The sequence below is a fragment of the Brachycentrus maculatus genome, unplaced genomic scaffold (genome assembly GCF_059751285.1).
Source record: "Brachycentrus maculatus isolate JH-2025_06_01 unplaced genomic scaffold, ASM5975128v1 h1tg000118l, whole genome shotgun sequence".
Taxonomy (NCBI): domain Eukaryota; kingdom Metazoa; phylum Arthropoda; class Insecta; order Trichoptera; family Brachycentridae; genus Brachycentrus; species Brachycentrus maculatus.
The window spans coordinates 1-288358 of NW_028280871.1; the positions used below are offsets into that span (position 1 = coordinate 1).

General features: G+C 34.0%; 12 protein-coding genes and 1 long non-coding RNA gene across 22 annotated transcripts in view; 7 read left to right on the top strand and 6 right to left on the bottom strand.

Moving 5' to 3' along the window:
- Positions 1-6: 6 nt before the first annotated feature.
- LOC148309717 (solute carrier family 2, facilitated glucose transporter member 3-like) lies at positions 7-14163 on the bottom strand (the record flags this gene model as incomplete). Its single annotated transcript, XM_088259547.1, has 11 exons — positions 13963-14163; positions 13703-13858; positions 5850-5990; positions 5037-5197; positions 3617-3741; positions 3397-3537; positions 3181-3318; positions 1776-1972; positions 985-1197; positions 675-780; positions 7-74 (listed from the first exon to the last, which is right to left on the bottom strand). Coding segments are annotated over exons 2-11 (1368 nt in total), but the record flags the coding sequence as incomplete, so codon positions are not given.
- Positions 14164-15797: 1634 nt separating this feature from the next.
- Hira (histone cell cycle regulator-like protein) lies at positions 15798-31729 on the bottom strand. The gene is made up of 19 exons (XM_088259533.1): positions 31564-31729; positions 31231-31404; positions 30249-30425; positions 28730-28887; positions 28469-28577; positions 27606-27766; positions 26717-26906; positions 26483-26577; positions 26238-26404; positions 25318-25512; positions 24407-24598; positions 23580-23793; positions 22975-23077; positions 21794-22072; positions 20244-20340; positions 19239-19415; positions 17934-18058; positions 16959-17050; positions 15798-16088 (listed from the first exon to the last, which is right to left on the bottom strand). The coding sequence occupies exons 1-19, from the start codon at positions 31598-31600 to the stop codon at positions 15954-15956; spliced, it is 2877 nt and encodes a 958-aa protein (XP_088115659.1). The 5' UTR covers positions 31601-31729; the 3' UTR covers positions 15798-15953.
- A 132-nt stretch (positions 31730-31861) lies between these two features.
- Positions 31862-36190, top strand: slv (sugar transporter SWEET1). Its single transcript, XM_088259534.1, has 5 exons — positions 31862-32070; positions 32149-32226; positions 32707-32933; positions 33836-34011; positions 34571-36190. The coding sequence occupies exons 1-5, from the start codon at positions 31988-31990 to the stop codon at positions 34685-34687; spliced, it is 681 nt and encodes a 226-aa protein (XP_088115660.1). The 5' UTR covers positions 31862-31987; the 3' UTR covers positions 34688-36190.
- Positions 36191-38820: 2630 nt separating this feature from the next.
- On the bottom strand, positions 38821-50794 carry LOC148309720 (sugar transporter SWEET1). Its single transcript, XM_088259535.1, has 5 exons — positions 50602-50794; positions 46989-47159; positions 43863-44142; positions 41109-41228; positions 38821-40893 (listed from the first exon to the last, which is right to left on the bottom strand). Exons 2-5 carry the CDS (start codon positions 47156-47158, stop codon positions 40786-40788), a joined length of 678 nt encoding a protein of 225 aa, XP_088115661.1. The 5' UTR covers position 47159; positions 50602-50794; the 3' UTR covers positions 38821-40785.
- Positions 50795-51899: 1105 nt separating this feature from the next.
- Positions 51900-69189, top strand: l(3)80Fg (dnaJ homolog subfamily C member 16 l(3)80Fg). Of its 4 annotated transcripts, XM_088259538.1 has the most exons (13): positions 51900-52262; positions 54965-55141; positions 57277-57366; positions 58357-58637; positions 59190-59370; positions 59969-60170; positions 61319-61532; positions 62888-63144; positions 63646-63818; positions 65435-65614; positions 66147-66248; positions 66910-67114; positions 67855-69189. In XM_088259538.1, exons 1-13 carry the CDS (start codon positions 52081-52083, stop codon positions 68083-68085), a joined length of 2475 nt encoding a protein of 824 aa, XP_088115664.1. In that variant the 5' UTR covers positions 51900-52080; the 3' UTR covers positions 68086-69189. The 4 variants fall into 4 exon arrangements, with proteins under 4 accessions (XP_088115664.1, XP_088115665.1, XP_088115666.1 ...); XM_088259539.1 differs by lacking the exons at positions 51900-52262; positions 54965-55141 and adding an exon at positions 55925-56142; XM_088259540.1 differs by lacking the exons at positions 51900-52262; positions 54965-55141 and adding an exon at positions 56183-56285.
- A 4744-nt stretch (positions 69190-73933) lies between these two features.
- Positions 73934-78396, bottom strand: LOC148309722 (MICOS complex subunit Mic10-like). Of its 5 annotated transcripts, none has more exons than XM_088259555.1 (4): positions 76715-77003; positions 75601-75772; positions 74364-74447; positions 73934-74285 (listed from the first exon to the last, which is right to left on the bottom strand). In XM_088259555.1, exons 3-4 carry the CDS (start codon positions 74434-74436, stop codon positions 74074-74076), a joined length of 285 nt encoding a protein of 94 aa, XP_088115681.1. In that variant the 5' UTR covers positions 74437-74447; positions 75601-75772; positions 76715-77003; the 3' UTR covers positions 73934-74073. The 5 variants fall into 5 exon arrangements, with proteins under 5 accessions (XP_088115681.1, XP_088115680.1, XP_088115682.1 ...); XM_088259554.1 differs by having other exon boundaries at positions 75601-75783; XM_088259556.1 differs by lacking the exons at positions 75601-75772; positions 76715-77003 and adding an exon at positions 78255-78396.
- Positions 74712-76594, top strand: Pop5 (POP5 ribonuclease P/MRP subunit). The gene is made up of 2 exons (XM_088259550.1): positions 74712-74847; positions 75937-76594. Exons 1-2 carry the CDS (start codon positions 74828-74830, stop codon positions 76370-76372), a joined length of 456 nt encoding a protein of 151 aa, XP_088115676.1. The 5' UTR covers positions 74712-74827; the 3' UTR covers positions 76373-76594.
- Positions 78397-78566: 170 nt separating the features above from the next.
- corn (microtubule-binding protein cornetto) lies at positions 78567-163141 on the top strand. Its single transcript, XM_088259564.1, has 8 exons — positions 78567-78950; positions 123532-123597; positions 152199-153831; positions 154235-154591; positions 155197-155323; positions 155770-156364; positions 156980-157073; positions 157661-163141. Exons 3-8 carry the CDS (start codon positions 152221-152223, stop codon positions 157868-157870), a joined length of 2994 nt encoding a protein of 997 aa, XP_088115690.1. The 5' UTR covers positions 78567-78950; positions 123532-123597; positions 152199-152220; the 3' UTR covers positions 157871-163141.
- A 3972-nt stretch (positions 163142-167113) lies between these two features.
- LOC148309725 (uncharacterized) lies at positions 167114-171850 on the top strand. The gene is made up of 4 exons (XR_015837493.1): positions 167114-168432; positions 171063-171270; positions 171480-171560; positions 171714-171850. It is a non-coding gene; the product is annotated as an uncharacterized LOC148309725 (long non-coding RNA).
- Positions 171851-175990: 4140 nt separating this feature from the next.
- On the bottom strand, positions 175991-197225 carry Bre1 (E3 ubiquitin-protein ligase Bre1). 2 transcript variants are annotated; one of them, XM_088259566.1, is made up of 15 exons: positions 197074-197218; positions 196844-196998; positions 195391-195577; positions 194156-194544; positions 191118-191399; positions 189105-189278; positions 187765-188022; positions 185070-185273; positions 183911-184098; positions 182660-182813; positions 181592-181759; positions 180634-180825; positions 179472-179664; positions 178897-178991; positions 175991-178806 (listed from the first exon to the last, which is right to left on the bottom strand). In XM_088259566.1, the coding sequence occupies exons 2-15, from the start codon at positions 196994-196996 to the stop codon at positions 178522-178524; spliced, it is 2922 nt and encodes a 973-aa protein (XP_088115692.1). In that variant the 5' UTR covers positions 196997-196998; positions 197074-197218; the 3' UTR covers positions 175991-178521. The 2 variants fall into 2 exon arrangements, with proteins under 2 accessions (XP_088115692.1, XP_088115691.1); XM_088259565.1 differs by having other exon boundaries at positions 196844-197225.
- Positions 197226-198733: 1508 nt separating this feature from the next.
- LOC148309727 (mitochondrial ribosome and complex I assembly factor AltMIEF1) lies at positions 198734-202084 on the top strand. 2 transcript variants are annotated; one of them, XM_088259571.1, is made up of 3 exons: positions 198734-198930; positions 200570-200736; positions 201949-202084. In XM_088259571.1, the coding sequence occupies exons 2-3, from the start codon at positions 200575-200577 to the stop codon at positions 201985-201987; spliced, it is 201 nt and encodes a 66-aa protein (XP_088115697.1). In that variant the 5' UTR covers positions 198734-198930; positions 200570-200574; the 3' UTR covers positions 201988-202084. The 2 variants fall into 2 exon arrangements, with proteins under 2 accessions (XP_088115697.1, XP_088115698.1); XM_088259572.1 differs by lacking the exon at positions 198734-198930 and adding an exon at positions 198937-199000.
- On the top strand, positions 201995-204619 carry LOC148309728 (mitochondrial translation release factor in rescue). The gene is made up of 2 exons (XM_088259570.1): positions 201995-202202; positions 204194-204619. The coding sequence occupies exons 1-2, from the start codon at positions 201995-201997 to the stop codon at positions 204412-204414; spliced, it is 429 nt and encodes a 142-aa protein (XP_088115696.1). The 3' UTR covers positions 204415-204619.
- Positions 204620-205629: 1010 nt separating this feature from the next.
- rl (Mitogen-activated protein kinase rl) overlaps positions 205630-288358 on the bottom strand; it is a 173535-nt gene continuing 90806 nt past the window's right edge. The window contains exons 2-8 of the mRNA XM_088259569.1: positions 213916-214042; positions 212008-212118; positions 211313-211447; positions 210413-210529; positions 209823-209990; positions 208835-209023; positions 205630-208445 (exon numbers count right to left, since the gene is read on the bottom strand). Coding sequence (XP_088115695.1) covers positions 208338-208445; positions 208835-209023; positions 209823-209990; positions 210413-210529; positions 211313-211447; positions 212008-212118; positions 213916-214042 — 955 coding nt within the window. The 3' untranslated portion in view covers positions 205630-208337. The remainder of the gene's footprint in view (positions 208446-208834; positions 209024-209822; positions 209991-210412; positions 210530-211312; positions 211448-212007; positions 212119-213915; positions 214043-288358) is intronic.

The following is a 288358-nucleotide window of genomic DNA, read 5'->3' on the forward strand; positions in this document are numbered from 1 at the left end:
TATGAAGTTTCCTCCCCAGTTACACAATGACCCGAGGGCCATGGCTGCTGGTCTAGGACCTACTTCAAACAGTTCTGCGAAATATAGGAAAACTTCGATTAATTCGGTTTTAATTGTCTGGTTAGTCAAATCAACAGGATAAATCGCCTTAAAACAGATTATTAAAACATATACATACATATTTGCCAGCTTAAGCGAGTGTTTTTGTCTAGAATTTTCACTCATGAATTACATGAAATTATAGTAACTTTAAACATAAAGAGTAAATCCACTCACAAGTAGGCATAGGCTATGAAACTTATAAAGTTGAAGCCTGAGGAGGGACATGATAAACGGTGTTGCATAAGCCGTAGCTAGATTTCAGAGTCACTTGGACGTTAGGTAATTCAAAAAAAAAAAATGACAGCTTATTCGACTCTACTAAGATAAGTAATCAATCAAGATGTTCCACTAAGCCGAACCAATAATGGAATTGTATAAATATGCATTCCAAGATGATGAAATTTCCTTGAGACAAATTTTCAAGCCAATCTTACGCTTTTACTTTCGGTGGCAATAGCTTCCCTTAACACTAGTGTACTAGATCAGCTTATTTATTGGCTTATTCCTAGTCAGTTAGTAGAACAATCAAATAAGAAAGGGATAAGAAATATTGTTGAAAATAATTAACTTACCAGATGCAACAAAATATGGAATAGGGCCCATTCCTAGGCCATAGAACATGACATACAGCAGTACAGCTGCAATACAAAGCTTCGGCATCCAATCTTCAAATGTATCCTGAAACATTGAATAATAAAAATAATTGTTGATGATTTAAATGGCATAAATTTTGCAGCCGAGTTACAAAACCGGCTTATCACTTTATAAAATTAAAACATTTCCCCACTCATATTTTTGTTTATGCTTCTTTGTAAACTTTTCCCAATACTTTAATTCCTGAAAAATGTTTTTTTTTTAAACAATTGTAAGAGTTACACTTACAATGAGATTGATCGTGATGCATAGGGCCAGAAGGCAGAGCGTGGAGGTGAGGGCGGAGAGAAGAGCGAGGGGGCGGCGGCCGCAGCGAGACATGAGCGGTATGGCGAGGATAGCCATCGTCATGTTCACGACCCCGGCACCGATAGTGGCCAGCTGAGCTTCCCAGGGGTTCAGCTTTGCCTTCTTGAAGATAGAAGCCGAGTAGTAGAATACCTACAGGACAGAAAACCATAAGAAACACCACAAAATAAAAAAATTATATTATATTTGGGCTGATATTTTTTTTTTTAGTAACCAGCCACATTTTTTTAATGTACCTTTATTACATTACGTGGATATGGGCTGTTCAACATATGAGGAACTGAAGAGGGTAGCGCATAATAGACCAGAATGGAGAAGGAGGTGTCATTTGTTGCTGCAAACCAATCCACAAGATTGAGACCACAGAAAAGACCTTTATTATCACATTTCATGGGTCCAAATTTTTGTTTGCAAATACTGTATTTGCTTCACTAAGGAGTTATTTATATCAAGATTTTTATTGATATCTCAGCATACATAAAACACACTGTTTGTTGATCTTCAGTTTAAATAATAATACATGTAATGAATATCTCGTTCAGGTGTAGGTAGGTATGTGAATAATGCTATGGTAGTGGTTTATAAAGCTTCTTGCACTTTGGTGTAGTAATTGTCCTGACAAGAGTCTAAAATCGCAGTTATATAAGTTAAATTACTAGTAAACTGAAAAGAATAATAAAAAATTAAAAGATAACAAAAATAAAACTAACTGCATTAATTCCAGATGTTTGCTGTCCGGCTTGCATAAAGCAGACTAGAAGAAGTGGCAGACGAAGTTCTTTAGACTTTAGGACCTGAAGTATCCCCCAGCTCTGGGAGCCTTCATCAGATTCGTTGGCCTCAGTTTCCAAGTCTAATATTTCATCCTCTAACTGCTCAGGTTTCTTTTTTGTGATCCGTGAAAGAGCTAAACACAATACAAACTAAGAAATATGTATATATGTATCTTCCCCGTGACCATCTTGTTATACGAGAATGACTAAATCTCTGTACCTTACATATTTCCTACGGAGGACATCTCCCATGTCCCATACTATGTACATTAGTTTTCGAGGAAAATATCAGATCAGATCATTTTTAACCCTTTCGTGGGCGGTGGGAATATGTATTCCCACCTAAGGAAATGGCACAAAAAAGTCATTGGGAAGCGGTGTTTTCACTTGAATTATAATAATGTCAACTGCTGACATATTCTGGAATCTTTTCCAATCAAATATTTTACAGCTAACGGTCAGTTTTCGACAGTACATCGTTCGGAGTGGACATAGTCGAGATTTTTTGTGTCAGAATTCGGAGTTTTTTTCCCAAAAAATCGTTTTATTCAGTGTTAAGTGCTTTCTAAGCTATAAACTGTTATATTTTTATCAAGGTATGTATTCATGTTTACATTGATTAATAAATATGTGAAAACACGCACTTCGTTCATTTATAATCAAGTGTCAAAGTGATGGGAAATTTATATCCCACGGAACTAAATGTGATCAAAATTATTAGTGTATATTTTTTTGAAATTATGTTTTTTTTTAGTTATGTTACTGTTTACTTTCATTATTATATTTAGATGGCTAAAAATGGAATGCGCTCGAAGATATGGAAGAAATATTGGAATATTTCCATTTTTTGCCTTCCGACGAAGAATATTCAGATTATAAGAAATAAAATTTACCCACCAAAGGGTTAAATAGACAGTTTATACTGTCGTTTATTGAGGAATAAAAATTTGTTACAATTTATTTTATTTTTTAAAACATTATGCATAAAACTTGTGGTATGATAAAACTATCATTTTCATCAAGTGTGGTTGAAGTATTAATTTTTTTAAATGGCACTATATTAATTATCCAAAATAATTATTATATTTATTACCTAGTCACTATTTAAGTAAAATGCGTCAGTCATGGGTCAAAGTTACATAGTGTGTAAAGTGATTACTTCAACCTGCCAAAGTCAGACCAAAAGCACTATAAGTAATTATTGAAATGAATTTTAAGTTTAATTTCTATTCACTCTTGTCTATAGTTGACCAGACGAGGAAATAGTAATTTGTTTGAGTCGTATAACACAATGTAAGCAGTGAATAATAAGACATTTTTAATAAATATTTAATAAAATTACCTAGGATCGCCATTTCGGGGTTTGATTTCACAACAAATAAATATTTAGGGCTCTCTGGCAAAAACAGGAGTAGCGGAGTAAATATTATCACAAGTATTCCGTAGAAAGCGAGCAGATAATGCCAGTTGTCCGGTGAACCTATAAAAATGACACATTAAGAAAATACGCATAAAAGTGTTATAATCTATATATCTCAAGGTTGGAGAAGTCCCGTACCCAGAAGGGCATCAAGCCCCATGACTTGTCCGAAAAGGACACCACAAGTCACTCCCAGAGGACACAGGACACCCATGGCACCGCGTAGCTGTAATGGTGATATCTCGGTCAAGTACATTGGCACGATGCTTGTAGCGAGGCCTAAAACAAATAATTATCCTTACAACCTGAGCATACTTTCAAAGTGTTATAATTGATTGCTGAAATGAATGAACCTTACCTCCAGATAATCCAATTAATAATCTTCCAAGAAACAACATTTCAATAGAATTAGCTGCTAAGCTCGACACAAACAGTATTGAGGCTATAAACGCAAAGCCATTGACTAATATTATTCCACCTTTCCTGTGTGATAAAAAAATTATTTATATAAGCAAAAATTAATTTATATAGAAAAAAAATATTCAGTAGTCACGAAGACTCTGTTTAATTTGGACTGAAGAATGGCCGAATATCGGGAATGTAGTTAAAAAAGAATAAAAGGAGTTTCCTATGCACCCCAATGGTGCATAGGGCACTGCGTCATATAAACGCAGTGTTATCTTGATCGTTTACACATGAAGGAAAGGTGATCAGCCCTCCGCTTCAGGTACCAGTCCAGGGTAATATTGAATAAATGACAGTGAAAAAATCACTTATATTTATTTTACCCCCCTTGGGAATCGAACCCGGGACCTCCAGAACGGTAGCTAAGCGTGCTGACCATTACACTACGAAGGCGGACTATACTTGTATGTATTGTTTGCTTGTGAATTCAACAGATAATAAATTGCCCAAATACCCTTAAACAAAGGTAAAAGTACGTACTTCATTTTCCTTATTAGCCTTTACTACAAAGTGTATAGTAATTTATCTGATAAGACAGAAAAATACTTTATGAACGCATAAATGCAGTGGCAGGGTTATTGAGTGCTGAGGATTCGGGACTCTACTGTATTAGCTTTTAGATTTTGAGGAGCGTGATTGCCAATTACATATTTTAATAATTTCTGGTAAAATTTTCACAAAATATACGAAAAGTAATAATTTAGTATAATGGAAGACCTATCACTTGAAAAATTATCACTAAGAGATTGTCATGGTTGTTTTCATTTGCCGACCAATATGGGGTTAAATATATAGCCATTGACATATTTCAGCTTTATCTTCGTTGTAATTTGTATACATTTCACCTGTTGCGGTAAGAAAGAATTAAAATCATTATTATAACTTTTAATAATGCATTTAGTGACATTTTTGTGAAATACTACCTTCAGGGCGTTTCATGTTGCTAGATGGATGTAAAATAAAATGTCAAAAGTTATGTTCAAACGGCAGAATGGTGAATCACACAAGTGATTACTTAAGCCAGTCAATGACAGGTTATAAGCCCTGGAAATAGACGAAGGCTTACGTATTTCTTTCCTATAAAATTGGTCCATGGTACTTCTTTTACAATAAAAGTGTTCAATCATAATATTACAAATATTTCAGTAAAATTATTTTTGGTTTTATTATAATCCATAGCAACAAAACACCCGAAAAGCACATTTGTGTCTTTAGAGTGATGAGGAAGAATCATAGCCATGTTTGAAATAAGGATTGGCATTTTTAAACTTGTTAATTTTTTGATATGTTAGTTGAATGTAATCAAATCTTACCTTCCGATATTATCCGCTACCGTAGCGCCGAGACATGACCCTGTCACTCCACCAATGATGAATATAGAGACAATGGAAGACCATAAAATATCCAGAGATGCCTTACTGAGATGGCTATCAAATCTACTTATTATACTTTCATTGCAAAATTGCTTAATTATCTGGAAAATATGTTCATTTTTTAATGTATTTTATTTTATTTTATATATTTTTGTGATTAATCATGTCTTTTAACTGCCTGTAAGTATTTAGTGCTTTTAACGCAACAATTTTTATACTGTATGCCACAGTTATGTGAAAAAATGTGTCATTATATGTATACTTGATTCATTTCTATAGCCCTAATTTTTCTCATTTCATAATAAAATCCTATTTACTATATTTTATCCTATATACTATAATAACACTTAAAACGCATATACACTTGCAGATTTACGTAAAACATTTATTCCGATCCACCGAAAAAAAGAACCACTAGAACGAAATCATGGGGTTCAATATTTATGATTTAGTTTTGGCATTTTATTTGTAACATTTTTGCACGTCACAATTATCCCAAAAGATGTCTCTGGATGTTTCAATTCTGACATTGTCAAAAATGCTCGACCCTGACTGGTAAAATAAGTATGAAAAGCATTCGCTTTGTAACACTAACATACTTACTTTTGAATTCAATAATCAATTATTTATTACTATTTTTTCCACAAATATTTCTGAATACTGGAAATAATGAATATAACAAATCTTTATCTTTTGCTACATACTGGTATTTGTGTTTTTGCTATCAGAAAAAAAAGTGAATGGTGAACTTACATCTTGAGGTGTGTTTATAACTCCAATATTGTAACCTATGGATAGTGAAGATCCCAGTGTGGTGACCACCCCTGCCAACACCAGCGTAGATGTCCATTCCGACCAGGAACTTTTCTTATTTCTTATCACATTACCATTGCTCTAAAAGTTGATAATGGCACTGAATGTATAAGTTGTTTTTTGCCGATACTGTGGCACATTTTATAAACATTATAAAAATATATTTAAAAAAACCTTTATGTTTTTACTATTCTTCAAATCAGTGGGAAACAAAATTTAAATATTATTAATAATAAAAATAAGTAACAACACTAATTGAAACATTTTCTCCTTTTCCATAAATAATAATTCCACGCCTCCCACTTCCCTCTCTTCACATCTTACCCAATTAATCACTTTGTCCTACCAACTCACCTTACTACATATATTTTTCTGCTTTGTAGTAACTAGTAACTTTCCAACCCTGAAGACAAGGTTTTTGTCAAAAACGGTTGGAAAAATAGTACCAGAACAAGAGTGTAAAAAAAATAAAGATTTTGTTGATTATTAGGAAATGTACAAACTGTATTTGAAAATAAAAATTTAAATGATAAATTTAATTATGTTTACGATGAATAAGAATAATACCTTTTTTGCGTAAACAATTCAAAACATATTACTATATTCTTCGGTTATGTTTTTTAAAACAATGACAAAATTATAGAAAATCTTTAGAACTGCTTATATTGTAAACATAAGCTTGTTAAAAATGGTCAATCTTATGGTCATAAAAATTAAGACTAATGAATAACCCGGAGTTAATTCGGTACCGGGTTACCTAGATGTACAAATTTAATTCGTTCCCGACTGATTCACTGTATTTCTAAAACCAACTCTGCTGCCCAAACTCAAAACACAGTAAGGGACATTTTTAAAAAAAAATTTGCACTAAGTAGATTCTACTCAGTCCAAAAATGCAAAAAAAACCTACTACAAAAAAATGTCCCTTACTGTGTTTTAAGTTTGCCGAACTACTGTAAGGTAATTAAAATTTGTATTTTCAAAGTAAATGTTTTAAAAGTTTTTAAAAGTATTCTAGAGAAAAGCAGAGCTTTGCATAAAGCTATAACATAACTGTATTATAATACTTCATTCCATCTATTTTTTCTAAAATAATATAGCAACATGATGACCTAACAAAGTTAAGCGCTTTAAATGCGTCTCCTGAATAATAATATTTTGAGCTGTCAGTTGTTCTCACAATCCATTTTTATGAAAATTAAACTTATCTTTGAACTGTAAAATAAAGATTGCAGGTATATTCAGATTCATTGGTGTCATTAGTTGACATATTATAGACATTAATTGCGCTAATTAATGTGATTTATCATCTCTATCAGCATGCTTCAGCAAACCAGAATCTAATCGATTGGATATAAAAATCAATCAATTCTTTTCAAGATATGAGAAATTTTAATTATGAAAACAAATATTTACATTTTTTTTTTTGCTTTTTTAAATAATAAATTGTAAATAAATCGATCAAAAGAGGCGTCGGAAGACCCCAAAAGAGATGGTCCGACGGCATAGTCGCTGTGGGGGGTAGGACTAGCAGCAAGCAGCAACCGACCAAAGGAAATGGAAGGATACGGAAGAGGCCTATATCCAGCAGTGGAGGTCAGAGGGCTCATGAAGAAGAAAGAGGAAGGATAAATAAATTGGTATTATTTCTTTACAAAATATCTCCATCCCCAATGCACAAATGTTTAATGCAGCATATCAAGATTTTTACTGATATCTCAAAGGTATGAAGAAGTGACCAAGATGAGAATATGGAAGCCTGGGTATTTACAGGCCTTACAACCTGTCATAAGTGACATGTGATTACTCTGCAGTGTGTAACATACATCTTTTTTTAAGGAATAAGCTTTCCTGCAAGTAAGGACAAGGCAAGTAAGGACAAGTTATATATGAAAAATAGATCACAATTGCCCAGAAAAAAAAATATATATATTACTTGAATCCATTTTGCAATTGGTGGAAATCGAACTGGCTACGTCAGTTTCACATTCGAGCGCTTACCCAACTATTCTATGGCGCCCGTCAAGATTACTAATCTGTACATGGATGAACAATAATATTGCTGAAATCCTTATTTACACCTGGTTTTTATTTTTAAATATCCAGTACTGATTACTGAATCTTTAGCTTATTATTTTTCCATTGGGAAGTTTAAACAGCAACTTATGCTAATACAAATCTACCACGAACACATTTAAAAACAACATCGGTTAGTAAAAAGCTGTTTTGTCGACTAATTTGATAGTTGACTATAAAGGTGGAGACTGACCAGAGCATTTCGTCGTAACGTAACATGTTAAGATGCGAGCATTCAGTCAGTCAGTACACCGAGCCGAGCGCTCCAACCATAGATTCGGATGCTCGCTGATGCTCGCCGCGAGCGATGTTATGACGTTATTCCGTTCCGTGAAGCGCCCTTGAGCTATTTTTTTACGAAAATGGCGCTATATAAGTTATCCAATTTTATTATTATTATTATTATTATTATGTTACGACGAAATTCTCCGGTCAGTTTCCACCTTAAAATTGTTGCATGCTGTCATACTTTGTTTTTTTTTTCACTTTCCAAATTAGAACCAAAATAATTAGTGATCGGTCATCAATAAAGTAAATTAATAAATCATCCTTTAGTGTATACACACATATACAATAAGTAAAAAAAAATAACTAAAAAAATGAGCATATATGTACTTGTAATATTCATAGGACCAAAATAGTTTAAAAAAAAGATATCCTTTTTTTCCTATTAAACGTTGGATTTCCACCCTGAGGATATATCAAGATATTATAGGTGTCTCAAAAGAGATGAAACACCTATTTTTTAAACGAAAGCAATATGGAAGTCTGATCATCCCAGGTATAAAGCCGACCGGTGCCACATTCCACATTCCTTTCTTATAAAAAATTATGTTTTATTATATTTGTCTCTGTTGAAAATTTGTTTTATATCTCGAAAAAATATTGTTTTATTTTTCATTTTAAATTTATTTTATTCCAGTACATGTTTGATGTATATTTTGGAGTAAAATAAATGCGCATTAAAGAATAAAGAATATTAAGGTTATTGAAAAATATAAACAATTATAAATATTAACAATATTTATTACTTTTTATAATACATTTTGTACAATAATAAAAAATTTATTGCTCTTGCGGAATCATATTTCATGAAAGATTTGCATCAGAGGTGTTAGTTAATAAATCAAGTAGTGGTGGTTCTCATAATAAAAAAAAACAGAATATTAAAATAATGATTAATTGACCTTTAGCAACTACAAATGTCATGAACTTTAAAAAATGAAACAACTTTGTTTTTAACCACATTTTTATTGGTACACTTTTTCTCCAACCGGTTTCGACAAGAACCTTGTCATCATCAGGGTTTAACATGTACTAATTCTAAAACATTGAAATACTCATAGTTAGGTGCGTGGGCTGGTTTAACCTTTCCCTTGCAATGCCAAAAACTTCCGCGCGCTCCGTACACCGTATAAAAATGTGATTTAAAAACGGGAAAAATGTAAATACTCCTAAATGTTGCTTTTATTGAGCAATGTTGAAATTGAAATGCACCAATTTTGTAATGTTAGCTCTGGTAAATATCTAAAAAAGAGAAGAAAAAATACATCGCAATTGCCGCCGAAGCTAGCCCACGAGTCGTTGTCCAGGGTGGACGCATCGCTGCGCATGTTTTTGGCATCGTAAGGGAAGGGTTAAACCCGCCCACGCACCTTAATATGAGTATTTTGATGTTTTAGAATTAGTACATATTAAACCCTGATGATGACAAGGTTCTAGTCGAAACCGGTTGGAGAAAAAGTGTACTAATAAAAAAGTAGTCAAAAACAAAGTTGTTTTATTTTATGAAGTTTATAAAATGTGTCACAAAGTATCTGCAAAAAACATTCAGGAAAAAGCAAATGTCATGATTTATTGGCCTTTTATGACTAGATATCTTGATTTGTTGGCCTTCTGACGCCATCTACAACTCTGTTACCATAATTAATTAGTCTTTAATTAGAAGAGATAGCCTGATGTCTATCTTTGACAAGCACAGCGGTTGCATTTATCATGTCGCATAGGAACGGAAGCAGAGAGCAGAGCGCAAAAACAATCCAATACCATCCGCAATGGCAGGAGTCGTATAGGATGTAAGCGAGGAGTATGGAACCCATTCCATGGCATCCGGTAGCTGAAGACTGGTGTTAAGAAACATACTACAATACCTTTGGTAATTTATTTAGGCGTGGATACAGCTGTCTCTCAATATGTACCCTCACCACAGGAAAACCCAGTGAGGGCACGTTATTGTAAATTGCAATTATGTATATCATAGTCGTATAGGAGAAAGTGACCAACTAACAAAACATAAAACGTTCAGGAAAGCCATGTAAGCCACTTTTGCTTGGCAAGAAAATAAATATCAATGTAGTTAGTCATTTTTAACAAGTCAATATTATTATACCTCCAAGTTTAAAATCCTGTGGGATTTTTTCAGGGCAAAATTAAGCTAGTAAGATATCAAATAGTCAATGATCACGTTTTTGTAAAAAATGCACTTGGTCACTTTCTCCTCTATGACTACGAAATGTATGATAAAAAATAAATAAATTTGCACAGTCTAACTTTGTATAAACATTGCAAATTTAAATATTACTCGTAGTCAATGAGTCATCCTTCTGTAAACATGAAATGTGTAGATTTTGAAAATGTGTGAATTAAAAATCTTCTTCTTCTAACCCTTATCCGCATCTAATGGTGCATAGGGCACCTCACCATATAAATACAGTGTTATGTTGATCGTTATCAGTCCTCCGGTTCAAGTACGAGTCTAGGGTAATATTGAATAAATATTATAGTGAAAAAAATCACTTATATTCATTTGACCGCCCCCTCCCCTGGGAATCAAACCCGGGGCCTCCAGTATAATCGAGCGTGCTGACCATTACACTACGGAGGCGGACTAAAAATAGCATTATTGAAAGATAATCATCTGCCAAATACTGATGAACTATTGAATACTCATAAATCAGGCCTAGACCTACATTTTACCACGAAGGACACACACATATTAGTTTACAATACGAGCAAAGGCATGCAACCCCGAGAACCCCAGCAATTACGATTTGCTCCATTTTATACCTGCTATTCCTTCATCATTTCCGTTTCCATCTAGTAGTAATGTCCTAAGCCATGAGCAACTTCGCTTACGACACCCTTAAAATAAGGCTATTGCGCTTCGTAACCACGAATTGCAATAGCATCAAAGTTTTACTTTTATTTTGAAGTAAAATGTTACAGTTTAAAATTATTAATAAAACTTAATTGAACTTAAAATCTAAATAAATACGTGGAACACATTTTAAATTTAAAAATTGAAGCAAAACATTTGTTTGGATATTATGACTCCCAAGGAATAGAATCCGGGACTTCCAGCACGGTAACCACTACACTATAGAGATTGACAAAGATTTTCATCTCATGCTAATCTCATCTAATTCTGTACAGGAAAACAATTCAATTTAAAATTCTCCAGCTAGCTGTAATTCGGAAAAACTTTATGCAAATAAACAAACCCTATATCCAGATAGTAACTGTGCAAAACTCACAGATAAGAACTTCCATATTATGTGTTTGTTACAGTCTGGTGATAAAATGTGCTATCACTTTATATATACACAGATCAGTTTACAAAAACTACAAACTTTTTCTGTAATAAGTGAGTCATTTTAAATACAGATAAATGTGTTATTAATTTTTTTTTGATCTTTCGATTACATCAAATCTCATTGCATAATTATTATAGCAAAGTGCCTCAATGATATTCAAGATTTCTATTTTATTTTATAAAAAGATAAATTTACAACAGCGATATTGAGAACCTGATAATGATTAAACAATATTTGTCATAGGTTATAATTTTATGTAATACAAATATTTTCTTTTGACTCCTATATGCACTCAATGATAAATATCATCAAATTAGCATCAAATTGATGCAAAGTCAAATTGATTGTTCGTTACATAGTAAATACTATTTAAAAACTATTACTCAAAATCTATTGTGATACATGTTTCGATGCGTTCCGCATCATTTTTTGTGTTTGAAAATAAAAATAAATGCAACGAAACATGTGTCACAATAGATTCTATTAGTGGTATTTACCAAGTAAAAGTACAATAAAAAAGACAATACTAATTTGTAAATATATAAGTATAATTTAGAAGTTTTATTTTTCATAAATGTCTTACAAATAGTCCAAAACCAATATTATACAAACCAGCAGAAACCAGAAAAAAGGCAGAATATTAGTTTGTAATTTGCAAGCATAATTGAGTATTGGACAGGCCGTGATGTTTGGTTAGCGAGAATGTTAGTGAAAAGGATACAGATGAAGTTTGTGGTGGGTGAGAACATGGATAAGCCGGACATGAAGCTGGTTATTTCAATGGCCAAAATAACAATGGAAAAATAAAATATCCCTTGCAACCTGCAATAAACACTGGCCATTAATATGTCGCCTGATATTCCAGTTGTAACTAATTTTGTAGATAAAAATGCATACTGCAGTGCAAAAATTGTTAAAGTTCTGTGATTTCATAAACTCATTTTATTTAAATGTGAAAAAAATTGTAAGGACTAAATTTTGAAATTCAACATAACGCATTAAATACATAGTGTAGATCAGTGTTTTGCAAACTTTTCCTATTCAAATAGTAATAATTTAGGATAAATTTTAAAGCAACATTTTTATAAAATACTACCTTAAGGGCACTCGTATATTATATTAAACTATTTCTGCTGCATCTATCTTGATATTTTTTCTTTATTAATTTTCAATATGATAAAAAAAAGTATATCTAAGCTACAATCCAAAATTTCCCATGCAAACAAATTTATAACTAGCAGGTGTACTCAGCCACTGATAAAATTTTCAAATCCTTATCTTCCCTTTTCCTAGATATTTGGATGATAACACATACTGAAAGTTGAAAGCGAAAAGGACTTAAGTGGAATGTTGATTTATAATGAGAATAGTAAAAGATAATCGTGCACACTAAAACATGTACATATACATATGTTCAATAATTTATGGCTTTTCTCTTTTACTGTCAATATTACGGGTGAATTTCTTTTAAAATTGTTAATGTAACTAATCCAATCCAGTCCTATAGGACGAGCTTACGAAAAAAGGCACTATGCGACATCATGCATATTGGAATAAGCATCACTCGCAAAAAAATCTCAATGTATGGAACAAATATCACTTGCGAGAAATTTTCACTGAGGTGTATTAGAGGTATATTCATAAAAAGCTTTTCTCAAGTAGAGTCAGTTTGAAAAAACACTAACATAAAGTTTTGTTTACCAAACCGACCCATATAGTTTTTTTGTTTGTAAGCTAATCCTTTACTTGAATTGCAGTATTTTTAAACTTAATAGCAAGAAATATTCAAAAACAAGATTGCCATCTCCTGACGTGAATTTGTCAACAATGATTTTTTCAAATTGACATTTATTTTCATATTTTAGTTTTTTTAAATTTCATTTACATAAAGCAAATAAAAACCAAGTTAATATGTTTCATGTTAAGATAAGTGATAAATCTTATTGATATTATAGAAAACTCATGTGAAATTGTCCAAATAACACATTTTTTCAAAGGATGCAAAATCCGACGCAGACTGGTACCATTTTGCTTTTGGGTTGACATCAAAGACAAACTAATTTGTAAACATGACATTTGACATTTTTTTCGGCCAAACAAAGCATAATAATAATCCATACTTACTGCGCCTCGTGCGATTTCAGGTGGGTCTCGTGGAACTCCATCGGTAAACAAAGTTTCACGCTCTCGCAATTCTCCCATAGCAATGATATGAGGACGCACAGGTGACCAACCAATGAAAGGAATCGGGCAGGAATTAAAGTTCCCTTCATACCAAATCTATAATATATAAAGTATCAGTTAATTTGATACGTCGCGTGCCAGTCATTCATAAAATAAAAATACATTTATTTAAATATCCTAAAGGATATTTTAAAATTTACCTGACTGATTATTAAAGAGTCGAAAGCAGATCAAATATTTGAAAATAGGCGCAAATATATGAAGATTATATAAGTAATATTATTATTAGCGAATAAAACTCGAGATTTATGCAAATTCGCGTCACGTACAAAAATGCAAAACTTCAAATCATTCAAAGACTAACTAATGTTGTATGCGGTTGTATGTCATATCAATTCAACCATAGACAATTGACAAAAGTACTACTAGTGATATTCCACACCTTAAGGTACATATACATATGCTACTAATGAGAGGCATGCTCAAAATGAGCATACTCTCTAGCCTGTATGCATACGCTCGAAATAAGCATACTAGTTTTAAGCATGCTCAAAAATAAGCATGATCAAATCAAATACTCCGACATATATGACATCTACTAGCGTGCTATTCGTCGGCTCAGTTTTGTGAAAATGAAAAACAAAGCGGTCCCTAGCACAGAATTGAATAAAATCATTATTGTGTTTGCAATGCGTCTAAAAACATGAAAATAAGAAAAAATTGAAAAGAGGAATAGGGCGATTTGGGTTATAAACTAAAAAATAAATTCAGTTTTTTCATTTTATAATTTTTGTTTTTATAATTTTCTGTCATAGTTAGATCGTTCATGTTGGTTATCAAATCTTGATATTCATTGTTTCTTGTAATATTGTTTTTATATAGGAGGATCGCGTATTCCATAGGCATTCATTGTTCCAATATAAACTTACAAATTTAATGTTTTCTCATCTCCCCAGCCAGACATTTTGGAGCGAAGTCGTGCACGAAACCCTATTACGAACATGTTTGAAACTATGTAGTATGCTCATAATAAGCAAACCTATTTACACATGCTCAAAACACCCCCACTTCCATCCACCCGTACTGTAAGTAGCACGCCTGAAAATCGAATGGCTGTGGATTTTAGAGCATTCTCATTAGAGCAAGGTACGTGCACACAGTTATTAAGTACCACTTACTCAAATATGGCATGTGTATCTAGACTACACTGCAACATACTTCAAAAGTTCTACAATGTAGTGCTGTCACAAAAAAATATATTAAAGTCGATCCAATGGCAAAATATGAAATACGATGTTCATCAAACTATGTATGTGTGGTAAAAACATCATTTGGCACCTTTTCCTTTTAGTGCGAGATAGAAATCGGACAATTTTTTCTCTCCATACAACCTAGTACCTCACGTCTAAGTGACTAATTTCTAGATACGGGTTATGCAACATTGCTTCTCATGTTCTTACTTAAGCTTCAACATAAGCTTTTAAGACTATTCCCAAATTGAGTGAGTTTACTCTTTATGTTCAAAGCTACTATAATTTCAATTGTAATTCTTGAGTGAAATATTGTAGGCAAAAAAACCAGGTATCTTATTACCGGCATGACTTTATACAATGGATCATTGTCAGACGGGAGCAATATCTAATTTAACATACTCAACCTTTAAGGGATTGTTTTAGACTCGTTTTGTGTTTATAACAGCCGGTTGTTTTCGTAAGTTGGTAATGAGTGACGTCACAGAAACGATGGACTTATTTAATATTGGTAACATTGCTAAATTATTAGCGGCTCTATTTGTTAATGTATGTGGTTAATTTGTAGGTACATAATATTCAATGTTTCTATTAGAACTGCACCGTCCGCATATTCTAAATCACATAATTTCTGAGCAGGACTCACTGCAATTCCTCGATCCGGTGGGATTGACATTCCTAGGATGAGTCTTAATTTTTGGATCCAATCAAGTATAATATTATATCTCCGATCAACGTCTTGATTTTTAGATTGGTGTGTATTTGAAGGCTTTTTAAACACAAAATAATTGTAAACATATGGGGAAATTACATTTTATTGCTCATGTTCTGCATTTCATTAATTATAAATAATTATTCCATGCGTATATAGAAAGGTTATAAAAATTGGCACAGAATCACAGTAACCAGCTAAATTTATTACAGCATTTTAATTATCATAATCATTTATTTGCAGTTGCCAATTTTTCTTTGATAAGTGCTGCTTGTTCCGAGTATTCAATGAAGAGCCTCTGCCACCGCAAGTGCTTACTGACTATTGCTAATGCGTCATCCAATAAGGTGTGTTTATCAAATCCCTGTAAGAAAGAAACATATTATTTTGCATCTAATATTGTAAACAACAAGTGTGAAAGCATCACCTGGGATCGTCAGAATGCTATACCAATTATGGACTGTCAGTATGCTCTACAATCCAAAACATTCGTAAGATGCGTTAACGAGATACAACATAAATTTTAAAGGTTGTTTTTTCCACTTTTGCGTAGTGGCAGCAGCGATCGCATAGTATCAAACCAAAGTTTTTACAGTCAAAATGTTTATAAACATAGCCTTAGAAGTTTTCTGTGAAAATACATTTCTCTAGGTAATTTTTTCTGGTGAAAGATGTTCATGATAATTGAAACATTTTCATCTCACAGATAATATATTTATTTTATTTATCTGAATGGATTTTTTTATCTTTGTAAACAGTAATTAATTACGAGTGATGGTTTAAATATACATAACAACTTTAATTTACTCAAAACTACAAAAGAGATCAGATTACTTTACCGACACTTCTTTGGCTTAAAGGCACTGCACTTATACTGGTAAAAATATCTTCAACCATGCGTCTGAATCATGATAAGCTAAAGAGTTTCGACCTTGTTTCTTTGTGTGTCATTGGTCGCAAGAACTCTAAGGAATCGATGGCTCTAAATGGTCATATGAATGTATTTTCTGGTGTCAGTAATAGACTTTTGGTATGATTTTCATCGTAATGTTTTCCTTATTAGATCTTTGAGCTTGGTACAAATAAATTATTTATTTTATTGTATTTAAGCATTGTTTATAATTTTTTTGTTTAATTTTGTATAGGGAAACCCTAGTAAAAAAAATCTTTGTTGATACGTGTCATATTTCATATTATTAATTATTTCGGCTTGACTTATCGGTATACAACTTACCATTAATGTGGATTCCCATGATTTAGATATTGACGTACAATGACTAGGTCCCATGAGATCATCTAAAATATTCCTTAACCGAGATTCAGGACCTGAAAAATGAAAAATTTTACTATTTTTGCCAACAACAAAATAAAGAATGAACTATATTGAAATTTTCTTGATACAGTGCTATGTTTATTGTAAATCTGACTGGCGTCCAAAATAATCCGCACAGGATATACATTAAATTTAGGTACAACATTTTGAGTGTGTCCAAATATTTGGACACACTCAAAATGTTGTAAATAAATTAACTGGTCAAATTATAAGCTAAAATAATAAAAATGAAAATGATATTCTCTTGCGTTTCTCATGTATGTAATTATAATCCAGAATTCGGACCTCACATACTAATAAAAGAGTTTCTGCTCAATAAAAAAGCTTCTTTTCATCTCACCAATAGATGTCTCTAGTGAAGTCCTAGTGATTCAAGAACAATGTTTCGAAATTGGATCATATATATATATATATATATATATATATATATATATATATATATATATATATATATATATATATATATATATATATATATAATTTCCAAGAATTTGAGTAATGTAATTTAGTTGTCAATAATGGGTAGAATTGGTGAATGTTACACATGTGTAATGTGATCACTTAAACCAGCCTATGACGGTCGTCAGCCCTGTAAATGCCCAGACTTCCATATTCTTCTTCATCTTTGATGAGATGTCAAAAAATAATATTAAATTTAGGTAGTGAAAACAAGGAAGGCTGATCACCTTTTCTTCGTGTGTTCGAGCGAGATAACACTGCGTTTATATGATGCAGTGTCCTATGCACCATTGGGGTGCAGATAAGGGTTTGAAGAAGAAGAAGAAGTGAAAACAAAATATTTAGTTCCTAATAAGAAGCGGACATGCAATTTCCAAAAAATAATGGTATGTGTATATGTGAAAAAATGTATGATACCTTGTTGCATTAAATGTGAAGTCAGCGCCATTAGCCAATGTTTATACTCTGAGGGGGAATTGATGAGTTTACTATTTGCCAGTTGTCCTTCTAAATAACTCTGAATAGCTCCTGCGTGAAAATTTCTGAAAAAAAAACCCCTAATTAAACACTCATTTCATTTTATTTTGTATGACCAATCATCATATCCGTGGCACAATGATTGGTTAATATCTATTTATAATATTTTTTAGATTACGTTTTATCTATTATTCAATCTGTCTACCTTATTATTTGTAATGTAAAACCTTAATTTTGCCATTATTTTTACTTCTTTAATTAACTTTGATTAACCTTTTAAACGCGTTAACTTTGTTCCTAAGAGACGCTCGTGCGCGGCTGTATTTTGCCGTTTTTTAAATTATTACTTTTATCATGTATTTAGTTATGAAACAATTTATTTTCCTAAACAAAAACATTCAATGGGATTCATTGTGCCTTTTTGGTACTCTATAATACACGTGTGTCACATTATTCTTGAAATATTTCGTAATATAAACAAATTAGATCGTAACATAAATAAATCAAAGCACGCATCGTGTGTCACTCTTACCCACTGGCGATGCGTAGCGTCGAGAGTGAGACAGATATAGGGCATGATTATGGCGCGGACTAATTACCGACCGCAAGAAAAATCAGGGATCTGTTGTTTTATTTATCCTTGTGATGTTACAAATTATTAGTCAGATATTTCAACAGATGTCATAAGGCCGAGGATTGACGTATTATTTTATCCAAAGTTCCACACCATGAAAAAATCCCTCCAAGTTGAATTGAGGTTCGAAACTTGGAGCAAAGTGAAAACACAAACGCTTATGTCAGCCGCGTATGGGGCATGTCTTGTAAAAACACATACGGTTATGCGAGCCGCGTGGATCCGGTTAATGTACTTTAAGCCTACTATTATTTATTTAAATTTCATGTATAGAAAAGAATCAAGTACATTGGCGGGCTTATTGATAAAAATCAATATCTTCCAACCAACCAAAAACAGGCTAGTGATATTGATCAAAACGTTTGATGCCATATATAGAGCTGTTATAGCATATATAATCAGAGGGTAGATATTATATTGTACATTGAACTAAATTATTGTTATTATTTAATATAATGTCTTTATTTATTTTTTAAATCCTTGTTGGCTACAATATTTTTAATGATTATTATCTCTTGGTTAGTGTCATCAGTTGTTAACACAAATAATCGTCAATAATAATAATTTTGCATATGGAGATTAAGTATAGTCAAAGCTGGTTTAACACCTACCCCTGTTGGAAGTGAGAGTGGGGGGGCCTGCCCCTGAAGGTAGCCTGCTGGAGCGCGGCCAGGGGGCCCGCGGGGGTGGTCGCTGCGCCCGACAGCGGCATGGACCCCCCGCTGCCCCTCCCCAACCCGCCGCGAGCGCATCGCCAGAGCGGATCTGTTCCATCGCAAGCCAGCACCCTAGAAAACAAAACAATAGTAAAAACTTTATTTTTTAGCCTTATTTTACAGCATGGATATGCATAAATAAAATTGAGTGATATGTAAACAGTCTATGGTAGAACTGATAGAAATGTTCACAACATAGAAGTATTTCATCCATGGACTAGTCTTTATATTGATGAAAATTAGGTGTTAATAATGACCTAGAGAAATAACTGGAGCACTGATGTAGGAACACTGGAAATTAATTTGAGGCAAAAAAATCTATGTGATATTTATTTTTTTTTTATTTATTTAATATAGTTACATTTTTAAGTACAACATAATACAATTTGTAAACATTTATACATTTGGCAAACTTATGGTTATAGATTCGCTGTGCCTCTCCAAAAAAGAGACTGAGCTCTTGTGCTTGGAGAGGGACTGACACTCAAGGCTTAATGTTTTATATAATTAATGGTACCTATAGTAGTCTTTTTTTATATTTTTTTTCAAGATTTATATGTAATGAGCATTGATTAATTTTAATCTTCTATTTTTTTAATTTCTTTGGGGAGTTTATTGAAATGTCCCAAATATTTGAAGATTTGTTGAAATTGTTTAGTATGTATTACATTTTGGTATTATTACAATTATATCCCAAACTCGCACTATCCGCAATAATGCACTAGAAAGAGACATAGATGCCTTCCATACATAAAACATATATCATATGTTATACAAACAAATGATAATATTGTATATGTCATGAAAATTTAATATTTGGACATTGTTGTATTTGTTATTTAAGTCGGACGAAATTTCAAACTTAATATTTAAGAGAGAATAATAAAAATATTTGTATACCATGTGCACATCTTTCTGCAGTAAATGTAACCTTTTCCATTGGTTAGTGAGATCATTGGACTGCCGTCATCTGCCAAATTGCAACTTGAAACTGTCACTGAAATAAAAACAGATTTTGTGGTGCTAAAAAATGACATTGAAGATTTTAGAGATTTCAGTCACAGTTTTCCAATTAAAGTTTGACAATGCTGCCGGCTTATGGCGGCTAAAATTATCAATACATGTGCACGGTATTGCTACATAAAATAATGGCACATTTTTTTGTTATGGCAGTCTTGACGAATTATAAAAGAGTATTAATAAACATCATGTCAGAAAGCCATATTGAAGAAGAAAAAAATCTGTGTGATAAATGAACTTGTCACATTATATGAAAAAAATACTGCTCACTCCAGAATTCGAATCTAGGTTTTCTGGTTAGACAGTTAAGCAGTCAGATACCTCTACTATAAAATTACTAACACACGACTGCTGACACCATCTGACATAGACTGTATGAAGCCAACATTATTTATAGGGCAATATTTCTGTGATGTGAGTCGTGGCACCTCACCAAAGCTCAAAGCAAAAAATTAGCAAGTTTTGAAAATAGGTGCCTGAGGCGAATACTGGGTATAAAGTGGTATGACTTCGTCAGAAATGACGATGTGAGGAGAAGAACTCAACAGCCCATCATACTGGAATTTATGAAGAGGAGTAGGTGGACATGGTTGGGACATGTCCATAGAATGCCACCTGAGAGCATCAACCCCTCATGTCTCTTCTTCCAACCCCGAGGATTCCGGCGCCCCGGAAGGCCGCTGACGACCATTCACCGACTTTATTCAGCGGAACTTCGAGACGCCGGACTGACCTGGGAGGAAGCCAAGGAGATGGCGCGTAACAGAGTGACTTGGAGACGTCTCGTGTTGGCCATATGCTCCACCTAGGGAGCGAACATGGAACGAAGAAGGATATTTCTGTTAGGTACTTCTGGATATAGAATGAAAAACCAGGTTTCTTAGTTGCATATTTTTTTCATTTTGGGCCCATTTCGCTTTTGTAATAGATTAATAACTTTCTTGTACAAAGTGTGTTTACATACTGTTACTTTTTAGAAAAATCTAGTTTGGTAAACCTGTGGTCTGTCCTACTACATCGCCGTCTCTCTTCACACATTGTTGTCGGGCGGTTTTTCATCAACCCCCACCGTAATTATAAGTGTCACAAGCTCTCAACCAGCAGAATGTAAAATACACTTTTAAGTGTCAGTTTTACATACTAATACTTCTCCAACCCTTATCCGCACCCGATGGTGCATAGGGCACTGCATCATATAAACGCAGTATTATCTTGATTGTGGAACACATGAAGCGAGGGTGATCAGCCCTCCACTTCAGGGTAATATTGAATAAATATGAGTGTGAAAAAATCACTTATATTTATTTGACCCCCCTCTGGGAATCGAACCCGGGACCCGGATGGTAGCCGAGCGTGCTGAGCATTACATTACGGAGATGGATACTAAAGCAATATTAGTGTAAATAAATACAATATACTATTAGGCTTACCCCCATTCTGCATAAGGTATCGGAGGGACACGGGCGGCAAGACGCAGCGCCGCTCGGCCATGTTCCAGACGGTGAGCGCGGCCGCGGTGGTGATGGCGCACAGGTGCGTGGCCTGGCCGCGCGGGCACGCCACGAGCGCCAGGCGCGCCGCCGGGGCGCCCAGCGCCAGCGCGCCCACCTCGCGCCGCCCGCTCGCCGTGTCCAGCGTGTGCAGTGTGGCGTCCTCGCACCCCACGCAGATCCACGTCGCGTCGCACGCTATGCTGTTGCACGGGGAACCTGAACGGATACATCATTTTGATTTATTGTATTTTATTTTAAAACGGCTAATGCCTTTATCCTTTCCCTTACGGTGCTTTTATTTATGTGCATGTATTTTGTTCACCATATGAAAATGTGATTTAAAAATGGGAAAAATGTGAATATTCTAAATGTTGTTTTTATTGACTATAGTTGAAGTTAAATGTATCAATTTTGTAATGTTAGTTCTGGTAAGTACACTAAGACCTCACTTTGCGCCGTAGATACGTTCACAAAGATTCACCAAATTTTAAATTTACAAAACGGGAAATAACCCTTTGGAAAATTTAAAAATGATTCTCTGAATAATAATTAAAAAAAACAACGCAATTCAAAAAAAAAACGACGCACAGCGAAAATGAGTCTTAATTCAGTAATGACGCAAAGCAGGGTCTGAGAAAAAAAATACATCGCAAGTAGTCGCCATAGCTCGGCTGTCCAAACTTAAAACACAGTAAGGGACATTTTTTTTGTAGTATGTTTTTTTTGCATTTTTGGACTAAGTAGGATCTACTTAGTCCAAAAATGCAAATAAAACCTACTACAAAAAAATGTCCCTTACTGTGTTTTGAGTTTGGACAGCCGAGCTGGCGTTGCGACATGACCAAAGGAAGGAAGAATGAAATCTTCTAATGGTGTCTGCATTAACATTGTTACACTTCATAATTACTTATGAATTAATAAACATTAAAATTATTACTTTTAGCTAGTACTTTTAACTTATATTAAATCAAATCATATATGTATGCATAAATTTTACGCAGTTTTTCTCTGAAATTTCAAGAACCAATCACAGAAAATTGAGTCATAATACAAGTTTATTAGTTTAAACTCACTAAGGGACTGGTTGATCAAATTAAGTACATTTTTATTTACATTACCTAGGAAGGTTTCCCATATTGGATCGTTGGAGGCAGAATTTCCTGGTAACAGTTGTATTCTAGATAGTTTTCCGTGCGGAGTGTTACATGCATTATTTAAAACCTGCAAAAAGGGAGAAAATCACTTAATGTTTAGTACAGAAACATGAATTATGTGAGATGAAACGGATAAGTGATTTGGCTAGATATCGGGAACCAGATATTCAGCGCAAGATGTGTGCATTCATCAAAAGTATTATATTTTTAATGCATGTTTATAAGAAATAAATATATTTGTGATGACATTCCATTTCCACAAAGCCTCTACTTTTGGAGGCTTGTCTGCAGGTAGGATAGTAAGAATAGGGAAGGTAAATGTGAAAAATACATCGCAAACACCCAGACCAATTGAAAATAAATCTTTCTTGCATTAAATTTGCAATCGGTGGGAATTAAAACCCGGGACGTTAGTAACCCAGTCGAGCTTCTCTACCCAACTATGCCAAGGTGCCTGTCAGTTTGTTAAGTGTACTATAAAATACCAAATACCAGATAGTAACCGGATATCCATTTCATCTCTTTATACATTTGTTTTTTTGTTTTTTTTTTTTTTTAGGTTTGCTTACCTGAACTCTGTATTTCCCGGCATGCCTGACAATGGGCCCCGCAGTCCCCAGAGTTGGTTTGGCTAATCTCTCCCCATCGTGGTGCAAGGGAAGGGCCTTTACAGACGTGTTCTCTATCGGTTTAATTGTATTAAGTTTGTGTTTCTTAGTTACTTCGTCTACTTTCGGCCCAGGGAGTACATCGCCTCTTCGCTTTAACCGGCTATCGAGTTGACTGAAAAATGAAAGAGAAAAATAAATATGAGAGATTAGTGCACCTAAGAAATGTCTAAAGTATCTTTCTTTTTGGCCTTTAATGTCCATTAGCCATCAGGACTTCTATATTTATTTATTGATTTTTCAATCATCATATACATAATTTGTAATTATGTATATGATGATTTCATCATACACAAAATTACAAATTCTTGGTAATAATAATATTTAAATAATAATATTTAATATTTATATAACCATTTTCAGAAAATTTTGTCTCAAGTGCGGTTAATATTTTCCATACTACTATATATTATCCTATGAACTATAATACAAAATTTAATTATAATATATACACCCAGAGATCTGTCATACATAAATTGCACTCAACAGAAAAATAATATTATTTGAAGGAATAAGGCATTAAAGAGCTAAATATTGTTTTGATTTAAATTTATAATTCAATTATTAATGTAATTGAAAGGATACAGATAACTCACATTTGTACATTAAATTCAAGTACACTTGTATTATAAGTTCTATACATATCGGTATTCGGTCACTGTGATTGCATTACATTAAAACACTTGGCAAAAAATGTGTTTAATAAATAAATAAAATATGTAACTTGCTTATCTGCGGGAGGATTGGTAACGCCTATGAACGAGCTCGGTCCCTGGGTGGCGGGAGTGAGCACGCTGGCGTGATTACTGACATTTGGTGCAGTTATAATATCATCTCGCTTCTCTACTATTATCTTACTCTTGGCTTGAGACGAGCTGCTGAAGCAACCCTCGGTATTCGTGGCATTTGTGAAACTTTCGCTGAAAAATAAGAAAATCAAAAAACATTAGCAAATGATACTCTCGGAGACGCCGCAAATACATTATTCATATTGACAGGGTCATTGCTGTTTTTAATGGTTGTGGTTTGAGTTGTATTTGGGCATTTATACTGTGGATCAATTGAATCACAAATCGTTTGGTTGAAATTATTTGGGTACATTTTGACTCAATATCTATTCAGTTCTTTAAATACATTATTTATTTTGTCTTAATTTCTTGCTTTTATTTTATCTTGCCTCCAGATAAAATAAAGAGGTTTATATTGAACAATTCCATTTTGAATTTTTAACACATTGTTGTAGGGTGGTTTTTTCATCAATTCCGACCCTAATTAGTATACTAATCATAAGTAACCTAATCACAAGTAACTGCAAACCCAATTCTGACCTGTACAAGGTTTTTTGGGGTCCCTCGCACTGCCAAAAGTAAGCAAATAGAATGCTTATAAGCGACTCCCGCTCTCTACAAACAGTATGTAAGCTTTTAAGCTTTAAATACGCTTTAAGCGTTTCCCGCAAACAACGTTTTAATACAAATAGCCATTAATAGATTTGATATTATGGCGTCAGTGAACAGTTTCTGATAGAAAGATGAGTATGTTATGTGACCGGGAGATTTAAAAGAGTCGGTAAATGGTCATACACTAATATTAAAGTTATTTTAAGGTTTTGAATGCGAGTGATACACTGCAAACTTACTGGTGATCAGTAGGATGGTTGAGCGGAATAAACATGGGCGTGATTCTCCTCTTGCCATCCGAGGTTCTGGTCTCTATTTGCCTGTTGATCGGTCGGACGGGAGAAATCATCGATGAAGAATTTGTAGATGTATTGAGAGTCGTGTTAACAACTATGGCGGACTTCTCGTCCACAGTGCCATTACTAGACACGGATCTAAAAAATATCAATCAAACACATATAAATTTTAATTACATAATTTATTCAAACCACCTAACTAACCATCATGGTGCTTCCTGAAAGGGTAGGCAAAGATAATAGAATAACACACCACCATCTTTGCAAACATTTTTCGCCTCTTCCACATGCATGCATCTCTTCATATATTGCCGCCAATTATTCTGACTCCTGACCAAACCGCTTTCAAGTATTTGATATACTTGATCTTGCCAAGTTTTCTTCAGTCTTCCTCTGCTCCTATTTCCAACTACATTAATCTCATAAACTTATTTCAGTTCTTTCCTCATTTATTTCGGTTGTTTCACATGTCCAATCCATCTAAACATGTGTTTCTTAATTTTATCGATAATGCTTATCTCAGCCTTGCATTCTTTCCTTATTTTTCACCATTCAAATATCTATCATACATTGTTGTGCCATACATTTACCTGGGAGATCGCATTTTGACTGCATTCTTATGCTTTTGCATACTTTCATCCTTCTCTTGCCGACTCCATGCTTCACTTCCATACATTAGGGTTGGTAACACTCTTATGCAAGTGTTTTTTTTAAATATTGAAATCATCATGTTATTTCACAAAGTTAATGCTAAATCAATAATAATGTTCATCTTTGCAAGTTACAAGATGGTATAATAACAATTAAAGAAACTAATGAAAGATTAAATTAATGTACAATATGTATAACATTAGGACACTAACTTGGGTTTACTTTCAGTCAAAATGGTTGCTTTTGATATTTCCTTCTTTTCCAATTCCTCTCTTACTTTGAGTATTTCCGGACTCTCCACTAATAAATTGGCAGAAGACAAATCAGGATCTGATACGGACGCTAATGACTTGCCATATCTTCTTTCATATAGAACATTCTGTAAAATGAAGGTTACAATCAATCAATTCAATTAATATTTTAAGAATGTCACAAAATATTTTGCAAAAATAAAAACCTTTTCTTGTGTAGATAGAGGAAGGCCGATTTCTTTTTTGGAAAACTGGATACAAGCTACTGATCCGTCCCAACTGCAGGCCAGAAGATTTAAACCTGAAAAAAGGATATTGATAAAAAAAAGTGAAAACTAGATGATTTTGCAGGTATATACACCAAACATACTTTTTGAATTCACTATTTTATTTGGACTAGTTTTCGGGAGTTGGAATTGAAAATCATGTCAGAAAATTACCATCTTTGCTCCAGGAGAGGTCCAGTACGCTGTCGGTGAACAGTTCGTGGATGACAACCAGGGGTCGCTTGAGCGCCGTGCACCAGACGCTGAGCGAGCGGTCTCGGGAGCCGATGGCCGCGCAGCAGTAGTACTGTGCCCCGCGCCCTCCGCCCTCCAGACATCGCGCCAGGATGTTGGAGTTGAAGCGCTGGAATTTAAAAACAAACACACTCTAACATAAAACCATTTTAAAGTCATTTATAGATTTGGCGTTTAATATTTAGAACTCCACTTTAATTTATGTAATAAATATTAAAATCAAACACTGATTTTTAGAATCTACTAAATTGTATTTTATTGTAAATTTGTGACATTGATTTCGCCTTGTTATAGCATTTTCAAACTAATGTGAAGATTACATTTTAATGTTGCTCAGTTGTAAAACTATATATTTTAGTAATTTTGGAATGTAAATTAATTAAAAATATTTAAACGTTTTTATTGATGTTTCAAGATAGACTAAAAAGTCATTAAAATGGAAATATCAAAGTCTGCATATTTACAGAATGGCCTATTATTACCTTTTAGGTAAGTAATTTAGGGAATGATAATATTTTGGAAAAAACCCGCTCACTAGTATTAGTTTGTTAACAGGTAAGGTAAGATAATTATAAAAATAAAATAATAGGCGCAGTGGCATAGTTGGGTAGATGCTCGACTATAAACCTGGCATTGCGGTATCGATTCTCGCCAATTGCAAAATAAATTCAAGAAAAATTTATCTTAAATTGGTCTGGGTGTTTGTGATGTATTTTTCACATTTATCTTCCCTATCCTTACTGTCCTACCTGCAGACAATCCTCTAAAGTAAAGGGTTTGCGGGTTATTCCTTTTTTTTAAAACTTACAACACATGTCACGGCTTTGCGATGGCCCACGAAGTCCTTGTCACACCTCCAGCCGTCTCTCTCCACGATCTGCGCGGTCGGGCCGCCGCCATTCATGGCGTGGGCGCTCACCACATACTGGCCGTCGGGCGACCAAGATAGTCTCAGAACGTGGGTAGTACCTGCAACACCAATCATCATTTACCAAATGGCCTAATCTATTTGAGATAATACTGAAATGAATTATGAATCACATTAATTAAATGTATGTAAAGGAAAAGCTCGTTAATTCGAAATTTCAGGAAGTAAAATACAAAAAATACTTTTATTATTTGGTTCGGTTAATTTCACATTAAAAAATTCATACACTACAGGTTTATGCGAATGCGGCACTGTTTTGAAAGAAGTTCGTACATACATACAAAATAATAATAGCAGAAATTGAAAACAATTTTTTTAATGAATATTATTGAATATGTATTTAAAAAGAAAAGTGCTTGTTTTTTTTTTAATTTTAGGCTTTTATGATTTTGTTATGTTATGTTATGATATTTTTCTTGGATTTTGATCAATCTAATTTTTCACCGTACAAAATATTTTTCGTGTCTCCTTTCTAGGTCAGTATGTTGTCGATTGTTGAAAATTTTTATTTGCGGACTATCATTAAAGCGATGCATTAAATAAAATTAAGATTAAAAAAACAAACGGATATAAAAATGAGGGAAGTCCTACATCAAAAATTGCTGGAGGAACTAGAACTTTTTAAATAGTTTTAAAATTTTTGTTAATTTTTTTTAAATCTTAAACATTTTTGTTTGAGTCAATGAGATTTTACTGAATTACTTAAATCTTACTTTAATAGTTTAAGATTCAAACCGCATTACCTCCACACTCCTCAAATGGTTCTGTGACAACAGCTTCTTGCGTCCAATCCGCAGTTTTCCAAATTCTTAAAGACTTATCATCTGATTGTGATGCTAAATATTTTCCAACCTAACAAAAAAAAAATACAAAATTACCACATTTCATCGATTACATTTTTGTAGTATTTGTAATACTTCACTGTATTTATTTCACTCTACTTAACAAGGTGGAGTAGGCTAAAGGAACAGAGAGACGGGTTGAAGTTTTATACTAGTACTTACAGGGTCCCAAGCGACTCCCTTCACGAGCCCTGAGTGGCCGTTGAGTACGCACACCATTTCCGGAAACTTTTCCGCATTCCATACAATCACAGAGTTGTCTACGCTGCAGCTGGCTAGCCATTTATCCAATGGAGACCACGCCAGGTCTAGCACATCTCCTGAAATATCAAAAATAACACACTGCCAATTTTCATATTTTATTTTGCCTGTACGCTCTCGATCATCCCCGAGTAAATGATACCAAACACATGCTTTTTAACCACTAACTTTAAAGTACTCAAAGAATATTCTTCACACAATACTATCCACATAATTTTTTTTTTGGTAACTGTAAATCAAAGTGGATTTCGATGGGAAAATCAACAGATTTAATTATCGTTTTTCTTCAGGGGAAAAATTTCCAATATACAAATTTTTACATTAACAGTACAAATGTGTACACAAGTACAAAACCAATAAATAAATTGTACTACTCCTTCTTTTTCTACTTTTTTGTACTAGCAAATCTAAAGTTTTTTTTTTCTCTTAAACTGAAGTTATTCATAAAAATATTTTTGGTATTTTTATTTTATAAAATGGAGTCTCGTTTAGAACAGTACCAGCCTAATTATTAAGAGATTTTGTTGTTATTGGATCGAATTCTATTTTTATTTACATATATGATATGTGACGCGTTTCGTCTTATTAAGACATTATCAAGCACTCACACATATATGTAAATAAAAGAAGAATTCAATCCAATAACCGTGTTTAATTTTGGATATATTACCCAATTATTCAATATGGAATTCTACTAACTGTCTGCAGTTACAATAAATAAAATAAAGTTTTTTTTTATTGTATTACATAGTTAGCAAACATTTATTCAGAAAAACAGTATAATACTTCTTCTTCTTCTTCTTTATGAGTCCTCTGACCTCCACTGGTGGATATAGGTCTCTTCCCCTTCTTTCCATTTCCTCCGGTTGGTTGCTGCTTGCAGCCAGTTTTTACCTCCCACCGTGACAATGTCGTCAGACCATCTTATTCAGTATCATACTAACCGATGTCAAATGTACATATTTAAGTTTAAAAACTAACTAACTAACTAACCATCACGCCACAGGGGTAGGCAGAGAGAATAGAACGCCACACCACTCTGTCTTTGCACACATTATTCGCCTCTTCCACGTTCATGCATCTCCTCATACATACCCGCCGATTATTACGACTCCTAACCTGACCACTTTCAAGTATTTGGCATACCTGATCGTGCCATGTTTTTCTCGGTCTTCCTCTGCTCCTTTTTCCAATTAAATTCGCCTCATAAATTTGTTTTACCGTTCTTTCCTCACTCATTCGTTCTACATGTCCAAACTTTTCTTAATTTTATCGATAATGCTTATCTCAGCTTTGCATTCCTTCCTTATTTCACTATTCGAAGATCTATCATACATCGTTTTGTCGCACATTCTTCTGAGAGATGGCATTTCGACTGCATTCAGTCTAATATTTAAGTTGAATCATTAAGGAAACTCACCGGCATGTCCTCTGAGGGTGGCAACACACCTCCAGGTCTCCGCATTGAGTTTCCCATTCCCCCCGAACACGGCGGAACCACCAGAGCCCGACATCTTCCATATCATCACCAACTTGTCGTCTCCGCCTGACGCAAGGTACTGCCCGCCAGGACTCCAGCGAACACAGTTAACGCAAGCTACAAATAGTAAACTAAATATATTAACACTTTAACACGTTTTACGTGTTGATGTCTTATTTTAGCCATGCGTTATCAACCGCATACGCCACATTGGCGTCCTCGGATAAATATCAATAAATAAAATAAAAACCATTCCCAAAAAAAAAAACTAGTGATGTTTAAAATTTGCCCATGCATGGTGACTGATGTATTACTTTTCTTTTGTTATGGTGTTCTTCGCAATGACACAAATACAATATAATACAACACCAAAAATGTTGAGATTTCCATTAATCCCATCCAACATCTAGGTATGTGGTTTATATCTTCTTCGTCTAACCCTGATCTGCATCCGATGGTGCATAGGGCACTGCATTATATAGAAGCAGTGTTATCTTGATCATTAAATACACAAACGAAAGGTGATCAGCCTTCCGCTTCAGGAACCAGTCCAGGGTCATATTAAATCCAGGCTCCGCCTTTACAGTGTAGTGGTTAGCGAGCTAGGTTACCGTGCTGGAGGTCCCGGGTTCGATTCCCAAGAGGATCAAAATAAATATTAGTGATTTTTCAGTCTAATATTTATTTAATATGACAATAGACTGTTACTTGAAGCGGTATATATAGATTACATTATCTTTATCTGAATTTTAAAAACTGTTGTATAATTACAAATAATAATTGAAGAAACATTTTTCAATTATAATCTAGTATAGAAATACCCTCGGAAGATTAAAGAACTGTGACAACAATAAATAAATTACTTAGATTCATAAATCTTTCTGATTTTAACACATCAAATATTTAATGTTATATTATTTACCTAAATGATTATCCATTTGACAAAGCATCTTAGGTACTGATGGGTCCAGTTCGGAAGATTCCTGTAGCACGGCATTCAGGTTCCATACCACCACCCTCCCGGAGTCACCTCCCTGACCACCGGTGGCAAACCTACCCCCTGATGGGTGGATGTCCACGGAGAATATCGGTTTTTCTGAGAAAAAACAAAGTTTAAGATCTATAAATAGTAATCAAATCAATAATTTATATTAAAATATGCGAAAAAATCTGTATGAAAAATAAAATAGGATTGAATACGTATTCCGAAAAAGGTAAAGTAAACTTAAATAAAACAAATCATAGAACCACTTACCATCGTGAGAGACCCAAGCCGGTTTTAACAATTTCATTTTTAATAAACTGTTTGCTATTTAACTGTATCATTTATTCACTTTAATCATGAAATTGAGAAAATATATTTGCAGAATTATCTTCGATTGCCGCAAAATAAAATGTCAAGCGTCAAATCTCGCGTCAATAGAGCATTATTTTTATATTTTGACGTTTTCTGTGGTAAACATTTTTGACGCATTTGAAATAGGTAAGTACTATAAATGGGAATTGGCTATATAATATAATATTATATACATTGCACAAAAAAATTCTGTCAGTGTCCATCGTCACAAAACAACTGTCAAAATATGAAAATATAACACGTATCTAGAATCGTCCGGAAAGGAACACCGGCTTTTGATAAATATTTATAGTAAACATTCGTAAACAAAGTTTATACCAAAATGTTTACTTATTTACAATATTGGAAAAATGAAATTGCCAATGTCGCAATAATAGTTACAGTTTTGCAGTTTTTATCCGGATCGTAAATATGACTTATTTTGTGTCCTCGAAAACATATATTCACATTATAACGCCTTTGACTACTATGTTCTTATTTCAGGATAATCTGTTTGAGATATATTAAAGCCCGATCAACTGGCGATACGTCTGGGTTTTCTTTCGTTTGCGGTTTTTTTTCGTAAGTTCTTTATTATTTATGATCATGCATTCTTTCCTACCAGAGTAAAATAATTAAAAACAGGCAGTGTTATTTATTTCGTAGTATGAAATACAATAGAACTTCACTATCTGTGCATAATTCGTTATACGACTGAAGTTAGTTTTGAGTTTTATCGTCAAACAAATAATTTGTATTGAATATTACGAAACTTTGTGCTTTATTTTCTTTGACTCGTATTCACATGAGTGGTGGGACACTGCACCAGATCGATGCAACAACTTTTCTAGTCTATTTCTACTTGTGAGTGAGTTTACTCTTTGTGTTTAAAGTTTCTATAGTTAAATGTAATTCCTGAATTTTAATTCTAGGCAAAAATACTGGTAAAATTAGGGTCCAGTCAGTACATCAGTTCGTATAAACGGATCGTTAAGATCCAATCGTGTAAGAACGACCCACGTCTAGTTGTTATCCTTTTAAGTGGTTTTTGTCTTCTTACAGGTGCAATCTCTGGCTGAAGTACGGGTTGTTAAAATTTGACAATAATGTGTCCCTGACTAATACACTCGGTGCAATCCTCTTCTTTATATATTGCTGTATTTATTTCTACTACGTTTCAAACAAATCACCTGTTCTGTTACAATTTGTGGGAATTTGTACGCTGCTTTTTTTGTTTCTTGTTTACATAGAAACAGAAAACAATCCTGTCTCCGCACTTCATTTAACAGGTGAGAGGATGCAGATATATAAAGTGAAATAAGTTAATACTTATTTATATTCAAAGCATTTACTTTGTGGTCAAACATTTTAATTGATATTAGTAATGTTAGTAAATAACCACTCACCGACTACTTCTGTCTACCGGTTTCGAGACGTACCCGTCTCTTCGTCAGGACATACACTACAATTTAACAATCATGCGAACAACACTACACCACACCCACTTAGTACTATTCACATACACTATCACTACACATGCAGAGCGAGTTGTTAGTCCCACCATGCTTTTGGGAAAAGTTTCCCAAAAGCATGGTGGGACTAACAACTCGCTCTGCATGTTTTGCATGTGTAGTGATAGTGTATGTGAATAGTACTAAGTGGGTGTGGTGTAGTGTTGTTCGCATGATTGTTAAATTGTAGTGTATGTCCTGACGAAGAGACGGGTACGTCTCGAAACCGGTAGACAGAAGTAGTCGGTGAGTGGTTATTTACTAACATTACTAATATCAATTTAAGTTAATACTGTTTTTTCATGTGTAAAATGTCTCTTGCACAGTGTGGTGGTTAGGTGGAGTCTCCAATTTGAACCCTGCTTGGTTCAAAATGAATATGGCTGATTTCTTAAACTAGTTATAATAAAAACATTTCATAATGGTCATTGCTAATTAAAAAAAAAGTTACTTAACTCAACTAAAGATGGTGCTGAGAAGTAGCGTGTGAATGATTGTGCCGATTGAAGGATAAACAGTTCTGAAATATCAGTAGTGTGGTTGTCTATCAAGGTAGAATTGGTGAATGTAACACATGGATAAATTGATCGCTTAAACTAGCCTGTGACAGGTCAAAAGCCCTGTCAATACCTAGACTTACATATTCTTCTTCATTTATTGAATTATTTTGTGTTTTGCAGGTTTTGTAAGCTGCATAGTCACCTTGATATTCATCGCATCACCTTTGACGATGCTATTCCATGTAATCAGAGTTCGTAGTACGGAAACTTTACCGTTCCCCATCATTGTCACCTCCTTCTTTGTATCGTCGCTGTGGTTCCTCTACGGATTGATTATAGAAGACGCATTCATGCAGGTAAATTATTTATAACATTCGGATAAGAACCCCATGAAAAACTGCTTAAAAAGCAGTTTATCGGGGCTTAAAGGTATTACCACCCAAATAGGTGGAAATACTGAGTGACCAAATGGTCAATTGATGCTTGAGTACAGGTAGCGTGTTTTTACCTTCTGCGCTGGCCTAATTTCAAAGTCAGAAAAGAAAGAATTATTAAATGTTTTTATATGAATATTATGTACCAAGCTCTTTGTTAAGGTCAAAACTATACGTAAACAATTATCAAATCCCGTCGCCAGCGGTCCGCAGGGGTAAAAAAACACCCGTCCGAAATGTGTTATTAATAAAATTAAAAAACACAAATATACATTTTTACATAAGAAGTAAGAAATAGAGGCTTTGTGAATTTTTCCTTTAAAAAAAATGTTTTCACAATGCAGTTTTTCAAATTTTTCTTTGTAAGTGTGGGTCTTACAAGAAGCCTAGAGCTTCTATATCAGATCCGGAATGTATCAGAAAACCTTTAGTGTATAATCAACATATTAAACTGATTTTTTAATCTCTTATTTTATTTCAGGTTCCTAATGCCATAGGCGCAATCCTGGCCGCATTTCAACTTTCATTATTCCTATTATTTCCCAGTGGGAACTCATCTACTCTTCCTCAATACAATAAACTAAGACAAGTTATTTAAATGCAAATAAATATATTTTAATAAATAAACCAATACTTGTTAAAATAATAAGGATAATAATAATCTACTAGCAAATGCGAAAAGTTTAAATTTCCATATTTGGAAACAATAGAAATTTATACAAATATAAATAATAATAAACCCATTATTAACAAGACGAAAATGACTAAAGCCTACCCCCTATTCATCCTTCATCATCCCAAGGGCATAACTCTAAATTTTAGACTAAGCTTCACATATTGTATTTAAAAATGATGTGGAATTCATTGAAACACGTGTCACAATAAATTTTTAGAAATTGTGGTATTTACCAAGTAAAGCTAAATTTGAAAATGAAAAGATATTACCACACAGTGACTGCCGAATCAATTAATGATTTTTTTAATGCTTGCTAGTAGATTATTATTATTCTTATTATTTAAACAAAAAAGATATATCGCACTTTGAATTTCACAACAAAATAACTTCGAAGCAAATGCATTCCAATTTTCATAAAATTAATAAAAGGTCATTTGCATTTTTGACCCGTGCTAACCTTTATGTAATAATTTTAAATCGTGATTTTTTGCAATAATAGAACTATAAAAGGTTGTTTGTCTTTTAAATTAGGTATGTATATAGAATTAAAAAGCTGTGTTTTTGAAGTACCTACTAATAAAAGTGGTAAAATTGTGGCCAGTCGTACTTTTTGCCAGTGACTTAAAGGAATTTAATAATTTTATTAGTCATTATTTGTATGTAAATATTTTAATAATTGTTGCTTATTTGAATTTTTCAAATCGGTTGTTTAGAAGTTTGCGCACAATCTTGTTAATGTCGTTATGCAGATAATAAATATTTTGTTCCTAGAATTCCAGACAACTTTGTTTTTAGTCATTCTAAATTTTGTTAAAAAATAGCAACAGAATCTCATATAAACAACCTATTTAACTCGATATTATGAATACATAAGAAAATTATTAATTTCTTTAATTATTTTACATTTCGACCTGTACCCATATTAATACCAATGTAAAGTCTTAGAGAGGATATATAAGACTCTGGTGTTCTGTTGAGTACGGAAAGCATTAATGGGTTAATATTTGTGCCAAATTAAGCCCAAATAAGAATGACTCGTTATAGACAAGTAAAAGTCACAATATTGCTTATTTGATAGTATCTTTGCCTAAATTATTATTTCAAGTACATTCCTACAAATGTATTGTGTTTGTATTTATTATGCTATTTGCTTTATTTAAATGTAATTATTATTTAATATAATATATGTACTAATCAAGAATTTTACGATACAATATTGTGCCACTTAGTTATACTGATTTAACGAATATCATGATATAATTTTAATATACTTAGAAGAGAGCTTTAAAAAGTATTATGAAAGATTTCCAATAATTTTTTTAAAGATCTGCAAAACCATGGTAGTATGTATTTTTCTAGATTATTTTGTTATGTGTCGTACCATTTCTTGCCGGAACAGTTAAATAACCTATAAAACATCATCAAGAACTGAATTAGAAAGAAAAACAGAATTATGCTCTTAGTCAATGATAAATTATCATGCTAATACCAAAGTTTGTAATCTGCATATACCACTTTTGAACAACAATGTGATAAATATAGCTATGTTGTTCTTCTTGTTATTGTGCCACTTCACGTTGGGTCCACTGTGAGGGTTGGCTATCATCATGTCAATTTTTACTTTGTCTGCTGTTGCTCTAAACAACGACTAGGTAGTATAGTGGAACCACTCTGTCAAGTTTTTAACCAAGTATATACCATAGGTCTTCTCCCTATGCTGCACTTACATTTCGCTTTGTCTTGCCATATAATACGTATTACTCTCCTCATAAAATGACCAAAGTAAAGTTTTCTTTTTCATTATATGTACTGTCTATAACTTAAAATGTTGTATATCTTCATTCAACTAAACATTTTTATAGATACAATATTTAAGTACAATATGAAGCTGTTTCAGTAAAAATGTAAATAGGTTTAGATACATTTTTAAACTTCAAACCTCAACATCTAAAAGCAATATTTTTTCACCTTCACGACTTTGGCATAGAGCTGATATATATGTTTTAAATATCTTTATAATGGAAAAATTAATTGTAACAAAATAATTTATATCTATTTATATTTAAAATGTTATTTTCAGGCATTTCCTAGTATGTAAAATAGATTGGAAAAAATCTCACATTCAGTAATGAAGGTTTCTGCTAACTTACTAATTTTTGTAAATGTTGCCTATGAAGTTTCTTCTGGAAAACATTGTGTGTTGTCACAAAATATACAAAACTTTTCAAAATTTTTATAATGTGCTTTTCAATCATGGGTATAACGGCGAATGTGATCTCATAAACCAGCCAATTATAGGTTATAAGTCCTGTTAAGACATCCAGATTCCCATCTCAACATTTTTTTTATATATAAATATAAATATTGAGATATTAATAAAATCTTGAAATAAATAGTTTGTAAATGTAGCAAAATTTGTGAAGAAATATTTGGATGCACTCAAAACTTACATTAAATTATTGTAAAAAAAAAAGTATGTAGTTTTGCTGATTTAATTAATTTAGCCTTTGGATTTGGTGTATATTTGTTAAATATTCCAAAACTGAAAGCAATATTGTGATATAATTTGAAATCTCTTTACATTTTTTCACCCCATTAGTGCCAGAAAATATTGTTTAAACACCGTATATATTCACAAAAATATACACTCTTTATCATGTATTTATTTCGATTTTAGCTTGACTGCAAAAAAGGGTAATTTCAGTAGTGAAATTATTTATTTAAATTTAAATTTTTGCTGAATTTTTTTATTAAAAATAGCAACTTATGTGAAATAATGTTTTCCTCTTTTATTTATTTTTTATTTTTTGGATTTGACATTAATTATTATACATGATAATAAATACAGTATTTTCACTTGGGTATTGGGAAGACCAAGTTATGAAATGTAAATTATTGTTAAATAATAAAGAATTTCAATATTATTAATTGGACATTTTTTTACTATTATCGCATTTGCAAAAGGTGTCATGATTACATAGTTATTACTCAACTTAAAAAAAAATATAAATTAGCATTAATTTCGTACAATTCCATAACTCCTAATATTATACATACTCAATTGTTTTTACGAACTATTTTTAGAATAAAATGGAGTCAATTATTATTAATTTAGGTCGAAATGAAATTTTTTAATCAACTTTTTTTTATTTATTTGTGACAGTTGTTTCGCCTTGTGATGGCAACTTCAAACTTTGACAATGCCCTCATCTTTGTTTTGTTTGCATAATAACGGAAAATTGTAACAAAATATTTTTTTTTTTCCAAGAAAACTTTTTATATACATATTTGAGTATTTGAAAGAAAGAAAAACAGGACTATAGTGGAGCCAGACTATATGGGGTATATTGTAAAATTAAATAAAACATATAAAAACAGAAGCATAATTTTTTATTAGTTTCGATGAAGAAATTTCAGTTGATTTTTTTCATATAAAATACATAACATCTATGTAAAACTAATGTAGTAATATATTTTACATATATGTATTTGTTTTGTGGCCATACAAAATTACAATTGATATTAATATTCATTAGTTTAGTATCACAATAAGTGTACATTTGTGTATAGCAATCCTTGTATGGCTGTCCAAATTTAAAACACAGTAAGGGATTTTTTTTGTAGTAGGTTTTTTTGCATTTTTGGACTAAGTAGAGTCTACTTAGTTCATAAATACAAAAAAAACCTACTACAAAAAAATGTCCCTTACTGTGTTTTAAATTTGGACAGCCGTGTATACTAGTAAATAACATTAACGGGGCATTCTCCTATCACATCCATTCATATTAAAAATATATATGCATAAAACGGAATTCTAGCGGACTTTTCTCGCATCTGATTTCTCACCAGTATTGGTGTGATAATTTATTTATTTTATTATACACAAAATTATATTTTACAATTATTGCTGACCGGATATTTGTTAATTATTAGCTAGAATATGCTTTCTTGTGATTTGTGGGAGAAGTAAACAAAGTACTTCATAAATAAATACTATGGAGATACCTTATTGGCTGGATGGATCAATCCTTGTGAGTGCTAAGTATATCTTTATCTTTTTTTTATGTTAACTCTTTGCCCGTACCACATGAAGGCAAAGAAATGGGCAAAACTGCAGATTTGTTTGTTCCTGTTACAGGCACCCCGGCAAAAAATAGCTCAAACTGATTTTACCATATCATTTTATGAGGAAGCTGAATGCATTCTCGCAGGGTGGCCTTATGTGTCGCACTGTAATGGACTCCAATGTCAGTATTATTTTGTATATTTTAAACGCATCTTAATATAATTTATTTGCAATACAAAATCTGCTATTTTTCCAAATAAAATCTTTAATAAAACATATCAGTCAAAGGGTTAACCCTATCACCGCTCTTCAAATTACTTGTGACATTTATTTTCTTAAATCATTAATCATTTATAACAGATATGTAAGTATGTTACAAACCGTCTATTGTAGATAATAAATAATACATTTAAGCTTTGAAGGAAATGATATATTTTTTTAAATACATAATTAAATTGAAATTTTTACTTTGTGTCTTTCTCATTCTTGAAAACAAGCACTCATGTTACCAACACAATACACAGCGCGGGTGAGATGCAGATTTGTTGTCGAATTACAGCGACCGACCACCAAGAGCAGCAATTATATTTTAATATTATTTTCACAGATGTCAGTAGTATGAAGAATTAACACAAAAATTATTATCATGTCAACACTGGGTCTGCAGAAATTTTAATTTCGAATACCGTGCTGTCACGAACTCTGTGCCAAACGCTTATTGGGCATTATCAAAGATGACACAGACTCTGTGCCAATCACGGGTAAAGTGTTAAAAAAAATATGATAGGAGAATTACCATATAAGTTTGCCTTTCTACATATTAAGGCACTTCTAACTAAAACCTAGAGTATTCAATTCACATTAATTTTCTTATTGGCAATTTACCCTAAATGTTTTATATCTATGGAATTTTAACAAGGAATAAATTGTCTATGATATTTATTTACAGTATCTGTCCTAATTATTAGCCAACACTAAATTTTATTCATATTTTTTTTATTATTTTTATAAATGAATAAAAATATGGGTGTCAACAATATAATGTGCACGAATATTTTAATTCAATACTATTTTCGGGTAATCAAAAAGTAAATCTTTGATTTAACCAAAGATAAAATGCATACTTTTTTTTTCAATATAAAACATTGTTTAATAGTCATGTAGTAGAAGTTGTAAAGTAAACTAAAAGGGGTATTACTATTTTTATTTTAAATGAAATATAATTTTAAGATCAGACAAAAAGTAGGTAAAAATTGTTTTAAATTGATGTAAGCATTTTCCATAAAGAAAAAATTATCATAGTTTATTTCAAAGGTTGGGGTAGGTTAACAATAGGTTTTTTTTTTAAATATATATATATTTTTTAAATCACAAGACAATCGGTTCTATTCTTATTGAAATCTGTAAAAAAGGTGATATAAAGGATTACACTTTCTACATTTCAAAATGCTAGATGTAAACACTGGAATGTAGTGATGTCATTGCGAATTACAAAAAAAACAGATTATTCTTAGATTATTTTAACCTGATATTTCACTTCAAATGGAATGAACCTTGAACCTTATTAGGACAACCACTGTATGTAAATTTAATTACTTTTAAACATATTTTTGAAAAACTACAAAACAACATATATTTATACATATCAATCCAATCTTTTTTTCTTTTTAACTAATTAGACAAATTTTGCATTAAATTTTCAGAAATTTAAAATCACAAATATATGTAGTAAATATGTATCACTCACAGCCATAACCTTTTGCTGCACAGTAAACTGTAATTGAATTCGAATTATTTAAGTTAATTTACAATATTATAATAATCACACTTAGGTATAAAAATAGTTGAATGGCAAAACTAATCCACATAGTAATTTGCCTTTTGTTTAGATGGCTCTTAGTACAGAAAATATAATACAATTTTTTTCTAAAGTATTAACAAAACCACTTATGACTTAGTTGGTTTTTTTAGCTGGTTTTTTCTTGGGTTCAGGTTTAGCAGGATAAATGGCCATCAGTGCCAGCTGGACAACGCTTAATCCGAGACCAACCACATTTTGGAACTAAAAAAATAAAAACAATGTTATATTTCTGTAATTAAAAATGGATAACATGTTCCATCTGGAATATAGCATTAATAACTGTCTTTTTGAAACAACATTTGGGCAGACTGATAAGCCTGTCATTATATGATTGAACATGTATGGAGATATATAAAACAAACATAGGTTCAATCAATAATTGCTTGTGTTAAAATTATGTTCAGTATTTAACTTACCACTATGAAGTCATTCCTTAAAATAATTCCATAAAGCAGCCAGAGGAATGTGACAATTGTTCCAGAGAAAATAATGGGGAACGGCATACCGGCAGTACTCTTTGTTTTGATAATGGTTCGCTGGAAATAAAAGGAATGCTAAATTAAAGCTTTCTCAAAGCGACCATAGATGGTTCTAGTGAACCCACAGATAAAGTGTCATGAAAGCGATATATGTAGGAGATCCTAAAATTTGAGTGGTGTGTATACATGTCGCTCACTCCTTTCAAGAACGTCATAAATCAAAAAACTCGATTTTTCAGGAGAACGTTTTTAAAGTTTAAAAATATAATACAATGTATTAAAAATAAATATCAAGCCACTTACTGAACTTTATACTGTGCAACAGATCTTTTTAAGTAAAACCTGAAGGGTTTTTCTCCATTTGAAAAATATTTAGTTTATTTTAAAAAATAATTAAACAATACCTTTTCTTTAAAATGCAAAAACAACACTTTCTGCCCTGTGGCGGGTAAATATTAAGTTAAAAATATGCCGCTTCTGCTGGGATATAGTAAATTTTCTGGGCATTCCGAAAACATGCCCAACTGAAAATTGACGAATTTTGATTTATGACGTTCTTGAAAGGAGTGAGCGATGTGTGTAATGTGGTCACTTAACCAGTCTATGACAGGTCATAAGCCCTGTAAATACTCAGAATTCCATATTCTTCTTCATCTATATTGAGATGTCAAAATGTTAATTGTTATTAAATTAATATTTTAAAAATGCATTGTATTGTTAGAATAGATTTTAATAAATACAGTATCTACTCAATGAATTAGGGCCACCCATTATTTTTTTGAATACTCTGAAATCTTTTGGATTATTATATTTATTTTACATAAATACTTTAAGTTTTCTATTGACATCTAATATCATGTATATTACCTTCTATAATATGTAATATAAACCTGGATTATTTAAGCCTTTACAAAATTTCAAACCCTTTTTCTGAGAAAGGTCCCTAATTAGCACAGGTAGACAGATAGTTGAAAGTTCAAAAAATAGTCCTATCTCATTTATTAGTGAAGTTTCTTGAGTTCTGGTTGTTGTTTTGTTCAGAAAGGTTATATAGTTATCGTGTCTTGTGAAAAAAACTTAATTTTTAATTTTAGTTCATAAAGTATAAAATTGTTGTGTAAACACAAGTGTTTTTTTTGGAAAGGACAAAATGGGAAAAAGTAAAGACATTTCTGAGGAAAATAAGTCTAGTGTTATAGTGCTACTGAAATCAGGAATACTATCGAATAGAGAAATTTCAAAAAAAGAAAACGTTTCTCGTCAAACAGTGGACAGAATTTCAAAATCAATAAAAAATCAGTCACCCGCCACCAGCAATCGGCGAAAGAACTGTCGTAGGATTAGAAAAACAACACCGAGGACTGATCGAAAAATCGTTCAAAGTGCCTTAGAAAACCGTAGTGCATCAGCAAAAACATTAAAAATGAAATTGGAAGAAGAGGGTATAAATATATCGGTATCAACACTGAGGCGACGTCTTTACGAAGTAAATCTGAAATGCAGGCGCCCTGTAAAAGTACCAAAATTGACACCACGAATGAAAGCGGATCGATTAAAATGGGCCAGGCTACATCGAAATTACTCGGTAGATGATTGGAAAAATGTATTTATTTAAATTGAATTTTCAACATATCATTTTAGTAAATAAACTTATATTTGAATTAAACTTAAATTTTCATTATTTTTCAGGTCATCTTTAGTGATGAGTGCCGGTTAGAAGCCGTGACAGAGAGCCGTCGATTCGTCAGGAGAACACCAATGGAACGTTACATTGAGGCCTGTGTGGTAAAAGTTATCAAACACCCCCCTGCAACAATGATATGGTCATGTATTATTAACAATTTACCTGGGCCGTTGTTTTTCGTGGAAGGAACAATGAACCAAAATTCCTATAAGCAGGTCCTCGAATGAATTTTATTGCCCTTCTACCATACACTCGACCCAACAGAAGGTCCATACACCTTCATGCAGGATGGGGCACCTTGCCACCGGGCTAAATCAATAATAAAATTTTTGTCTAACAAAAATCTGCCTTTGCTCCCCTGGCCTGTAAATTCTCCGGACCTTAATCCTATAGAAAACGTATGGAGCATGTTAAAAAATAAGGTATACTCATTTCCAAATCCAACAGTAGACTGTCTAAAAAAAAATATTCAAAAAATTTGGTCAGAAGACGAAGAAATAAAAAACATGATAAAACAGTGCATTTTAAGTATGCCAAAAAGAATTGAGGCAGTTATTTCTGCCAAAGGTGGAAATACTAAATACTAACTATATTAATATGAAAATATATGCATAATTTAAGCGTAATAAGGTGTTCATGTGTAAATAAAATTCAATGTTGTTTTATTCAAGGTTTTCTCTGAGTTATTCCTGTTTGAATTGAGAAATTGCGCGAAATTCTGTGTGGCCCTAATTCATTGAGTAGATACTGTAGTGATATTGACTGGTTGTGATCGGTAGCCTGGAGGGGAAGAGAGGGAGAGGAAGATCCCCACACGATGGACCGATCAAGTTAAGGGCAGCAGCAGGCACCTCGGTGGTTGAAGCGCTGGAAGAGAAAACTGGAGACGAGTCATCGCTTCCACAAGGGTTACAACCCTCAGTAATGAGGAATAAGACAGAGAAGATGAGAGATATTTACCATTCACTATTGAATGCAAGGATGAAGGAAAAATTTAATTAGCTTACCAGGTTGAACAGCGGCGATGCAATGAGAAGCATCATGAAGGCTGTCACAATGAAGCCGAGTCGGTCTTCGGCGACGGCAGGATCTCCTCCGAGGACGATGCCGAACACGCCCGCGCAGATGGCTCCCGCCAACCCGGTGGACAGCCATGCCTGGGTCTTCTCCTCCGTGTACACGTAGTAGAACATGTAGTAAAGGACGTTGAGGAACACTCCGGCAAAACTCACCCGGATCATTGTGTCGTCCCTTAACATTAACCCATACTGGAGGTTAAGAACACCACTGGAAAAAAAAACATCACATGAGTCAATGGAAATCGAAATTCCAATTCTTGGGGAAAATAGTGTTTTGTTTTTAATAGCTTATTTTAGGTATTATGTAAAATTGTAATTAATATTACAAACTGCTGTTTTCAGTTTTTTGTTTTTGAACAGGCGATGTTATAATTCAGTTATAATAAGATATATTACTTTATAACGAAAGTTATAAAATGGAAAATTGGGTATGTATGGAAGTGCCCTAGCCATTGGTGCTATTCCCAGGAAGTTAAAGATACAATTTTTTTAATACAGATTTTTATTACCGAATACAGGTAAACTTTAGTGAAAATATTAACTTGCCACTAAAATTAAAGCCTAGAGAATGAGGCTCAAAATATAAATAAGCTAAAATGTACATCAAATAAGAATATGACAATAAAAAAGACTACAAGCGCAACTTGTGTGTTGAGCCTTCACAAGCAATAAAATAATTTTATTATCATTATATAATTACGTGTATTCCTGCATGTTATACATTGTACGTGTACATATTTGCATATTTATGTTTATTTATAAACATATTTATGTATACAAAAGTGTCTGAAGTAAACTCACTACAGATATTGCATATACATATCTCATTTTTTCTTCTTTGACTTCTATTCACACCCAAACGGTGCATAGAGCACATAATCAGTTCGATACGGTTCTAACACGATTGTCAATTACATGAAGGCAAGGTGATCAGTCCTGAGCTTCAGATTTTTGGGCGAAGGAGTGGAATTTATTTGATAGGATAGTGAAAGAACTCAGGATGAAAGACATTACAGCTATATAATTAAATAAATGAAGGAGGAAAAGTAACAAAATTTAAATAAATACATTTTAATATTAAATATTTTATGTTAAAAGACAAATGTTAATAAAAGCTATTTTGAAATTAAACATTGTAAATTGTTCAAAATAAATATTATTATTAAATGTATTATTAACTTTTGTTATTTAGATAAAAAATCGATTGATGCATCCAAATATCTAAAATATAGTAAATAAATAAATTGAAAATAACAATATAATATAACTTTAGTTTTTCCACTTTAATAAAATTTAAAAAATTTATATAGCTGTTTTTTTATTATATTAAATGCAGTACAATAAGAAATGTCAGTACATAACTTAAATCTAATACAAATAAAAAAATATTATTAAGTAATATTACTATTCTTGAGGATCTAAACTCAACCATTCTGTCATAAAGTAAAAGATAAAACGAAAATACGCTGTAATAGTAATAGATACCATGATATACTGTAGAGATAAGAAAAACATTTACAGTACAATCTGGTTGAACTAGGTCATTATCGTTACATGTTTTCAGACTGTTGTGATTTCACATTTAATGCTTTAACTTACACTATTTACAATTACAAAATAATATTTTTTCAAACTAGGATTTTATCAAAATACTTAAAATAATTTCATCAAAATATTTTTAACTAAGTAAAATATTATTTGAAAATGTTTTAAAAAAACTAACTAACTAACTAACTAACCATCACGCCGCTTCCCCGCAGGGGTAGGCAGAAAGAATAGAGCGCCACACCACTCTGTCCTTGCAAACATTCTTCGCATCTTCCACGTTCATGCATCTCCTCATACATACCCGCCGATTGTTACGACTCCTAACCTGACCACTTTCAAGTATTTGGCATACCTGATCGTGCCATGTTTTTCTCGGTCTTCCTCTGCTTCTTTTCCCGCTAACATTCGCCTCATAAATTTGTTTTACCGTTCTTTCCTCACTCATTCGTTCTACATGTCCAAACCATCTCAACACACCTTTCTTAATTTTATCGATAATGCTTATCTCAGCTTTGCATTCCTTCCTTATTTCACTATTCGCACATCTATCATACATCGTTTTGTCACACATTCTTCTGAGAGATCGCATTTCGACTGCATTCAGTCTACTTTCATCCTTCTTTTGCCAACTCCATGTTTCATTTCCATACATTAGAGTTGTAACCAGGACTCCGTTGTGCACTGCCAGTTTAGCTTCCGCTGATAGGTTTTTATTTGCTATAACTGATTTCAGTGCACCATTCACTTTGTTCCCAGCACCATTTACGTTGTTGCAGATAAAATTATATTTTTGCTAAAATATGTAATAGTTAGTGCATTACACAACTCTCAGGATCAAAATTGAAATAAATGGAGATTTTCAATGTTGGAATCATTTGTAAACAAACTACAAAGCATTGGACTTTTTAAAAACTTACGGTCCAAATAAGAGAAGAAAAAATAAACAAGTCAATTCTTTACCCAGAAATAAAAAAAATAGTGAAGAATGGAATCTTATAAATATATTTTTAGTGCAATAGTGAAATTAAATGGATATTTCCAACAATATTTTTTTAAAATCAACTCAAATACTGGATGGATTAGGGCCATATGAGATGTGTCAATAAGATGTAACATATTTTTACGTGAAGATAATATGGAAGTATATTTATTGGGAAACATTCTTTTCAAAACCTTGTAACTCAAAACAGTAAGGATTTAAATTGAAAAATTAATATCAAATCCCTCATTGCCATATTCATTGGTGAGTAAGATTTTGATGCATAGTGTTACTTTTAATTAAATAATATTTACATATGAATATTAAGTCACGTTTTAAGAAAAAATATCACAGTGCGAGTACCTCGTTCAAAGAAATGAATTTTTAAATCCAGGGTACTGCCAAATCTGTGATAGTTACATAACACGTATTTATATAGTGTTATAGACCTTTGTCAGATGCGGTCTAGTGGTTAGTTATGAAATAGGTAAATGGTTATTAAATATTGCTATTAAATTGATACTTACATAACAATTCCACCAAGGAAGGGCATGATGGAGATATCTTTGGTGTTGCCCTGTTTTCTTATATCATTGCACAAAAATGCCGGAGAAAAGAATTGTGCAACGGTACAGATCGCAGCGGTGTTTCCCACCAGATCCTTGTATCCCTCCAGAGATTGGGCAATGGCTTCCATTCTGAAAATACATATTTCAATCAATTACTTATAGTAAAATTGTTCTGGTTACTACATTGGAAAAAATTTAACGCATTTGTCTGCTAACATGGGATTGTGTCTTAGAAACCCGACTGTCTCTATATAAAGCTTTACCTCTCATATTGGAATGCTTCTACTAGTAAGATAATCAACTGATACTGTCGTAGGTATCAGGAACATATAAATCTATGGACCACATAGTTTCAGGATACCACAATAATCCCAATAACAAAATATGTAATTATGTTAAGACAGGCAAGAAATACAAATTTGCTGCGCTTAAAAAAATATATACAGCACCCGGATTATCTATGCCCAACGAACCTGTAAATACTAATATTAGTTGTAATTAGTTATCTCAACAGAGACAAAGCATCTTTTTATACGATACTTTTTATATATTTATAGGAATATAGAAGTCTAGGCATTCAGGCTTATGACCTGGCATTGGCTCACTCAAGTGATCACTTGTTTCGCCCATTATTGAACATCTATATAGCCTCAATTTAGTTTTTTAATATTCACTTTCGTATCTCAGTTGAAACTGCCAACTATAGAGAGTTTTGTGGAGTAAATAGACCTATAGCTGCCTTCTGAGCATTTATGAGAATTTTTACTATTAGGGGAAGCATAAATTAATATTTTAATTTATATATTTCTTTTCTTATTCAGCGAGTTGTTTTTTTAAAGTTTATTCTTTTTATTTAAAATTATTTTATTGCGCTTGAACACCGGATTTAACAGAAAAAGTAATAAATCAGAATCGTAATTGCATTTTGATTTATACAAATAATGATGCAAGATCTTCTTTTCTCTTATTGGAGCTGTAGCTTGACTGGAACATAAGCAAGGGGACTAAAACAAACATACATTACGTAACAACCCATTTGAATTGCAAATATCAATTGAGAAGATGTAGGGGACAAATGGTTAAGTCCTTGCAGCCATACACACCAACGCACAATCACTTACATTAATTTGACAGGTTTATCTAATAAAAATTTATCATTTCATACAGTGTGGGAAATGCAAAGTATATCTGTAGTAAATATTGTTGATTTCCTGGGTCACCGTTTGAGATTTATGATTCCTTTAAAACAGTTGAGTATTTACTCGCCGCAAAAATATGACACCTTTTATTTTTTAATTAAAATGTAACTTTGTTTTAAAATCACTATAAATATTTTATTATAACTTAATTATAATGTCTACCAGTTTCAAAGCTAACCGCTTCTTTATCAAGACTGATTAATATTCAGTCTTGATAAAGAAGCTGTTGGCTTCGAAACCAGCAGATATTATAATTAACTTATAATAAAATATTTTTAGTGATTTTAAAACAAAGTACATTTTAATTATAAAATGGAAATCACAAAGTTAGTGCTTCAAATATAAATTATACCTTTTATTTATTATTTTTAACAATTATTTTCATAAGAATTAATGTATTTTTATTATAATAACAGATATTCCAATGTGGAAAAAACTATAAGGTTATTTTATTTTATAAAATGCAGTTCCACCAAGAAATGTCAGTACAAAGCTTAAATCTAATAAATAATAGATATGTAAGTTACTAACCGTTTAGACAATAAATTATCATTTATAATATCTTTATAAAAATATAAAAAAAAGAAAATATCATTTATAGCGTTGAACGAGATGTCATATTTAATATAATACATACATAATTACCACAAATTAAATATTTTTACTGTGTCTCTCTCTTACTCTCAAAAACAAGCTCTTAATTTACTATTGCAAGACGCGACATGAGCAAGATGGAGATATATTTTGTTGAATTGCAGCCGCCAAGATCAACATTCTATCATATAATTATACAAAAGGACATTCTGTTCAGGATTATTTGCATAGATGTCAGTAGAATGAAGAATTAACTACTTCTGGGCCAAAAATCATAATGATTTTAACTTGGGTCTGTAAAAAAATATTTTTGATTTTTGGATACCGAATGTGCAGTGGGCATTTTTTTCAAAGGTTTACAGACTGTGTCAGCTACAGATAAAGGGTTAATTTTTTTTTTTTTAAATAATAACTATATTATAATATGGTAAATATCAAAGTTTATATTATTGGCCCATGTCCTAGGTGTGCTGGGATGTTCTACGGGAACTTTGGTGACCCGAGGATTAAGGTAGTTCTAAGGAAAAAACAGGCATAGAACACAGGGATCTTCTATACCCTGGCTGAAGAATCAGAGATAAATATGCTACAATGTAGGTAGACAACTTCTCGCCCATCACAAAAGAAACCAAGGAGATGCTGATAAATCCATTACAAGCCAAGGTCAAGTCATTATCAATAGCCCCAAGGAGGTGCAAAAGTAGTGAAACACTATTGTAATAGTAGGAAGCTATTATTATGAAGGATTTATTTTATTTTAATTAATTTAATTACTTTTATTATCGAATAAAGAAATACTCATACCTAACTTTTTTTTATTTCTTGCATACCTTACTAATAATTACTTTGTGAGTTTCAAGGTTATCACTGGGTATTGTTAGATCATATACAATACAATATTGTACAAACCATTCATGTTTTTTTACCATCATCTTTAGAATAAATTAAGTGTGTAAATGCAACAAATACTGCGAATTGATTTTAAAATAAATGAAATCTAGAGATTTTTTAACATTGTAAACATAGAATTTTATTTTAGAAGTACGTAATATTAATACAACTATTTTCATATATTTTTGAAAAAATATTTAATTTAAATAAAATTGTTCAACTTTAAGGTTTTTTATGACATGATGTTGGTTGGCATAACTTTGTGACACTTCATAATTACTAATGATTTAATTAACTTCGTTCAAAGTATTACTATATTTGTTTTAAATTACGACTACTAGTTTCGGGAGATATTTCATCCCATCGACAAGTGATTAAAACCTTAAAAAGCTTTAAATCACCATTACCGAAGGCGGCCAGCTTTGTCTCATTCAATGATAGGCTAGTAGTACTGAAAACTGTAAGTAATGTCGCGTAAATGATGAAACTGGTAATTGGTCTAAATTGATACCGGTAAGCGGTCTAAAAAATTTAACTGTTTTTATTTATTTTTTAATTAAATCATTTGTTTTATAAATTAATACGTATTTTTTTATTGAACTTTTAACGATAATTATATTTAAATACGTACGTAAATGAGTTGGGAGAGTTAAGTCAAAATTTTAAATAAAATTAGAATATAAAAATGTTTATTTAACTTGGCATTGGCAAATTTCACAAAGATTACAGAGTAAACGCTTTTTTCGCCGAATCAGTTATTTATTAATTGTGGAGGTCAAACATTCACCGACACTTTCAAGAATCCTCAGCGTAAATAGTATATGAATTAAAAAATCAACGAAAAATACTTTGAACCGTGTATTAAATGTAAATAAAAAACGCCTTACTTGTGTGTTATAATTTGATCCGTTCACGGCTACTTATTTACAAAAAGTCGCAATATAATATATCTTCCGAACTGCACGTTACTCCACGATTTCAATACCACAGACTGTTCAATACTTCGATACAAATTCCAAATGACGAAATACGAATGAATGAATAAACGAGTGGTGGCCAAGTGACAGGCTGACAGATAATAAATAGCCTTATCAAACACGAATGTTTTCCGAATTCGGAATTTATCAACAACGCATTCGGGACATACGTACAATTTTTTTTTTGTATTTACAAAAAATATCTCAATTATCATTTACATTTAATTTCACATGTCGAAAAACAGAGTTTTAGTATGCCTTAGTAACTACTTTTTGTCCATGGTATAATAGTTAGCGTGTTTATCTCCGTATTGGTAGTCCCGGGTTCGATTCCCAGGAGGTGGTGAAAATAAATATTCGTGATTTTACACTCTAATATTTATGTAATATAACTCTGGACTGGTCCCTGAAGCGCAGGAGTGATCACCTGGCCTTTATATAAGTAACGATCAAGATAACACTGTGTCAATATGATGCAGTGCCCTATGCACCATTGTATGTGGATAAGGGTTAAAGAGAGAGAATAACTACTTTTATTGTTTTGATTAATTTATTTGGAATATTTTCGATTTAAGATTGTATTGTTGTAAAAATTTTATAATTAAAATGATTTGGCAAACAAATTCGTTTTTAGTTTTTCTTTTCTTATAAAGGTCATCTCATTCTTACCGTTCCTTCTGGTGGAAGAGCTAAGATGCCATTAGGCCCTCAACAACAAAAACGCGCTCTCCAAAAGAAATAATTAAAATATAAAAATTGGCGCAAATGAAATTGATTAATTAAAAATGATTTTACAAAATAAACTTTTAAAAGGATAATTCAAAAACGTATTTCATAATCAATAGGTATGTTCCAAAATTTCTTTGGAGTGAAAATACCCTATTTTAGAATTTCGAATTCGTCAAACTCTCGTGTGCGGTGAGGTTTAAATAAAACATGTGACGATAGATTGCTGCACATGGGCGTTTTCTGCTTTCGGAATTCTGAATGTACAGAACTCATACAAAACTCTGTACTCGTATACATTTATTTTATTCGATTGAAAAATATTCTAAAAATTTTATTTGTGTAGGAAATTTTATCAACATCAATCTAAATTATGCATTCAGAAATCTGAAAGCGGAAAACCCCAGAGGAAAACTCCCGTGTGCTGACTACCCTACTGTATTGTGAAGTTTGTGAGGGTGTTTATCTGCGTCTATTTTCGGATCAGTGACTGATGGTGGCTAATCAAAATCTGCTTCTTCTATTTCTCTGATCTGTGAACAATTTCATAGCGATGATCAATATGTTGGAAATTTAATATATACTTAATATTTTCCCAGTTTAAAGCAAGTTCTCAGTTTTATCTCGTTTTTATATGAATCCTTTCGACGAACTTATTTAAAAATGAGATGGATATGGGGTGGTTTCAGCGCACAGCGACTAGCAGTGTATTTTATTTTTATATTATGGTTAAGCTCTTTGGGGGCTTTGCAAAATATAGATGACCCTTATAAGATTTTAGGCATAAATCGCCGAGCTAGTTTACAAGATATCAGAAGGGCTTATAAGCAACTAGCGAAAGAATGGTGAGTAAACAGACATTCTATTCATAAAAAAATATTGGCGTACTCAAATGTCAATTCACCCATTCTGGATCGCGTTCCTGGTTATTGTAGTTATTTTAATTCTCAAAATCAAAGGATGAATGAAACATAAAATCAAATATTCTTTTAATAACAAATATGCTAAAATAATAACATCTTTAGTACAGGCTATTGTTTGATCCCTTTATTTGCTCTCTTTAAGTGCCAAATATATCTATAAATCAAAAAAATAAATATAACCATTTATTACAATTTGTATCCCCATTACGCCGCTTAACTGCACGGGTAGACAATGAAGATGGACCACCACACTCATCTATTCTGACGTTCTCTACATCCATACAACCTATGGTTATGTAGACTTTTGATGCAACCTGATTTTAAGTTTGAATTGGTTGTTTCAAGTGTTTCTTGGCCATCCCAGTTCAGTTATCCCATTCACATTTCTCTTAAATACTGTAGTCATATCTCGCCATCCATTCACTCCACATATCTAAACCACTTTAACCTTTCCCTTCCGGTGCTAAAATAAAAACGCGCGTCTCGGTGTTGGGTAGTCACTACACAATAAAAAATTAGCGATTTTAAATAGGAAAAATACGGACATCAATAGCTAATCCCTTTAATTAATTATGAATGAAGTAAAAAATTATAATAATTTAGATTTATTTGCTGAAAACATTAAAAAACCATCTGGTAACGCTCACAGAACAAGAGGTCCACTCTTGTCGGGAGCCCAAGAGCTACTGCCGCCCGCTAGGCGCTAGCCAGAGAATATTGAGTGCACAGTGCAAGTATGCAAGAGTGAGATGCGAATATAGTGTCACGGTTCCCGCATACTCTTCACACGCTGTTTATACGCAAATTTGTTTCCAATATTCACAAAATACCTCCGATATACCCGATAAATTCTGATTATTATTAATATTATTTTTTAAATCAATGCGTAAATATGTTATGGAGGAATACCTAAAATTGATTATTTATTATACTTACTTGAGGAATACCTAAAATTTATTTAGTATTTATTACACTTATAGAGATATTGTTGGTTAAGAGAAGCAATGTGTACAAGGTACGCAACACCAGGAAGGGAGGGTTAAAGACTCTCTCTTAGTCTTTTCAACATTCCCTATCATTGCCTTTCATTATTTTTCGTCTTCGTTTTTAAGTATGTCATGAATGAAGAATGTGAAACACATCGCTCACTCCTTTCAAGAACGTCATAAATCAAAAATCGTCAATTTTCAGTTGTGCATGTTTTCGGCATGCCCAAAAAATGCACTATATCCCAGCAAAAAAGGCATATTTTTAACTTAATATTTACCCGCTACAGGGCAGAAAGTTTAATTATTTTTTAAAATATACTAAATATTTTTCAAATGGAGAAAAAACCTTTAGGCTTTACCTAAAAATATCTGTTGCACAGTAAAAAGTTCAGTAAGTGGCTTGATATTTATTTTTAATACTATTTTACTATTTTAATATATATTTTTTAACTTTAAAAATGTTCTCCTGAAAATCAAGTTTTTTAATTTATGACGTTCTTGAAAGGAGTGAGCGACATGTCACAATAGATTTTAAGAAATAGTGGTATTTACTAAGCAAAACTCAAATTAAACAATTCTACTTTACTTTATAATATTCTTTACAACCCCAATGCGCCAATTATATTTTGGAAAACTTACGTACCTTTCTGATCGTGATCTATCCACTCTTCAGGAGAGAAAACTTTCCATTTTTCAACGCATTATTATTCAGTAATTCCTTCATTGTCCAATGGCCTAATTATGGAAGCATTACAAACACACTAAAACCTGGACCAACATCACTAATTGGTTTTTGGTCGGTTGAAAGATATTGTTTTAAAGCAGTGAGCTCGCCAATGTATTGTACTTTTATTTTATGCAAGATATCTTACAAGCTAAATAAAAAATTTAAAATTATGTTTTCAGGTGATTTCCAATATGTAAAAATAATCCAGGGTTATACAAATAAAAAAAGGGTCTCTGCTAAATAAAAAAATTCTCAAACCAACAAAGAAGGCTGTTGTGAACTATAACAGCCTATGACAGGTCATAAGCCCTGTAAATACACAGACTTACATATTCTTCTTCGTCTATGTTGAGATATCAAAATCTATACAAAAAGTTCAAATAGATAAATGATTTCTTGAATGATTTTCGCAGATACTTTGTGGCACATTTTATAAACTTTATAAAATGAAACTACTTTGTTTTTAACCACTTTTTATTGGTACTTTTCTCCGACCGGTTTCGACAAGAACCTTGTCATCGTCAGGGTTAAACATGTAGTCCTAGTACATGTTTCACCCTAATGATGACAAGGCTCTTGTCGAAACCAGTTGGAGAAAAATACCAATAAAAAGTGGTTAAAAACAAAGTACTTTTATTTTATAAAGATAAATGATTACTTTAACATTTTTTTTTACAAAATGTTAGTAATATTAGTGTATAACGACTCACCAAGATTTTTTTGTCTACCGGTTTCGTGAAGACCCGTCTCTTTGTCAGGACAATCACAACAACAGCATGCAAACAATACTACACGTCACCACCATAGCACTATTCACACACTTACAACTACGCAAAATGTTGATCACATACGATTTTGGTTGACCCGAGGGCCAACATGCACTATAAATGATTACTTTATGATTCCAGGCATCCTGACAAAAATGAGGATCCCAATGCAGAGACTAAGTTTGTCGAGATCAAACAAGCTTACGAACTTTTGTCAGACTCTGAGAGAAGAAAAGCATATGACTTGCACGGTATTACTTCAGAGGACAGCACCATGTACAAGGAGAGGCATGACTACAGTCAGTATGGCCGCTTCAGGTATGTATTCTGTATTGTATACATATATTCTGTATTATATTGTACTCTGAGAGAAGAAAAGCATATGACTTGCACGGTATTACTTCAGAGGACAGCACCATGTACAAGGAGAGGCATGACTACAGTCAGTATGGCCGCTTCAGGTATGTATTCTGTATTGTATACATATATTCTGTATTATATTGTACTCTGAGAGAAGAAAAGCATATGACTTGCACGGTATTACTTCAGAGGACAGCACCATGTACAAGGAGAGGCATGACTACAGTCAGTATGGCCGCTTCAGGTGTGTATTCTGTATTGTATACATATATTCTGTATTATATTGTACTCTGAGAGAAGAAAAGCATATGACTTGCACGGTATTACTTCAGAGGACAGCACCATGTACAAGGAGAGGCATGACTACAGTCAGTATGGCCGCTTCAGGTATGTATTCTGTATTGTATACATATATTCTGTATTATATTGTACTCTGAGAGAAGAAAAGCATATGACTTGCACGGTATTACTTCAGAGGACAGCACCATGTACAAGGAGAGGCATGACTACAGTCAGTATGGCCGCTTCAGGTATGTATTCTGTATTGTATACATATATTCTGTATTATATTGTACTCTGAGAGAAGAAAAGCATATGACTTGCACGGTATTACTTCAGAGGACAGCACCATGTACAAGGAGAGGCATGACTACAGTCAGTATGGCCGCTTCAGGTGTGTATTCTGTATTGTATACATATATTCTGTATTATATTGTACTCTGAGAGAAGAAAAGCATATGACTTGCACGGTATTACTTCAGAGGACAGCACCATGTACAAGGAGAGGCATGACTACAGTCAGTATGGCCGCTTCAGGTATGTATTCTGTATTGTATACATATATTCTGTATTATATTGTACTCTGAGAGAAGAAAAGCATATGACTTGCACGGTATTACTTCAGAGGACAGCACCATGTACAAGGAGAGGCATGACTACAGTCAGTATGGCCGCTTCAGGTATGTATTCTGTATTGTATACATATATTCTGTATTATATTGTACTCTGAGAGAAGAAAAGCATATGACTTGCACGGTATTACTTCAGAGGACAGCACCATGTACAAGGAGAGGCATGACTACAGTCAGTATGGCCGCTTTAGGTATGTATTGTATTATATTCTGTATTGTGTTTATTTATTTTTTTATTTATTTATTTAATATAGTTACATTTTTAAGTACAGCATAATACAATATCTAAACATTTATACATATGGCAAACTTATAGTTTTAGATTCGCTGTGCCTCTCCAAAAAGAGACTGAGCTCTTGTGCTTGGAGAGGGACTTACACTTAAGGTTTAATGTTTTATATAATTAATGGTATAATAGTCTTTTTTGTATATTTTTTTAAAGATTTATATGTAATGGGCATTATTTTTTTTTCTTAAGAATTTTTATATCCTCTATTTTTTAAATTTCTTTAGGGAGTTTATTGAAATATTTAGTTCTCAAATATTGTCAATGTAAAACCCAAAGTTTTAGCAACATAGCTTGAAAACTAAGGTCTGTCATTGGTTGATAATGTAACTCCCCCAATCAGTTGGGCCTAAATATTATACAGATAGATTTTACACTCCATATAAAATAATTGTACATTATTTTATTCACAATTTTTTCATGTACTAATTAGTATTGCCATTGTTATTATGTATAACTAACCAAAGTACTTCAGTATTATGGAGTAAATTTACACAAGTGCCTACTCATGAAAATTTAAAAAAAAATTCACCTTAACAGCCATAAATGCAATATTCAATCAACTAGCAACATTTGCAACTGCCAAAATGTTCATATGATCTCTTTTGTTCTCATTCCATTTTCATACATATTTTCCACTCTTTTGTATGGCGTTTCATAGCACTTGTATACGAGCGACGCATTTTACCTCGTTCACTGTTATCATTAGTTTATATTGGACTAACAAGACTAACTTTCATCTTCTAGTCCTTATCCGCACTCAACGGTGCATAGGGCATTTTATCATATGGATACAGGTGTTATCTAAGATTATTAATAACACGACTGCAAGGTGTTTTTTTAAAACAGATAATTTGTTTTATAAATATGCACTCATAATGTATTTTATTTTGCAGAACTGACCCCTTTGAAGACATGTTTGGTGGAAGATTCCATTTCCAGGATCAAGACATCACAATATTTCATAAACTTTCAGTTACTACTAAGTAAGAATTTATTTTATTGGTGTTTTATTTATTTTATTTTTTTTTTTACTTAGATAACTACGAGATAACTCGTAGATTGCGTTCTTTGCTAGGACGCCGACTATGAGTTATCTTGTACTGTGTATTATTTGCCATATTCGTGCAGCTACAATAAAATTCCTAGTATATCAGTGCTAATATGGATAAATAGATAGATGGTATGGATAGGCTTCTGGAAAAAAAAAACAAAATATAATGCTGGGTTACATGAACAGAAAATTTATTAATAAATAAACAAAAAATATAACTATAAAAAAATTCTTCAAAATCAAGAAGTAAAAGTATATTTTTATTGTAAATGAAATTGTCTTTTTAGACTGGAATTCTGAAAAATTCCGTGGCAGTCAACGTGTTAAGGTGGTGACTGACCGGAGCATTTCGTCGTAACGTAACATGTTACGATGCGAGCATTCGTATAGTCGGTACAGCGAGCCGAGCGCTCCATCCATAGTTTTGGATGCTCACTGATGCTCGCCGCGAGTGATGTTACGATGTTACGTTATGACGAAATGCTCCGGTCTGTCACCACCCTTAAATAAAAATACAGTAAATATTGTTAGATGATTAAGGGATGTGGCAACGTAGTATTCTCATACTTATATATTTTACCATAAACTCTTTATTTACAAAGTATTCAAATGCACTCCACCGACAAGACTCATTACGTGGCTTGGTGGGTAATATGTTGAAAGATATTTACAGTATGAAATACTTTGAAATTAAAAATGATGGCTTTTTAATCATTTGAATTCTATTGAAATCTGAAAAATGGAAAATTGAAATCGGCATTTTTGGGGATATATTGTGAATGATACAGTGACTTAGAGACGCCTTGTGTAGGCCATATTCTCCACCTGGGGAGCGAACATGCAAAAAAAAAGATGAAGAATTGTATCTAGAACAAGAGCTTTTTATCCTGATCCGTTTCCAAGGTGTGTTCCTCCCCCGCAGGCACTTTGAGCACAAGCTGGTGGAGAAGAGCAGCCGCTCGGTGGTGCTGGTGCTGTTCTACTCGGACTGGTGCATGGAATGCGTGCGCGCGGCGCCCGCGTGGCGGCGCCTGCTAGAGGCACTGCGGCCGCGCGGCGTGGTGCTGGCCACGGTGCACGCGGGCCACGAGCCGCTGCTGGCGCGCCAGCTCGGCCTCTCTGGCCTGCCCGGCCTCGTGGCGCTCGTCAACCGGAGGGCCTACCTCTACAGGGAGAACACACTCTCCGTGCAGAAGGTTGTCGGTGAGAACATTTTTTTATTATTTAACCCATTTCACCACTAATAAAGATGACATATAATTAAAATATAACTTTGTTTTGAAATCGCTATAAATATTTTATTATAACTTAATTATAATGTCTACCGGATTACAAACATGCAACAGAGGACTTAAATTACATTACTTAGACAGAATTCATTATAGAAATTGAAAAAGCAATTAATAATATTTAAGTTTTGTACTGACATTTCTTGGTGGAACACCTTTGTAATTTTTCCCACATAAATTTTATTTGACCAGCAACTGGGTTTTGTCGTAACGTCTGATGATGTCGAACCAGTCTGATGATGTTAGTTACGACTAAACCCGGTTACTGGTCAAATAAAATTAATGTAGGAAAAATTACATAGTTGTTATTTTATTCTATGTCAATATAAACGACTTCTATGTGGAGAAGCCTAGATTTGTGAACAAGGATTTGAACGCATCGAAAATGTTGTAAATAATTGATAGATTACGATTCTGGCAACATTATATATCTACATGTAAATTATATCCTTGTTTAATTTTACAGAATTTATCAAATCCAAGATGCCTTATAAATTGGTGAAACCAATAACGGACGAAAACGTAGACAGTTTCCTTGCCGGATGGGAGGACAACAAGGTCAGAGGGCTGATCCTGGAAGACAAACCATCCGTGAGGTTACGCTACCTGCTCGCCGCGTACCACTTCCGGGACCGAGTTTCTTTTGGGTGAGTCAACACGCAACTGACATATTCTAAAGTGTACCGATGTTCTGCATTAGGGGATATTTTGGCAGTGCCCACAAACATGCTCTTAACAAATGTGAAAAGCGGGTATCATGCGACAGTGCAAGTCAATTTGGTGTTAGAATTTCATGAAAATACAATATATCCACAAATAATACTGATATCACTCTTGCCCCAGTGAGATATTGGACCTTTCAACATGTTAATAATAATTCTGTTCTGGGTTGCCAGGTGTTTGGCCTTTTTTTATGGAGGTACGTAAATCAATACAGAATTTCATTTATCTGTCTACACCAATGGTGCACAGAATTTGCCTTCTTTCAATTAACTCCTATTGTTTAATTACATGAAGGAATTTTGTAATGCGGCAGGTGATTTTTTGATATGAAGTCTTTTAAGCACAGAAATTAATACATATATAATGTCAAGAGAACTCAGATGGAAGAAGACCACCTGGAAGATCTCCAAAGCGATGGCGTAACAGCTGGCATTCCATGTCAGAATAGATGGATAATGGAACAGACAGATCTGAGGATCTATAGGAAGAAGAAGTGTAATCTAAGGTGACACCATTTTGCAGGTTTGTGGACCTCAGTGCCCCCAACACGGAGAAGCTGCGAACACGTTACTCAGTGCAGTCGGGACTGGACACAGTGATGTTGTTCCGGGAAGAGTGGAGTCGCCCCGCGGCCTCTGTGAGCATGGCCGACATACCCACCACCACCCTACACCAGGTCATATCTGACAACCAGCTGCTCACTCTGCCCAGGCTTTCGTCCCAGGTAAACACAAACGTTTTTTACTTAATTTTTAATATAATTATTTATCATATTTAATATGTAGTACTAAGATTTGACTAGCATATTTAAAGAATACTTATATTTACTTACTACGTTTAAAGAAGACTTATATTTCATTATATTCAAACAGCATTGAGATTTGAAAACCTGTAAACACCGCCAGCGACAATTCAAATTATTTGAACCAGTCCTACCGGCGCTTAACAAAAGAATCCCCATTATGCGTGTGGACGGCAGTGTTAGTACTAACAATATTTTGAATACAGTGCCAGCTTGCTAATCCGAACACTCTGTAATCCAAATGATTCTCTGTTCTGTTCATAGTGAGCAATTCATGCCAGTTAAGAAAAATTCCACCTTCTAAACCCTTGAAAGCTTTCAACATAGCCATCAACTAGGCTAAAGAAGGTATCCAGAACACTGAGGAATTTATGGTTTTGAGGCAAATGTATGATTTAGCCCTCTAACACCGGTTAGGTTTGTCGGTTCAAAAGAAAATATCTGATTCTGCGGAGATCTGCCATTAATTTTTGGTTGTGTCAACACAGTTTGATAATGTCGTCGTAAAGCAAAACAGCTGTCGCAACAATAATTGAATTTAGCAGAATCATAAATAGTGCTGTGATTTATGTGTTAATAATAATAATGGAATGCAGGGTATACTATTGAAAGCTGTCCCACCGCATGCCCAGATCTAAAACAGAAGCATCTAGGCTTCCTGACACTATGCTCTTGCTAAGCAATTTTTTATTTTTTTTAAACTAAGTTCCGAAATTTATTGAAAATGTGAAACAATATAAAATTGTATCCCGATTGTACTGTGAATTTACATTTAAAAGCTTTCAATATACCTGTCACTGCTAATCTAAATAAATACAAGATTGTAAGTCCATTCCCAAATTTTCTAGAAGTACCCCAGTGTGGGCAGTGAAAAGGATTAGTGTTTAGTTCAATTAGTCAGCTAGATCCGATTCCGACTCGACGATGGCCGGTACACAGACACCCACAACCCCGACCAGCACAGTAGACAGACACGGAACAGTGCCAAGACGTTTACAGAGAATGGTCAGTCATCGCGTTTCCACTCAACCATTCAACCATTATTCATCGACACTATTTCTGATTTGCAGGGTATACTGGAGACGGTGTGCCCGGCGGAGTGGCAGGGCGGCCGGCGCCGGCTGTGCGCCGTGCTGCTGTCCCGCGAGGGCGGCGAGCACGAGGCCGCGCGCTCGCGCCTGCGCCGCTACGCCGCCGCCACTGCGCTGCCGCCCGATCGCGTCCGCTTCGCGCATCTCTACCTGGACGCGCAGCCCCAGTTCGTGGAGGCGCTCTCCTCCTCGGGTAACTGACTCATGACTTACAAATACAATCAAACTCGTTCATCAAAAACATAAAAAACCAGAATTAATAAAATATATTTCAATATTTAAAAAGAAAAATTAATAAGAGAAATATTTGTGTTTTTATTATTTACAAATATACTTCAATTTCATACTATTTCTGTGAGCCTAAGCGGATCATTATAAGAAATAGGTATCAAATTGTGGTAGAGGGGTTCGATTCGACTTCGAGTCCGCGACACTAACCACGGGACCACAACCCGACACAGGTAATGCGAAGATTTTTTTTATACGTAAACGGAAGTTTAGTAAAAAAAAAGAAAGAACAGTAAAAAAAAATTATGAGCCAAACATAGTTGTAAAAAAGAGCAGAGGAAGACTGAGGAAATCTTGAGCATCATCAGGTATATCAAAAATTTAAAGCCGTTTCTGTCAGGAGTCGAAATAATCGGCGGATATGCACGAGGAGATGCATGAATCTGGAAGAGGCGAAGAATGTTTGCAAAGGCAGAGTAGTGTGGCGTTCTATTCTCTCTGCCTACCCCTACTGCGAAGCAGCGTGATCGTTAGTTATTATAATATAATTTTACAGGAATTATATTTCACAGAACAAGGTTTACAGGAAATATTTTTTTTAAAACAATTATGATAAAAACTACAACATGAAGACAGGGTCTAACCTAATCATTCAGTGATTGATTAAACCTTGCCAGATCTTAACACATTTCAGATGGAAAGGGTATTTCTACCAGTTCGGTTGATCGATGCTTAAAGACGGCAAAGGTATTTTTACCTTCCGCGCTGGCCTTATTTCAAAGGCAGTAAAGAAGGAATTATCCAATATTTTTATATGAATATTATGTACCGATCTCTGCATTAAGGTCTTAACTATATGTACATAATTATCAAATCCCTTTACCAGCGGTTCGCAGACGTAAAAATACCCAAAATGTGTTAACAGATAGAGTATGGGGTTCTATTCTCTTTTCTTCTTCCAGGCTACATCCCAACTTATCGTCTTTGTAGACTCTCCTCGTTCTCAGGTTGTAGGTCCCTCTGTCATGGACAACATCACCTAGACCATGTCTTCGAACCATGTTTTCTCTTTACAGCACTCATGAATTTATTGGTCTTTTGAGGAAGATCTGTTTCTATTGCCTGGTTTACGACATGCTCGGGTTCTCTGCGTCCTATAACCCATACCATCTCAAATGTCTTTCCTCTACGCCCAGGCTTCCACGAATGCGTGAACTCTTTATTTTGTCTCTAATATCTTTTCTTTTCTATTAACGTTTTATTCTCTTTGCATTCATAAAAAAATATTTGTCATAAATTAGAATATGACTTCCTCGACAGCCGGCGACGTCGCCAAGGAGCCCTCGTGGGCGGAACTGCGCATCGTGATCATCTGGCGGCGCGACGAGTCCCGCGTGCGGCACGAGTGGCTGCCGGAGCGCTGGGAGGGCGAGGAGGCCGCGGGGGGTGGGGGCGCCGAGGGCCGCGCGCTGGGCGGGGAGGGGGCGCGCGCCAACCGGACAATGAAGCAGCTGGCCGACACGCTGCGCCGCCTGCTGCGCCCCACCGAGGTCATGTCCTACGAGGCTGTCGTCAAGGTGACGAAAATATTCAAATTTTCGTTAAAAACAAATTTCCTTTTGTTATATGGATGAAAGGTCAATTGGTTCGGTGCCACAAGCGCGTTAACTCATTCTCCAATTCCGTGCTCGCCAGGCCGGCCACACAAAATAAGTTTGAGCTTGTTGCAAGCCAATATCAAATACAATAGCAGTATTTTTAAATTAGAATATGTATAAAGAAACATTTACTTTTTTAATTAATGTTTTACTTAGTAAATACCACTATTTCTTAAAATCTACTGTGATGCATGTTGCGATACAGTCCGCATCATTTTCAAACACCACGAATCAATAAATGAAAACATTTACTTATTAGGAAGATCAGGAAATACCGATATTATCAAGCTACAGTCAGCTTTCTAAAAGCTTTCACATTTTTGTTGAAAAAATTCACGCCCTGCTTGGTACGGCTGTATTAATACCTTCCGGCATTGAAAGGGTTAAACGATGTATAAAGGCATTCGTCTAACTGTTCAGGAGCTGGTGGACGAGCACACGGCGGGCACGTGGGGCCGCATGCTGGAAGCCGTCAGCATGATGCTGGAGTACGCGGCCGACTCGATGCGCAAGGACACGCTACTGCCCGTGCTCTCCGTGCTGGCCACTATCCTGCTCATCTTGGCTGCAGGCTACCTCATGGCGCACCTCGTGTAAGGACACACTCATATCTGTAACACATCATCCCCCGCCATCTGCAGTTGGCCACACACAATGACGAGAAGCTCCACATGCTGCTATCCAGCATGACCATCGCTTAGAGCGGCACACTGGTGTACCGTGATGATTAACTGGTGTGCCCCGGAAAAAGGTCTAGTTTTGTGAAAATAACACAATTGCTCCAAATTTTGATTGCCTGTGCTCAGTTAAGTAGGCTCACATTCCACATTAAACATAATATCATAGTCGTACAGGAGAAAGTGACCAACTAACTCAACGTAAAATGTTCAGGAGGGCCATTAAAGTCATTTTTGCTTGACAAGAAAATAAAAATCAATGCTGTTAGTCATTTTTAACAAGTCTATATATTATACTTCCAAGTTTAAATCCTTGGGGATTTTTTTCAGGGCAATATTAAGCTAGTAAGATATCAAATAGTCAATGATCACGTTTTTGTAAACAATGCACTTGGTCACTTTCTCCTGTATGACTACGATATGTTAAATATGTTCCCATAATATGGTAAATATGCACCTCTGAAATTTCTTCATTTGATAGGTGTACCTTGAATAGAAAAAGTTTGCGGAACACTGGCTTAGAGAGGTATCCTGCCCAATGCGGCCATGCTCCAACTCACGAAGACCAAGCAGAAGGTGCAATAATATGGCTGCTTCACTTTCCCCTTCCCCAGACTCTTTTTAAAAAAAAATTTTTATCTATTATATTCATATCATAATTCACATCTGTGTAAGCGCCCTTGAAGTAGTATTTTACGAAAATGGTGCTATATAAATTATCCAAAATTATTATTATCAGTATACATGAACAAGAATATGGAAGTCTATTTACAGGGCTTGCGATGGCACTCTATCCATGATTGACAAATACACTACTCAAATTCAAGTCATATTTATGCATCAATTGACTTTTTTTACATATTCCTCGGCACCATCTATGGTTGTGTTTTAGGGTTTTTTTTAATTATCAGAAACATTTGTGAAATGTCTGCAAGATAAAGAGACGCTTGAAAACATCAAGGGATCTTGGGCCATTTGTAAATTTTACGGCGGACAATATTCTTGTATATTTTTCATTAATTTCCGGCTGAGGCTGAGGCTGAGGCCTTCAGTACCCTCCTATTTAAAACTATACTAGATAGCGGTCAGTATGAGACATCGTGTCTTTGTCAACATGCAGTTATTTTGCATCGTTGTTGTAAATTTTACAATAATCCCGTATTAGCGTGAGTTGGTTTTCGAGCAAGTTTACTGTTGTTTTCTTTTGTACGAAGTGGTTTAGCCGATTTTTCCCGAATGCGTGAGGGTGTTGAAACTGTAGAAGAAATAGGCAAACCACCAATTTTTCAAAACTATAATTAAACTAAAGTTGGCTTAGTTTAATTGTCCGTTCTATGGTATGGTGAATATGGCCCGCACGAACTCCTTTGTGATGTATTGTACAAATATATATAGATAGATAGATTAAGTCGCCATCTTCAAACATTTGTGAGGATCTTACCCTTATTCTCAATATACCAAAAGATGTTGCAAAAAAATGCTATAAGAGAAAAAGTGAAAAACTATTAATAAATTATTGTTTTCTGTGACAGTCGCTTGGAAGAGGAGTCCATTCAGCGCCGCAAGATGGAGAAGCCGTCCAACGGGAGTGCGGACAAGGCGTCACAAAACAACAATAATGGATCTCCCACCGTTCCCCGGAGCACTCTCTCCACCCAGTCCGAGCTCAAACTACACGAGCTCCGAGCCGAGAAATACAACGGACTCGTCAGGTCAGTCATGACTCTATTAATAATAACTGAGCACTTTATAGGCGTCACAAAACAACAATAATGGATCTCACCGTTCCCCGGAGCACTCTCTCCACCCAGTCCTAGCTCAAACTACACGAGCTCCGAGCCGAGAAATACAATGGACTCGTCAGGTCAGTCGTGACTCTAATAATTTTAACTGAGCACTCTATAATTCTATACATTCAATTGATTAGTCATAATTAGTCATGTACATATTAAATATGATATGACTATACTCAGCGGAACTGCGGGATGCCGGACTGACCTGGTAGGAAGCCAAGGAGATGTCGGCCATATGCTCCACCTAGGGAGCGAACAAGGAAAGAGAAGAAGAAATATGATATATCTAGGAATGTCATGACTAAAATGTGGGTAGTCATCTAGCCATTCAATTATATTAAATATATTGTTTTTTTTTTAACTTTCAGAATTATCCCTCGCAAGTTTCATTTGTCTCATGTTTTTAACGTCAGTAAATCAATTAATGGATGTATTTGTTTTTGTTATTCAGATTACTGAAACCCGGTTGCCGTACGATAGTCCTACTGGTAGATCAACAGTCCCGAACTCAGTTACTCACCATGTTCCACAAGACCGTCTGGCCTTATAGAAAGTAAGCCAACTGATTCTAATAAAAAAGGAGCATAATAAAACCTTGATATAATGACTCATTAGGGGGAGAGAATGTCCGTTAAAGCCAAAAGTCCATTGTATAAAAATAGGTTTAAAATAAATCGAAAAACTTGTTTTTGAAAATGTGATAACTTTATTTAGATATAAATAAACAATACAAAACATAAACAAAATCGTGAATGGGGATATTGGCCAGCATGGCAGACACCAGTGTGTTGCGTCGAAACCTATGCATTATTATAATTTTTCACAAAAATAGCACTTTAAAATTATAAATTATCTAAGATTATTATTAAGTAGTATTGTCCGCCTCCGTAGGTCAGCACGCTCGACTACCGTACTGGAGGTCCCGGATTCAATTCCCAGGTCAAATAAATATAAGTGATTTTTCACTCTAATATTTATTCAATATTACCCTGGACTAGTACCTGAAGCAAAGGGCTGATCACCTTTCCTTCGTGTATTAGTGATCAAGTTAACATTGCGTTTATATGAGTTATGTACCATCAGGTGCGGATAAGGGTTTGAAGATGAAGAGCATGTTTATTTTTGTGTACAACATTTTTAATGCTATCAATTTTCATATAAGTTTGGCCCGTATAATTGGATGATTCAGTTCTGATATACGTAATCTTGGTTAGAAACAAGACGCTGCAGTTTGCTCACCTGGACGTGGACCGGCACGTGAGCTGGTACCGCCACCTGCTGCAGCTGTCCCTGCCCGAGCCGCGGGAGCTGCGGATCAACCCGCGCAACTGTGTGGGCACCGTGGTGGCCCTCAACGGCCACCGCAAGTACTTCTGCATGTTCCACGCCAAGCACCCGGAGACCACCAAGGGTTCCAAGGTTCGTCAAAAACCCATTTCCCTAATTTTCCTCACCAGCATAATTAGAGTATCTTGTCAAATTTGCCGCATATGTATATGCCGTGCATATGTAATGCCATCAGCAGTGCGATTAGAGGTTAGCAGTGCAATTAGTATTCACATTATTAAGTTGAAAAATATGTATGTTTTCTTAACCTGTTAACTGGGTGGGACATATAAATACGTCAAACGTAAACAATATGGCAACGGGTAGGACATATGAATACGTCCTGTAAGTATATGTTGCGTCCTGGAACGGGAGGGACCTATATTTTCAAACAACAAAGGAAATCAGTCATCCATACATGTATTGACATGAATTCTTTTCTATTTGTTTGCAATTTTGTATTTCCCTTTGTGATTTATATATAAATAAATGAAAAATATATATTTCACAGTCTTTTCATATATTTTAAGTATAAATAAAATATATGAACTTACGTCCACCGGGCGTGACATACTGACACGTCCTTGTGAAAGAGTTTGCAACAGCTTAGTTAAAAAGTGAACTCCCTGGTTAACTTTGTTTTCAGGTCAAAAGGAGGTGGCTTCAATGCTATACAAACGATACATTAATAAATCGCTCACCAATTTCACCTTCTTTGTGAACAATAAATTTCTACAAATCTTTTAATCTATCTCAAAATGCAAGTCAACAGGTGTCTTCTTTTTATATATTTATTCTTTATTCAAATCAAAATTCATTATTTTTGCTTGCAGAGGATGGCCCGCATGACTCGTCGGCTGGGCGGCGGGGGCACCGCTGACCCCGAGGCTGGCGCGTTCATGGGCTTCCACAGCTCCTCCTCCTCGGACAGCGACAGCGCGGCCGGCCTGCCCATCCTGCAGGGCTCCCTGCTGGTCGGCCTCGACAACTGGCTGGACCGCCTCTTCGAGGGCACCACGCACCGCTACTACGTCAACTACTGGCCCGACTTCACCACCAAGTAGGGCCCTCCTGGCAGCCATACCCCCCTGGCACTTTGCGTCACCTTTCTCAACAAGTTAAATAAAGAGAAAAGCAGTTTATAAATCTAAGATCTTTAAACTTTTAATGGAGAGACCCTTGTACCTCCTTGGCATTTTGTGTCACCATTCTCAAATAAGAGAAACTCAATTTTTTAACGTAGTATTCTGGGAACCCGCTGGAAATCGTCATATCTTCCTGGCATTCTGTACCTTAACAGTTTGATTACAAAAGTTCAATCCATTATAATAATTTAGGATTTTCAAAGTACAGTACTAGAAATACAGTAATCCCTCATTATCCATGCTTCGTTTTACCATAACACTGCAAATCATGAGAATAAAACCTTCTATCTGTATCAATACGCTGTTTGGTTACGGTCTTTAGCCTTTCTTTGTAAATGAGAATAAAAGACAATATAGAATTGTGTTCTGTGCAATTTCAATTTCTAATATAAAAAAAATATATTTTTTGATCAATATAACTGGTCAATATAAATATGGTCTTTGATCAATATAACAAATTATTGTATTACAAAAGGTAAGCCAAAAAAACTTGTCGATTCAATTCAAGAAAGTGGATGGTACTGTGAGGAGATAAGCTTATTTACTAAGATAAAAATATTTTAATATTTAAACAAATTCATGTCTCTTTTTTTCAAGTTCACACTTCATCATAGGGCTTCCATAAACTTTGAATCCCTCTCTTACATCATTATATTTGCCTTCCCTAGTTTATTTATTACAAAGCATAAGCGTGACTCGTGAGATAAGCGCTTCAAAAATCACAAAAAATATTTGCACTCGTAAGATTTTTTGCCATGGATAAAAAGGAATTACTGTATATGAACTTACCTTTCAGTATCAAGTTGAGTCTAAAGTTATGATTTAGATTCTAAGTACATTAACATGTATGTAAGCTATATCCGAACAAAGTGGTATTCTCATCATGGACATATTGTTGACCATTTAAAAAGATGACACAACATAAAATTTTGTAAAATTGGTAATTTTTGTTACACACCCTGGTACGATGGTCAGAGATATCAATATAAATTTGTTAAAAAAGGTATGTGTAAATGGAGAAAAGTAAATAGAAATGAATTTTCTTATTTGGATAAATAAATAAAATACATATTGTCACTGTATCTGTATATCTGTTGGTTGAAATCAATTTTATCTATATGTTTACGTGCAATTTTAATATCTTAATTAAAGATAATTTTTCTTTTGATTGATTAATTTTCGTAAGATAGACATACTCTACTTTTTTTTAATGCACTTTATTTCATTATTATTACCATTATCAAATTAAAAATCTAACTAAAAATATTGATTTGAAGTCACTATACATGATGGTATGTATTTTATTGTTACGTATTACATTTCCCATCAGGAATGATAGAACTTTAAAATAAAATAAAACAACTGCATAATACTTTATTACGTTGACTGATAAAATACCCTAATAAAAATAATCCAGAGGTGTTTATAACTCTTCCTTCAAATGTCAATCATATCTTGATATGGTGATACGTGTCATCCAAATCCACGTCTTCACTTCTTCTTTCAGTAATAAAAAATCAGTTAACATAAACCAATAATTTTTACCTTTCACGGTAACGCTTATTCCTTTGTCATTTAAAAAAAGTTTCAGACTGAAATGCACCTCATTAGAAAAGGTGATTTTTTCATAACATCAGTTTGAATCACCTTCCATTTGCCTATTCAACGGAACTCTCAAAACAACTTTGGACAATTTCCAAAAACACAAATGAAAGCAGATGTGAAACATAAGATGTCAAAGGTCTTTCATTCCTGTTGGGAAGATTTTTAAGAGTTGACTTATTCAATACTCTAGTTATTGTTTCTCAAAAACTCTTATTTTGTTTCTCAATTAATTCAAACAATCATTTGAATTCTAAAGTTCCGGTTTCTACATGTAAGGGATTAGTAAAAAAAATGAGTACTCTGCATGTTTAAGTTAAGCTTCAGTGAAACTTTCTAGGTGGATTAGTTCAAATTGCAATACGTAATGTTTAAATACTAGAAATGTATACTTGACAGCGATACCAAATACCTTTTTATACTGTTTTCCGGTCACTGTATGAATAGTAGTAATACATATAAACTGGAAATTGTCAAGATCAAATTAGGGACCAAGAAAGACGGTAATTACCTTAAAAAGTTTCACTGGATTTATAATGACACTATTCTTAACATACCTTAAATTAGAATAATTATAGTAAATTGAGTTAACTCTAAAACCTTGTACACAGTATGCTATAATATTACGTAATAAATTTCTATGTTAACTTTCCCCTATCGAAGACTCGCTTAGCGGCTCAAATTTTAAAATACAAAGCATTTTTCCTTTATAAATTCTTTTATTAGCTGACTTTATAAACATGGCAGATCATAGCATTTCCCATTTCGGATAATTCTCACTTAACCACCTCTCTCACTTAGACAGACTAAGTTATCAACCGGGAAAAGGCACTCAGTTCAAGGTGTCTGAGGGAATAAAAGCGGGTCGGTTAAGTGAGGACTTCCTGTATTTTTTTTATTCTTGTTATGTTAATCGGATGACAAATAATTATACAGAGAGATATAGTCTCTCTCGCGTGTGCGTTTATTATATTTGCATACTAGCATTTACAGTGTCATAACTGCAAATATGCATGTATTCTCATTTAGATAAAATATCTGTAGTTGTGACCCTATAACTGCCAGTTCGAGTTATGTTATACTTTAAAATGTTGCATTATTATTAGAAAGAAGAAAAAAAAAATATGTGTATTGAATTTTGTAAATGTTGTATATGTTGAGAATTGTACCTTGAAATGTTTTTAATTCATGTGAATTTGTGATCAGTTGATGTTGTTTAATATTTATTAGTAAAAATATGTTATTTGAATGAGCGATTAGATGTTTGATTCTGTTGATTTATGTCTGAACTGGAAAGTATTTGATTCTTGTATATTGAATATAAATAAATTATTACTATCTTATTAACCATATGTATGTTAGTATGTATGTCTCTCAGATTCACCCTTGTGTCTTCAATTTGTTACATCATTTACTTGGTATTTTTATGTTATTTATTTTATATGTAGATGTCACCTAGATAAAACCAAAATATTATACAAAAATAATCACATTAAATTCATTATCATTTTGATTGAATGATATGAGGTTTCGTCAGTGATTATGTTAATGTATAATGTAATGATGATAATGTTAAATGTAGAGAAATTTTAGCTGCACTTTATACAAAATATTTACATTTTTCCAAATTTATAACTAAATTTAGTTTTAACGACATAATCAAAAGTAGCGCTTATAAAACTTGCCGTAATTAAGCATTAGAGCCATACTTCCGAGAGATATTCAAATATAACCTAAATTAAGAAGAATATAGCTTTAAAATAAATACTTCCTTCTTTATTACTAAGGCACTCGCTGCTACCTTTTATTTACTTAATTTGTAAATCACAGAGTTTATCGGACATCACTAAATACCAAATATTAGAACTAATCATTTTATACATCGCCCTCCTAATACATATTTCACATATACTATAACATACCAGCTTTCAATTTGATAGTCTTTTTTAGTAAATGTATATACTACGGCAGATATCTAATGATGAAGATATTGATTGCCAATTTCAAGTAGTATTCATAAATGAAAAATTTTAATTACCGATTACAAATTGTAACTAAAGAATGTACATGGTTATGGATCTCCGACCTGAAGTCTGTAGTTAGGAGGGCGGGATGTGAGGAATACTGGAGCTGAATATTCTAGTCTAAATATGTTACAGTGTTTGTATTTCTAGTCAGAAGGGATTTGTGATAAGATCGTGAATATTTAATATTATCCTTTAATCTATCTACATTCAAATGTTTCTACACTCTTATGATTGTATTCTATTCTTACTTCTTCTCGCAAATGATGTAAGGATCTTGAACAAATAAAGATAATAAATAAATATGTAAATGAATAAATAATTAATTGAATAAATAAATAAACACTTTAAACCAAGATGCATTTTATTTCAATCACTGAATATTCTTACCTCAACTGAATTTGATACAAAATAAGAAAACTATGTAATCAATGGAATTTATGTAATTACGGTCATACGAATAGTTATGCAAAACATAGAATAGCTAATATATTATATGTATGTGTTTATTGTAACAAAATATGACTAAGCATTCTTTCTTTCTTCTTCTTTGAACCCTTATTAGCACCCAACGGTGCATAGACCACAGCATCATAGCGAAGCAGTGTTATCTTGATTGTTAATTACATGAAGGCAAGGTGATCAGCCCAGCGCTTCTTGTGCCAGTCCAGGGTGATATTATATAAATATGAGAGTGAAAATCACCCATATTTGTTTTGACCCCCCTGGGAATCGAACCTGGGACCTCCAGCCCGGTAGCTAAACGCGCTGACCGCTACACTACGGAGGTAGACTAGGTATTACAAGCCAGAATAAAATAATTATTGTATTAACTAATCCTCTACTATTGTTTTTTAATTAGAATTTTAATAAATATTGTTTTCATAAATAAGTTCTTTTGACCACCGCAACAAATCAACGGGGTTTTAACTCAAATATGACCTTATGAAGGTAAGTCAGGTGATCATTCCTATTTTTTTTTTTTTAAACGTAAATATGACGCTTCTATAGAATGACTGCAAAGACAATGCTGATTTTAAAAAGACAGCAGAGATATTCTCGCCTTTTTATGAAATGACTGGAGCTACATTGGAAAACTGTGAAACCTAATTTACTTAGAAGTTCCTTCGAACAGAAATATATTTGAGAAAATAATTTAAAAACATCAACTTCAAAACAAACGTCACTTCATAAATAAAATGCCACACAATATACTGAAGGAAATATAGTTGTCGCATAGGTAATATACCAATCTATTTTGGTTTTATAGAAAAATATTTCTATAAAACCAAAATAGAAAATGAATTGATTTAACATAATAACTTTATATGTTTCATCTTAATTCAAATTAAATTTTACAATAAGTAAAAATGATTAGCATGATTTCAAATATCAGTGTTGTCATTGAAGTGAATCTGTCCAGAGAGTGTAAATGTTATTTAGAAATAGCTTTCAAGGTTACCACTCACATTTACAAATGGATTCGAGTCACACTTGAAAAAAATAAATATGTATTTTAGACACAGTTACCAAACTACACTCATATTGATTTATCGTATTAGCGAAGTACGATGCTATTCAATATTTTACAGAGAAAATGTGTAACTAAAGGCTATGTGATATAATGGTAGGGACCGACTGGAGCCATTTTTGGCGTAACGTAACACGTTACAATGCGAGCATTCGTATAGTCAGTACAGCGAGCCGAGCGCTCCATCCATAGTTTTGGATGTTCGCCGCGAGCGATGTTACGACGTTACGTTACGACGAAATGCTCCGGTCAGTCCCTAACTTAAGAAATATCTTCTTATTTGTTCAAAGTATATACATATGAAATTAACAAATCATAAATTAATACTTGTCCGCCTCCATATAAGTGGTTGGCACGATTATCCTGAGTTCAATTCTCAGGAAGGTAAAAATGAATATAGATTTATTACTTTGATATTTATTTAACATTACCTGAAGCGCAAGACTTACCTTCATGTAATTAACGATTTCCATACCATATGCACCATTGGGTGCGCATTAGAATAAGATGGAAGGAATTTGTTATTACGACTACAACATAAATAAACTCACTTCAGATTCACTGATAATAAAAATAAAACAAATAATATACATCTTGCACAGATTTGGCCTTGAAATCAAAAGATCACATTTTTTTCACAGAACAATATATTTCATTTTATATTAATAAATCGTTTAACAAAAAGAGGTAAAGTACACTTGATTCTACAATAATAATCCCGAAAAAGCTTAAAACATAAAAGCAGTCGTTCTACTTTTGTTTTTTACCTGAAGGTATTTCAGCGGAGTCTGGATCATTTATTTTGCCTTCCTTTAAAGTGGAGGATTTAAACATTTCATTAACACTAACTTCGCAGCTCGAATATGCCATTCCGATCCCGATACCAGCACCCATCAACAGGGGCCATCTTCGTCTCCCGAAGAACAGCAGGGAAAATACAGCACCGAGAGCGGTTCCACCACCTTAAATTAATATCAAAATTAGCGCTTTTATACATTCTGAAACCATACTAAAAATTTATCTGTAAAGTTTAATTTTACCTAATTTAATGACTCCGTCCGTAAGACATTTGTCGAATTTTCTACCGAGGATATCTTCGGAATTGACAGCCATCGTGGCTGAAACTGAATACACAAAGGTTAATTCTAAATACTTTATTGATATTTATCACAATATATCACAAATAATTGCATAAAATACATTATCGAACGAAAAATAACCTTCAATTTTTCATAAATATGGCCCCGGTTATGTCACAGTCTGACAACTAGGATGCTTCTATTGGTAAGTCCGTAAACATGGGTTATCAAAGGAAATAATTGTCTATGAGTAAATACATCAGTATCCCATTTTTTTTTAATTATTGGAAAAATAAAACATTGCAACATTGAATATTAAATGTCATAAAAAAAAGATACTTCTTTTTCTATGCACCAAAAACAAATTGATAAAGCAAAACATAACCTACAATTACCACCAATATTTTATTTAAAAAATATTTATTATGGTTCGGTTTAAAAACAGGTATTATGTTTTGATAAATAATTAGTATTCTTATCTCCATCGAGATGGTCTCGAAAAGTAGATTATTAATTCATGTTTTTATATAGTAAAGTTTATATTCATTTAAATATATGTGATACAATTGTGGAAATTAAAGTGTGATAATTTAATAATTTTTTTTTTGAAAAGGAGCGATAAAATGGCGCCAGATAGCGATGAGACACTATCCTTATACCATATGTCTCGTAGGGGTAGATATATGAAATATTGTAGGAGGAATGGATAAGATATATGAATTGATCAAAAGTTTAAAAAGCAATACTTTAGATACTGTAGAACGGGGCTACTTGAACATTGATGTGTTACTTGAGCCCAGTACAAAAAAATATTTAGATCGTGGAAGTATCATGACAATAAGTGTCACCTGTCAGGGAAACAATGAATCTTGTCGATACGTTCATTATTGTAGACCAAATACAGATTTAATTTTTTTTTATTCTGGGCAGTAACACATCAAAGTTCTAGTAGCCCCGTTCTATGGTACTGCGGAGATCAACCGCAATAAGCTTGTATTGTATTCTGGATTATCAGATTCAGAACGGACAGGTCAGGAGGTCAGGATGGTGCTCTCACATAGAATGGTGGTGTTTGAAAGCTAATGCATTTATTAGTGAGATTCTTAAGATCTTGAAATCACAAGCGATTCCATTGAATAAGGAGTACCAATAATATCTTATTATTAATCATCGTACATAAAAGGCCAAAGTACTCAACCTTTCTTTTCCTTAAGTGTCTTTAACTTCTCTTACTTTTTCCAAGCGTCGTAAAACATCTTCATTTTGAAGTCTCTCAACACATGATGTTTCGATCATTGCTCTATAGCACCACATTTCGGGTGCTTAAATCTTCTTTGCGTAGCTTGGGTGAGTGTCCAGCTTTTCACGCCCTAGAGAAGCACTGAAAATATGTAGCATCGCAAAATTCTAATGTGTAGATTAAGCTCAAAGCTTCTATTACTAAGTAGGTTAAACAGTTTTCTTATAATAGATTATCATATATAATTTTATGCGTAAGATAAATACTTTATTGCAATACTTATTTAATTTTCAGGTACTTTGTAATTGAAATAAACGTCCCAGGAAAACCGGAAAATGCACCATTTCCATTGAAACCGTATTCATTCCATAATGCTATTACTAAAAAAGTACAACAGATGCATGGGGATTTCGGATCAGCAGCTATAAAATCTGGATTTACAACTAAATATTGCAATGAGAAAACCAAAATAGCTCTGGTGAAAGTTAGACATGGACCCCACAGGATATTAGCTAGCTCGTTGCCATTTGTAAATGCCATCGAAGGGAAGAATATATTTCTCAGAACTTTGTATATGGGAGCCACAATGAAACAGTGCTTTAAATTTATCCAAATTTATCAGCGGAAACGATTGATTGAGGTTTTTTCTACGCTCAAGTCAGATGCTGAAAAGGAATCTTATAAAGCAGCAATAACGGAATTAATTGTTACTGATGTAGAAATGACCTAACTCATGGTGCCTTCCTAGCATATTTAAAATAATTATCCAATGGTGGAGTGAAAAAAACATGCAAACTTTTTTTTAAATCATTAAATACCAGCTGCATTTTTTCAACAACAATAAAAAACTGTATAAGTGAGCTGTTTTTTATGGCCTTACAATTTTCGCTGGAAACCATTTTTTATTTTATTTATTAAACATTTTGTATTCTTAAATAAAATTATACTTAAATACATCTTTTTCAATTAATTTTCTATGCCTCAAGACTAACCAAATAATTCTTAAAATGTACATAGTTAGTATAGTGGTAATTTATAAGTACATGAAGGAAAATATGAGTCAGATGCATACCCTTTTCTCCAACTGCAGATTGTATATATCATCAAACCCATCTTTCTTTTCACCTTACTGGAAAACTTATTAGAGCCTTAATCGTCCCATGGGAGAATATTGTTCTTCAAGGCAGAGATGAATGGTTCAATTTCCACTCTTGTCACATTTGACTATTTTTAAACAGCCAATAAATTTAATATACCAGAAAATAGCCATACAAATTTAAATATTTGTGTATAAAAATGGTAAAGCTTCCTTTCATTATAACTATATGAAAACATTTAGCATATCAGCATGGTGCAGATATTACATTTATTAATATTTTATTTAAAACAAATTAATTTTTTAAATAAATTTTGGAATGGCTCTTCTTTTTTCTATTGAGCAGTAGGAACTTTGTCAAACTAGAGTAAGACCCTAAATATTGAAATATATTTTATTAATTCTGGTTTCTTATGTTTTCGATGAATGAGTTTGATTGTATTTGTAAGTCATGGAGTCATGGCGAGAGAATGATCCCTACACCTTTCGAAGTGGAGACATTGTATGGTATATGGATGGATCGAAAAAAGATGGTCGGGCAGGCTCTGGAATCTTTGGGGTCCACCCCAGACAGAACAAACTTGTCTGGGAGAATACGCCGCTGTTTTTCAGGCTAAAATGAGCGCAATCATGGCCGATCATACTATAGCAAAAAGATCTACATCCTCTCGGACAGCCAGGCGGCGCTTAAGGCTCTATGCTCCGTTGATATAAGATCTAAACTAATCTATGAATGCATAGAAGCTCTAAACCGCCTGGGCGAGGTAAACGCGGTAAGGCTGGTTTGGGTGCACGGGCATTGTGGTGTCATGGGCAACGAGGCTGCCGATAAACTTGCAAGAACTGGTGCTGAGAGGCCAGTACTGGCCAGGCCTCTACTGGACTCCGAGAAGGTGAAGCTCCTACCACCAAAACAGGTCGTGAGTTACATGACACACGTAGGTCTTGGCAGTGAGCTGTAATACAGAGGGAGGTCACAATAGACCTAATATGGTCGCTATGACATAAGGGATGCAAGATCCTTTGACCTCAAAAAAAAACCCTATTACCGCTATTTTATTATTATGTGGTAGTATTGGGAATCCACAAAGTCTCTGAAAATGTGCTGGATTTTTATATTTTCATAAGAATTATTTTACGATCGATATCATAACAGTATTAGTTCATATGTAAATATTTACATGACCCCGTTTAATGTTGTTATATGGTATTTAGCATTGTGACTTATTAGAACGTGTCCTTTGCCAACGCTAACTAATTTTCCTCTGCGTAAACCGAGGTCTTACTATTCAATAAACAAAAGTTTATTCTTGCGAATACCATTTCTTCAAGATAACTTCGCAATAACCCTATTCAGATAGCTAGAATAGAAATTTGTTTTTATTTTATATTATTCAGTTGGTTCCCTAATTTTCGTATTAGTCTATGTAAGAATAGGACTAATAGAAAAAGATGACGTATGTTAAACAACATAAAAAAAGTTTATCCACGCTCGTGTCATGGAAACACTGCTCACCCGCACTTCACTCTCAGTTTTCCGACTTCGACTGACGACTCAGCTGACTGAATACTTAGCCCCAAGCTCCGACTCCTCTCTGAGTCCTTCTGACTCCTTGCTTCCCACTGAATGAACTTTTTTTTTTACCAAAATACGTATTTTTCATAAATATTTTGGACACGTATTTATGAATTGTATAACGTAAGAAAATATTTTTTAAATTTAGGTAGGTATATTCAAAAGTTCTTATTTACTTTTTGAATATTTTTCAATTATTCTTTGGCAACACTGCAAATCCTCTTGTCAATAAATTTGTGTCGACTACGGAAACCCAATGAAGGCGGGACCATTTTATTATTTTATCTCACTCTCTCTAATGTAGTCTAGATAGAGCAAAAGGTGAAAAAAGCTTCTTAGGAACGCCTTTCCACAGAAGCGTAGTCGAAGCTAATACAGATCCAGATGTCATTTTAGTTTTGTATTCGACCGTTAATTGTTGTGGCGTTTTGTTGTGGGTCGGTCGCTATCCGCTGGTTCGTCCTTTTCGCGTGCTTGTGAATATTTAACTAATTTTATTGTTTTCAAACAAATATAAACTTTTCTGGTTTACATTTGGCTGTGGTGCTTCAGAAATTGTGTTTTTTAATAAATAATTATCGTAGTAATTTGAGTTCATAGTGATTAAAAAAATATACTATCTACTAACTGGTCATTGTAAGTATAATAAATACTAATTGTAAAATAATTATTTTAAAAACTGTAACCGCTGTATTTTTTATGTTATACATATAACTCCCAAGTTTATTTATCAATCTGTAATAGATTATATTCGCACGCAAGTATGGAAATTTGTAGAAAGTCATTTCACTTGCATCGTTCATAAACTCATGTTACGAGGATGATTGTTGTGCAATCAATAATAACTATTGTAAATGAGTAAATAACGTCTTCATGTTGTTTTATAATTTTGCTACACTTGTAAATGCACATGATAGAATTATGCCATTATTTTTATTTCATTCATTCATTCTTCCAGCGCGCTGTCGCTAAACAAAATGTTCGAAGTAAAAACGGCAGCGAACTTCCACATTGTTTTAACAGTTTATATTGTATTTTTAACATTCACAATAATAATAATTTAATTTTAATAATCTGAGTATAAAGAAAAACTCATGTCTTCTATATGAGAATAAGAATATTAAAGAGAAAACTTCGGTTATGTTTTTGTAAGAAATAAAAAACCAATCAAAGAAACATTAATGAAGCCATTTTTTTATTACTCATTTTTTATACCTTAAGGTTCGTGAGAATATGAAATATCATGTTTTGTTTTTTATTGAACCATTCTCATGACTTTTTCTTCAATATTACTTCTTACATCATTTAATTATATGCATGTAATAATACATCGCAAACTTCTCGAGTTATAGAGCCTTCTTTTAAATTACGAAAGTAAGAAAAATCATTGTTTTTGTTTTTTGATGTAGAAAATAAAACATGGTTCACGAATGAACAGCTCGGCTGTCCAAACTTAAAACACAGTAAGGGACATTTTTTTTGCAGTACGTTTTTTTTTGCATTTTTGGACTAAGTAGCATCTACTTAGTCCAAAAATGCAAAAAAAAAGTACTACAAAAAATGTCCCTTACTGTGTTTTGAGTTTGGACAGCCGAGCTGTCACCTGTATAAAATCAATTGAATCAAATGTATATAAAATCACACCCATTCATGATTTAAGGGTTTTTGACATGTAATACATATATCCTTCGTACAGATTAATCTCGAACGATTAGAGTACTGGTATGCAACCCTAGTGCCCTAGCTTCTACTGATATTCTCCTTTTCCTACCTATTACAGTATTCATATTATATTTCCTTTTCCACGTAGCTGTAATGACCTTCACCCTGAGCTCCTTCATTTACGTCACATGTATCCGTTCAAATAAACTCCACCTCTTTACCCAAAAGACTGCCTTCATGTAATCGACGGTCAAGTTAACGCCGCGTCGTTCCAATGCGGTGCCCTATGCACCACATAGCCGTAAAAAGTTTAATGAATAGAAATCGTAATATGAAAAGCAAATATGGTACTGCATTAATTGGAATAATCGGCGGGTGTGTATGACGAGATACATGAATGTGGAAGAGGGAATGTTTGCAAAGATAGATTGGTGTGGCGTTCTATTCTCTCTGCCTACCCCTGCAGAGAAGCGGCGTGATGGTTTGTTAGTTATATACTGCATTAATAATACAGTCGGGTTGTGGTCCCGCGGTTAGTGTCGCGGACTAGTTTCCACCCCCACTTTGCCACAACTTGAATCCTATTTTCAAACACAAGTCGCTTAGGCTTACCTTAAAATAGTATTGAATTGAAATATTTTTGGGAATGAATTTTTTTAAGAAAAAAATGAACTCCTATTTTTTTTAAATTTCCGTAAGTCTCGAACTTGAAATATTTTTGAGAGCGAAATGATATACGTATTCGAGAGAGTGAGAAATGTTATATTTTTGATTTGTATTAATTTTTCCCATATGTTTTTGTTTGAATATTTTTGTTTGTAATTATTTACAGGTATATGTTATGTACGCATTGAAATTAATAATTTTGTAATGCACAAAATTTAAAGGATTAATATAATTTATATTTGAAGCAATAACTTTATGATTTTCCAATTTATAATTATAATTTTTACGAGTTATTATAAAAAGTATTAATGTTGAATTATTGTCCGACCGCGTCGGAGCCATAAAAGGAACGCATCCGATTATTCGATACGATATATGTATGTATTTTAGGTACTATTCGATGTAATCAATTACGACCATATACTATGCTTCATACTCCACATGTATGGCAGGTTACAAGTTACGAGTACCTACTGAAAACTGCCAGCAGTTGTTGCCAGGTGTTGAAACATTTCGTGATTGCGTCGGCTGATATTCGCCATTTTCTTCCCGCTCCTGAACTTTACACGTTTCATCCGGAATATCGTCTCGTCCGTTAGGTTATTGAAATTAAAGAGGACTTCTCTCACATCTCATAGCCAGACTAAATATTTCGCTCACTCCTTTCAAGAACGTCATAAATCAAAAATCGTCAATTTTCAGTTGAGCATATTTTCGGAATGCCCAGAAAATGTGCTATATCCCAGAAAAAGAGGCATATTTTTAACTTAATATTTACCCGCTACATGGCAGAAAGTGTTGTTTTTGCATTTTGAAGAAAAGGTATTGTTTAATTATTTTTTGAAATAAACTAAATATTTTTCAAATGGAGAAAAAATCTTCAGGTTTTACCTAAAAAGATCTGTTACGTAGTAAAATGTTCAATAAGTGGCTAGATATTTATTTTTAAAACATTGTATTATACTTTTAAACTTTAAAAACGGTCTCCTGAAAAATCAAGTTTTTTTATTTATGACGTTCTTGAAAGGAGTAGGCGATTTGTGCTCATATCTGCGTAGGGTTGTGTGCTGCAATCCACGTTTGGGACACTGTCATTTGTGGATTATGAGTGTAATCTTGGAGATAAAGACTAAACTACATATTCTTCAGATTTCTCACAAATTCGAGTTTCCTAAACGATCTCTCCTGTATTGATATTCCATTATCTGCTATTGCAGTAGTCGGCAAACTTATTAGCCAAATAAGCAAAAACCATTACAACAATGAAAAAAATTATCGACAGCTAAATCTGTTTGCAATTCGAGTACACTTTAATGATAATTTTAAACCTTTATTAAAATTAATGAGTTTGTTTCGGCTTAATTATTTACAAATGATAGATTACTTTACAATTTACTATAAGAAAATCTAGAAAATTTTGTATGGCATTCCATAATAATAGTGAACCTTCGTACATTTCTCTTTATACGGCTTCTCGCTCTAGCAAAGCGTTTATGATTTTCATCAAACCTTGCTCAATATAAACAACAAAATTAAAATTATTAGTATACACCTACTTTTAACTTGCATTTTTTGCGTACAGTAAATGTATAACGCCAACACTTGTTTGTTCATAATATCTTCCAAAGAATGCAAAACACATACAAATTGCTATGAACAAATGTTTGGCTGAAAATTTTCAACAATCTATTGTTATCCATTTCTTGCAGCCTGAAGTATGTTGGTGTGGACTAAGCCTTTTCTGTCTGATCACCTGTATTTTGTAATTCTATATGTAGGTACATTTTCTTAGGATTAGGATACCGTTGTCTCCCCTCAGTGTTCACCCCTTTCCGTGGAATCAATACTGTAATTGGCCTATAATACGACGTGGAAATATATATTGTGAAAGAATCGAACACCTACAAAGTTCGCACATGACTAGATTTGTATCTCTAATATGGAAAATCTGTTTTTCCATCTTCTCTGCTTTACCAGTTGAGTTTTCAAGAAGACTGAAGAAGACACACATTTATTATTCGATAAAATTTAAAAGAAAACGCTTGTTTTTTTACTACTTGAGTTATATGTATTTATTTTATTTTAACGACTAGTTTCGGAAGCTACGCTTCCATCTTCAGGTCCTGAAGTGAATGCGGAAACATTAAATAAAATATTATTCGATAAGTAAAAAGCCGTATAAGCGCGTCTACAACTAGTAGGTATACATAAGAATAAAACAAAAGAAGGTAGCCAGTCAAGGGGGTCTTAATGATATCGTCCACTGGGTGCACATAGGGGACTATATCCACCCTGCTGTGGTTCTAAAATTTTAGTGTTACCATCACACATCGTAATGTAAATTTTAAAAACAAAATCAATATGGACATTCCTGCAAACCCCGTTTTTATTATAATTGAGTTTTTTAAGAGTTGGCGCAACTCAAACTTAATTGATATTTAATTTCATCGTTCTTTAATAGTAAACGTAATTCTCGAGTTCTGATGCACACATCAGACATAAAAAAATATATAATTGTGATCCAATTGCACACGATAGTGATGAAATCATTTTGTAATTCACGTTATCAACGCCGGCATTTTTAATGTTTATATGCGCACATACTTACATATGGTCGCTAATCGCGGTTTATGCTCAAAGATAGCGATTTGATCAAGATTTACGACAACAATAAGTACGTTTATAGTTTTATTGAATGATATATTGTGGCTTGTCGATTATATCGCTCACTCCTTTCAAGAACGTCATAAATCAAAAATCGTCAATTTTCAGTTGTGCATGTTTTTGGAATGCCCAGAAAATGTACTATATCCCAGCAAAAGAGGCATATTTTAAACTTAATATTTACCCGCTACAGAGCAGAAAGTGTTGTTTTTGCATTTTGAAGAAAAGGTATTGTTTAATTATTTTTTTTAAATATACTAAATATTTTTCAAACGGAGAAAAACCTTCAGGTTCTACCTAAACAGATCTGCTGCACAGTAAAAAGTTCTATAAGTGGCTTGATATTTATTTTTAATACATTGTATTATATTTTTAAACTTTAAAAACGTTCTGCTGAAAAATCAAATATTTTGATTTATGACGTTCTTGAAAGGAGTGAGCGATATGACAAAATCCGAATAGAATAATGGGAAATTCCGGTTATACTTATTTGTTTTATTTTTTGCATTGTAAGCTTTCGCTTTGACCTTTTTTATACTAATCATATTTATTTTCCTAATTAAAGCAGGCGCCGTGGCTTAGTTGGTTAGACGCTCGACTGCAAACGATTCGTTCGATTCTCGCCAAATGCAAAATAAATTCAATATGCATTTTTTTAAATCCGTCTAGGGTCCTACATTCAGCCAAGCCCCTAAAATAGAGGCTTTGCGGGTTATTCCCTTATTTAAAAAAATCATCGTTTCAATTTAAAATTTACAATAATATGACCCCAATGGATTTCTAGTGCCGAAGACACATTTTACAATTCCTTATTAAATAATACGATAAATTTTTGGCTGATTGCCTTACGTCGTGGCTATCGTGAGTGAGAAGGCCGAATGACACGATATATTTCGCATCTACCCATTTACATTACCCAATTATTAATTTATTTCATTTTAATTTAGGTTCTCGATAATTAAATAGGCTTCTTGTGTAATAGTTAGAGTAACAATTCTTTAGATTAATTTCCATTTTGGATAATTTATATAGTGCCATTTTCGTAAAATACTACCTCACTAAGGGCGCTTCACTGTGATTTTATTGGGGAAAAGGAGATTGTGGAAATTATTTAGCAAACAATTTTGTTTTTAGTTTTGCTTCAAGTTGTGGTGAAGAATCGCCCTAACTCACCCTTGATAGCTTGTGTAAATGCGAAGAAACATATAAGTAGAGCTTATGTAGTTTATCATTCGAGTATATTGGATTTTAGCAAATAATTGAAACGCGGTAAATTTCCTGTTGCTTTTTTTGTGCGTCGACAGCCGATACTGATAACATTGTATTTACGGAATTCATTTCCTTTTTGCTTCCAATTTACATAGTAACTTCTGTTTGCATAACGTTGTTAAACATCAGGCATATTGGCAAACATAAATTATAATACAATTGCTATAAAATACTAACCTGTTTTTGACTCTTTCTAGCGGACATGACGATCCGATATAATAATTATTATACCGTAGAAAATAAAGCTATTGTCACGTTCGAGACTCTTTTGTCAGTCTGCATAGTGTAGTGGTTAACGCATTTGCCTACCATGCTGGAGAACCCGGGTTCGATTTACAGAGGGATTTAAATACTTGTCAATTTCTCACTGTGCTAAACTCATATACGATTGAAAGAGTTTCTGCACAATAAAAGCTTCTTTCGTCTTACCAATAGATGTCTCTAGTGAAATTCTAGTAATTCAAGCACTTTGTTTCAAAATAGAACCATATATATAGAACTTCAAAGAATTTGAATAGTATGGTTGTCAATCATGGGAAGAATGTTACACGTGTATAGAGTGATCAAGTTAACCAACCCATGATGATCGTAAGCCCCGTATAAATGCCCAGACTTCCATATTCTTCTTCATTTGTAATTTCAATATAAAACTTATTTTTATAAAATGTCTCTTCGCGGATTCTGTCTAGTGAGGCGTTCATGAAGTAATAAAATATATATTGTAAAAACTAATAAATAAATTAATAATGTTTAACGAAAATGGCTTTGTAGAGTAATCAAAAATATTTTTATACTATATATTATCTTTACCGCGTAAAAAGAGACTCGCATTATGACCGGTGTAGGCAGTAAAAACATACTCGTATCACGATGTGTATGGAGTAATTGAGCGGTATATTAATCCTTTGAAGAAACGCCTAAACCCTAAACGGATATGATCACAGTAAAGTTAATGGATTCCTCGCATAATGTTGACCTGTGTCTGGAGTATTTTAGTGTCCATTATAATTCAGGAAGCACTTTACCGCGTACATGTCGCGGGGACTGCTAGCTGACGCTAATAGACTCGCACACTTTACTCATCTGCTGAATAAGATGAAGATTTTTTTAGATCTTTTAAAGGCTGTTGAAACTATTCCGATACATTGCCGGGTTTTACTTAAATCTTGTCTTAATATTTGTGAAGGTTATGTGGTTGGTAATAGAAGCAGAGGAAGACCGAGGAAAACTTGGCATGATCAAGTATTTCAAATACTTGAAAGTGGTTAAGTCAGAAGTCGGAATGATCAGAGGGTATGTATGAGGAGAAGCATGAATGTAGAAGAGGTGAAGATTGTTTGCAAAGACAGATTGGTGTGGCGTTCTATTCTCTGCCTACCCCTGCGGGGAAGCGTATAAAAGTAAATTTACCGAATGGAACCAAAAGACTCATTTAACTTAAATGGAATTTATTGATTGAGGTAGTGATTATTTTGTAGAAGTTCATATTATTACGCCTTGTTTGTCCTCGGGTCGACCAAAATTGCGTGTAATTAACATTTTGTGTAGTTGTAAGTGTGCAAATAGTGCTACGGTAGTGACGTGTAGCATTGTTTGCATGCTGTTGTAGTGATTGTCCTGACGAAGAGACGGGTACGTCTCGACACCGGTAGATGAAAATCTCGATGAGTGGTCATGTACTAACATGACTAACATTTTTGTAAGAAAATACAGAAGTATAAATGACTAACCGCAAAGTAAAAAGGCTTTAAATATTAAAAATAGGTATTATACTATTTTTGACATCTCATCGTAGATGGAAGACTGAACATTTGCAGGGCTTATGACCGTCATAGACTGGTTTAAGTGATCACTTTACACACGTGTAACATTCACCAAGTCTATCCATGATTGAAAACCATACTGTTCAAATTCTTGAAACTTCAAGATATATTGATCAAATTCGTAAATACGAAATATTAAAAATTAGTATTTTTTTAAAATTACTCATTTGCAATTTTATTTAATAAATAAAACTCATTAAGTGGTTTACCACTTAAGGAATTTTATTTCATTAAACACGACTAGTTTCGAAAACTAACAGATGTTATCATCTTTAGGTGAAAAGTAAAACTAGTCGTGTTTAATGAAATAAAACTCATTAAGTGGTTTATTACAATAGTTTAATTTTGATAAAAAATCAATATGTCATTCCAGAAAGTTAATGTCGAATTAATAAATAATATATTTGCATTTGGTTATGTTGTTTAAATTACTGTAAATTGTATAAACGCCCTTGGCGTAATTTCTCACGAAAACGGCGCTATATAAATTGTCCAATAAATAAATAAACACGCAACGCTTATTGCAAATAAGATATCAATAATGGACTGCCCGTTACTGCATTTATCGCAGAATCTCGATTTTCCCTTCTTCGAGTAATCGGGCACAAGGAAGTAGGATGCAAGTCTCCTTTTAGGGCCGAAGAAAGCTCTCCGACCAGTTGTCGCGCGCCGGCCGACTTGTCACCGCGGCGCGCGGCTCGGGCCTCGTGGGTGCCGGTCGGCCCTACAGCTGCAGTTCGTTTACCCTGCAGTGGAAGCGCATAATAACCTTCCTCACTCACACGGTATTACGCGTCGTGTGGCGTAATAACGCGTCATCCTGTGCGCTCTTCTCTCTCTTAACTATCATTCTATTTAAGTTTTACTTGATAAATATTGATGTTTCTTTAAAAAAAAAAAATTTACTAAGTTGCGAAATTTATTGAAAATGTGAAACAAAATAAAATTGTATCCCGATTTTACTGTGAATTTACATTTAAAAGCTTTCAATATCACTGTCACTGCCAATCAAAAAAAATTGCTTTGCATGAGTTAGTAGGTCTGTCAGGAAGCCTAGATGTTTCTATATCAGATCTGGGAATGCGGTGGGACAGCTTTCAATGTTTCTTTAAATCTATTGTGATACGTGTTTCCATGTATGCCACATCATTTTCAAACACCTTATTGTACGGTATTTACCAAGTAAAAATATTATAATCTATTAGAGGAGTTAGGAGGCCACAAAATTTAAAAGGAATTTCTTATAAAAACTAACTAATTTACCAACACGCCATTTAGGCACAGATAATAGAACGCCACACTAATCTGTCTTTGCACACAATCTTCACCTCTTCAACATTCATGCGTTTCCTATACATACACGCCAATTATTCCGACTCCCGACCTGACTGACCACTTTCGAGTATTTGAAATACTTAATCACGCCAAGTTTTCATCCGATTGATTGAAGAACGCCACATCAACCTACAGACTGGTGTGGCGTTCTTTTATCTCTGCCTACCCCTGCGGGGAAGCGGCATGATGGTAAGTTAGTTTTTTTTAAGGATTTTTTTTGTAAATTTTGTGATCTAACGCTAATACATTTAATTAAATTTTTACTTGGTCAATTCCGTTCAATACGGTGTTTGAAAATTATGCGCAATGCATCGAAATACCTTCCACGATAGATTTTAAGAAGTAGTGGTATTTACCTAGTAAAACTCAATTTAAAAATGTATAGATATTACCGCAAAGTGACTGCCGAATCAATTAATGAGATTGATATCTTGACGCAGTGTTCAGAAGCATGACGGCGCTTTTCGCATTTTTGGAGACGGCCTTCATTCCATAAATATGTCGACGTGAAGTGTCGTCTCCAGACGATGACTGTTGAATCGTTTATAGTATTTCAAACATTGAATTTCCTCTTCAAACTGGGTGGTAGCGATAAAACTCTTAATTATTATCTGTTGATAATAATTTTTAGAAACGTTTTAAATGTCACTATATAGATACGGCAAAACGATGTATAATAGTTGTTCGAACGGTGAACTAAGGAAAAATGCAAGGCTGAGAAAATTTAAAAAAGGTGTGTTGAGATGGTGGTTTGGACATGTGGAGCGAATGGGTGAGGAAAGAACGGCAAAACAAATTTATGAGGCGAATGTAGTTGGAATGAAGAGCAGAGGAAGACTGAGGAAAACTTCGCATGATCAGGTATGTCGTAAGCACCCGGGTCAGAAGTCAAAAATGATCGGCGGGTATTCACGAGAAGATACATGAATGAGGAATAGGCGAAGAAAGACAGAGGAATGTGGCGTTCTCTCTGCCTACCTCCGAAAGAAGCGGCGTGGTTAGTTAGTTAGTTAATACAAACAAATACACAGAGATTTTAGACTTTCATACAAAGATCTATTATCAGGTGAATTCGGTCAAAAATATATTTCGCTTTTTCAGTCACAATGAAATATGTACTTAAGGCGAGATAATCAATAGCCCGTAACTTAATTTTATGTTAACCCATATAACACTTAACGTAATTGCATTTTTTGCTTAAAACACCTTTTTTTAATTGAAAAAATAAGTTTTCCTTAGAAATAAATATATCGTTTTGAAAACAAAAGCGTTATTTAAAGAGCACTGTTCCTCTTGGGACATTTTGTAAACGTATCCGAGCCACGCTGAAATTCAATGTAAAATAAATGACTGTTTAATAACCCCGCTGTTTCTGCCAACGCAATGCTGAACCTTCTGCAGTGAGAATCCATCTATCTACTCCGAGCTGGTTCAGGTGTTACACCTCGGCTATATTGCAACGAGGTGCATTCAGCCGCTATCGAGCAACACTTCTCTCTCCATTAATCACGCCCCGAACATCGCCAGCACCATGTTGGCACTTTCGGCACTCTGGGTAGCTCTAGCGTGCGTGGGTCGCCCCGAACGGGGTTAAATCGAGTGTGCGCTTAGTATTTCGCGAGCGTGGGTAATCTTCACGGCTACTGGAGGCGGGGTTAGTGCGAGAGTTGGTTAATAGAGGTTATTGTGCAAAATGATATATGATTGTTGTAATTACTTTCATGCTGTTTGTCCTTGCTGATTGACTTGGGGCCCGAGGGTATTATGATTAGTCAAACTTTCTCTAGTCGGCGTCAGTTGCGTCGTCTCTACTAATAAAATCGCCGACAATGCTTTATATTATTACTACTACCATCATGCCGTTTCACTGCAGGGGGAGGCAGAGAGGATGGAACATCACACTCTTCTGTTCTGACTCCATTGCTTTGAAACTTTAACTCAACATTGTATTCAAATATACCTGTGACAGGTAAAACGGTTTTTCATGCAATGGCAGCGCCATCTGTTGAACGCAATAGCGACTCACCCAATACTATTGACAGCATTGCATTGTGAAATTGAACATATTAAAAACATGTGCTTTATATTTTATCTGTTTTCCATTTGAGCAAACTGAGCCACAGCAATGCGCGGCCGGTTACAGCTAGTATGAGTGTATAATTATCAAACATAGAATCCTTGTGACAAAGACAACTGTCGAATGCACTTAATAAATCACTTAAAGACGGCGACGTTTCTTCATCAGAAATCCCATTGGTTTTACTATGATGTGCATTATATTTGTACAGCTACAAGTCAAGTGAACTCGAATAGAAAATGATTGTCTAATGTTACAATTCATTTCCTTCCACGTCTCAGTCCATTGCAATTAGCGGTTTGAATTATATTATTATACCGATGTTTAGATTTAATCTACACGATTTCTCTTCAATGCCGGCTTTGGTCGCAACATGGGACATTTCCAGGTAAATGAGTGCGGCAAGTGAAGTATTAGCTCCGTTATTCAATCTGGCTCCTGCCACAAACGCCGATCCGCCTTCCGTTTCATGTTAAAGTCTTCTGATATGAGACATGCGGCTTGGTCGCTTGTGGCGTGTGGCTTGGCTTGTGGCGGTTGTCTTGTGAGTCCCACCTCCGCAGGTTGAGGTTAGATATTACAATCCCATTTTCAGTCCCGCGGGATCTGCCTGGGATTTCGTACATTTTTTGTATTCTTACATACATGCAAGTTTTTGAACTACCATATACACATACATTACATATTCGTAGTTCCAGACGAAAATACTTCATGTAATGGAATGGCACAAAAATAAAATTACACGTTCTTTTTTCAGAATTTCTTTGAAACTAGATTTTTTTGAAGGAATAACCCGCAAAACGTCTATTTTAGATGCTTGTCTGCAGGTAGGATAGTAAGGATGGGGATGTTAGATGTGAAAAATACCTCACAAACACCCAGACCAATTGAAAATAAATCTTTCTTGAATTTATTTTGCAATTGGCGGGAATCGAACCCGTGACGTCAGTTTCACAGTCAAGCGTCTACCCATCTAGGTGCCTGTCTACAAAACTGCTCTACAAAATATATTAATATCTTTATTCGTTGAAAATCGCAGCACTTGATTACTTTTTTTATTCTTGGAGGATTGATGTAGGTACTTAAAAGTATTTAAATACAAAAAAACTTTAGAAAAAATATTAGAAATCTATTTATGTTCATTTTCCGATATTTCGTTTTTCGTGATTTTGATTTTTTAAAAGAAAAAAGTAAGAGGTAGGGTTTTATTCAAAGCGGAGAAATATTTTATTGAAAAATATTTTTTTTAAAGCACTAATTTATATAAATACGAATGTACACATAATCACATACATATATGAGAGAAACTGATTTGCGTAAATTTATATTAAAACTATTTTGACCAATTTTTCCCCTTTTTCAAAACCCGCTACAGCCACTGAAAATCTCTTCTTGCGTGCGAATGTCGCGTGTACCCCGCACGCGCCGAAATAAAGCGGGATGCCGCTAGATTGGGTATCCCACTTTGCGGGATTGCAGTCCCCGGTTGAGGTATAGCAGGCACATGCACTTTGGGCAAGAGATGTTAAGGAATCAATAAATAGGGAAGTTTATAGACCAATTCGTCCCGGTAGCAGCAGCCCTTTGATGTATTCTATATCTGAATCACTCGAAATCAGTGGAGAATCTTAATGGCAACGCTTTCGTTCTGTCGTGTTACTGTTTGCTTCCATCCACACTAATTCATCAAATTGTCCGTTCGGAAAGTTTTATCGTAACAATGCTTTAGTTTTGTTTCTAGCACGTTTGGAGTCGTCTTTAATTAACTCTGTTCCAGTATTTTTTCAACGCGTCTACTAGTATTTGGTGCCAAAAAATAACGCTAGCTAATTATACGAGAGGCTATGTTAATACATTAGAAAAATGGCGCACATGTGTTATTGAGAATTACACTAAACAAGTCATGTGGTTATTATTTTTAACTATGCCGTAAGTCGTGAAGATCGAACCAGAAACCGTTTTAAATTGTGTTATTCAGATGTTTATCCTTCTAGTATGATGTGGTTTTCAGAGCTGGAATTGTAGAGAAAAGATAACGCGTGAACTATGCAGTGTACATAAAAATAATCATAGTTTTGGATGATTTATATTTTATGATTTACATTTTCGTAAAATTATCCGTAGGGCCCATCGATTTTTCAAGAAATAGAAATAGAAATTTTCTCAAGAAATAGAAATTTGTAATTAAATTATATATTTTTTTTACATATTTGGCAATCCAATGTGTTTTTTTTTTGTTTTTCAAAAAAGTTCATTATGACTTAAGGTTAATTTCTATTCGGTAAAAAAACTAATATTAATAACTTTTCTTTTCAGTACCACTAGCTTCATGCTAATGATACTGAAGAAAAAAAATAACGTGTCCCTTGGAGACAAAATAACAAGTTCACGCATTCTTGGAAGCCGAGTGTAACAGGCATCAATAGTAAGGTAGAGGAAAGGCAACTGAAATGGTATGAACACATAGGACGCGGAGAACCTGAAGACATTGTGAACCAGTCCATCTCCACAAATTTTCTTCGAAAGACATCTAGAGGAAAACCAAAAAACATGATTCGAAGGCATGGCCTCGGTGACGTAATCCATGATAAAAGGACCTACAACCTGAGGAGCAGGAGAGCCGAGTCCAACAGTCTACAAAGGCGATAAGTTTGGATGGAGCCAGGAAGAAGAAGAAGTATCATCGTCCAGATCGACGAACTGTTTCAAAATGCCAAAGTCTTTAGAAGTAAAGTTAAATTTATCGACAGTACGTAGTTAATGCGTTATCGTTTTGCTGCAACTGAAGCCCTGAAATTGACCACCGCACGTATCGCTTGTAACTTTCCAGTTTGGCGTTACTTTTACTTTCTGAAAACAATGGTATCTTGGACCGAGTCTAGTGCTATTGATCCGACGGGCGAGCTGTCGGTACGGTCCGTAGTAATGTAGTTGCGGTTGCGAGGTATGCCCCTCAATTACCTCTCTGTCATCATCCTCATTCTCTAACACGAGGGAGATATTTCTGTCTCGGCTATAGTTTAGTGCTTCACATGGCGTGTCAACACCTTGTCACATTTTCTATTGACGTTTCACACTCTGCCTCCTAAAACGATTACGCTTTCTGCGCTGGTCGTATCCATTTTGGTGTGAATTTTACGCTCGTGATTTGCTCCATCACTCACTAAGATATTATAATCTCAATAATTGATTCGGCAATCACTTTGTGGTAATATTTATATATTTTAAATTTAATTTTAACTTGGGAAACACCACTCTTAAAATATATTGTGACACGTGTTTCGAAGCATTCCGCATCATTTTCAAATACCGTAAAATACGGTGTACAATACACCGTAAAATTTACACAACAAGGCTGATGAACCGTGATTTTATATTGAAAAAAAAATACAAAATATTTAGTGAATTTAAGTAGTGTATTAAAATAATAATGACATACGCGTGTAAGTTATGGTTAGGGTTTTGAGTATGATTTAATTTAATTACAGAAATTTATTTTTATATAATAATATGATGGGGGAATCTGGTTACTTAAACTATATAGTTGCTATTTTATTACATAAAATGCAGTTCCACCAAGAAATCTCAGTACAAAACATAAATATTAGATTAAAAATATAGTTTTACTCTCTGTTAAAATGTCAATTACCTATGCGTTACCTGTGCTGAAAAATGTTTAAATTTATGATACACTGACAGATCTAAAACGATTGATATAACAGCGTTGTGTTTAAAAAAACATTAACCACTTATACAAGTATAATAGACCCGCATATACTTGCGGATAATCTGTTTGAGCTACATTTCACCGTCCCCGAAGGACTATGCTGACTGGAGGATGCGTGGGTCGGTGACTCAGTTTCCTAACTGTTTCTATAACAAACCTTGTATTTTCTGTGCCAATTTCATTAGTTTCAAACAACTATCTCCGACGTGGTCTGTAGGAGGGACTAGTTCTTCCTAAACTCTATCTGATAGGGTAACCGTTCATAATCCTGACAAATATAATTCCAAGAAAAATGTGAAGAAAATAAATGGTCAGGTTTTTTTAAAAAGGATTAAAACCTCTGCTTTAGAGGCCTGTCTGCTGGTAGGATAGTAAGGGTATGGTAGATAAATGTGGAAAATACACCACAAACACCCAGACCATTTTAAAATAAATCTTTCTTGAATTTATTTGTAATTTTTTTATTTATTTATTTAATATAGTTACATTTTTAAGTACAACTATACAATTTCTAAACATTTATACATATGGCAAACTTATAGTTTTAGATTCGCTGTGCCTCTCCAAAAAAGATATTTACTTTGCAATTGGCGGGAATCGAACCCGTGACTCCAGTTTGGCAGTCGAGCATTTACCCAACTACGCCACGGCGCCTGTCAAGTTAAGTTAGATTGTTTTTTTGCTTCCAAAAAACCTATTTTTTTGGATAAAGTATAGTTTTCATTATACTTCATTATAATAATTATAATCATTTCACTTAATTTTATAGATTTTACATCTCTCATTGTTGTGATTCTTCTATTTTATTAATTTCTGTTAAATAATACCTTCAAAAAATTCTTAGTCACGTACGGATTAACCAGTGTAGCTGCTTCTTAGTTACATACCATTTTACCAACCCCCTACGTTCGACATTTAGCACAGAAAAAATATAAATAAAACATCCAGAGATCTCGGTTGAAATAGAAGCATAAACGGGCATCATTGCTTGTCTCGTTTTTATCTGTACATCTATTACCTCCGCGGAGCCATTTGCTGAACTCGAAGTTGACAAATAAATGTCTTAACGTCGGAATGCCTCGCATTTAGTGTAAGCTGACTCCGGAACTAAACCCTCGCGTCACCGCCACCAGGGCTGGGATTACAGTCAAACTATAACGCGTCAACTACGTAGTGTAGTTGACTTTATTTCATGACTGACTCAAGAAAAAAAAAACTGACAAAAAAGATGGACCGATGATATTTCATGACTTTTATTTGTAAAGAAAATATGGGCCGATGACAGTGTCCTCGTCGCGGGTAGTAAGTGGATCGAAAAGGCCCAAACGAGAAAAGTCTGGAAAATATTACAAGAGGCCTACATCCAGCAGTGGAGAGACGACCGACAAAGAAGAAGAAGAAGAAGATTTGTAATGACTTTGGTATTTTGAAACCGGTTGACGATCCGTATTGTCAAGAGGTTAATGTGGCTGAAAACAAAATTAATGGGTACCTATTTGTTATTCACCGATAAAGAATAAAGTTAAATTTATCTACACTACGTTTGTAATGCCATCCCTAGACAACGATTACATACGTAAGTTAACGTATTCAACAACAAAGTGTAGAAATTTAACTCTACTTCTTTTACTTTTAATGAAAAACAAATATCCATTGATTTTCTTTTCGGTATTGTCTAACTTTCTGACAATATTGATCGTCAACCGGTTTCGAAATGGCAAAGCCGTTAGGAATAAACCTTCATAAGTAATATTTAAGTTATTTTTACTGCGGAATCTCGTTAACTTTTCGCTTTAAACAATAATAATAACTTTGGATAGTTTATATAGCGCCATTTTCGTAAAATACTACCTTAAGGGCGATATATACTTAACGTTCTAACTAGTTAAGGTAACATTAACAATACCTGCTTCTGGATTTTAATTGTCAGTGAGTTTTGGCATTTATAAACCAGTCTAGATTTTTTTTTATCTTCACTACGCAGTTAACTTCCCAGTGTGCGGTTCAAGATATCAATGAACCTTTATCCAAACGTCATAGAAAAAGACATGTAAAAAAGCAGTCGTGTAAACTTACCGATAACCTTTGGTTAACTTTTTTTATCCCATTTCCCGTTTCTTGGAAACATGCTCCGAGCTTTTTAATTTGATAAGAACTTCGTGTGTAAATATTGGTTCGTGAACCAGATGCAAACATTTATACAAAATTAACGGTACTTTTTTATCTTTATGAACCCGCGTTCCTTAACCGTATGTATCAGCTTACAAAATGTCATTCGTGGATAATTCTACGTATGCGAAATGACTTCGTTATTCATCATACGGTTTAAGATAAACTATACGAGTATATGTACACAGGTTCTTTGGTATAAAATTGTTTTTATTTTGGTAAAAATAACAGAAAGGGATAAAAAGTATTTATACCAAGAAGCATGTATGTCATAAATACAGTAGAAATAAAATGTAAACTTGGATCACAATAAAAATAACTAAAATAAAGTCAAAATAATAGCATAAAAAACAAGACAGCAGGATATTTAATTTGAACCCAAAAATATAGCTAAAACAAAACAATATGTTCAAAGAATGATAAATAGTAAGACATTTAGATATTTTTTTCATAAAATTAAACCGATTTATCATTTTGATTTCTCAGCGATTTATATTTCAAATATATTGTAGTACTGTAATAGCTATTTCTGTCGATTATCATCCACGCTTTGATCGGTGATCGATTTTTTTTCGATTGACGCAAAGTAAGCGTTTCGCCAGTGCGCCAATAAGAAATACGTGTATTGTTGTTATTCAAAATATATTATAGTTCATAACGAGTAATCCTCCTTCAATATTCTGAAGCATTTTGACAACTATTTCCGTCGATTATCATCCACAGTTTGGTCGGCGATCGATTCAAACTTTTCGACCGACGCAAAGTAAGCGTTTCCCTAGTAAAGCAGTAAGAAATAATAAACCGCATAGCTTGATGACTATAAATTTCTCAATCTACGTGTTTTTCTCTTATTTGAAAAGAACCATTATTGGCCGTGACCGCTTTTACCGCTTTGTATACTTGCATGTACGAATAGCGCCATTAGGTCTCCCTTCTTTCGAGTCAACTTAATTGTCTGATGAAGTTTTTTGATCAGAAACGTTATGATGTTTATTTATTACTAACCCACGGACGAAATACAGTCGAATGTGCGCCAAAACGAAGGATGATAAATGTTCGAATAAGGAAAGATGCATGCCTGAGATAAACTTTATCTACAAATACGGTGTTTGTGGTTGAGAGTTTGGACGTTGGAACGAATAACTGGGGCGAATGTAGTTGAAAATTTAAGCGGAGGAAGAACGACGAATACTCGGCGTAATCAAGTTCTTCAAATACTTGGGCGCGGACTAAAGTCGGAATAATCGGCGGGTAATGTATACGGTAATTCATGAATGTGAAAGTGGGAAGAATGTTTGCGAAAACAGAGTGGTGTGGTGTTTTATCCTCTCTGCCTACTCCTATAAGCGAGGCACCGTGATGGTTTGTTAGTTAGTTGCAATTAACCTATCTTAAATAGTTGAGGGTTATCAGCTACCCTGCCCAAGTCACTAGACCGTGAAAGGTTGTTAAGTAATTCCTACCTACCCACCCCATTGCTTTGCGCACTGAGTCCTGCCTCCCATTTGAAATCAGCAGACCGAAGATAATAATTAACTCGGATTGAAAATAGAGATAAAAAGAATGTATTTTTTACTTTTTCGTCTCAAAATTACTTAAGCAGTTATCTCTGAAAAAAATAAATAAAGCTCTTTCCGTTATCAATTCCTGTCGAGGTTTTTTCAAATAAATGACTGCTAACAATGAATGATTCTGTGCGCCGCATTAATTTACCATTTTCTTTTCAATTCGTAGGTTTGTATTATCTGGCAAGTATAATTATCGAGTATTAATATTTTTTCGTATCGTATTTAATTTGAGATGAAGTTTTTCTCACAGGTATATTATTTAACAGTTCGTAGATTAACCGTTTTTCGATTCTTTTGAAGGCAATCCGCCATTTGTTAGTTCGTCACATTCGGTCGTTAGTGTTTGTTCTTGATTTTCTTCTCACGACTGCTTTACATACAAAGCACGAATACCTTTATGGACGTCCGCTATTTCATACGCAATCGAATGTGGATTATTTTAATCGAAAGACTTAATTATTACGGTGCGAATGTTCGCATCGTTATATGCAACATTCCGAGAGCTCCAACTCTCCGGGAGATATTTCGAGCGCGGGAATCCGACGAATATTTGCGTGCGAAGAAGTCAGTCGTCTCTTTTCCCTTAATCGTTTTGTACCTTTTTGTTTATTACCCGGTCTCACAAATCCCGCATCTGTTTCTGTCCCCCTGGTACAAGTTCCAGCCTTGTCTCGCATTACCCCGTTACTGGAATAGTCCATCGCGTGTCAACATGCCTGCCATTCCATCAGATAATGTCGCGGTGCAAATTTATTTCGGCTCTCGCCCATTTTAATAATATTAATAACATGACATTTTCTGCTTCGTTTTCATAGATCACACGGAAGCCATTAAAATGCCATACAAAAATAGAACGCGAGATTTTTTTTGCTTCAACACAGACAAGATGCACTAAAGGTGTTTAGTATCTTGTTTATTAATCTATAGTAACTTAGTGCGATGATGTATGTTAGCCGTTAAAAGCACTAATTTACATTTGTACCCGTTATTATTGTTATTAGATTAGATTTAAACATTTCTTTTGTTATGAAGCCGAGAAGGGAAAATCGCCATTAGTCATTATTATTGAAATTTTTCTCCTGTTTTTATCAGTCATTATTATCCATTATTGAATAGGTATGTTTCTTTTATGTTCAGACACTAGTAGCACTTAGTGAATTTTCTAAACGTAGCTAATTTCTTACGAAGTTAATGCACGACTGTAGACATTAAAAAAGACCACACCGAGTTTGTGTGAAAGTCGGACGAAGTATTAGCATTTTTCTTTTTAACATCATTGTTTATATTTTAAATATATTGTACTCGGTTGTAAATCTTATCGGAGCCGAGTAAATGTTTTACAATTCAATTGCCCATTGTATCTGGATATTAGTTATTATATCAATTTCCATGCGAACGTTTATAATTGGACTGTTCTTATATAAAGCTAATAAGATCGGTAGTTATTTTTTCGTAAACGAGGATACAGTTTATGTCGTAATATTTCTTGTCAGGAATAAAGCTCGTCTGTAGTTGACGTTGCGTGTTGAGCGCTCGTTGCTTGTTTGTTTATATTGCCCGCATATCCTATACATAAGTGGCAGAAGAATGTTGGACCTGGATGTTTTGCCGTCTCGTTGTTTGGATGATTCATAATATCCTGTGTTGTGCACTCGACTCGTCGCATTTCTGGATCAACAAACGGTTTTCTTTGAAACATCCCAAGAACTTAAACATTCATTCATAAAATTTCCGATAATTGTGCAAAACGAAACAAGTTGAAATGCGTTCCCTTAGACAAATGTGTGGAAAAATAATTGTACGACAGAATTAAAAACGAAGATATTAGAAAGGAATGTGAGTCTGAACTAGGGATAATTGAAAAATTTAAGTAACGTTCTTTCAGGAGGTACGGACATGTGGCGCGAATGGGTAACGAGAGAATGACTAAGAAAGTATATGTGAACGGCAGAACAGAACGATGACGGCCGAAAAACACTTGGCACGACTAGATCAAATCAGTACCTAAAATCTGGTGGCGTCAAAAGTCTACGTAATCGGAGGGCATGTACGACTAGATGTATGGATGTGAAGGAAGCTAGGAGTGTATTTCAGGACAGAAGAATGTGGCGTTCCATTCTCTCTGAGTATTCTTCCAGGGAAACAACGTGATGATAGTAGTAGTAAGTAGTACGAAGCGAGTTTTTAGTTCTTGATCTGCTGTTTTCCAAATTCTATTATAATTTCTTTGTCTACTTCATTTTGTTAACTAATGAAAATGTTTGATTATTAATAAAATCCTTCTATTTTTGGTTTGTCTGTATGCTAGTTATCTTCTTATGTTATTACCTTAGAGCGTGTCGCAGTAACAAGGTTGAACTATCGGACCGTAAAGGGCATCTCGGGTGCGGTTGTTCAATACTTAGTCTGATAAAGTTAACAAAAAACTGATAAAATCGGAAAAATATGCTTAAAACACCTAAAATTTTCTCGAATCTAACCAAAAACTGTTATGAATATGGTTTCTCATAGAAAATATCTACGAATTCGATGTATTGATCATCGAAATTGCGAATATTTTTTATGCGTTTTTTGTTATCGGTAAAATAGTCTTTAGTAGTCAGATGGTCCAAAGAGCACCACACTGGATCGATGCAGTGACAACTCGATCTGGAATTAAATGCAAAGTGATCAGTCCCGCGCTCCAAATTCTTGGATGTTTGATAGGATAAATACGACGCAAAGAAAGCAACCCGGGGTGAAGGATATTACTGCTACATGCGAAATAAAATTGAAGAGGAATAGAAAGTAGGAATAGTTGTAATGGCTTGGCCACTTCATATTGCATACTAGTATTCGTAGTACGAGCTAGTGCTTGTGCTATTTAGTCACTGCTGATTTGAACAAGTTTCTTGGGGTAGAATAGTATAGTATTTATTTTTTGGCATTAACTTTGGAATGACATGTTGATTATTAAATGTATTATACCACTAATTGAGTTTTATTTCACGCGACTAGTTAAAAAAAACTACAGATCTTTTCAAAACTAGTCGTGTAAAATAAAACTCAATTAGTAGTCTAAGACAAGTGTTTAATTTTCGAATAGCATCTTGTTTATTTTAACCCTCATCTACATTCACACTGATATAATTCTAAGAAGGTGTAACTTCATTTTCTTATTCGTTCAGCGTTGCTACCATCTTCAGCCTTGTACTGGTCCCTGTCCCTAGCAGTACGAAAAAGCTCCTGATGTTATCCTTCTTCTTCCTACTTTTTGCCTACCTGCCCCCTGAGGGAAGGCAATACTTTGGACATAACGTTATGTGTCCTAAGTATTGAATTCTCCAGAATTGAGTTTTTATGAGCCACTAGCCTTTCGCGAACCGGTTGCAGAAGACTCGTTCGATCTCCGGCCTGTCCACAATATTCCGAGCCTCTGTGTGTAGGGGTTAGTCCGACGCCGTTATTCTGGCATTAAGTTTAGCAAATATTGGCCCTGTTTTCTCAGCTAAACCTCCATTAAACGAACCGGTCTCAGTGGCTAGAGATAGCCGTGGGAGATGCACTGGACCGAGACCACGGACTCGCAATAAACCACTCCGACTTCCATTCTGAATAGTTTCTATGGAACTAGTCGGGCTCGCGGATTTTTCGCTTCGCCACCTCTGCACCGCATATATTTTTGTCTCAATTAGCGGATAATTCTTCGTATTGAGAGGTTAAGTGTAGTTGGGGTTACCAGTTCAAGGTAATATCTCTTATTTATGACCTATTGTCTAACTGTCCGCCTACTTTGTTTTATTAATATTGCTGGACTGCAGAATTTTACAATCACATTTTTAATTTCATTAATCGATTCTGCAGTCGCTTTGTATATATATATATTCACTTTTAATTCATGTTGTACTCGGTAAAAAGCACTATTCCTTGAAATCTATTATGACACGTGTTTCGATGCATTCCACATCATTATCAAACACCGTATGTGAAGCTATGTCTAAATTTTAGAGCTGTATCTTGGACGTTGGAGGATGAAGAGGGGTGTCGAAGAACACGTGTCATAATAGATTGATGTGAAATTTAATTAAAAAACACATTTTTGACTTGAATTTTGAATGCCCTTTCTTATAGCTTATGTACCATTTTAAAATGTATCAAGCAACACAACCCGCTTTTTTCCAATTTTAATATATACAAAATTAATAACGAGTATAATATTGAAATTTGATCAGTTGTACTTGAGTGAATAGGAAGGGATAGATATGCAAAAAAACTCTTAATTAAACATTTAAAAAAAAATTGGTGTCACCAGTAAAATATTAAATAATTAAGAAACTTTTTTAAATTGATATTAGTAATGTTAGTAAATAACCACTCACCGACTACTTCTGTCTACCGGTTTCGAGACGTACCCGTCTCTTCGTCAGGACATACACTACAATCTAACAATCATGCGAACAACACTACACCACACCCACTTAGTACTATTCACATACACTATCACTACACATGCAAAACATATGTTTTGCATGTGTAGTGATAGTGTATGTGAATAGTACTAAGTGGGTGTGGTGTAGTGTTGTTCGCATGATTGTTAGATTGTAGTGTATGTCCTGACAAAGAGACGGGTACGTCTCGAAACCGGTAGACAGAAGTAGTCGGTGAGTGGTTATTTACTAACATTACTAATATCAATTAAAATGTTTGACCACAAAGTAAATGCTTTGAATATAAATAAAACTTTTTTTAGGTTGTCTGCTTCAACAGAGGCGAAGAGACATTTGTATACGTCAGGAATATATAAACAAGGGCATTTACAGGACTTACGACATGTCACTGTTTTTACGATATTTAAGACTGTAAAAGCAATATCTAATTAAAATTAGGTATAGAAGCGCTTCGTAAATAAACTCGGAAGTGTATTGGTAAATCGCGGAAATCCCACAAATTGATTATATTTTACTACAATTTCAGATGATGTTCATAATTGCTAATTTTTCGCCACCCACTACTCAGTATCGTTATATAACACAATAACAATAAATTTGATTATTTCGCAGATTTTGTGTTGTGTAACGATGGTCGCGCCATGAATTGTTATTCATAATCCCCTTCCCCCTCCAGCGAAATATAGAACTAAAAAAGAACTTTGTTGAAAACGGCAAAATAAACGACGAAAAACTTCGAATATTGAAGTCAACGGGGATAAGGTCTCTGCCGACATTTATCTTCAGCAAATACCAGATTCAATATTTCAATCGTGATTCTTCAATCTTCCTTTTTATTCATTTATCCAGAAGAGAGTTTACTCAAAGCATTTTCATAAGTTTGATTATTAAGCGTGTGTTCAAATTTATATCACAAATGCAGGATTTTCATTTATATATATTTTTTTTGCGTTAAATATTTTTTTGTTTTACATACTCTATCATTTTATTTCAAATATCTCAAAGTAGATGACAAGGCAGATATTGAGATAATTCATTTTGAAGTCTAGTACTTACAGGTCTTACGATCTATTATTGGCTGGTTTAAGTGACCACAGTTGGGAACATCCCAATGACTTCGTCATCTTCGTTATTTTATAAATGTATATTTAGACGCTATAAACATAATTTCTTCTTGTTTATCTAACCCTTATCCGCTCCCAATGCTGCACATGTATGTATAATATAGTATTCGATTTAGGGCAAGTAGTTGACAAAATCGAATTCCAAATCAAGTCAGGCTTTTCATTGCGCTTTCTCAACTCGTTTCAAAGTGTATTAAACGTTGTCACCCATTATGCGGTTCCACCTTTTTGTATATAGGTCATTCTTAAATGTATTTTTACCCTTTTGTTCCGTACACACGTGTTCTACTGCGGCACTCGATTCAATGGCGAATCTGTCGAGCGTAGCCGGGTCGTGACAAAGTACCTACCACATAGCTACTGTATAGCCGTGTTGTTTGGGCACTATGTTTCCATACGCTACTGCATTGTGGTATGGCGTAAAGCTGTCACCGCTGCACTGCCCTTCTGCGCTGTGGTCGCCCCGTATTCCCAAATCGCACTTCGTTCAAAATACACATGCAATCGCAAAATGACGTATACAATAATAGTTTTATGAAAATGTTAGTTGCATCGAACCCTGTCATCGCTCGCAAAGGATAAGTTATATATTTGTTTTGTATTTTATTTATTGAGAAACATATTATGCTGTTGCGGGACCGATGGCGTGGAATGCTCTTACACCAGTAGTAAGAAATGGTGAGAGTGAAATGATCTTTAGAAAAAAACTAAAAACACATTTGTTCTTCATCATCTTCTTTTCCCCAATTCATACGCAGTGAAGCGCCTTTGAGGTAGTATTTTACGAAAATGGCGTTACATAAATTATCCAAATTTAGTATTATTGTTATATATAATTGAAAAAGGGGGGGTTCAGATGGTTTAGACATGTGGTAAGAATGAGTGAGGAAAGAAGATAGAAATTTAAACGTACAAGATTTTTAAAAAATATCTCTTTTTCTGAAAACGTCGAGCGCACGCGATCCCTGCACTAAAAATACAATGACATGACATTAAACCTTTAAAAAATGTATACTTTTTTTCGTTATGTTATAAAATACACCCAACATTATGCTGAGTTACATATATTTTATTTCGCTATCGAAATGTGAATTTAACGACGCATGAAAGTGTAGCAAGCATAAAGGATTTTCAATCAAAATTCCGTGAAATCTTCGAGTGTCATTTAACTTCATGCCATCAATTTTACGGATATTATGAATCACAGTACAGATAATTGAGTTTAGGATTAATTTTGATACATCAGTAAGTTTTAAAGTTTAATTTTATTTGTATTCACAATATTTTGATTGTGTTCAAATCTTTGTTCCTGAGATGGTCCAGACAACTAGCATATGAGAGAAGCTTTCAATTAAACATACTACTTTCAAAATTTGAGTAGTGTGGTTGTCAGTCATGGGTAGAATGGTGAATGTTACACTTGCATAATGTGTTCACTTAAAGCCAGATTATGATGAGTCGTAAGCCCTATAAATACCCAGATATCCATATTTTTCTTCATATATAATGAGATATCAATATGTATTCAAATTAATATGTTACATAGCTAATCGCAGTTCGAAGATGCATTATTTGCTTAGTCACAGTTGAAAGGTTGTTGGAATGGAAACGTTAGCAAAGTTTCTACCACTTCATGCGCCGGTAATGATCCCGGGAAACTCTACATGTAAGTAGTTCAAGGAATAGATGGGAGTTTTAGCGTATCTGGCTTCATTTGCTAGACGTCATACGCCTATTTTAACTGCGGAAGAGATCAAATTTGATAAGCTCAGAAATTCCTAAAAAGTAGATAACTTTCTAATTAATTTAGTTTTGCTTGGTGAATACCAGTATTTTTAAAAATCAATTCTGACACATGTTTCAAACACCGTGTTTGAAAATGGTTTGGAATGCATCGAAACACGTGTCACCATAGATTTTAAGAAATATATTTACCAAGTAAAACTTAAATTAAAAAAAAATGGATAGATATCACCACAAAATGACTGCCTATCAATTAATGTTTTTTTTTTACTACTTTCGAAAATTTTGTATGATTTATTTCAAATTGTTAGATTGGTGGCTTCCATAGTGTAGTGATTATCGCGTCGGGCTGGCATGCTAGAGGTCCCAGGGTCGATTTCCAGACAGGTGAAAATAAATAAGTTTTTAAAACTTTAATGCAATGCCACTAACTTTTTAATGTTTTATTTGACAGTAACCCTGTGTAACGATATTTCTGCCAGTGTCGAGTTTTTTCATTTACGAACAAAAGAATAAATATTTTTAAAATGCACTCTCCTTTAACGTTTTCAAGATTATGACCGCAATTCTAAAGTAAGAATCAGGAACAAGGATATGTACTTGGGTGGGGAATTAAATTCCTGCCTTTTAAGATATTTAGGAAGTTCTCCCTCTCTGTTGTGGGAGGACACTGGAATAAAGTATGGTTCGCATCCCCTGCATCTTATGCACATTCACAATACGGTAATGTAACGCACTTTGTCTTTAAGAGATGCACAGGCAGTGAGCAGTGACCAGACCTCAGGCGACATAACATCGAGATGGAAGATCTAGATAGATATAAATTCCAGTACCACGGTTTAACGGATTTCGGCTTGAATAATGCCGCAACTTATCACATAAATTAATAATCCCACAATTGATCACATAAATGTTTAAATTTCACCTTATAGCCCCTAAAGATCCCACTATTGTTCTTATAAAATACAGACACTTTCACAGGCACAATTGCCCTTCATTTATCACCATTTCAATTTGCGTAACCTTTTCTTTGGTAACTTTATATTTTAAAAATTCTCGCAACAGTAAATTTATGATTGTTGGTACTTTTTCCTTATAAAGAGAACTGTCATCCGTAGCTCTGTTCAAAATGACAAAGTACCTACCTACCTGTTTTATCTCAGATAATAATATATTCTATTCCGTTTTTTCTCATTGAATAAATATCTTTGTATCATTTTAAAAAATATATTTACTTTGTGGAATGTGGGATTTATCGAAGATTTCTTGTATTTATTAAAAAAAAAAAGATTTGAAAATTTCGGATTTAGTTCATTGACGTCACATCGCATCAACACTTGTGCATTAATTCATTTTGGTATTAATCATATGAATCGCGTCCCCCTTTGTTCACGCGGTGTGCGCCAGCCAATCGTATGTGCCGCTTATATATACAATAGATCACAAGGTGGTTAAGATAGGGAAATGATTAAAAAAAATACGGTTGATGACGTCACGATTTGTACAATTATTTCGATTTGAAATGTAGAAAGTTTATTCTCACCACTTTCTGCTCCCAACGGTGCATAGGGTATCGCGTCTGGTGTGAACTTGATCGTTAATTATACAAAGGCACGTGATCGGTCCTGCGTCCAGGACTGACGTGAGTGAAGGAGCACAGCGTGATAGACATTACTGCTATGTGGTAAAGGAACGGAAATAGGAGGTGTGATAAGGAGACTATTACCAATGGCTAGGGCGTCCCTTGAAAACTTTTGTTATCTCCTGCACTTTTTCCACATAGTATTTTCTGACTTCTAAAAAAAATATCAATTTATTTCCAAATTTGAAAAATACCTAATAATACCATATCTTAAATAAATAATTATCAAAGTACTTACCTAACCCACTGTGCATCGTAAGTACTCTTTAGAAATTACCTTATTTTTAGCAGAACTTTTACGTAGGTACTACATAAAATTTATTTTACCGTATATTTTAATTCAGAATTAGACTATTATTTATGAGGTTTTGTATTAGATTTCAGACGGGGTAGACGTGACAACTAGTAAAATTTCAGTATGATCATTTTATTTTTGTAATTCTCCGTGGATAGGCCCCAGGAGCGCATAACCGTTTAATTCGACCTTAATGTATTTATTCATTGACTTGGCGTTTAATTTGTAGAACTCCATTTTAATTTATGTATTAATTTTAAATCAAACACAGATTTTTTGAGTCTACTAAGTTGTATTTTATTAACAAAAAACACATAAAAAATTATATTGTGACAATTGTTTCGCCTTGTTAGGGCATTATCAAACGAATGTGAAGATCAAATGGATTACGGTCCTTATGTAGCTATACAATTCTAAGTGACAGTTTTAACATGTGCAGCAATAATTTATGGGAGACAACAGTAGCTAATGGGGGATGTAGGTATGTACTCTTATATTTGTTTTCTGGGAAAGGAAGAATTTATTGACATGGCCATATTTTAGAGATTTTAATACAATTGTTGGTAATATTATTTTTAAGAATTTTTATATGTAGATGTAATTATTAGTTTATCTTCACATTTTGATCTTCACATTCGTTTGATAATGCCCTAACAAGGCGAAACAATTGTCACAATATAATTTTTTATGTGTTTTTTGTTAATAAAATACAACTTAGTAGACTCAAAAAATCTGTGTTTGATTTAAAATTAATACATAAACTTAATGTATTTTTTTACTCAAATGTCGCCACTATAAGAAATTTTGTTGGCGATGTTTTTTAAACAATTTTCCCTCACCCGAACATCTCGAAAATATAAAAAAAATATATACTTGTATTTCTTGTGTAACGTTTTCCTATTAAATATTTGGATATTTTTTTTCGAAAAAATATTCCCATTATTAGTGTGAAGTTGTATGGCGCGATTATGAATGTTGGTCTCGGTATTCAGTGATACATTTTCCGGTCGAGATATTACCAAATCGGTACAATTGCCTTATGAATGGCACAGGAATATTGGTTTATAATGGCTGAACTGTTCTTTTTATGGTTCATCTGTTTATAAAGCAAATCGATCCGCTCCACTAAATCACAGACTATTATAAAGTACATCTTTCTCCGACACTTCCGCCTTTTAATCATTTGTGTTTTTTACTAATACCACCGGCGTTATTTGGTAATCATTGATCTGCAATTTGATTTTGCTCTTGTTTTTTTTTTTGCGTAGCCATCATTCTATCTGGACTCTTAACGTGAAACATCTATATTTAGCTTTTATTATAAATGCACCAAAGGTAACTAGTATTGATGTTTTGCCCACGAAGATAGTTTAAAAAAACGGAAATTAGTGTATTTTAAAAGAATATACTACGATAATCACTTTTTTAAATGTATTTTTAGAACACCTGTAATGGAACAACGTTGGAAATTATTAGATGATTTTTCTATACTGACCAGAGTATTATTGGCACTGCTAAATTACTAATGATACCAATAAGTATGTTGTTTACCCTTTTGATCTCAATCTTACCTTGTTCTGTTTATATGTATATTCTTCTTCTTCTTCTTCAAACCCTTATCCGCACCCCAATGGTGCATAGGGCACTGCATTATATAAACGCAGTGTTATCTTGATCGTTAACATATTAAGGAAATGTGATCAGCCCTCCGCTTCAGGTACCAGTCCAGGGTAATATTGAATAAATATTAAAGTGAAAAAAAATTTATTTGACCCTGTGTATATGCTTAGCTGAAAATACCAAAAAATCCTCATTGTAAAAGCTAAAAACAAACTATAACCATAACGTCGCTTCCCTGCGAGGGTAGCCAGAGAGAACAAACCGCCACACCAATATATATTTGCAAACAATCTTCGCCTCTGCCACATTCATGCATTTCTTCATATTTCGACTTATTATTCCAAGGTCTTCTTCTGCTTAAAACTGAGCGAAAGAATATTACCACTTACTCATACTTGGATATTACAAAAATGGATTCGCGTAAAATTTTTAAAGTATTTTCACTAAGTATATCCTATCAATTATCACTTATTATAACCAGTGGGCTACAGTAAATGTGATTTTTTTCCAACAAGTGTAGCGTGGCAGATTTACGAGGTAAAATGTTCGTTTAGCATAAATAACACTCAATTAATTGAATCGAGACCACAAGCCAATGAACTCTCCCTTGTTTTTACGATGTTACATTATGCCGAGCGTTGTAGTCCTACCCAGAAATTCTCTGGCACCGATCTATGGTCAATGGGCAGCGGACAGTCAACAGTAGGACGAACGTTAGTATTTTATTTTTTTATTATACCTCTTTTTTTTCGTCATACACATAATTACAAATTACGATAATGTGCCCTAACTGATTTTTCCCGTGCCGAGGGCACAATATTTATTCATAAAATTACATGAAAGAAAATGGATTATGACAGGCAGTCAAATACAAAATGGCGAATGACGCAATCTATTTCAGATCCAATCTTCCATTATCCATGTGAATAGCTGTTTTATATTTAGTTTTTGCTTTTATTGACTTTAGAATGATGGGAGCATGTTATACAACTTTTTTGTATGATAATCATAGTTCTTTTGACCAATATAGGAAAGTGTTAGATTTTGTTTCATATGTTTCTATAGTTTTAGATCGCGTCCAATTACTTGTTCACAAAATCTGGAATATCTCCAATTACAGGAGTTATTTTCATATTATTTTTTGACATCTCATCAAAGATGAAGAAGAATATGGAAGTCTGGGCATTTACGGGGCTGAATGTTACACGTGTGTAAAGTGATCACTTAAACCAGCCTATGACGGTCGTCAGCCCCGTAAATGCCCAGACTTCCATATTCTTCTTCATCTTTGATGAGATGTCAAAAAACAACTTGTAATTCTATGTACGGTATCATAAAGTGTGTTTCTTATACGTAATATATGTGCATTTCCGGGCTTATTGCTGGGAGGCAATGTCTTCTAACCAACCAAAAACAGACTTGTAATGTGGTTAAGATTTTATGCGCCTGTTTGCAAGTGGCGGGCAGATAGTGCCTATGTGTGAGAAGAAACAAACATAAATTATAACGAGTTGTAGTAATGAATTATTAGATAATTACAATATTTTATATCGATGAAAACAAGGAAAGCAAAAGGAGTGGGATTAGGTGAGGAGTTGAGGCGAAAGATGGAGAAGATCTAAGGAAGGGACGAAATGATGGACGGATAGGATGTATTTTTATTTTTTTTATATAAGGAGAAATTATTTGTGTTTTTCATTATTTACAAAAATACGTCAATTTCATACTGTTGGCCTAAGCGGCTCATTATTAAAAAATAGGTATCAAATTGTCGTAGAGTAGGTTCGAACCCAGAAACTCAGACTCAAGAGTCCGCGACCCTAACCACGGGACCACAACCCGACACATGTTTAGTAATATTTCGGACGTTACTTCATTAGATTTAAAAACAAAATAAAAACAATCGTGAAAAAAATAGCATTTTTGGGTCGGTAGCTGTGTTCCCCATCTAAAACTGTAATTTCAATACTATAAAAATGAAGAGCACTTTTCCTAGAAATACATAAGAAACTCATCTCCGTAATTCGATGGTAATATTTTGCTTTGAACAGCAGTTGATTTTTAGTGTCAACGTTCTCTTCTGACCGAAGTTGGCATGTTTTTAAATAAATTTCACCAATAGTGCTACCGGCGTAGAACGGATTGTATACTTAATAGAAAAGTTAACACGTATACACAGTTATTATTCAACAATGCATTATGTATTTTATGTTATTGTATTGTATTGTAACTTTACTTAACATAATAATTAACTGTCGTAAACATAATAAGCATAACGCATAATTTGAAATAAAAGCAGATGTAACGTATAAGATATGTAAGAATCAGAAAGGAATGCAAGACTAAGTTAGAGAGATGAAGAAGAATATAGAAGTCTGGGTATTCACCTGTCATAGGCTGGTTAAGTGATCACTTTACATACGTGCAACATTGACAATTCTACCCATGATTGACAACCATAGTCATATCTAGTTGATGGATTAAGAGTTGAGCACAGTATTTTTTTTTATTTAACAGAGACCTTCATGAATAAATAACTCCTGAAAGGACAAACCCAGATTTGTAAACAAGTATTTGGATAAACTCAAAATGTTGTGAATATTTTTAATATTAAGAAAGTATGTTTGAGTTGATTTCGACATGTGGAGCGAAAGGATGACGGGAGAATGACTAGGATAGTGTTTTATGTATATTATTATTTTACGAATTAATTTTTTTTAATCCGAATAAATTTAACCAAAAAAATACTGTACAAAATATTAGAATAAAACTTTCTGTTTATAATTTGTCTCCCTCCGTAGTGTACCTAGTTTTAGCGCACTTTGCTACCGTGGAAGAGGTTTTGGGATCGCTTCTTAGAAGGGGTTAATACATTCGATAAGTTGAACTCAACCGTATTAACGCCATTTTCGATAGAAACATCTAGAAGCGCAATCGTGCTCTTAGGCACTAAAATGGTTAAATACAATTAATGTGGTGTTTTTTTTGATAAATGATACGCGTGAAAAATATAATTAAAATATGTTAATTTTCGTATTGACGAAATTATTTGTTTAACATCCTTTTAAACTAAATAAAGCGTCAATTTTAATTGTTTCCAAAGCAAAATAATATGATTTGTGCTCGGCGACGTGTGGCATTTTCAAGGATAAGCCATGTTTTTTTTTGTGGCTGAATATTGACATGAATAGAGAGCACATTATAACGTCGTTACAATACAAAATGATAATATTTTGTATTCAGTATGGTTGAACCATCAAATTACCCCCCCCCCCGCTACCGAGATTACTATGTTTACTTGCGGACTCCTCGGGAAAAGCCAGGATTGTCGGTAAGTCGCAAAATTGTGACATAAAAATCATATTCTAACATTTTCGTACGTCTACAACTAACGTAAATTAATTAACTAATTTAAGCTAACTAAATAACTAAATAAGCAGAAAAATGGCATCGTTTAGTATTCGAATCTAATAAACTAACTTTATTTTGTGTGCCCGAACCTCCACAAATTCACTCCACTCAGGAGTTTATACATATGGAGATGTCGCCCATGAAGTTTATTTTGCAAATGTGATGTTCTCACTTGAAATATAAATCTCGAAATTCTCGAAATTTTAGTAATATAGTTGTCAATCATGGGTAAAATGGTAAATGTTATACAGTGTATGAAGTGATCACTTAAACTAGCCTATGACAGTTGTAAGATCTTCAAATATATTCTCATATTACTTACATATTCTCATACTAGCCACATATTCTCATCTCAATAAAGCTTACATAACTGTTGAGATATCAATAAACTGAGAGTATTACGCTCCGAATGTGCGTTACTGCATTATTTTTTTTCATTAAAAATAGCACTCCTGTTTTTTCCCGAGGAGTCTTCACACGTGACCTTAGATCAGAAAATTCTGCTCTGAGCTCGTGGCCCATTCATTGTATTTTCCTCTAGGGGCCTCAGACTAAAGCCATTTTGTTATTATTTGAATTATTTGTGACTTAGTAACCCCCTACAAGGTCAGTTCACACGATTGTTCAAATTGTTTAGCTCAAGTAATGGGATATCCTGTACCGCCTTCGTTTTTGTTAATAGTCTAATGCAGGAACAATTATCTTACAGATTCGCTCATATTGAAAGAATAATAAAAAATGCCTAAATAAAGCAATGTACCACTTAATTACTTGTATCGATTATAGTTTTATGGCTAAATGTCATTATTTATCGTAAAATTTTAATAAATTACATATGTTTTTTTACCTTACTTTACTAGTATCTTTGTTTATGAAAATCTATTGTGACACTTATTTCTAACCATATAACATCACTATCCAACATCGTATATTAAATGCATCAAAATACGTGTCACAATAGAATTTAATATATAGTGGTATTTACCAGGTAAAAATCAAATATACGAATGGGTAGATATTACAACAAAAGGACTGCCGAATCAATTAACGAAATTAAAATATAGTTAATCGTTGTATATTATAATGGTAGAATCAGTTATTGTTTTTATTTGTATTATTAATAATCGATTGTGGAATGTTACAAAGTAAACTCCAATTCAATAAATGGTTTCCACAATTGAAAAAATCCAAATTTACAGGTTACCAATAAATCGTCATAAAGTTTTTGGAGAGCCACAGCGTAACTAGTATAAGAAATGTTTAAAGTAGAAATGTCTATAAATTGAATTAAATTATAATATTTTTTGTAACTATATCAAATAATAAAAAATAAACACCCACAGAAGAATTTTTTTAAAAATGTTAATCTACTTAATTTCAGTTAAGAGTAAAAGCTATGCAGCTCGTATGAATAAAAAGAAATTTACGCTCTTTTTATATTAAATCGTTGATTTTTATCACCTGTGCTATCCGTTTCCCAAATAACGATTGCCAAAATACCAAATATTTAATTTACTTCCAGATTAATTATTTTTTGAAACGTTCCACCTGTTCACATGTTTCAGACAGACTGTCAGCTGCTCCGTATAAAGGAAACCAACACTATTGTGTTTGCTGGGTAGTAGCGTAGTGGTGGTTTTCCTCTTGTTTGTGAAGCGGTAACGCTACAATAACAGTGTTCTATTTCATCTATACTAAATGTTGTGGATAAATATTAGCTAGGCATACAAAGCGTGGATCACACGACAAGTATATTTCCATACATACACATGTACCTACTATCAAATATCGCCTTAGTTTTGAAGCTTTCGTAGAACGGACCCCGATTAAGTGATTTCTGCTTTTTGTAATTTTTTCTACTACCTACTTCCTATCATAAAAGATATCGCTAAGATGAATTTAATGAAATCTCACTTCATAAGTCTCTGCTCAACTTACAATTTCCATCCATAGATGTTTCCTATGAAGTTTGTACTGAAAATATGAAATGTTTCATATTTTCAGTACACCTTCGAAATTTCAGTAATACGGTTGGTGTACGTATAATGATGATAGTTGCAGAGCGCAGGTATAAAGTGATCACTTAAACCAGCTAAGGTTAGCCCTGCAAACAACCAGGGTTTCATTTTGCCATCTTTATCAAGTTTTTTTATTGATAATTTAACACACTGTTTATTCATTTAATAGACTTACGGCATGTCATTGGCTAGTTTATTTGATCACTACAAATATTCAATGTGTAACATTTACCATTCTACCTATAAATGGCGGCCAAATTACTTCAATTTCGGAAAATAGTACATGGAATTAAATAAATTTGATGCCATATAGACGTTAGAAGCTGTATGTAGGACATAACTGTTGTATGGGAAAGAAAATTGAGAAGGATCGAGATAGAATAACAGCAGTGGGTAGGGCACTCGGGGGCTGTATATCCGTACTCGCATATAACTCAAAGGTGAATGAGTCCCTCAAGAAAAGTTCAACTATACATCCTTATAAAAGTAGTTTCATAATGATGTTAAATTGAACGAAGGAAATAAGTTAACATATCCTATAAAATGATATTTTAAATTTTTTATTTACTATGCGAGGCGCGCACTTTTTGACGTAGGTACCTATAGTTTAGTTTCCAAAAAAAAACTAGTGAAAAAAAAAACTGAATCCATTTCACTTCTGTTTTTGTTGTTTTTGTGTTAGTTTTAAATTAGAACTACGACGTATATTAACTCTTTTCATTATACGGTGATTGTATACTAAAAATATATGCGGCCCGTATGTGTGAAACAGGATTCTAAAATCTAATCCTTCCTTACCACCCTTTGTTTACGTTAGGCGTAGTGTTTGTTGGCTCCACGTGTCACATATTCATTCTCGGGACACGACAACGTGCCACAGTAGTTTTAGGCTGTTATTTCAGGACACCTTTCCACCTATCTTTCTATTCAACTTATTATTCATCCTTGCCTTCGTCTTTCTGTGTATTAACAGGATACACTCGCACTTGACGCTTTATTGTCGGATGAATTTGTGAAAATAAAATAGCCTGTTATTTTTATTAGGCATTGATATCATGTATCCTCATTTTGTACAATTTGTCTTTGACTTTGACTCGAGCTTTGATCTCTCCCCTTTCCCCCGTTCCTCCCTTCCGTCCCTCTTCCGGGTATTTCCACAAATTCACGAATGTGGAATTTTGTAATTGGAGTAGTGTACTTATTTTGTAATAGTCGTTTATGTGAATGACTTGATGTAACTGTTCTATGAAATTCCCAAATTAAATTAAATAAATTAGACCCAGATGTAAATACTGTGTAAAACATTCCGTCCTAATTTAGCAATGAGATGGTTGTATAGACGAAAATTCGCAAAAAAGAAAAAAAAACATAATTCCTACTCGTAATATACATACAATGAAATCAAATGAAGACGTAGGGCCAAAAACAACAATTATAAAATTTTTTATTTTATTTTATTTATTATTTATTATTATTTTCAATTCTAGATTCCTTGCCTATGGTTAAATACAGCCGTCAAATGTGATTTTTTTTTGTAAAAATGCTTTCCTCAAATTAGTTTTGAACATACCTATGCTGTATGATTTGTAATATGTTAACAGATATTAAGATTTTACTGTCTTCCCTAATAATAAAAAAATGTAACATGTGTATCATGTAGCTGTTTTTTTCCCGTAGTCTTCAAACCATAGTTGAAAAACCTATGTAAGTCGATGTAATCTATATAAGGCAATTTTTGGTGTCGATTTCGTAGGTATTCTAAAAATTCCTGAGCACTTTTTTTTAAATTTTGATTTGCATAAATTACATTACAGACTTTATGCAGAAACGTAACATTTGATAGCTTCTCGACGTTTCAAACTTCATTGCCTATCGTGTTTTTGTTCGAGACTGTAGCCGAAAATAACGTCAGTCATCGTGACCTAATCCATAACCTTTCCGCTCTTAGTTCCAGTACTTTGAGTTGCACGCCGCCATTAAAGTTAACCTCTTTCCTACCTCATCAGGCATGGGTGACCTCTCCAAGGTCAGGCACACATACACACACACACACACACACACACACACCACCGCAGCCCGTCAACGGAAGTGAACGAATGCAAAACAGACACGAATTATACTGTTTTTATACACGGTGTACCTCGTATTGTGAAGAAGTAATAAATTAATGACAAAAATCATCAGATTATTATGTTGTTCCTGTTACATATTACGTTATTACAAAGTTAAATAGGTGTTACCGAAATTACGTAAATCGAAGTAGCACTTATGTGTTTTTCCGATTATTTTTAAATTTAATTTAATAATTGATATGATTTGGGGAAAAATAGCAGCAAAAAATACTTTTAAGGTCATTAAATGGAATTAAGAAAACTTTATAGTATTTTTTAAACACATCTAATTACTTAATAACGCATTTAGCTTGACCATTTAAAAAAAAAGATAAATCATCTAAGATTATGTTTTTTTTTAAATCATTACGAGTACAAAAAATAATGCATTTGGAAGAATTTAGTTCAATGTGTTTTTTTTTACTGTTTTTTCTGATGAAAAAAGTGAACGTTAACAATATTTTATAGAATATACCTAATAGGATAAATAAAACTATATTTTTTTATTGCTCTTAAGAAAATTCTGCGAAATTATCTATATATTATAAATAAAAATGTTAAAGTTCGTTTGTTCAAAATCTTACAAATTTCTAAAGTTATTCATGGATTGCTTTGATTTTTTTACACACGTCGCACTTGAGTGCGCGTATGTTGTTATACATATTTGCGACGGATGATTTAACCTGTGACAGGTAAAAACATGTTTATAGAAATACCCTAATGGATCCATCCGTTGAGAGTAACAGGAACACACGAAATACTAACAATGCTTAGGGCGATTTTTTAATATTTCAATTTCCTCCAAGCATTGTGAATTTAAACATAGAAAAAAGTTTATTATTAGATTAAAACCAATATTTTTAGCTTTTCCACTTTTTTATTTGACCAGCGACCGGGTTTCGTCGTTACCGACATCATCAGACCAGTCTGATGATGTCGGTAACGACGAAACCCGGTCGCTGGTCAAATAAAAAAGTGGAAATGCTAAAAATATTGGTTTTAATCTAATAATAAATTAAAAATGCAATTCCATCACGAAGTGTCAGTGGATAATATAAATCTAATAGAAAAAAGTGCTTTATATTTCCTTTCTTCTCCATTTAACCAGACTGAACCACAGCAACCCGGCTAGTCTTTTGATAAATATAGTCATTTAAAAAAATCCGTACCCAATTACGGTGCTTATTCTTTACTTTTTCTCGGTTTATATTTCTTTCCAGCTTAAGTTTTTTACAACATTTTGAGTGTGTCCAAATACATCTCACCAATAGATGTCTCTAGTGAAGTTCTAGTGAATCAAGAACATGTTTCAAAATTGGTTCATATATAATATATAGAACTTGAGTAGTGCGGTTGTCAATAATGGGTAGAATTGGTGAATGTTACACGTGTGTAAAGTGATCACTTGAACCAGCCTATGACGGTCGTCAGCCCCGTAAATGCCCAGACTTACATATTCTTCTTCATCTTTGATGATGAAGAATATGGAATCTTCGATGTCTCTCTTAGATGTCAAAAAATAAGTTTTTGATGTCAAATCGTCAAAAATATTAGAAGCTAGATATGTAGGTATACGCAAATGGCAACCAAATTTGAGCATTGATTAGCTTTAAATAATCGCATCTTTAAAACAGAATCACCCAACGACTACTAAAGAAATCTTCATTTGGAATTTGTAATTCGATTGCCTGTCTAGTTTTTATCATGCGATCGCTAATGGTGGTAAGTTTTTTTTTAATAGGTAGATCTAAAATTCATTATTTATTGACCTGGACATGAGGGCACATCTCCGGCTGCATAAGGTCAAGTAAGACTCTTGGCAAGTCTCTTGGTAGCAACCCTAGTATTGATTTACTGATCAACCCCGGCTCCTGACTGTTTTTGCCTGTCTGATGACATAATGTGTTTTTACTACGTTTTTGCCATTTGTTCCATTCCGTGAGCCGTGCCGTTTCAGAATCATTAAATTAATTACTTACAATAACTTGTTTTATTATTATTATGGTTTCATAGCACGGCGAACTACGAAAACAAATGTTTTAGTATAAATTAGGTATCTAACAATACTAGAAACAAAAATTGTGTATGTACTTATAAATTATAATATATTTTTATTTATCTCGACATAGATGAAGAATAATATGGAAGTCTAGGGATTTACAGGGCTCACGACCTGTCATAGACTGGTTTCAGTGATCACTTTTTACACGTGCATCATTAACCATTCTATTCTTGATTGACAACCACATTACGCGGAATTTAGGAATTTTTATTTATGCTTCAAATGAATAACATCTTCCGCGTTCTACGTCTTCGGTGCCATCTGTGGTTGAAATTAGTAATTTTTTACGTGTAGAAACCTTAATGAAATTGAATAAAATTATATTTAAAAAATATTGATGTAAATAACTTCAAATTCGAGCAAAATCCATAATTTGTGAACAAGAATTTGGACGCACTCAAAATAATGTGAATTAAAAAATCTTTATCAACATTTCGTCCGTTTTTTTATTTTTCAATAAAGAAATACGTCTTACCAGGTAACATGTATTTCTTTCTTATATTTATACAACAATACGAATAAATTTTACAATGGAATTCTATCAACAAATGCTTATAATCATGAATATTCTAATTAATGTCTCATTTTTATTCCGAACACTTGCGTTTGTGTCGAATTGTTTAATGTTTTTTGTTTATATTTTTCTGGTTGGTAATTGGTAATTGGTCATTTTGCTTTGAGATTTATTTTCCTTTTTGCTCGAGGTGGATGGTGCTGGTGGTCAGTGAGAGGAGGCTGGGGGTGGAGGCAAAGGCAAACGCTTAGAAATATTGCGTACGCTTTTGCTCCAGTAATTTATACTCAAAAACGTACAGAAATTCTCTCGCCCACCTTGTTTTTATTACGCAATATGTTTTATATTATTTATGACTAACATATTTATCGTAAATATCGACCCTTCTCGCGAGAACGTCATAAAGATAACGTCGTATGCTCAAGTTTTATTTTTGTAATATTGCAACCTGAATTTATTAGAATATCAAGTCTAAAATTATAATTATTGGACAAAAATCGGTGTATTTTACATTTAGCACATTACTATGGATATTTTAACATGGCTTTTCAAATTTAAGATATCAACCAGCGAAATTTAATCAAGGGGCATAGCAACATTATATGTACATTTTCAAAGATACTTTGTTAAACATAATTTATTTACTTATGAATGATTAATTAATTTATTTATAAAATTACCTTTTTTTATTTACTAAAAAATTATTACCGTGAATGAATTTTGTATTATCTTAGTACCTACTATTAAAAACCCATCACGTTATTTTTTTTGTTTCTTAATACTGTGATTATCAATTACTTTGAAAATAAATATGATAGGTTTTTAATAGGAGTACGTCAGTAAAATAGAATCCACGTCAATCTAATTTATTACTTAATCATACGTAAAGAAAGAGTTTGCGGTATGAAGAATAGTATTAAAATACTACGCTGTGTTGTCCGTTTACATCGTAGTCTTCACCGTAGTAAGATTATGTAACAATATTTCAGGAACTTATTTTCATGATTGGATAAATCCATTTATGAAAAAATGTAACTTTTTCCTTTCGCATTTAAGTTTTTATTTACTTTATATTCTAATGAAAAATAATTTACAAATAAAGTGTTACTACTAACTCGTATCCGCAACCAATAGTAAATAGGGCATAGCATCTTATTAAAGCCCCGGACTTCTTTTGCTAGTTAACACAAACTTTTAAAATTGGTAAACTAGAAAGAACATCAGGTCAAATTTGACATGACGATGAAATAATTATTCCGAAACTGGTACTCGTGAAGTAGTATTTTTAAGTGTATTACACTAAGTAAACGATGAATGATAAGGAGAGTGTTATAATATAGTAATCGATTTCCTTAAATTACGTTTTCAGGAGAAAAAACCATTATACATTTTGTTTTGCGCAGATATTTGACCTCTATCGTCATTTGAATGCGGCAATGCTTTATTGCCCTCTGGCAATTTTTTCATATAAACGGTTGTGGGGTTACATCCGTTTCTCCCTTAAGTAATTATTGTAGTAGCTAAATCCCCTCACGGCGCAGATTAATTTAGTTTCTCTGTAATTGTTTCCATGGCCTTTAAAATTGTAATTAAACGTACTTTTATATATTTGGTACCAGATTTTATGTAAGTTATATAAATGACTTCAGTGACCTTAATTCGTAAGCGTAGAAGGAGAATTTTCACGATCAGAATTATAATAATTAGTTAATTACACTTATCTATATATTTAAATTGGACATTTAAGCCTAAGATCGTCTACGGTCTTTTATCTCACCGGTATGCCCTGTCTGGGTCTTCAAAATACATACCTACACTAGTTTATACTTGATGGCTTGTTTGTTAGTTATTTCACTATTAGCGCCTTATTAGTTTAAGTGGTAAGTGTGACCCTTAAAAAGTTGACGTCAACAGGAGTATTATTGACACCGTTCCAATTATGGACACCACTGAAACATTATGTAAATATTACCTGATATTACATGAATTAATATTCTATTCCGTTTGTTCTCATTGAATAAATATCTTTGTATCATTAAAAAAAAAAATATACATATATATATATATATATATATATATATATATATATATATATATATATATATATATATATATATATATATATATATATATATATATATATATATATATATATATATATATATATATATATATATATATATATATATATATATATATATATATTTTTATGCAGTGAAAATTCTGCATATACTCGTAGTAGCAATGGTGATTATGTGTAAATATACATACACACACTTTTTTAAACTGATTAAAATTCTGCATATAATCGTTGTAGCAATGGTGTTTATGTGCAAATATACATACACACACTTTTAAACTGATTTTTTAAATATGTTTTTTCATGATTGCATAATATGTTTTGCTTTGCACTTGTCAATTTTTATTTTTACAATTACTTTTATCTAGAAAAGTTATTAAAAACTTTGAATATTAGAAATATGTACTTTCAAATGAAAATGAACTATTCGTTCGACAAAATACTGCTAGTACGGCAAAATAATAAATTACCTGATATTCAGAATAGTTTAGTTGTAAATCAAAATTGACAGAACTAATCTACCCAAAGTGACAATACGAGTAAACGTGGTCTTTACCCTACTCAAATTCATTCACGATGTTAATGGTTGGTACTGGATCTGGTTTGATTTGAATAACTTTCCAAAAATCCATATTATGAAAATGAAATATTTAATAAAATTTTCTGTCTGGAAAAATAATATGATCATAAAAATGTATATTTATATACATATATATATATATATATATATATATATATATATATATATATATATATATATATATATATATATATATATATATATATATATATATATTATATATATATATATATATATATATATATATATATATATATATATATATATATATATATATATATATATATATATATATATATATATATATATATATATATATATATATATATATATATATATATATATATATATATATATATATATATATATATATATATATATATATATATATATATATCCTCATCCTTATATTGAGGAATATCTTGGTTGACCTATTTGCCTTGTCATCTATGTCAAATAGCGTAAACTCTGGGAACATAATATTAGGATTTCTCATGGAAATGTAAGATTTTTCACTCGGGCAAATATTCGAGCGTTTCCTGCAAATCGAAAGGTTATGCAAATTTACTTAGGGGTAGTAAATAATCGTCGCCAGTAGAATTGTACGAAAAACGACCCACTCATCTGTAGCATTGGTTTGATTTTATAATATTTATGACTGAAGCATACCCTAAATATTCATCATAATAAAAAAATGTGCACGTCAATAGGTCATATTTGTGCGGGTTTGTAATAAAATCTTAGATATTTTTTGAAGGAAACCTTTGCTCTTAGCTAGAATATCTTGTCAGCATTTACGGTAATATTTTATTTTATTACAGAATTCATTTTTACAACACTGATTTAAAAAACATACAGAAATAACATCGTAAGGATTCTTTTATTTTTAACGGCTTTCATAAATAACCCCTAACTTTTATATCAACTTTGTATTATTTATTTATTGATTTGGCGTTTAATTTGTAGAACTCCATTTCAATTGAATTTTAAATCAAACATATTTTTTGAGTCTACTAAGTTAGCTTAGTAGTTTACTTAGTAGACTCAAAAAATCTGTGTTTGATTTCAAATGAATACGTAAATTTTGTATTATGTTATGTTATTTCGAGAATCGTTTACTAGAATAGTATATCGTCGGACAAAAGGCAATTTGATGTAATCCCTACGATTATGATACGAAATTGATTATGCGTGTAAGAGAGGAAAACTCGTGAAAACTCCTTTGTACCCAATTCTATTACGTATATGGTATTACTTATTGCTTCTTCATTTGAGATCTACGCAAGGTATATCATCTTGCAAATATTATCCAAACTATGTTTAAATACTTCATATAGTGTTACCATCCGTCCCGGTACGTCGGGGGATATCTTCATTATTGACAGTAGTGTCCCAACCACCCTGAAATGTCCCGATATTTATCGATGAATGCCCTGAAAGTTCAAGAAAATAAGCTTAAATTATTCCCTTTTCCGCCGACATATTTTTATATCGAAAACAAAGCGTTACAATTGCTATGACACATGTAAGGCCTGTATGTTATAATACACGAATATTACTTTACATAACTTTTTCCATAATTTAAAATGGCTATTTTTTTTAGCAAATATGAAGACATTTTCATTTAGCCACGCTTATCACACGAAATTAAAAATTTAAATAATATATCGTTTGTGTGACAATAGGGGCGGTTATAATACAGACTGAGTAATGAGTTAAATCCCCTTAATACCCAACCCGTGGAAAATTGTATGCAGTGAAGGCGTGGAATTGTGGAATTAGTCCGGAACTAATTTCCTAATAGAATCTTGCAATTGAGCCAAACGTCTAGCAAAAAGAGATATTTAAAGGATCGAAATGTAATATTTTCATACGTATTTATTTTACCATATACTCTTTACTTACAAGATCAGGGATGTACGGTAAAGATTTAAAAATAATAGTTTTTAGAGTTAAAATATAATTTGGTAAATACTTCATTCATTTGGTAAATACCATTCGTAAGTAAACATTTTATATTATTCCCAATATTATTAATATTTAAAGCATTTGCTTTGTGGTTAGTCATTTTTACTTATTTATTTTTTTACAAAAATGTTAATAATATTATTATATTACCACTCACCGAGTGGTTATATACAAATATTATTAACATTTTTGTAAAAAAAAAAATATGTAAAAACAATTTATAGCTAAATAAATATCTATGAACATACTACGTTGCTTCTAAATATGTAGCAATTTTCTATGAGTATCATCCACACACACATTTGTAGTAATTTAAGGTTATTTTTTGTCAATTTAAGGCTAAAAACACATTAAAAGGCATTTTAATGAACATTTTATTTCTGCTTTTGAGACATGCGCACATGTGCAGTACCACGACTAAATATCTTATTTATTTTCGATTTATATACGTATTTCAATTTTACGATCATATTTTGCCGGTAAATTTGTTCAACCTTATAAATCCGGCAACATCCATTTTTATGAGTGATCGTGCCGGAAAGCACGTGAAAATTCAGGTTATATCGTGGAGCTTGACTTATGATCATGTAGTTTTCTCATCTTGCTCATAGCGAATAAAATTTCTTGCTGTGTAATAATATTTTATATTTTTTTCCTTTCAGATTGCACCTGGGACGAACTTAATAGAGCTGACGGTATTGGCTCATCCTTTTTAAATTTTCACTGAAGTAAGTTTTATTTATAAAAATACAAAAATAATACATACTGTATGCCTTTATTGTTCTTATTTATTTTTTAAGTATATACAAGGATATCATGAAATGATGAAGGATCGTCGCATCCTTGATGCGATTTAAAAAAAATTGCGTGTGTCCAAAAAAGCTAATTTTTTTTATCGGATCGATTATTTAAATAATCATTATATGTATTTTAAAAGAAAACACACGTAATTACATTACAATTATCATTATTTATTCATATTAAATCACACGAAGCTATGAAGATAAAGTTATAAGGTTAAAATACTTTGACAAAAAGGTAGAATAATTTATGGTATTACGACGGAATGTTGAGGGCCGAGAGAAGAATGGAAGACATACGAAGCTATTTATAGATACGGCATTTAATTTGTAGAACTTCATTTTGATTTATATATGAAATATAAAATCAAACACTGATTTTTTATTGTTAAAAGAACACATAAAAATATATTTTGTGACAATTGCTTCGCTAAATGCCATAACTAGGCGTTTGACTGAGACCTCTTCAGACGATATTTTGCATCGTTTTGGTATTGCAAGTTGTGGGATACGTAAGTTAATTTATATAATAAAATATAAAACCCTTATCCGCACCCCAATGGTGCATAGGGCACTGTGTCATATAAACGCAGTGTTATCTTAATCGTTTACACGTGAAGGAAAGGTGATCAGCCCGCCGCTTCAGGTACCAGTCCATGGTAATATTCAATAAATATTACTGTGAAAAAATCACTTATATTTATTTTACCCCCCTTGGGAATCGAACCCGGGACCTCCAGAACGGTAGCCGAGCGTGCTGACCATTACACTACGGAGGCGGACAAAAAATTTAGCAAATTAAGTTAATTTAGCAAATTAAATTAAACGTGTTCATTTCCTTCAGTAAAATACTTGTATCGGATACTTCGTTACTTAAAAGATTTCGGCATTATTTCAACGGAGGTGCGTTAGTTAGTATTATTTTTAAATCATATTTGTATTCAATGCGCATGTGCAGATATTAAAACCTTTTTTGGCACTTACTGATCGTGTCCATATCGCAGGTGAATCACGCGATTAAATCGATGATTCAACTACATATATTTCAAAAAATATATAAACAATATACGAATTTCAGGAATAGTATTTGACCGAGAGCATTGTTTGTACAACTCCATACATATTTAATGTCTGAGGGTTTTTTAATAGATTTTTTTTATTAGTTTATAATGATATCTGACCACTATTACAATGTGTACCACTCAAAGCAGAACACGCCGTATAAGTGCTTCATCAAAGCAAACGATCGCCCACTAAAGTTTCTTGTAGAAAATAAATATTATTTTTTAAGCACAGATAGTTATCTGTTTGCAGAGGTCACTTCCTGACCCAATTGGCCGCTCGTCAAACCTCCTCATTGCTCGCTGGACGCAAATGATCCCATTATCTGCAATTGGTGCAATTTAGGAACTCAATCTCCGACACCAATAAATTTTATTGGTTGAAATAGAGTCAGCGTGGGCCATGCGTAATTTTATTACAAATCATAAATCTCCAATAACTTCATTTAAATTTCTATTATTTACATTTGTTTATTGATCTATATAAACTAGGCGGAAGTCCGCCAAAATGTCAGGGGAAAATGAGAATCGTCACTTACTTGAATATCAAAATATATCATTGGTCCATCTCAGTGTAATAGTCCTAAGCTCGATTTACAGAAGCCTTAAAAATAAATACACCTTTCAAATTGACATCTCATCCGTAGGGATCTCAAATTGATATGAAACATGTATTATTCTTACCTTTTTTATGAAAATATATGGAAGTATCTCAGAGCTTACGAAATGGCATTAACTTTATCGGTATGCGGAAGAATCTAGGACCGTTGCATATATACAGGTTTCAAGAATCAATGGAACATGGATGTTCAATAATGGTCAGAATTGTGAACGTTACACAAGTGTATAAAGTGATCGCTTAAGCCAGGATGTAAGCTCTGGGATGCTCGGACTTTTTTATGAAAAAAAATATGGAAGAATGATACATGCTTCACAAGTTCGCGTTGGGTTGTGGTCCCGTGGTTACTAATATTAACCTTCTTTAATGAAATTTTACACTCAAATAAGAGTAATTGTCATTTTTCGACACAGTTTAACAATTATTTCGGAGGGCGAAACAGCTATTACAAAATAAATGTTTCGGTTAATGTTAGCAATATGTAATCAATTGTGGAATTCCGCAAAGTAAATGGTTAGTGTCGCGGACTCTTAAGTCAGAGTTTTTCGGTTCGAACCCACTCAACCACAATTTGATACCTATTTCTAATAATGAGCCGCTTAGACTCGAAATAGAAATAGTACGAATTGAAATATTTGTGTAAATAACAAAAACACATTTTTTTAAAGTTGAGACACCTTTGAGAAAGCTTTTATATTTTCACTGTGATTCCAACCCACATAGGCAGGTTGCTTCCTTACTAGGCAGATAATATAACACCTGCATGTTTGGGGACTAGAATATTAATCGTCCGTTCGGAATAGTGCAGCAGGAAGACCCGCGGGTGTATCCCGTATCGGGGCCGAGATGGCCGTAATGAAAGTTGCACTCGTTCGGCCGGTTCTGAACAACTCGTAATTGATTTAGGCGCATTACTCCGAGCTTTTAAATATTACAAGTGATGCCTCACCTCACCCGAGATGTGTTACCCCAGTTTTACAGCGAAGGCGGCTGTACTGCGAAATGCCGTATAACAAATGTGGAGGTCCTCACCAAAACGTTACATTTTCACTGTAAATTATTTTAATTTTAAGTAATTATGAATTCTAGGTTGTGAAATTGTTACCTTTTGGTGCAATTTAATGATTTCATATTGGTTTAACATAGGATTGGTCACGTTTTGTCGCAACTTTAATTAAGATTTCGATAGAATACAGTAAACAGAACAGATTTGCATAAAAATGATTTTTCGTGCAATATTGGACATGTAACTTTTTGTGTGACGACCTCCACAAATAGTTTATTTTGTATACAGTATACAAAGGCCATGCCAAAAATTGTATACAGTATACAATTTTTAATTTAATTTTATCATAATATTATCAAATCGAAGAACACAAACGTTTTCGCAGTTAACTGCCTTTTTAACCTTGACGTATTTTTTAATAATATGTAACGACTAATTTTCAACATAACGAAATTCTTACGAATTCATCCACCAACTGCCATTTTCGTCGATGATACCAGTTCTGACGTCATTTTTGTCATTTTTCATAATGCCCGATGGCATGGCTGTCAAAGTTGCGATGCCCGATGGCTGTCAAAGTTCGATGTATTGAGAGACTAAAATCATGTTTATTTAAGTATACATAAAGTTTTAAGAATATGCATATACAACAAAAAACATTTAGATATTTTTGAATTCACTCTTAACATACATTATATTTTTATACATATTTCTTCTCATTCTTCTATCCCCTTTTCGCGACAAATTTCGCGACATCGACGCAGTGTAACATCGATTGTCAAATTAAAATACATATTGAATTTTTTAATAATCTAAATATTTGAGATACCGTTTTGTATATATTTTTTATATATATCACATGATAAGCGCTATCACAAAGCATACGAATTAATTCTCCAACAATAACAAAGCTTAATTTAATACAATGTTATCTTGTTTATCATTTATAAATAAAATAATACTTAAATATATTCCTTCATCCATATTGTTTATTGATATTATCTTATACGGAACGTCAAAGCGTTTTTTTTTTATCTATTAAGCTGTACTGCCCTCAGACATCAATATTTTGAAATAAAATATCGATGTAGTAATAATAATAGTGATAAATTTGGATAAAATAATTTAAATATAGCGCCATTTTCATAAAATACTACCTCATGGGCGCATCGTGAAGCCCATGAAGTCTTATCTGAATAAAAACGTTTTGTCATTTGCGACATGTATACGACTTGACAAAATTTCAGTAATGTATTTGTCAATCGTGGGTAGAATTATAAATGGTATACAGTATATAAAGTGATCGCTTAAACATGCCAATGACAGGTTGTAAGCTTTGTAACTACTCATACTTATGCTCGTCTCAATAAACTTCTTAATCTCTCATTAATGCTCTATTGATTTAAACTTAACTATGTGAAATAACATGATTTAAATATAAAAATAAAATACTTACTTGTTCAATACCACTTTCGTGTTAATTAATGAAAACACGATTACATTTTGACACCTCAGCACAGATTAAGAAAAGTATGGAAGTCTTATGACCCGTCATAGGCTGGTTAAGTTATCACTTTACACACGCGCAACATTCACCATTTTACCCTGACAACCGCACTACTCAAATTTTCGGAACTCCTAGATAAATGATCGAACTCACGGCACAATTACATATGAGTTCACAACAGCCATCTATGTTGAATTAGTGAACAAGTAATTGGAAACACTCAAAATGATCAAATCAAAAATCATCTCGAGACTAGTCGTATTTACGTGAATAAAATCAATAATAGCCTTATACAAGTTTACTTTTTAATTTAAATACTCTTTACTGCATTGTTGGATTGTATGTCGTCTGAACGGAGTTCGTCGACTCGGTTCATTAAGCGTTCCCTTTAATTAACAACATTCCCCATACCATTTCGAATGGCGCGTTTCTTTGTGCTGTCCATTTTTGTACGACAGACAGCGACGGACCCTGTAGCGCAGTTGGGTAGACGTCTGACTGCAAAATTAGGGCCACTTGCTCGATTTCACCAATTGCAAAAGATATTTAGGATTTCATTAATTGATTCTTTGAATTTTCGTAATATCTATCCATTTTTATGTTAAGGTTTACTTGGTAAATACCACTATTTATACTAGAAATAGTGGTATTTATCAAGTAAAACTTCAATAGGTATTTAGGAATTGAACATTCCCGAACCTTTGGTTTGGGGTATGTAAAGCAAACGTTTGAGAGGAAAAATACAAAAAAGAAATAAAATGCATCACTCACACTTTTTCCCGTTGCCTTTTCTATTAAGAAAAAATAAGTCGAATGATAGAATGCTCTAGGGACTTTTTCCTTAATTCTAATATAATGCATACGTCACTGAGGTATTTCAAATACTTGAAAGCGGTCGGGTGAGTAGTCAAAATAAAATATGAGGAGATGCATGAATGTGGAAGGGGCGAAGTATGTTTCCAAAGACAGGGCGGTGCGTTCTTCTCTCTTTGCCTACCCCTGCCAGGAAGCGGCGTGATGGTTAGTTAGTTAGTCACTGAGACACAGCTTCATCACGTTTGTAAATTGTGCTGGGTTGTGGTCCCGTGGTTAGTGTCGCGGACTCTTAAGTCAGAGTTTCTCGGTTCGAACCCACTCTACTACAATTTGATACCTATTTCTAATAATGAGCCGCTTAGGATCACAGAAATAGTATGAAATTAAAATATTTGTGTAAATTATAAAAACACAAATATTTTATTTAAAAAAAAAAATACATTGAGCTATGCGATTTCAAGTCCAGTCTGCGTGTTCATTACTACATTCTCCCTTTATTTGATTATGAACTGTGTACCCGCATATTCAAACATTTTACTCCATAATATGAAGGTGACCTTACTTACGTAACACCCCTGTTCTCGGTATAAGGGTGGAAGTTAAATTTCCCCTCCGTTCGGAACTAAACTTATACGGAACAACACTGTTATTTTTAGTAAAACTTCTGATAAATAGCATTTACACAATTACATTAATATTAACAAAACTAGTCGTTTCGGTAGTAGACTTTTCTATAGGTCTGTTCTTAAGTTAAAAAGAAAGAAAAAACACAATTCTTTGCAGCATTGAAAAATATTAACAAATTATTTATCAATGTTTATCTCGCGATACTTGATCTAGTTGAAAAATCAATCACGTAATTAAATAAATTTTTAGACTTGTATTTGTCTAAAACTAGGGTGATGGATTATTTACCATGCTTAATAATCTGTCGATTAATTTATTTATAATCTTGTGTTATTTCAAGATAAATATTTGACAATATTTTGATGTACACATTTTTGCGAATTCTATAGATATACTTCTGTTGCGATATTTGACATAACGTTTGAAAAACACGTTTTTTATATATAAGCGTGATTTTCGTTTTCAAGTAATTAAAATATACTGTGAATTATGTAGTATAACGGATAATTAAGTTGTTTCTTCCACGTTACCTTGGGATTCTTGTTTAAAGTAACAGGACCCTGGGGGGATAATTTTAACGAGGAATGGCGCAGGAGTTAGTTTTAGGGTGGCATTACAAATAGCTCTGTCCGTAAATCGATATTATTTCAGTCAGATAAATCCTAATAATTTAACCTTTAGCGAGCTCGGGCGGGCGCCTGATTGAAGAATATCGATCCGACACAGCCGTGAAATTGTCGTATTTTAGCCCGCTTTTCATTATTCAATGTCTCTTAAGTAACAAGAAAAATATCTATCTAGATACTCGGAATTTTTCGAAGCACGTATTGCGATCCCACTGCATGAGACATGAGGGGATGTCGGCAGCACCGAACGTGGAGAGGGAAGACAAGTGGGGGTATTGGAACCAAACATAGTCAACTCCGAGCTAATATTATTGATAAAATAAGTCAAAACTGTTTCGCCCCGCGAGTGCACTGCCAAACTGTGTCGAAAAAACAACAGATATTTATATTGACTGCTTTAACCAAATTTAAACTCAAATAATACATAAATAACAAAAAAATTAACACAGTTTGACAATGCTTTCGGAGAGCGAAATAACTAATCACCAAAGTAAATTTTATGTTTCGATATATGTTTGTAAAAATCAATTGTGGAATTCCGCAAAGTAAATAAGTAAGGACTCTTGAGTCAGAGTTTCTGGGTTCGAACCCACTCTATCGCAATGTGATAACTATTTTTAATAATGAGCCGCTTCGGCTCACAGAAATAGTATGAAATCTAAGTATTTTTGTAAATAATAAAATCACTAATATTTAACTTTTTTAATTTAAATACAAATAAATAAAATTCCAATTCAATAAATTCATCCTTAATTGGAATAAAATAACAACTATTTAATTTTTTCCACATGAATTTTATTTGACTAGCAACCGGGTTTCGTCGTACCTGACATCATCAGACCAGTCCGTGGAAAGTATGTGGAAAAAATTACATAGTTGTTATTTTATTATATAAAATGCAGTTCCGCCAAGAATCCTCAACTAATATTTTTAACTATTTGAATGTCTTAAGTGATCCCTTACCACCACAATATTGTATAAATTTATATTTGTAAATGTTATGATCTTTTGTAGAAAAGTGTTGCATAAAAACATCACTTGTATATATTTATTTAATCAATTATTATCCTAATCTGAAAAATATCTGAAAAATAGTGATATGGAGGTTGCTACGTTTGTTTTCAGTATTCTAAAAACACTGGAATAAAAATAGCTGAAGGAGATGAAAGAGAGAAAAAAGTGACTATCGTATTTATTTAACCAGTAAACTTTATCACGTTTGCTCTTTTATTAGCAAAAATTCAGCCTTTATATTGTAAGATTGTATAAATATTTATACAATTTCATTGACTTGTTAACTAGGTACTACTCTTTCATAATTCCCCTTTGATGAAGACTTCTATCAAAATATTATCTGCGTTTGCATAAATTTAACAGAATAGCTTTTTGTGTTTGCGGTTATTCGCGTTATATTTTTCACTCACAAGTGATTTTATTTTTCAAGCACAAATTTTATGTGTTTACAAATAAAAGGGTATCTGCTAAATAAAATATAGAATGGTGAATGTTACACGTGTGCAAAGTGACAACTTAACCAGCCTATGTCAGGTCGTAAGCCCTGTACATGCCCAGACTTCCATATTCTTCTTTATCTATGCTGAGATATCAAAATATAAAACAACTATCTAAGTGGAGAAACCCATATTTGTGAACAAGTATTTGGACACACTTAAAATGTTGTGAATAAAATATCATTACATAAAATTGTTTAATTACTAGTTATCCTTTTAAACGGTTAGAGTTGAGACAGGTATGAAGCTTAGTTACAAAATATTAATAAAACTGTTATTAATTGACTCCGCAAATATGTCAGTTACAACAGTTAATTAGAGAAGCGACGATGTAGGTAGTCGTATTATTTTGACGTCACGATTTAAAGAAATAAAACGCTTTACTTATTAATTAGCGGTTACTTTTATTTGTTGATAATATGTTTTATTAAGCTTTCTGAAGCTTAACGTATTTTCCAGGCGAGACCGGGTCACGGACGCCAATCGCCCTAATTAATGGCAATCGAAATATAAAAATAATTATTTTATTACAATTGGTAAGCTATTCTTGTCGGTATAATTTTTATTGCGATCGTTAGTTCACGAACATATCAGTAGCTTTTTTTATATTGATACCTCAACAAAGATAAATAAGAATGTGGAATTTATTTAATTGATTCAACAGTCGCTTTGTGGTAAAATCTATCCATTTTGAATTTAGGTTTAATAGTAATGAAATAGTGGTATTTACTAAGTAAAACATGAATAAAAAAAATAATATGGAAGTCTGGGTCTAGAACAGTGGTCGGCAAAATATGCACATAACAACGATTGAAAAATGTCTTGAGAGCTAAATTTGTTTGCAATTCTAGTTCACTTTTGTTATAATTTTAGACATTCATTAAATTGCAGGTACATCCAATAAAACTTGATTCCACGATCAATAAGGATGTTATTGATAGTTTTCTATAAGAATACTACTTATTTTTTGACATCTCATCAAAGATGAAGAAGAATATGGAAGTCTGGGCATTTACGGGGCTGACGACCGTCATCGGCTGGTTTAAGTGATCACTTTACACACGTGTAACATTCACCAATTCCACCCATTATTGACAACCACACTACTCAAATTCTTGGAAGTTCTTTATATATGAACCAATTTAGAAACCTTGTTCTTGAATCACTAGAACTTCACTAGAGACATCTATTGGTGAGATGTAAAGAAGCTTTTTACTAAGCAGAAACTCTTATATTAGTATGTGAGGTCCAAATCCTGGATTATAATCACGCACATGAGAAACGCCAGAAAATACCAGTTTCATTTTTATTATTTAAGCTTATAATTTTCATTTTTATAATTTTCATTTTTATTATTAAAATAACTCCTGTAATTGGAGATAATCCAGATTTTGTGAACAAGTATTTGGACACACTCAAAATGTTGTAAATAGAATACTACTTATTGCGAATAATGTCCTTGGATCTCCTTTGAAAGTTTGATCAAATTGGGATTGCATGACGTCGATAAGATGATTTCTCAGTTTGCTTTTAATAAGGTTCATGCTTCAAAATTAATTTTTGCTGGAATATGTAAAGTCGAAGAGCCTTCCCGCGGATACTTGTGCCGGGGCCGTACTTAAGAGGTCAAATGTGTCGGGTTGCGGTCCCGTGGTCAGTGTCGCGGACTCTTCAGTCTGAGTTTGTGAGTTCGAACCCACTCTACCACAATTTAATACCTATTTTTAATAATGAGCCGTTTAGGCTCACAGAAATATGTAGTAGGAAATTGAAGTCTTTTTGTTAATGATATAAACTTTGTTTTAAAATTACTATAAATATTTTATTATAACTTAATTATAATGTCTATCGGTTTCGAAGCTAACCGCTTCTTTTTCAAGACTGTTTTAAACTATTAATACCTTTATAATAATATTAATCCGTCTTGAAACAGGAACGTTTAGCTTCGAAACTGGTAGACATTATAATTAAGTTATAATAAAATATTTATAGTGATTTCAAAACATAGTTATATTTTAATTATAAAATGGAAAATCACGAAGTTATTGCATCAAATATAAATTATATACATATATTCCTGTTTTTTAAAAAAAGCCGCATGCGGTTCCCGAGCCACGCTTTGCCGACCTATGTTCTAGAATAATACTTTTTGCTATTTCTGGTTTAAAAACTATCGGATTTTGTTCACTCACCTTGGGAACAGCCAATCAGTTCGCAATCTCCACTGACCCTCGCGTGCACTTTCGCGTTTAGTTTTCGTTCGGTTCCGCGTCGAACTTCGAAGTGGCAACACATGCACGAACTTTTATTATATCGAGTGTTTATAATAATATAAACAAGCTGAAGCATCTAAGACCGCTGTCCCCATTTGGAGATGATGTAACGGGCATTGGAGGTGAAATATACAGCATATAAATAAAGGGTTTTTTGTTGATATTTCAACATAGATGAAGAAGAATATGTAAGTCTGTGTATTTACAGGGCCTACGACTTGTCATGAGCTGGTTTTAGTGATCATTTTATACACGAGTAAAATTCACCATTCCATCCCTAATTGCCAACCACACTATTCAAATTTCGGATGCTCTACTACACCTCTACTACTACTATACTTCTTTCACATGCTAGTTTTCGTCATCATCTATGGTTGATTTGAGTAAGTTTTTATTTTATTTAGCAGACCTTTATGAAGTACATACAAGTACATTCATGTTTTCAAACATAATATTTAAACTAAATCAGCAGTTTGGAGGAATTATGATGATTATCGTTTAACAAGTCACGGAGTCAAAATTAATGAACTGAAAAAGTACTTTATGGAAAGATATTTGTGTTAGTGATTAGTCATATTTTCTCTTTTGTTTCTTTTAAACATGATACTTATGTTTTTTATGTGCCTATTTACTTTACCTTTTATTGCTTTATATTTTACATTTGCCCTGTGTTTTCTTATTTGTTTTTCAGTCTTGTTAAACTTTCCCATGTCCTAAAATGAGTAATGGAAATTGCTCATCGGGAATATTATATACGTGACTTACGTATGTAATATATTTAAATAGATAAACCTGTATTGATTGATGATTGGATATATATCATATCAATTAGGTAATTTAAATAAGTAACTCATTAGTCACATCTCTGGTATAAATCGCTTAAACCAGCCGATGACAAGTCGGAAGCCCAACAAATGTTCAGACTTCCCCATTCCCAAATGATAATATATCAATAAAATTGGTGCTCATATCTCTCTTTAATTTTGATGGCTGCGTTAACTTTCAGTATGTAGTGTCACGGCGTGGTACGGGCGCGCACAGCAGACACAGTTCCAGACGGGGTAAAAGTTCCCTTGTACAAATGAAATGTACACACAATTACGAACGCTCTATCGATTTTCTTCGATATTAGTATCAATTCCTCGGCATCAGCTGCTTTGGATGCGACACGCACATGCTAATTTTCTTCTAACGTAACAGACTTGTATGCATTGCTACTTCATCCAAGTTTTTTTTTATTAATTTTTACTATCTTCGCGTTCTCCTTCTTGTGGATCATATCACTTGTTACGATTGATGCGGCGTTATATCGAAAGCTGTTGTGACTAACCCATTAACGCCCTAGTAAGTTTTTCGCACAATGTTATTCTAATTTAAAATACAGGTAAAACGACTCATTTTTTTACATAACCATAGACAACAATAATTCGAAAGTAGAAATGTACTACCAATTTTCTGTGGTAAATTCTATTAATATAAATTTACAGCGTTAATGAGTTAATACATCTCTATGGGATTCATCGTAACTCGACCGCAATCAGTATTTTTCGCTTCAGCAAAACTGATTTTTTACGCTTTCCTTAAATGACTACCATTTAAATTCTGTCTATATATATATGTATAAATCGATACATAATACAACCCTAGAGTATCTAAAAAAATGTATTCCCGACGAATTAGCTGATAAACATCTCACGCTTCGATCAGCTATAACTGCCATGGGTGAATAACAATCTGCAAACTAAATCTGGTGAGTGCTTTAGCTGTTTCGGGACCAAAGGCATAAAATGGGTTCCCACCAGTGCAGCGTTTAGACAAAGTGAGAATGAGATGAAAAGTTTAATCGAAGCGCCCTCGAGGTAGTATTTTACGAAAATTACCTTTCATAAATCATTCAAAATTATTATAATCGTCAAAAAATAGACCAAACAAATACTATTTAGTCGAAAATTGTTGTAACTTTTTTGGCTCGATTCTGGATACATCGCTCTCAACCACTTTTCCTCATCTCTATGTCTATAGACGCACGGTATACGCTAAATTTTGTTGACGATGTCTGATCTGTTCGGCGGATATACTCGTACATATATTATCCTGTATCGAGAAATATTTTAGATACATTAACCATAAACGTCCTTCTAAAATATTTTATACTTATATACATATTTAATTAATATGTATATTAAATTACAATCTATGTAGTAAATTTGACCTTCACCGGAAATTAACTATGTTCAATTCGTTAAAAAATAACTCGTGGGTATGAAAAAGTAATGGCTTATTTATGGAAAATAGTAATTGTTTGACCTAATAATCAATATTGTACATTCTAATTAAGTTGCCTACAAACGTTTTGTTTGATATGTTTACTTGCATAGTTGATGTATCGTTCAAATTTCGGTCCGGTTATTGATTTTGCTGGCATTTAAAACAACTTTTAACAGTTGCGGTGATCAATACACTAGCCATTGTTGCTCCTGTCTCGTAATTAGATCGATTACCTGCACACAACATCGATCCTCCTTGCCATCCTTGTTGTTCCCGTGTGTTCGCGCTATTCTGGGAGCGGCGGACGATTGTTTTATAGTCCATTTCCCATTGCCATCCAGGAGCGATCCGCATTTCACAAGCGCCGTAAATCTTCTCGTGTAAACAGATACAGGGACTCATTCAGAAACATGTCCGTTTCTGAATAAGTCCGTAATATAATGGATAATTTCCTCCCTTTCCCCTGCCATAAATCAACAGAAAAATGACTGCCATTTTATTTTGCAGCTAATTTTTATAATTTGATTATTTTTTTCTCTGAAATGATCAAGAGTTGATATTGTAAAAATAGTTTTTATTTTAATTTTTTTTTGTGTACTTACATCTTATGTTAAAATATATAAATTTTTTAATTTGAAAATATGTAAAAAGAAACCGACAAGACACGTAAGGTTGGGTCTCTGCAATAACAAAAAAATATTTTATAAATATAATTGCACGATATATTTATAAAATGTTAATAAAATATAACAATTTTACAAATGAATGTAACATGTATGTATATGTACGTACATATTTAACCAATTAATGAAATTAACAAAAAAACATCTTTAAAGATTTTCTTTGTTGTAGTCTAATACATAGTTTTGTCCCAAGGCATTGGTAATTCTGTTACTTTGGATTTCTCGAAATCACTTTATGTACAATGTGTTAAAAAATGAGATGCCAGAATGTATGAAAGATAAAGGGAAGCATAATTAATTTTAAAAGAAAATGTACATATGGTATAATGTACGCACCATGCATTTTTTCTACAGAGGAAAAAATTGGATACGTAGAAAACACATCCGGCTGATTGCATTTTTACGTTCACATATTTTCGATATACGAACATTTAATAATAAAAAATTAAAACATGCGCTTTGAGAATTGCACCAATACAATATAACAAAATAATAGTAACAACGACCGGATGAGACAGTTTACCACGAGTATTCATAGACTTTGATTTACGGAATAGTGTGTCCCCTGATCATGATCGTGCTCATTCACGCGGGACTTGCAGCAGCCCTTCCTACTGAGGGTCTTTAGATGGGTTTAGTTGTCACATCATGTCGTGTCTGTGAATACGCGACAGTTAATATGGAGAGATCAGTCAACCCGGTGCATTTGATTTGAAGATTTAATTTAAAAAATGCCATAGTTTAAATTGGTTATTCCTCAAAAAGACATTTTAATTTGGAATTAATTGAATACTGAAGAAATAAACATGTTTTAAAAAAACACATTTTTTTAAATATATATTTAATGTCTCCGCTTTTTTGTTAAAACTGGTATTCTACTATATAATTTGATGTTGTTTCAATAAAAAATCAATATTTTTTATAAAAATGTAAAGCCTCTAAGAAACGAAGCAAAACATAAAGTAGGTATATAACATAAATTCCTGAGTACTTAAATAAAAATAAATAATATGGGGAATGGCAAAACGATGTATGATCGAATTGTGAAACGAGGAAATATAAAAGATCAAATTAGGAATGGTGTTTTAAGATGGTTTGGATAAGTGGAATGAATGAGTGAGGAAAGAACGGTAAAACATATTAATGAGGTGAATGTAGTTAGAAATACAAGTAGAGGAACGCCGAGGAAAAACTCAAGTATGGCAAATACTTGAAAGCGGTCAGGTCAGGAGTTGGAATAATCGGCGAGAATGTATGAGGAAATGCATGAATATGGAAGAGGCGAATAATGTTTACAAAGACAGAGTGGTGTGGCATTCTATTCTCTGCCTAACCCTGCGGAGAAGCGGCGTGATGGTTAGTTAGGTATTTAATGCAAATGAATATACAGAAAAAAATATTGGTTGGTTAGTAGTCTAAATAACGGTAAAATGTGAAATGGGGAAATAAGTGGTTTTTTTTTTCTTTGATTATTTTCTTTGTTTATTTTTATTTATTTTATATAGTTACATTTTTAAGTACAACATAATACATTTTCTAAACATTTATACATATGGTAAACTTTTAGTTTTAGATTCGCTGTATGTCCAAAAAAGAGACTGAGCTCTTGTGCTTGGAAAGGGACTTACACTCATGGTTTAATGTTTTATATAATTAATGGTAAAATAGTATTTTTTATATATTTTTTCAAGATTTATATGTAATGGGCAAATTTTTTTTTCTTAAGATTTTTTATATCTTCTTTTTTTTAAAAATTCCTTTAGGGAGTTTATTGAAATATTTAATTCCCAAATATTTGAAGTTATTATTTTCTTTATTTTTCTTTAGTGTTCTTTTTTTCTTTAGTGAAAATTCTTTTAACAAAACTTGTAAAATGGGTATGAGATTTTATTTAAATTGTACATTCATTCGGGTCAATGTGATGCGCGTCTCATTATGATTTATTGTTTGTTCGCTCGGATTGTAACAATGGGGATTACTTGCAAGCGTATTATTAATTTGTCAACGGTGTTTGCATTACATCCACCAGAATCTCGTGTTATCGCTTCCATCTCGATTGTTCGGCGCGCGCTCCAGCTTCCAAGGTCACCCGTACATCCGTGATGCTCGCTAATTTTTTTGTTCCTCTTGCGAGGAATCGTGACTCCGTCGGCAACGAGAAGTCGGTCATCGCGATATATAATAGTCTCGTATTTTACTCATGTCATATCACTACCTCGTATCTCTTACTCCGCATTGCAAACACTTTACTTCTTCTTCATCTTTTTCAAACCCTTATCTGCACCCCAATGGTGTATGGGTTCATCAAATGAACGCAGTGTTAACTTGATCGTTAACATACGAAAGAAAGGTGATCAGCCCTCCGCTTCAAGTACCAGTCCAGGGTAGTATTGAATAAATATTAGAGTGAATAAAAAAAAATCACTTATATTTATATGACCCCCCCCCTGGGAATCGAACCCGGGACCTCCGGAACGGTAGCCGAGCGTGCTGGCCATTATACTACGTCGGCGGACAAACATTTTTCAGTAGATTCAAAATCTATCCCCGAAATCTACGTCTTTACTACTTATGAGTTAATTTGGACCACTACTACTACTATCATCACGCCATTTCTCTGCAGAAGTAGGCAGAGTGGATGGAATGCCACACTCTTCTGTACTGACGTACATTCCTAGCTTTCTTCACATCCATACATCTAATCACACATGCCCTCCGATTACGTAGACTTTTGACATCACCAGATTTTAGGTTCTCATTGATCTGATCGTGCCAAGTCTTTTTTGGCAATCATCGTTCTGTTCTCCCATTCAAATTCGCCATATAACTTTCTTAGTCATTCTCTCGTTATCCATTCGCTTTTCCATCTATCATTCTATCAATCTTATCTTAGTATATATATATTTTTTTTAAATTTTGACCCTAGATTGCAATATAGTAGTGCTCCATTTAGGGTCTTGTAATTTTTATTGTACACTTAACATAGATGAACAATTTTATGTATTGAGATGTTAATACGGACTTCTAGGTATTCGCAGGGGTTATGACCCGTTATAAGCCTGTTTAAGTAATCAATGTATACACTAACATTCACCATTATACCCGTATATAATTAACAATAACACTTTTATTAAAGCTAGAATCTGTGTTACGAGTTACTAGATTGTGTGTTTTTATTCCAGCACACCAGAATACTCTATAGCTGACTTTTCAAATCTGCAAGATACGGGGTATTGTTTTGACATGATCAATATCTTATTTTTAACACGTCTTGTCGATTTTAATTTTGTACCGGTGTAAAAGAACAGTTTTCGAGTGAAAATCTATATTCTTTATCTTCGTTTATACTTTCTCTACAGCAGACGTGAAGAAATTCAGTAATGAATTACGAATTCAGATTTTCGATAATTTTTCTTTGAGCTTTCCGCACTTAAATCTTCTCGTAATTATCTAGCGAACATCAAAATTTCTCGTCCACCCTGTCGAAAGAAGAAAATTTCCAGAATGTTTCATTATTGAGAGGGTAGAGGAATAAAATTAGATTTTTTTTACTTTCTTACTAACTTACCATCACGCTGCTTACTGTAGAGGTAGGCAGAGATAATAGAATGCCACACCACTCTGTCTTTGCAAACAATCTTTGCCCATTCCACATGAATATGCATGTCTTCATACACGCCCGCCGATTATTCCGACTCCTGACCTGACCACTTTCAAGTATTTGATATACTTGATCATGTCACATTCGGTCTTCCTCTGCTCCTAACTACATTGGCCTCATTAATTTGTTTTACGTTTTTTCTCTCACTTATTCGTTCTACATATCCAAACTATCTCAACACACCTTTCTTAATTTTATCGATAATGCTTACCTCAGCCTTGCATTCTTTCCTCATTTCACCATTCGTTACACCGTTTTGACGCGCATTCGTTTGAGAGATTACGTTTCCACTGCATTTAGTCTTCTTGTATCCTTTCTTTGCCAACTCCATACTTTCCTTCCACACAGTTTTTACCTTCTTATTTTAAACGTCACGTTTTTCGACAAGTAGGCCTATGTAGTGTGTTGTGGAAGACTTACCCAATCGTGTAGCTATTATAATTGTTTGTCGAATTGTTTACACAAATATGGGGCGGAAATTGAATAAAATGTGTAAAACACATATTACCTGGTTTTAGTTCATTAAAAACCCTTTCAGCGTGCGGTTAACCGCAGTCACAAAACTGTAAAAATAGTTTTTTCAATAATTTCATATCTCGCTGCAACTCTGTCCAAATGTTCTCCATTTTGTGGCCTCGTTCAAAGAACACGCGGTCATTTTTTTCTCGTAGGTAATTTCGTACAATGTCTCGAGAGCATGTTCATTCGTCAGACTACCAAATTATATTACTTGACCGAAACCTCTATAGCTCCTAAACTCGCCGATCTCCCATACTTCGTCCGAAAAATTGATTACACAATCTTTTCATGACGTTTTTGTAATTATGTCTCGAGTGCAAAGAACTATTTGGGTGTACATATTTTATTTCTATTTTATGTAACGAAGGGTACTTATTAACCAGTTTTTAATTATTTATTCGGATAGCTGTTCTTGTTACATATTTACGTATGTTATCATCCTTATAAGGTTTGAATTCATTATGAATGTTTGTGTCAAATTTCATAAAAGTGTTTCTCAATGTTTATTAAATTTCATGCCTTCGAACTGATTCGCCTAAATGTGGGATAAGGACAGCAAGCTTATCGTTTGTAAGTATTTTCTATTCCTAAGCAGGTATTCCGTACAGAAGTTATCGATTTAACTGCGTGGTGAAGAAAACTGTAACATGAAATCTAGCCTTTTATTTCCTACTAGCTGTACCCAGCCACGCGTTGCTGGCGTAGCTTTGGCTCAGTCCTGTTAAATGGAAAAGAAAGAATATATCATTAGTGACACCCATAATTTATTATTTATTGATGTATCATCTGTAAGGTAAAAAATCCAGTGTCTGATGAAATAAATAATTATTTATTTATTTGGCGTTTAATTTGTAGAACGCCATTTTAATTTATGTATTAATTATCACAATATTAAATTTTATGTGTTTTTTAATAAAAAACAACTTAGTACACTAAAAAAATCTGTGTTTGGTTTAAAAATAAAAAAAAAAGTCATTATCATTTCGTGGATATCAGAAAGGGGATGAAAAATATAAAGATTATTGTTTATTATTTTTTACGCCGGCATTGCAACTGAAAAAAATGTGTGAGTCATTCGTTGACCATAATTATTGGTTTAGACTCGTTACCAAATTCTGAAACTAATTGTTTTGCTCCACATTCCTGTAGTAAAATTTGATTATACGTTTGCTGTTTTGAATTCTGTAAGAGATTTGCGTAATCGTAATGTCTGTATTACGTGTTAGAATAGAATATTCGAGCTGATAATATTATAACTCTTAAATATTATTTAATAATAAACGATCTAAGATGTGATGAGTTTTATTTTAATAATCGTTTCACTTTCCAACTTCGGTGGGATTTAAAAAAAAATCTGTGTCATGACAAGGCGAAACCACTGTCATAAATATAACGATAACTATAATATAGATTAGTAAATCTCGTTTGATTTTCGTCTTATAAATTGATTCGGCAGTCACTTTGTTGTTAAAATTTATCCAGTAAAAAAATACATAGACTTTTTTATTTACTTTTATATTTATTCAAATAACAATTCAATCATCAACAATTGACAACCTGTAAATACCCAGACTTCCTTTTTCAGATGTCCTCTATATAAATGACTCTAATTTGACATTTCATATTAAACGTTTTTGTATGTAGAATGTGAGATTATATAATAATTTTCCATTTATTTATTCACTTGGCGTTTATATTGTAAAACTCCATATTTATACTTTAAACATTTAAATCAAACACTGATTTAAATCTTGTAAAATATTTATTTTATTTTTAAAAGTATAAAACGAAAATTCTGTGACAATTGTCTCGCCTTGTTGGGCATTTTCGTTTAAAAATGCCCTAACAAGGCGAAACAACCGTCACAGAATTAAAAAATATAAACATAATTTTTTTGAGTTACCTAACGTCCAAGTGACTCTGAAATTTAGCTACGGCTTATGCAACACCGCTTATCATTGCCTTACTTAGGCTTCAACTTAATAACCCATGCCTACTCTTGAGTGGATTTACTCTTTATGTAAAATTTCTAGTAATTCATGAGTGAAAATTGTAGGCGCTGATCAGTGTTTGATTTAAATATTTTAAGTATATCAGTGTTTGATTTAAATATTTTAAGTATATAATTTTCCAGTTACATATCTACGGTTCTAGCTTCAAACCCCCGTAGTTTATGTACCTATTTATATAGTATTTATCTGAATAGATCTGAATCTTCTCGCGGATACTCGGTTCAATATTCTCACTAAAGGTCATCTGTTGTCAATGAATCTTTGTCCAGATCTGTTGGAAATTAGAGTCTGTTAAACTCCAGACGCTCAGTAAGCTTATACAATTTGTGTAGCGTGAACTGCCGTTGAGTTTGACTAGACGTTAAACAACCGAACTAGTATTATTATAAACGGTGGCAGGAGCAGACGCGGGGGCGCCAGACAACAGGAATACGATTTTCAACTCTGAAAATTGAAAATCCGAATGATTACTTCCGATCGGTGAAAATCTAACGCTCTCAACGCTATTAAAGCTCAACCAATTAAAGAATGAACTTTTGCGACAGTTTTATACGTGGTTTGTATTAATATCTATAACCCTTCAAAATATAGTATAACTAAAAACTACAACATTTTTAGTGTTACCAAATACTTGTTCACAAAATCTGGATTATCTCCAATTACAGGAGTTATTTTCATTTTATTTTTTACCATCTCATCTACGATGAAGAAGAGTATGGAAGTCTGGGCATTTATGGGGCTGACGACCGTCATAGGCTGGTTTAAGTGATCACTTTACACACATGTAACATTCACCAATTCTACACATTATTGACAAATACACTACTCAAATTTTTAAATTAAAAAAAAATCGTCAGCCCCGTAAATGCCCAGACTTTCATATTCTTCTTCATCTTTGATGAGATGTCAAAAAAGAATATAACTAACAACTTTGGGAGGGTCCGATACCTTGCGGGAAACCCGTCTGGCACAGCGCGGGTGTAAACTGTGCACCTTCGAGTTAAGCTTAGACTATGATGTTCTCTGCGTTAATCTAACCATAATGTTTGTGTGAAAGCACTAAAATAAAATAAACTGATCATCAAGCCGCTTCCCTACTACCTCTACGGGGAAGACATACAGATATAATAATAATAACCATATCCGCTCCCTAGGTGGAGCATATGGAGTCCACAAACTGTCTCCAGGCTTTTCTGTACAGATATAGGGCAGAGAGAATATGTAGAACGCTAAACCAATATGTTTTTGCAAACGATGTTCGCATCTTCCACATTCATGCATCTCCTCATACATTTTCCTGACCTAACCACTTTAAAGTATTTGAAATACCTAATCATACCAAGTTTTCCTCGGTCTTCCTCTGCATGTAAAGTTGCGTGGATAACCAACAACTTATAAATGTCATAAGACAGTTTATTCACAATTTTTCATTGTCGATATCGATGATAAAGCTCTGCTCGAAGTGGGTACTACGCTTGCTCACAGTCGATCAAAAACAACAACGCGTCGACGATTCAGAGCGCTGTTTGGAGCTGTTTCAGCGCAATAAAAAGGATTTGTGAATGTACCGTATTTATCTTTTTATCTTTTTAGCTAGACATACTTCACTGGAAATTACGATATTGAGGCTCTTTGATAAATACCTCATTAAAATTTGATATTACTCGACTCCTTAGCCATTATTTCTATCTGTTTACAATTTTCAGTCTTTTGATTCGGGAATCAGATTGACGACACGTGAATCGAATCGCTCGGAATGGAGAAAAGTTTTCTAATCAAATCGAAGTGTATTGAAAAGCAAATGGATGGATACGTATAACTATTTTTCATGGTTTGTTAACCTCGATATATCATTGATGCAAAGCCGGGGGAATGGGGCAGTGACGTCGGCGCTCTTTGTTCAAATTCAGGTCTAGAATGCAAAATGAAGGATTTCTTTTTATTTCACCGGATGGTCGCGGAAACACCCGAATATTTCCGAACCAAATCAACCAGACTGCCCGTTATATTGTATTGCAGACCCTGTTTTTTTTTTTAAAAATAAATATATGTATTACCATATTTGATGGATTGGTGCATATTCAGAAGTGAAATATTTATGAAGCTGAATCGTTTTTTTGCATTTGCTTTATTACAAAATATTTGCAAATTTATGGAATGATGTCGGTAAGGACGAAACCCAGTCACTGGTCAAATAAAATAAGTATGGAAAAACTATATAGTTATTATTTTATTTTATAAAATGCAGCTCCACCAAGAAATATGGTTGCAAAGTTTTAAATACACTGGACTGCGTTTACATCGATTTAAAATATAACGGTAATTTTCTAGAAAAGTAATAGTTTAAACTGGATAAAGGTAGGATACAAAGGGTAACTCACCCTACCCTACTGTATAGATCTACACTTTTTTCTTTCTTTTCGCGTTACAAGGTCAAATATTAACGGGATTTCTGAATACGGCGATAGAAATGTAAATATCTTATATAATTCATAATATCGTCTTTTCATCCGTTCAAACACCTTTTTTTTAACACACGGTTTTAATTATTATTAAATCATCGCTATCGTGTCACTTCCGCCAGTGAGACAATGCGTGCCAGGAAAAGGAGACTCGAGGAAGTCTGGTGGGAAGTGAGCATTTATTATCTAGTGTAATTATCATTACACCTATTATCTACACACATCTACCTGTATATCGCTATCGTGTCACTTCCGCCAGTGAGACAATGCGTGCCAGGAAAAGGAGACTCGAGGAAGTCTGGTGGGAAGTGAGCATTTATTATCTAGTGTAATTATCATTACACCTATTATCTACACACATCTACCTGTATATCGCTATCGTGTCACTTCCGCCAGTGAGACAATGCGTGCCAGGAAAAGGAGACTCGAGGAAGTCTGGTGGGAAGTGAGCATTTATTATCTAGTGTAATTATCATTACACCTATTATCTACACACATCTACCTGTATATCGCTATCGTGTCACTTCCGCCAGTGAGACAATGCGTGCCAGGAAAAGGAGACTCGAGGAAGTCTGGTGGGAAGTGAGCATTTATTATCTAGTGTAATTATCATTACACCTATTATCTACACACATCTACCTGTATATCGCTATCGTGTCACTTCCGCCAGTGAGACAATGCGTGCCAGGAAAAGGAGACTCGAGGAAGTCTGGTGGGAAGTGAGCATTTATTATCTAGTGTAATTATCATTACACCTATTATCTACACACATCTACCTGTATATCGCTATCGTGTCACTTCCGCCAGTGAGACAATGCGTGCCAGGAAAAGGAGACTCGAGGAAGTCTGGTGGGAAGTGAGCATTTATTATCTAGTGTAATTATCATTACACCTATTATCTACACACATCTACCTGTATATCGCTATCGTGTCACTTCCGCCAGTGAGACAATGCGTGCCAGGAAAAGGAGACTCGAGGAAGTCTGGTGGGAAGTGAGCATTTATTATCTAGTGTAATTATCATTACACCTATTATCTACACACATCTACCTGTATATCGCTATCGTGTCACTTCCGCCAGTGAGACAATGCGTGCCAGGAAAAGGAGACTCGAGGAAGTCTGGTGGGAAGTGAGCATTTATTATCTAGTGTAATTATCATTACACCTATTATCTACACACATCTACCTGTATATCGCTATCGTGTCACTTCCGCCAGTGAGACAATGCGTGCCAGGAAAAGGAGACTCGAGGAAGTCTGGTGGGAAGTGAGCATTTATTATCTAGTGTAATTATCATTACACCTATTATCTACACACATCTACCTGTATATCGCTATCGTGTCACTTCCGCCAGTGAGACAATGCGTGCCAGGAAAAGGAGACTCGAGGAAGTCTGGTGGGAAGTGAGCATTTATTATCTAGTGTAATTATCATTACACCTATTATCTACACACATCTACCTGTATATCGCTATCGTGTCACTTCCGCCAGTGAGACAATGCGTGCCAGGAAAAGGAGACTCGAGGAAGTCTGGTGGGAAGTGAGCATTTATTATCTAGTGTAATTATCATTACACCTATTATCTACACACATCTACCTGTATATCGCTATCGTGTCACTTCCGCCAGTGAGACAATGCGTGCCAGGAAAAGGAGACTCGAGGAAGTCTGGTGGGAAGTGAGCATTTATTATCTAGTGTAATTATCATTACACCTATTATCTACACACATCTACCTGTATATCGCTATCGTGTCACTTCCGCCAGTGAGACAATGCGTGCCAGGAAAAGGAGACTCGAGGAAGTCTGGTGGGAAGTGAGCATTTATTATCTAGTGTAATTATCATTACACCTATTATCTACACACATCTACCTGTATATCTTACAACTTTATACCACCTTCGTGTGAAAATAATTATTATATTCCACACTCTCGCACCTTTCCGTTATTTCGATTTGGTTTGCTTCGTGAAGAAGTTGTCGCGATTTCCTCATCTCCCCCTTTGCTTTAGTTAGCTAAAGGAGAAGAATCTCGCGACTGTGTAAAGATTTCCCTGCTGCAAACGAGAAAATTTTTCATTCAAATGCAAATGTATTCAGGGATGTTCTTTGTAATTCCCATGGCCTATTTTTCGATTGACGCGAAAATAGGACAATACTGCTGCATAAGGTTTTCATGTAAATGCATCAGGATGCATATAGTCAATATAAATCTGCAATGCTATACAGCATGTATGGTATGAAAGGAAAATGACAATCGAATTAAAAAAAAAACTCATTTGAAATAAGTCATTAGGCTATTCAGTTTTTGGATTCGACCATTTAAAGCTTATAACGTCAATCAGTAGGTACTCAATTTTTATTGCATATTATTTGCGTATTTCTTCAAAAAAATTAAAGTTTTTTTTGCTTAAAACACAGTTTTTATAATGAAATAATGAGTTTTTCTTCGAATTCAATGTATGGTTTTGAAAAGAAAAGAATTATTGAAAGGTAGGGATTTTTTTTTTAAATATTCAAAGACAACACGTGCGGCTTCTCTTGCACTTTGTATATTTGAGAGTACGCCCTTAAAAATTCGATTAACACGAATTATGACAAATGGAAAAGTTCACTAGAAATTTTATTTTTATAAAATTTTTATTCCATTACGGTATCGGCATAACACACGATAAACTTTTTTGCCTCGGAGAATTATTACCCGAACAATATAAATATTTTATAAAACAACGGATAATCCTTGCGTACTATTTTTTTGTGGCTCATCTATGGTATATGTCATACTTCTACTCATCACTGCAGTGATTAGTAGAAGTGAAAAATTAAATTAGTGATTTCTACGCAGTGCACTGCGGATGCACTTAATTTTGCATTCCATCCATAGTAATTATTTAAAGCGCCCAGTTATGAGATTCTATTTACGTGTTGTTTTTCACAGAATTTTTGGAAAAAAAATATTTTAGGCATTAAGTCCCTGAATCAATATTTGAGTGTTATTCTTACGTAGTTCTTTTCTACACGCAATGCCATTAATAATTAAATAACAACGTAAGTATGCGAAGCTAACAAATGAGAACACTTGAAATAACTCATAAATTAGCAGATATACGGGCAACAAAATAATTCATTTGAAGAAGAATAAAAAAAACAGTGAACGACATAGGCACGCATATATTTGTATGAATATTTTCCTGACATTTCTAGTGTGTTTCATTAATTGATTCGGCAGTCAACTTTGTGGTAATATCTATCCATTTTTAATAAAAGTTTTACTTGGCAACTACCACTATTTCCTAAGATCTTTTTCTTAAAATCACCGATACGGTGTTTGAAAATGATGCGGAATGCATCGAAACACGTGTAACAATAGATTTTGAGAAATAGTGGTATTCACCGAGTTAAATTTTAATTAAAAACGTTTCTAGTGTGAATTGAATTCCAATTGCTGTGCGAATTATTCCTTTAAAAAAATACATTATCCATTAATAATACATTTAAAAAAAATCCTAATACCATAATCACTTGTCATTAATCTTAATCATATTGTATGAAACAATTGACCTAGTAGACCTCCAATGCCTGCACTATATACGCAGTTAGTGAATTCAACCAATTATAGATAAGATATACGAAGATGATGTTTTTTGTAGTTTAATTTTTTTATAAGGTTACTCTAAAAAAGTAACATTATCATGTTAGGACTTCATAAATCATATTTTATGACAGGTAAATTGAACTAGGCAGAAATGAACATGGCTACATAGACATGATATGGGATTAAAACCTTCATACAAAAAACATTTGAACTTTTTCTACATTGATATATTCTAAATGATATTTGACTTCCTCCGAAGTTTCTACACAGTTGTCTCGCCGCTGACGTCACGAATATGACAATCAATCATTTATTTACGGTAAGAGCTTATTCAGTTACGTAAGTTTATCACAAACAAACCTCTCATCCTTACACATCGCATAAAAATGAAATATCGCTTACATATTTTTTTTATTCCCTTTGGAAGTGAACCCAGAACCTCCAGAATGGCAACGCTTTAACCACTACAATAGTGTGTAGAAGGGAATGAAGAGGAATATGAAAGTATATTTACAGGGTTGTGACCTGTCATAGGCTGGTTAAGTGATCGCTTTATACTGTGTAACATTCACCATTCTACCCATGATTGACAATCACACTACATATTTACTTTTTTGGAAACCTAGCCCTAGCTATTTTACGAAAATGACGCTAAATAAATCCAAAACGCTATCCAAATTTATTATTATCGACAACACACTCAAAAATGTGAATTTACATTTTTAAAAATATGGATTGTGATAAATTCCATAGTAAGTTATTACTTATCGATTTTCAAGTACATTTATTTCCATAGAAAGTGCATACCGAAGATCGTTCTCTTGTATACTCTATGGACCATCCAAAAAACAATCTGGATTGAGATGCTACAGTTTTAACCACGAGATGATTATATTGTACGGTTGGTATTTTTCTCACGAAACCAGTTCGGTAATAATTGGTTTGCGCAATAATGCATGACCTTATCGTAGCTGTGGTACACCTCAAGAGAACCAGAGTTTTTTTTAAATCAGTAAATAAACGGAAAAGGTTTCCTCTCCTACTTCATAAATTTGGCATCTTGTCTAGATGAGATGCCAAAAGTGGTTGCTGTTACCTTTTCGATTACGTGATTGGTATGGTATTCGTTACTCTATATCTGTTTATATTAATTTTCAGCTCAAGGGTGTACTCTCAAATATGCAACGCCAGTACGCGACCGGCTACGCGAAAAGCCGCTCGTGTTTGCGCACTTTTTTTAGAATATATATTGACATTTGGCAAATAAATGTTTTTTTTTTTAAATAATATTTTAAAACTCATCAACTCTTTCACCAACCTTTCACACCTTTTACCTTTCAAAAACCATTTACTTATTTGTTTTGAAGAAAAACTTATATTTTAAATACAAAAACCGTGTTTTAAGCAAATAATGCAATGACGTCAAATGTTACCTGGGTTTAAAGAAAATTAATTTGCGGACTATTGATTATCCAGCCCTAAGTGTTTTTTGTGGTCAAATTGTCAAATACATTAGGAGATAGAAATACGCAAAACGCACTCAAAATTGCGCACTGATTGACGCGTAATGAGCTTTAAATTGTCGAATCCAAAAACCGAATTTAGTAGCGAATTATTTTAAATAAGTCGTTGCTTGTTCAATTGGTTTTAAATAAATGTTCGCCCGTGTCTAATCTCATCATTTGATCAATTTTCAAAACGCATTCACAATCTTTCATTCATTATTGGACGAATCCGACATTGGAAGGGCGAAAACAATAGGTTCAAAATAATGTATTCCGATTTTTCACTAAAAATTTGTTCAATTTGTTTATTGATGAATTTTAATGACGAATCCGAACTTATGAAACACGCACGCTGCAATACAACCCCCTCAGCTAATCGTCGGCATACCGATGGGCCGCGCTTTTAACAAGTATATCAGAGTCGATATATCGATTCTCATCACTCAGAACGATTAATCCTCTGTACTTCAATCTCGCAGTTCCGCGACTGAATTGGTAACGCAGCCTGAGATATTAAGAATAAGAGTAATTTACGACACTACATATGTACATACCACACAATACATATTTACAGTAATTTGCGATGTGGGAAAGCGGTGATCCGCTTTAAAGTTCAATTCGTGTGATTTCTTGCTTCTTATATGTACTTAGTACAATACTTGGTTACAAATCACATTGTTGTGACTGCCGTTTACGCTTGAGTTTTGTAAAAAATAGACGAACAAAAACTTGTGTTTCTCGCTAATGGATGCAATCGTTAGCATTCTCTCTGACTTTATAATGTGACATGTAACTAATAACAAGGTTGGCAGATAAATTTACACAATTTCAGATTTAATAAATGTCTGAACTACACCTACAACGAGCGCGTGCGACACCACAATAATAAAAGAAGAAATAAAAGTACCATCTATATTTTTACTGATATCTCAATATAGATGAAGAAGTCTATTGCGATGAGAATGTGGAGGTCTGGGCAAAAGCCTGTAAAAACAGCAATCAAATTGGTTGGTTTAAGTGATACCTTTATTACGCTTCATTTCAGTTCAGTATCGAAAATCGATGTTTACTATATCTTCTTCATCATCATCAAACCCTCATCTGCACCCAATGGTGCATAGGGCACATCATATAAATGCAGTGTTATCTTGACCGTCGATTTTTTGCTAGGAAATTTTCGTGTCCGGAAAATGTTTCCATTGAAGTAAACTTATTTGAACTCAAGTTGACATTTTCATGGAAATAGCAACAAAAAAGTAATCTATTTCGAAGCAATCAATAATCCGTTGAGCTAAAAACTTGTAAGCGTTTCGTTTTTGCGAATATTATTTCGTATGTTTCTTTTTAACGCCGAAAAATCGATGCGTGGGTGGTTAGTTAATAAAAAGCGTTTAACTACCCTTCGTCGTATTGTCACGCAACGTTTACTAAACCAGATTTGTTGGGGCGCTTTTATCTCTTATTACTTTATTAGGGAAAATACAAGTCATCTGTTTGTAGGTACACCTGTATGTTGATTTCTTTAAAATAATATATTTTATGTACGCAACTGTTATAGTTGTAGATGAGTTAGGACAGAGATGTGGTGGCCTTTCTAACCGCATTCTCGACATAATAGGATTATAGAAAATGTTGCCTAGAACATAGTTACATGTACGCTACTTAAATGAAAATGGACACAAAACCTCTCGAGTTTTACTCGCTTGTCATTAACTAGACAATTATACGCGTACTTTAAAGGGTTATTTTTCGATTTTAACGCGTGGTGTATCTTTACAGATGGTTTGATCATCTCCCTGACATGTGCGGTGATGCCATGGCCGACCCCGCGGAGGGGTCCTGCGCCGCCCCCCCCGAGCAAGCGGCCGACCCGGCGCCCCAGCAGGACCCGGCGCCGCCCACGCCGCCCGCGCCTCTCGCCGACTCCGGGCTCGTCTCCGGCACGGACTGCGACTCCAAGTCGGTCGACGGCCTAGACTCCGCCCTGCTCGACGGGTACAAGGGGGAGGCGCCCGAGGGAGCTTCCGTCCCGGGGCACGACAGCGGCGTGGAGGTGGTCGGGGGAGAGTACGCCAGCAGCGGGGCCCCCGACCCCCTCTCCCGCGCCTCCAGCCTCATCAGCTGCGGTTCCGCTTGCGACGACTCCTTCGATATTCTTTCCTGCAAAAACGCGGACCGGCTGGACGATTATAAAGGCGCGGCCGGAGACGGAACTAGCGAGGGAGGCAGCGAGAGCTCTTCCGTCACGGGCGGCAACTCCGGCAGAGGAAGCGCGCCCGGCGTAAGGAGACCCTCCGCGAGCGCCAAGAGGCGAGTCGCCGTGGCCGAGCCGGGCAGGCCGCTGCGCCCCAAGCCCGCCACCGCGCCCCGCCCTACGCAGGGCCGCGCCCCCAACCTGGCCACCAGAGACAGGGCCCGCTCGAGAGACAAGGCCGGCTCCGCCGAGAAGCCGCCCCCTCCGGGACCGAAGCCGACCGTCGTGCCGAGGTCCCGGTTGCGCGCCACGCCGGATTTCCTCGCCCTCAATTTCAGAGAGCCGCCGTCGTTCAAAGTGAAAGCCACGAAAACTTCGACCGCGAGGTGCCGCACTCCCGGCACCCCTCCCGAGGAGTCCCGCGCCCCCCGCCCGCCCGCCTCCGGGCCGTGCACGCCGCGCGGCCAGCCGACTGACTCGCCCCTCGCCCACAAGATACGCGCGTCTCTAGACTCGAAGGCCGCCTTCGACAAGTACGCGACGCTGCCGAGGAGGAAACGGGAAAATTCCCCCGAACTGTCCCAGTTGCGGAGGGAGACCAGGAGCACGTCCGCCAACCGGGAGACCGCCATGACGAGAAGCGCGGCGTCCGCCACCTTGCGGAGGAGCGTCACGCGGGACCGGGAATCTCCGCCGCTCAGAAGCCTGCCGCCTTATCCTAAACACAAATTACCCAACAGAATAAAAATATATCACGAAACCTCCGTGCAGACCGTTCTGCTCGGGGGGGACGTGGAGTGCGCGTTGGCGGGGATCGGCATAGCGGAGGTGCGCACGGACCTGGTGCCGGTGGAGCGCGCGGAGCGGGGGGTGCAGGTGGACACGCGCGACGCGGAGGTGGAGCGGCTGCAGCAGCGCGTGCGCCTGCTGCTGGACGCCAACTGCTCGCTGCAGAGCCTCTCCGAGGCGCAGGCGGCGCGCCTGGAGGCGGCCGAGGCGCGCCTGCAGGAGGAGCGCGCCGACAAGATGAGCGCCCAGCGCGAGCTGCAGCGCAACACGGAGCGCCTGCTGGGGCTGGTGGGCGGCGGCGGCGGCGGCGCGGGGGGCGGGGACAGCCTCCTCATCTTGGAGGAGCAAATACACACGTCCGCTAGCATCGTCACCAAGCAACAGGATGAGATCAACAAATTGCACTCTACCTGCAGGGAGATGCAAAGGGTGAGAATACTTTCCTTTTGATGTAATAATCATGATCAATATGATGAATTGCCACATTGAATTGTGCATTTTGTATTTTATAGGTGTCTCAACTTCTATGAGACATCTATCCTTTCTCTTTGTATGAAAGAAGATAGAAATCTGAGCATCCTGGGGCTTACAACTTGGCATTTGCGATCGCTTTTTACACTTGTGTAACGTTAATTCTGCCCATTATTGAACATCCATATCGCATTAACTACTGAAACCTGTATATATGCAATGGTCTCAGAACCTTCCACAGTATGGCTGATTGTGGCACCACCAGTTGAGAAATTGGCGAAGTATTTATTTAGCTTACTCCTTTCGAGTGAATAATCCAGTGTCTGATATAGTAAATAATATGCATGTTGTTGGTATGAAGGAGCTGGAGAGCAGCGCGCGCACGACGCGCACGCTGGAGGCGCACCTGCGCGACGCGGAGCGCGAGGCGGGCGAGCTGCAGGACTTCCTGCAGGCGGAGAAGGCGTCCCTGAGCGAGGGGCTGCGCGAGGCGGAGGCGGCGCTGGCGCGCGCCGAGCGCGAGCGCGCGCGCGCGCGGGCCGACTGCCGCGCCACGCTGCGTCTGGCCGAGCAGCGCCGCCAGGAGGCGCTGGCCCTGCGCGCGCGCGCCCAGGCCCGCGCGCGCGCGCCACCGCGCCTGCCCGGCCTGGCCGCCGGTCTGGCCGCGCTGCTCGCCGCGCTGCAGGCCGAGCACCGCATCTCGCCCGAGGAGCTCGAGGTGAGGGAACACTTTCATCGGCATCTCAACACATGTATTTGTACGGGAATATGGAACTGTTTGCCTGTCATGAGCTGGTCAAGTGATCACTTTACACACATGTAGCATTTTTCAGCCTTGTTTTTGTGTCCAGTACTGAACAGAGGCTTCCCTCTTAGACTTCCACAGTTCTTTTTTTTTTTAACTTTGATCATCAATGTTGCCAAAAGTAGTTAATATTTTTATTAAAATTTGAATTGCAAAGTCACTTTTACAGACAATTACACTTAAACTTCAAGAAACTGTGCAATGAAGTCCGCAGATGTATTTAATATTGCTTAAATTATAAGCTCCATGTAACATCTCATCCATACGCTTTTGAGACTAATTTAGACTAAGTTTGGATGTGAAGGATTGTCCGTAGTGGGCATTAACCTTTGAATGCATGTACGGGGTGAATATCCATCCATCTTATTCTCCTCATCACTAAAAGCTTTACTTTAATTGTTTGGTGTACCTGAAGAAGATCCACAAATAGAGCTTTGAAATCTTTTCCGCATCTGTGTGTATATTTTACATGAACACAAAAAAGTATTTTCGAATCAATAAACTCATTTCTTTCCTAGGATGTCATATTCCACAACGAAGCGTTCAGCCGCAGCGCCAGCAGCGAGGGGTGCTCCCCCACTTCCCCTCCCCCGCAGCCAGCCCCTACCGCCGCTCACCCCGCCGCCGCCACCAAACTGTCCGATGGTGAGGAATATTCAATAATGTGATACTGTCATACAATTAAGTATAAACAACCCATAAATACCTTGTTCTCTGCCATCTACTTCATCTAATTTAATAAGCCTTAAATTATAAAGGTGATTGGATAATGTCATCAATATTAAAAGAAGTATTTTACTCGCTCCTTACCTTCTTCTTGTTCTCCCTTTTGGGCTTCCACAGTTCTCTGTTGGATGCGACTCTCTTCCAGTGCAGGCCCGCCACTTTCTTAATGTCATCAGACCATCTTGTCTGGGGCCTACCCAGTCTTCTGCATCCTGTTCCGAAGATGGTGCAGTTAAGCACCTTCTACGTCTATCTATCACCAGACATGCGTACCACATGACCTCCCCAGTTACACTTTTGTTACCCGATTCTTTGAGTCACAACTATGTTTTTATGATTTATTTATACGCCTTTCCGTATTGCAGACGAAAATTCGGCCGATCTTCTCGATTCTGAGACCGAACCTTGCCTGATGATGGAGAGCGTCTTGGAAGATGTACCCGTCCCCGACACCTACTCGCAGAACCTCGTCTCATCATGCCATAGTGTCGTCTCTTGTCCCATCAACGCCATCGGCCACGTGACACACCGAGATCCGAACGTCCTCCAACACAGCGAAAACAAGTTTCTCAACATATTTAGCAAAGAAGACTCCTGTAGCTCTCTCCAGAATCTGACAACATTCAGCGGAGACGACTTGTCGCCGGCGATCCCTGATGAGAAATTCACCGCAGAGTGTTATCCCGGGATGGATATGGCGCATTTGGATTACTCAGAAAATGATTCGCTCAATAATCTCTCGCAAGCTATTCTGCAAAGGCAGAGGTCGGAAGCGGAGTGTAGCATGTCAGAGGACTATGGAAACCACAGGGAGCCGGATGATACTCACAAGTCTTCCACGTACATAGTGGACCAGGTCATCATAGTGGATAATCTTGTAAACAAGCTACTAAAGGTTTTGAAGATTATTCACTCGAAGGATACGGAACCGGCAGAAATCTTGCAAGCGCAGACTTTTGAGTGAGTATGCTGTCATTTCTTCTGTCTATTATTATTAACCTCTTACTGTTGACTCAGTTGCCGTTGCAGAAAATCATTACCAACAGGTTACAACATGACTTCCCCAACACCGCTTGGGTTAGTCAATAAAAATGAATACATCAATATATTTTGCTACTGACTGTATGCCTCAGCAGCACTTGGGCTCTTTAATACAATACAGACTCCTTGCTCACGCAAAGGGCTTGACTAGAAACTGGTTAAAATTATGGATTATTTAATTCAAGAAACCATTTAATCAATATTTCTGATTGTCTCTGATCAAACTTGATTAAAACTAATCGAGATCTGATTGTGTCTAATCGAGACTTGATTGTGTCTAATTGAGACCTGATCGTGTCCAATTGAGACTTTTGATTGTGGGTTAATTAGCTTCATTGTGTTTAATCGATACCTGATTGTGGCTAAACAGGTTGAATTGTGTCCGATTCAAAACTGCTTGTATCCACTCAAGATCTATTTGCGCCCATTCGAAACTTGAGTATAGTATTTATTTTATGTTACGCTGAATGTCACGTGATGGACAGATAGAAATGATGTCAATAATTGAACCAGTCTTGGTATGTTCTAACGCAGGGCTAAGCCTTCCGACGAGCAGATGGAACTCCTCACGGTGGAGGTAGCTGACCTGTGTATATCCGCCACACAAAACTCGCACAACAACCACCAGGTAAGCTGTCAATTTCACTCACAAAACAACTAATCATTAGCAAAAAAAAACTGGGAACAGGCTTTAATGGTAATTTTATGATACTCTTTGTATATCAATGAATACCCTCCAATGACTGTTCCTAATTGGATTGTAATTATATTTTATTACCTTCTTACTGAGCATTGGAAACGGTAAAGGTTGGCAATTCTTAGGTCTATTTTTACTTTGTCTGCTGCCGCTCTAAACAGTGCTATAGCGGAATTACTCTCTCAAGTTTTTAAGTCGAGATACCATTTCTTCTTATCCTCTTCTAATATGACTTATAATACAATATGCATACATAAGGTGCATGTGAAAAGAGAGAGAAATTATAGGCACTGTAAAAAAGACGGCTAGAGTACTTTGGCCATTTTATGAGGGGAGAGAAATATTCAATAATTAACTATCAAAACAATTGCACTCCTGAATTTAAAAAATACGGTTGTCCCTTTGTATTTCCGGATTTATTATTTGCGATTTTGCATTTTTTTTCTTTTCAGTTTAATAAAATAAAGGATTTAGTATTTATATTTTTTTATATTCATTGAAAAATTATTTCTCCCCAGCTTCCCGATGGAGAGAGAAGACTCCAGTTCATATCGGAGGAGAAGTGCTGCCAGGAGCGTGGGTCGGTGCAGGACGAGGAGTGGAGTGTGGGGTGCTCCGAGGGGGCTATGTGCGGGGCTCGTTGCTCCAGCGAGGACCCCACCAGCCCCCGCCACTCCCTATCCGACTGCAATGCCAACTCCCCGCAGCCAATCAACTCCGCGGCATAAAACTGATACAGACCCTGTGTCAGTAGAACCCTGTTTTAATAGTTTATTCCCACTCTTTCTAATTGTGTTCCGTTTGAGGCATAAAAAAACACCCGTGAAAATAGTATGCATCAATGCATTTAAAATTACATCTTCTCTTCCTAGCACTTGTGAAGAAAAAATAAAATTACACTTACACATTGCAGTGAGTGCTAATTTTTTTATTTCCACCTATTGTCAAAATGTGTGCATAATCTATGAATCCATAGAAATTTTGTAATTCTTATTTATATTGCGATAATTTCTATGTAGTTGACCATAGACTATGTAAATACTCTTTAACTCTTTGCCCGTGGTTGGTACACACTCTGTAACATCATAATTAAATTTGGCTATAAATGTAGCTATTTCTTCATAGCACTGACGTCTGTGGAAATAATCCTCAAGAAAAATGGAGAATGCAATAATTTGACAAAATATATCTGCGTCTTGCCCTCCTCGCATATCATGATAGCTACTTGCGTGTACGTGTTGGAGAATGAGAGATGCCCATAGTAAATATTTTGGAGTAATTATGTACATATTACATTAATTATGTCATCTTCTTCAAAGCTTATAATCATAATTGTTTTTAATTTACGTTCATAGCTATTATTGTAATATATAATAGTCCTCTATTGAGAAAAAAAATCATGATTGCACTCAATGTGGTGGAAATGTCACCACCGATTTAAAACATGGTGATCGGATTAAGACAAGTGCTAGAAAATGTATCATTTTTACATTGCTCTATTTTTTATGCTTTCAAATGTTTCATGTATATTTTTTTAAAACCCAACTCAAGAGTACATTATACAAACTCCCGTCAGTCAAATGTCATTAGCTAAAAGCATAATATAAGATTGTAAGTGGATATAGCAATATTATGTTTTCAGCTGGCCCATACAATATTGCCAAATCTATTTTAGGTAGAAACATGGATATATGTATTATACTTTATGTATCAGAAATCTCATCTGTATCATTCAAATTCATATTTGTTTCTTTATTTCCAAACACACTAAGAAATGAGCATTTTTTTAAAGACCACTACTACCCTAAAATATATTATATATACGTATATATTATTGGTGATTTCAGTATTTTAAGGGCTCTTGGAGTTATAATGACCGTCAATTTGAAAATTTTACTCCAGGGTCATTCCTTCCAATAATGTGGGCAGATTAGTATTGCTCCTTGCCATATAATGTCAAATTACATGTCGTATCTTAGCCTAGTTACTGTGAAGTTTGCACAATTACTAAAATTAGATTCGCTGTTGCCATTTTTTATTGAAGGCATTTTTCTATTGGTTGGGTGAAGTTTGATAATTGCTCGCAATCTGTGATGTTCTTTTAATGTTAAAAGTATAGTTTGGTCCCACCTCTCTACTACTAAAAACTAAGTCTAACGTGACATCTTTCTCAAGCCAGTTTTAGGGAAAGTAGAACCTATTGACTAATTTGTGACATGAGGCTTATTTGCTCAATAGACCATTTTTAAAAAATGTAAATCAATTTTTTAATCCCAAAAAATCTCTATCATAGCTGGAAATCGTTGCGGCGATTTACTGTATTCCATGCATTTATCTCTCTACTACTGGACACTTTGCGGTCAGTGTGTGTATTTTATCATTCAGGTCAAACTTTGTTTTTATCAAATTCATCTAGCATTTATACAAACCCATTTTTTACGTTTAATGAAATTTCCAATGACGATTAGTAGAAATTTAGATAAACTACATAATTTCTGAACTTTCTCTATGATTTAATTTCTTCTGTTTGTTCAAGGAATGTATCTTTGATTATGATTTTGTTATTTTAATTTCATACTATTTTCGTAGGCCTAATGGTAGAATACATATACTAAAACTGAAAAATGGTTTACAAATAAATTTTGCAATTTTTTCTAAGCAGTATATTGAATAAACAAGCAAATTATACAATAAACCATTAAGTCATAAATATAAAGAAGTTTTTTGTTGTAATTTCTATGAAGTAGAGATTTATTATTTTTTGGTTGGAAATTTTGCATAATATACTACCTCAAAGGCGCTTCACTGTGATTTAATTGGGAAAAAGGAGATTGTGGCATTATTTTCAAAATCATTTTTAAAACAATGTGTTTTTAGTTTTTGTCTTACTTTCGGTAGGAGAAGAGTTATTTTACCTCCGAATGAGGGAGGATCTGTTGAATTGCTCTTACATATGTATTCTTTTGTAAAATAGTTTTTACTTTTAACACTAACAGAACCTACGAGAGCCTCTGAGATGAAAAGGATGTAATCTTATGTTGAAGAAGCATTTTGTGATGGTTAAATGAGACTGAAGGGTGTGGATTGAAGCGTGAGAAATTTGATTTAACTTAAATTAAACTAAAAATAATCTGTCGATTATGATAATGTATATAAAAAAACATGCGCGTAAAATGGTTGTTTTTTATTCAATTGATATGTTTTATATAGTGCTGCATACAAACTATTTTTAGAGCTGATTTAAACTAAAGTTCCTTAGTTTTGTCCTATAGATTAGGCGTATATTTTTATAGTTTACAAAATTTGACAGCAAAAATTGCCTTATGTATAAATTTTATTATATATCGTGTTAAAAAATGTTGTGAAATATTGGTGAATTATGTATGCATATATATTTATATATGACCAAATCAAATATATCATGATTTTGCATTTGGTGACAGTGGTAATTACCATTGGAACACATACTGTGCGCCGTAGTTTCACACAACTATGGCCCCATGCATCAACTATGGTCCAAACAGCCGCGTCCACATTAAACCTAATACATATAGGGGAAGAAACCAAAATTCGAAAAATATATCATAATGAAAGTATCAAATTTGAAAAAAGATTTTCATTTATTTCTTATATATAAACTGGTACGAGGCGATGTTTCCAAAGTAATTGGTCGATAAAAAACAAAAGCAGTAATGAATTTGGAAATTTTAATAAATTATAAAAATATGTAGTCATTTTACTTTTCCAAAATTCCACTAGTTGTGTGAAATTTCGGTAATGCATTTTTTTATTGGCCTAGAATTTTTCACTTTCTTTATAAAGAGAGATTTCTTTTTTTTATCATTGAGATTAAGATTTTACCTTAATTGATACATTTGTTTAAAATATTCCTGTGAGCTTGTTACTGTACACCTGATATGACCGATCTCGTATGTTTATTGATTTTAAATGGTATAGTGTTTGAATGAAACATAGATTTTTCAGACCCTCAAACATTATAATGGAATGTTAGACAAGATGGTTGTGCGATATTTTATTGTTCTTGTCATTAATATATATCTCGTAAATGGCACTTATACTCCATGCCGCAAATATTGCATCATTTTAGATTTCTTCATAATATTACATTTTAACGTAGGGTAATTCTTGCAACTGGTAACTTCAAATCCACATTTTCGAGTTAGTTACTAAAAATATAACTTTTTTTCTGGTACAGACATGCGCTAAATATATATCATAATGCATTAAAATTTACCATCTTAAAAATACAAAATGTGATTTATCAAACTGCTCACAATTGTGTATTTCAATTTCTTAAAAAAGTTTACGCGTTACCCATTTGTTACAATTACCCTGCGATATTAGGTATAAAATAACAGCAATCGGTTGCAAATTATATTAAATTTGCAACATTACTTTTGTAATGTTTCTTATCAATGAATTCAAGTTCATAATTTTGCTTTTGTGGTGTTATAATCACATGCCACAAAATTCATAACTCTCATATTGACTAGCTATCAGCCAAAGAACACTTTGGATGGAAACTATACATATATATTTTTTTTGGAAAATATAATTGTAACTGATGTAAAACTTTACCAATTATGTGGTGGAGAAATGTATTATTTCTTTATACTAAGTTTGTCCAATTTTATCAAATGTGAGTTGTTGTACGATATTAAAAAGTTATCATAATATGTGCCCATATTAGTGACCTGTATGAAGAAAGTGTCCATAAATATCTTTTAATGAGAGTGATTTCTTGTAGCTTTTTTTCATCTTAACACATTGCAGACGGGGATTTTATGCGCCTGCGGACCGCTGGCGTTATATATAGTTAAGACCTTTGGCTTGATAGTTAAGACCTTAACAAAGAGATATATAATATTGATAAATACATTGGATAATTCCTTCTTTTATGCCTTTGAAATGAGATCAGCGCAGAAGGTATAAATACCCTTCCCATCCATCGACCGAACGGCTACCCGTTTTACAAATACCTTTCCCGTCCGAAGTGTGTTAATATTCGATAATCTAATAACACTACATTTCAGAGATCACTATGTATATTTAAAAAATAATTTAAAAAAGTTTTTTTCTATCTACTTTGATTAATATTAAAGTATATTTTTTAGTATTATTACATTCGTGAATACATCACATCATCATCTTGCCGTGTACATATTTTTCTTTCTTTTTAAAAATTTATTTAGTAACAATTTATCCCACCTGCAAAACATTTCATTAATTAATTTCCAGTTTTTTTTTATTTATCTCATGTATGGATTAGCGATGATACATTAAACTATCTCGATTTGATTTAAATCTGTCGAATCCATTTAATATCTCTATTTTATTATTTTTTCTGGATATCAGTAAAAATTTGGAATTAATGGATTTTATGCACATGCGCTTTATAAAAAAATCAGAGCTTATTACTGTATTATTTAAAACTTAATTAGTCAATTAAGGATTAAGTAACTGTATTAAAAATATACATAATTATTACATTCTGATATCTATTCGATTTGACATATTCCTTATTTTATAATTTAATGTCTCCATATCTAAATATTCAGCACCGTATACTATAGCTTTACCATAATCAAAAATGGATCCTCATCTGTGTTTGCTGTTTGATGAGGTAAATTTGATGAGTGTAATCATTAAAACAAGCAAGAAAGAGATTTAGATTATGAAACAATTACATATGTATATTAGACTAGGGAACTTTTTTGTTATTGGTTAAGAACTCTCTCTTTTGAGACTAATAATCTTTTACATTAAATTCCTTTCATCACAAACTTGTACCACTGTTTTGGAACATTCTGTATTTCTATTAAATATTGACACTCTTTTAGTTTCAACTACGTATAATATTGTTCAAATATTCTAAAATGAAGTATTTTGGAATTGATGTAAACAGATAAAATAACCCTGTTTAATAATAAGCTGCGTTAATATTGTACATTTGTAAATAAAATATAGTTTTTGAAGAATATTATAGTTTTATTTGTTCCCATTATTTAAAAGAGATAGTATTAATTTCTTTATTGGCTTTGTTGTTTACTGCTTGTTGTTTGAAAGTCATTTAATATTAATGATTTGGTAGCTCAGTATTAGATTTATGTTTCGCGATAAGCTTCGAACTAAGTAAGTGGTCTCATATGGGAACTTTAATCTACTCAAGTGTTTGATGTCATAGCCTCGTTCACCTCGGCATTGTAAACATTATTGGATTCAAAATGTCATCAAATAAAATCACAAATGGCATAATATTTTTCATGGATATGTTTTCCTGGAGTTTGGGGTTCTCCACAGTCAAACATGAACGCAACAATGCGTACCTGAGAGGTCCGAGGTGGTGTTACGCAATATTTGTGATTCTGTTTTGCGTGATTTTCAGATTTGTGCAAGTGCTGCAAGGCGTCACCTCGGGGAGTGGACGAAGCTTCTTGCAAATACTGGGCCAAAAGACATCCATGTATTCTTGCATGAAATGGACGGAGACATCTTCTGCCATAACATGCCTCATATTTGATTCTCTAATTTACGCCAAATCCAAGTTAGATTACCATAAAAATTTACTGATTATTGATAAAATGCTCCAAATGAAACTGGAGCAATATTCTTACATAAGACCTAAATTTGCATTCTTTTATCTGGTCTATATTATCGCATGTATATTTCTCAATGTTATGGATGGCATTCTGTGGAAAAAGAAATTTTTTCAATTTCTGTTAATGGTGAAAATGAGTATTATTGACCTATTTCTTGTACAGTTTTGTGTTGACACTTGTTTCCTGTACTGTAGACTGCAGGTCATAAATCATCATTTATACGTTAAGTGTATGGCCATTAAAGAAACATCCCAAGACGTAGATCCGACACGTACATCTTTGTATTTATCATCGTGGTTTGGAAAAGAATTGACTGAAAAGGAAATAGGATTTTCAGCGCTTACAAGAGCTTACCAGAAAGTTGCAGAGAATTGTGACATTTTGGGGACCCGTGTTAGTGGACCGGTAATATAATTTGTTTTATTTTTATTTATGTTTTGATCTAATAAACTTGTGTCGCACAAACAGCGTCTGTCCAACACACCGCTAGACTGCGTATAGGTGTGGATGTGGCTTCTCCGCTCCGTCGCTCTCGGGGTCGTAAATCCCGAAAGTTATGAGCTGTAGGTCCGTGTAATCGATTCGTAGTCCAGTGGGTGTAGCGATGGTCAAGTCCCAGAAGATTCCGAATTCGAAGTAGTGGCGCAGGGTCGGTGAGGATCAAAGTGAAACGCAGAGCTCGGTGTGAGTGGAATGATTTATTCATAAAATGGCACAGATATTTATTTATTCATAACCAGCGCGGTCCGTCGAAATCGACCGAGCGACAGAAATCTTCTCCTCCTACCCTAACCTGCGCCAGGCCGGCCGCCCGCAACGTAAATACGGTCTTAAACACGTAAATACTACGTAAAAACGCCGCGCGCGCCGAGCCTAGCGCATTCGGGATTCGGTGGTCATGGCGAGAAGTCGTTGCGCTCGACCGATTTCCCCGCTCACAACGTAAATACGGTCTTACGCACCACGTATAAGACACCGCGCGAGCCGCGCCTAGCGCATTCTATATTTGATTGTCGTTGCAAGAGGACGTCGGTGCGCTCGCCCGATTTCCCCGCTCATAACGTAAATAACGTCTTACGCACCACGTATAAGACGCCGCGCGCGCCGCGCCTAGCGCATTCTATATTTGATTGCCGTTGCGAGAGGATGTCGGTGCGCTCGGTCGATTTCCCTATGACACGCTTACATATATTTAATTTAATACATATACTTTACTCAATCCATAAATATGGTCCATTTTAGGGCTGTGTGCTCAGCTGGTCCGTTACAAAACTAGTAAAAAGTATAAAAATCCTCTAGACTATGACAAACACAACAAAGAGTTAATGGTCCCAAGAATGAACAGTAAATATGGAAGTAGAACACTTCAATACATAGTTCCGAGCATTTTTAATCTGTTGCCGGCAAAGGAATTATATTTCCTAAAATTTCTCAGTATAAGAAATAATCTTCCGGGACATAAATTTTTATGGTACTTACTTACGGAAGAAAGAAATTTTTATTTATTAAATGAGATCTCGACTGGAGGCAGACGTTAACATGTTAACATGGCAGGCCACAAAAGAATATGTACCATAGTTTTACTATGATATAATTACAAAATTAAAATAGTGTAAAAGAAGAATCTTAAATTATAAAACAAAGAGATCTTAAAATTTATAAAAAAGATTGATGATAATGAAATATATATCTAGGTTTAGAATTTAATCGTATTTTTGTCCATGAGAGAATTCAATCGGCGGGTATGTATGAGGAGATGCATGAACGTGGAAGAGGCGAAGAATGTTTGCAAGGACAGAGTGGTGTGGCGCTCTATTCTCTCTGCCTACCCCTGCGGGGAAGCGGCGTGATGGTTAGTTAGTTAGTTAGTTTTTAGAGAATTCGTTCCGGCAATTTTGTAAATTTATTAACAATATTTGAAAAAAGTTATGTTTTTTTTCAGTTGTTTTATGTCTATGGCCTGTCATTTCTCTCCTTCGTGATAATTGTCGGTGTAATTTTAAAACAAAATGTCTATACTGTAAGTAAAAATAATTTTCTAGAACTATCAAATATATTTTTTTCAATATTTATTTTGTCTTCGATAACTACAGCATAATATATTAAAATTAAACAAAACTTTATCTCACTACTTATGTATGCACATGTCTGACTATTTTCCGCAATATTATGAGCCTTCATCACAGGGACACATAAGGCGAGTGAGGGGGACAAATAGTAATTATGTGTCCCATCTCCATTGCCCTGTTTACGTACTTAAACTGCGATTCTTTTAGTTTGTAAGTTTCCCAGAGGAAGGCAAAGTATTGTCAAAACTATTTGAATATATACTCAAAATAAGAAGTGAAAAATAAAATTTATTTGATTTATAAGTTTTCTCAAAAAAATTATCAGTAAGTGCCTGAATTTTTTCTATAGTTATATTTTCCTGACAAACGGGATATAATAATATTAGGTATTTTTTGTGTGCTCTTTTCAAATGAACTAAATAAAACAAAAAATAAAAATATCTTTTGAAAATAAAATTGAATGTTTAATGCTTTTATATTATAGGATGTATTCAGCATACTTTCCAACATTCTATGGTTTGCTCATTACGTAGTTTATATTGGTCTGAGTTGCCTGGCTGTGGAGGCATTAGTTGCAGAATCATCTAGGACCCATGAAATGTTAGGAAAATTGTACATTTTACAAGGTAAAATATACACATACGCACATGCATTATCACACACATACAAAATCAATTGAGATTTTCTTGTGTTGAGTTGTAAAATTCACATGCCTTTGATGTTTTATCTCTGTTTTGAAATTATTTAATATATTTAGTATACAAAACATTGAAACTTGTCCCGTCCCGTCTTTGGTTTAGGAAAATTTCGATGAACAAGAAAGATACATCCACCATTTGTCGAATGAGGATGGGTCATTGCTGTACGAGAGAGCACCTTGCGAGGATTGGTGTCTTTGACTCCCCCATTTGCGAGTGTAGTTTTGAAAAGGAAGACCTTAACCACATATTCTTTGTTTGCCCAATAAATGACCGAATGCCAATTTTTTTTAAAACTCTGGCCCACGTTATTCCCAGATAATTATTATCTGGGAATAACGTTATTTACAGATATTCATCTCATCCTGGCGAGCAGGAACCCTATTATGTACAGACTTTTAGTTGTTTTTTTTTAATTAAATGGAATAAATTTATAATTTAATAATAAGTCTATCATATTTTATAATTAAGAATTCAATTAACTTGACATTGGCAAATGCAATGTATTTCATGTGCAACGCCATTCCATATTTAAAAAAAAAACATTGAAACTAAATTGGAACTATGAGTAAGTATATGTGAGCTTTTATTATGTCTCAATGTAGATGAAGCAGAAATATAGAAGTCTGGGCATTCGTTTTTCAGAGTGATATTTTTCATGAAACTTTGCACCTCACTCTATTTCGCACCCATTTCATTGATCTTATCAGTCCTTTGAAAATAGATACATCCTCCCTTCCTTCGTTTATCTCTGAAGTGCATGTTTTCTCCATCTGTTGCTACTTATTATGAACCTGTTTCGATTCTTCAATGTAATTGGCTGAAGTGATTGTGTTGTAGATCGAGAGTCGATGGGGGACGTGTCCAAATTCCGCCGTTTAGTAGAACGCCATGATCTAAGACTGAATATCTTTGGATTCTTCCCTGCAGATTTGACATTGTTTTCTACAATAGCTATGACAACTGTTTCATATTCCATTGTATTCGTTCAGTGGCTGTGGATGTAATGTAATGTATCGTAATGCAATATTTAATTGCATAATGGATCATCAATCATTATTGTTTACTCGGAAAATGTTGGTTTTTTTAGCATGTCACCTCTCACTGAGATTTTACTCTACAGGTTTTAAAACGTATCCGTCTCTTCGTCCGCACTAATAGTGGTGTGATATGTTGTGTATTTTGTTGTTTGCATGTTGGTGTAGCGATCACATTTGCTATTAATCATGTCGAAGGGTGATATTTTAAGAAGATGTGTGTGAATAGTGTTATGGTAGTGAAGTATAGTGTTACTTGCGTATCCAGGGAACGAGATACTTATGTTTTGAAATGTAGACTAAATCTCAGTGAGTAGTTATATACTAACACAACTAAAAAGCTGTTAAAATGTCTGACCACAAAACTAATGCTTTAAATATTAAAATATATTATTTAGGCGGTTTGTGTAACAATTCAAATTGTAAAATTGTATTTAAAATTAAGTTATTTTAATAGATTATTTTTAATGTTTTGATCAAAATTGTTTTACGTTCTGTTTATCAAGGCATTACAAAAATTTATTATGCTTTGACCATAGACAAATTTAGTAATTAGTAAAGCAAATCACAATAAAAACTATTCTGTAAATTATACATATATTTGACATTCCATCATTAATGAGGGTACTCTAAGTTAAGTTAAAATATGTGATGCTAATGGATTGTATCGTCTAGGTACAATATTATTATAATATACAATATATACATGTAAATATGTCTGTATTGATTAAAGAATTTGGTTTATTGAATGGATATGAATTATTTTACACCTTGTAGAAAAATTAATTAACGAATCAATGAATGTTTACAATGTTTATAATGTTTGTAATCAATGAATACAGGAGAATGATCTGATGAAAAAAGTGGTAAGAGATTTTATGCAAATATTGTATTTAAATATCTTTGATTTTACAGTAGAGTCTCGATTAACCGACTTAAACAGGCTACAGCAAGTTCGGATAAGCGAAACGGCCGGATAACATGGAAAATGATAAAAACAACATTAAAAATGTGTTAATTTTATTTGAACATCGAAAACTTTTCAAATATGTAGGTACATGTAACATTACTGAATGTAACGAACTAAAACATCAAAATGCACTTACGGCAAAGTAATAAAACATGTTTTACAGTAGGTACATACTCACATACAATGCAATGAACTATGAAACTAAATTTAAGCTTGGGTAGAAAGGGTGGGATAACTCGGAAAGTTGGATAACCGAAGGTCGGATAACCGAGACTCTACTGTACTTCATTTTACTTTTAGTATCCATATTGTTATTTTGTTAAATTATTTTTATGTTTGAATTTTTTTCGTTTTCATTTTTGTATTCGAAAAATGCATATAAAAACCTTAGAGGCTTGCACTCTTTACCTCAAGGTACAAAGATAAATCCATAAATAAAGGTTCTTCCAAATTGGAATAATTTTATTTTTATTTCTTGTAGACCTGGATTGGTCATTCAAAATGCTATAGTTGCTCGGAAAAAATATCGGATTTAAAATACTCTGAAGCGTATTAAGTTTATTTGGAGTGTGAATACTCAACCTCTGTAGTGCAGTGGAAAGCACATTTGACTACCATGCTGGAGGTCTCGGGTTTGATTCCCAGGGAGGTTAAAATTTGTATAAGTGATTTTCACCATCATTTATTTAACATTACCCCGGACTGATACAAGGAGGGCAGGATGGTCACCCTGTCTTAATGCAATTGACAATCAAGGTAACACTGCGACAATACAATGCAATGCCATATGCATCATTGAGTGAGGATAAGGGTTAGAACAAGAAAACATAATAAAAAAATAAGATTCTCTTCGTAAGTAATGGGTTATTTAAAATCCGTGGTAACAGTAAAGATGCAATGATGGCTACAAGTTTTGCGATGCTGACTCTTACATTTTAAACAAATAATGGTGATATCATAAATTATTTGTTTTTCGTGCAATATCAAAACAATTAATAAAAAAATTAAGTTTTTAAAGTGAAAATCCGTCCCTCCTAATGATTTTTATAATATGTGTGTAATTTTTTTTTATAATGTATTTATTTTAATATATATGCATTTATTTATTCATTAAGGCACTAATAATATTGATGATGCAATATTTGAGTATCGAGCTGCCTCTCTAATGGTAGGGACTGACCGGAGCATTTCATTGTAACGTAACGTCGTAACATCGCTCGCGGCGAGCATCAGCGAGCATCCGAAACTATGGATGGAGCGCTCGGCTCGCTGTACTGACTATACAAATGCTCGCATCGTAATGTGTTACGTTATGACGAAATGGCTCTGATCAGTCTCTGCCATAATATGTGTACTGCTCGTGCTTAGGGAGGGGGTTTGCTTTACAAAATACATATATGTAAAGTGAAGTTATAATTATAATTTATCTGGTAAAACAGCAAGTAGACTAAAAATTATTTCATGCTTCAAATTTTTAAAAGAGAAGCAGTAATATGCATTTCACCATATATTTTAAAATTTGTAATGATAAAACCATGATAGCAATATTGCTATATATTCATGTGAATATTAAATTACTGGAAAAAAATAATTGCCGGCTCTAGGACACAATCTTAGATCCTTCCAATTTCAGGTCAGGTTTCTATGTACATAAATGTACATAATAATTTATAAACCACTTACTTATGGTTATGTTTTGTAAAAGAAAAAAATACAAAACATAAACCATAAGTAAGTGATTCAAAATAATGTATTTATTCTCCTTCAATAAAATGATATTTATTTAATGAATTAACATGAGCACTTCTATAAGTAATAAGGGGAAGTGTTGACCTTATTTTTAATGTCAGAAAATTATTAAATATTCACATATAGTGATGTAATGTTAATTTGATTATATAAATAAGTATGTTTGGCAAAGGGTTTTCAATTGACTCCTAGATGTTATAGCTTCAGCATTATTAGTACTGAATATAAAATGCTACTGGATAAAATCACATATGGCGTAATATTTTTTATGGATGCATTTTTCTGGAGCTTTGGATTCTCCACAGTCAAATATGAACACAATAATGTGCATCTTAGAAGTCCGCGACAGTTTTACACAATATCGGTGATTTTTTTCTGTGCAATTTCCAAATTAGTATACACTTTGAAATGGAGCTCCGTACAAATAATAGAGCTTAAAACCTTTGTGAGTTTTTCTATGAAATGGTCAGAAACATTATGTGCAATAACGTGCCTCGTATCTGATTCTTTCATTTATTCCAACTTCAAATTAATTTACCATAAAAACTTACTCTTTATTGATAAATTTCTTCAAATGAAAATCGAACAATATTCGTATAAGAGATTGGAATTTGCCATTTTCTTCATAATCTACATAGCTGGAAGTATTTATATTAATATTATGGATGGTATCTTGTGGAAAAAGGGATTTTATCAATTAACTATAATGATAAATATGTGTATTATTGATATATTTCTTTTGCAATTCTATTTTGATACTTCTTTGCTATACTGCAGATTGCAGGTGATAAATTATTTTTTGTACATTAAACACGCCGCCATTCAAGAATCTCATGATGTGGATTTGAGACATACATCTTTGTACTTATCATCATGGCACGACGAAACACGTACCGGACAGGATGTAGAATTATCAAAGATTCTGCAGGCATACAAAATAGCGGTGGAAAACTTAAATATTTTAAGGAAATGCTGCAGCGGCCCGGTAAAATAAACTATTGTAATTTATTAGATGATTTCTTCTTTTATATTATATAATACACAAAATACAGTTTGTTTATCTCCCGCACTAAGCGGGTCTTACTTTACATACATATATCAGTAATCATATAAAGTTAATAATATAATAAAGACAAATCTGAATTGGTTTTTACACAATAAGAACATTTTAATTGATTTTACAAAATTTTCCAGTTATTACATTCCTATGGATTGTCATTTCTCTCCTTCATGATAATTATGGGCAATTTTGTAAAGCAAGATCTCTTAAAAACAGTAAGTACATTTTTACAAGGCACTTTTTTTATAAAACCACAAACTTTGTGACCAACTTTATAATTTTTGTGCAATTAACTTTTCACATTTTTTACAGAAAAATTAGGAACATTAAAAAATAACATGAATATAATAACCAAAATTATTTTATAGGGCATTTTTGGCGTACTGTCAGTCATACTTTGGTTTGGACACCATACAGTTTATATTGGTCTGAGTTGCCTGGCTGTGGAGGCTCTGGTTGCCGAGTCATCTAGAACCCTTGAAATGTTGGGGAAACTCTACATTTTGAAAAGTAAAGTGTAAAATTATTGAAATTATCACCTAATAGTAAATTGTAGTTACTTCCGTAGTGTAGTGCTTAGCGTGTTTGGCTTTCGCGCTGGAGGCTCCTGGTTGAATTCCCGGGGTCCCTAAATAATTATTAGTAGTTTTTAACTCTATGGTTTATTAAACATCATCCAGGACTGGTACTTAAAGCCAGGACCGAACAGTAATTAATGATTAAGATAACGCTGCGCCGATACATTTCACAGTGCCCCATGCACCATTGCAGGGTTAAAAGGAAGATTTTTTTTTCAAAATATTAAATCTTACGTTATTCATCAATTGCTTTGAAATTTTACCACAACGCTGTATTGGAATACACGCGTGTTTATTGTATGCTCGTTTCATTCTTTTCCATTTAACCAGACTGAACCACAGCTATGCGTGGCCAGGTACAGCTAGTAATAAATTTATTTATTTTTAGAAGTTTTAGAAGGAAAAAATAAGGAATTAGTTATTTTCTATGTTTTGCCGGGAAAGACTTGACATGGACATTTAAAAGTATAATTTCATTTATTAACATTGTTGTATTACAGGAAGGGACGGAATGGAGAATTTGTCAAAATTCCACAATTTAGTGAAACGCAACGACCTACGGCTAATTATCTACAGACTCTTCCCGGCAGACTTGACCTTGTTTTCTACTATAACTGTGTTAACTGTTTCATATTCCATTATATTTGTTCAATTGGGTATGGATATAAAATAAATGTTCTCCAGCAACGTCATTAAATAAAACACTTTTCGACAATCAAAATTTATTATTGATTTGTGGCTATGATTTGTCAATATAATCAAGATATGGAACATTAATTTACACGGATATAAATAACTCGGGTTATGAACTTGATTTGTTTGGTAAATCTGTATGTAACTCCAAACAAATTACCTCAAAAGGGAAAATGTCAAATGGATTAACGCAGACTTCAGAAAAATGATTATCATAACAACACTTTGTGATGAAAATTCAATTCATAAATTGTAACCCTAAAATTCTATCAACAAATTTAAACCATAAAATTAGGAAGTATAACAGCAACATGCACACTTTCATTAGTGAAAATCAACCATTTATATGAATAAAATATTATTAATAAAAAATCCCTACCAATCTGGCTGTTAATTTATATATTAAATATTAAAATCAAACACCAATTTTTAGGGTCTACTAAACTGTGTTGAATTATTAAAAACAATAAAAAATTCAATTTGTGATAATGGTTTTGCCATTTTTAAACTACTGACTGTTATTAATTCATTACATGCGGGTGCATCTCAGACTGATACCCAAAATGCAGAGCTGATCACCTTGCCTTCAACTAATCAACACTGCATCGATTCGATACAGTGCCCTATGCACCATTGGGTGCTGATAAGGGTAAAAATAATATGTTTTCTTTGTACAAATGTAATTTTGTTTACTTAATAGAGACATGTACTCTTGTGTAAGTGATGGATTAATTAATTACGGAATTTAACAATATATTTATTCCACTCATTTGAAATCATTAAATATTCATATTAATAATTCTCGAGGACTCATTTCATCATGTTATAATTTGAATAAAGGAGGTGCGCAATTAACTTGAGTTTTGAATGTCAAAGCTATTTTGGACATTACCGATAGAGTATTTTGGACATTACTGAATTTTAAAATGTTATCAAATAAAATTACAAATGCTATAATATTGTTCATGCAGGCGTTTTTCTGGAGTTTAGGATTCTCCACAGTCAAATATGAACAGAACAATGTGTATCTAAGGGGGCCAAGGCGGTTTTACACAATACTCGTGATTCTGTTTTGTGTGATTTTCAGATTCGAACTATTACTGCAAGGGATAACCGGGAGCGATTTTAAAATAATAGGACTAAAGACTCTTATGTATTCTGTAATGAAATCATTAGAGACATTGTCTGCGATTGCGTGTCTCATATTTGATTCCTTCATTTATTCCAAGCTCAAATTAGATTACCACAAAAATTTACTAATGATCGATAAAATGCTTCATATAAAAGTGGAAAAATATTGTAATACACAACTGATATTTGCTATTCTTTATGTTTTCTACGTAATTGGATGTATTTATCACAATACTATGGATGGCATTCTATGGAAGAAGGGTATATTCCAATTTTCCTTGATGGTTAAAATGACCATTATAGACTTATTTCTTATTCAGTTTTGTGTTGATATTTGTCTCCTTTACTGCAGGCTGCAGATGATCAATTATAATTTAAGAGCTATGTGTATCACTTTAGAAAAAACTTCCCGAAATGTAGATCTGGGACGTACATCTTTGTACCTGTCATCGTGGTATGGAGAAGAGTCCACTGAAAATGGAGTGGATGTTTTGACGCTTATTAGCGCATACAAAAAAGTTGTGGAGACATTACTTATTTTAAGGACACGAGTCAGCGGACCGGTAGTATTTATTTGGAATTTTCTTGTGATATATTTCTTTTTAATTTACCTCTTTTAGTATGTATGGCAAAGCATATTTATTGAAGTATTCTCTTCTTCTTCTTTTTAATGGCTTTTCACCCATCTTGGGTGTTATAGCCAGTGTCGAGTTATTTGAAGTATGGATTAAAATGCTGCATTTGTGTTTATAACTGAAATGCTGTCAGATTTATTGAAAAAAAAGGCTTTTCAGAAATCCAGTTTCTTGAAGTTTTAGTAGAATTATTTCACCGAGTTCATAATTCAGTTTTCCCTAAAATATCAATTTATTTTGGTTAAAAATAACCAAAACTAGTTATATCATGTAAATTGATTGTATGTTTTTTGAAAAAAAGATTCAGTGAATTTTCGTTTAATAATGAAAGTTTTCAAAAACTAATAAAAAAAACTCATTTCTTAGATACAGTTTAGTTTCCAAGAACTCACTCCACAGATACAGTTGTTTGCAGAGCTCACTCCTCAGATATAGTTTACTTTACAAGAACTCGCTCAGATACAATTTACTTTGCAGAACTCACTACTCAGATATAGTTTAGTTTGTAAAAACTGACTCAGGTACACTTTAGTTTACAGAATCCATTCCTCAGATAGTTTAGTTTGCAAGACCTTACCAGTCAAGAGATAAAAAACGTATAAATTCTTAAGCCTTGGTATGTCTTACTTTTCACTTAAGTATTATCCCTCCACATTCTCTGATACTTTTTAAATATTAAAGTACATATTTTTTTTGACACACTAGTATTTGGACAAACTCAAAATGTTGTAATTAAAGTACATCACAATTATTTATTAGTATATTTTATGTACTAATGTTTTTTTTTTTTTGCATTTTTTTTAGATGCTAATTGGCTATGTTTTATCATTTTTCTCCTTTGTGATTATTGTGGGCGTGTTTATAAGTCAACGTGTGGTTACCGTAAGTATCTGCCAATTTTTTCAAGGAACTACATTTGTAGTTTTATTTAAAAGTTTTTTAAAAAAAATTCCGACTACATAAAGACATGTAATAATGTATGTTTATATATTTTTAGAATGTATTCCATTTACTTTCCGTCATGCTATGGTTTGGACATTATGCACTGTATATTGGCCTGAGTTGTCTGGCTGTGGAGGCGTTGGTTGCAGAATCATCTAGAACTCTCGAAATGTTAGGAAAACTTTACATTTTGCGAGGTAAACATTTTACTTTGAATAGTTACAGAAACCTCTTCGCTTTTTAGACTAATAATTAGTTGTAAATTTAGTCTTCAAAATAGGGATGAGGATTTTCATGAAATTGAGTATAGCTGATTCTCTTGAGCGCTATTTCCTCCATAGCATTTGTTGACAACTGACAAATGGCTTTAGTCAAGTCACAACTAGATAGAAATTATAAAATAATAATCCGGTATATCGGTATATTGACTAATGTTGTTATATTGCAGACAAGGAGTCGGTGGAGGATTTGTCCATATTCCGTTACTTAGTGAAACGCAACGATCTGAGATTAAGTATATACGGATTCTTTCCGGCAGATTTGACGCTGTTGTCTACAATAACTGTGACTACCGCTTCATATTCAATTATATTTGTTCAATTGACCGTACCTGTAAATGCAAACTAAATATGTAGCAATACTTAATGATAAAATAAAACACATAAACTTTAACCATCATCAATTTATTAGTTGGTTTGTGACAATTTAGATTTACTATTTGATAAATAATCGAGAAACGGAATATTGTTTTACACGGGTATACACATATAGACAACAAAATTGGTACGAAAATATTTTTCATAATTTCAAAGCTATTGTTTATTTTATTTAAATTCTCGAACTAAATGTTGCACGACAGATTTCCATTATAATATAAACATTCAAATTTGACACTTTAATATAAAGAGAGATATTAATACATTTTTGGAATTAAATGGTCACATTATATTCATAATAATATATTGGTTCTGAAAGATCAATAATTATCATCATGGTTCCGAAGGATCGATAATTCTTCCATCCAACAATCGAAGAACACTTCATTTCCTGACATAATTCAATAATTTTTTCAAATTCATAGGTATTCAGAAAATAAAACACATTCTGAAGACTTAAATTACAAAATACACTTACTATCTTTGGGTGGTACCAATTTGATTATTACTAATGTTTAAAATATATTTAACTTTCACATAATGATTTTGGGGAATTAATTTTATTTCCTGTATGAATCAGCGCGCGTTCCATCAGAGAACTTTATCCATTATAATTTGATTATTGGAATAGCGGGAGTTCCTGCCGATTCTCAGAGACAAATGATCGGGTTAACAATAAGTGAGGTTATGTGATGAATCGGTTTACTCAAAATACGCACTCCCAATAATAAGTTTTTACATATATTACATTGACAAATGATCGCGCACACATACATACATGTCTTCCTTGCCTATAAAATGATAAGGAATAGAAAAGTACATACTAGAGCCCTCGGTATGTACAAGTCTGAAGGGGTAGTGTGCACTTTAGGGTATGTACAGGGAACCTATAGACAACAAGTCCGTGCCGACCCGACACTAGTAGCGGTAGCAGCAGCAGCGGCAGCAGTCCGTCCGCTCACTTCGTACCATTCCCGATACGGAGCTCGACAAGACTGCACGTAGACAAGGGAATACACTGCGTATACTGTGTGCGGAGTAAAGGACTTTTAGATGAAACAACATTTAAAGCTACGTATTCACCAGTAACCATTTGTTAACAAACCTATCTAGCAATAGCATATGTTCCGTGCCCCCGCTTTTCAACTCAATGAGCAAATATCCCGAGGATACTGTGAAAACTAACCTAGTCAACATTTTTTATAAAAAAAGGTTAACGTGACTCGACTATTTAAATTCTGAAACACGGTTTCAAGTCCAGAAAAAAGTTATAAATCAAACTAAAATATTAGAGCAATATCATATTTCAATTTGAAAAACAAATTGATAGTTTTCAGAGGATTGACTCGATTATCTATGTTAAATGGGGTGAATTGAACAGAATGGGGATGGGTTAGTATGGTGAGGAATGGATGTTCACTGGTGAATACTTGGCCCAAGCTATATATATATATATATAAACATTCATGCGGGTCTTTCCTATTGTACGTACTTACTCGGTAATGAATACACTTATTGTTATGTATTTACAAAACTGTTTAGTAAAAGAATTTATAAGATAAATAATTTAACATGATAGACGAATATAATCACAAAGGTATGAAATATTTGCATATTGACGTGATGCGACGTACGCGTACAGCATACGTGCGTTATGTACTTGTACCCTAGTTATCAGCTAGTGGCTATAACTCCACCCTTCACTTTCAGTCTCTTTAACATGGATTCCATCCAAGTGTCAATTCTTGTCATACAAACATATTACATCTTGTGTAACAGCGCGATGTTCCTTCACCCGACGTTACACCGCTTCTGGGTGAGGAGTGGCGTGCGGCCAGAACGCAAGTTACAAACATATAGTCGGGGAGCGTCTCCCGGTACACTACTCGTAATGACCGACCAAATACTTTTGCCAGTAAATGGACAATCGTAATATATAATAAATTGGCTTTGGAATGTAAGTCAATTTTAACCGTTTCGCAAACAACCTCTGAAAAGGCGCTCTGATCGCTTCCTTTAGGAGCTTTTTGTCTATAGTGATGCCGCGTGATTTTGGAAATAAGATTTAAATAGAAAAATACTATACACCATGCGAGAGGAAATACATCCACTCCCCATTCACAGTGAGCGGGCGAGTGTTACCGCATCCGATAAACGGAGAGTGCTCATACTTCCCGACTGTCTCAGTTCATCCGAATGATACAATAAAACAATATGATACACAGATTACTTAATCCACGATACGCATTCTCGGGCCTCACCATTATTACAGGGATACTGGCGCCGTGGAGAGAATGGGTCCTTAAACATATTACATATCCCTAGAGTTGCGCAGAATTAGTATAAAAAAATATTCATCTGTCGCTATCCGCCTCGCGCAATACTGATCGCTCCGGGCCGCCGGGCCACCGGGAATGCATGGGACGACTACTCGGTGCCCGCGGGCCGCCTCCTGAGAATGTTTGCCATATATACACACGAGCCCGCTCCGAGCGGAGAGCGCACCACCTAGAAGAGGGAAGGAGAGGGTGGCGGGCGCGCCTAGGTGGACAGGTACAGGCGGTGGTAGTCGTTGGCCCCGAAGGCGGCGTTGCACTTGGGGCACTTGCGCTGCCGGGTCTCGTAGCGCGTCTTCAGGCAGTCCCAGCAGAACACGTGGAAGCACTTGGACAGCACGGCGTCCTTCCGTTTCACCTTGCAGGAGGGGCACGTGAGGGTCTCCTTGTACTCCCGGATCTCCTCTAGCAGCACCTCGTCCATGCTGCTGCCCGCCAGCTCCATTTTCTTCATGCGCTCCGCCTTCCGCCGCAGCACGGCCAGCTCCTCCTGCAAACCGCAATACACGCTATTGTCAGAAGGTCGGCCCGACTACTCCACCCGAACAATACCGGCCCGATAAGTCCGCAAGTAACTTACGTGAAGTCTTTTGGTTTTGTACGCTTCCGCTTCTAGCGCGCTAGTTTTCTCAGCCACAACTTGTTGCGCTTCCTTCATCTGCGCGTGGTATTTCTCTGCCGACACAATATAAAAATATTACAAACTAGTTTATAAACCCCATTTGAAACAATGTTATATTATCGCATAGAGTTTCTTGAAATTTCAGACAGTAAAAGCTCTGTTGAACCTATGGTTGCCTTCAAGCTAAGAAAAGTAAGCCCTTCAAGAGAGCAGAAGTAGGCACAATTCACTTTTATTTATTTTTTTATATCCGATTTATGAATTTACATTTTGATTTCATTTTGTGCGTTTTTTAGTCCAGCATTTATTTTATTTTATTATGAGTTTAAGTATTAAATTGAAATAATTAATTGCGTTTATTTTAAACGCAATTAATTATTTCACATTCTATTGTATGTAGTATCTACATGACAATATTAAAACAAAACCGAGGAGGTAGTGCAACATTATCACCACCAGTCGAGATGTTTAAACGAGAATACTAGAAACTTGTGGTATGAGAGAATATGACGGTAGCGGAGGAGACAGTGTACCCAAGTGCAGCTTGAGGTCGGCGGCGGACTGCGCCGACTCGATGGCCTTCCTCTTGTGCATCTCCATGCCCTGCTGCCGGAGCACCAGCTCCTTCTCCACGGCCGTCAGCGTGTTCTGCAGCAGCCGCTCCTTCTCCTCCAGCTTGCGCGTCACCAGGTTCATGGACTCGATCTGCTGGTCCCGCGTCACCACCTGCGCCACACACAAGGCAATCTGTAGTATCTATTACTTGGAGACTGCACTATAATCTCCGTAGGGTAGCGGTAAGTGCATTTGTCTAAGGAGACAAAATATGTAAATATATAGTGAAACCCCTATTTTAAGTTTGTAAGGGTCTGAAAAAAATAAACTTAAATGAAGGGAAAATGTAAATGCAGGGTATTGAAGAAAATAAACATTTTAATTTTATTTATTTTTTGTGAAAATCATGTAGATGAGATTTTTTGCATACAAAAACCTAAATGGAGAGAATGTATTAATATTAGGGGGTAGTGAAAAAACAAACATTTTAAACTTCATTTCTGTAAAAATTGTAACAGAAAGTAAAAACTGCGTGTAAACGATGATTGCGCAGTGTCAAATAAAAAGGAGCATTACAGATCATGTCGAAAATCGAATGACATCCTATTTACGGGTAGTAAATATATGAAAATATATCGGGACTGAAATAATTACATAAAATTGTATGTAATAAATGTTAGATTTGGGAAAGTAAAATTCGGATTTCACTGTATGTATATGATTTTGCACTTTAATATAATGCGAGAATGGTAACCTGACGTGCAGAACTGAACACCTTGACTTCATGTAACGACCAAGATAACATTGTGATGACACAATTCATTGCCCAATGTATTACAAAATAAGGGTTAGAATAAGATCTGATATTTAACGCTATGCTTGTTGATCAGGTGATATAATATGAGTCTTCTTTGTCTGACCTTGTCAGCACCTATATGATGCTAATGGCACTGCTACAACTAGGAGTGAGATATATTCGAGTGGAGTAGCTCAGGATGAAGCCGTATGGAAAAGGAAATGGGTGAGAAATGGTAGATAGAAAAGGGAGAATAGCGGCAATGGTTATGGGGTTTGCATATCTCTACTCGTACAAGTTTCTTCAGGATTATATAGATTAGATTTACAGTGATAGTGGTATACCTGTTCCTGTAATTGTTCCTTCTCTTCGCGCAGCAGCTTGTGCAAGGAGTTGGCCTTTATGCGGTCCGTCATGAGCTTGAAGTTGGCGTCGTCCTTCTCCCGCAGCTGCTGTATCAGGCGCGAGTTCTGCTCCTGCATATCCTCGAACGCCTGACCCGTCACCTCCATCTCGTTCAGCAGGGCTTCTTCCTCCTGTCGCGGGAATATTTCATCAAACATCACAAATACCCACACCTCGGAGAACCGTGACTACTTATTGTGAACCTGAACCAACTGGCTGATAACATTTAGATATAATCAAATGTGCCCGAATCTTTTTTCACAAATGCTGGATTTTTTATTAACATATTTCGGACAGGTGTTTTTTACGCCTGCGGACGGCTGACGGGATTTGATAATTGTGTGCATATAGTTAAGACCTTAACAAAGAGATTGGTACATAATATTCATATAACAATATTGAAGATGCAATAACTTTTTTTCTGGCTTTCAAATGAGGCCAAATTACACAAATTATATATTTTTTTAAATCAGGCGTGAAAAGACATGTGACATCTCTGGTGCCTGGCGAATAAATTCTGTGTTTGCAAATATCCCCTTAAACAAGATTGAATGACAGCAAAACGCAATCAGTAAAGATTTTACGTGGTATTACACAAAGTGAATAATGAATGATAAGGAGTGTGTTATATTAACGATGCTTTTAACATATTGTTGTCAACCCCGACCCTAATTATACTCAGACAGTCTGCTGCCTGACCTTCAGTATACTAATCACAAGTAACCGCAAACCCAATTCCCATCTGTACAATGTTTGCAGGCATCTCTCGCCCTTTACCAAAAGTAAGCAAATGGAACGCTTATAAGTGTCTCCTGCTCTCCAATAGTATGTAAAAGAAGCTTTCAAGCGTTTCCCGCAAACAATACTTTTAATATACAAAATAAAGAATGTACTCACGTGTGAGCCGACAAACGGTCGGTTATAGTGTCCCGGTGGCCACGAGCCGTCGGGGGGTTTCTGTAATGAGATCTGTTTCTGCAGTTCGTACTTCTGCTCCTCCAACTGCTTTATCTTTCTGATGGCGTCCTCGTCCGCCAGCTTCCGCCTCTCTTCTCGCTTACTCTCCTGCATAGGGATGAAACATGTCCATTATAATAACGCACCCAAATGGTGCAAAGGGCGCTTCAGGTCTGGGAGAGAAGTGGAATACATTCGACAAGCGTAAAGGAAGTATAGCGGTATATATATAAGGACCCTCGGTCCATTTAATTATCGCAGTAATTTGAAAATGCCATAACAAGGCAAAACAATTGTCACAAATTTTATATTCTCAAGATTATTGACATTTAAAGCATTTACTTTGCGATTAGTCATATTGAGTTTTATATTTTTTTACAAAAATGCTAGTCATATTTGTATATAACTCTGGCACTGACATGTGCATGTCAGACCTCGGCTCTTAATGCATGTTTGTTCTGCAAGCCTAGTGCACGTTGGTCCTCGGCTCGACCAAAATCGCATGTGATAAACATTTTGTATAGTTGTAAGTGTGTGAATAGTGCTATGGTGGTGACGGGTAGTATTGTTTGCATGCTGTTGTAGTGATTGTCCTGACGGAGAGAAAGGTACGTCTCGAAACCGGTAGACATAAAAATCTCGGTGAGTGGTTATTTACAAATTTAATTTTTATGTGTTTTTAATAATAAAAAAACAATTTAGTAGACCCTAAAAATCAGCATTTGATTTAAATATTTAATTAAAATGGAATTCTACGAAATTAAACGCCATATCTATAAATAAGTAGAGCAGTATTGCCATATATGGCAAAGGGATAGCAGTGATGGGTAACACTCGTAGCTTATGGCACTCTGACAGTGCTAATGCTTACGAGTCCATCGAGTTTAAACTAACTCGACACATTCACCATTCTTCGAGTCTTCTATACCGCATGTCTGTCACGCAACTCCCATCACTGGGAATGCAACTACCGGTAGATATCGTACGACTATAGACGAGAAAACAGACCTGTATTCTCTTCAACTGCTGCTTGAGATCTTCAATCTCCAGCTTGGCCTTCTTCTCGGCAGCCATCAGCTGGACCTTGTCCCTCTGCTCCTTGCTCACTCCCTTGTACATGTCCAGGAGGAGTTTCATCTCTTTCTGCTCGTTACCCGCTTTCCTGCAAACGGATACATTGTTTATACCATAGTAAGCGTTCTTCACCTAACCGCTTAACAATCTCGCAAAACGTCAAAATAAACATTGTCAGGGTGAGCAACTTTTTAAATATGAAACAGCATTGTGCATCAACCTCTTTCAAACAATACTCAACCTGTGAACTTAACTTACCCTTAGTTTCATACTTATTTACTTTACTTAAATAAGTAAAGTCCCTATTAAGCAAATCCCTATTAAGCAAATCCCTACTAAGCAAATGCTTGGTAGGGATTTTATTCATTGATAAGAAAGTAACGTATCCATGAGAAAAGTACTTATTGCATATGCATCTCCTTTAAAAGTATGATCAAGTCAGGTTTGCATGTCGTTATTTAAAATTATAAGCAAGATTCTAGTTTCCCATAAACAAGAGGACTTCTCAGTTTGCTTTCAATAAGGTCCATGCTTAAAAAAAGACTGTTCGCACAAATATACAGAGTTTTCCTGCGGATATTAGTGCCAAAGATGCACTTGCGAGGTCAAAGAGCCGCATGTGGCTCCGGGGCCACACTTTGCCCTAATACATTTTTACTTTTTTCTTTATTTTAATTTTTTTTGCATTATACAAACATCACATAAATTCAAATACAAATATATATATATATATATATATATATATATATATATATATATATATATATATATATATATATATATATATATATATATATATATAAAATACAAAAAAAGATCCCACAAAGGCATGGCCTGTGTGTGGGGTATACAGTATAATTTAGGTCATAGTAAAGGATACTGGTAAGAATACAACAGGTATTATAAGTAGAACTAGAATAATAGTGTTAATATAAAATACAAAAATACTTGACTATCAGAAAAAAAAAAGTTTTTTTTAATTTTTTTTTTTTAATAAAATTAAAAACTTAAAAACATAAAAAAGATGAAAAAGTAAAAAGTTAGCAAGCATGTACTACATGAGTGAAACGTCTACAAGAAAAAGGAGCTTAAATCTGTCTCTTCAATAAACAATCTAAGCAAAATTTTAAAGTATGTCACAAAGGTCATTGCAAGGTAGATATGTTGTTAGACAAGTAAGCCTACTTGAGTTGTTGCTTCAGTTCTTTGATGATCTCAATCTCCTGCGCCTTCGTGAGTCGCCCGTGCTCGGGCCGCTCCTTGTCCTTGGGTTTAGCGTTGGTCTTGTTATTGGCGGCCGCCTCGCCCTTCGGCCCGTCTAGTGCGTTGGGTGCCCCCACGATGCCCTGTTTCGAGTCCACGTATTCTTCGTTCTGCAACAACAAACGACAATTGTAACTATTAACCCCTCACTTTAAAAGTTACGTAAAAAGGTAGAACCGTCGAGGCTGTTACAGCTGCCCAAGACAAGGACAAATACTCTCAAGTAATAGTCGACATCGGGGGTACTAGACATGACACACACAGAAGAAGAAAAAGGTTAAATTGACAAAACAAAATGTTGAATGCTTGATAAAAGAATTACATTTTTCACTCGGAGTTTCAAAAGTTTTTATGAGATTTAATTGTCATCTGAAATGTAAATGTCGATGTATGGACTGGTGTCCACTAAAACACAATTGATTATATAAAAACTATTTTAATGACCGACACTGTTTTTGGTTCCGCCGACAGTGACGGAGTATAGGAAGGCAGTGTTAGGCACCCGCTAGCACTCCACTGATACTTGGCATTAGTAAGGCAAGCCGAATAACTGGTGGGACTGTTTTCTTCCTTTGCAGCACAGCAGTGTAGCATGCAGCAGAGGGAAGGAATTGAGCGAGAGTGGTGGATTAAAAAAATATATATTTTCACTGCACATAACGGTTTTTGTTTTTGTATTGTGAAGACTATTATTTATTGTCCGCCTCCACAGTGTAATGGTCAGCACACTCGGCTACCGTACTAGAGGTCCCGGGTTCGATTCCCAGGGGGGGGTTCATATAAATAAGTGGTTTTTTTTCACTCTAATATTCATTCAATATTACCCTGGACTGGTACCTGAAGCGAAGATTGATCACCTTTCTTTCATGTGTCTAACGATCAACATAACACTGCGTTTATATTATTCAGTGCTCTATGCACCATCGGGTGCGGATAAGCGTTTAAATTTTGAATTATTCATTTTTTAAGTAACATTTTGTTAAAAATAAAGAATCTTTAACATTTTTCCATTTCGTTGCTGACACAAACATCACTAGAACGGGACTTCCGTAATTTTGTTAAGCATGCGCAGAAGCATTACCTCGTGAATATCATTTTCCTCCTTCTTGATGTGTGCGGTGTCGGTGGGGGGCGGGGGCGCGGGCGGGCCCCCCGCGCCGCCCTCGGTGCTGCCCGGCCCCGAGCCCCCCAGCACCACCTCCTTCTTCTCCTCCTTGATGGGGCAGGCGGCCCCGCTGCTGGTGCTGTTCACCCCTGCATTCAAGTCTTCTATCTCCTTCTTCAACTGTCAAAATACAACATTTACAGTGAGACGAGATAAACATGACAAGAATCACGCTTTACATATGAGTAGTCCACTTGCAAACCACATTATGTTAAGGTGGGGACTGACCGGAGTCATTTCGTCGTAACGTAACACGTTATGATGCGAGCAATTGTATAGTCAGCATAGCGTTCCGAGTGCTCCATTCGAAGTCGGATGCTTGCCGCCAATGTTATGTTGCGATGAAATGTGGAAGTCAGTCCCCACCTTTAAAAAATTTTGTCGGCCAATGGCGGCAATCAGTAGAAGATTTAAAATATTAACGTCTATGTTTAACATAATCTGCCAAAACTCGACAAGTTAGGAATAGAAAAATCAATACTCTTGCCAAAATCAACGGTTTTATTCTGAAATTCTCTCAAAAAAACTCAAATCGGTAGAAGATTTAATCTTCTACCAATTGCCGCCATTGACTGAAAAACTTAATTTTTTGACATAATGTGGTTTGCAAATAGACTACTCATAAGTAGAATGTGATAATAAGGCTTTGTTTTGGGGATGCTGGGACACAATAGTCTGGGGAAAAAAAGGATGCTTATTTAGCCACGCATTTTTCCCATCTGATCCGCAGTGTGACGCCGAACCCAGATGTACCGGAGAGGATGCATTTTCATGTTTCCAATAACTACCTCCAGTATCGGTATCGGTATTCAGTAGGTTATGCCATTTAATCATGGAAAGATACACGCTTGAACAATGTTAACAAATTATTAAATTGTTTGATTAAAATCAGTGCTCATTTGCAAATACTGTGAGAAATTTAAGAATAATTCATGGACGATATTATTCAGTTAATTGACTCTGTTACGGACAGATCGCACACCCCGTGCGGCGGCCCTGAAAAGGAATTCCAGGCGCCTGGCGGCGGGCGAGACGGTCGCCCGTCGGGCCACGGCCCGAAGAAGGGCCTCTAGGAATTTGTATGGATTTATATGGCTTCGGCACCACTTGTATAAAGAAATGTATTAGATATAAGTAAGGATGAGAAAATATGTTAAATGCGCCTAGATATTACGGATACTGTGTAGAATAAATATGATAATTACGGATATTGTATGGAATAAATATGTCTTGTAATAACTCTAATGTAATAACGAATTGTTGAACTGTTGGAACGGCACCGGTACGGTATAAAAGTGTAGCCCGTCCGGTGCCCCTTAGAGAGAGACAGAGATATGGCTGTCTCTCTCCCCCGGCTGCTGATTGGCTGTACTTTCCCACTGTCGGGCGGTACGCGATCACGGCCGGGTATATAGAGGGCGCATTTTGAGATAATAAATTAGTTCTGGTGTGACTGTTGAAACCTGTGTTTCATTTCTCCGCTCCCGCTCCTTGGACGACTCGCCGCGCCGCCAGCCTGGACCGTTTCGCCTCATTATACCGATTCACGGACCAGTTTCGGCAAGCCCTTATCAGGGCTATTGAGGTTGACTTGTCGGTCCAGTGCCCGCTCTTCCCGGCTCATACATCCAGTCACCTCCGTCCGTATCCAGCTTACTCGGTAACTCGGTACGGCGGGGCTGTCTGGAACGTCACCCCTTACAACGGTGGCAAGTTGGTAGATTCCGAGTGAAGGCCAGGCGTGTAAATTTCTGAGATTCATCGCACGTAACCCACGCCGGTTACAGACTCACTATTTGTCGTATTATACGCAAATTAAAAAGTTAATTTTCTTTGTCGTACTGGTACACTTGTATTGTGTGAATAAAATTCACTTTTAAATTTGCCTGCAAAATTATTCTGTTGCATCATTTACTCATTTATTTATTTCTTTTAAATATAAATAAAAAAATATATAGTAACTCGATTAAGAAGAGATCTTTAAAGTGGTATGGACATGTGGAGCGAATGGATAGTGAGAGAATGACTAAGAAAATATATGCGGCGAATGTGAGCGGGAGAACAGAACGAGGACGCCCAAAAAAGACTTGGCACGATCAGATCAATCAGAACCTAAAATCTGGTGATGTCAAAAGTCTGCATAATCAGAGGGCACGTCTGACTAGATGTATGGATGTGAAGGAAGTGAGGAGTGTATGTCAGGACAGAAGAGTGTGGCATGCCATTCTCTCTGCCTACCCCTGCAGAAATGGCGTGATGGTGGTCCTAGTAGTAGTAGTCGTAGTAAGGTAACTGGAGTGGCAAGCCACCGTATAGGGTCATTTCGTCGTAATGTAACACGTTACGATGCGAGCATTGGTTTAGTCAGTACAGCGAGCCGAGCGCTCCATCCATAGTTTCGGATGCTCGCCGCGAGCGATGTTACGACGTTATGTTATGACGAAATGCTCCGGTCAGTCTCCACCTTTACAATAAAATACAACTTAGTAGATTTAAAAAATCTGTTTTTGATTTAACAATACATAAATTAAAATGGAGTTCTACAAATCAAACGCCAAATCAATAAAATAAAATAAAAAATAAAAAAAATGTTGAAGCGTAAGTGAAGTACCTTGCTAATGTCGAGCGTGGAGTCCTTGTACTTGCGCTTGTAGCGGTGCGCCTCGCCCTTGAGCTGGCCGTTGTGGTTCTGCAGCGAGGTGATGAGGTGGCGCATCTCCCGGTTGATGGGGCCCGTCTGCTCGTTGGCGGCGAGGTTCTGCTCGAACTCGATCCGGAGCATCTCGTACTCCTTCTTCAGCTGCCCCAGCACGTCCTCCAGCTGGATGAGCTCCGCGCGCAGGCCCTTCTGCCGCGCCAGCTCCTCGCTCTGAGTAACATTTACAATCACACCCATTTATCCCCTATCTCGCATTACGGACAGTGGAATCCACTTGTAAAGCTAATCAGGCAACCATCAATTTTGACATTTGCAAAGATCAAACAGACAAAATTAAACAGCATATTTTTACATTTTAGGTTGTCAAAATTAGTCATTGAATGAAGCTATTTATATGTCCGCCTCCGTAGTGTAATGGTTAGCAAGCTTAGGTACCGCGCTGGACGTCCCAGGTCCGATAAAATTTATTTAATATTACCCTGTACTAGTCCCTGAAGCGCAGGAGTGGTCACCTTGCCTTCATGTAAGTAACACTGTATCAATACGACGCAGTGCTATATGCACCATTGGTTGTGGATACGGCAAGACAAACTGCTATTTTCTCTACATCTATTGGTCAATCAAAGCGGCATATTTTTAACTTAATATTTACCCGCTACAGGGCAGAAAGTGTTGTTTTTGCATTTTGAAGAAAAGGTATTGTTTAATTATTTTTTTAAATATACTAAATATTTTTCAAATGGAGAAAGAACATTCAGTTTTTACCTAAAAAGATCTGTTGCACAGTAAAAAGTTCAATAAGTGGCTTTTTAAACTTTAAACATGTTCTCCTGAAAAATCATGTTATTTGATTTGTGACGTTCTTGAAAGGAGTGAGCGAAATATTGTAGCAATATCACTTTGATTCTAATTATTGTTTCGATAATAGTATGATCAATCAGACATTAGCATGGTACAAATATTTAGTTTGGATTTTTATTTCATTATATAGACTAACTACCAAAGAACGCACGAAATTGGTTTGTTAAAAAAAAAATAGCGCTCAAACCATTTTGGTAACCTATTATACATTGTAATAATACAATTTTTGATAATTTTATATTCGCTTAAAATAAAATAAAATGCTATTTGTCTATCCTGGACATTAAATGTTTTATATTCACAATTGTTTACCCCTTACCTACCGATATCGTATCATTAATGGTAATTAATGAGCAAAAGATATGCTTTTCTATTTGATATTTGGAAATGAATATAATTCATATAATAAGTCAGAATGTGTCGCAACTCACCTCCATAAGTTCGATTTGTCTCTGGTGCTGGTTTTTGCTGTTCTGCAGTTGCGCTCTCGTCTCGTCCAGCGCCGTTTTCATCTGCATGGACTCGTTATACAGAACCGAGAACTGGCTCTGCAGACACTTGTACTCTGTCGTTTCCACTATCACAGATTCGGGCAGCTGGCGGATCTAAACATTCAGGAAATAAAGCATTCATTCACTTTGTACTATGCCACAGGAATCATCTCAAGAAGGTCAGACGTTCAAGAAATACCTCCTTAATTTAAAAAAAATAATAATAAAAACCTCAATAAATAGATTATCTGCATTGTTAGCCAACAAAACTAGGTACCGTAATTTACTGACTGTAAAATGCACTTTTTTCTTTAAAAATTTGCCTCCAACATTCAAGTGCGCCTTATATGTCTTTAACGTCCAGTATTTGATTTAAAATTCTCGCCAATTTTAATAATGGCCATATAATTGATGCTGCGGGAAACCATTCTCTACCTGGCAACATTGTAGAGATTTGCTTAGATTATTTATAGAAGATACAGATTTAAGCTCCTTTTTCTTTTAGCACATGATCGTTAGCTTTTTACTTTTTTACTTTGTCATCTTTTTTATGTTTTTGATTTTGATTTTTAAAAACTACTGAGTCAAGTATTTTTTTTTGTTTTTTATATTAACTTTTTTGTATTTTGTATTAACTAATTCTACTTAGAAACCTATACCCTTATACCCTGTACTATGACTATTTATTTTGTATACCCACACACAGGCCATGCCTTTGTGGGATCTTTTTTTGTATTCATTTTTATATTTCATTAATATTTTTTTGTATTTGAATTTATGCTATGTAATGCAAAAGAATTTAAAAAAAAAAAGAATCGTACAATAAAAAAATTAGTCCACCACACAATATCACATGTGCATTTGTAGTACAGAAACACACTTGTGATGTTTTTGACGCAAACAACCCTCCCACTCCGACAAGGATTCCATGAGACCCTCAAAATGACTTTTTATTTAAAGATTTTTTTAGTCAGGTTTTGCAATCTAATAATAAAAATTTTATTATTTTAAACTAACTAACCATCACGCCGGTTCGCCGCAGGGGTAGGCAGAGAGAATCTAACGCCACACCACTCTGTCTTTGCAAACATTCTTTGGTCTCTTCTAAATTCATGCATCTCCTCATACATACCCGACGATTATTACGACTCTACCTGACATGTACCTAAAATCTCCCCATTTACCAATATTTCACACTCAGATCTACATTCATCTCTTTCAAAAACCATGATTTTGGATATGCTAACATTCATCAATAAATAACTTTCCTTGCACACATTATACACTTTTGTCACCAATGTTTGCAGGTCTTCTCTGCTATCGGCAAGAAGAACAGCGTCGTCAGCATATAAAAGGCAACAAACGGTCAAATTATTCATTCTAGCTCCAACATTTAAACCTTTCAGCTCTTTCATGCAGTTATCCATGTATGGATTAAACAGAGAAGGCGAAATTACACATCCCTGTTTGACACCTTTAGAGATGACAAACCAGGATGAAAATGAGCCATTTACCCTAATGCATGCAGTGCTATCCTCGTACAAGGATGCAATGCCTTGAATAAGTTTACTGCTTACTCCATACTCAGATAACACCTTCCATAACTTCATTATAATAACTCGGTCATACGCATTTTGCAAATCCACAAATGCGCAGAAAAGCTTTTGGTTCTTTCCCTAAAACTTTACTGTTATATATTTCTTTAATGTTATTATTATGATTTTTTAAATTGAAGAAATATTGAAAATGCACATCTCACGTCACCACAGTAAACTGAGAAAAAATTCAAAAGACGTTTTTCTTCTAAAACTATAGTTTTTTATCAAAAAAATCAACTAGAAAAAATGTGATTTTCAAAAGTTTTTAGTTAATTCGGACAAGAAATATGTAATGCGAAAAATAAGTCAACAAAGTTTCATTTGTATTTAATAAAAAATGTACGCTTAAACTCACATCCATCTTGAGTTTTTCCACCTCCTTGAGGGTCTCCCGGTGCTGTTGGTGCAGGCGGTCCAGCTCGGCCAGGCGATTGTTGGCGAGCTCGCGCTGCTCCTCCGCCTCCTTGTGCAGGTCCTCCAGCTGCCCCGCGCCCAGCTGCACGCCCGCGCTGGGCGCCTGGCTGCTGCTGCCCCCCGCGCCCCCCGCCCCGCCCGCACCCCCCACCAGGTGGTAGCTCTTCAGCTTCTCGATGGCCTCCGCCAGGTGGTTCTCCAGCTTGTCGTTCCTGGACCGCACCTGCCATACAATCCTTTGCAATCATTCGCACCCAGACAATGTGAACAATCCGTCGCAATGCGAGAAAGAACACAAAATAGTTAACAAGTTAAAAAAACGTCAATATTTTTATTTTTTACATATTCATCGGCGAATAAAGCAATGGTTTAACATGCTCAACCTTTCTTCTTCTTTTTCTTCTTGGTGTACGCCTTGTGGCCTGTTTTTAAGAGAAATTAGCCTCCTGCGATGTCGATTCCCATCGTTACGAGGCCTGGAAGGTTTCATTTTCCTCACATGCGCATACCATTGCCTCCATCGTTGCCTTCCCCACCTAACATCTTCAATCTCGCATATTTCCCTTTTCCTGTTGTTCCTTATTCTGTCTTGTAGACTCTTGCCATAAATGCTTCTTAGAGTCTTCATTTCAAGTGCAATAAATTATTAACACATTGTTGTCGGCTATCTGCCACCTGATTCTCAGTATACTAATCACAAGTAGCCGCAAACCCAATTCCCATCTGTACAATGTTATTTGGCCTCTTTCGCGCTCTACCAAAACTAAGCAAATAGAAAGCTTATAAGCGTCTCCCCCTTTCTACCAACATTAACCGCTTCTGTGCCAAGAGCGAGATATCTCGCATTCTTGGCCGTGCCCAGTAGGCCGGCCATAGAAAAATAGCGAGTTTTCTCGCTTGTCTTTGAGCCTGTGTATCATACATATGTCCCGTTTTTTTATTAATTTAAAATATGGAACACACAGAGACATCTATTGGTATGATTTTGTAGTACTTCACTAAACAGATGAAATTACAGTTTTCTGATATTATCGATTTTACAGAGATAAACCCACGAGCTTCGTTTGACAGACAATAGTCACTAAAATAAGGTTGTCAATTTTCGCGCATATATTGCTGATATCTGTCGCGCGTCAATAATTTTATTTTGATTTATTGATTTTTGTTAGTTTTTGATACTTGTGCGGAACAATTATCAATTTTTTAACTTGTTTGTGTGTTTTCTGTGTTGTTTGTACATTTCTTTACTGTGTTTTTCGTGTTTCAACTCTGCTCTGTATGTTTTCTGTGTTTTTGATTTACGTGTTTTGAACAACACCATACATTAGAAGACTTTTAATTTTATTTTCAAAAACAAAAAAAAAACAAAAAATTTAGTTTACAATAAAAAAAAAATCGATCTTAATACATATGTGATAATTTGTGACAACCCTGACATTTTCTGAAAAATTAAAATATGTTTGTCTAAGTAAAGGTAAGTAAATACATCGCACATTGAACAAATTTGGTAAGTTATTTAAATATCCTTTCAAGGTGTAATGTTTTTAAGTTATAAAAATGATTTATTTTTATTAAACATTCACGGCCTGCTGTGCACAGCTACACTCCTACATACCGGCATTTAAAAGGTTAAGTTAAAGACGCTTTTAAGCGTTTCCCGCAACCAATGTGTTAATTCAGGAAATGATAACCAAAATACAACAGAGGTTGCAAAATAGTTGTTACATTACATATGTAATAGTTGTTACATATGGAGTAAATAATTTCCCAACTAAGGTAGTGCTAAGGTACCGCTTAGCTCAATTGGTAGAGTAGCGGATCCCGAGGTCCCGGGTTCAAAATCCGGAGTAGGCAGTTACTATTTTTGAGACAATTATTTCATATTATTGCAATATTTTCTTCATTTCATAATTTGTTATACTTGTTTCAGCTTTTCAATATTGACAATTTTTTACAAGGGAGGATTTCTTATTTGAGGAAAGAGACATTTTTATAGATCATATTGCGCCCGGAAGTCATAGTAAACTTATCATTATATTTTACCATCATATTGAAGGCAAAATAGAGGGTCGACGAGGTGTGGGCAGAAGATAGATCTCCTGGCTCCGGAATATACGAGATTGGACGGGGATCAGGACCCTCAGGGCGCTGTTTAGAGCTGTTCGAGACAAGGGCAATTACTCTCGAGTGATAGTCAGCGTCAGGGGGACCCGACATGACATGCACAGAAGAGAAGATCATATAAAAAAGGATCCAAATCACGGACACGAGTCATTTAGAGAATGAGAAATAACAAGATGAACTAGCAGTACACAACAGAGTCCTGGTTTCAACTCTAATGTATGAAAGTGAAGCATGGAGTTAGGACAAGAAGGATGAAAGTACACTGAATGTCAAAATGCGATCTCTCAGACTAATGTGCAGCAAAACGATGTATGATAGATGTTCGAATGGTGAAATAAAGAATGCAAAGCTGAGGTAAGCATTATAGATAAAATTAAGAAAGGTGTGATGAGATTGTTGGGACACGTGGAAAGAATAAGTGAGGAAAGAATGGTAAAACAAATTTATGAGGCGAGTGTAGTTGGAAAAAGGGGCAGAGGAAGACCGAGAAAAACTTGACACAATCAGGTATGTCAAATACAGAAAGCGGTCAGGTTAGTCAAAATAATCAGCAGGGGAGTAAGAGGAGAAGAATGTTTGCAAAGACAGAGTGGTGTGGTAATCTATTCTCTCTGCCTACCCCTGCAGCGAAGCGGCGTGATGGTTAGTTAGTTAGTTTATTAATGACAAGATAAAAAGCTAGTCTTCTTCTTTTGTGTCGATCCTGTGGATTGGTCTGCAGCAATAAATGCCACCTCCTTCGCCACTCTACTCTATTTTACGAAACCCTCTTCAGCTCCTCAAAAGTCGAACAGCACATATCGTCGTAATAAGTCGCAAACATATTGGCGGCGTGGGCGTCCTCTGGCGTTTTACCTTCATGAGTTCATACTGCAGATCGTCGATCTGGTTGCGCAGCTCGGCGTTCTCGGTGTCGCGGCCGTTGAGCGTGTCCTGCAGGCGCGCGAGGCGCAGCGAGGCGGTGTGGCAGCGCTCGTGCAGGCTGGTGCCCAGCGACTGCAGGCGCCGGCTCTCGGCCTGCAGCTCGGCGTTGAGCGCGCGCACGGCCTCGTCCAGCGCGCCGCCGCCGCCCGCCAGCGCCACCGTGACCTTCTCCCCGCGCTGCTGCAGCCGGTCGAAGGCCTGCAGCACCTTGCCCACCGCGCGCTTGCTCACCGCCACGCGGTGCGCCAGCTGCTCCTCCAGCTCCTGCTTGTCCCACGTCGACAGCTGCATGAGGAACGATGTGGTTGCCTCGTTCTCATCTGGAACAAATTACAACACATTTACAATTCAACATACATGAAGAAGAATATAGAAGTCTGGGCATTTACAGGGCTTACGACCGTCTTAGGCTTGGTTTGATCACTTTACACACGGGTAATATTCATTTAATATAACCTTGGACTATGGAAAGATCCATGCGTGGTTTTAGCCTGAGGGATGAAATAAAAAATGAAGTTACCAGGAAAATAATCGAAGTAGAGGATATCATGGATCGCGTGGCAAAACTCAAATGGCAATGGGCAGGACATATTGCGAGACAGGACCCGCAAGATGGATCCCAAGAATTTTACGATGGAGACCTTGGGAGAACAAAAGAGATGTCGGAAGACCCCAAAAGAGATGGTCAGACGACGTAGTCGCTGTGGGGGGTAAAAACTGACTGCAAGTAGCAACCAACCGGAGGAAATGAAAAGAAGGGGAAGAGGCCTATATCCAGCAGTAAAGGTAAGAGGGCTCATGAAGAAGAAGATAAACCTGGACTGGTCCCTGAACCGCAGGAGTATCACCTTGCCTTCATGTAAATAACGATTAAGATAACACTGCGTCAATATGACATAGTGCCCTATGCATCGTTGGGTGCGGATAAGGGTTAAAAGAAGAAGTTACACATGTGTAACATTCACCAATTCTACCCATGATTGACAACCACACTACTTAAATTGTTGAAACTTCTAGATACATTGATCAAACACATCATGCGCGAGTTCACAATAGCCATCTATGGTGGGATAAGGAAAGGATAATGGCTTCATACACATTAGCCTAAATACAATGCAATTTTATCAAATTATTCCTTACATCCGTAAGAAAGAAATTATACTGACTTTTATTCTCAGACTCGTCAGCTGTCTCTGCATCGAACCGCTGCAGAAGCACGCGAATGTCCTCATTGAGCTGGTTCCAGTAGCGGTTTACCACACACAGCACGGCGTCGTCCTGCGTCTGCCTCTTCTCCAACTGCTCTATCCTTTGCCGCAACTCCGCTTCGCATCGGTGTCGTTGTTCAATGCGCTGTTCAAAGTACAACAACATAAGCCATCGGAAAACAGTCAAATCGTAAGTTGTTCATCCTTATTCATTCAGTGCTCAAAGTGACATATGGAAGGATAAATAAATGGAGAGCGTACTGCAAAAACCAGCTTAAAACAAAATCAAAATAAATATGAGTTGACATGACACAACACTGAAAGTTTTGATCCAGAATGTTGATGATGCAAAATGTTAATGTTGAATTTGAGGAATGAGTTTACAAACATTAAAATTAACTTTTATTAAAATTACATAGATTGATGTGGTAAATATTTGTAGCACACACATTATGTGAGAAATCATATTACAAATATACAAACGAGTAGCAAAATCAAAATTTGGAAAACGTGAGTTTATCCCGCAGCCTCGTATGGAATTGGAAAAATCAATTTATAGTATTAAACTCATTCATCACTAATAAATAATTTACCGCTACAGGATTTGAGTTTAGACCGTTCAGTGTTAAAGTACCTGATTAGAAATTAAAATGACCAAAGCTTAAATTCTGGAACGAAAATTTGCTCAATGATTTAATAAATTTATAATATTTTTTTTATCAAATCCCTCAATTTCTCTATCGGATATTTATAAATAAATTTTCCTCAATTCAGATAATAAATTTCAAACAAAATGGTGAGGAAAAAATATACAAGTAAATAGATTTGTACATTAAGTTTTCTCTGATTTTCAATCAAACCGAGAAATTAAAAAATATTCGCGATTTGAACATACTGCTTGTTTGTTGACATTTCAATGAATGAAACTCGGGCAAATAGGATCAATAAGATTATGCAATTAAAACAAACATGTTATAATTGATGTTATTGTATTTACACTTAATATTTAGACGAAGCATGGTGAAGTAAAAATTACGTTTATTCAGGAAATACATTCCATATAAAACTATCAATATGGAAGACATTTGTCAAAACATGTTTCCAATTATTGACAAACAAAGAAATTGGGGATCTTTCCGAATGAAGAAAAGCTGGCTAAGAAACGAAAAATAAGTTTTTTTCTGTATAAATAAGACAAACGCTATATTTATACAGAAAAACAGCGGAACATTCGACCTAATGCCATGACGTTTTCAAGGACCAATTAGCGAAATGTGCGGGGGGAAAACGGAAAATATGCCGCGGACAAGACTTCAGGAGGCTTGCGGGTGATGCTGGAGTGCTCCATGATCACCGGCTGGGAAGTTGGAGCTGTAAAAAGAAGAAAAATTGTGAAAAACTCGGTAACAACCTGCGCAAGTTTCTTATTCTGGAACTGTAGAACTTTGATGTCCATCTCCTCCAGCGTGGACACCGGACCGATGAGATGAGGTTCGAAATGCACCTTCTTGATAGGAGGCTGCCCACTGGATGAAGCTCCATCTTCTGCAGCCCTTTTCGACATAGCTATCTGAAAAAATTAGCGGCTGCACCTTCTTAATGTCAGTACGTTACATTACATGTATTTTCTTTGGATATTACCTATCAGTTTAGCATATAATGTAAAACTAAGCCTACGCTTCGAATTACAAATAATAAATCGGATTTAAATGGTGTAATAAACTAAGTGTAATCATTGTTAAAATTTGCCAGACACCACAAAGCTTGGATGTGAGACACGCAGAATCGCTATAGATAATTTACGCTGGAAAAAGCTGAAGAAAAAAATTCATAGAGCATGTTTAGGAATAATATTTTTGATTCAGGCAACACAATCTTCTTTATCCCAATATTTGCAATACCTACCTATATGAAAGGGATTGATTTAGCCTTGTGTGTAAGTCGGTTATGATGAATTCGGATTCCAAATTCGAAATAAGTAGTAAGCAGATATAAAGTAATTTTTATGCAAAGGGTATTTTCACTTATAAGAAATATAAGAGTGTACATATATATATTTTTAAAAAATATTTTTGGACAATTGACTAAACGAAAAACATTATTTATGTTTGTTAAATTAAAATGATGGCTAAAAAAATGTGTAAACGGTTTTTGGAAGGGTTTCGTGCATTCAGGATTTCAAATTCGGAATATTGACTTGTGTGCATTTACGCGAAAGTAATATTTAACTTTAATAATAGATATGTAAAGAGCACAAACCCTAGTATGTCAACAAAATCCTACATAAAATACAATCAAAATATATAAGGTTTTATGTTTTGAATATTGAAAGCATTAACTTTGTGGATCATCTTGATATATTATTTCGAGAAATAAAAATACTTTGTATTCTGATCCACTCACATTTTTATTTTACCAACTAGTTTCGGCAACAACCTGTTGCCCTCTTCAGGGTTACATTTATTACAGGGTTACATTTAGTAATAAATGTAAACCTGAAGAGGGTAACAGGTTGTTGCCGAAACTAGTTGGTAAAATAAAAATGTGAGTGGATCAGAATACAAAGTATTTTTATTTCTCGAAATAATATATATAAGTTTTATTAATTTCATACCCTTTTCACTATGTTAGATAAATAAACAGTGAATATTATAATGAGGCAAACGAATGATTACATTCAATCACATAATATCCCTTGAACTACAAGAATACACTTTTTATAACGTTTCGTCTAATACGACCATTTAAAAAAAAAATTAATTACTTTTTATTAAATTAATTTTTCAATCATGAAATAAAATATAATTGCATAATGTTGAAATGTACTTCATAACGTATTTCAGTCATATTAAAATAAACTAAAATATAATAATAATGTAGATATGCAAATATCAAAAACTTACGCGCAAGTATATTTTCTGCAATCTACTCAACGAAATGTTATTGATCCCTTGAACTATGGGTTGATCTATCGCTTTCTATATATTAGTTTTCTGAATAATTATATACGATAATTTTTGTAGAGTAAATGTGTTTCAAAGCCTTAAAGGCTTGGTCTTATAATAGGTAAAAATGTATATATTTGAATAGAGTTATGAAAAAAAACTTATTATTTCATGATTCATTATTTTGCTTATTATGTTGAATAGTAATGAAACATTCATAAATACACATAAGTAATATAAATATTATAACCAGTAAAATATCTACTAAAAACCAAACATCGATTTTTAAGAAATCGATTTAGTCGATTTGAATAAGCCCATCTCTAAAAAAGTTGTGTTTTTATTTTCCGCTTCTCGTTGTTTTTGCCGCTTTTCGTCCTTGGATTTGGTTTTGCCGGATTTTCTCGGTGTTTTTATCGATTATTTACTTTAATAAAATTGGACTGGGTGCATTTATTCACATTTATATCAGAAGCCAGACAATAACTTCGTATATATTATTGTGGGATCTCCGAGAAACGATATTTTCATACAAGACAAGATCAGCCATAAGGTAAGACAAAATTGCGTCTGAAATGTTTTGAAGTTTGCCGCGATAACACGCGTTGACTGTTATTATGAACGTTCGTATCGCTAATCAAAATTAGATTACATAATACAATTATTAACAAATAAAGTGCAGTCAAAATTAGATAAAAACTATAACTAACCATTGATTAAGATCATTTGGCATGGTACCACACCCATGAGTTTCTAACAAATTTGGGTATTCCAGTCAAACTCGTTTCGTTATTATTTCGTCACTCGATTATATGCTTTGAATATTGTTTACGTTCGTTATTAATTTTCAAATAAGTCTTTACTTAGCAATTACATCACATTAAGAATAATTTGAGGTTATGTCTGATATTTTTGTTCCCATCTAGTTGATTGTTTGTACCGAGGTATTCTATGTCATATATTACTGGAAACAACAAAAATCATAGCATTAAGGTGGTTTGGTTGGTCCAACCACCTTAGAATTGGGAAAATAATCTGTCGTTTTTGTTTTATTGTGGCGCAGCTGAGAAACCACAATAAACACGAGAATTAAAAAAAAACCTTTGCCTTTAAAAAAGACTACTAAACCCTTAAGGGTCATTTATATGAGGCCAATTGTGATAATGGTCCACCGAGCCATTCTTCTTCTTCCTAGCTACATCCCAGCTTATTGTCTTTGTAGACTGCTGGGGTCAGCTCTCCTCGTCATCGGGTTATAGATCCTTCTGTCCTGAACAACGTCACCTAGGCCATGCCTTCGAATCATGTTATCTTTCTGCATCACCCATGAATTCCTCGGTCCACCGAGCCATTGCAGTGACAAAATTTATTCTATAATTCCACATTCATATATGAGCCAGTAGTGCTGGCAGCGCAACTGACTCACACAACGCCAGCCAACTAAGCCATTTTGGCTAGTGAACTGACATCTAACAAACTAGTCAGAAATATGCGCACAATAGACTAATAGATAAGCCAATATGGCGCACAATTGATGGGGTCAGTTATTTTTGGGTAAAGTTAAAAAGCACTTAAATTTGATGGATTAGCTAGAAAAATTGTCTCGAGAATATTCCACCATTTTGAAATTTTCATCGGCTCGGCTTAGTGCAGTGGTCAGCAAACTTATTAGCCAAATATGCACACTACAACGAGAAGCAAATCTGCTTGCAATTTTAGTACACCTTCATTATAATTTTAGATTTACCTGTATTAAATTACGGGTACACTCAATAAAACACGATTTCACACTTAATAAGGATTTTATTTGTTAATAATTTTTTTGTTAAATGTAAGGTATCCAAAAAAACACATTTTATCCCTTTCATCTTGGAAGTTTGATCAAGTAATGTTTGCGTGTCATTATTTTTAGCATGTTCCCAGATTCTCGTCAATAATATGATTTCTCAGTTTGCCTTTAATAAGGTTCATGATTCAAAAAGATTGTTTGCGTGAATACGTAGAATGGAAAAGCTTTTTTGCGAATATTTGTGCTGGAGCCGCACTTAAAAGGTTAAAGAGCCGCATGCGTCTCCGGAACCGCACTTTGCCGACCAACGGTTTAGTGGAATGTCTCGAAAACTAGAATCCTATAAAGCGGTAGTTATTTTACAATGTAAAGGGTCTTTTTAATGAAAATCTTTTTGATACAGTTGTGATGCCGAACAGACGTGAAGTGTTGTCTCTGTACAAACAGCTCCTTCGATACGGACAACAGCTGCACTTGACAGACAAGAAGTACTACCAGCAGAGAATAGTCACCGAGTTTAAAAAAAATAAACAACTGGACAATCTTGAAGAAATCACTTTTAATTTTAAGGTAGGTCACAATCTTTATTTGTTTTTCTTATGTTTTTACTTTATTTACTTGCTCGACATCTTGCGACACTCTTTGTCCCGCAGTTGGCACCTTCTGTGACTTCTTGGATAAAGCCCACTGCACATTTGGCACACAGTTTGTGACAGTGAACCAACCAAAATTCTAACCACAATTTCCGATTAGGACCGGGTATTAATATCATAATGTGTATGACTTAAAATTAGTGCTTGGAACTGGCGTTTTTGTTGCATGTTTTTCAAAAATTATACATTTGTGTATAAATCATCATATCTTCAAAAATATTTGATATTTTATGATAAAAGTTTCTGTGTAATATTCACCATACCTAGTAGCATATAGTAGCCGTATTGTTAGAAACATATTGTTGTTTAAAATTTTATTCATTAAATACAAAAAAATATAAACGTATAAAAATATTACACTATCATAGTTTAACTTAAACATAACTATTAATTTAAAATACATATAAGCGCCAGCACTGTACAACAATAATCTAAAACAATAACACCCAACATCACTATAAAATAACTAAATAACCAAGAAAGCAAATTAACTTCAAATGTTTATGAAATTTGACTAACCCCATTGAGCTTCAATATTTATGATACTGTTGACATTCTGATACCTGACCCTGCACAGTGTATAGTGTTTCCATTTTAAGATATCACTTGAATTGAAGAATCACTTGAGTTATGATGTGGTATTTTGGGCTTACATTCCCTATTTATAAGAGCTCCGCAAACAACCAACATGACAATGCCGAAGAAAATAAAGTATTTATACGTGACCCGTTTCCTACGCTCAAATACGAAAAATTGTTTTTATATGTGTCCCGACAAGAACGTGTTAACATGTTCATAGCTAAGTTTGTGATATCGTGCGGTCCATACTCCGCCAGTCACACCATATTATATGCTGATCGGGAACAAATTTCTAAGCTCCAGTGTGCTATTGGTTACCGTGTGATAGAATTGCGTTTTATGTCGATCATTTGCGTAACTATTGTACTTTCTCATTGAAATTTTGGTATTTAGGAATAAATTGTTGTTATTTTCCGTCGCGCAATATTTTACATGGTATAATTTTTTTTTTATTCGGTAACAGGAACTGTATTTCAGTTACATGCTTGTATTAATTGACTTTATGGTAATTAAAAAGATTTAGATATTTATCAGGCTGTAATTTTTGCAGAAAGGGCAGCAGCTACTGAACAAAGGGTTGGTTCTCTAGTAACAACATGGCAACACTGGTACCATTTTCCCTGAGACAAGTTCCCCGGCTGATGCTCACCTCCTGGTCCCGCTACAAGCACACCATCGATCACTCCCTGGTCCCCAAAATCCGGGAGATAGACCTGGAAGAGAAGTTTGTGCGAGGAAGCGGTCCGGGAGGTTCTGCTGTAAATAAAAACTCTAACTGCGTCGTCTTAACTCATAAGCCTTCAGGTATATCTCTTTTGTATTGTGATTAAAGTTAAATAACAAAGTAACATGTGACTGTAACAATGATAATAATAATACTTAATCCATACAGCTCCGTTTTTGTAAAATGTCACGAGTATTATGTAAAATATTAAAATAGGTTCTCAATCATCATTTCATTATTTGTACATTCTATGTTGGAAACAACTTGTCTCAAATATATTTTAACCCTACATTCATAATCAATCATGTTTAGGAGTGCCACTATTCATAAACAGAAAAACTCGGAATTCAAATACTGATAACTTAAAGGTAACAAAATGGAATAAAATACAATACCTTATAGAAACATATTTTGTTACACAAGTAAAAAATTGACTTTATTTAAATATTCATACAAAGTGCACAAATATACCAATTTCAGTGATTGACTATACATTGAAAAATTTATTTGGTTTTTTGTTTCTTAGAAATAAAACTTTAAAAAAAAAGTTATTACTTACGCAAAAAATCAATGTGAAGATTAAATAATAAACATGATACATATATATCGAACTAAATTTTTTTTCTGGAAAGCAATAATTAATTAATATCAATTTTGAGCCGAGACACTTATATGGAAAACATAATATGTTAAACAAACCAGAAAATATTCATTCAGTATACTCTTTCATAGTTGAATATGGGAAACCATATTTGGTACTATTGTACTCATTTACAAACATTGCACTAACAGATGCAAGTTAAAATAAACAAGTAAATATTTTCTATTAATTTTCGGCTTGTAACACAAATTGGCCCAATTAAAAACAGTTTAATCTACAAATTTTGTACCTTACAAATTGGTCCGAACATTTTAATATTTGGTTATGATAATGAAAATAAATTTGTTTTAAAAATGATTCTAATGGAATTTTATGCGGAGTTCTTCTAAATAAGCATCAGCTGAGTAAATAAATTTATTTGATAGCACATTTTTGCTGGCACTTGCGTTGTCTTAATACATTTTTTTGTATATTTGAATTCTAATCATTCCCTCGATAATTAAATGTTCTTTGTTGATGCATTTATACAGTTACCTCATGTGATGACATCTAATCTCATTATATCGATAAATATGCGTTCCATAAAAATATATGACCGCTTTATAATTATGTACTTAATTTTTTTTAGTATTGTAATGTCTTTGATCTTTAATGATAACTGAGTTTGTTCTTGTGGAACGGTTTTATTTAAGAAACAAATAAATTGGCTTAAGGGTTATAAAATATAAGAACAGTCTTAATTTCACAAAACTATGGTCCTAAGCCTCAACTATAGTCCAAGTCTACCTTTATTCAATGAAATATTTAATGGAGCATAGTTGTGTGCTTCATAACACAACAACATTGTAAAGTTTCAATATATAAACCTATCAAGTCTTTAATATCAATTTCTGTATGTAATATAAAAAATTAATGTTTTTTTATTTTTGTTTTAGACACTTAACAAAAATTAAATTTGTGTGATATTTATTCATAGTTGTGTATACAATATTTTAATATATATTTACTGTTTTTGCTAAATATTTATGTACAAAATGCCAATGTAATAATGTTGGTCTGATCAAAAATATATTTAAAAAAACCTTCTGAAATCTTTACTTTTTTCAAATACTTGTCATCGACTATCTTTCATTGTTTCAAGTTTTCAGGGCTCCTTTAAACGAAATAAATTTAAAAAGCAAATGTGCAGTACATTAACCGGTAATTTGATAGAAATTGACAGTGGTATCAAAAGTAAAATAAAATTAAACTGTATTATTGTGAAGTATTTTTTGTATAGTTTTGGTCAGGCCATACATATTCTTTTGTTAACTTAGCCAATATTGCTCCCGCATCATTGATCTGTAGCTTTTGTTAAGAATGCTTTATTGGGCTTCCAAAAATGATAATAATTGGTGTAAAGTGAATTAGGTTAGTGTTGCGAGATATGCAGTTGCGATATGCTGTGAGAAATAATGAATAACTTTCCAGGACTAGTGATAAAATGCCACGCGAGCCGATCGCAAGATGAAAACAGAAAGAGCGCTCGAATACTTCTCATTGCCAAACTGGACCAACTTTATAACGGAGAAAATAGCGTAGTGGCGCAGAAAAAAGCTATAGAAAAAAAGAAAAGCTTAGAAGCAAATAGAAAGAGAAATAAGCTAGAATCTCTGAAATCAGCTTGGAAAGAAAGGGAGGGTTTGGATTAAAGTAAAATACATTTTTTATACATATAGATATTTTATTTGTACAATTAGTTCTCAAATGGAACAATTATTCCACCATTCTCAAGATGGGTTTAGGGTACATTTTGATTATACTTCCTTCCACTCGCATCCTGTCACGTTTCAATATAAAATTAAGCTAAGTAACATATGCAATGTAGTATTATTTTGTAATAAACATGGAATATGATTTGTCCTTTTAATTCAACACAACATTTTCACTCTGAGACAAATAATTTTAGATAGTAAAAAACCAAAAAAGAAATACAGTAGATTCTTGATTTACTGGAATACTAATCAATAATATCAAAGAAAGATTCCGCAGCTTGTGTCAGTTGCAATAAAAAAACAAAATACAGTTGATACTTGTTTTGTTAAAACAACTATCAATTGTGTCCTGTATCGGATTTATACAAGTTGAAAATACATATAGCAGGGCTTACTGCCACCCTCAGTGTTCATAATTCATGGTAAGTTTGTACCGGAGTTTGTTTTAAATTTCTAAAATTGCGCATTTTAAAAATTTCTGGATTATCCGGGAAATTCATTTTCTTCACCATCTGTCCTGATAAACTGAGAATCTACTGTACTTACATATAGATTGAAGTGCGGTTAATCTTAAATTAACTTAGCACCTTATACATAATGACAACAGTTAAAAAATTCATCAAATTGGAAATATTTTTATTTTAACCGCGATATATATATAATAGCAAAGCACACTTTCAAAGTGCATGGGGAAAAAAATAAAGAAGGAATTAGCCAAATATACCATTAGCGATCCATCACACATAATATAATATAACCATTAACCCAATATTTATGAAATGAGCACTGAAATACCTAAAGAAATATAAAAAGTTATTAAAATTAAGAAAAAAATATGTATTTACAAAACCAATTTACAAGAATTAATTAGACTAACTAAACTTATACAAAGATAAAAGTAAACAATATTGGCACAGAATTGTTTGTATAAGAAGTGTAACGGCTTTCATAAGTGAAGTTTTAAAATTAAATAAAATTTAATATTATCATTTCAAATAAGTCGATAATACTCCAATGAAACGGTAAATTAACATTTCATTTAAATAATGTAGAATTTCAAAACTTTAAGCAGAACACCCCATCGGTGATTCGCTTGAATTATTGGTTATGTAACTAACTTTTATCCCCTTTGTTTCGAATAATTGAATTGGGAAAAGAATATTAAAAATATACCAACATTTAATACATATGTATCATTCTCACAACTCCCAAATAAATACTGTATGTGCGAAAGACAATATCTTTTGGTGATCAGAACAGTATGTTAGACATTCAATTAATTTGTGGATATCTAAAACATCAAAAGTAAAATTCAATTGATTGATTTGTAGAGTGAAAAAGTCATTCTTTAAGAAGTTAAACACACAGTTCATTGTTACCTTCATTATTCTGAGTTCAACTCAAAATGGGTGTGGTTTGCAGAGGATTGCAGAAAGCCAATGAAAACTGCAAACAATGAAAACGTGATTGTCAAAATTACACTATAAATAATCAATGAGTCGTAACGAGTTCCATATTCAACTGAAGTGTACCAATTCATTAAAAAGTAAAGTCAAATCTAGAATTTGGAATAATTTGAATCTGTTAATGTGATGCCTTTCATACTACCACGGATCAGATGCTGGTACCAGTGGCGGATTTACATAAAAAAATAAAATGCCCGACAGTAAAGCAATTGCTTTTATATATCGACATTTGCTGTTGTAAAAGTGTCAGTTGAATTTAAATGCAAATTATGTAGTTATATCAAAGGTGTTCAACTCGTTTAAACTTTTTATAGTGCTCGGAAAAGAAAATAAATTCACTACACGTCCACAAAAAACGTATATCCGCCACTGGTTAGAACACACCTGTGGTGCCACTGACTAAAGTAATATTTTTACTCTAATAATAAAACTAAATAATTGAATAATCTTAATAATTAATGAAATTGTTTGGTTTTTGGTATGGGAAAATGCAATTTACGGTCTTTTTGTACGTTCCAATACAAATAGTAAGAGAAATGTTATAAATGAAAGTAGATTGGTTCATACACACTCATGATTCCATAGCCTAGTGATGGAATGGCAGGCTGGTTCGACTTTCTCGAACCCGCCTCCCTTCTCACTCCCGTAAAAATAAGATTAGAAATACATTTTACAGTAATAATGGCTTTCTAAATAGACCGTACATTAAAAAGTTCAACATTTTCACGGATATGGTGTTCGCCTTATAATAAAAAACTGAATCACAGCTTAGTTTATGATGTCTATATAATACCAACATTTAATACTCCGTCTCCCGCCATCTCTTGTACCACAAAGAACCACCCTCGCGCTAAATCTTTATACATTCCTACAATACTGCACCTTCTCTACTCCGTGTCCTCTCGTTTCTGTAGAATTAATGAAATACAACAATACAACACCTAGGATTTATACAATTCAAAATCTACACAACCATTGGTCTCCGTAGTCTGGGATTAATCTTCATTTAGTCGCGTGGTTCGGTCTAGACAGCTCATTTAGAGAGTAAAATGTAAATAAGTCGGTTAGTTGTACACGACGAACATGTAGTGTAATTATGTCATACGACTAAATGAAGGTTAAGAGAATTAGACAACTAGATGGTAATGTATACTATTATAAGGGATAAAAATGAATGGGACAAGTATAATGAAATATTGATGCGGGAAGGTATGAAAAGAGGTAAGCAAACTACATATTAAATGAAGAACTAGTGCACCTAGAACCGGTTGCTACTTTTCTCCCTTGAAAAACGAATAGAATCCCTTAAATACTCTGAATACACTATAACTTTGATAACAATGACATATAACGATACTATAGAATAAACACCTCCCTTAAAATATGAGGATTTTGAATAACATTCATATTAAATATAGTTCCATAGTCAAGGTATACAATGTTCCAATCTCTGCTCGAGATAAACATCCAAGATAAACAGTTACTGGAGATCAAAAAGTGCAGGAATCATTAAAATTTGCATAGAAATATCATAAAACATTAACAGCGAGCAAAGTATTTTTACAGCTTGATAACATTCACATTTAAAAGATATGTAAATTATGCGCAATGACTCCTATACTTTATAACATTTAGTAAAAACCCCATTTTAACTTGTCTTCAAAGTACTCGTATGTGTCAAATACACACTGATTTAGTGCCGCAGATGTGCGCTCCATGTATGCTGTAAGTCGTAAACGAGTATGACAATTTTACAGAATAACGTGTAAAATACACACATAGTAAACATTACATTAAATATCCCCTTTTAACTTACGTATCATAATAATAATAGAATAAACGAACTATCAAATTAATTACAGGTTTCTTGTATTTATTAATTTTGAATCACCAATGATTTCAAACTAGTAAATAACATGTTTTTATGTTACATTATGGCATTGGATCTGGCAAAGTCTTTAAAGTGATTTTAAGTGTTTGACATCCTCTTTTTGGATGTCATATGACTTGTTTTGTGCAACGACATTTCAATTAAAATATTAAAGTCATCTGAGGATTTTAAACGGGATGACTATTCAATCATTAATCCCCTATGGTTGAATCACAATCATCTTAAATCATTATCTTACACAACTAACTACATTCTGAACAACATGGCCCGACATCGCGTAAAACTTTGGAAGGAAGAACCACCAAAGTATAAATCATAATACATCGTACAATAATTGGATACATCGGATTTTACCTTAAAAATTTGCCACTGATACCGCGGCTTACGTCAAGAATGAATCGATATTAAAGAATCTTAAATAAAAGTGAAAAAAAAATAGTATGGCAGTACAGCCCGTGTACTGGGTTGTCGAAACCGCTCGGGATCTTCCTTCACGGAGCACACTATGTCTGCCTGAAGAGAAGGGTCTCCTCGAATATGAACTTCTTGAGTGTTTCCTTGGGCAAGTCGTCAAGCTCCATCGCAAAGCGGAAAGGTTCCTCGGCCACAGGCTGCAAGAATAACAAATATGTACAAAGGTTGCACCGTGTAATACAAAGTACTCTATCAATGAAAATTGTGTATATTTCAAGTGACATAAACGTCTTACATTTTTAATACAAATCTCAGTACAGCCATATATGGTTGAAAATTTAAAGTTAAATAATTAGAGTTGAAACCTAGAACCTATTTGATATAGAAAATGATTGAATATATATATTTGATATTGTCCCCAAAGGGTTGACCTCGCAGACGGGTTGTTATCGAGATTTATTGATATCTCGACAATAGATAAAGAAGTTATCGAGATGGGAAAGTGGAAGACACGAGAATGTGGGTATTAACACGATGAAAAATATAATTTCTCCGTTAATGGGTATGCGTATGAATTCCAAGTTACCTCATCATTGGGCTCGTAATACTGTTCGAGGTAGGGGTGCGCCAGTGCCTGCTCCACCGTGGCGCGTCGGTGCGGGTTGAAGGTGAGCATCCTGTCCAGGAGGTCCAGAGCGCGAGGGTCTGCGGATGGGAACAGTCGCGTCCACGGCACGCGCGGCTTGAACGGCAGGGACTCCAGGTATCCGCGCGCCTACCATCACAATACACATTCACAGTCAAGTCTCCTCATCTTCAGAAATAACAATTTTAGTTAATATAGCAGTAAAATGTGTTGATTTATTATTACAATAGGCATAAATGAAACTATGAAGCCAGTTTGTCTAACTATGCCATGATGCCTGTCTGAATTTGAAGCAACAGGCCTTATATCAGCCAATATTAATTCAGTCTACATAGACCTATCGCATTGCAATATTTCACAAAATCTAGAAGGATGAGCCAAATACGTTTTGATAGATTTATTTGATTTTTCTAACTAAAACGAATTGAGACATTTTCAAACAGTAAAACTATATTTTTCATTAATTTCGCAGTCACTTTTTGGTTATATCTTTAATTAAAATTTCACTTGGTTAATTCCACTATTTTTTAAAATCTATTGTGATACGTGTTTCGATGCGTTCTGCATAATTTTCAAACACCATATGGGTGTTTGAAAATGATGTGAAATACAGCAAAACATGTGTTACAATAGATTTGAAAAAATAGTGGTATTTACCAAGTGAAATTTAAATGAAAAATCTATATTTTTTGCAAGAATCGAAAAAGGCAAAACGATAGCAATTTAAGAAAACCCATCTCTCAAGCAGACATTTTTTGAACACCAAAAGCATAGAGAAATATGTAGTTATTTTCGTAAATTTCTACATATTTCCATTGAAAATTTTGTTAAACATAATGAATCAGGTTGTGTTTATACCACTTTTAAGCATATAAGGTAGTATCTGTTTTTTTTGTATGGTGGTAACAAAATGCAAGTAAAAGATTACCTTTTCATTGATGATGCACTCCAAGTCCTCTTGGCTGGGGGATCCTAGGACCCCGAGGATGTGGTTGAGCTGGTCGAGGTAGTGCTTCCCGGGGAAGATGGGTCGGTTGGAGAGCATCTCGGCCAGGATGCACCCCACGGACCAGATGTCGATGGACTTGGTGTAACCCTGAAACCGTCAGACGTATTAAATATTACCATAGCTATTTATGATTGAATAGGATACTACTGCATAGGTATGGAGGATTTTTTTTCCTTGATCACACTTAATAATTACACAAGTAAACAATTTTCTAAGAGTCCGTTATTAAATATATTTCCAATCACTCAACATCCTTGATCCCCGTTGGCTGTAACTGCTAATTAACACGAAAAATAAGACTACTTGAAATCTAACCAAGATCTTTTGCCTCATAGCCAATATTTTTTTTTTGGATTTTGTTAATTTTGTTAATAGTGTTTTAGTATTAATTAGTCTTGAAAAAGAGGCGGTTAGCTTTGAAACCGGCAGATATTATAATTAAGTTATAGTAAAATATTTTTAATGATTTTCAAACAAAGTTATATTCGATTATATTATGGATGATTTACCTTGGAGTTGAGCATGATCTCGGGGGCTCGGTACCAACGAGTGGCTACATACTCGGTCAGGAAGCCGGTGTGGTCGTGATCGGGATCAGCTACCCTCGCCAGACCAAAGTCGCAAATCTAAATATAAATAAATCAAACAAGTTAATAAACTGCCGTTTCAACCTTCTTCTTTACTAATAATAATTATCTCAAAATAATAATAATCTTAAAAGTTTGTCATGATATAAAATACCAATATATTTAATATGAGATCTTCACACGTTGTTCTGCAACAAAGGTTTATAAATTTTTTTAACTCACAGCATCAGATGCAGAGATATACATATTAACTCGAAGTCATGTTTTCGTTAAAGTTCAATGTGTCTACTACTGTACAGAGCCTAAAGCGCACACCATATACTGGGTGTTTGGGAGAGGAACGCAAAGGGTTCTACTAACAGTCATATAGCGAGATAATATTGATGTTATTTTTTGGATTTAATGATAGATGTATGATACATAAAACCAACAGGTTTTGGAATACTCAGAATCTTTCAGGTTTTCTTCAATAAAGTTTGAAAAAATGTAGTGAAACTTTCCGAAATTTGAGTAATGTGTTTATCAACCACAGGTAGAATGGTGAACGTACACAGTGTTGAAGTATAATGTGACCAAATAATCACTCAGACTACTATATTCCCATCTCAATAGACTTCTTCACTTAACTGAGATACCAATAAAAATCTTGAGATTAATAGATTGTTAATGAAAAAAAACGCAAGGAATCAGTCCATTTAATAGCTAAAGTGATCACATAATATAGTCAGGTTTTTACATGGCACAGTGCACGGCTTGCCAACGGTTTTATTGACCTGTCTAGAGTAAGATTATGATTTTGTATCGCGACGAAGTAATACAAACCTTGAGGTCGCAGGTCGTGTTGAGGAGAAGGTTAGATGGCTTCAGGTCTCGGTGGAGTACATTAGCCGAGTGGATGTACTTCAATCCTCGCAGGATTTGGTACAGGAAGTAACAAATGTGATCGTTGCTCAGTTTCTGGAACAAAACACAAAGAATTCTGAGATAAAACATAAAGACCTCTGTAATCTGATTAGGAAACACACCAAATATTGAAAAATTCATAGTTTAATTAAACATCTGGTTCGCAATTGTTGTAATTTCAAACTGCATTGCAGCGTATCTCAACCAGACTTAAGTCATAAGGAATCGGCCACATCATTCATTATTGTATGGCTTATGACAAGTAGCTGTTAAAAAAAAAAAAAATTAAAAATATTCTTATGAAATGTGCTTTCGGCACAGGGAATTAATACAGTAACGCCGTAAGCGCTCTAGAGGTATTATTTTACGAAAAGAGCGCTATATAAATTATTCAAATTATTATTATTAACACATGAATAAAAATATTACGATTGAAGAAGTTAGAGATGTGTGAAGAGCTACATGGCGCCAAGCTTGCTTCTACATATGTATGGAAATGTAGTATCCTATATAATTAAGTGTTATGGTAAAATTATTTTCATAGTTTGTTATACTATACTGGGATCAGTACGAGAGTAGAGCAGAGGAGAGAAATAAAAGAATGAAGTTCATACCTGTGTTTTTAACAATTTGTAAAGGTCCGTCTCCATTAAGCACTGTACAATATACACGTCTTTCATTTGGTCTATTGTCACCGCCCTCAGTATGTCCCTGATGTCAATAATCTGGAAGGAAAAAACATAGTTAAAAAATCATCACTTCATTCAGTTTGCGGATTAGATTACTTGACACTACTCTGTACACAAATTTGGGTGCGTATTTCATATTTCAAGTTTCTGATATACTCGTATATCACAATTTGGCATCAAAAACTAAAGTGGGAATGAATTTAAAACTAAGAAAAATAAACAAATACCATGCACCTAAATCCAACCGGGTAACAGAAAAGGTAATGATTACAGATGTCCCCCGTATAACAGGGTACTTGTAAAACACGGTTTCGATATTACAGGGTATAAAATTTACGATTAATATAACACGGATTCGATATCACATGGTACTAAAACTTGAATTTAATATTACACGATTTCAAAAAAATAAAATCGGACGGATTTTCAGATATTTTATATAGACAAACTTTTAATGAGGATGAGGAACTAATATTAAACTACTAAATATCTCCACTTCCAATTACGCCGATGATTCCGAAAACATTTGTAATATTGCATTGGTTGCTAATTCAAATTTAATTGATTTATATTATCCACTGACACTACGTGATGGAATTGCATTTTTAATTTATTATTAGATTAAAACCAATATTTTTAGCTTTTCCACTTTTTTATTTGACCAGCGACCGGGTTTCGTCGTTACCGACATCATCAGACTGGGAGAGGCTATACAAATTGTTATGTTATATATAAAAGAAGGCAGGAGTTGATAACCATGATTTGATATAATTTTATGAGAATTATATCAAATCATGGTTATCAACTCATGGTTATCAACTCATAAAATTATATCAAATCATGGTTATCAACTCATAAAATTATATCAAATCATGGTTATCAACTCCTGCCTTCTTTTATATATAACATAACAATTTGTATAGCCTCTCACCAGTCTGATGATGTCGGTAACGCCGAAACCCGGTCGCTGGTCAAATAAAAAAGTGGAAAAGCTAAAAATATTGGTTTTAATCTAATAATAAATTAAATTCAAATTTAATTTATCTCCGATAGTAAATATCTTGAACTAAAAAAAAATATAAATTGTTGAAAAAGATCCTTTAGTAGCACGTAGGGGAAAATTTAAAAGAGAATTGTAAAGTTCCTTAGCTCCTCATAGAGAAATTCTCAAAGAATTACAAGATCGAAAAAGACAGATAATTGCAGTGTATATCAGATGACTTTAGTAACGATGGAGACATAACTAGTAAAGAGGAGTTTCAACCAACTTTGAGATAAAAAAAAAATAAGCTGTAATTTATGATGAGAGCGATGATGAAAATTAATTTTGTGATCATAATAATCCGTTTCTGTTTATTTATCATATATTTTTTGCATATATTTTATTGTATTTTTTAGGTATTATTAATTTTTGTGTTTCATCATAATGTGGTATTTAATATTTTAGTTTTATTGGAACAAAATATTTTTTATTACATATAAACGCTTCACTAAGCAGGACTCCCAATGAGTCGTTTATTTACATTAGATTTTTTTTTAAATATATAAATTTCCAGGTAAGGTAAAAATATATGTAATATCACCCTGGAGCGTACGACTGATGTCCATGCCTTCACATAATTGATGATCAAGATAACACTGCGTCGATGCGATGCAGTGCCCTTTGCAACATTGGGTGCGGATTAGGGTTGCAACTAGGGTTGGGGGAGAAGAAGGATACTTGGGAGGTACCAATAATGTTTAGGCAGTAAGTCATGTCGTGTCGCATTTAGATTCGGGCGGTTGACATGGGGGTAGCGGGTGTGGTTAGTGCGGAAAGTAATAAGAACTTGCGTTTTCATGTTTAAACCGCGTCAATATCTTGATTTCCCTGAGGGTCCTCTGGCAGTAGGTCTGGTGCTCGAACGGGGAGATCTTCTTTATGGCCACCTTTGATTTCTTCTCATTGTCGAACGCCGACCTGTAACAACACAAATCCGACGATGAGTTTACAGCGGGTGGAAAATGAAAATGACAAGCACATTGACCCTTCGATATTTATATCGAAGTTTTATACACAAATATAAAACTTCGATAGATATTTTTTATAGAAACATATCAGAACTTTATTTCTGTGGAGGAAAAAAAATAAAGTGGAAATAAGGAACGATTTTTTTTTAATTATCACATTAAAAAAACATTTAAATGTGAGAACGGAAAGCTGCAAAACATAAAACTACTGTAAATTATAAAGAGCCCTTAAGGTGATTTTCACAAAAACGGCGCTAGATAGATTGGCCGTATTTATTATTATAATATATATGTATATCTGTGTGTTTACATACACACACATGTATATATGTGTATAAAACAAATATTTTAAAATGTGCCCTCAGCACGGAAAACCCAGCGCGAAGACACAATACTATAAATTTGTTGTAAATTTAAATTACTCTTCATAAATATCAGTTTTTCACAAAATCTATTGTGACGCAAATGATGCAAAATGCATCAAAACACAATAGATTTTGAGAAATAGTAATATTAACAAAGTGAAATTTAAATTTAAAATGGATAGATATCACCACAAAGTGACTGCCAGATCAATCGATAAAAGTGTAGAGTTGCGTATGATGAATTAAATAAATTAATAAAATCAAATTTGAATAAATTACAAGACTATTTTTAGAACAAGTACCGTTATTTTCAAACAACTGCGGGCTAAGCACGTTCCCTTATTGTAATAAATTGTTCGGAGAAAATAATAAAAGTCCGGGGCGTTATTAAAATTGTGCGGGCTATCGTTTATCTATTTACCCTCCTAATTTGACAGCTCATTAGATATAGAATAAGTTTATAAGAAACAGCAATTTACTACGTAAATACAATGTTGACGGTAACTGACGCAAAAATAACATCGAGTAACAGGGTGGCCAAGAGAAACCCTAATTATTATTTTTTTAAACTAAAATTAACGGAGAAGTACTGGTATAATAAAACACCTTGCATTTTATTGGAGGTTTATTCTCATAGAATTGGAATGACGGCTTATTGACCGAGTTGGGACTTTTTGCGAGTACATTCTCCTGGTGAAACCAAAATATACCAGTCATCAATATTAACGGGCCTACCCGCAGTGTCAAATTCTGTGGGCAGGCCCCCAAATGAAGACATTACTCCAAAAGAGATCTATGTAGTACCATACATTGCCATTATTGATGTTTTGACGATGTTCTTTACACGAAAAAAACTCTGGCATCTCGAATGTTAGCGATTAACTAATTGAATAAAAAATTACAATGTAAAATACATGTAGAAGTATTGAATTTAACGAGTAAAACGGTCCTAAGGGATTAAGTTTTTTTTACAAATTATTATTTAAAAAAAATCCTAGTGGTAAATAATATAACATATTTTATGTAAATTACTACAAAAAAGAAGTTTTAGATGAAAATGATTAATACGTATTTTCAGAAATCTTCTTCATTAACTACTGGGCGTCGATTACATATCGAAGTAAATGTTTTAACTATGGGGTGCAGATAACATTTTTATTTTATTTATTCGGGAATCGTACAGCTTACGTATAAAAAAATTATACAAAATAATAGTTACATTAACAATAATAAACATTACATTACATTGACAAAAAATAGTTACGTTAAAAAAAAACCAATTAAACAATTCCACAATTATGTTATAAAACTATTAAAAAACATTCAGAGATTAAACAAAAAACAAAAAAGGGTAAAACCATTTTTTTTACGGTAAACCCATTTTTTTCTTCGGTAACTTTTAGTTACGTCCGTTTTCAATTGGTTAAGTTACTACAAATAAAAGTCCGGAGTAAAGTAAAAGATATCTACACTACGTAGTTACCATAAAACGTCCGTATGAAATCGACGCTCTGGACAGGTTAAACGTTGCAGATGCTGATAGGGGTTATCCGGCTTAACACAACCACTAAGTGTTGTAAATTGATAATCTAAATATAATCTTTGAAATCTTTTCGCTTTTTCTGAATTTGTATACCCATCCATACCACATATTTTATCTGTCCAAAATTGAAATACTTTTACCTGAATATTCTTCGAAGCTAAGATGACATGAAGTAATTATGACAATGGCCCTCGAAATTACGTGTTAGTATTTATGTCTTCAAGAGCTGAAGTATTGTAAAACAGAATATCGATGGTCTGATAATTTCCACACTTATTCGTAAGTACTCTCCCGTTTATAAATATTTTATAAACTCCAATTAACATTTGCCGCAACGAGTTTTCAAAGCGTGTACCCACTTTATTTAGTATCAGTATCAGCTAATGTCGACAAAGATTACATAACGTTGTTTGCAGATTATTAAAACCACACCAGGATTGAAAATCCCCGAGAAAGAAAATTTGTTAAATTATTATATTAGAAACCGAATCAACGGGGCTTATCTATGATGAAAAACGTGACTGTTCAGCTGGTAATGGGTATTAGCGAGATACGTACGTTATTCTTTTAAACAAAGCCGTGTATATGTAACTGCAAAAGCTTTTATCACAACGAACGAAAAAAAGGACAAAACATATAATATTATACATTCAACTAACATCATCATTCGAAGCGAAAATGAGGGAAGTTGATTTAACGTAAGAGTCCATTAAAAAGATTTTTCCAGTGATTTTTACCTATTTTAAATTAAAAAACCGGATAATTGATGTGCTTAAAAGTAAATATTTTACATTTAACATGTTTTGATATTGAACAAACGAGCACTCATGCGACGATTTATATTTTTTTCGTTAAAAATTCGTTTCGTAAAAATTACAAATTCGTCTTTAATATCGAAAGACTGATTGACGATAATTTTGACGTTTGAGATGAGATTGAATTTGACTCGGAGATTATCGGCTCTAAAAATAATACTGATCGATGGGAGCGCGGACAAAGGCTTAGTGAAAAACAATAGTCTTTTTACGTTAATTTCAAAACTAAAAACAAAAAAGCATAAAGATTAAAATAATTATAAAGATTTATTTAAAAAAATTAAATGTGTCCTGAACCCTTAGCCTTTGAATTTAAAATTAATTATTTTCTACCTCGCAATAACTCTTTTATTGATTTACAAAATAGTTTTAAAAAGGTAGGTTTTACATTAGTTTTGATTGGTATTTTGTAGAGTGCGTATATATTTATAAAAAAATAGAAATTGGGAAATATAATGTTAAGCTTAACTAGACATCACAGTTGGCGTTAAAAATACTATGTCGAGATACACTCGACTTAGGACTATTAAGGGTTAAATATGGATATTTTGAATTACCTATAAAATGACATTACCGAAAATTCGTGAGCCATTGTGTTTTATCCACAGTATATCACTCTGCTTCTGGGAAGAGCTTTTTATATGGTACATGGTTGGGACGAGAGTGCAGATTTTGCGAGAGTGCTAACGATTGTTATAATAATTGTCAATTGTCAACTATCCAACGACAAGCCGTTTAGAGTGAAAACCCAGCATTTAAAACAAAGCTTTGGATATAACAAAAACAATTATTTTAAGTGTTAACAGTAAAAATTTTCGTCACATTTATTTTTAATCTAAGTAATGAAAACATCAAACAATGGAAAATCTTCGATTATACTTTTTCTTAAGAATAACTTTTGGAATGATTAAAAAAATAATAATTTGCAGATTGCTGTTGTCGATTTTATACAGTTTTTTTTTATAAATCGTAAGATATTAAGATAAATGTATATTTTTTCATAAATCGTAAGATATTTTTTTTTTATAGTTTTTTTTTTATTGAGAAATGGCCGTAATTTTGTGTAACTATTAATTTATTTATAAAATCCGATAAATATCAAAATTATTATCCATGTATAATTTCTATTTACTCAATTGATTCAGTAGTCACTTTGTGGTAATATCTATCCATTTTTCATTTAAGTTTTACTTAACAAATACCACTATTTGTTATAATCTATTATGACACGTGTTTCCGTGCATTTTGCATCATTTACGATGTTTGAAAATGATGCGAAATGCATCGAAACACGTGTCACAATAGATTTAAAAAAATAGTGGTATTTGCCCAGTAAAACATAAATTAAAATGGATATATTCTCAATATTATTAATATTGAAAGCATTTACTTTGTGGTTAGTCATTTTAACTTTTTTTTACAAAAATGTTAATAATATTAGTATATAACCACTCACCGAGATTTTTATGTCTACCGGTTTCGAGACGTACCCGTCTCTTCGTCAGGACATGTTTAACCTCGGCTCGTAACGCATGTCTGTGTTGAAACCTTTAGTGCATGTTGGTCTTCGGGTAGACCAAAAATCGCATGTGTTAGACATTTTGTGTAGTTTTGAGTGTGTACATAGTGCTATGGTGGTGAAGGGTGGTATTGTTTGCATGCTGTATTAGTGATTACATGCTGTGGTAGTGATTGTCCTGATGAAGAGACGGGTACATCTCGAAACCGGTAGACATAAAAATCTCGGTGAGTATATATACTATATATACTAATATTATTAACATTTTTGTAAAAAAAAAAGTAAAATGGATAGATATAACCACAAAGTGACTGCCCAACCTATTAATGAAAAAAAATTTTTGTGTACTAGCAAGCTTAGCTGGAGAAACGCACCGATAATTGTTGTGGGAGATTTTTTTTCTAAATAATTAATATGAACCCTTTTAACCGCGCTTTTCATACTAGTCAATATACCACTACACCTTCGATGTTGTTAAGCTAGATTAATTATACCCTATTCATTAGGAGTTTGCTACAAAATAAAAGTATTTTTTTGAGCACCTACTTAGTGTGTTCCCGATGTGGGTCAGACACAGCTAATGGCCGATATGTGATTACCGACACACGATAAAACGTTATTACAACGTAAATGTCAATAGGGCCGTTTGCGATGTACGAGCGCGCATAAAGTAGAGGATCCTTTCCATCCATCAACCGTGTCGTTTCAGTTTAATGATGACATTTTACTTAATGTAACAGGCGGAAAAAAGAAAAACATACAGGATAAAGATGCTGAACAATGTACCAATATATATTCACTTATTTAATCCCCTTTCCGGCGAAAACCCTTAATAGGCTTTTCGAGAGATTATTTTAAAAATAGGTAAAATGAGAGGAAAACCAGATTATTAATAAGAATATCACGAAAGAGAAAGAAAGTCGAATTGGGGATAAATCCGTTAAAAAACTTGCCCTTTTTTGTAATCCGGTGAAGAGAAAAACTCTCGAATGAGATTATAAATGAAGATATAATAAAAAAATACAATATTGGGTTAGTATACAGTGCGCCATTTTCTTCCTCTGCTCCTTTTTCCAACATCACCCCTTCATAAATTTGTCTTACCGTTCTTTCCTCGCCCATTCGTTCCAAGTATCCAAACCATCTCAACACACCTTTATTTATTTTATCGATAATGCTTATTTCAGCTTCACATTCTTTCCACATTACACCATTCAAACATATATCGTACATCGTTTTGTCGCACATTCCTCTGAGGAATCGCATTTCGCATTTATAAAACGAATTTGTGTTTATCTTACCGTTTCAGTTTATGTTATGGTATGCCGAGGGGAAAGAGGAAGCGGGATCAATTCGCATAAACGGAAATATTGAAATGCGGAATTGCATCTCGGCTAGCTTATTAGGTACCTTTCAGTACACATCCGTAGGATGAGAAACCGTTTTCAGAGAGAAGTTGAATTTGCTGACTAAAATGAAATCGTGATAACTCCTTAATATACAATAAGATAAATAACCAAGCAACTAATACAAGGATTCCGACTAAACTAATACTATTTTATTAAAATATAAGTGTCTTAACATGAGATGAAAAATCTTAAGTTATTGTTTGGTTTTTTACTACAGGTTTTATATTTCAAACATTCTTTGTACGGGCGTTTTTAGATCTCCATTTATCGTATTTTGTGCGCTTGTAGCTAAATACATGAATATTAATTAGAGATGATCATCAGTCAGGGATCCAAAATAAATTAACTGAAAAAATACTTTATGGAAAGATATTTGTATAAGTGATTAGTTATACATATACATATATGTTTCTTACCTTATGTTTTTTTATATGCCTATTTACTGTACCTTTTATTTCTATATATTTTACATTTCGCCCTGTGTTTTCTTATTTGTTACTTTCTTATCTGGTTTTCGGTCTTCTTACACTTGATCCCATGTCCCAAAATGAGTAATGGAAATTACTCATCGTGAATATTATATATGAGACTTATGTATGAACTATGTTTAAATCAACAAATTATCAATGTTAAGATGTCAAAGTGTAAAAATAACTGTAGATGGAGAAAACTCAGATTTGTGAACAAGTATTGTATTTGGACACACTAAAAATGTTGTTAATAAATATTTCGAAATTGCGAGGCAAAAACAGTTTTAATAAAAATTGTAATTAAAAATATATTTTCAGTACAGTTTATGACTCAGAAAACTGAAATTACTTTTATAATTACGCACACGTGTCAAGCGCGACGCTTAATTAAGCAAGGTTACTATAATTAATTGAAAAGTCGCAAAGCTAGATTAAATTTTAATACGCTAAAAACATAAAATTACACTCAACTTCTAGAGACGCCCGAAGTAGCTTAAATAATTTAAAGATAAGTTGGTATAATATTGCTGGCGATTTCTGTATTTCGGGGTTGATAAATATACAATTTTAATGGAATCTGTAGACAGCAAAGAGTTACTAAATTAGCAGACTACATATTTAATAAACTTGCTGACTAAAATTAAGGATCGTTGGGAGAACCACTTTCTTAAAAACCAATCAACTTACAGATTGTTAAAAACTTCGCCTATTATTACGAAAAACGTTAAGGACACTTGTGGAGTGAAGAAAGAAAAATAAAGTAAGAATGATTGGTCTGTTTTAAGCCTGTCAAGAGAAGTAGATAATTTTCTCGAATATTTTTTTGCAAAACCTTTGTGGTTCATATTCAAGGTTCTTGTCGAAACCTGTTGGAGAAAAGTATTAAAAATAAAAGTGGTTAAAATTAAGTTCTAGTTTTATTTTATATTAATCATTTTCATTTAATGATAGAACTACATAATTATAGACCCTTTCTCTTTGATATATTAAAATGGATGATAATTATCTTGTCATTATCTTAAGAATTCAATTATACTATGATTATACTGGAAATTTCTTTTCGTGCATTTTTATTATTTTCATTACAACATCGTATATTGTAATGAGAATAGTATTATTATGCTTAAGTATATGCAAATTCTTGTACACAAACACTGGACTTCACCCCCGAGAAGGTAATATTAGGGCTTAGAATATATTGTTGAGTGGTTTAAGTGTGTAGTCACTTTACACATTGGTGAAATTCATTATTTATTTAAATTTTAACTTATATTAGTAAATTGCACATTTGAATAAAATCTACCGTGAAACGCGTTTTAATCCATTCAAAACCATAGTCAAACACGTGTCACAATAGATTTTAATAGATGGTGATATTTACCGAGTAAAAGCTAAACTTGAAATTCATAAATTTGAGTATACCGAAGAGTGATGTCGAATTAATAAACGAAATTCATCATTCTATCTGTACAAACATTTTAACAAATTCAATATTTGAAAAACGAAATTTTCAGAATGAACAGCGTGGAGATATATTTATTCATCGTTCACTTTGTGGAAAACCACATAATTTTTTAAAGTGGTATTACACAAAGTGAACGATGAATGACAAGGAGGGTGTATTATCATATTAGTACAATGCTTTTAATATTATTAAATCATATCTGCTCCCTAGGTGGAGCACATATATGGAGTCCACAAACTGTCTTCAGGCTTTTCTGTCGACTGCCAGCTCCCTTGCAACCTCCCAAGTCAGATCCGCGTCCCGAAGTTGTGACGAGAACTGCCGACGAATTGTCAGCAGTGGTCGTCCTGGGAGGCGCGAACCTGATGCCTTGTAAAGCTCAAATTAAGGCTTTTAATATACAAAGTATATATTTATTTGTTATTGCTGATCTAGCGATGTGCTATTCCAACACTTTTTAATCAAGCCATTTGAATGTCCATCAGCGACAAGAATAGCAAATATTGCGTATTCACGCTACATGGAGCTTGGTTTACGTTTCCAACTCGGTTCATTTCCGCTGAAAGCACACGCCACTGAAATGAGCTTGTGTTTAGTTCCGATTGAGTTCTCAGAATGGAGTCGCCGTTGCAAGGGAGTGGTACAAATCTCGGGGCGACGTGAACAATGGTACGTTAACACGCCCTTATATATATATATATATATATATATATATATATATATATATATATATATATATATATATATATATATATATATATATACATATATATATATATATATATATATATATATATATATATATATATATATAAATGTATATATATATATATATATATATATATATATATGTTTTTCAAAGCGATACAAGAATCTTGAGTTCAATATTATAAAGGTATTTTTATTATTTTAAACTGTAATAGTAAGGGGGCGGCTTGTGCACTACCCGTAATATCACCGTCCGGCAGTCCGGTTTTGAAAAATAAAAGCGTCTACGACAGTTTAGCGTGATCGAGCGCAACGTATTCACACACCGATCAAGAGCACCGATCCGAAGAAAGATGGACAAAAGCACAAGCCAATCCAAGCCAATCATCGTTTTAAAACGCTAACTGAAGTACTGGACAGTAAAATTCGGCGCTTGTGCACTACACGGAATTCAACTGTTCCATTCGCTCTATGACGGTCGTAAGTCCCGTAAATGCCCAGATTTCCATATTCTACTTTATCTTTGTTGAGATGTCGAAAAAATAATATAGTAAATAAAAGTAATTTTTCTCTCTAATATAACCCTGAACTGGAAGGGTGGTAGATAAAACGTACATCAAAATGAAAGTATAATATTATCACACCTGACATAACTCCGCCACGTGTCCATGCATACCAACTTGAAACCAGACACAGTAAAGCGTGAAATAACGGGATAATTAAACTGCTCCAGCCTTAAGAGCATTGTGCGATTTGGGAGGAGTTTAGTGCCATCGCGGGAGAGGTGAGGACACGTGTCATAATTCATAACCATGATACGCGTGGAGATAAGTTTCATAGGGTTCTGCTAAAAATATCGATAGTAGTGGCGCTTTGTCCTTCAAGATTCCACCGATTACATAAAACAGATTTTTTTCTTTGCAATCGTTCGGCAGTAACAATAATCTCGGGTAATTTAAATTTATTATTACGATATATAGCGCTACAGGTGCATTGATACTGGTCAGTGTGTTTTTTCAAGAAGGCTTAGTCCTACATTTTGACATCTTAACAAGACATCTGAAGAATATGGAAGTCTGGGTCCTTACAGGGATTATGACCTGTCCACGGGCTGGTTAAGTGATCATTTTACACACGTGCAACATTCACCATTCTACCCACGATGACATGAAAATCACACTACTCTAAATTTCGAAATTCCTAGATATATCATTAATCTCACGACACGGTACATGTAAGCTCACAACAGCCATCTATTGCGGATTGTGAAAGCTTTTTATTTAGCAGAGACACTTTCATTTATGATGAGACGTCAAAATGTAAACAAAAACTCAGACATGAAGTGGAAAAAACCCAGATTTGTGAACGAGTATTGGGACACACTCAAAGTGTTGAAAAGGCTTTGTTCTATAATTTAATAAAATAATAGAATAATATTAATAACAATAATTTTCCAAGTACATAATATTCCATAGAAGGATGCGGTAAAGAAAACAAATATTTTTTTAGTTGAAAATACTGTTTGCAAAGTAAATAAGTATCAGCACAGTGTTCTCGTAGGTAAAATGAAAGAGTTGAGCTTGTAAGGTTTCCCGTCGCGCGTCGCGTAGCCTGAGGGGATTATGGGAATATAAGAAGCTTCTTACATTTCTTCACAGAAAACTTTCATCACTCGTATGGGAGGATATTTTACATTCAAATTGAATTTGAGGCGTTGCTATAGTGATAAATTTAGATGCGTATATTTTAGCTAACGGTAATCCTTTATGATAGGGCACCTGGAGATCCATACGGGTACTCGTACAAACTTGCGAAAGCCTACTTACTATTTCAGGCTTCATTTTTTCCCCACGTGCCAGTGTTGTCCTTCACCTTCAGCTCCTTTACTGGCGTCATCTATATTCTATCGAATATATTCACAACTAGATTCAGAAATCTGTAGCGCAGGGCTGATCACCCTGCTTCCATATTACAAACGATCAAGTTAACACCGCGTCGTTCCTTTTAAGTGCCTTATGCAACACTTGGGTGTATATAAGGACCAGAAAAAGTACTTTGAGGCGTGAATTTTCGTTAAAAAGGCGATATTTTTGAAGAAACATAAATTCAGGAGAATTTTGGAATTACTGTTTTATGAATAATTGGATCGATTCTGTCAGTTCGGTTGAACACTACCTCGTGTTTTCGGACATTTAAGTTTCCACTTTTTAAACGCGTTCAATAAAATCTATTGCTCCTGTAACATATGACACGGCACGTACATACAATATTACTTTGAAACACAAACGCTGCTCACGTCGCAGTAAAGGTTTAAGTCAGTAACTAAGGGAGATAATGTAGATCCATGAAAGGATTTTTCTTTCAGGTATTATATACTACTTACATAATACTATGTAAAGCTGTGAGATACATTTGATGGCGTAGATAAAGTAACAATAAACACGCACGTATGTATAAAACGTGAAGCTCCTACCAACAAGACAGGTCGTGAGTTACATGACTTATGTAGGTCTTGGCAGTGAGCTGTAATACAAAGGGAGGTCACAATAGACCTAATATGGTCGCAGTGACATAAGGGATGCAAGATTCTTTGACTCCAAAAAAAATGTATAAAACGTACAAAGCAAAAAAAAAAAACAGAATACAATAAAAAAAGTAATTAAGAAAGGGTAGGGGTTTAATTGACTTAATAGCCCTATTTGAATCCTTAATTTGCCCGTTGTTACGATATCTTTAGCGTATTCCACGTATCCTAGAAAATACTCTTAATATAAAATATTATAAAAGAAGCATTTTCATAAAAAAATACCGCGAGTCGGAACGAAAAAATGGGTATTATTTAACGCTGACGAATAACAAGAACATTTTAATGCAAAAGATAAAAAAAAACGTATATGAAAATCCCCACATCTTCAGAGAAATATATCAAAAAAGGAATATAAGAACGTAAGAGCACATATTATTTCTTGGAATTTTTCATTTAATCAGAGAAGAATACTAAGAACACGGATATATTGGCGTACACATAAAACACATTTTTTTGTTGATAAAATAACAGAAAAGCAAGAAAATGCCTTCATTTAGAATGTGAATTTTACACGAATTTTCTACACATTTGGATTTAAAAATATGTTTGTATCGCATAATATAGGGATACATGCAACCTTTCACTGGCTATATGGGGTGGGAGGGGAGAAGAAACTTACAGCCTGTTGCTCGCCACTCACCACTAAACCTTTCCACAGGACCTTTTGTCGTTCGAATTAAAAATGATTGATCGTCCATTTAAAATAATAATTTTTACTAAACTTAACGACATTTTAAATTATAATTTATGTCCGTCCTTCATTCTGCAATACTTCACGAGTTGTCGATATGCAAAATATGGCCGAAAAAATCACTCCACTTCACCGTGATTACTCGTAAATTTTAGAAATGATTTTAATACTAAAATTCCTTTTAAGTGTTTTTTTTAATCATCTCACATTCATTGTGAGATTTTTAGAAAAAATTATTTATTTGGCAGTCTACTAGTGAAAGGATGTTTCTGATAGTCAAAAGTATTATTTTTATTTATAAACAAAAAAATAATAGAAAATAATATTAACAATTAATGCAAAAATTCATAGTTTGGATGCGTTAAGCTTTATCATTTTAGAAATTATGACCGCAATTCTAGAATTAGGTTCAGAAAGAAGGGTGGATACTTGGGTGAGGAGCATTGTGAGATAAATAGTTTCGAACAGACTTGTTTCGGAAGCTATGCTTCCATCTTCAGGTCTAAATATAAGCATAGCTTCCGAAACTAGTCGTTATAATAAAATAAACTCAAGTGGTGAAAAGTAAGTGTTTTTCTTTTACAATTTCATCATGTCTTACCACAAAGTGAATGCCGAAACAAAAAAGTATAATAATAATTTCTATAAAGATATAAAAAAAAAACAATTTATGCCATAATAAAATATTGAATTACAGGAGTATTATCGAGTTCGGTTAATATTTGAAGAAAAAACAAAAGAGAATTCAGAGAATAAACGAAAAGGAAAAAAAAACAACAGAATCACGGGAATTCTTTTTCGTTGGCAAAAACAATATTATTTCAGCTTTATATTAAACTGAACTTATAATTTCAGAATAAATTATATAATACTGAAATATATTTATATTCATGAACAACATAAAAAGTTCACAAAAAATAAATTGTTTTTAATTTTCGGATGATGAATTTATATAAATTAGTGTATAAAAATGTTTCCAAACAGTCAAAAATGATAAATAAAACCTTATCTGTGAAAACTGTATTACTCTACCTACTTATAGGCATATCCGATATATGAAATTTAATTCATTATTTAAATTATATTTGGAAATATGAATTAAATTATATTTTGTACAAAGTAATTGTATCTTGAATTGTTCTTATAACGGCCGCAGTAATCGCTGGAAATTAAAAGGAGAGAAGTGCGCCCATAAGGTCTTCTTCTTGGTGTGCTTTGCCGCCCATTTTAAAGAGTGATAAGCCTCCCGCGAGGTCGGTTTCTAGGTATCGATCCATCTATTTGGTGGTCTGCCCGGGAGTCGTCTGCCTTGGGGTTGGCTGTGTAAAGCAAAATGGGGGAATCTGGATGGTTCCATACTCCTTACATGCGCATACCATTGTCTTCATCGTTACCTTCCCCACCTAACGACGTCTTCGATCTCGCATTAGGTAAAGGGTTTAAAAGTTTTCATGCTCTATGTGTTGGGCAATGTTGACAATGTTACCTATTATTCATTCGAAATTGGTCGCAGTCACAAATTATGCGAGTAAAAAAGGATTGTTATCCAACGATAAATACTTAAATGAACATTTTAAAATACCCCGCGGTCGATTGTTCTTACGAACGGGTTTTCAGAAGGGTGTGGAGACTAACATATAAAGGACTGTTCGTTCAGTAAACGTATATTATTGTATATTTGAAAATTTGTTTAGCAGTTAATACATAATAGTTGTATTTACGAATACATTCAGTAAAGTTAAAAACAACCAAAGTCTACCCCGAGGGTTTCATATTACATATCATGTTTAGTTTGGTAGACATTTACAGAAATTCAAGCTAGAAATTTTAGTATCCTAAAATGAATACCTTTATAATATTTACTGCAAATATTAAAGAGGGAATAATAATATGACGGTATCGGCTCACTAAATCTAAAAATATAATGGATTTTGAAACAAAGTGAAATATTTGGGTAAAGTAATTGAAGAAAGAAAAACGTAAGCGAGAAACTAGATTAAGACAAAGGGAGGCCGAAAATGAGAAAATTCTCGGTGTTAACGTAAAATATTAGGTCATATATTATTCCGCTGTAAAGAGCAGTCCATTATTAATCAACATTACGCGATTTCACAGATAATGGGTAATAAATTACATTTTCATAACTTGTAGGCCTCGCTAACTAACACAGTAGCAAGAACGAAAAACTGGCTTTACGTTGTGTGTGTGTTGAGTGAAACATCCAGAACTAAGAAAAAACATAATTATTTATCATTAAGTTAATAACGATAGCTAGCTAGAACTAAGAAAAAACATAATTATTTATCATTAAGTTATTAACGATAGCTAGCTGTATGCCGTTGCTATGGCTTAGTTTACAACATTTTGAGTGAGTCCAAATACTTGTTCACAAAATCTGGATTATCTCCAATTACAGGAGTTATTTTCATATTATTTTTTGTCAAAAAATAATATGAAAATAACTCCTGTAATTGGAGATCATCCAGATTTCGTGAACAAGTATTTGGACACACTCAAAATGTTGTAAATAAATTATCTGGTCAAATTATAAGCTTAAATAATGAAAATGGTATTTTCTGGCGTTTCTCATGTGTGTGATTATAATCCAGGATTCGGACCTCACATACTAATATAAGAGTTTCTGCTTAGTAAAAAGCTTCTTTACATCTCACCAATAGATGTCTCTAGTAAGTTCTAGTGATTCAAGAACAAGGTTTCTAAATTGGTTCACATATATAGAACTTCCAAGAATTTGAGTAGTGTGGTTGTCAATGATGGGTAGAATTGGTGAATGTTACACGTGTGTAATGTGATCACTTAAACCAGCCTATGACGGTCGTCAGCCTCGTAAATGCCCAGACTTCCATATTCTTCTTCATCTTTGATGAGATGTCAAAAAATAATTAGTTTGTTTAGATGAAAAAAAAATTGAAAGCACAAATTTATAATATGTATAGGTGCCCTCAGCACGGGGAAACCAAGTGAAGGCACATTGTAAATTGTAATTAGTAATTATGTGTACGAAAGAAAATAAATATTCACAATGTTTGTAAAACGAACATTGAACATGCTAAATGACAGCACCTGTCAAGGATCACGCTGTCCGCCATGAGTAATGTTTAGTATTGCGTATGTTGTTGCAACGTCCACAGATGTCGCTGCTAATGCAGTGAAAAAAGCTCTTAAAAAAAAAACAATTTTATAAGTCTGATTGAAAAAAACACGTATGTCGTATGTGGCAATCTACATAAACAAATTTATGTAGATTGCCACTTTAAAATTTCTGATAAAAGATTTTTATATTCTTTCAATATTGTTAAAAACATATATTCAGTTCAATGAATTAATTAAACATTCCTACTTATAAAATATATGAGTATTCTAGTAACGCTGCGCCTTTACAACAGAAGGGAATAAGATTTTGTGCTTGGAGAGGGATTTACAATGAATATTTATTTATTATACTCAATTACGAAGAACATAAATAATTTTTAGTTAGTGATAAAAACAAATAAGTTAAAATGGCAATTTTTTTTTCTTCCTCAATGTGACTAATAATTGATAGTGTCAGTGTATCGGGGTCGCCTACCACGTGACGTAATGCGGGGCGTCGGGGCGTCGGGACGGCGGATTAAGGCGCCGTAAGCACACCGCTTAACGAGTCGTAAAGCGCCGGCCGATACTTTATGTCCCAGATAACGAGACCAGTTGCACGACCGAGACTCGGTCTTAGTGCGGACATCAACACTATATGTTCAATCGGGGTAGGCTATTTTTAAAACGGGATTTTTTCATTTATTAATCCGGCAATCACTGAATCTTACATCTAAGAGTTAACTCTCAGATAATTATATTTAAGAGTGGACTCTAAGATGTAAGAATCAGGAGCCTGATCGTATTCATAAATATATTTATAGATTTATTCAAGTTGACGATTAAGTTAACGCCGTGTGTATTCTATGCGGTGTCTTATGCACCTATTATTGCGAGCAGTAGGGTTTATTTTTTTTAGAGATCGTTCACCACTAAAGAACGAAGCTCTTATATACTCGTACATTTGATTAATTTTCAAATACAAAGTAGAAATTACTTCAAGCGCTTTCTTTTCAACTTAACTAAAATACTTTGTATATTTAGAGTTTAGTACAAAAAAAACGTGTTTTAACGGTTGGTGGAATTTTCTGGGATTTCGCATATGTTACGCGTGTGAAATACGACATATTGTAGGCAGGAGAATAATATGAATAATAATAAGAGGAAGAAAAAATAATAATCTAAGCGCCGTTGGCGAATAATTCAGAGAAATAATCTTGCGTGATCTCGCGCGGAAAATGAATAGAAAACATGTGATGGAAATGAGAAATACGTAAGAATGGGATGTAATTTTTTTTTGTTATTTTCTTTAGAATTTCAATAAATGAAAATCTTCACGCGTGATGATTTACGAATGTAACTAACGTTTTGTTGAAAGAAAATTGCCATTGAATTGATTGATTTCATGTCAATTAACACAAAGATTATTAGAAAAAAATCTACTAGTTTTAAGAGGATCATCTAATGAAATGGATATCTTATCGTTTTGGCGACAAAATGATCTATAATAGAAATGAAATATTTTTAAAAGTGGATAGTTAAAAAAATATCGTTTAAAAATCTCTAGTGCGAGACTTCTCTATCATCGACCTTTAAAAATGTCGAAGCCAAAAGAAAAAATACCAAGTAAATAGACATATTTTTTTTAAATTCCTGAAGCGATGATAAATCGATGCGTAAAAAACTGAGTTAATTTTCATCACAACCTAAAAATCGTTTTTGTGTACGATGGGTTACTTTGCCTTTGTTCTGAGGACACTACAAAATGTTGAAATTATTATTTTATGGGAGATATATTGTGTTTTTGAGTACGGTTAAAATACCAGAACGCAAACAATAATATTTCTCTAATTTACAGATTGGGGTGAGAGCGTCAAGTAAGATGAGCGGTTGGTGAAATATGAAATCGTATGCCAGAATTAGGTGAGGATTAATTTCCTCCCCTGACAGAGGTAGAGGGTTAACAACCGACGCTGCTCGTTGGTGCCGTGTAACAGTAGTTGGCTCCGTGTAACGGAAGTTACGAGGTCATTTCTCGGCCTGGAACTTCCGTTACGCAAGTACCTGATCTAGACTGCTCTAGTTCTGAGTTGTATAATCTAACCTAACCTACTTCAACGAAGTTCAGGGTGCTCAGTTTAAGAAACAATTCGATGCATATATTTTTCTTCCTTGTTCCCTCTAACTTTGTAGACTATTGGAGTCAGCTCTTGTTGTCCTCAAGTTGTAGTGTCATAGACAACATCACCTAGGCCATGCCTTCGAATCATGTTTTCTTTCTGCAGCATCCATGAATTCGTTGGTCTTCCTCTAGATGTCTTTCGAGGAAGATCCATGGCGATTACCTGGTTCATAATATGTTTAGGTTCTCTGCGTCCTATGTGCCCATTTCATCTGAATTGCCTTTCACAGGTATTCATTCACAAGAGTGAAGTTATTTAGTTTACAATGATCTCAACAGATGGCAATTCCAACTGAGAAACAAAAGCGTTTGTTTAAATACTCCAAATATATATACAACTTCCGAGAATTCAGGACACATGGATGTTTAATAAAAGGCAGAATGGTAAACGTTACACAGTGAATAAATTGATAACTTAAGCCAGTCAATGACATGTTGTAAGCTCTGTAAATACCCAGACTCTAAGGGGTTAATTAGAGTGTATCAGAAAAATGGGGAAATAATGAATTAAACTCTCCATAATTCTAATCCCACGAAAAAGACAGATCGAAACGACATGACGTCACGGTGCCAGATGTTAAATTCAATATTCTTTCATGGTGACAATACCCTATCGGACACATATTTTTTTTTAGAAAAATGAAGTAAATTTAAATTAATTAAAATAACAGAGTTTGGTGAGCTTTCATTTTATGTAACTATATTATAACAATCTATATTTTTTGTTTTCACAAAATTCAACCTCCAATTAAATCGTCCACGAGGAATATTTTGTGAAAATGGCGCTATAAAATTATCCAATATTAATTTGGCTTACCATCATTATTTTCTCTCTAAGCGGATTTAGAGAAAGAGGTATTTTATTTATCGGCGTCAATTATTTTCGGATAACAAAGACGTCTTGTGTACCCAATAAGAGATCAAAAGAAAGTCACGGTTCGGCGGTTGGCATCCCTTCACTTCAGTCAAAGGGAACAACAAACCTCTTTACGTAACATATAACAAGAATAAATAATGAAAAAATCTCGTCCCAGTATTCGAGTCGCGTGAATGAGAATTCAACAGGCAGGGAAAAGAGGAATGTATTATGTATTCGAAAATGTTCATAAAACATTAGGAGCGTAAGCTCGGTAGTAAAAACAATAAAAATGTTTCACGGGTTTGTGAATAACATTTTCTAAAGTTAACGCGAAACGTTTCGAGTGACTTTCTACCCGTGTTTCCCTGCCGCCCCTCCCATGCCCCCTGCCCCCTGCCCCCTGCCCCCTGCCACCCTACCCACACGATCCGCACACCCTACATCGCCCGGACAAGTACCACTCCAAGAGATAAAAGACAACTGGGCCTATTTTAAAAGTTGTCTGTTGAGATGTGCGATAGCTTTAGATGTAATTGTATCAGTTTAACTAACTAATTGACCATCAAGCCGCTTCCCGCAGAAGTAGGCATGAAGAAAATAAATGTCACGAAGATTCACGGACCTCCTTATACGTACTCCTAGATTATTCAGACTCCTAGTATTTGGAATACTTGATCATGTTAAGTTTTCCTCCAGTTTCCTAAACTAATATGCATAAATAAATGTTTGAAGAGAGAAACAGAAGGCTTTTTATTTACAGAGCTCATGACTTGACTTTGGCTGATTTTATACACTGTGTAACATTCGCCATTCAGCCCATTATTGACATCCACAGTACTCACTTTTTTTAACTTATCATAATTCTCATAACGCTTTATATTCGAATCCACGGGAGCCACCATGGTTAGTACAAATAAGCTTTTATATAGCAGAGACCGTTTTATTTAAATGTATGCAAGAACAGACGTGAATAAGGATATGGACATACCCAAAAATGTTGTGAATTATAAAACGTAATGAGCGAGTAGCGTATCGCAGAAAAAGTTTTAAAAAACTCAAAATTTCGACGATTCTGCAGATCCGACCTTACTCGCGGGACGTATCGGCAAATTTTGTAAATAAATTATGATTACAAATAAATTACACATATCGCTCACTCCTTTCAACAACATATATAAAAAAAAACTTGATTTTTCAGGAGATCGTTTTTAAAGTTTAAAAATATAATAATATGTATTGAATATAAATATCAAGCCACTTATTGAACTTTTTACTGCGCAACAGATCTTTTTAGATAAAACCAGAATGTTTTTTCTTCGTTTGAAAAATATTTAGTATATTAAAAACAATAATCAAACAATACCTTTTCTTCAAAATGCAAGTAAATATTAAGTTAAAAATATGCCGCTTTTGATGGGGTGAAGTAAATTTTCTGGAAATTCCAAGAACATGCACAACTGAAAATGGACGATTTTTGATATGTAACGTTGTTGAAAGGAGTGAGCGATATATGAAATGCGGTTTTTATCCGGGGAAGCGACAATTTTCCAGAGCTCACGGGCAAAACAATGCTCAGGGCCTTGACCCGACGCCGGGTAGTCTGGACGTACCCGCTTCAACAGATGGGGTTCGGAGGTACTCTAGGGTAGGGGGGTTGCACCAGTAATCGCCACTGCAGCTCTAGGTAGTCCGGGCAGAACACACCTTCATAGCGATGCATCGACTAAAATAATTAAGTGAAAAGGATATTTTCTGGCGTTTCATGCCATGCAAACATAAGAGTTTCTGCTCAATAAAAAAAGCTTCTTCATCTCATAAATTCTTCGTCTCTATTGAAAATTCTAATAATACGACTAGTAAGCCATTTTTCACTGTAATATGATTTACATGTAATCAACGATCACGATAAATCTGCTTCGATACGGTGGAGTGCCCTACGCACCACTATGTGCAGATAAGAGTAAGATGAAAGAAGACGTTCTCAAGAAGACAATAGATATTCATAAATATGTTATTGTATCCTGAATCCAATTAACGAATTCAATTACAAAATAAGATTTTATTTAAATACTTTAAATATTTAAATCAAGCACTAATTTGAGTCTACTAAATATTTGTTTTAATTTTAAAAATATAAAACAAAAAATATTGTGATAATTGTTTCGCCTTGTAAAGACATTCTTAAACTAATGACATATTTCTAGCTAATGACAAATGACTAAAATCAGTGTTTGATTTAAAATATTGATTTGGAGTTTTACAAATTAAACGCCAAATAAAAAAATACGTTTTTAAAAAAATTAAATATGTCTATGATCAGCTGATAAATTAACGGATTGCTAAAACTTCGCTTCATAATATAATTTTAAAACCGCATAGCGACGTGAATGCGTCTCGAGAAAAATCACCAATTATGAGTTGGGACGTTGTTCTTGCAGATAAACGCTATATATTTATTGTTCTCTTACTTTGAAACTAATACTAAGATTATTAATGGGCCGAAAATTCGGCAAGTCTCAGGTTACTTTGGAAATTCCAAAATTATAGGATAAGTTTGTAACTGTAATACGAGCACGAAAATTTTTAATTTTCACAACATTTCGTTAAAAAACCCCGTTCGCTGTATTTGCGCCCGGAAACGAAAGATTGATAAAGACATAGAAAGGAGAGTGAATGCTGGGAACAGAGTGAATGGTGCACTAAAATCAGTTTTAGCAAATAAAAATCTATCAGCGGAAGCTAAACTGGCAGTACACAATGGAGTTCTGGTTCCAACCCTTATGTATGGAAGTGAAGCATGGAGTTGGCAAAAGAAGGATGAAAGCAGACTGAATGCAGTCGAAATGCGATCCCTCAGACGAATGTGTGGCAAAACGATGTTTGATAGATGTTCGAATGATGAAATAAGGAAAGAATGTAAGGCTGAGATAAGCATTATCGATAAAATTAAGAAAGGTGTGTTGAGATGGTTTGGACATGTGGAGCGTATGAGTGAAGAAAGAACGGTTAAACGAATTTGTGGGGCGAATGTAGTTGGAAAAAGAAGCAGAGGACGACCGAGGAAAACTTGGCACAATCAGGTATGTCAAATACTTGAAAGCGGCCGGGTCAGGAGTCGTAATAATCGTCGGGTATGTATGAGGAGATGCATGAATGTAGAAGAGGCAAAGAATGTTTGCAAAGACAGAGTGGTGTGGCGTTCGATTCTCTCTGCCTACCCCTGCGGGGAAGCGGCGTGATGGTTAGTTAGTTAGTTTAACGTGTTTTCCTCGTTACCAGAACGATTTCGTTAAAAGCCTTACAATGTTATAAATAAGGCATCGAAATATCTCTGATTTTATTAATAATAATAAAAATAAAAACTTGAGATAATTTTAAAGCGTTGTTTTAATAAAATATTTCTTCTTCTTCTTCATCTTCTTGCTCAATGCTGAGCGTCGTGGTCTTCTGGAATGTCAGGCACTTGGTGCACAAGTCCTCTCCATTCTTCCCGGTCCTGGGCCAACTTGATGGCAGCGTTTAGCGAGGATCCGGTTAATTCCTTTATTTGGTCTGTCCATCTTGTTGGAGACCGTCCTCTTGCCCGCTTGCCTTCAACTGTACCTGTTACTACCAGTTTTTCAAGACTCTTCTCGTTCTTTCTGGCGATATGCCCAAAGTAGGACAGAATCCTTTTCCTGCAAGTCGTGGAGAGTCTTTCTGTCACTGACAGTTCGCGGAGAATGGAGACGTTTGTGCGTCTTGCAGTCCAAGGAATGCGCAGCATCCTCCTCCAGCACCACATTTCAAACACATCCAGCATATGTCTTTCCTTTTTCCTCAGTGTCCATGTTTCCACTCCATACAGCGCAATGGAGAATACAAGAGATTTCACTAGACGGGTTTTCGTTTTCCTCAGTATGGACCGATTTTTCCATATCTTCGCCAGACTAGACATTGCTGATTTTGCCATTCCAATTCTTCTCCGGATTTCTGCTTCACAGCCTCCATCTTTAGAAATGAGTGCACCTAAATAGATAAAGTCGTCGACTTCTTCATAATCCCTTAAAGAATTGTTCCTTATCAGGGTGCCGAATCGGTCGATGACAAGAACCTTGGTTTTACTTTTGTTTATTTGCAGTCCTAAATGCTGGCTTTCTATTTCGACTCTATGGAGGAGTTCAGCCATTTCGTCCTCATTGTTGGCTATTAGCGTTGTGTCGTCTGCGAACCTTATATTGGAGATCTTTTTGCCCCCTACTGATACGCCACCTTCCCACCCGTCTAGTACTTTCCTCATTATATATTCTCCATATATATTGAAGAGATCAGGAGACAGTATACACCCTTGTCTCACGCCTTTTTGTACTTGAAATGACTCTGAGAGGAAATTATCAACTCTTACCGATGCCAAATTTTGTACGTATAAGTTGTGAATAAGAACTATCAACTGTCTCGGTACACCCATTGCTTCCAAAACCTTCCACAGGCAATTCCAATTCACGCAGTCAAAAGCCTTTGTATAATCAATAAAGCAAAGTACAACCGGAACCTTGAACTCCCGACTTTTCTCGATTATTTGTCTTATGTTCAAGATTTGCTCACGTGTACCCTTGCCTTTGACGAATCCAGCTTGCTCAATTGAAATTTGCCAGTCGAGGTAGTGTTTTAGCCTTGCTTTTAATATGTGTAGCAATATTTTGCTGGCATGAGAGATGAGTGAGACAGTTCGATAGTTTTCACACTTTAGCGTAGAACCCTTCTTGTGTATCGGAATAAATACAGATTCCACCCAGTCCGTTGGCCATATTCCTGATTCCCATACCGAATTACATATATCGTGCATCCTCTTAATGCCGTCATCGGTCATATTCTTTAGGAACTCAGCTTGGATTCCGTCCTTTCCAGGCGATTTGTAGGATTTGAGTTTTTTAATGGCATTCTCTACTTCCTGGAGGATTATATGGGGTTCATCTGGATTTAAATCATTGAATTCTGCCTGGGGTTGCATACTATCATCTTTGTATAGATCCGCACAATACTCTCTCCACCTTCTGATGACTTTGTCAATTTCACAGATGGTATTTCCCTGCCTGTCCTCAATGGTCCATGTTCGAGGCTTGAACTTCTTGGCGAGTGTTTTCACTTTTTGGAACAAGTCGCGAGTGTGATTAGTGTTAGCGTGACTTTCAATATCCTCGCAAATCGAATTGATGTATCGCTCTTTATCCGCTCTGCAACTTCTTTGCACTCTTCGGTTCAGTTCGGAGTATTGGACTCTTACTTCCTGGGTAGATGTGCTCGATTTCTTAAGCTGTTTCCTCTCTTCAATTAATTTCCAGGATTCTTCGGATATCCATTGACCTCGTGTTTCCATATTTGTCCTCGGGGCTTGAGACTCTTTGATGCTTGACGCTATGATATTCTTTAGCTGTGACCATTTGTCTTCAGGATTACTAGAATTATCGTGGGAACTCTGGATCATGGATGAGAAATTTACTTGGAATTTCTTCAAGATGTCTTCAGAAGGGGTAGTTCGTTTTTTAGCCACATTTCGTTTTATATTTTTCAGCTTCATTTGTATTTCAGCAACAAGAAGTTGATGGTCAGAACCGCAGTCGGCTCCTGGGAAAGTTTTCACATTACGAACAGTCGATCTCCATCTCTTACTTATCATAATGTAATCAATTTGATTCCTGTATCTATCGCCAGGTGACTTCCAGGTATATAGTCTGCGTATGTGGTTTTTGAACCACGTGTTCATAATAGTCAGTTCGGTTTCTGTGCATAAAATATTACCTCAAGGTTAATATAAATTTAACAAAGTAATGTTAAACAAAAGCAAAGTAAAAATAAACAATGAAAGTTTTTTAAGGGACGAGTATTTCAAAGTACAACAAAATGAAGAGAAAAACTTTCGGTATTACTTAATAAAGCTCTATGCCTTACTCCCATTAGACAATAAATAACGGAACAAGTATTTGGACACACTCAAAATGTTGTAAATAAATTATCTGGTCAAATTATAAGCTGCTTAATAAAAATGAAAATGGTATTTTCTGGCGTTTCTCATGTGTGTAATTATAATCCAGGATTCGGACCTCACATACTAATATAAGAGTTTCTGCTTAGTAAAAAGCTTCTTTACATCTCACCAATAGATGTCTCTAGTGAAGTTCTAGTGATTCAAGAACAAGGTTTCTAAATTGGTTCATATATATAGAACTTCCAAGAATTTGAGTAGTGTGGTTGTCAATAATGGGTAGAATTGGTGAATGTTACACGTGTGTAAAGTGATCACTTAAACCAGCCTATGACGGTCGTCAGCCCCGTAAATGCCCAGACTTCCATATTCTTCTTCATCTTTGATGAGATGTTAAAAAATAATAATAAATAACGGAACTATTTATAAAAGGACCGTCGATAATTGGATAACGGAGGTGGGTGGATACAAAATTAAAAGTGCTATTCGACCATGACATCTATGATTGCATGACTTACGATAAACTAGTAACTAAGGAATAATTAGAAAATAATTGGAGTGGAAAAGACCCAGATTTGTAAACAAGTTTGAACGATTTGTGGACACAATGCTGGGAATGAAAATATCTGGTCAAATTATAAGCAAAATAAAAATAAAAATAAAATTTTCAGGCGTTTTCCAGTATGTAAAAATAATCCGGGGTAGGATCTTGCAAACAAATAAAAGGGTCTCTGGTAACCAAACGCTTTCTCCATCCAACATAGATGGCTGTTGTGAACTGATATGTACTGTGTCACGAGATTGATCATATATTTCCAAGAGTTCCAAAAATTTGAGTAGTTGTGGTTGACAATCATGGATAAAATGGAGAATGATACACGTGTGTTAAGAGATCACTTAACTACTAGCCTATGACAGGTCATAAACCCTGAAAATACCAAAACTTCCATATTCTTCTTCATCTATGTTGAAATATCAAAAAAATACAAAAAAATTGTAAAAATAACTCCTAAGTATGGAAAACCCAGCGCTGTCGACAAGTTTTATTTATTTTTTGGACACATTCAAATTGTTGTAAAAGTTTAATGTATTAAATTTATTGTAAAATATGCCTTCGACACGGGAAGACCTAGTTAGGACACACTATTGAAAATTAAAAATTCATAAATGTATGATGAAAATAAATATGTTTTTAGTTTATCGATTTGTCGTTAAGAATTTTTACATTAGAATATTTTGTAATGATAAAAAATGAGAATTGAAAATTCACGCAGACAGACTTTCACGTTAAGATTTTCATTTTCACATTAATTTAATACGACAATAAAATAATAATAACACTCAAAAGTGTCACCGGAAAAGCGAAGGAATGATTGATTTCTTCGCGGCTACACAGATTTTCGTTCGGAAAAGACATTTCTCCGCGCGCCAGGAAATTTCTAGAATTCCGTACACCGGGAAAGGTGGATTTTTTTTTGGGGACGTACAAGACCAATATTTCATCATTTAAGAGTTTGAAAGCGCTCCGAGGCGTGACGGCGTTCATCGCCCTCGTCACTTCTCACCCTACGCTCAGGGGGATGATGAATTAAATATAGATATTATATTTTTCATGCATACGACTATGCATATAAAATTTTTTCGGATGCGGTATAGTAAGAGACATCCAACTTATAAATTATCTTTAAAACCTGTTATGATAAATAACTGTTTGGCGCAGACATTTTTATATTTTTAAAAAGAGATATAATTTTGTCTTTAGTATTTACACAAATATTTCAATTTCATACTATTTCTGTGAGCCTAAGCGGTTTATTATTATTATGTTTTTTACTTTTACCTTCTCTATACTCAGTATGCTACATGTAGACAATCCTCTAAAAATAGCGGCTTGCGGGTTGTTCCATTTAAAAAAAAATACTTAACTAATTTATTACATGAAAGCTGTTTTGCTTTGCGAAGACTTCGTGAAAATGTGTAAAATTTTTAAATGTGTAAATTTTTATGTCTGCTTTTAAAAAAATTAAGCAGACATAAAAATTGGATTATTCATCAACAAGAGATTATAATAAACGTTTTGACTCATTGGCCTTTGGCATAAATTCAACGATTTTTTTATTTAATTTATTTAAATTTATTAATTTACGTCGAAAAAGCGATTCGTTTAAACTCTAAGAGTAACTCTGAGAATAAGCAAGTTTGGATAAAATAGGAAAGAAATTAGATAGAAATGTTTACTTTCAGAATCCAAAAACGTCCTCAAAGTTTGAGTCAAGTTAGTTATTAATCGCGCAAAGCAACTTACCGTTGTTTATCGAAGCGACATTGACGTTTTCTAAGAACATTTTTCGATTAAAAGTAGGTAATTTAAAAACTGTTACCGCACCAAGGCAATGAGCAGTTTAAATATTTACAGTTGAAATGAAGCGAAGTTTGCGCCCCGCAGGTCTTCACATCACCCGTGAACTGCGCGGGGAGGGTTGCTGCGGTCGTCATTAATATTCATCGCACACCCGCTAAGGAAAATATTGCTCAACTAATTGAGAAAGTGGCCAACTCGAGGGATAACGCGAAAACGAGGAAGATGATTGATCGATCGGATAGATTTCACATCTTTCGGGGGCCGAGAGCGAAGATTGATGGAATATTTTCGAGGGACTTAATAGTTTTCCAATTGTTACTCTCGGAATGAAGTGTAAACAGGGAAAATAAACAAACCGGCAAAGTAAGACGAGAGAAAACCGTAAGTTTGAAAATATTTTAAGATATTTGCAATAACGTCGGTTTTTGTTCTCCGCGAAATGGATTTCTTATCGACAAACATTTAACTTTCAAACAAAGGATTTACATCAATCCGCAGAAAAACAAATTTGTACCGTAGAGATAAAAAAACACAAAATATTTTACACATTGTGTGACCTTCAACGATTCTCTCGAGATATGTTCCGTTGTTTTCTAAAAAGCTTTTGATCCTTTTTTTCGCATAAGTAGTATTCATATCTTAGTAAAATTACAAGGTAAAGTAAATGTACAAGGGAGTCACTTAGTAAGGCACGTGGCGAGTTCGTAGATCACAAGCGAATTATCCGTGAAGAACTAAGTTCAACCGTCATTTTGTTGAGCGCAAATTTCTCCAATTATTGTAATTCGGGTGCAAATTCTGATCACTATATATATATATATATAATAATAATAATAAAACCCTTATCCGCACCCCAATGGTGCATAGGGAACTGCGTCATATAAACGCAGTGTTATCTTGATCGTTTACACATGAAGGAAAGGTGATCAGCCCTCCGCTTCAGGTACCAGTCCAGGGTAATATTGAATAAATATGACAGTGAAAAAATCACTTATATTTATTTTACCCCCCTTGAGAATCGAACCCGGGACCTCCAGAACGGTAGCCGAACGTGCTGACCATTACACTACGGAGGCGGACAAGATCACTATATATATGAATATGCAAAGAGGAGAATATGCAAAAGAAGTTATATTGGTTCAATATGACATGTCCTAATAGGTTTTTTCCTTCGTGAAGTCAGCGCGGGGATTAAAAGTTTCGCATGTTATCAAATGAAGGGACGAACGGAGAAGGTTTTTTCAAGCACTTAAGTAAAGAAATTATAGTACGTGTAAAAATTATTTCATTTAATTTATTTTTACGAGAACTTTGATAGATATCTCTAGAGAACTGCATATATTCAAGAGCATTTCTATGTTAGCGGCGGATACTAGTGCGTCATCCAAATACCCATCTTATGCACTTTCTTATCCGGTTTAAATGAATCTGCACTGTAGACCAGGATGATCCGATTTACAGCCTTAATCCTTCAATGTTTTCAAGGACTTCTACCGTGTATGCACCTAATATGTATACATGTGTGTGTGTGTGTCGGCACACAAATTTAATATGGTTCTGTGAGTAATATAATAATATTCAGATCGTACAGTTAATTTGACAATATGACTCCGGCACTCCCCGCAGCAAAGAGACAATTTACACGGTTCACTAATTAATTAGCATCGGGGGAGAGAGACACCCTTTGATCCGGCGAATGGGGAGAGCAAACAAAACGAATAATGACTTAAATAAACGGTAATTTGAGCATATACCTAATACGAACTGTTTATATGAGAGTATTTATTCGCGTGTCTCTCAGACGAGTAAAAACAATATACGCTCGACGGGAAAACGCGTGCTTCGGCTTATGATCGCGTGCTTACCGGAGCATGTTAATATCAGGATTACCTTTTGTGAAGGTATTCATTGTTCGCTCACCTTTCCGCTACGTAGCGACTCCATTATTAGACGAATTCCCGATGAGCGAGTGCAGATTTATTAGGTTCTGATTTTACGTACGTTGCTGTATTAATATTTCGCAAACGTAACTAGACTTTAACCGTTACAATAAATACCCAGCTTCACACGCTTTATGAAACCATTCGGCAGTCAAATCGTTAAACTTCTTGGTAATAGTCTGTGATAAGGCACTTTCAGTGGTTTAAAGCGTTAAACGCGAGTATTTTTTATTTGTTTACACATATAGTTTTGTTGTCTGAGTAAGTTTATTTACGGTATATTTTGTGATTATGTTAAATCAGTTATGAATACCGACATGTAGTCCCTCGATAAGCGTAGGAATTTATGTACAATACCTAAACCGCGCGATCATACAAATGTCAGGTAAAAATAGTAACAAGCGTGCCTACAGAGTCTAACAAAATCTTAATAAAAATAATCCTTAGTGTTCCATTTTATTGGATATGAAATTATCTGCCAATTAATTTACAAACGTTATTTTTAAGGTGATTAATTTATTCGTAATTATATGTGTATATATGTATATGTATATTTATATATATATATATATATATATATATATATATACAGTATCTACTCAATGAATTAGGGCCACGCAGAATTTCGCGCAATTTCTCAATTCAAACAGGAATAACTCAGAGAAAACCTTGAATAAAACAACATTGAATTTTATTTACACATGAACACTTTATTACGCTTAAATTACGCATATTTTTTCATATAAATATAGTTAGTATTTAGTATTTCCACCTTTGGCAGAAATAACTGCCTCAATTGTTTTTGGCATACTTAAAATGCACTGTTTTATCATGTTCTTTATTTCTTCGTCTTCTGACCAAATTTTTTGAATATTTTTTTTTAGACAGTCTACTGTCGGATTTGGAAATGAGTATACCTTATTTTTTAACATGATCCATACGTTTTCTATAGGATTAAGGTCCGGAGAATTTCCAGGCCAGGGGAGCAAAGGCAGATTTTTGTTAGACAAAAATTTTATTATTGATTTAGCCCGGTGGCAAGGTGCCCCATCCTGCATGAAGGTGTATGGACCTTCTGTTGGGTCGAGTGTGGTAGAAGGGCAATAAAATTCGTTCGAGGACCTGCTTATAGGAATTTTGGTTCATTGTTCCTTCCACGAAAAACAACGGCCCAGGTAAATTGTTAATAATACATGACCATATCATTGTTGCAGGGGGGTGTTTGATAACTTTTATCACACAGGCCTCATTGTAACGTTCCATTGGTGTTCTCCTGATGAATCGACGGCTCTCTGTCACGGCTTCTAACCGGCACTCATCACTAAAGATGACCTGAAAAATAATGAAAATTTAAGTTTAATTCAAACATATAAGTTTATTTACTAAAATGATATGTTGAAAATTCAGTTTAAATAAATACCTTTTTCCAATCATCTACCGAGTAATTTCGATGTAGCCTGGCCCATTTTAATCGATCCGCTTTCATTCGTGGTGTCAATTTTGGTACTTTTACAGGGCGCCTGCATTTCAGATTTACTTCGTAAAAACGTCGCCTCAGTGTTGATACCGATATATTTATACCCTCTTCTTCCAATTTTATTTTTAATGTTTTTGCTGATGCACTACGGTTTTCTAAGGTACTTTGAACGATTTTTCGATCAGTCCTCGGTGTTGTTTTTCTAATCCTACGACAGTTCTTTCGCCGATTGCTGGTGGCGGGTGACTGATTTTTTATTGATTTTGAAATTCTGTCCACTGTTTGACGAGAAACGTTTTCTTTTTTTGAAATTTCTCTATTAGATAGTATTCCTAATTTCAGTAGCACTATAACACTAGACTTTTTTTCCTCAGAAATGTCTTTACTTTTTCCCATTTCGTCCTTTTCAAAAAAAACACTTGTGTTTACAAAAAAAAATTATATTTTATGTACTAAAATTAAAAATTAAGTTTTTTTCACAAGACACGATAACTATATAACCTCTTTGAACAAAACAACAACCAAAACTCAAGAAACTTCACTAATAAATGAGATAGGATTATTTTTTGAACTTTCAACTATCTGTCTACCTGTGCTAATTAGGGACCTTTCTCAGAAAAAGGGTTTGAAATTTTGTAAAGGGTTAAATAATCCAGGTATATTTTACATATTATTGAAAGTAATATACATGATATTAGATATCAATAGAAAACTTAAAGTATTTATGTAAAATAAATATAATAATCCAAAAGATTTCAGAGTATTCAAAAAAATAATGGGTGGCCCTAATTCATTGAGTAGATACTGTATATATATATATATATATATATATATATATATATATATATATATATATATATATATATGTGTGTGTGTGTGTGTGTGTGCACTACTACTATCACCCCGTTTTCCTGCAGGGGTAGGCAGAGAGGATGGAACGCCACACCCTTTTGTCCTCGCTTCCTTCACATCCATACATCTAGTCATACATGCCCTTTACATACAAGACTTTAAAAAAGTTCGGTCAAGAATTTTTTTTTTTACATAGTAAACGTTGAATAAAATTTAAACAAATTCTATGTCAAATTTATTGTTTTGCCATTCACTTTGTGGTAAGACACGATTTAATTAAAAATAAAACATTTATTTTTTACCACTTGAGAAAGTAATTTTCCTATATCAAATGTAAATTACTAAAAAGTTAGGTATTTAAAACACTAATGCCAACTAACCGGCGCGAGATTATCCTGATAAATCAGTTTACGTAGCTAAATGCAACCGAGTTATTTCAGTTACGTCGACTTGGCTAAGATTTCATGCTGGGTGCTCAGGAACGCGAGCGGGTCGCTACGGGCTACTCCCGGGTGCCGGGAAAGGGTTGGCGTCGGGGGGAGTCGCATTACCGCCTTATTGCTTCGCCTATCGCCGGGGAGGATCTGGCTTAGCGATAATTTGGTTACACGCTCGGCTCGGAATTCTACATCACAACATTTTACATACAACCGGGTGATCGAACTTTCTCGTAACCTACAAGCCTCGGGGCATTTCAACAGGCTAAACTAACATACACGAATACTGAACCTAAAACAAAAAGCGCTATGTTGATTGACGCGGGGATTTCGCGCTTTGTTTTCCATACCCCTTCTATAATAAATATCCTGAATACAATTTGTATTTAAAAGCATTGTTGATTTTATGGCATGGTAATATATGTTCACTTTGTGTAAAACCACTAAAAAAAAAATCGAATGGCTAATAAATCTGCAAGTTCCGTCTAGATTCACCGGACAGAGTTACATCTTTTCCCTTCACATAATACCAATAATAGGAAATCCACTTTCATCCCAAGTATTTATCAGACTGCAATAATCTCTTCAATTCAGTTGACATTTTTAGCTGCAAATACGAAGTATTGCCGCTTGGTGAGGCAGATACTTTACACTCGTCGCCTTCCTTGACTAAACACATTTCTAACGTTATTATTATTAATGCATTTATGTGTGCAGGTATGAACCTGTGTGTACGCGGAGCATATTTATATTATTCTCTTTTAGCTTTTTTGGTCAAGCACTCAAAATCGAGTGATACATTGTCTTTTAGTTATACCATATTAATTTCTTTAAAAAGTGAGCTTGTTCTGAAATCTTCACAATGTACTTTATTTTATCAATACACATTTTCTAAGACTTTACAAAATAGTTTTCACCTTTAAACCACATAAAAGATTTTTTCCTAATTAATTTTTAGAATTCTAAAATAGTTATTTAAATTTTCACACTTCTAAATATATCTCGTATCTAAAATAAATTTTGATATATTGTATGGCCCTAGAGGGATAAGCAAATGATTATAAAAAATTAAAAATCGATGGAATGGCTGTATAGATAATATTATTAGCATAAATTTTACAAAAGAAAAATAATTTTAAAGCACAAAATAAAGAAAACGTGTTTTACAGACCCTTCCAACCGGAGGGATGAGATGAACGGAGCTTATTTAGAAGAAAATATGTCAAATAAATATTTCCACATACTTATCTGTCAGTTCTAATGAGTCAAAGGAAAATGTAACCAAAAACAAACGTGCATAGCTAGAAGATGTTTCAGGATAAAAAAATACCTCCGAAATAAAATTTATAAAGCCAATGAAAATGTCACATCAAAAATCATTCAAATATATTTGTAATTTTCAAAGGCATATATCACGCCCTCTCTCGCAGAAGCATATAGAGAGTAGAACGTTATTTTGTATTTACCATTTATTTATTAATTTTTAAATCAAGCACAGATTTTTTGAGTCTACTAAGTTGTATTTTATTAAAAAACACATAAAAATTTATACTGTGACAATTGTTTCGCCTAGTAAAGGCATTTTCAAACGAATGATTTTACCAAGTAAAACACTTGGTGAATAACACAATTTCTTAAAATCTACCATGACACGTGTTTCGATGCATTACGAATCATTTTCTTACGGTTATTGAAAATGATACGAAATGCATCAAACACGTGTCACAATAGATTTTCTGAAATTTATTCATTAAAATGATAAAATTAAGTTAAAATGCAATTACCGTGTTATCGAGATTACGTCTTTATTTATTATTACAGAGGTGTTCAAACGGAACTATTCAAATGTGTAAATTCTGCGAGCGTACGCAGTTCATTTATCACTGAAGACTAAATGAAAGCAAAAGACGTTACGCAGAAAGGACGGAATGGCCCTGAAGTGGATTTAGGGAAATTAATGGTCCGAGGAATTTAAAAGACCTACTAACCCCTCGACAGGGCTTCGTGGAACGGAATCTGCCTTCCGCGAAAACGAAAGTCTCACTGCGGATAGTTCCGCAGCGCGTAGCATGAGTTTACAATTACCGGTATAAATCTGAAATGCGAGGCTCTTAAACTTTTCGATTAAGTTGAAATGATATCAGATGGCGGCGGGTGTGGTGTGAGAAAAGTTTAAAAAAAAGTAACTTCCTTACTTTAACTCTACTTGTGTTCGGTAAACAACGGTATCATCTTCCCGACAGCACTGAATGACAACACTAGGTAGTAAACTGACTAGTGACACCACTTAATTGCCCCGCTGACGGTGATAGGGACTTTGGAAGCATTAGTAATCATTTTAGTATTTGAATGCGAAAAACTATGTTTTCATTTCTACATGTATCATGAATCTCATAACACTATATTTGTGAGTTCACTGGAGTCATCATCTATGGTGAGATGTGGAAAGCTTTTATTGAGCTGAGAACCTTTTATATGTATTCAAGATCGGAACCCTATGAACATTATCCATATGTGATCTATGTCAATAATGTAAAAACAACTCTTAAGTGGAGAAAACCTTCATTTGTGAAAAAGTATTTGGACACACTGAAAATGTTGTGAAAAAAAGAGTTTTTCTTCTGAACCACAAAAAAACCGTTTCCGATAACCGAATGCTTCTATCGCATAAATCAAAATATAGAAGTGCTCTAAATATAAATAATGTAACATCATTACTAACCCCACAGATTGACAGTGGTAAATAAAACCTCGGAGCAGGAGCAGGAAGTTTGGAAAAGCCAATTAGGATTAACGCTTGAAGGATGCCGGGAAATACATTTCTCAGCATCCCCACAGCGAGCTGAGGAGGTAACCGTTTCGGGGCAAACATAATGTTTACCCTTAATTTTAAGGGGCGGAAGTTGGAAATTCCAAGTATGCTACAATGATTGCCTCTTGACTATAGGCAAGTCACCTGTTGTGCAATACGTAGAAATAATGCAACAGGTCGACATTCCTGCAAGATTTATCATTTATTAAAAAAATACAGTTCATTCCGCCGAACAAGGCAATAATAAAATTTAAAATATATGCGAGTATATACATATACTTATACAGTATCGAACAGATTAATTGAAACAAAACTTTTTTTGTTGTATTTTCGTTAAAAAAAATGTTAAATATTTTGTTTATTAGTTATTTCACAAATTAATACTTAATATGATCTTATTTGGGGTCAATTAAAGATTTTACTCTTCTTGGCGTCTATTATATAAGGTTTTGGCACGTGGATGCCATTTTTTCGTCTCGAAACCATACTTAGAGTATGGACAAAATGAGTTTTTCCACCGTAGTGCAATCTGGAGACCCGATTCTTACAGATTGCCGATGGATTTTCAGTTAGGTTTATGACTGGCAAAATTCTTGACCAATCTAACACAGTTCATTGTTTTTGTGTGAAGAATTTCATCATTTTTTTGGATTTGTGGCAGGGGGTTAAATCCTGCTGAAATATTCCATTACCATTTGACCTTCGTTTTTGTATCTCTGATAGTATCTTTTCCAGTAAAATTGGGTGATACTTCTCGCTATTCATCATCTCAGTCACTGAAAGAAGCAGCCCTGGTCCATAATACGAGGAACACCCCAAAAAAATTATCTGTTCGATACTGTATTCCTTATTTAAATTTCGACAACGACGATCTCAAACTGAAGCTTGGGCAACAGTTAGTCAAATACTACATGGCCAGTGTTATTATATAGAATTGAGCTCCGGGAACAAAAGAAACATTGAATGAGAATACAATAAAATCAGCAAAATATAAATTGTGGTTTGATTAAAATAAATAATAAAAAAGATCGTGGATTTCTACAACATAAATAAAACTAATTTAATATAAAGTAACATAATAAAATACCAGATACGCGAAATAGGTAAGTACTTTTCCGGGAGCAAAAGAAACATTGAATCAATAAAAAATACATGACGTGAAATAAGATGAGCTAATATTGAATACATTTTCCTTGTTTCGGCAAAATGACGAGTTGTCTCCGGCTATATAATATTCTTGGCTGTGCAGAATTACGCCCGGGGGAATTGGAAATGCTTAATATTGCATACACAATTACTCGCCGTAGAAATATGAGTACAATTTTATTGTTTAAAGATCGTTAAAAATTCAACGTGGAAGAAAAATACGCTTTAAGAGAAAAGCCGTAAGTTTATTGAAATTAATGTTCCACTAACATCAGAAAAGAAACTCTATTAATATTATATTATGTATACGACAAATGATATGTAGAGTATGTACGATTTAGATTCACCCTTAATAATTGTGACATTGTTATTTATGCCGAAATAACAATGTCACAATTATTTTTCTTTCCGAAATTAATATTTATTAATATATAATGTTCAAAATTTGCAAATTACTCGATTTTTATCTTTAACTCCGAAAGCTTCCGGGTTTTTTTTTCTAGAAATTGACTCCGGGGCAAGGCAGGTAGAGAAACGCTCACTATACACAAAAAATCCTAAGTATTTGGGTGTCGAAGTGTCCAGCAGCAATAACCTGCACAGTGAGGTATATTACCACGTTATATATATATATATATATATATATATATATATATATATATATATATATATATATATATATATATATATATATATATACATATATATATATATATATATATATATATATATATATATATATATATATATATATATATATATATATATATATATATATATATATATATATATATATATATATATATATATATATATATATATATATGTACATACATATATTATACATTAAATTGTATACATTGATCAATAGAAATGACGATATTTTATTATGGTGGGATAATTCATTTACAAGCTCAATGGAGTAAGGATTATCATTTCATTAGCAGATCTCCCAATTTTCTATTAAAATGGATGATCGAAGGGGTATTAGGGAATATTCAATTACTGTCACAATCCGGCGTGCGGCGGGTTAATCCCCGTTTCGGGTGAAATGTCGTTAATATTTTACGTTTATTTCAACATTTGTTAATGATTAAAAACAGGTGATGTAACACGTGTCAGGAATAATAAATAATTCGCGAATTTCACAACATTTGTTCAAAACCTTGTTTACAAATATGGGTTTCTCCACCCAGGAGTTATGAGATAGATGGTTTGGACATGTAGCACGAATGAGTTAGGAAAGAACGGTAAAACAAATTTATGAGGTGAATGTTAATGGGAAAAGAAGCAGAGGAAGACCGAGAAAAACATGGCACGATCAGGTATACCAAATACTTGAAAGTGGTCAGGTTAGGAGTCGTAACAATCGGCGGGTATGTATGAGGAGATGCATGAACGTGGAAGAGGCGAAGAATGTTTGCAAGGACAGAGTGGTGTGGCGCTCTATTCTCTCTGCCTACCCCTGCGGGAAGCGGCGTGATGGTTAGTTAGTTAGTTAGTTAGGAGTTATTTTTATATCTTGACATCTCATCATTTGAAAACAACATTTTGATGAAAACAAACCTTTTGAAATATTTTAAAAAGAATATTTTCATGTACCATAAGAATAAATTTCATCTCGATAAGGTAAAAATATTATTTGCGTAAAGGTACATATACATATATGATACTGTATAAAATAATAAATAAAATTACAATTGACAACATTGAACAAAGCTACTGTCGTAGCGATTCATGAATTACATTTTTACATCTTAATATGGCTGAAGAAAAATAAGGAAGTATAGGGATTTACAAGGCATATAGCCTGTCATAGGCTGGTGTAGTGATCGCTTAACACACGTGTAACATTCACCGTTCTACCTATGATTTATGATTTATGTACGAGTTGATCTTTATTAATATCATAAATTAAGTTCGGATCTTGTATACACCCAAATAAAGGGTCTCTGATAAATAAAAACTTTCCCAATCCAACCGTAGATGGATACAGTGAACTCATAGGTGCAGTGTCATAGCGTGGTTATCAATCATAAGGGTGAATGTTTCACATTTGTAAAATGATCGCTTGACCAGCCTATGACAGGTCCCAGTAAATTACCCATACTTTCATATTCTTCTTCATCGTTTGTATGTGGGGATGTAAAAAAATATAGAGTATTTTTTACTAATTTTGCGATGTAATATTCATTTGTCTATATAAATACTTTTACGGTTACTTTCTTATCACATTATCATAATCCATATAAACTGTATAAGCGACCTTTTATGAATTTCCTTGTGTATTACGAAAATAGCGCTATAGAAATCATCCTAAATTATTATTATCCTTTGTCCGTGAATCTAATGTATGGAAGTGAAACATGGAGTTGGCAAAAGAAGGATGAAAGTGGACTAAATGCAGTCGAAATGCGATCTCTCAGAAGAATGTGTGACAAAACGATGTATGATAGATGTGCGAATAGTGAAATAAGGAAGGAATGCAAAGCTGAGATAAGCATTATCGATAAAATTAAGAAAGGTGTGTTGAGATGGTTTGGACATGTAGAACGAATGAGTGAGGAAAGAACGGTAAAACAAATTTATGAGGCGAATGTTAGCGGGAAAAGAAGCAGAGGAAAACCGAGAAAAACATGGCACGATCAGGTATGCCAAATACTTGAAAGTGGTCAGGTTAGGAGTCGTAACAATCGGCGGGTATGTATAAGGAGATGCATGAACGTGGAAGAGGCGAATAATGTTTGCAAGGACAGAGTGGTGTGGCGCTCTATTCTCTCTGCCTACCCCTGCGGGGAAGCGGCGTGATGGTTAGTTAGTTAGTTAGTCCGTGAATCGGGCATAAGAACATAAAGCTGAAACCAATGTGGTATCAGTTTTTCTTATGCCCGATTAGTTATTGTTTTATTTTGATAATTTGAGATTTAATATATTCATAGGAATATATTTGTGTATTATAAAAAAAGGGCAATGTAAAATTTAGAAACGGATATGAAAATGGCTACGCGAGAATTGTGGGATAGCGGGGATGCAGGGTTGGCACAAGCCATGACCTGACGCACCCCCACGCAGGGCGGATGTAGGGCACAGAAATAGGGCACCGGGGGTCGCCCCTGACCCCAGACAGACAAGCCGACTGCCGACTGCCGACTCCCGGACCACGGGACGTGGCGTGGGACTCGACTGACTTGCTACTGCGATCGGATCACTGTACTTCCAATAAAGGATAATAGGCCTATCAATGGGTGTCAGGTAATTATACTAAAAGATACTATATTATAGGGTGACGCAAAATTACTCACCTAATCATTTTTGTGAATAATTTTTGCAAATGACGTCGTACGTCATATTTGACATTTGTGAAATATGACGTACGACGATATAACTAGACAGCTCGGCTGTCCAAACTCAAAACACAGTAAGGGACATTTTTTTTGTCGTACATTTTTTTTGCATTTTTGGACTAAGTAGATTCTACTGTAGTAGTAGTGTACAAATATATTCAGAGTGGCGCAAAATGAATCATCCAATTTTGTTGGATTATTAATTTTGCACCAATTTTGATGCAACACTTTTTTAGTAAATAAAAAAAAATCATGGGTAGAATTGGTGGATGTTACACGTGTGTAAAGTGATCACTTAAACCAGCCTACGACGGTCGTAAGCCCTGTAATTGCCCAGACTTCCATATTCTTCTTAATGGATGTTGAGATGTCAAAAAATGAATTATAAAATACAAACGACACTATTTACTCACCCTTTTCCCATTTCCAAATAATTATTGACAAATTGAAAATTGAAATTTTTAACGAGGCATTGTGAGGGAACTCCGGGGCTGGCAAAGACAACACGGAACAAAGGTAAAGCGGTTTATAATAGAAACTTGCTCAAAGGGCCCGCAGAAGGGCAGGATGGGGCGACTGGAAGAGGGAGGGGATGACCGAAAGGGTTGAGAGCAGTTCTTACCGCTACAGACCAAATAGCCTTAAACAATGGCCCAATTTAAAAGAGATTTCTCGAGCAAACAACGTGATAAACCAATTATTAAAACACGCAAAACTATTTGCAGAGGATTCAGTATAAGAAAATTTACAACAATTGTATATAAATAAATAAGGAAAACAGTTTAAAGTTGGTAATTTAATTGCTTTCGCATAAGTCATTAGGTTCAATACCAGCTGGTAAATGTATTGAACGATAAAAATAAAGGATTCAAAACGCATTATTCTCGCTTCTGGACTCATATTTCTAATAACTTTGGTTTTTCAAAACCGGCTGTCGATCCAAATTATGACGAAGTAAAGAAGTTAAAGTTATTTACATTATGAAGTTAAAGTCCTAGCTTCCCTTTGGAATTGACCCCAGATAGCGTCACCATAGAGCTGTCATATAATCGACCGTAACTCTAAAACGGCACTATTTCGCGTTAATTTTTAGAAGAGGGTGAGGGATAAATTGTCTTTTTAACTTCATTAACTGATTCGGCAGTCACTTTGTGGTAATATCTATCCATTTTTAATTACAATTTTAATTGGTAAATACCATTATTCCTTAAAATCTTATGCGGAATGCGTCGAAATACGTGTCATAATAGATTTGAATACATAGTAGTATTTAACGAGTGAAATTTAAATTTAAAATGTAATTTTAACATTTACGGACATGTTTCTGAATTGTGACAATAATTAAACGAACACTTAATTTTCAAGAATAAAAAAATATCATTAATTCATTCAAACCCTTTTTCGCACCCAAATGGTGCATAGGGCACTGCATTATAAAAACAGTGTAATCTTGATCGTTAACACACGAAGGAAAGGTGATCAGCCTTCCGCTTCAGGTACCAGTCCATGGTAATATTGAATAAATATTAGAGTAAAAAATCACTTATATTTATTTGACCCCCCTGGGCATCGAACCTGGGACCTCCAGAACGGTAGCCGAGCGTGCTGACCATTACACTACGGAGGCGGACAAAATATCACCCCATTAAAATTTATGCATACTGTCAAACACTAATAGAATCGTCTTCATCGTGTCATTGTTTTTTAACGTCCTTCCTCGACCTCCATTTTCGTAAATAGTATTTCGTTCTTACTTATTGTACGTAATTAATTATTATCTCCCCGTTCCCGAATCATCCAGGGAACGCACTAATGATACTAATTTATTTTGTGATATAATGAAGTAAAAATCAATTATGGCTGATGGGATACCATTATAAATAGTTTTATGTAACACATAAACACCACATTATTTATTTTATAAAAATCCTTTCGATTGTACCGATATTCTTCCTTTTTATTTATTTGAAAATATTTTTTGATGGAAAATATGTTCTTTATTTTATGAAGCCTTTTATCTATGTATTTCTCTCTTAAAACATGTTTTTTTACAAAACTGAATTAACCTTTTTTGTTGTCATTTCTGTGATACGATTTGTGAAAATATGAAACAATTTCTTTTAAAATATCATCATTTCGGATAATTCATGCGAAATTTATGAAAATAAATACGATAAAAGAGAAAAAAATACACCACTAACAATGAAAACAATGAAGTACTCGAGAAACCTTTTAAATACGGTAGAATATTCAACACATAATGGAATTTTTCTAAAGTATTGAAAATTCAAAATTTTTTTCAGGTAAAACGAAAGGATTTTTATATAAATGGTTTCATTAATTGGTTTGGCACTTTGTGGTAGTGTCTCTCCATTTTAAATTTAAATTTTACTTGGTGAATACCACTATTTCTTAAAATCTATTGTGACTCGTGTTTCGATGCATTCCGTATCATTTTCAAACGCCGTATGTGAGGCTAAGTCTAAATTTTTAGAGTTGTGTCCTTATTACCTTAATGGATAAAGAGGGGATAGGAGCTGTTCCTTATTTTTTATTTATTTATTATTATTTATCAGTGAGAACATAGTGGCTTTAGTCTTTGTCTTATTGTTATGTGAAATAGTAATAAGAAAACATGCATATTTTACAAAAGTATAGATTAAAACGGACGATGACCTCAATTGTATTTTGTATGTTACATACACTAGTACAAAATGGAGTGTCAACATGGATGTATGGTAGCCAAATATAAAATTGGAAAAAGAAAGATCATGGATGATGGCGGAATGTGAACCGATATTTTCAATTTTTAAAGAAAGTCACATACTGTAAATACTTGTATCAATAAATCCGTAAAGAAATGTTTTTTCAAAGGAATGTGAGAACGATGAAGAAATGTGATTCTCGGTAACAATATCATAAATATATCATTCACGAGTAAAGGGCTTATGATAAAAGAAATATATTGGAAAATACGCACAGTTGTTACGCTCTTCAATAAAGAAAAGCAATATATGTATGTATATTCAATTCGGAAAGTATATAAAAAAACACTCACTCTTCTACTTTCGATGAATTATTGAGGATTTGAATTAAAATAAAATTCGAAATGGAAATAGAATAAAGGCGAGGACATGACTTAGTTTCCGTCGTATGTATTCTATTAAGAAATATGTGTCCCTTATGGGACTAGAAAAGTATTGTTTTGTAAACATGAGTAGAGGAAACTGCATGAAGTAAAGGGAGAGAGGAAATAGAAGTGTCACCCGTATTGTCTCGGAAGATAAATACAGAAATTGTACGTAGGTTGTATTATATGTTTAAAAGAATTGGTAGTGGGTTAACTTTAAACAACGCATTTTCAAAAGGTCAAGTCCATCAGGACAAGAGAGGTATAAATATCAATATTTGTGATTTATTTACACTATACTTATATGCTTACTTATTTACTGCTTATTTATAGTACAAAGTAATATCGCGCTAGCCAATTGATAATGAAAAATATACAAGGAAAATTTAATAGTATCAAAATTTAACACGCCTACCATAAAATAGTACCGAAGTCACGGTGAAAATATAATGCGTTAACTGCAAGGTGTGTATGACAATACTTTACTTAAGTTTGGTAAAAACAAAATACTATTTTTTCTTATCTGTAGCATTAACTTCCGGACAATAATGATAGACAACCGATTTAAAATTATAATACTCGAAAGAAATAAAAGCTCAGAAGTAATGTTAAAGTTTCTCAAACATATCATAGATGGCTCCCGTGAGCTCAAATATAAAGCGTTATCAGATTTACGATATATGAAGGAGTTCCAAAAAATTGATTAGTGTGGTTATCAATCATGGAGAAAAAAGTGAATGTTATACGTGACTTCCGTATTCTTCTTGATCTTTGTTGATATGTCAAAACAAGTTAATTGATTAATATTACCTATATTTATTTACGTAATTTGAACATAAGAAGAATTTGAACGTCTATGTTGAGATGTCAAAATATAAAAATAACTCCTCAGTGAAGAAACCTAGATTTGCGAACAAGGATTTGGACACCCTAAAAATGTTGTGAAAGTTTAAGTATTCACAATATATAGATAACGCGTAAGCTTTTCATTGCAATTCCAGACAAGGCAAGACTGTTAGTAAAACTAAAAAATAAAATCATTTTTGCGTCAAATTAAACACACGACACCCTCTCGAACATAAATTATGTCGCGGTAAACAGGAAATAAGGACACGTTATAACGTGTAGATATAAATTTTCCGGAATATATTCACGCTGTTCGGCCATAAATTTGGCGATTATCCGTCCAATAAATCGGGACAAAAATCGAAAATGTATTACGTACATGAATGTACGGAGGCAATATGGGGACAGTATATAATTCAGCGATAAATAATTTTTGGGCAACCGACAAAGGAACGTGCTTTACGACGCGTGACGCGACGCGATACGCGGCGGCAAGCGGCCAGCCCAGGTGAAAGACTCACGGGGTACAACGGCACTGAAAAATACAGATTAAGGGTGTTCTCTCAAATATGCAAAGTCAGTACACGACTGGCTGCGCGAGAAGTAAGTACATTACTTTATTATTGCATTATTGATCTTTGGGGGGTGTGACGATAGGAGGCAATGGACATTTAGCGGGAAAGACAAACTCTACAAGCAAATGTCCTAATATTTGAGAATTAGTTGCAAAAATATTTGATTTTGTTTTGAGAAAGAATATGGAAATCTTGGTATTTACAGGGCTTATGACCTGTCGCAGTCTGGTTAAGTGATCACACGTGCAAGTTCACCATTCTACCCATGACTGACAACCACAGATAAAATTTGACTACGTAATGTTGAATCAAATGTTGAATAAACTCATGAATGAATAAATAAGGTAAATTTTTACCCTCTTACTTTCTCTCCCCTATAAGTACACCCTAGTACACCGAGGAAAAATGTTTTTAGTTAGAGGGTGAAAATCTCAGTCGGAAAACAATAAAGGTGTGCTTTATTGAATAAAAAGATATTTAAAGAGTTGAAATGAATGAAAATTGGGAAAAACATATACAATCGGGAAGCAATAAAAAGAGCAGGATTGAGTAATACAACATGGTTGAGGGAAAACTTCTTTTAAAATAATGTAAAAACTTAGGGAACGAATAAAGAAGCATGAGCATAATTTCTTGTGTTTCATGTAGGCGTCAAAAAGAAAAAAAATCATCTGATTCGCGAATACAAAGTTTCAACAAAACATCAATTTACGTTTTTTTATATCTGAGCTAATTTTCGATTGCAATGTTCACAGATTTATAAAATTCGCATTGCTTCACAAGCATTGTAAAATTATACGTATTCGATAATGTGTGTACTTTTTCTTTCTGTTTGACCAGAATGAGCCACAGCAATAATAATAATCATAATAAAAATGTAACATTTAAAAACCTTTATCATAAAAAAATGAATTGGCATCATGATGTTCAATAATGGGCAGAATGGCAAACACTCCGCAGTGAATAAAGTGATCAGTTAAGCCACCAAATGCCAGGTCTTAAGCTCTGCTAATCCCAGACATTCATTATCCTTCTGTATAGAAGGACGCTTCGTAATGTATAATAAATTACTCATATACATTACATTATTCAAGCGGTCTAGTGGAATTTAGCCAGCCATTGTTCAGAAGATAAATACTTGATGGGTTAGAATACAGGGTAGAATAAGGTAGTTAAGAACCGAAATCAAAACTTCGATGCGATAATGTGGACCAATTCCATTCAGAGAACTGCGTGATTAGGAAGGGTGGGAGTGTAACTATTGAATTGATCGTACGAGTCCGGATAATTTGGAAACGGAAGACCATTTTAGACCCAAAAAGACCATTGTCGAGATAAATATTTAATGGCCGTCGTAGAAATCCCTTTGATATAACATTTATACTACACACATATATATATATATATATATATATATATATATATATATATATATATATATATATATATATATATATATATATATATATATATATGTAATAAAATAACTAGGTACCTACCTATACATTTTATTAAGTACTTACAAAAAGTACCTACATAAAACAGTTCTACCACCAGATGCCGCATGCGTCGCTCAGAATAAAACAAAAGACTTCCGATAATATTATTAACTGTCAGAATCAGATAGATAGATAGATAGATAGATAGATATAAAAATAATTATAAAGATAAATTAAGAATAAACTTTAATTACAAAGCAACACATTGTTTATTTTATTATTATACACCCACTTTACATATTATTTACACTTAATTTTCAAAAGGAAAATATTACCACGTTATAAAACGACAATTTTGTTAATTGGAAATGGATTATGAAACATTAGATGTATTAAAACAATTACTACAATATGTTCGGAGTGAGAGAGAAAAATTAGAAGATGATCAAAGAAAACGATTAGAAGATAATCAAAGAAGACGTGGAAATTTAAGAACTAGTGATAAAATTAAAAATAAAAATCATGTGAAAAAAATTTCTACAAAATATAAAATAAAATATACTCCAGAAAAGAAGAATTTCGAAGCAGATTGTGTGAGCAGGAATCCAGTATTAGAATCGAAGGAAAATGCAAATGAACAATTAAAAGTTGTAAATTTGGTTAAATTAGAAGATATTTTAAAAGATAAGAATAAAAATGAAGACATACAAATAACACAGAAACAGTGCTTGAAAAATGAAAATAAAAATAAAGTAGGAAAAACTTCTACGAAAGATAAAATAAAATATACTCCAGGAAAGAAGAATTTAGAAGTAGATTGTCTAAGCAGGAATCCAGTATTAAAATCGAATGAAAATGCAGATGAACAATTAAAAGTTGTAAATTTGGTTAAATTAGAAGATAATTTAAAAGATCAGAATAAAAATAAAGACATACAAATAACACAGAAACAGTGCTTGAAAAATGAAAATAAAAATAAAGTAGAAAAAACTTCTACGAAAGATAAAATAAAATATTCTCCAGGAAAGAAGCATTTAGAAGTAGATTGTCTAAGCAGGAATCCAGTATTAAACTCGAATGAAAATGCAGATGAACAATTAAAAGTTGTAAATTTGGTTAAATTAGAAGATACTTTAAGAGATCAGAATAAAAATGAAGGAATTCAAAAGAAAAAAACAAATGGATTGAAAAAAACTGTGTCTACTTTAAAAGGGTCAAGAAGAAGAAAAAAAATACAAAAAAAAGAAAGAAAAAAAGAACGGAAAAAAGAAAAAAAAAGAAAGAAAGAAAAAAAAAAACTTTATCATATCACTAAACTTATACCAGTCCCTTCACTACAAGAAGATGATCCGGAAGACGAGTGAAAATTTTACTATGAATTTTCATCCCCAAGGGGGGAGATGTAATAAAATAACTAGGTACCTACCTATACATTTTATTAAGTACTTACAAAAAGTACCTACATAAAACAGTTCTACCACCAGATGCCGCATGCGTCGCTCAGAATAAAACAAAAGACTTCCGATAATATTATTAACTGTCAGAATCAGATAGATAGATAGATAGATAGATAGATATAAAAATAATTATAAAGATAAATTAAGAATAAACTTTAATTACAAAGCAACACATTGTTTATTTTATTATTATACACCCACTTTACATATTATTTACACTTAATTTTCAAAAGGAAAATATTACCACGTTATATATATATACATGTATATAACGATAACATTAAAAAGGATATTTATAAATATCTTTACTTCTATTTCACGGAGTTTAAGTCCATTCTTTCGTAGTCTGCTGTCTTCTGGATAATTTAAAAAAAGTCAAGGTTTTTCCTGAAGAATTTTTCATTATTATTAATGTAAAACATTTTTCAATTTTAAAAAATCTCTAAAATATTATCTTGGTAAATAAGTACATATGTATCTCAGTGAGCATCTGAGAATATAAGCCCGGATAAAACTGTCACTTGTCCGTAACAAGAATGATAAATAATACCACCAAATCCTTTTAAAACTTCATCTACAATGCTCGCACTCTGCACTGTTGTGGAAAATGAGAAAAAAAAAAGATAACGCTCTTATTATTTTAAAAATATGGTAAAACAATACAGGAAGGTAAATTGGAAGCAGAAAAACAACGATGTGATTTTTTTTTATTAAAATTTTAAATATTATTTCAGGTTCCTTCTTTAAAAAAATGTGAAATGCAAATACGGAAGAATCTCACCTGTGTTCAATATACACTTTCCCACAATATACAAATTTCTCAACCGATGGTGCCACTATCAGTCATACTTACAAATCAATAAAATAATAACTGGCACATGAAAGGAATCCAACAACATTTCAAATATACATTTTTCATTTGATGATGGCTTAGAAAGTATGATGAGATCTAAGTGAAGCTAAATCCACCATTTGTGAGCTAAGATTTCGATACACTCAAAAATATTTTTAAAAAAATTCCGTAAGGTAAAATATGAGTCAGTAAATAAAATATGCATAATTTCATTAATTGATTCGCCAGTCACTGAGGTAATATCAATCCATTTCAAATAAAAGTTTTACTTGGTGAATAGGTACCTAAATAATTTCAGTTTTACTAAGTAATGCTCCCACTGATAAAAAATATAAAATAAATGAAATAAGAAACAGCTCCTAACACCTCTTCATCATCCAACGTTCCAAGGACACAATCCTAAAATTTATACTTAGCTTCCACATAAGGTGTATGAAAATGATACGGAATGCATAAAAAATGTGTAACAATAGATTTTGAGAAAAAGTGGTATTTCTTATTTTCAAACCCTTATTCACACCCCAATGGTGTATAGGTCACTGCATCATATAAACGCAGTGTTATCTTGATCGTTAATACAGGAAGGAAAGGTGATCAGCCCTCCGCTTCAGTCCAGGGTGATATTGAATAAATATTAGAGTGAAAAAAATCACTTATATTTATTTGATCCCCCCCCCTGGGAATCGAACCCGGGACCTCCAGTACGGTAGCCGAGCGTGCTGACCATTAATTACACTACGGAGGCGGACCTGACGTATTTACCAAGTAAAACTTAAATTAAATTAAATTAAAAATAAAAATAATATCAAATGTAAGTGGATGAAAAATTCTAAATTTCGAGTATGTCCTAAAATAACAGATAGAAACTTGTTGCGTGACGGAGGGCTGCAGAGAGAAGGAGGCTAGAATAGTCGGAAAGGGGAAAGGCTAGACGAGGTCCCCATCTCCCTAGCCTCCCTCTTGAAAGCGCTTTGCATCTTAAGCACACAACTCCGCGAAGCGATCCATTCTTTACTCTTTTTACATTTCACAAGGACGTTGGGAGAATCCGCACAGGAATAGTACGGTCTTAAGTTGATAACAAACTTTCCAGACAAGCCAAATTACGTCATTTAGAGGCTTGATGCACAAACGGGGAATACGTTATTATTTACAACATTTTGAGTGCATCCAAATTCTTGTTCGCAAATCTAGATTTTCTCCATTGATGAGTTATTTTGACATCTCAACATAGTTAAGAAGAATATGGAAGACTGGGTATTTACATACCCACACTCTTGATACCAAGGATCTTACATACATCTAAATAAAAGCTTTCTCGTGTGAGTGATTTTTTACGCGTCTGTAATATACTTGTATAGGTCACAATAGACCTAACATTGTCGCAGTGACGTAAGGGATGCAAGATCCCTTGATCTCATTATAAAAAATAAAAAACATACTTGTATCTACAAAATTCTTGGCTTCTGCGCTTTGGAATTAAAAGAATCGGATGATTTTCACGAAAACGGAGCAATAAAAAATTAACATTATTATTATTATTAATATGCCTAATCCGATATAAACATTTAATTATTAGTAAGAATAAAAAATAAAATACAATAAAATATGTGACACCGGGAGTGGAATTACAATTACGGAATACATATTTTTTCGCGTTAAGAGGTGAGTGGTCGAGCAAGGTGAATAGAACAATGTTTCAAAATTGGTTTATATATATAGAACTTGCAAGAATTTGAGTAGTGTGGTTGTCAATAATGGGTACAATTGGTGAATGTTACACGAGTGTAAAGTGATCACTTAAACCAGCCTATGACGGTCGTCAGCCCCGTAAATGCCCGGACTTCCAAATTCTTCTTCATCTTTGATGAGATGTAAAAAAATAATACAAAAAAAACCTCCTGTAATTGGAGATAATCCAGATTTTGTGAACAAGTATTTTGACACACCCAAAACGTTGTGAATAACAAGGCGCGCTTATAATTCGAGCAGCAACTGTACATGTTATACTGAGGTTGGATTCTACATTTTTCCAGAGCTTACTGCTACTCGGAATAGATAAATATCACCCGTCTTGTTGACAAATCCCATTCTTATTCCGACGGAAGCTGCACAATCCGCACGTCTTTTTCCACCCTTTCTTCACCCTCTCCAACTCTTCTCAAGTTGTTCTTCTCCCTTCCACACACTCCCGATCGGTATCTGAATTATGGAACTGGAAAGAGGCCACTTGACGCGACGTGAGTGGGGTTAGCTCTATGCATGTTCGCGGCATTGGATAATCGTGGGTCGCTGGCTGAAGAAAAATATAACACAAAGGAGCCTGGCAAGGGTGAAAACATTGGGAATATTTTACATTCAAACAACACATAATCTATTTAAAATATTCATCTAAATTTCAAAATATAATTCGTAATAAATATACCTACACAGTTATTTAATAAAGAAAGGCATGTTTTTTCAAGCATTTAAAAAGCGCCGGTAAAAAGTATGGGGAGAGTATGAAATGAGGGAGGAGGTTTTCCTTCTCCCTCAAACTCGAATTAAATACTATAAATTTGCAAAAGTTGGTGAATACGACACATTCTCACGCGCAATACATATCAATGAAATGTCAAGGAACGACCGAAAGAACGTGGAAGACCTAAATAGGAGTATATTCACAATTTAATAAGCGTGGAGGATCCAGACATTCACTGTAAACTTTATTACTTTTCTTGCTTTTACATCTAACGGAATGCCCTCCGGAATTCAGGACATGAATTTAGTTTTTGCATTCCAGGCTTACAGTGTCGCTTGCACTTTGTTTGAACAATCTGGACTAGTTCAAAACGTAGTAAGTAGTAGATCCGACCAGATAGTTCCAGGATCTAAATTACGGATGCTATTACCTTCATTCGTGGTCGAGATGAGATAGAGAATAGAAATCATATTACTACAGAGTAACGCAGCACGACTGGAATAATTTCAGCATAAACAGAAAAGGAAAAAAGCTGTTCCGGTGAAGAAATAAATTTTGACGAAGTGAGAAAAAAGAGTCACGATCATAATAAAGAATGGAGGAATTCTAATGCCAGGTAACAATTTCATGAAATGGAAAATTCACGATGAAAAAGCACGAGATATTACTACATTTTTGTGCGTTATTATACTGCCGTATTATAGTAATAAATTTGCTTGAATCGTTTGGCTATAAGCCACGTGATTTCAACCTACAATAAATTTTTCGCCATAAAGAAAGTATAAGAGGACGAAATTTATAGAGATATTTGGCTTGCATAGGGCAATCAAAAGTAAGGTGATTATATAATAAGCATATTATAATATCAATAAATGCATAAAATGTAAAAAGTAAATGATACGTAAATAATTAAATATAAGGCATTATTGTGTATTGTATAAGGTACAGAATTTGAGAAAATTATTATTTCGGGAGAACTTTAAGCAGAAATAAAAGAACAATATTGTGAGATAAAACTTTGGAGTACCAAGACATGCTACCTATTTTTAATTTCATTAATTGATTCGGCAGTCACTTTGTGGTAAAATCTATCCATTTTTAATTAATGTTTTACTAAGTAAATACCACTATTTCTTAAAATCTACTGTGACACGTGTTTCGATGCATTCCGCATCATAACGGTGTTTGAAAATGATGCGGAATGCATCAAAACACGTGTCACAGTAGATTTTAAGAAATAGTGGTATTTACTAGATAAAACATTAATTAAAAATACCTATTTTTAATTGCGGGCCGCTCAGGCCTACAAAAAAGTAAGAAATAGAAACATTTTCGGACATAAAACAAATATTTCTCTGAAGAAAATTAAAAGTGCAATTTTCCATGTTGGGAGGTTTTAAAACTGACATAATCTAATTTGACTGCCGATGGTTCAAATTTTTGGCATTCAATTTCAATCACTTGATGTAATTGATCGTGCGATATCTTTTTCGGATTGCCTCCTTGTAACCATATTAGCATAAAAACTGTTTTACTTTTGATTAAATTTTCTTAAATGAATGAACCGGAGAACGAAACGAAGTATTCGACATACGTGGGCTTCTTTCGAATAATGTTAGAGTAACCTGATACTCACCAATTAGGGAAAAGTAAATACTGAAACGAAACCTTCCACAAAGGTCTATGGTATGCTTTTAAAGGCTTTACGTTGAACTGTTTATTGTATGCTGATACCACTTCCCGAAGCCAAAATAATTACCCTGATTAGTATTTCTCATGTATTTGTTTCACGGGGAATAAATCTACATACATTACAACAATTTATATATACACACACGAATTTAAATTTAACTTTGTAAAATAAAACTAAAAACACTGTTTTCTTTTTTTTAACCACTTTTATTTTTGGTTGTTTTCTCCAACCGGTTTTCACGAAAACCTTGTCATCATCAGAAGATGACAAGGTTTTTGTCAAAAACGGTTGTAGAAAAGTACCGAAAATAAAAGTGGTTAAAAATAAATTAATTTAGTAAAATGTGCGACAAAGTATATCCAAAAAATATTCTTGAAATTTAAATTTATTCCTTTAACTTCTAATTCGAACAAAAAAAAAATAACACGCAGTATTTGTTATACGAGTATTGAATGAAGCAAAAAATAAAGTTTGTGTTAACAAAATTGTATTATCGTTTTATTAAATTTCCAGAATAAATTAAGAAATACATATTTATTTTCAGTTAAAAACATCTGTACTAAATGTGGAAATGAAATTGATGATTTTGATTCACATGATGTATTACATAGTGTACATTTATAATAAATAAATAAATAAAATCCTTATCCGCACCCCAATGGTGCATAGGGCACTGCGTCATATAAACGCAGTGTTATCTTGATCGTTTACACATGAAGGAAAGGTGATCAGCCCTCCGCTTCAGGTACCAGTCCAGGGTAATATTGAATAAATATGACAGTGAAAAAAATCACATATATTTATTTTACCCCCCTTAGGAATCGAACCCGGGACCTCCAGAACGGTAGCGAGCGTTTACACCACGGAGGCGGACAAAATGTAAATATTATAGCAATGTAAAATAAATCTATTAATTTTACATACTTATCAAAACACGATCTATTTTGTAACAGCTATTTTTCTTCGCGAGGGCATTGTATAAAGTTGAGAAAAAAATCGACGTATATATAGAAAATTTCAAAATGTAGTAATAAAGATAAATTATTTTATTCTGGTGCGGGCGGATTTTATTTTTATTACTACTAACGGAGGAAATTTTGAGGATGATAAACTGTCAGGATTGAGTTAGATAACACTTCGGATGGAGAGAATATGTAATGGGAAATGCTTTGTTAACAATTTACAACCCTCTGTCGTCTCACACTCGAGTACAGCCCCAAGTAAGAACGGGCACATAACTTATTCATACTAAGCAAACATGAAGATTTTCTCTTTTGTGAATAATTCTAGGTATTTATTACATGCCTCGTATTTATAATTGTAACCATTAAAACACTCAATGAAAACACTGTTTCCCTGGTGAAAACCACATTTTGAATACTGTTTTTTTTTTGGTTGAAACCGAATTTTTAATTATAATTGCGCAAAATTACTCAGTTTGAAATCAATGCATAACAATAATATTTAATTATAATGTCGATAGATTTAATTATAAACAAACAGCTTCTTCTTCCAAGTACTCGTAAACTTTCTTTTGTATGATAAGTCTTAAAGAAGAAGCCGTTTGCTTCGAAACATGTCAACATTAGAAACATATCAACATTAAAATTAAATTTATTGTGATGTGTACATTTTCAACCGTCACTTTTATACTCAAATTAAGCTATTTTTTGTAATCAGTTATCAGTTAGTCTTGAAGAAAAAATTGTTTGCTATCCAGTCGATATAAAATTCAGTTTTGATAACATTAAGAAGTGATTTATAACAATGTTAAATTTGAGTCATAAAATGGAAAATACAAAGTCAGTACAACGAATATTGATTATGTGAATTCAAACTATAATAGTATATATGAATAAACAAGAAAAATACCAAACCAATCATAATAATTCACTGTTCAAATTATCTCTTGAAGCTTCAGCCATTTTCCCGGGTCCGGTATAGTGGCTCTTGGCATCCATTCGGACCTACACATGCCATAAATAGTTTTTTTTTTTTAAATAAAAATGGACATTTAATCTAAATCGTGCAAAGTATTTTGTGATTAGAGATAAAAATAATTACCAATGCTCTTAACGTTCCTATCACCGAAAATGGGACATAAAATGTAATGTTTAATAGAGTGGATCTACGATCATAAAAGTATGATTAAATTGTCTGTAAAAATAAAAAAAGAGAAAAACCCGATCTATCATAATATACTCAAAGAAAATTATATTTATTTCTACTTTTCCCTTCTCATTTCACTGGGGAAAACGAATTCATTATAAATTTACTTTAAAGCTTTTTCTTAGACTCAAAGAAATTTTATGTATTTATTAATTCAAATTTTACTTGGTAAATACCACTCTTTCTTCAAATCTATTCTGACACTATTTTGGTATGTGTTTTATGTAACGATATGGTGTTTAATAATAACCAAAGTTCTTTTGACAAAAAGGGATGATTATGTGTTATTAAAAAAAATATATTTAAAATTCCAGTTTTAGGCTCCACAAAATAATTTTATCATATTAAAATACGTTTTACACTAAGATTAAATAATTTACTGGTACTTATCGTGATTAAATTAAAAATTCTATAAAACTTGGAAGTGTGCGATAATTTTCATTAATCTCCTGGAGCGCGAAGCTGACAAATAATGGAAATAGGCTCTCGTATGAGAACACAAAAGCCTTCTCGGTCCAAATCCATTTCATGCAAATCGAACATCCCCGAAGATCCCAAGTGTCGTCGCGTAAATATTTTCCGAAAATCCTCCCTAAAATATAAATAAGCGAGTTGCTCGGGATAAGACGCTCGGATTATTTCTGAGAAGGATTTTATTATGTCAAGCGGCAATTTAAACGACAGTGATTCTGCAAAAACATTAATTTTATTTTTTAAGTGGAGAGAAATATTTAAACAGCATATCTGATGAGGATACTAGAATTTGAACACGTTAATTTGTAAGCCATGCTGATGGAGTGAGGGGTTGAAATAAAAACAAAATTGAAAAATGGTTGGAAAGACTTTTCCCTTATATAAAAAAAGTCAAAGTAATTGCGAGTCACACTTGAAATTGAGTCAAATTGAAAGTGTTTTCAAAGGAAAAATTACTTTTACTAAAAAATATTTGTTAATTATTGCGTGCTTTAAACAAAGTTAAAAAAAACGAAAATAATTATTAATAAAAATTAAAAAAAAATCAGAAAAGTAGATTTTGGTTTTAGTACTTTTTATTGGTGTTTTCATGACACAAATATCTCAATTCAACACGTTTTTAAAAAAGCCTAAAAAGCTTGTTTTTGAAAGAAGGAATCAAGCTGTGGCCGAGTGGAGGTCGAAGACTTTGGGAGATGTCTGTGATACTAGACACATGACCACAACCAGACTGAAATGACTTGACAATGATATCGTACGATGTTGAAAATTGTTACGTTATGAAATTGAATTCGATATTTAGGAATCAACAATTCTTCTTTTGCGTTATCCTTTGATCTCTATCGTCATTTAAATGGTGCATAGGGTACCGCATCAGACACCGATGATATTAAGAATTAACAATTACTAACGAAAATCATCAAATTACTCGCGAACTTTATATTTTAGAGGCTTATCTGCATGTAGGATGGTAAGGATAGTGAAGGTACATAAATGTGAAAAATACATACATCACAAGCACTCAGATAAAATTAAAATAAACATTTATCGAATTTGTTTTACAATTGGCGGGAATCGAACTCACGACGCTAGTTTTGGAGTTGAGCATATACCCAGCTACGCTAAGGCGTCTATCTAATGTCTTTTGAGCAAAAAAAACAGTTTTTTTTAATCAAATGAATCGTGTTGGAGTTGGATTCATGACGCCATATCTAAGTACATTAGGTAAGTGAAGTTAAAATTAATTTTACTTCTGGACTTAAATAATTATTTTATAAGCGGTTCCCGGAAGTTCATTTAAATTATTAAATATAATTAAAATTAGTTACCGGAACAAAATTAAAAAGGGGAATTTGTTATTTCCAGTTAGCAAGTAAAGCTAGATTAACCAATACTTATCTACTTAAGACCTTTATTATCCCTGTACAAGGAATATTTTTGTATTAAAATTTAAATTATAATCTACATAAATAAACAGACGGAATGCAGTCGAAATGCGATCTCTCAGAAGAATGTGCGACAAAACGATGTAAGATAGATGTGCGAATAGTGAAATAAGGAAGGAATGCAAAGCTGAGATAAGCATTATCGATAAAATTAAGAAAGGCGTGTTGAGATGGTATGGACATGTAGAACGAATGAGTGAGGAAAGAACGGTAAAACAAATTTATGAGGCGAATGTTAGTGGGAAAAGAAGCAGAGGAAGAGCGAGAAAAACATGGCACGATCAGGTATGCCAAATACTTGAAAGTGGTCAGGTTAGGAGTCGTAACAATCGGCGGGTATGTATGAGGAGATGCATGAACGTGGAAGAGGCGAAGAATGTTTGCAAGGACAGTGTGGTGTGGCGCTCTATTCTCTCTGCCTACCCCTGTGGGGAAGCGGCGTGATGGTTAGTTAGTTAGTTAGTTAGTACATAAATAAAAATATAAATACATTTTGACATCTCAACATAGATGAAGAAGAATATGGAAGTCTGGGTATTTACAGAGGTATTTATTATAGTTAACTAATCACTTTATGCACTTTATAACCTAGTTAAGTGATCACTTTATACACGTGTAACATTTCCCATTTTATCCAAGATCATGCTACTAAAACTTTTAAAACTCCTACACATGTCATTAATCTCATGATAATTTACATATGAGGTCACAAGACTCATCTTTGTTGAATGAGAAAGCTTTAATTTAGCGGTGATTCTTTTATTTAAATGTCCGTAAGATCCTTCCCGAATTATTTTTAAAAAAAGGCTGGGAGATGCATAAACACCTGATTTTTTTAATGCAGCTTATTAAAATATATAAAAAAAACTCCCAAGTAGAGACACCCAGATTTGTGAACAAGGATTTAGACATCCTAAATGGTCTTACAAATTTAAACATACGTTAATTCAAAATCTTGAATCTCATAAATTATTAACCCATTTCCTTTAAATTTTGACACAAAATTGCATTCGAATACGCGGGTATTTTTACGTGCTCTTTTATTTAATTTTCATTTAAATAGACTGAGCCACAGCAACGCGTGGCCGGAAAAAGGTAAAAAAAATTGAAATGGAAGTTGTTAGATGCATTCTATTCATACGAAAGTACCGTTTGTAGCTTATTTATAATTGTAAATTTCGACTCGCGCACGTATTGCATGAACTAATTGGGAACGACAGTCGAGGACCGTTTGCAACGTAAAACCAATCATTCTTTATAAAAAAAATAATAAACGCCCTCACCCTATCGCCGATCGAAGCGAAGTATCCCTGCTGTTTGGAGCCACGTTTTAATTAAAAAATCCCAGTTGTGTTTCAACGTAATTTCAGCGTATTGATACAGCAATTAGAAATCTCAATATTAATATACGGACAGAGAAACAACGGTAGCGGGGAGATTATGGGGTGTGTTGCCCGCCACCTCTGCTAATGTTACCGGTTTAATAAAAGTACCCACACGTGTCGTTTTATTATTGTCAAAAAACATTAATTCATTTATTTTTCATTGTTTTTTTTTTACAAATTTTTCATTCATTCATTCAAACCCTTATCCGCACCCCAATGGCGCATAGGGCACTGCATCATATAAACGCAGTGTAATCTTGATCATTAACATGAAGGAAAGGTGATCAGCCCTCCGCTTCAGATACCAGTCCAGGGTAATGTTGAATAAATATTAGAGTGAAAAAATCACTTATATTTATTTGACCCTCCCTGGGAATCGAACCCGGGACCTCCAGTACGGTAGCCGAGCGTGCTGACCATTACACTACGGAGGCGGACAAACATATTTTACAAAATACATATTTAAATATACAAACCTACCTCTCTAATGAAGTAGATACTTGTGTTTAGAGAGGGAGTTCGTTTTACAATATTTTTTGTATAAACAAAGCAAATTATAAAAAAGCAAATTATATGAATATTGTTCCTATAATAATGTGTAGAATAGTGTGTCCTATTCTTCTTTCCACGAATACTGGATTTTATATACTTAAGAGCTATGAATTAAACAAGCCTATGACTGGTCATAAGCCCCATAAACTGTCCAAGGTAAGGACAATTAATGTAAAGTGATATCAGGGGGACCTGATACCATACGCTCAAGAGAAAAAAAAATAAGAAAAATCTTCATAGGCTGGTTTAAGTTATCACTTTTGTCAATAATGGGTAGAATTGGTGAATGTTACACGTGTGTTAAGAAAAGTCTTGCTTACCGCGCAGCATACGAGTAGAGATAAGAAATGTAGGTAGGTACTTACCTGTAAAAAAAGAAAAGCAAATATTAAAACACATTTATTAACGGAAAAAGCGACAAAGGATTCATTACAACGGCCGGGGCTCATGACAGCCGTCAAAATGAAAAGCTTAATATTTTGAACACATTAAGCGGAGTCTAAAGCATTACCCACTCCGAATCATGATCCAGGATGATAAAAGAGGTGAGGAATAGGAAGAAGAAGGATGTCATGGCGCCGTAATATCGGCGCAGCAACTGTTCTAGGGACAGGTGTTTTTTTGTATTACCTAATGAACAAGTGACTCTGAAATCTAGCTACGGCTTATGCGACACCGCTTACCGTAGCCCTGCAAAGGCTTCAATATTATAAGTTTTATAGCCTATACCTACTTGAAAGCGGATTTACTCTTCATGTTGAAAGTAACTATAATTTAATGTAATTCATAGCGTGCTCTGAGCGCGTCTGAACAGGTATGCTTATGAGCATGCTAGTATCGGTGTATGTAAACGAGCATGCTTATTACAAGCAAACGTATACAGCTAGAGAGCATGCTAGTCTTAAGCAAGCTCTTAACCATGTGTATCTATACCTTCAGTACGGTTTGGAGAGAAGAAAAAAAATATTACGAATCAAAAGGGTAAAGTAATTTGACAACCGAGATGACAGACTGGTTTTGATTTGAGTAAGCGGGAAAGGAAACGAGTAACCACAGACATGCTGTGGACTCAGCATTCAGTTGCCTATATGATATAATCGAAGTTGATGGAAAGCACTTTACCGAATACATCACATGATTCCGAAGAATCTCGACTTTTACGATTTATCTCCACGTTCGGAGTGAACGAAAAAATTGACACGAAATATATACAAGCATGAATTTCCAGATCAGTTGGTTAGATATTTTATATTATGTACATGGACTACTATAACGATACAAAATGATATAAGTATAAGTATAATGTTTTTTTTGTAGAGTATAAGCATTGTTAACCTTGTGGTATGGTAATATAACACTATCCTTATCATTCATCGTGTAATACCATTTTAACAAACAGTAATTCGTGACTACCGATTTTGGAATAATCATTCCATCATCAGGTTATTAAATTAAAATTGTTAGGGATTGACATTTATACGAAAATAAAATGATGAAAGAGAGAAAGAAGACAAATGAATCACAATGGGAATATTTTTATTTTAAAGTGGTATTACACAAAGTGAACGATGAATGATAAGGAGAGTGTAATATATCATGAACATGGGGCCGAAAGAAGTTGTAGCCGTATATCGGACGCCATACTATACATCGGAAGTAATACATTTAAACACATATGGAAAAGTGCTGCTTCAAAGTAGTATGTATATTTTTGAAGAAAAAAAACGTTTTTTTGGTAAAATGTTTTTTTGTACATTTCATTTGATAAGAAAATTATAAAATACCCCAAAGTCTGTGGAGGTAATATTACCATAATTTTATATAAATAAAGAACAATTATAGAACGGTTAATATTTGCTTTATACCGAGTGAATACACGTACCGTTACCATTTGAAAATAAAATCCACTTACAACACATATCATTAACAGCACTTGTAATAAAATTCACTAGAATTTTCCAGATAAAACCACAGACATAATGGTCGCAGCTTAGCGCAGTAACGCACATAATGGTCGTGCGTCCGACGCGTTGACAGGAGACGAGACAATACAAGCCGCACAATATCCAGCCGTGAATAACAAAATTAATGTAACTCTCTGTTACCTACGCACAACGGGCTTTCCCCTCGCCAAGGGTGGACTGTACATTGACCGTGTAAATAAAGTCCGGGGCTAATTTCCCCGAATGGAGTCACGTGACCCAGATAGGAGATAAGACGGCCACGCGGGAAGGCGGCTTGGAGAAGGTGCACGACGTGAATGTAGATACGTACGGATGTATCGAACCGAATCTAAATCACTTCATTCCGTCAAGCGTCAAAGCGAATACTCGTTAGTTCCCGTAATATCGCCTGCCTCCGTGAAAGGGAAGCAGTAATTCAATAAAATGTGATTTGAAATACTGGAAACCGAGATAGATTTATGATATACACAACAGGGGATGATATACATACAGCAGATAAAAATGAAATACAAAAAAATATATGTTACAAAACAAATTTAAATAAAGACAATTGTGAAACTTATCTCATTACTACGGTCTTAAGTAAGAAATCTGTGAAATTTGTGCTAGAGCAATGATTTGAAATATGTAAAGAAAACCTAGATATTTATGCTACGACTTACACAGAAAACCGTAAAATAATGTTAAAACTAGGATTTGAAATAAAGAAAATCTTGAAATTTATACTGTGACTACGATTAGATATACGAAAAAAGTGAGATTTCAGATAAAACTAGAATTTCAAATAGAGAAAACCGTTAAATTATACCATAACTAGAATTCAACAAACTGAAAACAATGAAATTAGTGGCATAACTTAGACTGAAAATACTGAAAAACAGTTAATATCTTTCAAGATAAGTTCCAGTAAGCTGTAGGTATCAGTAAAAAGGGGAAATTTTCAGATTAAATTGTGTTCATGGAGAGCGATGCGCACATTTCGATAATAATCGAATATTTCAAAAGCCTATAACTCAGGATAGATTTAAATATGCGACCTGAAAACATTTAAGCCAGAATACATTTTGACGTTGAATAAAATAAAAAAGCGTAGTAAAAGGTTAAACATGAATTTGATATTTTTATCACAATAACAATAAAATAATATTTCAAATGTCTATATCTCAATATAGATTTAAATGTACGAGCTGAAAACATTCAAGCCGAAATATGTTTCGATGTAGAAATTTATTATGAGAAAAAAACCCTGAACAAAATACCACAGTAAATGGTTAAACTTGAATTTGTGATTTTTAATTGATTCTCTTTAAAACCGCCTTCGTAAGGTTGCCTTTCATCCGATTCCTAATTCTAAAATATTGGTTGAATTAGGTTCGGTTAGGTTAGTCGTACTAACGTAATTAAAATATTGGCTAGCCGTACCTAGAAGAAAGAAAATTTCACGAAATACATACATTCGGGGGACAAAGCACGTCTGAAGGGATGATGGGGATTAGTCGCGGAAAACTTAATGTCGTAAGTAATAAATTTTCATTATGTGCTGGTTGGACGTGACGACTATTTGCTGATTACACTATGAACGGGGTACGCTTGCAACTTTGCGACGACAAAGGAACGATTGAGACGTATTTTTTTCTGATATGTTAATTTTAGAAAATGGCAAATCAAATATATAGTATATAATAAGCTCTATCACAGAAAGGGCTTCTTCATTTTAGACCCTTTTTCCGGACACAACTGAGCATAGCACAACTGGGCACTTCATCAGATCAACATAATGTTAATATGTTAATTAATAATTTCATTAATTGATTCGGTAGTCACTTTGTGGTAATATCCATACCATATTTAAATTAATTTTTACTCAGTAAATACTCTTATTTCTCCAAATCTATTGTGATACGTATTTCGATGCATTGAACATCATACGGTATTTGAGAATGATTATATTTATTAGCATTTTACAGTACAGAGGTAAAATTTAGTTAAAAATACCGATCGAAGATTGAAATTAGTATATTTGTATTTTAAAATTGAAACAGAAAATATTATTTATTTTACTAACTAACTAACCATTACGCCGTTTCTCTACAAGGGTAAGATTAGAACGCCACACTACTCTGTTTTTGCAATTATTATTCGCCTCTCCAACATTCATGCACCTTCTTATACACACACGCCGATTACTTCGACTCCTAAACCGATCGAATAATTGAATTAATTTCAGTTATTTTATTTCAACATTATTAGTGTGTCCAAATACTTGTTCACAAATCTGGATTATCTCCAATTATAGGAGTTTTATTTACATATTATCTGCTCAATAAAAAGTTTCTTTTCATCTCACCAATAGATGTCTCTAGTGAAGTTCTAGTGATTCAAGAACAATGTTTCTAAATTGGTTCATATATATAGAACATCCAACAATTTGAGTGGTGTGATTGTCAATAATGGGTAGAATTTGTGAATGTTACACGTGTGTAAAGTGATCACTTAAACCAACCTATGACGGTCGTCAGCCCCGTAAATGCCCAGACTACCATATTCTTCTTCATCTTTGATGAATTGTTAATAAAACTGATATTTATTTAATTTTTTTACATAGATATTTGAATAAAAAATAAAAGGTTTCTGCTGTAATATGAAATTATACAAAATTACCACTATCATAATCAATGTGCAAACTTCCGCCTGAGTGAAATGTGTTACAAATGTTACACGCCAGCAGTGCTTTATAAATGTTACAAAGTTTTCGGGGTAACATGTATCGGTGAGGGTACATTAGTCGGTTGATGATAGCGCTAATTACCAACACCAGTTGTATTTACGAAAGACAAGACGAAACTTCGCCCAACTTTGGGATCTCATACAGACAGCCTTGTCAACTAAAATCGGCATACATCAGTAATAAAGTTGAAATCATCAATTCCAATTCAATTATACTAAGTAAAATGTTATGCATTGGTGTAAAGGGAAAATGGAGACATGTTCCATATCTAGTTGAAACTTAACGAAGAGAAATTTAGTATTCAAAACCCATATTCCCTAATTTCGGAACTGGTTCTAAATTTATGGTCATTGCCAAATCAAAGGCCTTTTGGAGTGGAAAAGATGATTATTTCATGATAAAATTTATTCATATTATTTTTTGACATCTCATCCAAGATGATGAAAAATATGGAAGTCTGGGCATTTACGGGGCTGACGACCGTCATAGGCTATGTGATGAGATGTCAAAAAATAGTATGAAAAATAACTCCTATAATCGGAGATAATCCAGATTTGTGAACAAGTATTTGGACACACTCAAGATGTAAATAAAATTTATTGATATTCTTCTGCTGTGACCCTTTTTTTTATACATGCGAGCTGCATTTTTTATTTATGTTGCTTATATTTTTGTTTCTTCTAGCTAAAAAACGTGTGTTACTTTAATCTGTGCTAGGAACAGGAAGGAAAAACTAGTGTGAGCCAATCAGAAACTTCTCAGCACTCGCTCGTGGGAGAAAACCACGCATAAATCCTCAGAAGTCGGACTGATGACTGTCGTCCTTCAACAGACCTCCCGTTTCACTAGAAGAGGGTTCGGCAGGAAAAATTGACGAATTTTGATTTATTACGTTCTTGAAAGGAGTGAGCGATATATGAGATACCACCTCTCGAGAGAGTTCCTTATGAGCTGTGACCCTTATCCGTCCGCATCTCAAATGGTACATAAAGCACCACAACAGATTGATGTAGTGAACTAGATCGTTGAATATATCAAGTAAGGATTTATATTATCCACTGACACTTCGTGATGGAATTGCATTTTTATATATTATTAGATTAAAACCAATATTTTTGGCTTTTCCACTTTATTTTCAAAAATAAAGTGGGAAAGCTAAAAATATTGGTTTTAATCTAATAATATATCAAGTAAGGATGATTGGTCCTGAGTTCAGATATTAAAGAAAGCAGCGTAGTATGTTTAGTGTAATGCAGATTATTGGACATAAACGAAAGGTGAAGAACATTACTGGTATTTGGAATCTCAATTCAAATTCATTTTGTCAGAAAAATTTATATAAAATCATGGTTTTTCAACCCCTACCTTGTTTGTTATGTGTATAATATTTTTTTTGTCTAGGTAACGACGAAACCCGGTCAGTGGTCAAATAAAATTTATGTGTAAAAAACTATAACTTGTTTTTTTTTTTAAATATATTTTAAGTATACTTTATAATAACATAGGTATAATGTTCCCGATTTGTTGAATATGATGAATACCTAAGAAAGATTTTTTAACGTAATGGAATTTAGAAAAAAAAACCCAGGAAAGTGCAGAAGTAGCTCGATTTCGAAAAAAATACGAAATAAATTCAGTAAGACTGATATTTCTTTCCTTCCGGGATACTCATATTTCTCCGCGATAAAACATTTTTGAAAAGACAAAGCTATCAAATGACAATTTGTCTCTTCTAGTCGGTTTAATCGGAATGTTCTCAAACGGATATAGCACTTGAAACGGAAGCGGAACTCTACCTCCAAACGTTCAACTACTTACTGTACCTGACCCGGTCTTCACCTAGCAGTGATGTAACGAGGCATTCCATTTTTACTTAAAGGCACGTTTTCTTACGATTAAAAAAAACCCAAATATCTACATAGTTTTTTCCACATTTATTTTATTTGACCAGTGACCGGGTTTCGACGTTACTGACATCATCAGACTAGTGGGAGGCTAAACAAAATTTGCTGTTACATACACAACAAGGCAAGGGTTGAATACCATAATTTTAAATAATTATACTTTTTAGATTATTTAATTGTGCACCGAAAATTATTTTTTAATGCGGGAAAATATAAAGATCCAGCCGAGTTGAACAAATGAAAATTTGTATATTTGAATTATTTAACGTCCAAGTAACCCAGAAATCTAGCTGCGGCTTATGCAACATCGCTTATCATGGCCCAACTTAGGCTTAAACTTTATAAGTTTTATAGCTTATAACGTACCCATGAGTGGATTTACTCTTTATGTTTAATACATTTATATTGTCCACTGACACTTCGTGATGGAATTGCATCTTTAATTTATTATTATATTAAAACCAATATTTTTATCTTTTCCACTTTTTTTATTTGACCAGCGACCGGGTTTCTTTATGTTTAAAGTTACTACAATTTCATGTAATTCATGAGTGAAAATTCTAGACAAAAACGTTCGCTATCTCGCTAAAGACATGATGAAAAAAATAGAACCGTTGAAAGACCAATTACTACGTCAATTTAAAAAAATGGCTTGGTTTAATCCAAGCCGATTTTTGGTCCATTTAAGTAAGTACAAGAAGAAAAAAAGAACTTAACTTTTTCGATCACTTTGTGTAAGAGCATAGGAAGGGTTCGGTGGGTTTATAGCGGCCGATTAGTTCCGCTAATCAAAGTTCCGCGCTGTATTGCAACCCGAGCGGAATCTTTCATTCTTCTCCGTATGGTGTGAGAATGTAGAATCTACCATCTCATTTCCACGCAATTTACGTCATATACTCGTATACCACCCCGAAAACGACGGGTAAAATATAATCTAGTAAGGTGAAAACGTGAATAAGTAAAAATAACAGGTAGATTTAGAATTTTGTACATATTGGACCATGAATTTTTGCAACAGTCGAAATAAATGAAAGTAGAGCAATAACCAAATGTAAAATAATGAATATTTTGTATTAAAAAAAAAACATTATTTTTGTGGTATGGTAATAAAATCATACATCGTTCACTATGTGTAATACTAATACTAAAAACTCTAATTCACAATTGCCGGTTTAGGAATAACCATTCCCCCATCAGGTCAACTCTAGATTGTATAGTTAAGTGGTATTACACAAAGTAAACGATGAATGATAAGGAGAGTGTTTTGAAAGTACGATTATTGATATTTTAAATAGTTACAATATGAACATAGTTACAACATGAACGTAGTAAGAAATTTTGACTAAATATAAGATACGTTAGTAAATAACCACATATCGAGATTTCAGTCTTCAAGTTTTAAGATGTAACTACAATCGCTATACTAGCATTCTAACAACACTACACACCACTACAGCATTATTTACACGCTTACACCTACACAAATATTGATAACACGCGGTCTACAAGTGTGAGGATAATGCTATGGTAGTTAGTTTTTCTTGCATAGCGATTGTCCTGATGAAGAGACGTGAAATAAGGGGTTATTAACATACATTTCGTATCATTTCTAGTACGCGTGTTATCTGTTTGCCAACACTGTATACAAAACACGAGGTAAGACAGAGTAATAGTATTATCGTTCCTCCTAATTCCATACAACGAGTTTGACTAATTTGGAAGGCACGTGGCACGTTGTGTAAACGAGGTAACTCCATTAACAATTTAGCATTTCACAAAACGCGTAGCAAATATACTGAAAATGTAGGCTGAAAAATGAGATTCATTCATTCAGGCTAACCTACTCATAATGAATAAAATTATACATAAATTCGTTATTATTTTGAGCCACTAAAAATAAAATACTCAAATAGGGTGCTGGCACCAAAACAAGAATTATTCAGTGAAGGAGTTACTGGGATATTCACGAAAAACTTTTAAAAGTTAAAAAAAAAATGTATTTATTTACAGGCGAAATAGTGAGTCTACGAGATGTGGGCAGAAGACAGATCTCCTGGCTACAGAATATACGACATTGGACGGGGATCAGGACTATCGAGGTGCTGTTTGGAGCTGCCCAACACAAAGACAATTACTCTCAAATTTACGTCAGGGGTACCTGACATGACACGCACAGAAGAAGAATATCTATTCACAGACGGGTTTCAGTCACATCATTTACTATTCCTTACATTTTTTCCTCGGTTATAGGGACATTGCGTATCAAAACTTCTATTTGACGCCTGGCTTCTATTTAATTTTAGCACCACAGAAATAGGTTTTCAATTTCAATATATGATTCCATCTTTGCCCCAAATACCATCATGTAAACTGTGAGAGAGTACATCAAAAGACAAGGAAACCGGACATTATAATGGGCCACGTCTTGCGGCACAGAAATTACACGACATCTTCGAATACGTGTTGATAAAAATAAAAACAAAACATCTTAATTGTATGAAAAACCCGCAAATATGCCAATAAAATTGAGATTGATGAAAATGTAATGTAAATATACTTTTCGTGGGAACCCAGAAGCGAAAATGATCGATGTAATATTAATAAAGATTGATAATATAATATTTGTACATATATGGAGGGTTGGTCGGGTCACTAGAGGACTGGGATTTAGTGGCGAAATTCAGAAACCTTTTCGCTCGTATTATTTTACACCCCATGGCCCTTCACACGGTGTCACATAACCCTGCCGCAACTGTTATAATTTATTGGTTTAATTAATCATATCAAGTTACTATGCACGAAATTATTAATTATTTATTGACAGTACATATATCGCCGCACCGATGCTTACAATGTATACTTAGGCGATGTGTTGGAAATTTCAGAATATTCACAAAGAAAATAAAGAATTTTTAAAGGTGTCTCACTTGATATGAGACATGTTTCATATAAAGTTGAGACACTCTTAAAAATAATATCTCATCCGTAGGGTTAATAATATACAATATGTATATATATATATATAAATAAATATATATATATATATATATATATATATATATATATATATATATATATATATATATATACACACACACATATACTTGTAGCATGTAAGTAAAATACACATGACGCATTAAATACATACATTATAGCCCTGGGGTATATCCATTTCTCGGGAAACGTAATATACTTTTAAAGGCACTAAAGCACAATTTAAAATCACTTATCGGCGCTATTAAAATGGTGCTAGTGCTATAAGCGGAATGGTAACCTACAGATTTGGAAGGATGTTTAACATTCACTAGTAAATGCTAAAAATATAATTTCATTAATTGAATCTCCAGTCACTTTGAGGTAATATCTACCCATTTGAATTAAAACTTGACTTAGTAAATACCACTATTCCACGATGAATTTCATTGTGAAATAGTGGTATTTAACAAGTAAAATTTAAATGAAAATAACTAGAAATGAAATAATGTCTTTTTTTTAAAGATTAATAATCATAATAATTTATTTTTATATAAATAGGAGACTGTAGCTTTTTCTTTTTAGTCTACATTTGACCTGATGATGGAATGGTTATTTAGAAACCGAAATTAATGAAGTAGTATCTTTAAGTAGTATTACACAAAGTGAACGATGAATGAAAAGAAGAGTGTTATATATTCAAGATTTATAAAAAAAAAACATTATTTGATTTTATCGTTTAACATATTTTTCTTATTATTTACTGAGGTTAGTCGATATTACATTTATGTACATTAACAAGTAATATTTTACTGTAATATCTTAAAATAGTATAATATGTAATTACTTACTAGCATTTGTTTCATCCTATTTACACTGTTACAAAAAAATAAAGCATTAAAAAAATCATTCAGCTTCCTTTCATTAATTATAATTTCTGGCATCTCATCGTATATTTTTAACCCTCTGTACATTAAGCAATTTTTTAAAAATATTTATTTATAATCCTAAATTTTTATATTCTCTTTTCTAGTTTTATCATTATTGACATCGCTACATAATACGATTTTCATAAAGAAATCTGGCATTAAATCATTGAAATGTTTGTGTAGAACATAATAAACAAGTATCTCATTTCATTTCAATCCAGTTGAGCGCTTTTTCATTTCTTCGTGATAGTTTTTTTTGTATTATTCTCATTGCCTTGTTTTGCACCACTTGCAGCTTTTCAAGATTGCTTTCCATTGACTTAATTTATAACCCTCAGAAAAATCACTGGGGTTCATATTCCCCCCTACTCGGGATATAATGAGTTAGGATAAAATAAATAAAAATATCGACGACAGAATAAAGAGAACAAGGAGAGTAAGTAAAAATAATAATTTTCATTATGTTATCACAAAGTATTCTGAAATTCACTGTAACTGTATACATGACTTGTTTACAAGTTTCGGTTCACTGTGTAGGCAGTGACGCAGATTACAGGGAGGGCTAAGGTACAGGTACAGGGTGAGACTAAAAACAAAATATTCCACATCAAAATGTAAAATTTTCAAACCTCTCTAAACTAACAATGATTGGATTTAACATAACTTTCACGAATGTCCCGAAACGATTTCACACAAAGGTTTTTTAATAAAGCTAATGCGATTACGATGTCCAATTTATTTTAAGTAAATGTGTACATCGATCGTGAATAGGTCGAACCTTTTAACCAAAATGTTACAGTCCACAAGAGACTATACAATCAACTTTAAAAAAATCTAAAATTCAATTGATGGTTATTTATGTTATTTATTGAAATATACATTTTCCAATCTTAGGCATGTGGCGGCACTGGAGCACAGTGCTGCGTTTGCCAGCGAGCTAATCTTCGTCTGCATCGCTCCAATTTTTTCTTTCGCCGTTTCTTTTCATTATTTTTATTTTTATTCGTTTATTATTTCAATTTCATTTTATAAAAAAAATGTTGTAAAACATATATGGCTGACTAAATATTGCACCCACCACTTAGTCAAGCTGGAATAAAGATTTATTATTATTATTATTATTATAAACTTTTAGGTGATCAATATTGTAGATCAATATTGTAAAAAAAACTAACTTACCATGACACTGCTCGCCCGCAGCGATAGGTAGAGAGAATAGAACGCCACACCAACCACTTTTTACAAAAAATCTTCTTCTCTTCCACATTCATCTCGAATTCGCATCTCCTCATAAATACCCACCGATTATACTGACATTGCCAAGATTTCCTTGGGTTTCCTCTGCCTCAATTACCAACTACATTCACCTCGTTAATTTATTTTAGTGTAATATCTTCACTGGTAGTATTTTTATTTCATTTAATATTTAAAGTATTTTATTGCATGTCGTAAAATGTTGTGAGCAGAAAAATGATATATTTTTAGCTACGGCCAACTGCGCGAGGCAAGAAAATGGTCGCCGTAATGAATAGAAAATAGTATTCCGAGGGTATTGAAAGTAACGGGGGAACATAAAAGTGGAAGGTAATTGGATTACGTCCTAGTTTATTCGGTCCGCCCCACCTGTGGATCTGCTCCGTTCGCGAGACACTATCCACGTAATTACGCCGGCTATTAGGGCACGTATGTGGAGATATTAGTCTACACGATCAACTGATGGCTTCAGGCACCTAACCGAGTGGTGTACAGAGCACCAGATTCTTGGATATATTTTATGGATTTAGGTCCATAAACCTATGTATAATATCTCTCACCAAAATTTCTTATTTAAAATTACTGATTATGATCTATACACCTCTCGGGAGAACATTTTCCACTACCCACATAATATAGCATTCCTTAGTAAATCCTGTACTGTCTAAGCGGTCAGACTACGGAGTCAATTACCTTCGTAAATAAAAAAGGCTCCTTCTCCGATGACCTTTGAGAAACGTCTAAAAAGTGAGTATCTATCACTTAAACCAGCCCGTAAGCTTCGTAAATACCCAGAATTCCATATGTTGAGATTAAAGAAATATATAACTCCTTTAATTGGAGATAATCCAAATTTGTGAACAAGTATTTGGACACACTCAAAATGTTGAGTGTGAACAAGTATTTGTACCCCAATCATATCATCCCTTTCTTGGATTCTTTGCCTCTACTCTTTTTTAAGAGTATCTGCTCACTTATTTTGAATATTTGTATAAGATTGAACAATATCACAAATATGTTTTTGGTTGGTTTAAAGATATTACACACTTAATAGCAATAAACTCGCTATTTACTACGTAAAATAAGTTGAATAAATATTGTAACTATAAATATTGCACCGAAAGAAAAATATTACACGGTTGTAGGAACACCTTTTTATTAAATGTGTTATTAACGTAAATCGTCATCCCGTAGCACACATTTCGACGGAACACAGCACCATTATTTAACATCAAAACAAAGATGGCGAGTTAGCTTTACTTAGCCCACCCCTGAACAATCAAAAGCTGGCACATATTAATAACCAAGTTGTTGTTTATATTATATGTGCCAGATTTGACATTATTACATGAGTTAATCATGGTGAAATTATTTGGTGATATTGCCAGATAATATACGAAAATGGTGATTCTCTATAATTTTAGCACAATATTTACACGAGAAATTATATAATTTATAACACAATAAAGTATATAATTTCTTATTACTTTTTTGACATCTCATCAAAGACGAAGAAGAATATGGAAGTCTGGGCATTTACGGGGCTGACGACCGCCATAGGCTGGTTTAAGTGATCACTTTACGCACGTGTAACATTCACCAATTCTACCCATTATTGACAACCACACTACTCAAATTCTTGGAAGTTCTATATATATATGAACCAATTTTGAAACATTGTTCTTGAATGACTAGAACTTCACTAGAGACATCTATTGGTGAGATGTAAAGAAGCTTTTTATTAATTTCATTAATTATATAATTTCTCGTGTAAATATTATGGTAAAATTATAGAGAATCACCATTTTCCTCCAACGAAATATATAATCTGGCAATGATGTTGAAATACCATAATACAAGTATATATCCTTATTTTTGTTTACGAATACTGAATGTCCCTACGTAGGAGTTATAATAAAACCAAGATTATGATTGGTAACATAACACAACTTAAAATTAATTGTTTTTGTTTGAAGCATACATACACATCATTCCGAAATCATAGTATGTCGTTGTCAATCATGTGCAGAATGTTCAACTGTGAATCTTCCATACGTATATCAGCCAATGACAAGTAGTAAGCTCTGTAAATACTCGGACAACCATATTCCCATCTCAATAGATTTATTTTTATATGTGTTAACAATCTTAATATTATTTTCAAGTCAAGAGCGAATAAAAATCGAACACATTTTACTTTAAAATTTCATTTCCTCTTTTTTCAATTAATACGTCGTTTCGACTGATTCAGTCTACTTTCATTTTTCTTTTAAGTACTCCATGCTTCAATTACAAACGTTAGGGTCAGTACCAGAAATCCGTTTTGCACTGCTAATGCAGCTGACGAATTAAGTAATTAAAAATAAGAGTTTTAATTAAATATGAGATTAGTACGTAAAATATATTTTATCGAATCATTAAAATATCGAAGTTATGGATGTAATATAATGTATTGATTGTTGAATTATCAACAAAAACGAACATATATTGGAAATACGAGTGTGCTTGGCAAAATTGATGAGAAACCCCGAGGTTGCTTTCAAAGTCTTCGATGAACCGTGAAACATTATCAAATATGTTGAAAACAAAAACAATATATGAATTCGCGTTTCCAAAGTTCACATCAAGGAGAGATACGAATAAATATAAATACAAATTATATTAGGATTGCACGCTTAACAGAGTCAATTTTCTGTTCTTGTGCTCAATATAATAAAACGATTTTTCCTCAGGCGACTTATGCACATCAGCAATGTACTACTCACACAAGCTATAGTATCCACTATTCCTTGTCCATTTCCTTTTCCATTTATCAAGAAAATCCTTCGCCTTGAGCACTTTTACTTTCGTGATACCATGTCAGCCTGAAAAACTTTTACCTACGGATAAAGTCAAAGAAAGAAGAAAAATTTGTAAAAAATCAACAGCTTGCTGGTGAAAACCAACTGAAAAAAAAAATATTTCTTTTTCTTCTTCTTCCTCAGCCCATCTTTTTTTGGGTCGACCTGCTCCCTTTTGTCGTCCTAAGGTCTCCAGTTTAGGTGTCCATTTGTCGGTTCTCTGCCTAGCCACATGATTTTGCAATACGTTTAATTTATTTTATATTTTAACTTGTTTCCAGTTGACGCGAAAAATTTACGCAAATTGATTTATATATTTTTGGCGCTGTATTTTTACATGATTTACTGCAAATATCAGACATAACTGAACCTGATGTAATTGATTAAAATTTTTAAAGTAAAGATTTAAATATTTTTATGACACAATCAAACATTTTTGAGTCTCTAGTTTCAAATAATTAAACATGATAATCAGTGACATAACGTTGCGCTATATGCACCACAAATAAATACTCTAAATTTACAAAAATTCCCTTTGTTTCAGTCAATAATATCGGGAGGGGGTTGTTATCAATTTTGGTCATGCAACGTGATTGATTACTTCTTACTAATGTTATAAAAACAATGCGCTTTTGAATGTCAAATTATGCTAAAATACTGTGATAATGTGGTGAACGAAAAGCGTATCAGATAAAATTTATTAATGGGACATTAATGTAACATTTATGGTTTGGTAGAGACGTGAAATGCAATGATATTCTCAAGTGTGAATCTGATCTTGGACTGAGCGGTCGATAACTGTACGCTTAATTATCCTGAATAGCTCAACTATTATTACCGATATATTCAATGAAGATAATATACATATAGGATATCATCAAACATTTAATTATCAAATTCAGTGAACATGATATAAGGTTTCCGACTGCAAAGGAAATCAAGCAATATTTCACGTATAAAGTGATAAGATATTAAGCTATAAAAAATAGATAAACAAGACACATAAAATCGTTCAAACCAGAATCATCAAAAGCTCCGTTGAAAAAACAATTTTATAATAATAAATATTCTAGTATTTTTTTATAGTAAAAATGATTAGATGTTTTTCGAAAACAAAACGTTCGTAGAAATGTTTTTTCGGGGAAAAATAATCAACGAAAACCTTTTGAAGGAATGAAATGAAATTTTATTTGTGAGGTACAAGCCGAAGAAGAACAGTTTCGCGGGATAGTTAAGGCTACATAGTTGGTAAGATAAGTATGATTATTCTCGAAGTACGGCAATGAAATTAGTTCGGCGTACCTTTGGCAGAGTAAACATTATCGCCCCTTTACGGGAAACGAGATGCTGAAAGAACAAGAAATGAGACGTGTTGATGCGAGGTGAACTATATTTCGTGTATTTTGTATTTTTGGCCCGGATAATGTCAGCGGGGAAAAGGTTAAGTTCGACGAAATGAAAAGAACCTGATAAGATGTCCGTTGCTACGTCAAAAGGGAAATTTGAATAGCATTAAAAATAACTGAAAAGGATTGGAAAGATAACACAAAAGAAACAGTAGTCGAAAGTATACTTATAGTTAAAAATTATCTACCAACTTAGATTTAAGTTTTTGACTGACATTTCTTGGTGAAACTGCATTTTATAGAATAACATAACTAGGTATATAGTTTTTTTCACATACATTAATATGTATAGAGTTATTATTTTATAATGCTATCTACTAATTGTTTGGTTTACAAGAAAATGCCGTTTTAATTACCCGACATGGGGATGACAACTATGGAGGAGGAAGGTACTGAAACGTAGGGGCGTATAATAGATAATAAACACACACAACAATGGTGTAAGGCGCCACATACGTCTGTTCTGTCAGACGTATTTATACCAGTAAACCTATCCACGAGCATACACGCACGGGTGTGGCGAGACGGTTGATTGTTTCCAAAAGAGAGTTTTGATTTTTTCCTTCAAAAGAGCGTTTTTATTTTAATTACTTTGTAAGAATTTTTTATTTATTGTATTAAGTATGATTTGGTCTTTAAAATTATGGTTGAAAATTCCCGTGTGACCGTTTTGCTTGCAGGAACTCTTTTTAGGATAGGTTTTAAAAAATTAGAAAATTCAAGATTGAAATTTCAGATTTTCCCGTCAAAATATTAAAACATTTTTTTAATAAACCCTTTAGTATTACCATATTCAGGGTCCAGTATATTAAGGTTGGAATGAATTTGCATAATATTAATGAAAAAAGGGTCGTATGGAGATTAATATGATTCATGATTTCATACTAATATGTATCAAAACTGGTAAAAGTTAATTTTAAAAAATGTATTTTATTCATAATATATACAAGTGCAAAAATAGTGTATAGTACAATTAATTATGCGTTAATTTGACACAAAGGCATTTTGATAATTTTTAAGAGTAAAATGATCACAATTGCTGAAAAAGACGAACGAACGTTCCGGAAATGGTGCTTTTACAGGCGACATAAATCTGGCAAGGCAATGTGGTGTTTAGTGTTCACTAAACGAAGCCGCACTTCCGGCAAGACCTCTAAAAGGATCCTAGCATAAACCGTATCGTTATTCGTTCGTCATAAGACCGAGGTGTCGTAAAAGGGGTGGGAATCTCCCTTTTATGATGCACTCGCCGAGAATCACACTGGAACATACGAGTAAGCATACTGTTGATACGTAATTATTGCCTAATATCTTTAACCCCTATCCGCAACTAGACTGTGTACAGGGCGCCGAATTGGATCGACGCAACGTTAACGATGAATAAAGAAATAAAACGTACTCAGATTAATTAGACACTAAGAGTATTTTAAAAGATGCATACGAATATATTTTCCAGGTTTTTGTTGTTTTTGTTTGTCTTCGGCTGCTAAGTTTGTGCCCGAAAACAGTTCAATCGTGAAAACTGCCTGAAAAATCAACTTTTACTAAGCCAGCAAGTTTTGATATAAATATATATATATATATATATATATATATATATATATATATATATATATATATATATATATATATATATATATATATATATATAAAATATATATATATATATATATATATATATATATATATATATATATATATATATATATATATATATATATATATATTGTATATTGTAAAAAATAACCTTC

What these genes read in the sequence shown, in the direction of transcription:
- slv (XM_088259534.1), top strand. Translation starts at nt 31,988, where the DNA reads ATGTTTACTTATTTACAATATTGGAAAAATGAAATTGCCAATGTCGCA. An exon ending in CTCCGCACTTCATTTAACAG is followed by an intron (nt 32,934 to 33,835) that starts GTGAGAGGATGC and finishes TGTGTTTTGCAG; the next exon opens with GTTTTGTAAGCTGCATAGTC. An exon ending in TAGAAGACGCATTCATGCAG is followed by an intron (nt 34,012 to 34,570) that starts GTAAATTATTTA and finishes ATTTTATTTCAG; the next exon opens with GTTCCTAATGCCATAGGCGC.
- LOC148309727 (XM_088259571.1), top strand. Translation starts at nt 200,575, where the DNA reads ATGCCGAACAGACGTGAAGTGTTGTCTCTGTACAAACAGCTCCTTCGA. An exon ending in AAATCACTTTTAATTTTAAG is followed by an intron (nt 200,737 to 201,948) that starts GTAGGTCACAAT and finishes TAATTTTTGCAG; the next exon opens with AAAGGGCAGCAGCTACTGAA.
- Pop5 (XM_088259550.1), top strand. Translation starts at nt 74,828, where the DNA reads ATGGTTCGGTTTAAAAACAG. An exon ending in ATGGTTCGGTTTAAAAACAG is followed by an intron (nt 74,848 to 75,936) that starts GTATTATGTTTT and finishes TTTAATTTTCAG; the next exon opens with GTACTTTGTAATTGAAATAA.
- Bre1 (XM_088259565.1), bottom strand. Translation starts at nt 196,996, where the DNA reads ATGTCGAAAAGGGCTGCAGAAGATGGAGCTTCATCCAGTGGGCAGCCT. An exon ending in AGGAAAATGATATTCACGAG is followed by an intron (nt 184,099 to 185,069) that starts GTAATGCTTCTG and finishes TTGTTGTTGCAG; the next exon opens with AACGAAGAATACGTGGACTC. An exon ending in GAACTGAAGCAACAACTCAA is followed by an intron (nt 182,814 to 183,910) that starts GTAGGCTTACTT and finishes ATCCGTTTGCAG; the next exon opens with GAAAGCGGGTAACGAGCAGA.
- corn (XM_088259564.1), top strand. Translation starts at nt 152,221, where the DNA reads ATGTGCGGTGATGCCATGGCCGACCCCGCGGAGGGGTCCTGCGCCGCC. An exon ending in CCTGCAGGGAGATGCAAAGG is followed by an intron (nt 153,832 to 154,234) that starts GTGAGAATACTT and finishes GTTGGTATGAAG; the next exon opens with GAGCTGGAGAGCAGCGCGCG. An exon ending in TTGCAAGCGCAGACTTTTGA is followed by an intron (nt 156,365 to 156,979) that starts GTGAGTATGCTG and finishes GTTCTAACGCAG; the next exon opens with GGCTAAGCCTTCCGACGAGC.
- LOC148309728 (XM_088259570.1), top strand. Translation starts at nt 201,995, where the DNA reads ATGGCAACACTGGTACCATTTTCCCTGAGACAAGTTCCCCGGCTGATG. An exon ending in CTTAACTCATAAGCCTTCAG is followed by an intron (nt 202,203 to 204,193) that starts GTATATCTCTTT and finishes ATAACTTTCCAG; the next exon opens with GACTAGTGATAAAATGCCAC.
- LOC148309720 (XM_088259535.1), bottom strand. Translation starts at nt 47,158, where the DNA reads ATGGAAGCCATTGCCCAATCTCTGGAGGGATACAAGGATCTGGTGGGA. An exon ending in TTCCTTGGTGGAATTGTTAT is followed by an intron (nt 44,143 to 46,988) that starts GTAAGTATCAAT and finishes TTTTTTTTCCAG; the next exon opens with TGGTGTTCTTAACCTCCAGT. An exon ending in TAAGGAATGACTTCATAGTG is followed by an intron (nt 40,894 to 41,108) that starts GTAAGTTAAATA and finishes TTATTTTTTTAG; the next exon opens with TTCCAAAATGTGGTTGGTCT.
- Hira (XM_088259533.1), bottom strand. Translation starts at nt 31,600, where the DNA reads ATGAAATTGTTAAAACCGGCTTGGGTCTCTCACGATG. An exon ending in AACCATCCTACTGATCACCA is followed by an intron (nt 24,599 to 25,317) that starts GTAAGTTTGCAG and finishes CTTATTTTTCAG; the next exon opens with CGAAAGTTTCACAAATGCCA. An exon ending in ACCAATCCTCCCGCAGATAA is followed by an intron (nt 23,794 to 24,406) that starts GCAAGTTACATA and finishes TTCATTTTTCAG; the next exon opens with TCAACTCGATAGCCGGTTAA.
- LOC148309722 (XM_088259556.1), bottom strand. Translation starts at nt 74,436, where the DNA reads ATGGCTGTCAATTCCGAAGATATCCTCGGTAGAAAATTCGACAAATGT. An exon ending in GGACGGAGTCATTAAATTAG is followed by an intron (nt 74,286 to 74,363) that starts GTAAAATTAAAC and finishes TATTAATTTAAG; the next exon opens with GTGGTGGAACCGCTCTCGGT.